This window comes from Pangasianodon hypophthalmus, chromosome 24, assembly GCF_027358585.1.
Source record: "Pangasianodon hypophthalmus isolate fPanHyp1 chromosome 24, fPanHyp1.pri, whole genome shotgun sequence".
NCBI classification, from domain to species: domain Eukaryota; kingdom Metazoa; phylum Chordata; class Actinopteri; order Siluriformes; family Pangasiidae; genus Pangasianodon; species Pangasianodon hypophthalmus.
In genome coordinates this window covers 8801345-9045137 of record NC_069733.1, presented here as the reverse complement: position 1 = coordinate 9045137, position 243793 = coordinate 8801345, and the positions used below count along the sequence as shown (strand labels likewise).

The 243793-nt window shown below is 38.7% G+C and overlaps 6 protein-coding genes and 1 long non-coding RNA gene across 19 annotated transcripts in view; 5 read left to right on the top strand and 2 right to left on the bottom strand.

Annotated features, from left to right (window-relative positions):
* Positions 1-2159: 2159 nt before the first annotated feature.
* notch1b (notch receptor 1b) lies at positions 2160-41590 on the top strand. The gene is made up of 34 exons (XM_053228898.1): positions 2160-2487; positions 3819-3891; positions 13692-13954; positions 14071-14409; positions 15734-15856; positions 16015-16248; positions 16465-16620; positions 16873-17058; positions 17326-17439; positions 18946-19059; positions 21440-21673; positions 21876-21986; positions 22624-22816; positions 23584-23729; positions 23829-23942; positions 24808-24927; positions 25083-25235; positions 25329-25557; positions 26619-26820; positions 27093-27246; positions 27378-27562; positions 27933-28065; positions 28349-28606; positions 28766-28878; positions 29232-29803; positions 30078-30455; positions 30540-30685; positions 32307-32520; positions 32782-32869; positions 33362-33524; positions 37083-37381; positions 38004-38151; positions 38315-38412; positions 38679-41590. Exons 1-34 carry the CDS (start codon positions 2430-2432, stop codon positions 40005-40007), a joined length of 7440 nt encoding a protein of 2479 aa, XP_053084873.1. The 5' UTR covers positions 2160-2429; the 3' UTR covers positions 40008-41590.
* A 5017-nt stretch (positions 41591-46607) lies between these two features.
* camsap1b (calmodulin regulated spectrin-associated protein 1b) lies at positions 46608-72987 on the top strand. Of its 4 annotated transcripts, XM_034298979.2 has the most exons (20): positions 46608-46795; positions 47383-47469; positions 47551-47735; positions 52564-52826; positions 56768-56929; positions 57626-57706; positions 57986-58018; positions 62714-62855; positions 63859-63998; positions 64104-64200; positions 64369-64537; positions 66055-66146; positions 66283-66361; positions 66475-68716; positions 68824-68960; positions 69323-69549; positions 70358-70460; positions 70598-70707; positions 71000-71118; positions 71246-72987. In XM_034298979.2, the coding sequence occupies exons 3-20, from the start codon at positions 47561-47563 to the stop codon at positions 71540-71542; spliced, it is 4668 nt and encodes a 1555-aa protein (XP_034154870.2). In that variant the 5' UTR covers positions 46608-46795; positions 47383-47469; positions 47551-47560; the 3' UTR covers positions 71543-72987. The 4 variants fall into 4 exon arrangements, with proteins under 4 accessions (XP_034154870.2, XP_053084741.1, XP_053084740.1 ...); XM_053228766.1 differs by lacking the exon at positions 47383-47469 and having other exon boundaries at positions 64369-64504; XM_053228765.1 differs by lacking the exon at positions 47383-47469 and having other exon boundaries at positions 46609-46795.
* A 149-nt stretch (positions 72988-73136) lies between these two features.
* LOC113536953 (uncharacterized) lies at positions 73137-78158 on the top strand. Its single transcript, XM_026931141.3, has 5 exons — positions 73137-73302; positions 73423-73521; positions 73654-74178; positions 75850-76041; positions 76618-78158. The coding sequence occupies exons 1-5, from the start codon at positions 73296-73298 to the stop codon at positions 78156-78158; spliced, it is 2364 nt and encodes a 787-aa protein (XP_026786942.3). The 5' UTR covers positions 73137-73295.
* Positions 78159-79555: 1397 nt separating this feature from the next.
* Positions 79556-174317, bottom strand: kcnt1b (potassium sodium-activated channel subfamily T member 1b). Of its 9 annotated transcripts, XM_026931317.3 has the most exons (33): positions 173422-174316; positions 171252-171297; positions 170629-170796; positions 123133-123212; positions 120778-120883; positions 119139-119219; positions 114845-114893; positions 114600-114659; positions 112833-112907; positions 112324-112407; positions 110145-110239; positions 108838-109018; positions 108552-108716; positions 106987-107123; positions 102783-102846; positions 101676-101784; positions 101342-101450; positions 99574-99723; positions 99055-99290; positions 98309-98329; positions 97339-97552; positions 93703-93808; positions 93156-93328; positions 91782-91853; positions 91534-91668; positions 91341-91452; positions 90112-90213; positions 89332-89415; positions 88983-89111; positions 87730-88027; positions 85387-85449; positions 82727-82811; positions 79556-81986 (listed from the first exon to the last, which is right to left on the bottom strand). In XM_026931317.3, exons 1-33 carry the CDS (start codon positions 173450-173452, stop codon positions 81869-81871), a joined length of 3738 nt encoding a protein of 1245 aa, XP_026787118.1. In that variant the 5' UTR covers positions 173453-174316; the 3' UTR covers positions 79556-81868. The 9 variants fall into 9 exon arrangements, with proteins under 9 accessions (XP_026787118.1, XP_026787123.1, XP_026787121.1 ...); XM_026931322.3 differs by lacking the exon at positions 85387-85449 and having other exon boundaries at positions 173422-174315; XM_026931320.3 differs by lacking the exon at positions 98309-98329 and having other exon boundaries at positions 173422-174315.
* A 33153-nt stretch (positions 174318-207470) lies between these two features.
* LOC113536867 (uncharacterized) lies at positions 207471-216446 on the top strand. The gene is made up of 12 exons (XM_026930995.3): positions 207471-207524; positions 207628-207756; positions 208846-209043; positions 209816-209981; positions 210179-210362; positions 211377-211459; positions 211572-211913; positions 212092-212271; positions 212677-212820; positions 212947-212996; positions 215259-215479; positions 215608-216446. The coding sequence occupies exons 1-12, from the start codon at positions 207471-207473 to the stop codon at positions 216191-216193; spliced, it is 2337 nt and encodes a 778-aa protein (XP_026786796.3). The 3' UTR covers positions 216194-216446.
* Positions 216447-230187: 13741 nt separating this feature from the next.
* LOC113537105 (uncharacterized) lies at positions 230188-232799 on the bottom strand. The gene is made up of 3 exons (XR_003403726.3): positions 232665-232799; positions 230979-231207; positions 230188-230780 (listed from the first exon to the last, which is right to left on the bottom strand). It is a non-coding gene; the product is annotated as an uncharacterized LOC113537105 (long non-coding RNA).
* col27a1b (collagen, type XXVII, alpha 1b) overlaps positions 232707-243793 on the top strand; it is a 69357-nt gene continuing 58270 nt past the window's right edge. For both annotated transcript variants that reach the window (XM_026931425.3, XM_026931424.3), the window contains exons 1-3: positions 232707-233170; positions 236407-236477; positions 239475-240751. In XM_026931425.3, the coding sequence (XP_026787226.1) occupies positions 233118-233170; positions 236407-236477; positions 239475-240751 (1401 nt within the window). In that variant the 5' untranslated portion in view covers positions 232707-233117. The remainder of the gene's footprint in view (positions 233171-236406; positions 236478-239474; positions 240752-243793) is intronic.

Genomic DNA, 243793 nt, shown 5'->3' with positions numbered 1-243793 from the left:
TGTACACAGTTCTAATTATCTCCCTATCACGGGTGCCGCCTCCACAATGAGCCTCTTTTCCCAAGCCTTCAGGTCACACTGCCTTCAGAGATGTTTCCCACACTCCCTGCAGTTACCTGCAGCTTTTTTGGCACCTACTCACACACACAAACACACACCCTGAGGGAATGGTGCCAATTTGGAGTACTAAATGAATCAAGAAGGAAAATCCAGTGCCTTGGGGTGTTGAAACTGCTTGTCACACCTTGTACTTACTCATAATAGAGAAAAAGCAATTCACCTTATTCATTACAGCAAGAGGAAGGGATTGAGTCATGTTTTCTTTACTGTCACACAAGAAAGCTTTATAAGTTATATAGGCAATTACATCTTAAAGAGCATCAGTTTACTTTAAATAATGAGTGCATTATGGCTAACATAAGGCAAAAAAATGAATAAGCACTTTTGTGAACTCTAATTTTTAATACTGCCTATACTCTGCAGGTAGCCTATGGCATTTCTATACAAACTCATTTGGCCTCGTGGCAAAGGTTATATAATTATGCCTTCTTGTGTGAATTAAAACATACTGTAAATGCATGTAATTCAGAATGTTTCAAAAGTTGACAGTGCAACTAAATGTAGGCCTACTGAATGTGCAGAACTGCCTTCTTCAGTTGCTTAATCATCCTCAGTGAAGCGTTTACCTACGGAACTTGCCTTGAAGATTGAGTAAATGAAGGTGGGGCTCTATATGACTCTTTGTTTGCTGATAAACTCCTGAAACCCTTCCTGTGCCAGTCAGCATTTTCCATCACATAAATTGTGGCTTATCTGTTCTCTAATTTCATTGTAGTCCCAGAAAGTGAATCAGAGATTTAATCACTGACCTGAACACAGAAACTATTTTTTAATTATTATTATTTTATGTTATGAACTGGTCAGGGGATTTTGAAGGTAACACATATTATGTAGCCTTTTGATGCTTGAAGTGTGCATTTGATTTTCAAACTTCAAATTTTTTGGACTATTTTATGGTTTGTATTTGAAATGTATTTGAAATAACTTGCATAACAGAAAAAAATGTTTTAACTTTGTGTGCATGCTACTATAATATACAGCATGTCAAAAACAAATAAGTAAAAACGTCAAAATGGTGCCACTTTTCGTGGCTTAGTGGTTAGCACGTTTGCTTTGCACCTGTGGGGTTGGGGGTTTGATTCCTGCCTCCACCCCGTGTGCGTAGAGCTTGCATGTTCTCCCTCTGGGGTTTCCTCCTGGTACTCTGGTTTCCTCCCCAAGTCCAAAGACATGCATTGTAGGCTGAATGGCATCTCTAAATTGTCTGGAATGGGTGTCTGTGGTGGGTTGGCACCCCGTCCAGGGTGTCCCCCACCTTGTGCCCTAAGTCCCCGGGATAGGCTCCAGGCTCGCCACGACCCTGTGTAGAATAAGTGTTACAGAAAATGGACGGATGGATGGATAATTTACTGTTGAGTTCTAAAAGCTTTAAGTAGGCCTGTAAACAATGTCATGTCAGGAAATTTCAGGAATAAAATGCTATCTGACTCCAATAAATATCAAAAATATTATTGAAAACATTTAAATAATGAAGTCAACATATGTTCATATCCATGATTCCATGATTCCATGATTTTTTATTTTTTTTGCATTAAGTTTGAGACGCCCTGCTGTAGACACTCACTTTAAGCCACTTAAATAACCTTTAGCATCCCAACACCCAAAACTAACTAGTAACTGTTCAGTTTTAACAATATTAGTAGGCTACCGTAAATACTGTGCAATTTTAACAATATTGATAGGCTACCCTAGATACTGTTCAGTTTTAACAATATTAATAGGCTACCGTAAATACTGCGCAATTGTAACAATATTAATAGGCTACTGCAGATAATTTATGTTTGTGTTTATTGTTCTAATATTGCACGTAAGGGTTTCATTGCCTATTGCACACTGTATTCTACTTGAGCACGTGACAGTAAAACTTGCAGCCTACTTATCTTTGTATGCGGTTTGGAACGAAACCGCAGATTTCCCGCTTCAGCGTTTTAAACGGTTCGACGCGCGTGAAAGGGGCGTGGTTTTCCCACTGCCTCCGTGTGCGTGCGTGTGTGTGTGTGCGCGCGCGTGTGTGTGTGTGTGTGTGTGTGTGTGTGTGGAGTAAAGCAGAGCAGATGAATAGCTGTTGTAAGAAGCTCTGAGGCGGAGGGAGCTTTGAATCCCATTCACTGACACTGTTAAGGCGAGGTCACACACGCACCGAGTTTGCGGGGGAACAGGAAGAAAAGCGCCATATCTGGATATAATTCTGCATTCTCTCTCTCTCTCTTTCTCTCTCTCTCTCTCTGTCTCTGTGTCTTTTTTCCTTCGAACGGAACACATGTTGGATCTATGTTAACGCGCGGAATCGTACAGCTCCATAAGAAGGAATGCATCTTTTCCTCGTTAAACTGATTGGTGTGATTTCGCTGATTGCTCTGACACATGGTAAGACGCCACACATGCCTGTTGCTGTTATTCCCAAAGTGTAATAAATAAATAAATAAATAAATAAATATGTGAAAAATGAATCTTTAACTGACCACGATTATGGAGTGTGGATTAAAAAATATCCAAGTATCAATAGAAACCCACTTGTTGCACTCAGGATGAAAGTCATTCAGCAGTGGTGTTGATTTTGAAACGCTTTAAAAATGGACTATAATAAAGTTCCAGTGGGGTGGAATGCACCTGTATAAATCTATAAAATATAAAGCATATGTAGCACTTCATATAGACGCTGAGCATCAGGTGAGTCAGTGTAAACCACATAACGGTTCCTGCGCGCGCTCCTTCACTAAAACTTCATACTGTAGGCTACAGCAGACACATAACTATTATACTGTGTAGCGCTTTGCTCGGTAATATCATATTAATAACTTATTAATAACTTAATAACTAATAACTTAACAACTAATAATTTACTAGTCATTAAGCTTATTAAAACAGTACCTGTTGAGGGTTACTGTGTAACTTCGTTTACGCGTAATGGCGTTTCTCAACTTTTAGCCGTAAACAAAAGAATTAGCAAGTACACAGCTAATGTGAGTGTAAATATGTACACTCTCAGAAAAAAGGTACTAAACTGTACCTTTGCTTATCGTACCGTTGCTCATGGTACCTTTATGTACCTTTTGCGTCTTTCATTTGAAATGTAGATATTGTGTACCTTTTAAAAGATTTACCGTAATTACCTTTTAGAGTAAACCTTTAAAGGTACTTTACATACATTTCTCTTGGCAGTAGATACATACTATACAAGAGTACAAAACAGTTCCCTTTTTCTGAGAGTGTAGATAGATAAATAGATAGATAGAGAGATAGACAGTTATATAGATAGATAGTCAGTCAGTAAAGCTACTTTAGCACAGTTAGGTAAAGTTTCACAGAAATGGTTTAGCAGGTCTGTGTTAACAACCAAAAATAGCCTCATTCTGGAGAGCAGCTGAAGGCTGAAGAAGGACTAGAGCAATGCTGTGTTCAGGCTCTCCTGCCACCAAACATCTCTTTAAGGTGTTAGGAGTCACACTTTTGCCCCATCCCTTTTTCTCTCCCTGGGCTTCGAGCCATGGCATTTTGGTTTCTCTCCAACACGCTGAAAGCTTTCATTTACTTATAAATGAAAATTCGTTGGAACTGGGGGGAAAACAAATATCGTCATTACTTTTGTCTCCTTTCTCTTAACCAAGCTTGGGAATTTGGCATGTATCTGAAATTTTGTATTTGTACCAGTTTGGGCAGGGACTCTTATTTTCTTACTGACATTCTTGTACTTGCAGGTCTGAAATGTTCTGAGAAATGCCAAAACGGAGGTACGTGCGTGGCTACTGCAGATGGAAGAGGAGAATGCAAGTGAGTATGAATCTCAACAAGTGTTTAAAACATGAGCACAAAGCCAGTTGTATCGCACCACTACTGGACCTCTTGTTTGATGTTTTCAATGACTGGACTTGCTGAATTATGTTGTTAGTTTGATAGTAAATTAATTTTTTACACTCTTAGGAAAAATAGTACTAAATTGTACCTTTCCTTTTCACTGGGGTTGTATCATTTTTTTGTACTTCTAATATGCACCTTTCAACTAAAAACATGGATATAGTGTACCTTTAAAATGATTTAAAGTGTACTGTTATTACAGTAATTAGTTTATAGGGTAAAACTTTAAAGGTACACTACATACGTCTTTGTAGGTCATACTAAAAGTAGAAAAAGTGTACACCATCCCAGAGACAAGGAATAATACAGTTTAGCGCCCTTTTTTCTGAGACTGTACCCTGGCAATCAGAAAAAAAATGTCATGGCATGCCTAAATATCACTTTTTTAACCAAGGCCCTAGCCCTTCTAAAACACCATGTTTTTGTAATGCCTATGCACGTTCTCGAGGAGAAAACATGGTCTACACTAGCCAATGAACGGGATGATGGTGATGATGTTGATGAAGGGAGGGGAATTTGGCTTTCTCTTGTCTTGCTGTGTGTGCCTCTTCTCTAATAGAAGTCTCAGAGACGCTCTAAGCCCCAAATCTTGTTTCTCTTTTCTTTTATGAAACGACAGCTGGGGTTTGCCAGAAACTCAGCATCCATTGTTCTCCCATCTAGATTAATTCTGTGTGACTAATCTGTGTCAGGCTTCCCAGAATGCCTATAGCCCCCCCCGACGCGCCCCTGTCCCCGCTTGGGTGTTTTGTCCCATTTTGAATGCCTATTCTTTGATTTATATTAGAGGGACAGATGGCAGCAGAGTGTAATTGGACTGGATGTTTTCATAATTGGCAACAATTGGGTAGACGAATATAAAAAGCAAACCGCCCTAGAGCACATACCTTCACTCTCCTGATTAGAATGAGGGAAAAAAAAGTTGTTATGAAATCGCGGCTGGCTGTGAGTTGATTTCTTACTGGGGCTAACTTTTGATTGTTTTTCCTATCTGTGCACAATTGAGATACAAACGTGGGCTTGAGTTTCAGGGAGTTTGGCCGGGTGCAGCAGTGTCTTCTTTCTCGTTATCAGCAAGTTATCAGCGTGACTGGTTTGAAATAGGGACTGCGGCAATGTTTGTGGCCTCCTTTAGAGGGCAGTTCTCTCACGGGGCCATGCTGGCGTGGGGCCACGTCTTAATTCTGTCTGGCAGCCTCCCTGCCGCAGTTGAGCTACAAAGCGACCATTGTGGCCGGATACCCTCAGACTCCTCTAATTAAGCATGGAGATAGGATGAGGGCCGCTCCTCCCGCCCTGAGATGCTTGGTTACCATGTCCGCTGCCTTTTGTGTATTAGTGGACTGCAGAGAGTGGACAGGCCTCTGGGCCTGCAGCGTGTCTGTCCAGCCCTCGCAAGCAGCAGGTTCACAGGTCAGTTTTGACCACCCCATGCTGCTATCAAATGACTCCATTGTGTATGCCCTGAAAATGCTTGGGGACAGTCATTACGCTCGTAGCATTTGGTTTAGCTTTGTGCGGGCAAGTGCATGTTTGTTGGAATTTGACATAGAAAGTTTGACTTTGCTGTAGTGGTGGGTCCCATATGAGAATAATGAAACGAAAGCAGAGAGGCAGTTAGTATTATGCTAATGTGAGGCCTTTGATTTGACAGCATGTGCATACTTGTTTTATAAAACTAACCACATTCAAACATTTGGTAAGTTCTGACAGTATTTAAACATGTGATTTTGCTTATTTCCCCCCTGAGAGCCTGTATGGTGTGTGTGACAAATTGTTCTGACACTTGCTTAAAGGGGTCATTATAGCTATTTGCACATTCATGAATAGACTGGAAAACAGTACAGGGATGAGGGTTTGCTAATGGCTGTTTTTATCATACAATTTACTTATGAGCATCTTTTTGCTGCATTTTCTGGACAAAAACAACTTTGTGAAGCTTAGAAACTAACTGTGGTCCTACAGATGCTTTTTTGTAACAGCTTCTTTTCTCTGGAAAACCCAACATTTTTGTCAGTGCTGTAAGATGAGGTGTCTTTCAGCCAGTATTATACCACAATGTAGAGATGTAGGGGTCATACTTTACGAACTGCCAGGAATGCCACGGCCACAAAGCTGGTGCTCAGTATCTGGTGCTTAGAGAGGCAGCGCTATCTCAGAAGCCTGGACAAAGCCAAATGTCTGCCTTGCTGAGAGTAATAGAAAGCAGCTACGAGAGCTGGATTCTACAGCATCGGACAAGGGAGAAATGGCTGGACCAAACGAGCTTAGTATCCGACAAGGAGATGAAAGACGCGGGCCTTCAAAGGGATGTAGAAGAGTTGATGAACCTCAACTTGTTGAGCACCTGACACCTCAAAAAGCTAACCAGGCTTCTGCTCTACAAAACTATGAGCTTTGTTCAGCAAAAATGAAGTGTAGATCCAGCTGCAAAGACTGGCTGAGGGATAATGTATTTATAAGGCTGGTGGATCCACTGCACAACAGTCATCACTTCTGAACCTCTACTGATAAAGCCATTTTAAAGTTTTGCGCTTCCTGTTTGAGAATAAATAAAAGTTCTTGTGATGAACTGATGCTTGGAAGTGTGGAATCAGGTCATATTTTATTCAGTGCTTTTTTTTTTCATTCATAGGGCTAAAAAATATAAACCAGGCACTGAGTTTTCTTAATTTACATTTATTTCTAATTTCTCCACAAAACATCTGACTCAAGATTTGATCAGCACTTATCAAATATGAGGTTTTCTAAACATTAATTTTATTATAACGTCATTGTTGAAGCTATATAGCTTTCTGAGAGCAAATAACAAAAATGCCCATGCCTTGAACTTGACCAACAGAAACTCACACACAGAAAAATTTGAAAACAGCTGAGTCATAGAAAAAACATGTATTTAAATAGGATATAAATATATGCAAACATTTTTCAGTTGGTTAAAATTTTTTAAGTCTAGACCTATCTGTGCATGACAGAATATCATGGAACAAGTATTTAAATACAAAGGCATTATCACATGATCAATAGCTCAGCTGACAGGCCTAATAGAGCATTACATTGTTAGTCAACAGCATCTGTAAATTGGTAAATGGTCCAATTACTCTCTAACAACAATATTTCTATTATGTAAACCATAATACTCTTCCAGACATAATAACAGGATAGATTGGTGCCACATCAGTCACTACAACCACAAATATAAAAAAAATACAATAAGCCTCCACGTGGCACTGTAGTGTTCAGTAAAATAGCGTTCTAAGTCGCTTTATAATAATCAGTAATAACAGCTCTGTACCATATTCTGGGGACATACAATTTCTTAATTTTTACAGCTTCCTGCAAATTTCTTTTTTTTTTCCCTCCATTTTTCTACCAATTCCCACCCACGAGCCAGCTCTCTCCTATCAGCTAGCAACCGGAAAGGGTGAAGGCTAACATATGCTTCCTGTGAAACACGTAAAGCCAGCCAACTCCCTTTATTCTAACCGCTGCTCATGTTTCCTCACAGGGCAGAATAACACACTCGGAGGAAAGCACTATCTGCCCTCTTCCGCATACATGAGCTCACAGATGCCCACGATTGGCTAGTGTTGATGTGATTGATAGGGATGAGAGAGTATTCCATCCCTCTCACCCAGAAAGCAGGGACAATTTTTCTCTTTTGGATTCTGGATATGGATGGGATAGTTGGAATTCAAACTCCCAATCTCCCAACGATAAGGCTTTCGCTTTTCTGTTCCACCACTTGGGAGCACACAAATAATTTTTAAACCTATAAAGTTTATGTTTATGTTTTACATTGTTGAGAACATCAGTGTCACAGTGGTTCAGCATGTAGTGTTGCTACCTTTATCCTGAGCTCAGGTTACTGCCTGAGCAGAGTTTTGCCTGCACTTCCTGTGTCTGCGTTGATGTCCTGTAGGCTTGGGACGGCTGACGATAGTATCGGGAATCGCCAACAGATTCCAACTCGCATGATGGATCAAGTTGGACGATTTAAATGTCTGTCAGAAAAAGTGGTTTCTGCCACTTTAAGATTGATAAAAATAGATTGCTTTGTATTTCATAATATAAGTTTCCTTTTGCCTGTTTTGTATCCTGTACGAACCTTAATAATCAGCTGTCTGACTTTGGACAAACAAACCATCTTTCTTCGATGCATCTTAGCTTCCATTGTCCGTGCTCGCCAAACAGATAAAGACACGTATGCCTTCGCTCGCAAAACATGAATGGGGTTTTAAATTAAGAAAATGAAACAGCATGTTGTTTATCAGGACTGCTTTGTCATACAAGAATTCATTGTTCACCACAGAGCACATGCATGTGTATTTAAACTGACTAAAAGCTAATGCTAGCAATTGCAGCTACAGCCAGCTGGTAAACATGGTATGGTATTTTTTCTGTTGTAGTAACGTGTACACCTCATATTATACGTCTTGCCACGCCCACTTCTTTTCCCCTTCAAAGCCACAGGCGATGCTATCATCAATCTGCGATAGTTGGGGGGCATGATAGGACGTTGGCATGTTGCACATGATTTCACAAGCCTAGTTTCCTCTGGCTTCTCCGGTTTCCTCCCACCTCTTCTCCCACGGGATAGGCTCCTGCTCCCCCACAGCCCTGTCCAGGTAAAGCAGTTTCTGAAGATAAATGAATGAAGATTAATGAATGATTGAGCACATGGCTTATATTACTGATTCCAAAAATTGAACAGTTGTGTGTATGGAGAGTCATGTTATGGTGTTTGACATTTCATAAGCAATTGACATGAACCTTTGACACCAAGCTTGATATATTTCATCTGTACACACTGTTTAAAGGGCAAGCGTGTAAGCAGCTGTAAAAATACATGTCTGTATGTCTTTAACTTGAAAATATGTTTGTTTTATGTAGCTGAACAAAGGTGACTTTCAAGTATTGGCATGTGTGGGTAAGCAATCAAAGCAGTCACTATTTTGGTGCATGGCCATCTATGATAAGTACTGTATGAAAGCAACCTCTTGTCTTTGCTCCGATGCTTCAATGCAAGCTTTGTTTACAGGGTCAAGGATGAGTTCCTCTGTGCTCCCCTCTGCATTCAAATACAGGAAATGGACTTCCAGAGCCAGGGAGGACTAGAAGGTCGAGCCTATTAACATATCACTAGAGAAAGCTAATGTCTTAAAAGAGGCACTAGTGTCAGAATCACTTAGCATATACGTTATATGTAAATTTTTGTGTCTTGATGAATAAATGTGATAAAAATGGTCACGCTTACATTGTGTTCTGTGGAACATTTGATCACACGTTCTCAAAGAGCCAAGTGTGGTGGATCAAGTTCTGTATGCACAGCTGGGCAAGCAAAAAAAAAAATAAAATCAGCCTTGTTTTTATTTGATGCTTTTGACCTGAGCCATCTGTCTGTGGAACATTGCATTACAAGCGATCACTATCAAGGTATTCATGCTGCTAGGTACCACACAATACATATCTACTGTCTGTGGTTTAAGCCATTCTGCTGTAGCAGTGGCAGCTGCCTCAAAAAAATACCACACACTGTTTCACAATGCTGTGACGCTATGTGTAAAGGAATTGCTGCATTTTGGAAATAAAGTCTTCTTGCTAAATGTCCAATGCAGTTATATGTCCAAGATGTTTGTGAAGGACATGTGAGAACAGTAATGTAGTTCCCTGACTTCCAAAACCCCCAGGAGCAGCACTTATTAGGTCAGTATAGAATTTCTAATGCCTGCTTCTTGCTTTGTCCCTGGAGTTGCTGGCCTTTCCCATGGGGTCCTACAGTAATAGGGATAAATAAACATGTCACTAATGAATACCAACAAATGTGGTCTTAGAAGATCAGGCATCCCGTAGTGATTACAGAGCGAGGCAGGGAAGCCCAAGGCCATCGTTTCCTAAAGATCAGACAAGGTGTTTAGATACCCGACTGCAGGAAATGAGGGTTTGAAGAGGGCTAGACAAGTACCAAGCTAAAAGTGTTGTTCTAGTCTTGCTTTAAGGCATGAAAATTCCAGGTCAATGAAAATGGTACCACCACAACCAATAGCACATATCAACATTTGCAGTGTTTATCAGTGCTGATGAAGAAACTGACTGAACTTTGAGCAGTTTTGTTAAGCATGACATTTCAAAAGCAACACATTTCCTCCCTATACAAAAGGAGGAGTTCAGCCATGAAAGGAAATCAGAGTTAGAGTTTAACTCCATGTGTGAGACAGAGCCTCCTCCACTGTACGACCTCATGATGGCAGATGGCAGATTGGGCTGTGGGGGGAGGAAACCCCCCTGTATCTCATCTGGTTAAGAGGTCAGGTGTCAGCAAAACATCTGCTCTAGCCTGACCGCACATTGCAGCACTGGCAAAGACCTGTTGTCATGGGCTACGGGTGGCCACATAGAAAAGGAATCCCATCATAGCCCAGAAGACAAAGATTTCTATTTAGTGCATAGTAAAGATTGAATAACATTAGTAGGGTCACTGTCTGGCCAAGTAGTGCCAAATAAATCATGTCTGTTTACACCATGTCTGAGCTGATGAGTTTGTTTTGTTATTATGAAAAACTTATGTGTATGATTTGTGTGCAACCACAGCTATTTTCCATTACGCTGAGAGTTATATGACCTGTTAGAATACAGTTTGAATGCCTTTGGTTCTCTAACCCGAACCATATTCTCTCTTAGTGTGCTTCACTGTCTCTCAAAGACAGATTTTGTTCTGACAACTTATTTGTCAAGCTTTTGCCAAGTTAAAGAACAAACTGCCAAAAATTTCTCCTCATCTCTTCTGTATGCTTCCATTTACGTGTACATAATTAAAAGAATTCATAAGGGGATGACTATGTGCTTTATGTATTTTGACTTTTTCAATTCCTGTGAGGCGTGGAATTGTTTGCCAGGCTGGGCAAGCACCAGTGGGGTTTTCAAAGCTGGTGTGATTTTTCACTGGGCTCTGCGAAGTGCGGCTGCCAGCAGTCTCCACTGAGAAGTGCTGTCAGGGATGGGGACGCAGGATGGGGCAAATTTTTAGTGTAAACGGTTACATTCCTCACTCACCAGACTCCTCCCCTCAGACTGTCTGCAAAATCCCTTAAACCAGCCGTAATATCTTTCATTTCAGAAATGCTAGGACTGTTTGTTTTGTAGAACAATCCTGTTTTCTAAAACTCTTGACAAAGAAATTTATTAAACTATGATCTTTCTTATAAAGCTGACTACAAGAGCAGAATCCCAAACTGAGGATTTTGGAAGAGTAATGTCATCCATGATATTAGTGGGATGTCCAAAGTAGTGGCATGATCTCCCAATACCTAAACACCTCAGACAAGTCTACTTCTTATATTAACCTGTTATCCAACTTGACATGGTTGGTAAGTTTGTTTAGTATCAGGTTAAAACTGGGAAAGAATTAAATCTTTGACTTTGGCTACCAGTTATAGCTTCACATTTGTCTCTCCAATATATCCATCATAACATGGCTGTTGAGTTTTTGGTCAAGGATAGTAACCCCTGTCCACATTGCCAAATGATTTTTAAAGTGGTGATGAGAACAAGAGACTTTAGGGAGGCTAGAGATGGCACGAGTAGCAAATATGGAAGCTCCCTATGGGGAGTACTCCCTCGCCAAGACTGGTGACGGCAAATTGGCGGGAATGAGTTTAAAATGGCAAGCCCAGGATCTGATTGAAGTGAAAATGAGTGAAGGAGAGAGAAGGCAGGCAGGGGAGGGAAAGAAGAGGTTTGATAGCTGAAGGCTTACTCAGAGGGGATGCAGGCGACCAAACCGCGTTCAGCCTGACTCTTGAATGGCGGCCGGAACAATGGCCCTTCTCATGGAGCCTTTCAGCAGGGACACTATTCAGGGACTTTCAGCCTCAGCCGCCATATTCCAGGAGGGAAGTGGAGAGTGGGGGAGTGTACCAGGACCAGCAGCTGTCGTGCTCTCATTAACATGCGCACCTGCTCCCGAAGGCAGCTTCAGAAGGCCTGAGCATACTCTACCATGCAGGCTCCTGAGCACAGACCACCACTGTCCCTTATACGATTGACAGCTTAAGGGCCTTGATTAAGGATTTAACAGTGTCATCATGGTGGAAATGGGATTTGAACTCCTAAACTTCCATTCAATAGCACAAAGCATTAAGCAATGCGACACCTTGACTACTTATGTTAGTAAGTATGGTACAAAAATATCATAGTAACCATGGTATGATCATGATTTTCATTTGCATCAAAAACCATGGTTTTATAACAGTAGCCTTCCTGTAGGTGTGGGGGAACTGACAGTGGGACAACGACAGGAAAGGTAGTAGAAGCAGACGGAGAGCAGTTCTCACTATGCTTTTAATGGGTCTCCCATACTTGGTTTTCTATCCCCTGTGTTTTCTGTTCCTCGTTAACGTTATTCACCATCCTAATCCTGGTCGAGAAACAGTAAAAGCACCACCTCTCCCTCCAGGCTAGAGGCCCTGTTGTGATCAGAGACCAAACCACTGGGAATTTGTACTGCCTGCCCCCAGGCTCGAAAGACAACGCTTAGCTTTTCACCAGTGGTGTGGTTTCAATGTTAGCGAAAGGTTGTTTCAACATTGGTGTAGTAAGGAAAAGCACCCTCTTTGTGTCACCCAGGAAAATCAGACAAATGCGTATGCCTAAGCCAGCCCCTGTTACGAAGTCTGTTTGGCTCTTTTTTTTTTTTTTTTTTAGTCTTTGCTGTTCGTTCCCTTTATGCCCCTAGCTCTTGATTGATGCTGGGATGAGCTTCTACTGTAGAAGAATACACACTATTGAGGAGGTGGAAGGGGGCTTTGAAGTCCTGATAATGTTAGCCCAGGGTTCAAAGACTCTGGTATAGGCTCTGCCTTGTTCATTGAGTGAATGGATGGTAGAAAAAAGCTGAGGCATGCAGAAATTTCCTACTAAGAGATGATGATTGGTGCTTTTCATGCAACAGTTTCAAACAGGATTAGAAGTACAAGCCTGAATTTACAATTAGCTGAGTGGAATCCCATTATATTAAAAATTTCTTTCTTTTTTAAATCTGTGTTTCAGTGTTGAGATTTTTATGGTTGTTTTTTCCATCTCTACTTGACAATTTATAGATTCAGATTGGTACACTGATGCTGAAATAACTGTGATGGTTTATTGATGTGGTCCAGAATGCCAAACAGTTGAATGAATTTTGGTTTGCTTATTAAATAAAATACATATCAGATGTGTGAATCCACAGCACAAGTATACAAATGTCTTGTGGTTTGTATTTCATGGTCCCGTGTTATTTTTATTATATCAAGGCTTTGTTTTAGTGTGTGTGTGTGTGTGTGTGTGTGTGTGTGTGAAATAGCAACCTCAGTGCCCATCAACCATTTTGGTTTTAACCTCAGTGGCCATGTAATCATTTTTTTTTTCCTTTTTGTGGTCATTTGGGGCTGCCTTCACAGCCACTGTTAGAAGTGTACATTTAACGTCATACAGATTTTTTTAGACAACATAATTATCTGTTTGCTATCACATTACAATTTTACAATAGTTGGATTAATAGTTGGTTATGATCAGTTGGCAAGTACCAATTTGAAAATAATGCTAAAAATCACTGAAAGAATAAAAAGCAAAAACAGCGTTGGTCATGTCATCCATTAACTATGTTTAAATCTTATAGAATTTATCAACCAAGCATCTTTGTCACTGTTTAGCTGACATGTGTTTTTTTTTTTTTTAAGGTGTCCTGACAAATATTTGGGCCCGGCTTGTCAGTTATCCAACCCTTGCCTGCCGAATCCTTGCTTGAATGGAGGCATTTGCCAGCCAAATATCCGTGACAACAAAGTGGACTACGTCTGCCGTTGTCCATTGGGTTACATGGACCCACGATGCCTCACTCCCACTGACAACCCATGCAGAAGCTCCCCATGTGGAAATGGAGGGACGTGTGAGCTGACCAGTGTCCACACTTTCAAGTGCAAATGTCCTCCAGGCTGGTCTGGTAAGAATGTGTTATTATCTAAATGATACATTTTCTCACAGTAAATCCCTAATCTCCATATCAGGCAGTCGAGGGAGTATGACATCTACTGATAACGTACTATTCCATTTTTACAGGTAAAAACTGCCAGCAGGCTGACCCTTGTGCCTCAAACCCTTGTGCCAATGGAGGCCAGTGCAGCCCATTTGATTCTCATTACATCTGCACCTGCACATCCTTCTTCTCAGGCGAGACTTGCAAACAAGATGTTAATGAGTGTGCTAATATCCCATCTCCCTGCAAGAACGGCGGTCTGTGCGTGAACGAAGTGGGCACCTATCGCTGCAACTGCCCAGCCGAGTACACGGGGAAACACTGTGAGACTCTGTACCAACCCTGCAACCCATCACCATGCCATCATGGAGGGACCTGCGTCCAGATCGGAGACACAAACTACGAGTGTTCCTGTCTGCCAGGTAGGAAAGCATGATCTTATTTATGTGTTGGTAATTTCTTTATTAACTAGCCAAGGGCACTAGAAGCTAACTGTCCATTTGCAGTGTTAGCTTTTTTTGGTTACTTTGTATTAATTGTGGGCAAGACAAATGATAGCAGCCTGCTGTCACTGTCAAACACTGAGACTAGAGATTTATAAGAGCTAACTGGCCTTTGTAATCACATTGTAGTGTCAGTGTTTCCCACCAGTGTGGGACTTTGGGTAGGCTAGCGCTCACAACATGTCCTCTCATCAGCATGAGGTAAGCCCACCCTGTGTGTGTGAACTGGTCAGCAGGAAAGTATTAGCACTTATCATGAGGAAGTGTCTGAAGGTCAGTATCCTCATGGTGTTGTCTCTGGATTAAGAGAACGTGGAAACATGGGTCTTACACACATACTTAGAAACTCATACAGTTTCCCTCAAGATGGCCAAACTACACAGCATATTAGATCCCAATAGATAGTTAAGTAAGAGGGCATGTTTTTTTCTGTCTGGATTTATTATTATTAGTTTATGTACAAACAAAAGTGCAAGAACTGAAAATGCAAACTGTAAATGAACTTGTGGTTGAAGAACATCATTCTCAGAGTTCTCCAATCTTTCTGCATTTCTCCTGTCTACTTCTTGTGGAAGGTGTTTATGTGCATATCTCTTATCCTTTTCCCTGTAGCTCTGTCACTGTTGTCCTTATCAGTTGTCCAATAAAGCAAACCTAAGATTGATGGTGAAATTGGGCAAAAAAATCCAGGTGTACACCTAATTAAAAATGGGCTTAGTATAAAGCCATGCAGTACTAAAAATGATAGTGAAAGTAGGTAGCATGCAGGCTTTATCCTCCTCACTCAATTCATCCAGAATCCCTAAAATAAGTAACAAATTCTGTGCTTAGGATTAAAAATATATTTTCTCATATATTACTGATATGAGGATAAAAGGAAAACAGTAAACAGGAATGTTTCATAACTGCTGTTAAAGTCAAAGGAAACTGTGGTTATTGTCAGTTGACTCTGTTGTCGCTGGGGTCTCTGACTTGAGACCTGGCACTGCCATTCTTCCCAGAAGAAGAAAACGGTTGACAACAAGCCTGTTAACCACACTTTTAGTATGTAACAGTAGGTTTCACAAACACTGTATCCCTTTATTAAGACAGTGTATCCCTTTGTTAACAGTTATTAGAAAGATACCAGAAATATTCAACTTCCAACAAATATTCATTACAAAAAAAAGTTAGAAACTTCGACTGTTTGAATTTCATCTTTTCTTCCACTAGTTGAGTAAATAAGCAACATTCATCTTCGCAGGTTTCAGCGGTCAAAATTGTGAGGAGAACATTGATGACTGTCCAGACCATCGTTGCCTTAATGGAGGAACCTGTGTAGACGGGGTGAACACTTATAACTGCCAATGCAAACCGGAATGGACAGGTAAGAATTCTATACATTTATTGTGCTGCATTTTATTCTGTGACAAAAAATACATTTTTAAAGAGCCACAATCACAAATTGTCTTTAGCTTGCTAACTTTGGTTGGATTTATTTAGCATGTGTATCATGGGTCTTCTGGGTCTTGTGTTCCCTGATAGGTCAGTTCTGTACCGAAGATGTGAACGAGTGTGACCTGATGCCCAACTCCTGTCAGAATGGTGGCACTTGCCTCAACACTCAGGGTGGATACAACTGCGTGTGTGTGAATGGCTGGTCAGGTGATGACTGCAGCAAGAATATTGACGATTGTGTTGATGCTGCCTGCCACCCAGGATCAACTTGTCATGATCGCGTAGCGTCCTTTTTTTGTGAATGCCCACCTGGACGCACAGGTCTGTATTTTTATACTTGTAGACTAAAGATTTTTACTTTGCGATCATTTGTAGAATATGGTGGAACCAGGAGTAACCTGACATTTATTTTTCTTTATATATCACTATGACTAGGTGGGTTGAAATTTTCTTTTTTAATAAAATGGGGTTGTAGGTGCATGTACATTTTTAGGTATACACCACTGTTATTAACCATCTAATTTACCTCTAATCCAGGTTTGCTGTGTCACTTGGATGATGCTTGTATTAGTAACCCATGTCAGAAAGGCTCGAACTGTGACACCAACCCAGTCAATGGCAAGGCTATCTGTACCTGTCCTACAGGCTACTTTGGCTTAGCCTGTGATCAGGATGTCGATGAATGCTCTTTGGGTAATCACTTTAACACTTTTTAGAGATAAATATTCTACATTCAAGAACTTCTAAGCTGAGATGGCTGGTATAAATGGGTTAGCAGGGCTAAGTCCCCCTGTCTTTCAAAGATAAAAATAATAATCGTTTTGTTATCGAGCTGTTGATAGATATTAGATTTTATCCCTCACATCTAATATCAAGACCAGCCGTCATTGCTTATGTAAATTTCACATTATGTTAGCTTATAGCCTTTTTGTTGTTTTTCTATAGGTTCAAACCCATGTGAGCATGCTGGGAAATGTCTGAACACCAAAGGCTCTTTCCAGTGTAAGTGTCTTCAGGGCTATGTGGGGGCTCGCTGCGAACTCGACGTCAACGAGTGCATGTCCAGTCCATGCCAGAATGATGCTACCTGCCTGGACCAAATCGGAGGCTTCCATTGCATCTGCATGGCAGGTAAAGAAACAAACTCTCAGTGTATACATGGTAAGATGAACAGTGACACACACGTAGTAGTTCAGGATACTGTATGTTTTTTGTGTGCCTAATGATGTCAGTGCATTATAATGTCTAATAATGATTTTTGGCTGATTTTTTATATGTTTATATTCAGTTTATATGTCTTCTGATGCATTAGAAAGAGAAAATAAACTGATCACATCACTAAGCCATGTTGAATTCTCTGGCTAAAATTGAAGAACATCTCTCCGTGCTAATTGACAGGATACGAGGGAGTCTTTTGCGAGATCAATACAGATGAGTGTGCTAGCATGCCCTGTCTCAACAATGGGAAGTGCATCGACAAGATCAACAACTACCAGTGCGAGTGCCCCAAAGGTAAGCACGAGGGGGCCATTCAACCCCTGGACAGCAGAGAGAGGGGAAATCTAATCCTGCCCTCAGGCTGGCTTAGCTGGCTCCAGCCAAATTGCTAAAAAAATCCATATAGAAAGATTCTGAAAAGTTATCTGTTTCTACTAAGTTTCCAGACTTGCACTTAAAAGGAAAATTTCACCATGTAACTTTATCAGAGTGAGTAAGTTTAAGTGAAAGTATGTTTGTATGTCACCGAGTAACACTGAAGTATTCCAGTTAGATCCCATAATCAGGTATAAGGTTCATTCATGCATTGCTGTTTGAACTTGGAATATCCAACTTTCCCTCCAAAGGATTTATCTTACTTTTATTTTGTTCCTTCATCCCAAATGAAGTGGAAGTAATTTTGGTTATAAAGTAGCAGGCATGTCGTAAAAGCAGATCAGAGGATTATTGTACAGAAAGCCGACCACTTCTTGTAGAGTGGAATGCATTTGTAATACAAAGAAATTCATGCATAAATACTGGGGTAATAAAGGTACGCTGCTAGGATTCTGTGATGAGGGGATGAGGGGCCTGTGGCGTCTCTCTGAGCAATGTCTTGAGCAAAGTGATTGGGAGTTGTGAGGTATGGTAAGCTGGGGAACGAAGTCCAGGCCACTCTACTCCGTCTTCAGATGCAAATTAGAGGACTGTTCAGAATGCAGGGCAGGGTTGCTTTTGAATGGCATACATAGCGAGACCATGGTAACCACAATAGAGCTTTTTGAAATGTGCCATTTTAGAGGCCTGGAGGAAATCCCTGTTGGATTGTTAGGTAGCGCTGGAACACTACGACAAAGGAATTTCCACTGGGATGATCACTGGTGCTGTTTACATTACAGCAGATGGCTAATTCTAATTTCAACAATTGCAGTATTCAGGTACTTTAAATATAACTTAAGGGTTTTTTTAAACCAGAAGCTGTGCACAGACTGTACGTTTGAGGTAGCTATAACTTGCCTGCTGGTTGATCCTAAATGATGAGCTAACTGAATAGTGAAAGGTTATAGGTGGCAGAGATCTTTTTGGCGGTGCAGAAGCAGAGAGGGGGCCAAGGCAGGATGAGAGAATGCACATTGTGATGGAAAAGTTCTTCAGGACAAAGGAGGCAACCAGTGCAGCTTTGCATTTCATTGAATAGACTGTTCCCTTTTGTCTGGTGCCCTTGGTCAGTAGGCCTTGGAAGGTTTTTTTTTTTTTTTTACCCCTTTCTTTTTTTAACAACCTCCTCTCCTCCTCCTTATGACGATTTATTGAAAAAGGAGTTTGGAAAAGGGGGGAACAGGGAGAGAGAGGAAAAACATTGAGCAGTGTGGGGACATGTTAATGAAGCCTAGCTGGGGATTGTGTGGATGAGTGTGGTGGAATGAAGCAAGTGTGGTCTGGAGAGATCATCCTAAAGGCGGTCTAAACTCTTTATCATCCCCCTCTCGTGCTGTCCACCCCCCTCTTCTCACTCCTTCCTCATTCTGCCTCTCTTCTCAGGATATTCTGGGAACCAGTGCCAGGTTGACATCGATGAGTGTGCCAGCACGCCCTGCAAAAATGGCGCCAAGTGTATTGATGGGCCCAATATGTACACCTGCCAATGCACTGAGGGTATGACAAATTGTTAAACTCTTTTATTTGTTAAATACAAATTTGTAACCTTTTTAGACACCTTTCAGGACCTATGTGTTTCTGTATGAATTACATGAATTACCAATTATCCAATTATTCAAATATTAAGCCAAATATACCAGCATGTCTAGTCTATATGTGTGTGTGTGTGTGTGTGTGTATTTACAGGGTGCCTGTGGGTCTTTAAAATGTTTAATTTGCCTCATCTTAATCATTGTGGTCTTGTGGAGCATTTCTTTCCTGCACAGGGCTAGTAACTATAACATGCAAATAGCCATACTGACTGTCGGGTGAACACTGTAATAATTAAATAACGTTTGTTAATCTAGTGAAAGTTTTATGGCTTTGCTCAGCGGAAAATTTTAATTTTAAGCACAAAATTTTAATTTTAACAGATGCGAGGCTGGACACTGCTGCAATACTACTACAATAAAAATAGGCATGTATTTTTTCAAAATTATAGGCCTAGACCCCTCAATATAACACTAATATTTTATTTTATTTTAATTTAGAGTGTTTCTCAATGTACAAAAATATGCTTTGTGCACACTTTCTGGTTTAAAATAGCCTTAAAACACCTTGTTACAAAAGTAAGAGCTTAAAATGTAAAATCTCAATCGTAATGCTGCAATAAAATGTACAATCTTCTGCTGTCTATGCTGGCAAATCAAAATGTAAACATACATGAGCATAAACAAAGTAAATATTTTTATTAGTTTTTTTCTAAATATCTGAAAATGTGAATTTTTATATTTTGGTATGTGATCACTGCAAATTTGGTCTTAAATTAATTTTAAAAACGATTACATTTTCCTTACTACATGTAGACACCATGTCTTTATAGGAGCCCTTATTATGAAACATTTCATCAATGCAACAAAACAGTTACAGTGTGTTAAAACATTTCAGTTTTGAGTTTTGCATCATATGAGCATCGTTTTCCCTAGTTTTATTGAGATTCATTATTTATTCCTGTTTACTTAGCTTTAGAAAGCTTTAGCTTTAGAAGAAAATAAAAACCTTATTTATTTGTTTGGTTGGTTGGTTGGCTTTTTGGTTGATCGATCCCTGGCTTAGGATTGAGTAAAAATTGGCTCCTTTTTGTGATTGTAATGGTGATTATTGGCATTCTGAATTTTCACACCTTCGTAAACTTAATAAGTTGAATAAGGCGTAATAAGGCAAACTCCATTGGCTATCAAACAAAAATGAGCAATCAGCTGCCTCGCATTGTCTTTTTTTTTCTTATTCAGCGAATCCTCATCAGCATAGCAAACCCCAGAAATAAACAGGGAGTTTTGATAGCCCAGAGATTTTCTCTGCTTAGACTCACAGGCAATCTAGTTCAGACAGTTTGCTAAGCAAAGTGATTCAGTGTAATTTAATGTTATATTTATGTTATGTTAATGTTACTTTTACATTTGGTATGTAGTTATTTTTATTCATGTCCAAAGTCCTTGTGTTGTAAATATAACGCTAAGATACGGAAACGTGTACGTATACAGAATCCTTCTCCCATCCTTCTGTTCAGAAGTAGGTGTGGAGCTCTTTAGGAAAGTTATGATGAAAAACATACAACCCAAGACTTGGACCTTATTAAAACACAAAATCAAACTTTGTAAAAAAGCTTACATTCAATTAAAAAACTATCCCCTCTGTCATTATTATATTATTAAAATAACAAACTGTCAAGCATCTACTGTCTAGTACTGTCTAATCTAACCATAACTATACAGTGTTTTACTGTTTGATAAAATTCATTTGTCTTTGTCAAATCTCTGAATCAGCTCCTACTGTATACACATATTATATGGCCAAAAGTATGTGGACACCTGACCACCACACCCATATGTGCTTGTTGAACATCCCATTCCAAAATATGAAGTTGCCCACTAAGGCTTTCCACTAGATTTTGGAATGTGGCTCTGGGTATTTCTGCCCATTCAGCCACAAGGGCATTGGTGAGATGAGACACTGATGTTGGGCAAGAAGGCCTGGAGTCTCTATGCAGGCCCTATGAGTTCTTCCACACCAACCTTGATAAACCGTTTCTTTATGGGCCTCCTTTTGTGCACAGGGGCATTATCACACCTGACAAGTAATCTGATTGGCCTTTTCTCTTAGCATATCACAGATGACCTCTGATTGGATCTCTCTATATAGTTATCCTGAGATATTGCCTGTACAGACTGCAAGTTAAACTTTACTAAATTTTTACCATGTTAACAGAAATATTTTAGATGTGGATACAAAAAAAGATCGTACTCTGGAACCAGGGATCGATGAACGTATTTTGAGGCTTAGTCCTCGGACTATATGAGAAACACAGTAGTATACAGTGTTCTTTTTTATGGTCCAGGTTACACAGGACAGCACTGTGAGGCTGATATCGATGAGTGTCTGTCAAATCCGTGTCACTACGGCACCTGTAAGGACGGCCTGGCCAGCTTCACCTGCCAGTGCCACCTTGGCTACTCCGGTCGACTGTGTGAAGCCAACATCAACGAGTGTCTGAGCCAGCCATGCCAGAACGGAGGCACCTGTCAGGACCGGGCAAATTCTTACCTGTGTGTTTGTCCTAGCGGAACCTCAGGTGAGGAAGTAATCTAGAATTCTGTTACAGTTTAGATGCTAAAGTTTACATATATATATATATATATATATATATATAAACCTCCCTTTTCAGATATATATGTGTATATATATATATATATATATATATATATATATATATATATATATATATACATATATTTGACTTATTTGATTATGTTTGACTGAATTTTGGTTAACAGGTGTTAACTGTGAGGTCAATCTGGACGACTGTAAGAGCAACCCATGTGACTATGGCAAGTGCATCGACAAGATCAATGGATACGAGTGTGCCTGCGAGCCGGGATACACAGGTCAGTTGGTTTTTGGAAATATACACCAGTCACCTCTAAGTTGATAGATAGTGCAAATATACCCTGTTTATCGGCTGATTTTATATTAGAAATATTTATGAATTGCATTTTTTTAAACCTGTGCAAATCAGATCAGAGAATGGCGCTCTAAAGGCAGTGGGGAATGGGTGCTGACAAAAGCCTCCCCAGGTGAGTTCGCCACAAACAAGGGTGTGGAGGGACAGCTGGCCAGCGAGTACACACTCTGGCTGCGGTATTGCCTTACACTCCCTCCCAATCCCCCGCCTGGCGCTCTAACACGCAACCTCCCCTGCTCGCCCATTCAGCGGAAAGAGCTGCCAGGCATCTGGGGGGGTTTTAAAGGACAAAAGATTTGCGAAAGATTTGTGTAAGCCGATCTTTTAAAAGGGGAAAGTTGGCGGCCTCTTTAAAGAAGAGCGACAAACGAAACCTCCCTTTTCATGCTGTGCCTCACGTCGGCTGAATGGTGGCGCTGCAAACAGCTAGTGGACAAAAAGCAATCGATGAATGAGGCAATTCAGTTTGTTGGAAAAGAAAATTGTATTTATATATGTATTATGTCTGAGTTAGTCATTTTATTCCTAATGTTAAATGAAGACTCTTTTTTCCAACGCAGGAAAAATGTGTAACATCAATATCGATGAGTGTGCCATCAACCCCTGTCACAATGGAGGAACGTGTATCGATGGAGTCAACGGCTTCACCTGTCAGTGCCTTGATGGGTATCATGACCCCACATGTCAGTCTCAACTCAACGAGTGTCTCAGTAACCCTTGCATTCATGGACACTGTGAAGACAGAGTCAATGGGTATGATGTACTTGTTTCCCTTATTAAAGGCAAACTGTAGTGTTCATCCACATCATCTGTCACATATGGTTGATCAACATGGACAATAATTTCAGCGTTTTCCTGTGCTAAGAAAGAATAGTAAACCATTGACTCGAATTTCACTCAAAACAATAGTGGAAGTCTAAGGGCAGTTGTTCAAATCTGTCACACATGTAGAATGAGACAGTCATGCCAAAGCTGTTTTTTTGTAGATTTATTCAACTTTCCAGTACTGAAGCAAAAAAGCAATTATGGATACATGCATGTTCCGTAACCTTTAGGGTACCCATTTGCAATCAGGCTGAACCTGAGGCAGTTATATGTTTACTTTGATCCACACTTTTGTAATGCAAAACCACAAATTCTTCTCTCTCAGAAGGATTTAGAGCTTCATTTGCAAATGCCTATCACTGAATAATACATAAAAGTGTTCTACATAAACATGTATTGTATAAACATTTATTGACTGTTCCAACAACTGGACTTAGTCTTTTATGTATAAGTGAGTTTAAAGTAAAGGTTTTTGTTCTTTTCTTAGTACAGTGTTAAAATTGTGGTAATCACATATACACTGTAATAGATAGAGATTATTCTATTCAACATTTGAGTATTCTTTTATTCACAAGCCTTAGGAATTTTTTTTTTGGAGTCCTTTTGTCATTGTGCATGAGGTCTGATAGTGACGCTGAATGTGCGCCATTAAAAATTTAATAATATATCACTCTTATGCCTCTTTTTGTCTGTAGTTACAAATGTATTTGCGATTCGGGTTGGAGTGGCACCAACTGCGACATCAACAACAATGAGTGTGAGTCCAACCCCTGCATGAACGGTGGCACCTGTAAGGACATGACCAGTGGTTATGTGTGCACCTGCCAAGCTGGCTTCAGTGGTGAGTGCTGTTTAGTTTGTGCTGCTAATGTACACCTGTGTGGTAGCTCCATTCATAGCTTTAGTCAAACTGATCCGGGTTCCATGATTTTGTTCATAGGTCCTAACTGTCAGACGAACATTAACGAGTGTGCTTCAAACCCATGCTTAAACCAGGGGACTTGCATTGACGATGTGGCTGGCTACAAATGCATCTGTGTGCTGCCTTACACTGGTACGTGCTTGATTGTTTATTATCATTCCACATCTCGAGGTTGACATTTCTAAGCAAAGTTTTATTTTTCTTTGACATTTTCCTAGCTTATACACTACTCTTCCGCTTCCAAAATACAGAGATACAAAAAACGTGCTCCGAAGGTCATGTTCTGTGCTCGGTTCAGCAACATCGCTTCCTTTTTCCTTTCCCCACAGGCTGATTGCCTGTTTGGTCATCCTGGCCTGTTGAGTGTACCCAAGTGCTGCTGATAACAGTATGGGAATGTGTTTGCAGAAGAGTCCACATTCTTTCCTTTCTCTGTATTATTTTACAAAACAGACAGGATCATTCGCAGCCTATTGGACTGAAATCATGTTCATTTCCAAAACTTTTTTTTTTTTTTGGCGGAAAAATCCACACCGAGTTGGAGCTGGAATAACAAGCGGGTCCTGGTCCAGGCTGGGTGGGAACAGTAGCCTGACACATTTCCTGTTTGCCTTGCTTCCTCTCTCACAGAAAAGCAAATGGAAAGACAATGGACGGAAAGGCCTGTCGGCTTCCTGTAGGGGCCTGGTGTCGTGGAAACAGATAGGAAGACGGGCTGTGAGGCCACCGACCTCTTCTCACCAGTGATGAAATGCTAATGTCTCTGAGAAGGGGCGAATCTTTAAAGGGCCTTTTCCAAATCCAGTGTCATTAACTAAATATAGTGCTGTTAAGAATGCAAGAGTGTCTTCCTCTGGTTTAGTTCCGTTCTTTAGTTTTTGTTTTGGAGGAAGATAAAAAAGCAGCAACTCAAACGGAAAAAGTGCATTAATAAATGCTAGTAATCATTTGAACCTGCTGCATTGTGATAAAATGGGTTGTATTTTGTGATTCACAGGTGAGAAATGTGAAACTTTATTAGACCCTTGCAGTCCTGAACCATGTAAGAATGGTGGGGTGTGTAAGGAGTCAGAAGATTATGAGAGATTTTCGTGCATGTGCCCTGAAGGCTGGCAAGGTTAGTAAGCACAGAGCAACACAGCAAAATAAATAAGAAAAGTTTATTGACAATAGCGTGCGATCTGCTGATTATAATCAAACACTCCAATGCTTTTAAAGGAAGTACATTTGTTGCATGTTTGTTGTAACTGATTTCCTTTCCTGTTATTGCAGGTCAGACCTGTGAGATTGATATCAACGAGTGTGTGAAAAACCCATGTCTCAATGGCGCCATCTGCCAGAACTCCATTGGCAGCTACAAGTGCAACTGCAAGTCGGGCTACACTGGCCGCAACTGTGAGACCGACATTGATGACTGCAAGCCCAGTAAGCCCATATCCTACTCTTTTTTCACACTTTGGGCTTTTTCCTTCTTGCTTTTTCCATGATGCATACAACCGCCATTCGTGTTTCACCCAGACCCGTGCAGTAATGGTGGGTTCTGCAAGGATGGCATAGATGCATTTACATGCACTTGCATCCTGGGATTCCGTGGTCCCAAATGTGAGGAGGATATCAATGAGTGCGAGAGCAATCCGTGCAAGAATGGAGCCAACTGCACAGACTGCGTGAACAGCTACACCTGCACGTGCCTGCCCGGTTTCAGCGGCATTCATTGCGAGACCAACACACAAGACTGCACTGAGAGGTAAAACCCACCCTCCATTTGCTTTTCTTTTTGAGCTGACTCTGGATCAATTGAGTCGGGTTCTGATGTGTAAATCACAACCTTTACACACACACACTGCCTGCGCCGTTTTGCTTACAACGGTCAGTTGTCTTGGCCATTTGCAGTTGATTTTAAGACTTTTTCTTACAGTGAGTACAAAAAACTAAATCTGATTCAGAACCAGCAGTCCTTTTGAAAACAACACTTTTAAGAGAGCTGGCAGAAGATTAGCTAAGATATATGAGCATGGTGTGTTGGAAACTGAGCTGCCATTATACTTGTGCCTGTACTACACCTTGGCACCGCCTTTGGTAGACAAACATCCGTGCAAGTACAGGATGGACATAAAAAAGTGACTTTTTCCCAATAGTTGGGATATGACCAAAGAAAATACTTGTAATGGGTGGGTATGGGAATCGAAGGCAGTGCATACTCAAAGCAGATTTATTAGGGGAAACCAAGGGTCATACTACAGTCTTTGGCTGGGATCAAAACAGGCAAAAAACAAAATGAGCATGACAATCCTGTTTTATTCCTCTTATACCACAGCAATGTGCCAATGAAAACATCTGTGAAGCATATGTGGAACATCTGTGAGATTAGTTCCTGATATCACTTATGCTATAGTGGCTATAAACACTCCTTCCCTCACCAGCCTCTCTTTATATGATTACTATAGAAATGATAGCATATTCGAACGAGTGCATTAATTATAAACCAGTGACTTGAATTGCAGTATTGTCAGAGCTGCTGTTATAGAAAATTAATCGACACCTTCTGACCAGTCAGCTTCTGATTCAGCAACCAATATAGCGACGCTGTGGTATAAAGCATATTATTCAGTATCTGCTATGAATTATTCATAAGTACACTTTAACATAAAATTAATTAAATGTCATGGCAACAGGAACAAGAGCAGGAAACATTGACCATATAAGGAAAGCGGTCTGATTGCACAGATTCCTGAGATAGGCAGAACTTCCACAGTACATGATGTTACAAAGTTATATTTATTTTTTTCTTTGTTATATTTGATGCAGTTCTTGCTTTAATGGCGGCACCTGCGTGGATGGCATCAATACATTCAGCTGTTTGTGTTTGGCTGGCTTCACGGGCAACTACTGCCAGCATGACATCAATGAATGCGATTCAAAACCATGCATGAATGGCGGCACATGCCAGGACAGCTATGGCACGTACAAGTGCACCTGCCCTCATGGCTACCATGGTTTCAACTGCCAGGTACAACCCTCTGTCTGCAGTATATAATCTGATGGCACTAAAAAGTCAAATATTTGTCAGTAACTATGTAACATTTTATAAATGAGAGAATAAATAATTTCCTTTTTGTAACACACCTATTAAACTGGTGAGGTAAATCAGGGGTCTTTGAGCAGGGAAATCTCTAACCAGTATTGCACTCTACCTACAACCCAACACACCTGAAGTTGTGCACCATTGGAATAAATGAATGAATAAGGAACATTTACGTTTGTGTACCCTGTGCCATTCAGGATCTGGTGAACTGGTGTAAGCCATCTCCTTGTAAGAACGGGGGTACCTGCAGACAGAGTGGCACCACTTACACCTGCCAGTGCCAGACAGGCTGGACTGGTCTCTATTGTGACGTCCCCAGTGTCTCCTGCGAGGTGGCAGCCAAACAGCGAGGTAGGGACTATGTGTGTGTTTGTGAATGCAGTTCCTTCTGCAAGTGTACTCTCTCCTCATTTTCTACGCTGCACCCAAACATCTTTGCTTAGGTCTTGCCCTTATTCAGTTTCTCTCTGTCTGCTCTGTAGGAGTGGATGTTGCCAGATTGTGCCGTAACTCTGGCCAGTGTCTGGATGCTGGAAACACACACTACTGCCAGTGCCAGGCAGGATACACTGGCAGCTACTGTGAGGAGCAGGTGGACGAGTGCATCCCCAACCCTTGCCAGAATGGAGCTACATGCACTGATTACTTGGGAGGATATTCTTGTGAGGTGAGCTGGTACACCACGAAATGATACACAGTGATAAATAATGTTTATTTACTCACAGCTTGCTGATTTAGGATTAGCTTCTCACTGCTTTATCTTAATAGGATGACATGTTATATGAGCAGGAAAGCTGGCATTCTTAGGGTGTTTTCACATTTATGCTTTTTGATTTGGACGCAAGGCTGGACTGGGATATTTGTATGCGAAGTACAAATTGACCTATATGTTATGTACCTAATACAGTTCCTTTGTTAGCTTATTAAATAGGAACTGCTTGCCTAGCAAGATAGTGGAACAGAGCCACGTAAACTAGAATGTGTTACTTTATAATTTGGCATTCAGTATACACTCTTTCTCCCTTCCTCTCTTGCAGTGTTTGCCAGGTTATCATGGAGTAAACTGCTCCAGTGAGATCAATGAGTGCCTTTCTCAGCCCTGCCAGAACGGGGGTATCTGCATCGACCTCGTCAATGCCTACAAATGCTCCTGTCCCAGAGGAACCCAAGGTCAGTTACCTCCTCTGTCAATCTGTTCATCCTACACTTCACTAATTAGCAGACAGTAGTCAGCTTAGTAAGACTTTTCCTCTGTGATTGATTTTTTCCTGGGTGTGTACAGACCAGGAATTTAATTGCATTCTACATGTAAGATGTAATCGCAAAAATACTATACATGCATCAATCCTATTTTTCCATGTTTATTATGATAGACATATACAGAGCTTTGAGTATTATCAGCACAAGTCTGGGGGTTGATCTTATTCCTAACACTCTCTGCATTATGTTCCAGGTGTTCACTGCGAAATCAACATCGATGACTGCACTCCTTTTACTGACCCTGTGACCCAGGAGCCCAAGTGCTTTAACAAGGGACGCTGTGTGGACCGTGTTGGCGGGTACCACTGCGAGTGTTCGCCTGGCTACGTGGGAGAGCGCTGTGAAGGAGACGTCAACGAGTGCTTGTCTAACCCCTGTGACCCACGCGGCACCCACAGCTGCATCCAGCTCACCAACAATTACCGCTGCGAGTGCCGCACTGGTTACACAGGTGCAATCATGTGGATTATCTTTATTCTCTTTTCTCTGTCCACAGATAATTACTTCCATCACAGTGCTTGCTCATTAACTATCACTTCATTTTCAGTGCTATTGTAGAGTTCAATAATGAGTGGCTGATGTACATATGTGCATCTATGTTTATTCATAGGTCAACGCTGTGACACTGTGTTTGATGGCTGTAAGGGGAAACCGTGCCGAAATGGAGGGACCTGTGCTGTAGCTAGTAACACTCCCCATGGCTTCATTTGTAAATGTCCTCCAGTAAGTGACACATTTATGACTTATAAGATTCTCATCTATCTGCAAATGACTTTCTGCACCAAAATGAATGCTTTTTATTCATTTAATGGGCGCTAATTCGGTGTCAAGGGTGTGTCACCTGAAATAGATGCACCCTTTTTTGCAGTGAAGGTACAATAATTTTATATAACAGATAACCTGAAAATGGAAAGCATTTTTGGCCACAGAGTAGTGCGTATTTGTCTAGAATTTTACCATATTAATTTTTCCAACAGTTAGTATTCTACAAGTCAGTTTATCACAATACTTTGATAATGAGTTTTTTATTTCTTTCCTTTGCTGAGGTACAGTACAAACCCATCTCTCTTTTTCAGGGCTTCACTGGCTCAACCTGCGAGTATGATGCTTATTCATGTGGCAGCCTACACTGTCGTAATGGTGGCACCTGCATCTCAGGCCAGAAGGCCCCAGTGTGTCTGTGCCCACCAGGCTTTAGTGGCCCTGAGTGCCAGCATGTATCCGATGGGCACTGTGCTTCCAAGCCCTGCTACAACGGAGGCACGTGCAAAATCACCCCAGAGGCACCCTACTTCCACTGTGTGTGCCCAACAACGTTCAATGGCTTGTTGTGCCACATTCTGGACTACAATTTCTCTGGCGGCATCGGCCGAGACATCACTCCACCGCCTGAAGTGGTGGCCAGCTGCCCGGTAGCTGAGTGTGCGGGTAAAAAAAGCAACAGGGTTTGCGACAGTGCCTGCAACAGCTATGAGTGCGAGTGGGATGGTGGTGACTGCTCGCTCAACTTCCATGATCCGTGGAAGAACTGCTCGGCTGCACTGCAGTGCTGGCGCTATTTCAACAACGGTCACTGTGACAAACAGTGTCACAATGCTGGCTGCCTCTTTGATGGTTTCGACTGCCAGACAAGCAGTGGCGAGTGCAAGTGAGTTTCAGACATCTGCTTGGTGTAAATAAGGTAGATACATAGTTGCTGGGCAGCATTATCTGAAATAAATTGCTTTCACTACACTGTCCAGACAGACAAGAGACTCTTTTTTAACTCATTTCAATTTTGATAAAAATAATGCAACATGAATGCTACAGACTAATACTAATTTTCTACTTCTACCCCGAACTACACCATCACTATGCAGTTCAGGTTCCATCCGTATAGCCATTGGAGTTTATTCTCTGCTTTGTTTCTCTCTATCTTTCAGCCCACTGTATGATCAGTATTGTAAGGACCACTACGCGGATGGTCACTGTGATCAAGGCTGCAACAATGCAGAATGTGACTGGGACGGCCTGGACTGTGCAGAGAATGTGCCTGAGAAGCGTGCAGAAGGCCATCTGGTTCTGGTGGTGCAGTTGCCACCTGAGCAGCTGCGCAACAACTCGTCAACTTTCTTACGTGAACTGAGCCGAGTGCTGCACACCAACGTGGTGTTCAGGCTGGACGTGCGTGGCGAGCTCATGATTTACCCATACTACGGCAGTACGCATGAGCTCAAGAAGCACAACATCAAGCGCTCACTGGACTCATGGTCCGTCTTTGGCTCAGGCCACCATGACCAAGACCACACGCAGGTCAAAAGGTAAGTGAGCGAGCATCTTTGCAGTTGGTCAGGGAACGGTGAATGGAGGTCATGGTGTTATAGCATGTTGTGTCTTCTCTTTAGCTCGGTGGTGTATCTGGAGATTGATAACCGACAGTGCTACCAGCAGTCGACTGAGTGCTTCCAGAGTGCTACTGATGTTGCTGCCTTCTTGGGAGCCCTTGCCTCCAGTGGCAACTTGAACCTGCCCTACATTAAGGCCGTCAGAAGTGAGTATTGAACGCCAGTACACAGGGCTGTCATAGTAACTGTAAAACCATTCACAGTGTCAGTTGTGAAAAGATATTTCCATATCCCTCTGTGTTTTGTTTTTACCACATTGTTGTTGAATTCTCAAATCTGACTGGTCAGGTGTTGACTCTATAACAGCATGGCTTTGACAGGATTATATTAACGCACTAGTTCTAATACATTATTATTTCTACAGTAACAACTTATTCACAGTATGGTGGACGATCCACATAATCTAAGTCTAACAATAAACACATTTAAAATCATGCTGTTATTTAACAAAGAGGTATAATTGTTGGTATGGTAAAGCTTCCTGTCAGGAGATGTTTATTTAACTTTTATGGAAGAAGTTTCCAGTGTCAGAGATTTGTATGGGTCAGTGTGTTTTCCAACAAACTGGACAAAATGTGTCTGGGCCATTCATCTCAACTGTTATGCCATTAATTTATAAAGATTAATAACTCAATAACAACAACAAAAAAACCTAATTCTGAGGTATGGCGGAAGTTTTCTAGTTTTCTAATCAAGCAGTGACAGCCATACAAACACACAGACATATGTACTATACACACACACACACTACAGCTTGCACGAGAGCTTCATGTGCCAGATATCCATAAATTCCCTGTTAATGGACACTTACTTGCTCTAATGATCTCAGAGTATTCCAGAAGCACTCACTCTAGGCTCGACCTTTAACAGTTGCCCCCTTTCACACACACGTACACACTGAACAAGACAGGGATTATGTGGACGACTTTGAAGTTCTTGTTTTTTTGTACTCAAACACTAGAGCAAATGGAATTGCACGTCAAATGAACTAAACAATCAATGCTGCAGTCAGAGGGCAAATCTACCTGCTCCAGGCACCAAAATGGTTAATTGCCATAAATCAAGCTCCATATCACCAGATCTGTTTCTCAAATATCTCTCTCTCACACACACACACACACACACACAGATCTCAGTGTGGCCTAAGCATGGAAAGAAGCAGTCTGCTGCAACCTTCACCTCTCTGAATGTAACACCAAGCCTTAGCGCATCTCCAAGGGTTTAGGTTCGGAGAGTTTATCATTTCAAAATCTTTAGCAGAGACAGAGAGAGGGGCAGGAAAAAAAAAGAAAAGCGGAGGAAAATTGATCGGGAGTGTGCTAGAAGTTGGGAGTCTTTGTTATCTTGAAAATCCTAATAAATCCTTCGTCTTTACAGCTTAAAGCGTGCGCAGTAATTTGAAGTTCATTAATCCCTCCCTTTTTTCCCCCTTAAAGAAGAAGTGGTAAAGTTGTCTCCTGGTACCCTGGGCTGAGGAGATGTGAGAGGAGGTGTTCTCTCTCTCTGTTTTTTTAACTTCCTTGTCTTCCTATTTGCCAGCACCTCTTTTTTTTTCCATGAAAAAATGGTTAGCGATTCTGATTATTCCTGAATGACATACGCACACTTAGCAAGTGTACGCCACAAACCTGGCTCACCTCGCTGCGTCGCTAGCTGAGCATCTTTTGCGTGTGCAGGGACTGTTTTTGTACAAGGACATGTGTGTGACCTCTTCACACACTGTCCTGCACTCGTCCGTTGGGTCTGACATGTCTTTCCTTCTTTCAGCTGAGAGTGAAGACCAGCCATCCTCAGAGCTCTACCCAGTGTACGTGGTGCTGGCTGGCCTGGCACTGCTGGCCTTCGTGGTCGTGGGCATGGTAGCTTCCCGGAAGCGGAGACGAGAGCACGGCCAGCTCTGGTTCCCTGAGGGCTTCAAAACCAGTGAGCCTAGCAAGAAGAAGCGGAGAGAGCCCGTCGGCGAGGACTCCGTCGGCTTGAAGTGAGTACACTGTTTTTTTCAGCCTGGAGTTTTCTTGGATGTAGGTGTGACAAACAGAGAAACACGACGTAAAGCTTATGGCATGCTTAAGGTGCGTTATAACAGAGAGGAGGAGTTTTTATTTGCGTTAATGACAGGATGGGTTGTTAAATTAGTAGCAGGTTTTTGGTGTTGGTGCAGAGGCAAGATGGACTTCTGATACTGTGAGTTTGGGGATGGAGGGCACAGCAGCACTTCTGATGGGAATTTTTCTCATTATAGGCCACTGAAGAACTCCGATATTTCATTAATGGATGACAATCAGAATGAATGGGGAGAGGAAGAGCCAGCAGACACCAAGCGCTTTAGGGTAAGCCGAACACTATTTTGGGAAAATAGTAATATTTTATTAAAGGATTTTATTTATGAAAGTGTTGACAACTGGTTGTCATAAGATCCTGGAATTTGAAATTAACAAATTAAGCTGTTTGATGCAATTCTCCTTTTGTATAGATTTATAGGAATCAGAATCTTTATTTAATATTCAATATTTAATATTGTATTAACTCTTATGTAAAATGATTTTAGCCTTATGGTATTCTTAGATAGCCTATTTGCACTAGCGTGAGGAAGTGTTTTCAGCTTCTGTGCATTTCTGTATGTCACTCTGGATAAGAGCATCTGCTAAATGCTGTAAAAGTGAATGTATACATTGAGGCTTATTTTCAGTAAAATAACCAGGCTAACAGTGCAGTTTTACAGCATGTCTTAGAACATCTTGTTTAATTAACCACTTAATATGGGTTGAGGTCATTTTCACAGCTTGTGTGTATTTGTGTATCTGTGTGTGTGTGTGCATTAGTTTGAGGAGCCAGCGATATTGAATCTGGATGACCAGCAGGACCATCGGCAGTGGACTCAGCAGCACCTGGACGCAGCTGACCTGCGGATCCCCTCCATAGCCCCCACACCTCCTCAAGGCGAGAACGAGAACGACTGCATGGACGTCAATGTCCGAGGACCAGGTAAGGCTACTATACTCGACAGAATCAAAAGCAGATCCTGATGGAACTTAACTTGCCAGAACAATGCCTCGGTTGTCAGATGGACTATTAAATTCATTATAAATATTTTTAAATTAAAGTAGATTTTTTGGGATATACACATACAGTATAAATCCTCAACAGTTACCCTAGAAATCCTAATGCATATAACCAACAGTGTGAATACAACTTCACTACTTGTAGAACACTGTTTGAATTGTACACACACAGTGTGTGGACCCTGAAAAAGTATTTGCCCCTTCTTGGTTTCCTCTTTTCTAGCATACTTGTCACACTGAATATTTTTTTATGTTAATACAAAAATCATATAATAATATACATTCATTTAAGTAATACCAGACAAAGGAAGCCTGACATTTTAAATTATTTATTAAATTATTAAATGTTTATATTACCCATGTGAAAAAGTTATTGCCCAGTTAAACAGAATAACTTTTTGCATGAACTTTAGCAGCAATAACAGCAACCAGAAACGTCCTTTTGAAATCATCCTTTCACACTGCAGTGGAGCAATGTTTGCCTGGTTATTTTCCTATTTTGTATTCATACTTATTTTATATGTATGTATACATATTTTGTATACTCACTGAGGATAAATAGGTCTGGAGTGTTTTTGGAACCTCTTGTGACTTTGGGGTTGAGTCGTCACTGCGCACTTGGAAAAATTTTGCCAGGACACCCACTCTTGGGAAGATCCTCTGTTTCAAGTTTTATCCATATAAGAGATAATGGCTCTAACAGTGGTTCAGTGGAATTCAAGAGTATTAGAAATGGTTTAGTAACCCTTTTCATCTCTTCAGTCATTTACCTCATTATTTTGGAATGGTTCTGTATTATTATTATTATTATTATTATTATTATTATTATTATATATTCAACATGGGTGGCTAAAAGTAAGGCTTGACTGATTCAGGTTAATTTGGATAATTGAGTAACATGGGGACAATTTTTTTTTCTTAATGTGTTATATAGATGTTGGATAGTTTTGTTCCTTAAATAAATGACAATTTTAAAACATTGTGTGTTTACTCAGGTTCACTTTGTCTACCATTACATTTTGTCTGAAACCATTCAGTGTGATATATACTGTATGCAATAACAGAGGAAACTTTTTCATGTGTGTCATTATACTTTTAAGGTGAGTGAACTGAGCACTGTTTACGAGTTAAAGCTGCTGTAAGCAGATGTTGGTTATCCTGCTGACTTCCGCCTCATTGCCACACACCCTCCAGAACCTCCAGACCTTTTTTCCAAAGTCTCCAGACACATGCACACACTCCATCATGTAGAAAGTGCTGATGGGATGCAGGTTTTATTTCACAAGCAGCAGCCTGACTCCTGCAGGAACCTTATCAGTGCCGAAGCTAAATATGAAAGGAATAAAACATAACGGGGCATTTTTTTATAGGAAAATAATCAATGTTGGTGTGATGTGATTACCTCCAGAAGCGTATTAATTTCCTACAACAGCACATACTGAAGTGTTTCATTCTTCTTATACCACAGCAATTTGTCAAAAATGATTATGTTTGACAAATTAAATATTATGTAATTATTATTATTATTTATTAAATAATGACACATCATACTTTTTATTTCTTTTAGTGTTTGTGTCTGTGAAACAAGTTAGTTCACTCACCAATGTCACTTCTTTATTTCTCTTGACATTAATATGGCAAAAAAAAAATGCAGCTTTTTACAGAGAAATTCCCCCTTAGTTTTTCCTTTGGTGGAAATTTTAAAGGAACCATTTTCCCTCTAACTGTTACAAAACGCTGTCACTGGAGACTCCTTCCTTCCTTCCTCCTTCCTTCCATATCAATGGTTATATTTTCTTAGTAATGAACACATTTTTTAAAATCCATTTATTATTAGTCTTAGATTATGTGATGTGTCCTGGTGAATTAACTGTTACTATAGATCAGAAAATGTAGTAGAACAAGCACATTAATATAATCTTGTGAGTTGTTTGCAGCCTTAGATAACTAAGTGTCATGTGTATAAATATAAATTTATACTCTGGGAGGATATCCAGCTTTTGGGAGGATAATAAATTACACCAAAACCTACCGAGTAAATTCAATTACCTGTCAAGCAGCAACAATTTTCAAGATGGTTAAATCTCAGGTCTCTTCAGCAATCACCCTCTTGTATGCTCCTTTTTTTCGAACGCTTTATTTTCTTAAGCTGTTTTGTAGTGTAAGCCCATCCTCATTTGTTGGCATCCTTGTTATCTCCTGCTCCTTCAAGCCAGCTCTTTGCTTCCTGACAGGCCAGGAGGACTGACTCTTGTAAAATAGTGGCCTGACTGGATAACGCAGCTGGTTGTGTTGAAATTTTAGTTGCTGATCACAGGGATGTTTTTTTTTTCTCAGAGTAGCTATTTTAGTGATGGCTATGAGGATATAAAAAGACAGTTTTTAAGACTGAAGCATTCTTAAAAAATCGATCACAGCAGCTTTAATATACAGGGCCCATTGGGAAGAGAGATCAACTTCAAAGACTCACTGAAAGCTCTAAACCTTGGGGAGTGTGCCCAAGAGAACCTCTCACTCCCTCCATGATACCTGCTATCTCTTTACACGTGCCAATTAAACAGAAACTATATCAGACTCACGATTTTGTTTCAGTAACTGTCAAAACCCCTGAAGAATGATTAAAAAATTGAAGACAGTGTGCTTTTTGCAAGCATTTTTTTTCTTTTTTCCCCCTTTACTCTTTGAATCAATGTGCTGGAATTGACAAAATCAGGATAGATCTGGGAATAGCTGTTCTTTTGAAGAAAAGAAGGCCCTGTTGAAGACAGGCATGTCAAGCCTCTTCTTAGAGATGATAATGCTCGCTTATACCAGCCATGAAGTTTTCAAAAGCCTAGCCCACTCCCTTAAGCTCGGCAGGAAAAAAACCTAGCGCTTGATTAGCATCCGTTATCGAAGAGATCTGGGGGTGATTGGCAGAGGCAAACACGTCAAATCCGCTTTCGATTTGTTTGTTACTTTGGCGTAATCTTTCCATCACTTTGAAGAATGATGGGAGTAGACTATGCCCTCAGACTGCCTCTTAGTGGTTCTTATATCTTACTCTCGGCTGAGAACATGAGTGAAGGTTTTGGTAACATTTCTCTTTGGCTTGGTTTGAGTTTGGCTTTGTGGTGCTATCTGGTACTATATTTAGATTGGTGAACTGTCATTGCCTTTGTGTACTATCACTGAATTAAACAGAGAATATTACCAGAACATTCATTTAGTTTTCAGCTGGTTAGGCTGTGACATTCTGTAAATGACATTCCCTGTTTTAAAAACATATTTTAATTTTTGGTTTGGTTTACAGTTGAAAAATGTTGCAGTAACGTTGTAGGAGTGTTTACATAACGCTATATAAAAATGTTCCGCAACGACCCAGGAAACTTGACATACATACTAATCCTAAAACAGTAATGTTCAGAAAATGCTTTGATGACATGGGTTGAGTTTATACTGATGCATAGTTCCTGTCTTGTTCTCTTTCTCCCATGTAAAGATGGATTCACTCCTCTAATGATCGCCTCCTGTAGCGGAGGAGGCCTGGAAACCGGCAACAGCGAGGAAGAGGAGGACGCCTCTGCCAATGTCATAAATGACTTCATCTACCAGGGCGCTAACTTGCACAATCAGACGGACCGCACAGGTGAGACCGCCCTGCACCTGGCTGCTCGCTATGCCCGCTCTGATGCCGCTAAGAGGCTGCTGGAGGCCAGCGCAGATGCCAACATCCAAGACAACATGGGCCGAACTCCACTGCATGCTGCTGTGGCTTCAGATGCACAAGGGGTCTTCCAGGTGTGTGATCATTTTTGTGTTGATTTGAAAGTATGTTTGGCTTATCATCTTGTTGAAAACTCTATCTATGGCCAAGTCTAAACCTCCTGATTGCAGAGGCAATCAGGTTTTTCTGGAAATATCCTGGTACTTAGCAGACGTCATGATGCTATCAATCTTCACAAGAGCCCCTGAACAACCAGCCACAAAACAGCCCCAGAGCATCAGTGATCAACTCCATACTGTACAGTAGTTATCAGGTCCTTTTTCTTGTACACAATGCTGATCGTGTGCATGATCAAAACATTTGATTTAGGTCTTATCTGAACACACACTCACTGCCAGTTGTTTGGTATTCAGGTTCTACCTTCTGTAACCCTTCCGAACAGCTTGTTGTTATGAAAGTGGCAGTTAGCAGGTGCTTTTGAAACTGAAATGTACAGATGAGTGATAAATTTAAGGAAAAAACGGTTGCTCTGTTATGCTGTGGGGGCATTTTGCTGGTGTGGTTTGGCTCCACTTGTCCCCTTAGAGGGAAGAAAATCAGTTCAAAGTTCTTCTGACTGATCACCTTATCCTATGATGAAACATGGCTCCTTTATTCCATCTTAATCTCATTTCTACCAATAAATCCTTCTTACAGATTTTGATACGGAACCGTGCAACGGATCTCGATGCCCGCATGCATGATGGCACTACTCCTCTGATCCTAGCAGCCAGATTGGCCGTGGAAGGCATGGTGGAGGAACTAATCAACTGCCACGCTGATGTCAATGCCATCGATGACTTTGGTAATGCTTAATGACATGCTTATCACCATCACTGTGTAAAAGAGGTCTGCTCTGATCAAACCGAATGCCAGTTTTTTCACTTTTTCAGTGTTGTGCTTGCTTAGTGAGAACACTGAAATGTTAGTGGAAGAGATTAAGATTTGTTTGTGTCTTCATGCACCAGGAAAATCTGCACTGCACTGGGCTGCTGCTGTGAACAATGTGGACGCAGCTGTGGTACTGCTTAAGAATGGAGCCAATAAAGACATGCAGAACAACAAGGTACAACAAATTTTAGATAAATACATTGTAGTGGAGTTAATAGTAAGCAATGTCTTTTTTTAACTGTGTTGAAGCTGCAAATCCATTATTAAACACCTAAAGTACAAATTGCTACTACAAAGGTGCTAGAGTGTAGTACTTCTAATCACTTAGAGTAGTATTTGCATTATGTACTAAGTGGAGCTGAGCACATTATGACTGCACATCATTGTAAATAGGGATTAAATAGTGATGTTGCCTTAACATGAATTCCTTTCACACTACAGGAAGAAACACCTCTGTTTCTGGCAGCCAGGGAAGGCAGCTACGAGACCGCCAAAGTGCTGCTGGACCATTTCGCCAACCGTGAGATCACCGACCACATGGATCGGCTGCCACGTGACATTGCTCAGGAACGCATGCACCATGACATTGTGCGCCTCATGGATGAGTACAACCTGGTGCGCAGCCCGCCTATGCCCAGTGCTCCCATGAGCTCCACACTCTCACCACCTCTGTGCTCACCCAATGCCTACCTGAGTGGCATGAAGCCCTCTATCCAGAGCAAGAAAGCCAGGAAGCCAGGTGCCAAGGGCATCGCTTGCAAGGATGCTAAAGACCTGAAGGCCAAGAAAAAGAAGCCTCAGGATGGTAAAGGGAGCTTGTTAGACAGCTCAGCTGTGCTTTCACCTGTCGATTCCCTCGAGTCACCTCACGGCTACATTTCAGATGTTGCCTCACCGCCTCTGATGCCCTCACCCTTCCAGCAGTCGCCCTCTGTGCCACTAAACCACCTGCAGGCTGTTCCCGATGGTCATGTGGGAGTTAACCACCTGAGCATGGCTGGTAAGCAGGAGCTGGCACGCTTGCAGTTTGATCCCTTGCCTCCGCGTCTCACACACTTGCCTGTGGGTGGATCAAATGGATCAGGAGCCATGAATGGTCAGTGCGATTGGCAGAACAGGATGCACGCTGGCCTGAGTCAGCAGGGTCAGTTTGGAGCCATGAGGAACATCCCAGGCCAAGCTGGCATGTGCCATCCTAACCAGCACTCCATGATGACATCACTCCACAGCGCCGTTCCTGCCAGCGCGCTGCCACAAATGATGAACTACCAGGGCTTGACTAATGCCCACCTCGCCGCACAGCCACACATCCTACAGCCGCAGCAAATGCAACCCAGCCTACAGCAGCAGCAGCAACCCAGCATCCAGTTGCAGCACCAGAACTCAAACCCAAATCAGAACCTGAGCAGTAGCCAAAACTTCATCAGCAATGAGCAGCAGCAAAGCACAGGGAGCAGTGTCCCCATCCACACAATCCTCCCTCAGGAGACGCAGCTCCTCAGTGCTCAGACACTGGCTCCCGGCATGGCCAGCACACAATTCCTAACGCCCCCATCACAGCACAGCTATTCAGGTGGCATGGACACCAACACACCCAGCCACCAGCTACAGGTGCCCGATCATCCTTTTCTCACACCATCGCCAGGTTCGCCTGACCAGTGGTCCAGCTCTTCTCCCCACTCCAACATGTCCGACTGGTCTGAGGGTATCTCCAGCCCACCCACAAGCATGCACTCCCAAATCTCACACATTCCAGAGCAGTTTAAGTGAACCAGTTACATCTGGGGGATGAAGGACTGTTTTTTTTGTTGTTGTTGTTGTTGTTTTTTTTTTGTTAGAGTACTCTTTGGAAAATATAAAAGAAGCAGTAATCCAATTTAAATGAAACATCTTTTCTATGTCTTTCGTACTAACCACATTTTTTGTTTTCCTTTTTTTTATTTATTAATGTATTGTTATTTATACTTTTTCTCACCTGCCTGATGAGTTGAAATACATAAATTAGGTCACTCCCAAATGAGGAGTCTGATGAGTAAAATAAGTACCTTTTTTTAAAATTTTTTTTAATGTTTTGTTTTTGGAATATTTTGTGTTTTCACTAAAAAAAATACACTGGGTATTTATTTGCCTTTATTTTTTGTAGTCAAACTGCCTTCACTTTTATTTTGTATTTTTTTTTTTTTTTTACATGATTGTATAATTTTGTAAATCACATGTGTAAGGGCATTTTATGGAGCACATTTTTTAAAATGAAGTTCTCAGTATTACAGCAGATAAGTAAATTTTATTTTTATTTTAACAGTCACAGGAGCTGCTTATGTCACCAGAACAAGAAAAAGAACAGTGAGGTTTTTCATGCCTGTATATTTTTTGCCTTTACAGCCAATAGGGATTGACCACTCAAATCTTTCGTGTATAACAGGTCCTAATCAGTTTCTGAAATCAGCCGTCTGAGTTGTTCTTGGTCATGTTGTCAAAATTTCTCCTCAAATAAGTGTACTGTGTATGTTCAAGTAGTAGATGCTTATTACTTCAGCACATTTGTACAGTTGATTTCTGAGAGTTCTTTATTTTCCTTAAAAATTACCTGCGAAACGCAGAGTTGTAAAACTTCCACTATAAGGGTGGGTGTGAAAGTGAGGATTTGGACTCCTTTATTAGGTGTTGATGTGATGTAATACAGTTTGCAGTTTAAAGTACTCTGTATTTTCCCCTCCCTTTCAATTTTACTGAACTGGTCAAATGGCCAAAAATGTATGGGGTTGTGTGGACAGGCCTGTGTGCCTGTCCTTACTTCCTCTGTGATATGTAATGTTGGAGCCTATGGCTACTGTAAATAGACCTAGTGGACATGGTTCGTGTGAACAGGATTTTGTTTCAGAAATCTTAAGTCTTATATGTGTCACTGAAATTTGAAACTTTGGATCAATAGCTCTTTGTTTTCTCTCATAGAAAAAGACCATATATTTTGCTCAGTATCACTGAGTTAGAGGTGATATAAGAGATGTATACAGATGATTAGATTCTATTTTACACCCCACATATAGATAATGAACAATTAGAAACGTAAAAATGATGTTCTATCTATTGACCATTAGTTACAAAATTGATAACGTTTGGTTTTGTTGGAAAAGGAGTAAGCTGATATGTTGGTATGATATATATATATACACACACACACATTCTGAGCCCTCAAATAAGATTATAAGTCAACAGCATTGAATATGTAATATTTGTAAAAACAAAAAAATTGCCTAACTCATAGTTTACATAAAGTATATTTTCTGTTCATTCTACCGTCAATCTGTAAATGTTCTTCTTGAAATAATAAAAAGATACACATTTGTATCGGATTTCAGCATGCCTGGTGTCGTTCACTGGAAGGCGTAATGGCTTTGCACTGTGTTGTTAAAATGACAGTTCTTTCTTTCTTTCCCATGGCCATTTGAGTGAAGACTCATTTCTTCATATTCACTGAAGTTTCACAGATAATACTCACTGTCATAAAGAATTTTATCCCATTTATATTCCCGTTCTAACTCAAGGGGGTTTTCAGTCCGCAGATTCAAATTAAATCGTCAATGACAAATCTTCACTGAACATCTGTTAGGACATTTGAAGACTTTTTAATTTTAGGACTGGGCGTAATCTGATTGAAGGACTCTGGTCCTAAACATTCCCATACATACACTATACTGTATGCATTATTATGGAGCCTAAAGGACTAGCTTCACTATATCAATTCTTTTGGTGAAATATTGTAATAGTATTTTTAGAATAATTTATATATGAATGTGATATTGTCAAATACATTTTTAAAAAATACACTGAATATTTATTTACATTCTTTGTTATTCTTTGCACAGCAGGGCATACTGGAGTCGTCTTCCTCTCTCCTTCTAGCAACCTGGCTTGTCTGCCCTTAAACCAGATATAGTGACAGATAAAATAGTGAAAAATACAACAGGTAATAGCAAATGTTGTACAAATAAAATGTACAAGGAATGGAAAGAACTGTAGAAGCAACTGGTCCTTTCATCCTTTCATTTTGCAAACTCACTGCCAGAATCTTAGACACTTAAACTAAATGATACTCGTCTGCTGTGCATTTTATTATTGTATTAAAGGGAAAGAAAACTTAAGCTTAAAAAAAAGAATAAATAATCACAAAGCAAAGGGTACCAGTCAGCACCATCTTTGAAAAATGGACCAATCAGACATCCCATTGTCATAGCATGTTACATTATTTATACACACTCTCATGGTCCATATTTGTTTACAGGGAAACAACAGTTTTTCCAGAAAAAATTAACATAATAATATATACAAAACACACTTATTATGTATACTAACTTATTTGTGCACGCAACACCAAGAGAGAAAAATGCTCTAAAACATTCATTTTCATTCACGTTCAGTAATCTTTATCCTGCTCAGGGTTGTGGTGGATCCAGAGCCTATCCTGGGATCACAGTCCACCAACAGGTATGTTTTTGAGAAGGTGAGAGAAAACCATGCCAACCTAAAGCTTGTCTTTCTGCATGACACACTGCCTTATTACATGACCTGCTTTGTTGGTATGGGACATGCATATAGGTTTGTGCGGCCACCACTCTGTTCTGCTTAAGCAAGCACGGTTTTAAAACACAAATTCAGTTCATGGTGACCTTTAAGATTATTGCAGGTACACCTTGTGTATATACGTCCTCCAATATTTTAAGGAAACCACCCTGGAGGTCCTACAACTAGCTGGAGGACCACCAGGCCACCTGTGTCTTGATTAAACAACCAAAAGATGAGGGTGTTGAAGTGCACACTTTTTATAGGCTATCCACTCGGCAAGGAAACAAGCACTAAGGAATAGTCCACTAGTTCGGAAGGAAACCATCCTGGCAGTCCTCCACTTAGTCCTCCACTTCTTCATAGAACCAAGGTTACTTATATAAACTTGGATATTTCTCTCTCAAAAGCATATCAATATTTCCTAGGAGTGTCGCATAACGCACAGTATAAGGTGAGACATTTGTATAACATTTATATCTTTCCCAGAATAGACTAATAGTTGGTTCCTCCTGAACAAGACTTCATATCATATTTACAGTACGTTCCTACCCCATCATTTACATCGCTGTTTATGTAAATAGAACCCAGAGGTTATGTAGGCTCACCTCACTTACTAAATAATACCTCATCTCACTATCATATGAATAATTCAAATAACGTGTGCATTGTGTGGAGATTTGTTTTGGCTTCTGTTGCTGGCTGTAAGCATTGAAGCCATTATTATTAATATGATTAATTAAATGTGCCCGGCGACTATTGTGTTTAGTGGTGGTATAACCCCTTATACACTCCAAAAAAATTACACCTCAGCATTACAACTGTTACATAAATTACTTTTTTTTATATCAAGGCTTTTTTCAAACTCCTGGCATTCCCAGTATTTCAGTGGCAGCATAAAAATATGGGAGGACTAAAATTGAATCTCTATCAATAGCTCAACATTGACACCATTAGGGATGAACAATACATTACATCATGAGGTCCTGATGGGTAAACATTTACACAAAGACACTAGCTTAAAGGGAACTAGGCACCTGCATACTATTTTTTAAAAATTGTTTCAAGTACATAATGTTCTGTTGGGTTCATGTTGTGTTATTGGGTTCAAATGTTGTAACCTTTTTGTTCAAACCAAACAACTCTGTCTGTCCTTTTGAGTAATTTGTACTTTGGACATTGTGTGCTTAGTCTGTTCTTAGTTTCTCTAAAAGGCATCTTGGAGGGTGAAAGATGACAGAGTGTATAATCCACTTCATGTTCATTTCACCCATTAATGTATTTCACATTCGCTTTCTGCTTATGACGTGTTACGGATGTGTCAGTGGCATGGGATGAAATATATTAGCCCAAATGCAGATCAGCTCTAGGGGGTATTTCAGTTTGTTCAATCACTTTACAGGATGGTTACTGAAAGGCTGCATGAGTCTACAGTCTGGGCTAGAAAGAAATCAGCCCCATTGTTGCTTCATACCATCCTGTGTATTTTGCACTGGTGGTGGTCTTGTGCTTGATTCCACAAAAAATAATAATAATAAAAAATTCACTTTAAGACATTCTTTAACAGCAAATATTCTGATGTGGATGAAAAAAAAAACAAATCATACATTGATTTCTTTTTTTATATTTGAAAGTGACAGGGGCTTAGTCCTGCTGGCACATTTATACCAGCTACCCCTGCTAGTTCATTCTCATAGTCCAATCAGCAGCCGCATAAAAACATGTGGATGCAACCGAACTACAGTGCAGATTATCATTCATAAAGCTCCATCTGCTGGTCTGAAATACATGCAACCTTGAAACATTTCCACATTTTCAGGGCTCTAAAAAGTGTTTTATTCATGCTTCGACAGTTGTCAGATAATACAATAGCAGACAACATGGTTCCTGTTTAGAACCTTTTTCTATTTTTCTGTTTTTCACTCTATTTTTAAATCATGTCAAAAAAACAGTATAACAATAAGCCTAATTATTTAACCTAGGTCTACACTCCTGGGCAAAAAAATGGCCCAAGCCCAAAATGGCAAAATATTAAGCTTTTAATGGTCTTAACAATAAATCAATCAATAAAACAATAAATTGGTCAGGAACTTAGCAAGACTTAAACAAATAGATTTCTTCAAATGTTTAAGCCTTGTGGGTAAACTTGCAAACAGCTTTTTACAGAAAGAGTTAATGCTGTTCCATTCAATGTTGATGGCTTCAAACAGTTGGTGAGTAGTTGAAAAATGTTTCCTGGTTAATTTGTGTTCAATGTGAGACCAAATATTCTCTATAGGGTTGAGATCTGTACTCTGATCAGGCCAAAACATGAGCCTGATGGACTTGTTCTCATGCCACTTCTTGGTGGTCGTTGCAGTGTGGACAGGAGCATTGTCTTTTTGAAATATAACATCTGATCTTTCCTCTTTAGAAAACGGCTTTTCAATTGTGGGAAGTGAGCCTTTCTGTAATATTCCAAAGCATTAACTGACTTTTCACAGTGAAGCAGCTCACAAGTACAAGCAGCTGAAACGACTTCCCACACCATGACACCTCTTCCTCCATGTTTAACTGTGCTAGAGATGTATTCACTATTGTATTTCTCACCAGATCTTCAGAAGACACCTCTCTGGAGCATCACCATGCAACTCCGATCATGATTCATCACTCTGCACAGAACCTCCAAAAACTTCATTCTGTCTTTGATGTCTTTGAGACAGCAATGACTTTTTAACACGTCTTCTAGACACAAAACCTGCATTAGATAACCATTATATAGCCTTTTTTTTTTTTTTGCCCAGGAGTGTATGTTCAGCTAAAAAAGTTGAAAATTAAGTTGATATTTAGTGAGACAATGGGCATGCTTATCAAATAAACTCTCCAAATAATAGTAATAATAATAATAATAATAATAATAATAATGCAATAAATAAATAAACAAACAAATAAATAATAATAATAATAATAATAATAATAATAATAATGATAATATTAATAATAAACTTGTTGACATATATTTTTTATATTAATGTCAGTTTATCAGTTTATTCTAAAATGACCTGATGTTCAAATTAAAAACATCTTATTAAAAAAAAAAGTTTATTTTACTGTACCTGTTCGCTCGCGACCACTGCATTAGGCTCCGCCCACTTCCGCCATGACGTCATGTCGTATAGCTCTGAGAAACTTGCTTCTATAGCTATAATACATTTTTAAAAAATATTTAAATCTGTATTATAAAAAAAAATTAAGAAATGTTTCTAGATGGCCTGCATTCAGGGAATTTTACAAGTTCATTTCTTTACCTAATTTGAAGTTTATTACCGAGAAATACTGCTGGTGCTAGTTGTTTTGCATGAATTTATATTTGATTTTATACTGAAAAATATTTTTAATAACCGCGCATGGTATTCTCCTGATTAAACAATAAAGAAATGACATTACAATATACTCTTGTCTTTTTCTTGACAGAGTCTTGACGCTGAAATATATATTTCAGTTCGAATTTCATCCAAAGAGTGGAGTTTGGGCTTTATTAAGTATGCAGCTGAAGGCATCATTACTGCATGTAACTGAACTTACAAAATGGGGAAAAGGTGCTAATACAGCAAGATGAAAATGTCTCTTTCCAAAACAACTAATTTAGGGTTTTCACAGCAGCGGGGGTGAATTAGAGGAATAATTGGTGTACTAAACTAATTTTTGGTCTGAGTGTAATTACCTGAAATGAGTTTGAGGCTAAAATGACTGTTCATTTGGAAAATATTTTCTCCTGAGGAGAAAAACGTTATTGCTGGACGTCGGTTACATTTTGAACTGGACTGGGCGTCGCGCGCGCGCGGTCGCTAGGCTGAGCCACATACGGGTCGCTTAGCTACCGCCGACTCGGAGCTGTTGTTAGGAGGAGACGGTCCTCTGCTCGGCCAGCGGCTCCTCGTGAGTTCCGCTGCTCTGCCCACTCTCATGTTCTCCACCCGCGGATTTCTTCAGTTGGATTGAGAGCATAAATTAGTGAGGTATGGAACAGAAATGCTGCCTTTAACACGGACAATGGGGCTGTTTTTCACCCCCGTTTCTCTGGCGAGCTCAAGGGCTAGATTTAATTAAAGCTAGTTAGCTAGCTAGCTGTCGTTATTACAGCCGTGTATTGGCACTGTGTGTGTGTGTGTGTGTATGTGTGTATATATACACACATACACACAGACACATATCAACTGTGCAGCTAATAATTTATTGAATTTGTGGTCAGTTCAAGGAGCTCAGTTATAGCTGGAACGTATACAGCAAACTGCTTTTGCTATTAACGTAAACAATGCAAGCTAGGTAAGAGCCTTTGACAGAAGACTCTCCTATATAGCATACCTGGCTAGAGTTAGCCTGCGCGTCATCACTAACCACAGCTAGCTAGCTAATAAAGTAGTAGCTTGCTAGCTGAGCATAATATCCCTGCGCTGCTGTTTAGTCTTTAGCTGACTATATTATATAATATTACATTATATATTATATATATATATTAGGCAGGTAGACGTATGCGCTAGTGATTTTGTAGCATGTTTAAACAAGCTCAGCGGGCCATTTAGCATGCTAATATATCTTTGCATAGTGTTATGATAGCTAACGTTCCAGAGCTGGACTTTCCCCGGCCTAACGCTGCCTAGCCGTCTGCGTTATCGGTGCATTTGATCTGAAGGTAAAGTGCAGATTATAAAGCGATACAGGACACTGAGGTGGAGCCACCGCTGATGTTGTGTGTCGGCTTGTTTGGTTGTAGTGGTCTCAGGATGGATTTGGACTTGGGGGCTGGAGGAGACAGCAGCAACAGCAGCAGCAGCACACGACGGAAGATGGAGGCGACTACCGAGGCAGTGGAGATCACACCGCTGGAAATGTATGATTCAGCGAGGGCCAAGATAGCAGCCAACCTCCGCTGGCTGTTTGCTAAAGCCTACGGAATCGGTAAGGGGATTTGTTTAGCTTTATATAGCACATGCAGAGTAACAGGTGAGCTGAGAGAAGCAGTGAAGACAGCTGCTCAAATACACCATGAGCAATATGTTTAAAACACAGAAGGCCTGCTTTGGCTTTAAAAGTGGTTAAATATGAGTTAAACATGAGTTAAATACTGATATGTGTTAAGATAGGCTTATAAACAGTGCTTTTGTTCACCATCTGCGTAATCTTCAGTGCACAATAACATACCCCAGAGCATTCAGGCCACTGTCTTTAGCCCTATTCAGACCGGATTAGTTGTACATGGAGAGTTGGGCTCATGTATTTGTTACTGGTGAATCTCTCGGATTTTAGTCCTGTCCAATTCCGTCATGTCAGTAAGTGTTTCAGACTGCATCTTTTACGTGGTGTAAAATGACATGTAGAAATATCCCCAGGTAATTCTCTTATATCCTGTGGGGAAGAAGGTTTTGTGCTTTTTCTTCAGTATAAAGACACTACAGCATTATTTTCTATCTCTAGTCAAAACCAAACTAAGTATTGGCTGAGTTTAAAAAGCAGCGCTGTAAAATAAAGACGTTTACAAGGAGTTGTCGGAGGTTTTAGATAAGTTATTGAGTTCCTAGCTCAGGTATAGCCGACATGCTTGTTACAGTCATGATCATGATCAAGCGCACAAAGCGGTTATAATAAAAACAAAAACTATCAGTTTGTATTAATAAGTGGTGTATATGTAGTGTGTATGGTACTTCTGATGGAAATGACTACGAGCACATCATGAACATGACAGACGCTCCAGTCTCTGATTTGTACAGTGATAACTTATCTCATGTGAACTGATAGTAAGTACTACAGACGTCCTCTGGCAATGTTACTTCACACACATTGGTCCGGAAATATTATCCCATCCAAACAGTACTCTAGACGTAAGGCACAAACTTTTTTTCTTTTCTTTTTTTTTTTTTTTTTAAACTATAGAATTATAATAGAGTTCATGTTCTCTTACAAACTACTTTCTTTCTGTTATAAGGCACAAGCAGCTAATTTATATCAGGGGTGGAGACCAATCTGGGTCATCACAGGCATCGTTCCGGATGTGAAGTGCAGAAGTGTCCGCTGATTTAACAGTCAGGATCAGCAGCGTTTATTCTGTCTTCAGTGCTAGCAAGATGGGGAAAATGTTGTGGGCAAACCAGCAAGGAGTGTATTCGCTGTCAGAAATAAACACTCACTATTTACTTTCAGACATGAAAAGTGTATTTTTTTATGCCAGAGGTTGTATAAGGAACTTCAAGTAAAGTAAATTCAGCTTTGTAAAAAAAATCAAAGTGTGGGAAAACGGTTTCTTGATCAGTAATCAAATACAGCAGATAATATGTCATAAGCTGTATTAATCTGTCGTTTCATGTAAAACACCCAATTATTTGGTGTCAAGACCAAATTAAAATATCTCAGTCAGTGGTGATCATCCATGTCCCAAACACCTCTTTCGTGTAGTTGTTGAAAACAAAATATTGGGCCTAAAAATTCTCCAGAAATTTTATTTTGGTGCATCTCTATGAACCCTGACACTCTTATATCCGAGTTAGGGGAAATGTGTCCTGTGTAGAAAACTGATTGACGTTCATTGTGTTCAGGCAACTGATTTATGGTTTGGCATTTGCAAGTAGAGAGATTGTGTTCATAAGCAGAGAAGGAGGAAGATGTGTGACCTCATTCTTCCTCTTTCCTCATAATAGTTCAACAGTGGGTTTGAAAATGTACCACTCTAAAATATACAGGGTAATAGCTTTGTTATAACCAATATTATTTTCTTAAAACACCTCCCTGCTGAGACTTTGTTTGTTTTTCTTCCTGCAATAATTGAGCACAGTTTCACTACACTAACAGCCCACCGCAGGATGGTAAAGTGATAACCAGGAGCACTGTTGCACAAAGTATATTTTTAGTGCTTTCCTTGGCACTGGCTAGCGCAGGTCTGTTATACACTGGCAGTGAAATGCTCAGGCAAATGTCCCTACGGGCAGTAGATTGAATTTCTCGTTATTTACATAATTAGTGGAATTTCTGGTAAGGTCAGCCCGTTTATCCTGTACAGCAAAAGTTCTTCCTTTTAGTTTGAATGCTCAGTATTGTTTCATGGTCTTTTGTGTAGTAGATTTGAGTTTGGTGGACATTTGAGTCCCACTCCAGCACTATGGTCAGGTTTTAAAGCCCAAAAATCGCCCTTGTTTATATCTCACGGTTCATACAAAGTTCTTGATGTACTTGTAAAAGAGTGTGTATGATGATCAGCTAGGTGTTAGACTGTACATGCAACCTGTCGTAAGTGGCTGGGAAACCTGTCAGCTGTGAAATAACTGACCTAATTCCATCTAAGACTCGCTCGCTCGGGTAATCAGCATTTATTTTTATTGAGGTAATGATGGTTATCTAAGCAGCTACGTGGTTAGGACAGTTTGTATGAATATGTATTTTTTCTGTAGACCTTAAGGTGCAGCACTGTATTGTTTTCCTGAGTATTGTGTTCAATACTCAGATTTCACACACATGCCATGCTGTAAAGTTTTTTTTTTTTTTCCCCCCTTTTGACTTATCTGACACTGTGTCTTGATGTTTTGTTCCATAGCAACAAATAATGTTCTTTTTCCTCAATTATAATCACAATTATCCATAGCTCATTATCTGGAAATGCTGGATGTCCTCTAATGCAGACGTGACTCTTGTCTTTTAAGGCCTGCAACAATCATAATTAGTGTTCATACACATGATGGAGCAGCCGTCCTCATCTACTTTATCCTCTGCTTCTTCAAAATCGTAGCAAACAGTCTGATTTAACCAGAGGAGCATCGCTAAAACAAACAGATGACTTTGGATTTATTTTAATTAAAAAACACTTAGGTTGATCTTGAAATTTCTTTTTCATGTTAAAATTTAAAAAGTAATGTGAGCTGCTGGTGTGAGCTACAGGTGTTATATAAGGCAGTGTGTTGTATGTTCACGGTCTGTGTTGTATTTGAGACATGTATTAAAAATACTGGCGGATATGGAAAAAATATAATATCCAGGTTGATTCAGGTCAATTTTGCTGAGGTTTATTGCTAGCATCAGTGTCTGAGCATCAGTGCTAGATGGTTGAAACACTTTGCTGATGAAACCAAGCACCTTAACAATGGTTTTGTCTTTACAGGACTTATTAGGGACTCACTTTATAGTCCTCGCCATATTTTTATCCTCATGGATAAAAGCAATGTAAACAATAGTCCTTTTGGCCAGTTATTTAGGTGGACGTTAGTTGAAGCTAACTGTTTTGAAATTCAAAATTCAAACAAATGCAGCCCCTCCCTTCAGTGTTTCTCCCAAAAACACACCTCTTTACACACGTTCATGCCTGTGCAAGAAGAAGGGCTTTCTGGATCAACAGGCAAGTAGTCATGCCTCCTTGTTATTACTGGTTGGATGCTGGGGGTCCTCCACCTTTGTTTTCTTTCCCCTTTACAGAGCCTAGTGTTCTCCAGAGATCAGTGTTTCTCCTCTCCGCTGATCTTTTATTGACCTATGCTGGGATATTACCAAAACAAAAAAAGAGGGGTGACACAAAAAGGCTGATTTTGCCTGGTGCCCTGTGATGTCCAGCAGAACTGTAGCCCTGGGTAATGCTTGTGCTGCTGAGTGTTTGTGAGAAGAAGGTACAAGGTGCTACCAATAAAAGGGCAGTTCTGGTCTCTCGCTTCTGTTAATATTTCCATTCTGTGTTTACAACCAGGCCCCAGCTGATACAATTCATCTATGCTGACATGGGAGCTCTTAAACTGTGAAACACAGCATCACAGCTTTTTCACACCCTCACCATGATAAAGTAACACTTACAGATCCAAACTCCCTTCCAAGCAGATAAATAAGGCCAGGCTTAGTTACAAGGCTTTACTGAATCCAGTTTGCTGTACTTTGGCTTTTGATCTGTCCTCAGTGGGGTGTTTATTTATGCATCCCTCATTCCACCATGTAAAATTTCTACTGAATGAACTTCATAGCTTATATCAGAGATTCTTAAACTGTCTGCAATCAGGAACTGCTTTAACTGTGGGAAAAAAAAAAACCAAAAAACACAGATTTATTTTATGACTGTATCCCAGTATTTAAACATAAATTAAATGTGTACAGTATTGTACACTATATGGCCAAAAGTATGTGGACACCCGACCATCACACCCACTTGTGCCCATTCTAAAACCATGAGTATTAATATGGAGTTGGTCCCTGTTGGCTGTTATAATACCCTCCACTTTTCTGGGAAGGTTTTCCACTAGATTTTGGAGCTTGGCTGAGGGGGTTTGTTCAATCCGGCCCAAGAATGTTAGTGAGGTTGAGGTCAGGGCTTGGTCCACTTGAGTTCTTCTACTCCAACCTTGACAAACCATGTCTTCATAGAGCTTGCTTTGTACACAGGGACATTGTCATGCTGGAACATGTTTGAGTCCCTTAATTCCAGTGAAGTGAAATTGTATTGCTACAGTATACAAAGTCATTCTAGACAGTTGTGTGCTTCCAACTGTATGGCAGCATTTTGGGGAAGAACCACATATGGCTGTGATGATCAGGCGTCCTCAAACTTTCTGCCATATATTGTAGCTATTTATGGGGGCCATGTAGCAGTTTTATTATTATTATTATTATTATTATTTTTTTATAATGGTGGGTTGTCTGGTACATCCTGGGTGTGCTTCATGGACACATGGACCTAATTATTACCCAACTTAAAATAGGCTGCTAGTTAAGTGTTAAATACCTTATTTATTCTTTAGTTCTAATTTTTTTAAAAACTCTTTTTCAGATCACATCCCAGAGGACATGCGGGACCCTTTCTACACAGACCAGTATGAGCAGGAGCACATCAAGCCTCCTGTAATCAGGCTGCTGTTGTCCTCTGAGCTCTATTGTCGTGTGTGCAGCCTCATTCTCAAAGGGGACCAGGCGGCTTCCCTTCAGTCCCACCAGTCAGTCATCCAGGCCCTGTCTCGCAAAGGCATCTACGTCATGGAGGGAGATGACACGCCCGTCACAGAGGGTGACCTCACGTGCCAGCCAATCAAAATGGTGAGAGTTGAGTCTACCAGCATTGTCTGATTTACTTTCTTTAGCTGATGTAATTGGGGTGAATGGGTTGGATTTTGCAGAAAGGGTCCACATGCGACATGTTGGAAAGTCTCTGCGCTGTAGAAAAGCTCGCGTTGACGGTTAGATTCTGGGATCTTCAGTGACAGCTAAAATGCACTGAGAGGAAGCAAATATGGCATTGCATGGCCAGAGTGTATGCTTCAGTGTGCGGAAGTCTTCCTGTAGTAACATGCCTTATCTCCATACCAACAGAGCAGGCAGGAGAAAATGTTCTTTGCTGTCTGTTGTTAATATCTCTTTCACCAGGGCAGACAGTAAAGCAGGAGCTTCTACTAAATGGTTAGAAAAGGAGTAGATTACATTGACTTCTATCATTGTGCTTTAAGGCTGCAGTGATTAGAAATTGAAAGCACTGGTGATTCAGCACTGTCCACCCACGTCTGGTTTTATCCCTGTAGATGCAAATGTTTTTGATTGAGTCCACACCCTGTACAAGGCTTTGTGTGGCGTAACCCACATGAACCTGTTTGACAAAGCTTGATTGTTCCAAGGCACGAGTGTGTGTAAGTGAGTTGATATTTGCTTTGTGCGAATCTGTCATGACCAGTATTGCACCAGCACTTTGACCACCAAACTTAAAGCAGCCCAAGCAAAGGAGAGTGAATTTTATATCCCCTGCCTCATGTAAGCTTTTTAGACACAAACACTGCTTCAGAGGTTTCAACACTTACAGCCAGCAGGGCTGAGTGTTAGGACGATGCGATCGGTAATCAACGAACATGTAATTGGTGCTAATTTTTTGACAGTTTTCTCTTGTTTGGGAATGATAATGGATGGAAAACTAGAGAAGCATAATTTTGTAGCACTTTGGAAACAGGCTAATGTTAAGCACAATATTTGAATTCTGTTTACACTCCTGGTCAAAAAAAAAAAAAAAAAATAGGCCAAACCGAAAATGGCAAAATATTAAGTTTTTAAGGGTCTTAACAACAAATGATTGGTCAGAAAATTAGCAAGAATTAAACAAATGCACTCCTGAGACCTCCTGTGCCTTCATTTGCTCAGTTACTTTTGCTGCAGTGAACTGTTTGTTTGGGGAAAAGCTAGAACCAGGGAAATTCACTGTCACTATATAGTCTTCTTGTACGCAAAGGTAAAATCATGATAATGGTTAAAATGTTTGATGTAAAATTCAAACTAACACATGTCTGTGTGTACAAAATTGTAAAAAAAATATCGTCTGGGATTTTTTGTTGTTTTTTGTTTTTTTTTTGCTTAACCAAATAATGACTAATCTTTTACCTGCCACACCTGATGCAGCTCATCAAGGGCCTGATAACAAGCTCATAATGGAACCAGGATTGATAGAGCGATCTAGGAGAGCTACAGTATTTGTTTAATTCTTGCTAATTTCCTGAAAAAGTTTAATATTGTGCCATTATGGGCCTGGTACTTTTTTTTTTTTTTTTTTGCCCATAAGTGTACAGTGATATATACTATAGTTAAGAAAAGTAACAGCAGATTACTGAAAATACAGAATTATGAATGTGGGGTTAAAATTGGTTACAAATAAATTAGTGAAGGTAGGAGGAAGCCTAGATACATTCAGCACAAAGTGATTGCAAACTAAAGAAGAAAAGGACAACATGCAGCCTAAAGCATAAAAGAATTTATTTTTGAGTGTTTTTGATGACAAAAATACAACAAAATGTGAATTATTTTGTTGTGTACTTCCACATTATCTTTTTCATCTTTGCTTTCTACTCAGGCTGGGTATTTCCACCAGTGACATGCGATCGGGTGAGATATTTAGCCATATTTAGACTGAAGCAGCTTAGTAGTACTTTGTTTATTAATAGCTTATAATATGTGATGAGAGCAGGGCAAAAAGTCGGAAACAAGCATGATTAATGAGAGACAGGTTTCCATGACAACCCTGTTGTAACAAACAAACGCTGTAACAAGTGTACTTTCAGTGTTGGTTTCTGTGTAGTGAAAGTGAAACGTTCCAGGGTTATTACAGCATGCTATAACGATATATGCCTGCAGTAAGTCTTGGACTTGCAGAGTAGGAATTGTTCAGTATTAAATATTTATAAAGTTATTTTATTGTGGCGTTGTTATATAGTCTATTTTTTGACATGGCTATAATGTTAGCATTTTTACTGGATATTGTACTGAATTTCACACATCACGTAAATTACATCAAAACATCACATTACATCAAAATTTTTTTAATGAACACAAAAATGCAGAGCGACTGATTTTACTTACAACATGTAGGCCACTCACTTAGGAGCAAAACACCAACCACTAAAATCGCTTTATTTTGGATCTACCTTTGTGCTCTAAGCTGGTTTGTTAAGTAAATCATAAATCATAAATCACTCACTTTATTTGACTGTTTCGTTTCACTCCACTGCAGTTTTGTTTATGACCGTGATAACATCCCATGTAATATTTATGAATGTATTATTCATTTATATTTTGGTGTTTTTTTTTTTTTGGCCCACATATCAGATTTAAAGTCATTCAAGACCATAAAATTATGTTAAATAATAAATTGCTTGACATGGCAGTTCCACTCACACACACACACACATGCGCGCACACACAAAAATATTAGAAGCAGTTAGACATTTATGCTCCTCGTTTCCTCCAGCATGATCATGTTTCCAACACCGTGTCCTGGTGCACTGGTGCTACATGGCCTTCATTTGCATCTTTCAACATAAGAACATGTTGAGCTCTTGTGTTTTATGGTGCATTTGTCGGTTACGTGTTCTAACTTCCAGTGTGTCATTGCAATTAAAAAATTTTTTTTTAAATCTCCCCTTGTTTCTTGATAGAATGTTGCAGAACCACTGCGTTAAGCTTTTACGCACTTTGACCAGTCTGCAGATTTAAACGCCTCTGAAAAAATGTAGTCAAAAACATATAAACAAATTTAGGGCAACTTGCTTAGTCTGAATGTGTATACGGCTCCTGGCATAGATTATTTTTATTCTCTTAACTTGGCGACCAGCTTTCCATTGGCTGAAGGATGAAGTGTTAGTCTCCCAGAAATTCTGTGTATAATTGAGCTGATAGATTTGTGTGGAATAAAAGGCCAATCTTGTGAATTTGTGCGGTTGCATCCTGTAGCCTGTAGTTCTTTAGTTTACTGCAGAGTTACAGAGCAAAAACAGGCCAAATGTGCTTCACTGAGGCCTTTATGATATTTTAACATTCAAATCACAAAGGTAAATGTTACTTTCTTATGTCTGCATATCTGTTACTTATAATGTTTAGGCTTTATTGCACTTGGTCTTATGACTTTCTAATTAAAAAGTAGCTCAGGATTAATTAATTTGATATTGCTTTCAATGTCTTGTTGTATAACTAGGCAGTAGGTGTAAATTTGGGCAGCGAGCTCAAATATTTACATGTGCAGTACAGACTAATGGCCAAGATTTGTTTCCTGGCTTTTAGACTCTCTTACTTTTGTTTACGATAACCTGATAAATGATAAGCTGACCTTAATTGACGTAATTAGGATTGTAGCCATTTGGGACAGAATGCTCGGTAGTAAATGTGTTTAGTGCACCAGTTATCTATGTTTGACTTCAACTTGCGAGAAGTCTTTGGTGGTTTGTTCAGGGATACACTTATGGATCTGACTCCTTTCATTCAAATGTCATTGCATAGTGTCTGAAGTGTCTCAGGCTTTTTTGGATGTATGATGTCATTATGAATGCTTGCCAGTGTGCTGTAATATGTTTTGGCCATTGCAGTTAACAGAATAGTGCCGTGGTTTGTTTGGAGGCCTTTATGCCTTTGTGTGTGAATATGGAATATGAGCTCAGTGTGGGACTTCTTTGCCAAAAATGTTTTAACATCTCTTGCTGTGCTGACTGTTGGTTTTCTTAACTGTGTGGTAGAGTTCACACATGCCTATGATTGATGCCCTGATGATGGCCTACACAGTGGAGATGATCAGCATTGAGAAAGTGGTGACCTGTGTGAAGCGCTTCTCTACCTTCAGCGCCTCTAAAGAGCTTCCCTTTGACTTGGAGGACGCCATGATCTTCTGGATTAACAAGGTAATGGGAACAATCAAGAATTTGTGTTGCAGTGTGTTGTGTTACAGACTTGTCTCTTTTGTATTGTGTTGTGTTACAGACTTGTCTCTTTTGTATTGTGTTGTGTTACAGACTTGTCTCTTTTGTTACGTAACAAGGTAATGATATTGTGGCTGGCGTAGATAAACACCTTGTCATAGTTATTTGAGTTGAACTTTTAGATTTCACAATCATATATTTTCTGATGTCATTAAAAAGTTGGATTTGTCTCGCTATAATGGATCCATTTAAGCCAATACTAAAAGCGTCACTGTAATAAAACTGTACAAAATAATTCCTACTAAGAGTTTTTTTGGATTTTTTTCCCCCTCAGTTGTTACTGTTACAGTACATGTCTAAAAGTGAGACAGTATTCATAGTGCTTAGCTATAAGATCAGTTTATTTTATAAAATATTGGAACATAACTAGCTTGCCTTTCAGACGTTTTTAACAAAAGCTACACAAGGCAGACACAACAAATAGTAATTTGCACAATCCAGCATTGTGGGATGTCATTATGTTCCAGTGTTAATGATCAGTTTGTTGTAAAACTGCTGCGTAGGTGCACTTAAAGTAATGAAGGAGTGGTTTACGACGAACGTATCTGATTGTCTAGGAACGCAGTCTGTTGCCTTATTATGTTTATGAGGTTAATATTTCTGTGTTTAACACTTCAGGTAAACTTGAAAATGAGGGAGATCTCTGAAAAGGAATACAAAGTAAAGCAACATCTGCTGGATTCTCCCAGTCATCAGAAGGTATCACCCTCTTCTTCTCTTCATTTACTTCCTGTAACTTCAGAAAAGGCGCAGTAATAATTTGTGTACTATAGTACCAGTTTTTGATAGTCTCTTGTTTCTTTGGACTGTCTTCACTGTAACAGAGAAAAGATCCCTACTACCAGTCCCTTCCTCTCTCTCTGTCTCTCTGCTAGCTGTGTCAGTTCTGTTTTTCCTTTTCTCTGACCGTACATTCCTGTCTGCCCCCTTCCACTCCCCCTCCCCTCCCTCTAACCCCCTCTCTTGCTACTCGGATAGTCTCCCTCAAAGTGGTATTGGAAGCTAGTACCTGTAAGTTTGCTGCCAGTGCAATCATCTCCACCACTGCACGCATTAGTGTGTGTTGATGTGCGCACATACACACCCTACCATTGAGGCTTTGCAGTGAATTACAGTGGGAAATGCTGATGCCTAGTGGCTCATGCTGTCCAATAATCACCCAACAATATCAGCCTTCCATTCCCCTGAGCCCAAATGCATTCCACTATGTGTGTGTGAGTATGGGTGGGTGTGTTAATGAAGGGACGTGTGTGTGTGTGTGTGTGTGTGTGTACTAAACCTCAATGCACCATCCCAGCTTTAGGTCCTTTCTGCGCTAAATTGTACAGGACAGCTACCTCTTCTCACTCCATTGCTTTTAGGCTGTATAATGATTTAATCGTCTGCAGATGATCTTGCATTACCTCATTATAATATCCAGTCACATTGTCTGTGATTGTTAGACTATTTCTTTTATCTTTTCTTATTTTCCCTTTTTTCCCCCTATATAAATGTGTTTATAAGCCACAGAACAATATGGTTGTGTCTCCAGCTGATTCATTTTTATTTGTAGTTGCTAGGCAGACATATTGGTTCAGTAAGCTGGTGATATAGTGAGTGCCAGTGTTTTTCCTTCTCTCTTGCATCATTCGGAGAACTAAAAAAAACACAGTTTTTATGTATGTTTAAATGTAATATATTTTACAGTGGTGCAACACACCTTGGTGCAGTAACTATGGCACACGTTACTCATTCCGTTTGCCGCACTACGCACATCGGCCAAGGCGCCGTCTGTCCGTTAAAAATATAGATAACTAGATTGATTTAGCTTATATGAAAGACAGCTATTCAGATTGATATCCTTAAAAATAACATGAGGAGAGGGCATTACAGCTTATAGCTAAATGTTAGCCAACACATTTTAGTCAATAAGGGAGTTTCGCATAAATACTGCTGTTGCTGTCTTTTTTTTTTTTTTTTTTTTTTTTCCTCCCCAACTATGATGACTTTCATTACATAGAACCTGTAAGTGTGAAAAGGGTCAGTTAGGTTCCTGGGCAGATTTGCTTTCACTTGCTGGGTAGGCTAGTTAATGATTTTATGATTTGTTCATCCATCATTGCTTGTGATCTTCTATCTGGGTTCCAAAGGAAAAATGGCACAGCCTTTTTTTTTTTTTTTTTTTTTCTAAATTGAGAACTGCTTACGAATTAATCTGAACAATTTTGAATGCAAGATATGTAAACCATAGCAATTAAAAAATTGCTTTTAATTTTTTTTTTATAAATATCATCATTATTATTATTTTGTTGGTCATCTGTTTATTGTTAAATATAACCTTCATTTCCTCATTAAAAGACTTTGGGGTGTGTTTCAGCTGGTTATATATAGCCTAAACCTGTTGGACAGTGTGTTTTAGTTCACAACTGGCATTTAGGCGATTATTTTTGTTTCTAAGCTTTATTGTTCATCTCTGGACGATTAAAGCAGTCATTCAAATTTTTATTTTTTTTTTTAACATTAAATTGTCTGAGAAAAACAATATCAAACATGCTTAATCCACTTGAATTCTGTCTCACAGATACACATGTTGGAGACCTACATAGCTGATGTCATGCTATACATAGTGATGTTCGGCCTCTTGGACAGCTGCGTAAAATGGATATCTGGACAAAATGTGAACGCATTCCCACAGAAAATGCACGCTATAACAAAAATGCAGGCGTGCACCTGCAACCAAACATAAAGTCCCCTTAAAATCAAAATTGGGGTGTTAGAGCTTTTGTACAAGTCCAGTATATGTCTAAAAGTGTTTTGTAGATGTTCTTATTGTAATTTTGCAGTTTATTATTTCCGGGAATTTTTTTTGTTTTATATCTTGCACTGTACTCGTCTGATTTGCACTGAGCAGTAGTCGTTCCGTGTTGATTAATATAGGAATGGTTGTGAAAGAGGAAAAAAGATTAGTGATAGTGATGTGTCACAGGGAAATACATTAATGGAGCCAAGGGCCCTGAGATCTGATTGCATACAAAACTAGATCATTGCTTTTTTCTGCTGTTTTTAATCCATCTTTATTTTCTTAAACATGTCCAAAGACTCTGCATACCATCAGGAGAGTTTGGGATTAAACTGGCTTTTAGGAGTTTGGTTAGCTGACCGTGTAGGAGCGTTGATGATGACAGTGGTGACTGAAGTTAAAATATGTATCATTTTGAGTTTTCAACATTGATCATGGAAATTTATGGAAATGATTTAATCGATTGTTTACAATGCATTCATTTCTGTCCTAATTTAACTCACTACATTTGACTGGACAGACCTTAAACTTTCAGTTTCTTTTTGTTTGTTTTGGAATCAGATTCTATTAGATTGTAGTACAGGAGCTCAGCTCTGTTAACATAAGTTTCCCTGAGCTCACCTATGCAAATGTCATTTGAAAACGCTGTACAAATGTGACCTCATTTTAAATAAATAAGAAAATTCTGACAAGACAAAAAAAATCGCATTCTCTCACGCATCTTAAATAAAATGGAGCAGTGACACCCTCAGTGTACACCCTCAGATGCTATCTAGGTCTTTTAATATGTATATCTATCATCTCACTCTCACTCTGCTTTCTGTGTCCTTTGCCCCTGAAACCATGCTGCTGCTGAACCATTGCATGCTAGAGGCTGTCATGTAATCCAGCACATGGGACTGTACTCCTCACTCACTTCCTGCTCTCTCCTGTAGCCCTCACTGTGTGTGTAGCTATGCTGTGTGTTTTAGATAGCTGTATTAGTTGAGTCAGGGGTGACCGTTCCTTATCGTGGCTGACTAAATGTGCAGTGTTTTAAATTGGACTTCCGTATGTAAAATTACTGAAATGGCACTTAACTCTAGTCAAGTGTCTGTTTGCTCTGGAACGGACAACCTTGATTCTTGAATTTAGCAAAATGAGTTAATGTATGTGTTCTGTATGTCTTTTATTTAAAGCTATGCTCTGGTTGTGGATTTTAGTGCAAAAATACTTCCACTGGAATATGTATATGTACAGCACAGTCCCATCTGAAACTACTGGAAAGACAAGGCCAATTCTTTTGTCTTTGCTATACACTGAGGACATTTGGGATTGAGATTAAAAATTGAATATGAGATGATAGATCAGAATCTCAGCTTTTCTTTTCTGATATTTACATCTAAATGTGTTAAACAACTTAGGACATGGCACCTTTGGTGGCAGACCACCCACTGTTTAGGTGAGCAAAAGTATAAGAGCAGATAGTTTTAAAGAAAATAGCACTTAATATTTGGTTGGATATCCCTTGCTTGCAATAACTGCATCAAGTCAGCGACCCACTGACATCACCAAGCTGTTGCATTCTTCTTTTGTGATGCTTTTCCACAGCTTTTTTCAGTTGTTGTTTGTTTGGGGGAGTTTCTCCCTTCAGTCTCCTCTTCAGGTGGTGAAATGCATGCTCAGTTGGGGTCTGGTGATTGAGTTGTTGTGTTGGCAGTGTGTTTTGGGTCATTGTCTTGCTGCATGAAGTTCCTCCCTATTACATTGGATGCATTTCTCTGTAAATTGGTAAATTCTGTCTTCATTCTTCTGCTAACATAATGAGTTACATCATCAATAAAGATTAGTGAGCCAGTTCCAGAAGCAGCCATGCAAGCCCGAGCCATGACGCTACGTCCACTGTGCCTGACCAATGAGCTCGTACATTTTGGATCATGAGCAGATCCTTTCTTTCTGCACACTTTCCATCACTTTGGCAGAGGTTAACCTCGGTTCCAGAACTTTTATGGCTCATCTCTGTATTTTTTTATTTATTTTTTTGCAAATTCCAATCTGGCCTTCTGATTCTTACTGCTCATGAGTGGTTTGCATGCTGTGGTATGGTCTCTGTATTTCTGCTCTCAAAGTCTTCTTCGAATGGTGGATTGTGACACGTTCTCCCCTGCCCTGTGGAGGTCGTTGTAATCAACTGCTGCTGTCTTCCTCGGCCGACCTGTTCGATGTCTGGTTGTTAGTACACCAGTGGTTTCTTTCTTTTTCAGGAAATTCAAAATTGTTGTATTGGCTATGCCCAATACTTATGCAGTGGCTCTGATCAAAATGGCTTGCTTTTCTCCAAAAGACAGCTCTCTGGTGTTCACAGTGGTTTATCCTTTTTAACAGCAAATGCAGTATTCACAGATGAAACCCAGGGTTCAAACTAAGAGTAGACATTCACAGCTATGTATTGTTTAAACAATTAATCTAACAGGGCACACCTGGGCAACAAGAAACACCTGTCAGTTACATGTTATAATATTTTTGATCACTTGAAAAATGAGTGGTTTCAAACAAAAGGTGCCATGTTGTAAGCTGTTTAATTCATATAACTGTAACTATCAGGAAATGAAAGCTGAAATTGTGGTCTATCATCTCAAACCCAGATGTCTTCAGTGTATAGCCAGAAACAACAGAATTGCCGAACTTGCTGTTCCAAAACGTTTGGAGGGGACTGTATAACATAGTTCTGTATATTCTAGTTCTGTTACAGATATGCAGCTAAATTTATTCCTGTTGTGAATAAAATTCTAATTATTAATAGAGTTTAATTAAAGGACGTGAATTGGTTCTACGGAAAAGCTTTATGTGGCAGTATTTGAAATATTTTCATTATATACATTGTAAATTGTTAGTTAGAACTTGTTGGCCAAGCCCCCATGTTCTGTTCTCTTCTCTTACCTGTTCAGGTGCGCTATAGACGAGAACACACCTCAGGCCGTCAGCTTCCCCACTTTCCCCTGCTGGAGGATCTGATGAGGGATGTGTGTGATGGTGCTGCCCTACTGACTGTGGTTCACTACTACTGCCCAGACCTCATGAAGCTTGATGGTACACTCTCTAAATAGAAATTTAAATATGCTTCACTCCAGGATGTAGACTACATTTAGTTTGTTTACTGCAGCCTTTTCTGACTTGTCATGCTACTGGTCTTTTTTTTTTATTTTTTTTTATTATTTTTAATTTTACATTTTTTATTATTATTTTTTTAAACTCTAGATACCTTTCTCTGGGGATATGTAGTCTTTTGGAAGCAAATATTGACTGAGTATACACTCACTGGACACTAATATGAACAGCTGTATATTCGGGCAATTATCCAGTCAGTCATGTTGCTTCAGTCCATAAAATGAGATTCGGTTCAAGAGCTTCGGTTAATGTTGACATCAAACATCAGAATGGGGGAAAAATGTGATCGCAGTGACTTTGACTGTGGTATGATTGTTGGTGCCAGGCTGGTTTTGAGTATTTCAGAAACTGCTGACCCTCTGGGATTTTTACACACAACAGTCTTTAGAGTTTCATTCAGGGTGTGGCAGTTCTGTGTGTGGAAATGCCTTGTTGATGCAAAAGGACAGGGGTGTATGCCCAGACCGATTTGAGCTGACAGGAAATCTACGGTAGCTCAAACACTCTTTAAACCGTGGTGAACAGAAGAGCATGTCAGAATGCACAACATGCTGAACCTTCAGGCAGATGGGCTACAACAGCAAAAGAACGGATTGCTGGACAGGCGTGGAACCCAAGAACAGGAATCTGAGGCTACAGTGGACACAGACTCACCTAAACTGGACTGATGATTGGGAACAGACCAGGTGATGTTTTTCCAGTGCCAGCTGTGCTGTTTTGGTGAGATTACATTTTCCCATATTCTGGTGTTTGATGTGAACATTAGCTGAAGCTCTTGGCCTGTATCTGTATGATTTTATGCTGATTGGCAGGTGTACCGGTGTTCCTATTAAAGTGGCCGGTGAGTGTGCTGGCAAGTGTGATTTGAAAATGACAGTAACTACATCAGCACCTGTTTGATAACCTAATCTTTTCTGTCATATAGATATTTGCTTGAAGGAGGTCACCTCAATAGCAGACAGCCTGTATAATATCCAGCTACTGAAGGAGTTTGCGAATGAGTACCTAAATAAAAGCTTTTATTTAACACTAGAAGACATGCTGTATTCACCTCTGGTGCTCAAAGTAAGAAATTTGACTATATTGATTTGCTCCATGGTCTTTTTCTTTTTTTTTTTTTTCTATAGCCCCATTTATAATGCTTATCCTCTGTTTTTTCCAATTTTTCAGCACAACGTGATGGTATTCATTGCTGAACTTTTTTGGTGGTTTGAGATTGTGAAGCCTGAGTTTGTCCACCCAAGGGATGTGCAGGAATTCAAGGATGGTGAGAAATGCATTATTTTTGGACATTTTGAGTGGTTTTTCTATGTATTCACACATTGTTTCTGTGCAGTGTGTTTATTTTAATAATCTTGAGAGAAGGTGTTTAACATGGTTTGACATAAGTTTAAAATGACTAGTTTTCCTCTGCATCTGATACATCTCTTTACAGCAAGAGCAGTGACTCAGTCGAAGAGCTCCCGGCCCTCTGTGCCCATCTCCAATGCTACCAAACGAAGCTTCCTGGTCTCACCTGGAATGGCCGATTCTGCTCATCCTGTCCCAAACAGCCCCGAAGTGTGTAACAGGTACTTCCTGCACACTGAGGAATCTGATCCTTAGTAAGTCTTGAAATCCCTCATCTCTTTGTGCATAAACCTTTCATCTGGATATGTGTTAGGCTAATATGATCTGATTGTGTGTGGTCAAGCACAATCAGTGGTCACTTTTACCCCCTTTCTTTTCTTAGAAATGTTGCTCTGCATTTAAAAAAAAAAAGTTTATTTATGTAAAATGTTTAAACATTTAAACATAGAACCTTTGTGTCTGAATGTAGGGAAAAAATCATGAGTTTATTATAACTGGGAGGTATGTTAATGAGCTCCTAAATAATTTGAGAATAAGTATTTAATAAAGCTGAGTTAAATAATATTTTAAAATATGATCATTACAAATCTTGTTTGTACAGTCGCTGAAGCCATTTTCAGTGGATTTCTGTTAGATTATCTGTCACCCTCTATACATGTATCTCGAGTATTAGGATTATATCCAAATCAACATACAAATGATGCACGTAGCAAACATATTTAAACAGATTTAGACTTTAGGCAATGGTTTTAGTCAAGCACTGTTCAAGCACAATTACAAGACAGATTTGATACAGAATGATTTTCAATGCACCAGTCATCTCTTGGTGAGCAATGCACAAATTATCTAATATACAACAATCAAATTTCAATTTGGCTAACTGGAGACGTTCTGCAAGTAGAACTAGTCGTGGTTGAATATTTTTAATAATCTGTTAAATGGACATATAATCACCATGCAAGTTTTAAATCTGATTACATTCACAAATGGAATTTCCTTATAGGACCTGTCGATATGCAAAAGTTCATGGCTTTTAAAAGATAGTTGGAGTGGTATGGGCCTCCAGGGCCTCCTAACATTTTGAAGCAGAATAACTCCTTTGTTTCTTGTCGATAGATCAATAAGTGCTAACACCAGCATAATTTAAGATTTGTTATAAATATGCACTATTTGAACAGGTAAAAACTTAGGTAACCTTAGGTATTAAAAATTTAGGTAACCTGCTAACGCTAGCTATTTGTTGCACTCTGGCAGGACTCTTGAGCTTCTCCCACGCTGTTATTAAATGCCACTCGCATGTGCATAAAGCACACAAACTTGAGTCAGAACTCGTAAGCTCTGTGTGCAGTGTCACTAAATGTCTCACATGCATAAATTCAATTAGGATAACAGGTAACAAAATGAGAGAGATAGGTGGGTTTGAAGTTCTTAAACAGGTTCAGATCTGCATGACAGAAGGATCGGTTATGTTCCTGTATATTTGTGCATAGTTTTTTTTTTTAACAGGTCAGATATAAGTTACAAAAAAATATCATGGGGCTAATTGTGGCAGTGGAGTGTTTTGGTGACATTTAGGTGAGAGTACATTCTGTCCTAATTAAGAATCTTAAGCAAATGAAAAACTAGTTGTCTATATTTGTCCAGCCACAAGAGAGCTGTATAGTGTCGGTTAAGATTAGACATTGGGCATAAGTGGGCTTGGATATCCTTTGCCCTAATTTTGTTTTTTTGGTTTTTTTTTGTGACATGGCAACATTGCTTTCTGTTTCAGTAATAAGGGGAATTCCACCTTTAGTCCCTCACATCCACTTTTACCACTAAGACAGAGGCAGCAAAAATCTCAGCAGGGAGAGGATGCATCAGGTAGGACACTAAAATTAACAACAATTTTTGAGGTTTTTAAATTCTTTTTCATAATTTCACAGCAGTAAAATCAAGATATATTGATCGAATGTGTTCTATTTTGTGGTTTTTCTTTTGTTGTTGGTTTTTTAAACAGGCAGTAGAAATCGTTCTAACTCGCTGACACAGGAAAGTCATTCTCGAGGGTCTGTGGCCTGGTCAGAAAAAAGACAGAGGTATAAGAGAAACTAATTTTGTCATTTGATGTCTGCATTAGTTAACCTGCTTGACTCTACACTGTTAGTTACTTGATCAAGATATGACCTGTTTCACTTGTAATCCTATCCAGGCCACTATCCCAGCTGAATCGCTATGTTCTCCACTGTGCCACGGACAGTGATGCAGACTTGGTCTCAGGTGACAGTGCTAGCCTCACATGCTCCATCAGTGAGGACAGCCTGGCCTCTACTGTCACACCCAAACACCAGGGTCATCCAAGCCAGGGTGGTCCTCGGCGAGTCAATGGTCATGGGCTTCTAGGGAATGTTAACATGGATGAAGATGATGATATGATGACTGTTATTCGGGAGGAGTCATCTAAAAATGAGGTTACTTTGTCAAACCCAGGGGATGTAGAACACCGGTGTGCCACCCCTAGTGCTAAAACAAGCTCACGGGGCAGACAGGAGGAATCTCCTGCAGATTCCAGAACGGCTAGTTTCTATCTGGAACCGCTGATGCCTGCTGTCCTTAAACCAGCAAAAGAAAAGTCTATATGCTTAAATAAGGAGGAAGAGTCCGGAGAGGGACGACAGCGTGGGTCAACACGGAGGGGTGGTGCTGGAGAGGGCCCCAGTTCCTCAGCTAGGCGAAGACCTCCACACAACCTTAATCGGACCTTCAATGCCAGCTCCATCTCTGAACTTGAGATAGCTCCTGAACCCAAATCTAATGAATCTGTTCCTCCATCTGCTGCACAGACTCATGCCTTCAGACCTACAGTCACAAGTAGTGTTGAGTCCTCTGCTGAACAGTCCCCTGGGTTCTACCTGCATTCATCAGTGGCTGAAGACAACAGGCCTGTTCAAGCTTGGGGTGTACTGCCTGATGACAACACAGAGACTGTGGAGACGATTGAAGATCAGGATGCAGAACTAACCAAGGAGCTTCATCCACCTAAGAGACAGTTTTATGAAGAGGATCAGGAATCTGCAAAGCTTCAAGAGGACATGAGTGTTAAGGAGCATGAGGACAAGGATGAAGGAAGTAGGTGCTCCAGCCCTGCTCTCAGTGTTCAGTCACAGGTCAGTAGTGTGGCCAGTGGCAGTGTGAGAATGACTAGCTTTGCAGAGCGAAAGATGCAGAAGTTCGGCAGCAATCAAGACATTCGCTCCAGCACCAGCAGCTCGCAAAGGACTACGCCAGATGGTTCAGAGATCTTTCCTTTCCCCCTCACCTCATGGAAGATGAAAAGGGACCAGAGTCCTACACAGCAGGGCAGGGACAACAGCAATATGCTGGCTTCAGAGCTTGTACAGTTGCACATGCAGCTTGAAGAAAAGCGCCGTGCAATTGAGACCCAGAAGAAGAAGATGGAGATCTTGTGTGCTAGGCAAAGACTCAAGCTTGGAAAAGTTGCCTTCCTTCACGTCGTAAAAAAAGGCAAGAGTGACACTCTCCCTCAGTCGTTCAGATTGGACCACTTGAAAAATGGCCAAAAGCTTAATGGAGAAAAAGAGCAGTCAACAAAAGATGACTCTTGTCTTGATGCAGTGAGGGATAGGGAGAAAGGCACTGAGGAGCCAGAGAAGGCATCACTTGAGTGGGGGAGTGCAGCTGCTATACCACCTAATGCCTTAGACATAGATGAGGAAATAGACCTTAATGAGTGTAATCGCTCCATAGAAATGCTTAACGAGGCCATCAGCAGTATTCAGCAGCAGATGATGCAGTTGTCTCTCCAGCAGGACCTACTTATGAAGCAAAACATCCAGTCTCCTCCAGGTGCTGCCCCACCCCCTGTCGATGAGCGAGGAAATTTACAAGAACCAAAGGTTCGAGCAGCTATTCATTTTGTAGAGCCAAGCGGCAGCCCTGTAGTTCGTAAGCCCCCCAAGCTGACCTCAGCACGGTCCCGCTCCAAACCCTCTGAGCTGAAGCTGTCCAAGGACTGCAGCAAAGGGCAGAAAATATCTACGCCCACTCCCAGTGACAGTCCTACTCCTAGAGCTAGTCCAGGGGGCAGGACCCCCAAAGCAGAGCCTGAGACAATCACTCAAACCGAGGCAACACTAACGAACACCACATTCCATCTCCATGATGAAGCCAATTTACGTACAGTCTCAAGGGAACCAAGCTCTGTTGCTCTTGGAGTGACTTTTGATGAAAGTGTGCCTAGTACATTAAGGAAACCTGAGGAATCCTTTGACAATGGTGCTGAGTTTGAGGATAGCTCAAAAAACAAGGCCAATCTGATTGAGGTGGATTTGTCAGACATAGCCCCGTCAGATGAGGGCAGTTCTAATGCATTAGAAGTCCCCACTGATGCAGTGGATGGAGAAAAGAAAACTGGCATGGGCTTTTTCTTCAAGGTATTGGCTTGTTTCACTTCAGATACGTGCAGTGATACAGACAACATCTCACTCACTTGTTGCTTTTGTGTGTTTGTTTGTTTGTTTGTTTGTTTGTTTTTCTTCAGGATGAGCAGAAGGCAGAGGATGAAATGGCCAAAAAGCGTGCAGCTTTTCTCTTGAAACAACAGAAGAAGGCAGAGGAGGCTCGGCTGCGCAAGCAGCAGTTAGAGGCAGAAAGTGAGCTTAAGAGGGATGAAGCCAGGTATTTCCTAAACTCCATAGTGTCTTAGAAAACTTGTGCATACATGGACACTTAATCTAGAGATGTTGATATAGTTATTAATGAATGAAACTGCCTAGGGCAAGTTAATATGATAATGACATGTAATCGTTTGCCACTAGCTTTCATTTACATGTTACGTGTATGTTACAGTGTTAACATATAATGTAGTAAAGTGAGATAGCTTACTGAAAGTACGTACAGTAGATTAAAACTACTGCACCATGCTTCATATAAAAACAGATTCTGTGCTGCAATGACTAGCCAGATTTTTTTTATCGATTTCTTATTCATCATGGTAAAAATTCATTGAATATGATTGTTAAAAATATCTTTGCTTTCAGGAGGAAAGCTGAAGAGGAGCGGATCAGAAAAGAGGAAGAGAAAGCCAGACGAGAGTTAATAAAACAAGAGTACCTGAAAAGGAAACAGCAAGAGTTGTCTGAAGAGCAGGAACAGCCTAAACCCAAACCCAAGCCCAAGCCCAAGCCCAAGCCCAAGAAGCATAGACCAAAGTCTGTGATGAAGGAAGAGGTTTCCACGGATACACTTCCAAAATGCACTCCTGCTAGTAAGTTTTGTTTATTTTCTTTGTGCTTTCTTTCTGTGTATGTTTAAAACATATACAAGAGTCTTTACTAGACCCCTTATGCATCTCAGTTATACAGTAATACTACATTCATACTAACAAGAGTGACAAGGTAACAAATGATTTCTCAGACCTTATGATCTTATGGTGCATGTGGGCCAACGTTTTTACAATTCCCCACTCACAACTTTAATTTCTATCTGCAAAGAGTTCCCATTTAGTGTTTGATGCAAAAATGCAAGAAAAAAATATAACCATGGTTTCTTCTTATCCTATCATTTACAACTTCTCATTAAATGTGTATAGAGTCATGAAGAAAGAAAAAGAGTTTGTTGGTGCCTGTGGCGCATGCAGCATGTAATACGAACATAGATACATTTTAGTGATGCGTGTAAATCATATAGACTATAAACAGTACAGTACTGAACAGCAGTAGCAGTTGCTGCACACCCACAAGAGACAAACTATGAGCGACACAAGTGACTTGTCCTTTGGTGTTGTGAACCTAGGGTTATACAGCTGTTCTAATTTATACATGGTCACAACTTATACACCATAGTGGCTTTTCCTTCTGATATTCTGTTTTACACCAGAAACAAAAAAGCACGCTTTTCACTTTAGGGAGTGTGAAGCATTTATTTCCTGAAATGTGAGTTCTTAAATTACATTTGAAGTGACTTTAATGAAGTCTTAAAAAGTCGTTTTAACTCGTAGGGGACTGTCCTTTATTTGAGTCTTAGTAGCAATGCTTATTATTTAAAAATGTTTAAAAAGGGTTTTCAATTTTCAGATGAGAACCTGATCAGTGCCCAATCTGGCTCTAATCTCTCACTGGCCTCTGTGGCCACTACTGAAGCAGACAGTGTGAACTCGGGAGGTGCAGGATCTCAGCGGTAAGTTGGGTGCATGTGTATGTGCATGCCTTTAATCACGCTTTAAAAATCAATTCTAATTCTAACTAATCCAGTCTGTGACCTCTCAATGTTGTCCTGCCCTATTGCTCTTATTGGCGTGTTGTTTTCATGAACAGGGGGGAATCTGTGGAGTCGTTTTCAGTCCTCAGTCGGACAACAGAACGTGACTGGGACAACGGTTCTACTGCGTCTTCCATTACATCAACGTCTATGGCGGAATACACTGGTAAGATATTTCACCTTTATTTGTAGAAGCAGTGAAGAAAACTAACCTGTATTTAACAATGTTATTAAAATAATAACCACTTGCATTTTAGGAATAACAAAATTCGTTCTTGAAATAGCTTTTTTTTTTTTTAAAGCCCAATTTCAAACATGTTTGTTTAAAATAATAACCACTTACATTTTAGAATTGATAAAATAATAATAATAATATAATTGATTCTTAAAATATTTTTAAGTCCAATTTCAAACGTGATTTATTTATTTATTTATTTTTTAAATGTAAATTTCTGCAGGGCCTAAACTTTTCAAGGAGCCAAGTGCAAAGTCTAATAAGCCAATAATCCACAATGCCATTTCTCACTGCTGCTTGGCCGGAAAAGTAAATGAACCACAGAAGAACTCCATTCTCGAGGTTTGTTTTCATCCATAAACAGATTAGTCACATCACTTTATATAGGTTTAAAGACTTTATACATTAAAACTAACGTGTTTTGCTGAAGTGGAATTTTACAATAATTACTTTGCATACTTGTGTGCAGGAAATTGAGAAGTGCGAGTCAAACCACTTAATGATTCTCTTCCGTGATGGTGGCTGCCAGTTCCGTGCACTCTACTCATACTTTCCTGACACAGAGGAGATCCACAAGCTCACTGGCACAGGGCCTAAAAGCATCACTAAGAAGATGATTGATAAGCTCTACAAGTACAGCTCTGACCGCAAGCAGTTCACCGTCATACCTGCCAAGACTGTGTCCGTCAGTGTGGACGCCCTGACCATTCATAATCACCTCTGGCAGGCCAAGAGGCCTGCTGTGCCAAAAAAGAGTGCAAAGTGAAGCTTTTGGGAACTGTAATCAAGGGACGCTCTTGTACCTACTGTACATTTGGAAAGACCACAAAGATGTCCACAACCAACTTCTCTTACTGTTCTGTGATGGATAAAGAGTGGCTGTGTATGAGTGAATGTCTGGACAGTCAACATACACCTTATTTGATCAGTTCATGGTGGAGGTTTTGTTCTGTACCTGAAGCCTGTGGCATTTTTATTGATTGAGTTCTTGTTACTTGAAATACATTTTCAGTTTGGCAAGCTCACGCACAGCAGAGCTTTCCTTTCTGATCAGCAGATGTTTTGTTCTTTATTGTAAAATACAGACAATGAGACAGCTGCATCGAAATAAGGTCTGCTGCTTATGAAGATCATAACCCAAATTCACGTAGAAAAGTATTTGCAAAGTTGCCTGACATTTTTCTTTTTTTGTTCATCCCAAAACATGCTGCTTTGTACTGTCTTCTCTGTCCCAGTCAATCCCAGTTATACATGTGTGTTGGCCTACACACATCGTGGTACTATCGTCTATTTATTCAGCGCTTAAAAAGCAAATCAGCTGTAGCACTGCTGTATAGAACTAAGATGGACCTTTTTAAATAGGGAATGAAATAGGCTTTGGTACATGTCTCAGATGCTCTTTTGTTTTGCTTCTCTAATGCTACAGGTAGTGATTTTTCCACTGGACAGCTGTGTCCTTTACAATGGTGCACTTATGATCATGTTTTAGTGCTTTTATCATGCAATGTAACCACGAGTGATGTCGTCTCTGAAGCTTTGTTTCTCAATGCAAAAGAGCAGCATGCTCTATTATGAAGAGTGTCGCTGTAGTTTGAATGACAGTATTTAATATATTCATAATCGGTTACTTCCTTTGCAGTTGCTGTCTAATTATTTACCCGTGTTTAAAACATTCCTTGGAGACAGGGGGAAAAAAAAGTGTCAACACTGCCGCATCCTTGTTTAACATTTAAAACACTTGCTTTGAGTTGGGGGTAAAGATCAAAATAGTGTTGCACATGCACTTTACTTCTTTAGAAAAGGTGTTTAGTTAGGGATAGAAGGGCGCACAAGACATGTGCTCAAAAGCATTGGCATTAAATGTTTGTTGAACTGCTTATTACACTAAAAATCTTTAAACAGACACTAATATTTAATTCAGAGCAAAACTAATGGCCCCCAAAAGCTCTTAAAACTACTGCTTTTCAGAAGGTATACTTCAAACTTTGGTTCTAATAAGTTGCTGCATTGTTTACTTTTAAATTACTGTTTTGTATATTATGTCTGTTTATATATATCCTCTAAAAATTGTACTGATTTTGCTCACCGTTCTTTTAAAACACTGTACTTTTGGCCATTTTACTCTCTCCACCTTACCATTATTTATTTTAAACATAGGCACTGAGAATTGAATAAATTTTCAATAAATTCATTTTTGTCATTTTTGGTTCATCATGTGATGTCATTTTGTCATTGTTTCCTTTTGTTTTTCATGATTTTTATGAGCAATCATTCGTGAGCATTTCAGGTTATATTTATATTTTGGAGTTTCTGTGGGTCAGACACGGTGTGTAGGAGCGTTACCCGACTGGAACACCTTGATTTATGCCTCAGAGATGTCTGCTGTATCCTTGACAATCCACTGCAGTCACAGATGTAGCGTAGCAACAGGTAGTTTATCATCAGTGGGGGTTTCATGATCTCGGGTATTTGCTGGATGGATGGTCACTTAGAGTGTGGCAGACGTAAACTTTTGGAACATGAAAGGTAGGTGTAGAGCCATGGCAATTTTTTTTGGTAGTGTAAAATAGACAAACCAAAACAAACTGATCTGTTTTTTTGTTTGTTTGTTTTTTGTTTTGTTTTTTCCCCCTATACTCTGTTTAGCTTTTTTCCTGGTCTGGGGAATTTTTCAAAGTTTGGGCTTTGTGTGTTCTGAGAGCTGTGTGCAGGCACAGGACTATGTTTGCAACCAAATCCCAACAGGTAAGTGATTTTATCTTTCTATACAGAACAAAAAAGATTATTTAAGATGCAGAATGTCAGTCAGATAGTGAAGGCCATCTGATTCTTGGCTTAAATCATATTTCTACCTGTTAATGTGTATCATCCTTCTAGGCTATCCTCCTGGCCTGTCCTCTCTGGTGTTTTTTGTGAGGAACATGGGTGAGATCAACACGACCGTTTTTAACTACACTAATCTGTCCTCAGTCACCAGCCTCACTATGACACAAAGTGGAATTACAGCTATAGTACCAGGGGCATTTGCCCAGTTCCAAAGTCTCATGATGCTCAATTTACGCAATAATGATCTCTCCCTAATTACCTCAGACTGGTTTATCCATAAAGAGGTACTAGAGAGCCTAATCTTGACAAATAATAGCATTACGGCTTTGAACGAAAATTCCTTTGCTGGCCTTGTGGGACTCTTAAACCTGAACCTGGCCCAGAACCAAATTCGCACTATTACATCAGATAGCTTTCGCTTCCTGATTAGGTTGAAACATCTGGACCTGTCCCACAATAAGCTAAGACATTTGAGTGTGGACACCCTCATTCCATTAAACAACACGAAAATCCTTTTGCACGGAAACCCCTGGGACTGCTCCTGCAGTGTATATGAGTTCTCTCTCTATCTAAGAGGTAAGTGTTAAACAATTTATCTACAAATGAGAGTTAGGAATATGACAATGTTTATACCTTTTTATTTGCTCAAGTGGTTGGTAGAAAAGAGGTTTTCTGGAGCAAAATGAGCAATGATTATGCTTGGCTGAGGAATTGAAAATATGTAATGCAATATGTGTTAATCAACATTCATCATATTGCCTCCTTTGTCAATCTTTTTGTAAAGTAGTATGTAAATGGTTTTATAGTCCAAACTGACCTAAAATTCCTGCCAGATTTTAAAAAAGTCTCAGTATGGCAGATTTCTTCTTACTCATGTGTGCATGTTGATAAATGCCGTCACCTGTAAATTACCAAGTACCTTCATGGCACAGCTGATTTGCATCTGGTGACACCCACAGAACTCTATAAAAGGCAAAGCTCACAGAGAGCTGAAAATAACAGTATGATGACTGAACAGTGAAAGAGCACCTCTTAAAGGGCATGTGTGCTAAATCTATCTTGCTAATGTCATAGGGTGCCATTTCTTTTGTCCTTAATAAATGAAATTTTCACAAAATGTTCTTTAAATTCATGTGTGGTTGAAATTAATTAAACTATTTATACATGACAATGTAGACTGTATACAAGTTGCAGTAACTGTTCTTCCAAACGATTTATGAATAAATTCATTTGTACCCAGTTTTGACAAATGAAGCCCAGTGATGGCACTTTCAAAGTGTTGTAATTATCACTTCATTCAGTTCAGGAGGAGACTGTCAAGGTAAACAGGATTTCTAAGCACAACCATACATAATATTTCAAAGTACTAACTTGCTATTGCAACCATGTTTATTGTAAACTGAATAAAAGTTAGGTTATTTGATGCTGTGTAGAATAAATGTAGCTCTGTAGTTTAAATCAAGCTAATGCTATATAGGTAGGTCTATCACCATGAATTAGCTGACATCACACCTGACATAAAAATGAAGTGATACATAACGAGTCCTGGCTATTCAGTTACTTAGTTTTATACTTTTAAGAAATATTTTGTTGTAAAACTGTTGTGATGGTTCCACACGTAGATACTGAATAGATTTGCACCTCCCAAAAGTCTCACCCTTGCTTCAGTGGATAATGACACATGCATACTGTAGATTTATATAAAGAGAACTGTTCCTGTAATTATAAAGACAGTCCTGTGCTCGTTCCTGGACTCTTATTCACAATATACTCAAACTGAACATCCTTTCAACACACAGTACTGTTTGGCTTTATAGTATACAATTATGGAGTAATGATTTATAATAGTTTATCATCCTACTATCTGGTGTCACCCAGAACACACAGGTTCCTTTCAAAGTTTCTTCCTAATTTCGTCTCAGGGAGGTTTTCCTCGCCACTGTCACCTCTGGCTTGCTCATTCAGGATCCAAATATAAATCTACATCTGGATTTCTGGAAAGCTGTGTTGTGACAATTTTAATTTTTAATTTGGGTAGCACTGTACAAATAAAACAAAATTGAATTAAAACTTCATATCTGTTCATAGACATATAAATAACATACTGTATAATCTATAAATGTGGATTACAGTGTCTATGATGCCCAATATCGCAAGTCTACAACATGCATCTCATTTAGTATTGTCTGTAGTTAACTGTGCCTCAGCACTCTACTTGCAGTTCTAATTTGTGTGTGTTGTCTGCAGAGCTACAAAAGGCCTCCTTGCTGCAGAATGAGATGGAGGTGCTCTGTGAGAGCCCGGCTCATCAGCGAGGAAGACCTGTGTGGAATGTGTCCAAGTGTGTGAACCCTGTAACAGATGTAGCCCTTACAACCAGAAACAGCCAAACCCTCACACCAGGAAGCACTAACCTGTCTACTATTATCAGCTTAGTAGGTAGGTTTTCCTAAACACTGGAGGGACATGAACATGATTTATACCCATATTAGCATAGAAATACATGCATGTGCTGTATGTAATTTTAACATATGCATAATATGTTTGCATTCAAGTGCTCTAACATTCTAGACTTAGATTGTACAATGTAGTCAAAGATTTATACACATCTTTGTGGAGGTATGATTTCTGTTGGACACAAGTGGATGTTTCTCAATTGACAGAAGACACTGTTTTTTTTCTCTTTTTTCTTATTGTAATGCATATTGAATTTCAAGGTTGCAACAACAAAACTTGAAGTTCCTTTACCCTATCATGTAGCATGTATGCCTCAGAACAATTAACGGCTGGATGTTCTCCATTAAAAATTCAGCACTTTAATAAGCTGTATTGTTTGGAAATATGGGTTGCCCTTGTTATTTATCTCAGCTGCAGCAGAAATGGTTCTTAAATTTCTGCCAGTTGACATCTTTCTACTGGTGTCTCATTACTACCAGTAAACGACCCATCACTCCTCTAGAGGCATGTAGATTATACTATAGAATACCAGAAGATCTAATAAATATCTTCTGCCAGTGGTACTTTGTGCCCTGGTACTTGTTATCTGTGTTTTGTCAGTTTTGTACCACAGAAAACAAGAGCAAAAACATCGAGTGACCATCCAACCTTTTCCAGAAGAACAAGAAAGTGCTAGACACGCACAAGCACACTGTAGAGCAACGTCAGAAATTTCTAACAAGGTGGAATCCATTTCCTGTGACCAGAAAAGGAAACAATCAAATAATAGACTTCTATTAAGGCTGGACCAGACAGTGTTGGATTCACAAATTTACCAGATTTACAGCACAGGAATATACCAAACAAGAGAGATGACTGGCCGAGCCAAATCAGCAGGGCCGGTACTCTCTAGAACTGATGCCTCTGGGAGACGTCCAGACCCTGAAGTGGCAGATCCAGGAGTGTGGATGGTGAAGGATCAAGAAGTACATGCTGGATGGACAGAACAAGAGCTTGAGAAGTTAGATGGTAAAAATCGAAGAACTGAATCGAAGGAAAAAGAAGGCAAGTATGAAGGCAAAGAAGAAAAGAAACAAGTGGGAAAAAGTGAAATGGAGAAGAAATGTAGACATGTTGAGAAACGAGATGATGAGTTTGTCACTACTTTGAAACCAGGAGTCAAGTATGAGCAGAATTTAGAGGGTGGAGAAAAGGATGAACATGCTTTAGAGGGAAATGTAAAAGATCAGGGATTTCTGCATACTGACGACTCTGTGCCCAGTGAGGAAGAATATGATTCTGATGATGATGAATATAATTCGAGCTCCAGTTTATCAAGATCCCAACCCCCTCAGGAGCATGGTGATGGCTTCCAGCCTCTGGGAGAACATGTTGAGAACATGCCTTACCTCACTATTGGAGCTGACCCAGAAAAGCAAAGCCCAAATCCAGAGCAGATTTGCACTAAGGCTTCCACAGGACAGCTGAATTTAAGACCCATCAGGCGCACATTGTCCTGGCCTCCTACTGCAGCTCAGTGGAAAAAGCAATGGGCTCAAACCCAGCAGGTCCTCAATGTTTCTCCTAAGCTCGTTTTTGTCACGCAATATGAGTATCATATAGGCATGTTTCCCTCTGGCATATCTTCAGCTATTCCAGAAAATATCCCACAAGCCAGTTGTTCAGGGTTTCCCAAACAGCAAGCACAAATAAAGGACCTTGAACACGTTCATTCTTTGGATCCAACCACCAAACCACTATGTGAAGGGATCAGCTCTGAAGCTGCCAATGAGGTGAAGATGAGAAGCAGCAAGAAGAAAAAGACAAATCAATCTCCAAAGGATGAACAGACACAATCCATATCTGGGAGGCAGCCGAGAAGAGCAGAGAGATACGGAAGGAAAGTGCTGAGAGACAGACAGAGGGATCAGTCTCACTCCAGCTCAGGTGCACACCCTTCTGGAGGATCTCCTAGTGATGACAACTTGCTAGTGGATAATGAGTACACCTTCATAGATCTTCTACATGAAGTGGTGGAGAACCATGGTCGCTGGACACGAGACAGATGGAGGCAAAGTCATATGAACAAGCAAAAAATGAAACAAGTCGCTAAATTTTGAGGAACTACCATGACTATCCATAGAAACAACAATAGTTTAGACATGAAAAATAATTATCTTTTAATTAAGTAAATGGGCAAGAGCAAAGTATAATCTGCTCTTGTAAACTTTAAGGTCAGTGACTAAATGAACTTACACTCACCATCCACCTTATTAGGAACACCAGTTGAAGACTAGAAAAAGACCGGTGAATCTTCAACTGTCCAGTTTCAGTGAGTCTGTGCCCATGATAGCCTCAGATTCCTGTTCTTGGCTGACAGGAGTGGAACCCAGTGTGGTCTTCTGCTGTTGTAGCCCATCCACAGCAAGGTTCGATGTTCTGTGCATGCTGAGATGCTTTTCTGCTCACCATGGTTGTAAAGAGTGATTATTTGAGTTTCTGTATCCATCTTATCAGCTCGAACCAATCTGGACCTTTTCCTCTGACCTCTCTTATCAAGAAGGTGTTTCCACCCACAGAACTGTTGCTCAGTAGTTTAACTGTTGCTCAGTGTTTTGTTTTTCACAAAATTCTGTGTAAACTCTAGAGACTGTTGTGTGTGAAATTCCCAGGAGATCAGCAGTTTCTGAAATACTCAAACCAGCCCATCTGGTACCAACATCCAAGCCACAGATAAAGTCACAGAGATCACACTTTTTTTTTTAATTCTGATCTTTGATGTGAACATTACACGAAGCTCTTGACCTGTATCTGCATGATTTTTTTTGTGTTGCGCTGCTGCCACATGATTGGCTGATTCCATAACTGCATGAATGTGCAGTAGTATAGGTGTTCCTAAATAAATGGACAGTGAGTGTATACCACAGTGCTGTTGAATTCTCAAATTTGAAGGTATTAATTTTCTAAAAAGGCACAGTTCAGACAGTAGCTATAATTTAAATCACAGGCTTATATTAATGCTCTCATTCTAATATTATATTTTTGTTTTTTTGGTAACATGACAAGTTGTATTTATTAATTTTAGAAGAGAGTAAAAAAAAGAGGTTGGTGAGGGAATGAATGTTTATAGCTGCTAAGTGATAACCGGAACTAGCTTGTCTCAGAGATTACATTAAATGTAACTATAAACATAAAAAGCATTTAGTGTCTTTCATTAATAAATTAAACATTGCAATCATGGCAAATTGCTGTGGCATAAGAAGAATAAGACACTTCAGGATGTACTCTTATGCGAAATCACTTCAGGGTGGTAACAGTAACGCTGCTTACTGATCTGACAACATCACACCATCCTGTCATTGATTATTTTCCTATAACAGCACACCTCATTGTGTTTTATTCCTTGCTTATCGTATGTCTGCAAGATCAGAAGTGTTATGTAGCTTGAACAGAGAATGATTAGAAAACTATTTTGAAGTCAATAAATGTAATAAATAAATACAAATGAAAGAAATCATTATTTCTGGCTGCATGCAGCATTTATTGAATCATTCGTACATGTTGGAAGTACACAGACTTCATATAAGAAATTGTACAAAATGGATAAGTTCTCCTTTACAATGTACTATTCTACACAAAAAAACAGGAGCCAGCAAATGTAAACATAGGTCTCTTGTAAGTTTGGCAATAAAAGGACATGCATTGTCCATTTCTCTTCTACCTCTATTGAAATGCTCACATGACTCTACATACCTTGAAATTGAAATAGTTGAAGGCGGTCAGTGGTTTCGGTAAAGAAACGGAACATGTGCAACTTTCAAAAGGAAGTTTGCAGACTATGCTAACATGCACAATATGCATAGCCTTTACAAATGACAAGAAGAAGAAAAGGAAATAAACCTCGAGTGGACAGTCCACTTTAAGGTAATCCACTTTAAGGTAGTCATGAGCATGATAATGGAGGTATCTAGTGGCTGAGAAGCATTGACTATCTGCTGTCTGGCTTCCCTTCTAGACAGTGAGGGAGTGTGTAAACATGCGGACAAACCGAGCCTTCACCCTTCACCCGAAAAACAACCGATGGGTTGCCTTGAAACAGGCTACAAGCATGACTGGCCAAGAATTATGGCACAATGATTCTCTCAATATGGCTAACATATTTTGAGGGCTGCAGTGATATTTATGCTATTACGCTTTGAATCAAACTTCCTTCGGCTAGCTTGGCTGCTTCTCCTCAGTCACCTGAGATGGACGAGTTGGGAAATATGGCTCGACAGATATCCATTTAATCTTCAGGATGCACTACAGTAGAGGTTGATACAAAAACTACAGAAGTCACTGGAGAGAACCAAGAAGGGCCATCAGAAATAAACTGCTGCAAGGCATCTATATTTGATAAATACACTTATTATAAATATACCCCTTCATGAAGTGGCTATTGAACCCAACAGAAATGGTCGAGGTTTGCAGTTCTGGCTTCACATATCAAAAATTGCCCTGAAAAATTCAGAAACTATTCTACACTACTGTTCCAATGTAGCTTTAAAATGACATGCAACATGTAGAAATTAGCTGTTTATATATGCTTTATAATGAACTTCTTTAGCATTTAGAGCAAAAACAAGAAATGGAAACTTTTTATACGATAACACTGCTGCCTCATTTCCTTGTAGTTTAGGGTTAAAGGGTCATGCTGTACTACGCTACTCCATTCGGACCATCAGAGCTTAGTGCAAAATATCTGGCAGATTCTAGTATTCTAGTCATGATTTTTGAATGACAATGAGGAATAAATGTAGTGTGCGTACTGGAAGCAAATAAACATATGGATAAACTTCTGGCACTAATACAAATAGGGAAAATATTTCACTGGAAACTTTCAGGCATTGAAAAATAGCAAAAATACAGAGTGTAATTCTGAATGTTTACGCAATATTATCAGTAGGATGAATTTTCAATAAAACAATTTCTCATGAGAAGCCCTTCTGTGGGAGCCATGTTACTTAAAAACATTCCTTTCTATCCCATTATAATGACAGAAGGCTCTCACTTTTAGCAGGGTGTCCATAAAAAAACAGTAGTACACAATATGCATGAAGGTTGTGACCGCTTGTGATATTGGATATAAAAGTAATTACTGGTCCAATTTTTTTTGCCGCAAGTTTTCAAAGTGGTGATAAAGCACCCAAACTGGATTGATAAACCCATTTCATACTGAAAAATAATACTTGATATGATAAATTCACTTGGTTTTGATCAAATAATTCATGGTGATAAATTAATTTCACTGATTGGGTAGTTCTAATCTAAAATACTTGTGCTTCAAGGACAAAATAATATGATGTATGATAAATACCGCAGGTCCGGTGAGCATGTAAAAGGATATGTACCTACATGTATATACAAAAATGCTTCACTTATATTTACTGATTGTTAATGTCTTCTTAAAAGCTCAGCTCATTAAATGGCAGTCATGATCTGTTTCTCTTCCACTCACTCAGCTAAATATTGCATTCTTCTGTATTTCATACACTGTCCAGAGGAAAAAAAAGGGCTTGAACAGTGTGTTTGGTCCAGAACATGACATCTCCCCATCTTTTAATCTGTCTTAACTGGGAATAGTGTAGCAGCCATTTCACTGCCATTTCACGTGCACACAGTTTCCACTTCTGTCATCGAAAAGGTAAAAGCAGGGGAAGTTGTTGGTGATGGTGCAGTTACCCCCCCTTCCCTTGTGGCCTTGGAGGGCAGCGTGCTTCATGGGTTGTGGCTGTGTGTATCAGGGACAGGAGGCACTCTTCATTGCATGCTCCAAGCTGACCTCTGGTTTTCACAGATGAGTCTCTCCTCTCGTCTCTGTGCCATATTCCTGCTTCAGCTTGGCGCCTGCCTGGCACACGGGCAACTCGTCGGGTACATGGGCCAACGGATCTGACCGGATGATGTACCTGGAGCAGAGAAGGTGTTTGTGTGTGTGTCATTCATCAGCAGTATTATATAATAATGTAGTATAAACCCAAACCCTGATATTCACACTCCTATTACAGCAACTCTTTTTTAATCAAGGTCCCACTCTCCGAACAGTAAACTCAGAATAACGGATGCTGTCCACACCAATGTGCAGTGTGTTTGAAGAAAATGTGAATGTATAAATTATATTAGTCTGCTACCTCTAGGTGGTGCTAGTGTACCAGGGCAAGGGAAAACCGTTCACATTGGCACTTTTTTGGTGGTTTAAACTATATTACCAATGTTTCTGATGTTCTGTATCAGCCTGGATGGCTGTGGAATGAATTACAATTCTAACCCTTTGACAATAATGGACAATAGGCTTCTGCTTTCCCAAAGTCAACTCTATATTTAGTTTTCCAGAATATAGATGATAGTTCCTGATAGTGGGGTTTGGGAGTATAAACTAATCAACATTTCCTAAACATTTGGGTGTTTTCTCTGCTCCCAACATCCCTCACCCAGCTAACAAGCTAGCTGTTCAGGATGTTAAAACAATTAATATTTACAGTTACAGATTTGGGCACAATGATCTATAGTAATGGAAGACTGTTGAATAAGGTACACTAGGTAGGTTTGGAGCATTCTTAATTAATTTTGCCTCACTTTTTTAGGTAATAATGTAGAGTACATGCTAATTTCTGCAATGATCAAAATGCTCTCATCTTCTGAGGCTTACACGATATCATTGAGCTCCAGAACAGTGTCTGGAGGAGGGTTGATCAGCACGTAGGACAGTGTGTTCTGATGATCATTCATTTCATCTGCAAGGGAGAAAACAGAAGAAGACATTGTTAATGTGTAAAAATCCTCAATACAACACTTAAAGACCACTATAAAACTCAAACATTTTCTCCAATACACATATCAGTGAAGCTTAAAGTATGTGACAAACTAATGGCTGTATAGTATGTGATTTGGATTTGCTTCTGAAAATAAAACAGAAAAAAATCTTTTCTTGTCTAGTACTGGATTAAAAACAGAATTTTCTACTGAAAATACCTCCTGCAAGTTCCATGTAAACCATCACTATGGTTAATGTGTGTCTGTGTGTGGGTGTGTGTGTGTGTAAAGCTAATTCTGAGAGTCGTACTTCTTTCTGGTTTGGTCGAGTGGGCTTTGGGGCCAGCGCTGTGTGTTTTACCTGTGTGTGAGTGACTGAGCAGTGTGATGCTGGGGAGATAGAAGGGGGACTCAAGCTCGGGGACAAAGTGCCTCTGCTCGTCCAAACCCACCTGTTTGAGCCACTTATACGGCCAGGCCGGGTGAAAGAGAGAAAAGGGCTGACCGTTATTGAGCGGCCAAGGCTGTGTTTATGTACCACCATGCAGCTGCAAGCGCTTCCCATGCGCCCACGCATGCACACGCTCTGCGGCCAATCATCGAGCCATCCATACACCTGGCCTTTGCATCAGTGCCATTCCGAGAGACCACTTCACGCACGTCGCCAGCTTGCCATGCCAACACGCAGGACTGACACACAGATAAAGGCATGCTCAGAGCATCTGACACACCCACCAAAGCAAGGCTCAACCAATCAGAGTGAAGCAAAATACATTGGTAGTGTGGGACTCAATAGAAAAGGGAAAAACTGAAATATTTACAGGAAAAAAAAATGCTGTGCAACTCTGTGTCTTCCCTAGTAGTACTCTGAAATAGATTACAGCGGGTTTAAAAGTGTGACTAAAATCTCAGTGTCACCTTCCCAACACAGGCAGAATGCTTTCTACTCCACTCTGTCCAAAAACATCCTGGAATCAAAGTCCTTCAGCATATCATCCTTATCATCATCATCATCATCATCATCATCATCATCATCATCAGGTGCCTATAACTAGGAATGTACCTTGTGTACCCTCTGTCATGTAGGTACCCTCTTCAGGTAGTACCATACAGAGGAGAAAAAGAGCTACATCACTAGTCTAAGAGGAAAATCAGGGCCAAAAACATTTCAGACTAAGCTAGGGATCATATTTATCATTATTCTGAGACATGACTCATGTTCTTTTCAATGGAGAGGAAAATTCTGTTCAAATCTATTCATGTGAAACATTTGTACAGTGAATTCTTTGTGACAAACAGAAGATACTTAAAGAACAGACATACAGGTGCATACAGGAACAAACTCTTTCTTTTGCGTTTTATAAAAGCCTGAGATGCTGCTGTTAAATTACTATAAAATATTATATAAATGTCTTTTCTTTTTCTTAAAATGGGATCTTTTATTCAGTTTGCTTTTGTATGCTGTCTGTATGATTACTTAAAGGAAAACACCACCCTGAAACACAGTAAATATGTTTCTATTGAAATATTTGTAATGTGTGTGTGATTCTGTGGCTAATTTGTTGGTCAGTGCTGTATTTTCCGTATTCTTGTGAGAAGTTATGGTTGTGTCAAACTGACCTCACAATGGGATTCAATAGGGGGAAAAAAAATTCAATCATCCCAAACATAAGTGATAATGGTCAGGTTTTGCTGTTAGCTCACTCACAATTTTCCAGCAATGATCAATGTCATATTCATGAGAAATCCAATGAGACAGCAAAAACTGGACTCAAAGTTCCAGAATGCAATGCAGCTATACAATGCAGATGTGCTGAGTTATGGCAGAAACTTGACTCCGCTAGTTAGTGATCTAAGAGATGACGAGCATAATGATGTTGATGGAGGTATTAGCATGAAAGTTGAATCTTCTGTCTGAGTGTACAGATGAGGAGGTGAGAGAACTGGACACACCAAAGTAATAAAGCACTGCTGCATTGCTCTCTTTAGGTACAGATGAAGCAAGGGCTAATTCCCACTGATACCACTATCAGCAGGCTGTCGAATGGCATTGTGGGTAATGTAGGAAACTGTTAACCAAAGTGAAAATAGACCATGTTGATGTAAGAAGTGTAAGCTACAAAAGTCAACTCAGAGTATATTTACAAAAATCTTGGACGCCATTATAAAGATTCATATGCAAGTCGTTCAGGGTGGATTTTTCCTATAAAGCAAACTTCACTCAAGAGGCATTACACCATTTTCAATATTGTGCTCATAAGTGAGTTCAACATCAAATGCAAGAAAACAGAACTGCAGGCTTCAGCTTTTGCACATATTAAAATCATCCTGATGATTAATTATATTTTCATCCAGCAAGATAAGATTGAAGAGAGCAATTGAGCTCTGAAGTCCTATATTGAAACAAGGTGGTTCTGCCTCAGTACACAGTAATTATGACCTTTTACCCACAGCAAGTCACAAATCTAAATACAATCCATATAATAAACAAAATAATTGAACTAATCTAGTGGAATGGGGTAACTAACATACACAGTGACATTTTTGAGTTGTTACCTTGCAAATATCCTAGATTTACTCGGTTCATCACATCACTCGCAGTTAAATTAGCTACGTCCTCTACAGAACAAGGGGGAAAGAAGCAAAGCAGAAAGAGAAGAAGAATGCAGGGGTCAAGCAAGCAACACTGAATTTATCATGCACACAAGAAGCAAGAAAGTTAAACAAAGAGTGTATATCAATATTAAACTATCAGTATATACTGCAGGAACATTACTGTACTATCAATTTCAATAGCTTTCAATAATTATTATTATTATTATTATTAATATTATTATTATGTCAATACATGAAGCTAAATAGAATAAACAGGAGAAAATAAAGGAAAGAAAGTGAAACTTAAGCTGATGCAGGAACAATATCCACATAATGAACAGTCAAGGTCAGGACACTGAGAACATGACAAGTGATATAATAATATATAGTCACTACAAGCATGTTTAGTAGACTGTCATACATACTGTGATTTTTTTTTTTTTTACTGAAGATTTCCGAGTACAATCCATGTAAGAAATAAAGCATGATGTGGTGTGCTGTTATAGGAAAATAATCCGTGACAAGGTGGTGTGCTGCAGCCTGGCATACATCCCGAAGTGTTTTACTCCTCTTATAACAGCGATTTGGCCACTATTATGATATACAATTTATTAATGAACAAAATGTCATACTTTTTTAACCGTCTACAGTTAAATTTAATGTGGTGGGATGTCTGCGAGACAAGGTAGTTCCTGTTATCACTTATAACAGCTATCAGTTATTCCCTCACCCTTAATAAGAAAAAAAATGCAGTTTGTTGTGTTACTGAGAGACCGGGATACACAAAATCCTCTATCTCGAAGACTTTTCCATGGTAGAAAGCTCTGACACTGGAGACTCCTTCCATAAATTTTAAATAAATAAATGTCTCCTTACAGAAAGCTTCACCATCAATAATGATAAGTTTTATTCATTAAATAACATTTTTAAAATCTGTTTTTTTAATTACTAGCTTTAGATTATGTAGATTGTCCTCCATACGAGTAAAATGAGTCGTTACTATAGAAACGATAACATATTAGAACGAGGGCATTAATATAAAGCTGTGATTTAAATTACAGTCAGCACTACAGTCAGTGTTGCTGTTACAGAAAATGAATTAACTGATAGATGATTTCAACAGCGCTGTGGTAGAAAACTACATTACATCCCTGAGACAGGTTCCAATCGGTATAATGGTATGAACGGAGTATAATGAAGTGAGATGAGTGGAATATCATATACATTACACTGTTCACAATACATCATAATATTCACTCCGCCAGACACATTAAAGCTGCTCCTGCTCTGAAATTGCAGCTAATATGTTGCCATTTGTTTTACAGTCAGTTGTGTTATGTAAACCACATCACATAAGTTTTGGCACCATTGTTTTACTCCAATTGATGACGGTAACCTCTTTGACTTCTTTGATAAATGACCTGCTTTATAGCGCAGCTGCAATCTGGAAAACATGTCTATATAGAAATGGATATGTACATATGCGCCCTGGACTGAATATTAGTTGTGCGTGTTATTTGCTCCCTAATTCTTGGTTACGCCTCCTCTCACTTTAATATCAGCACCAATCATGTCAAAACTAGGCTCCTCTAGAAAGAAGTCAATAAAAGCTAACATGAAGTACTAAGACCTGGTACATTCAGACTTTGAGTACAACAGTGGGGCCAAAAATGTTAGAATTTGTCAATGATTATTACAACCATCTTTTAAAAACAATCACATATAGTTTAAGAATAAAATGGTCACTGACTCTATACAGGTCATTCCTTGTTTAAGACACTTGTTAAGCCCATTATGGTGTAATATATATCATAAATATATTATCTATTCTATTCTTTCAAATATATTACTGATGGAAATATAACATTTACATGGTAAGTGTCTATGTTATGAAGCACAGACCTAACAGTGTGGAACATAACAAGGTGGAATTACAGAGGTAAGCTTAGCTATGCTATCAGCAAAACAAGTCATTGTGGTAGAATAATAGTTAACCATTAACATATTTTTAAATGGCAACATCTCACCTGCTGTGTAAGGTTGCCTAACAGGGTGGAATTTATCGAGAAGATGAAACGAAAACAATCAATGGTAAAAAAAAATGGGAAAAACATGGTGGTCATATCAGAAATGAATGTAATTCCCTCACTTTCAGGGCTTTCTTCAGTGACAGAAAAGATCCAGCATACAAGGAATGACCCACATGCTATAACAACGTAGACACTAATCTAGTTTTTCACACTTGTCCATGTCCAACAAGCAAACAGAAAACATTACACACAGAGTTTGTCCCTGCTGACTCACCGTAGCCGATGGTGGGCAGACCCAGGTGTTTCATGCGATTCTTCACCAGTTCAGAGAGCTCCTGTCTCTCAGAGCGTCTGTAGAGGTTGAGGCGTTGTTGGTTGATGCGTTCAGCACGGCTCGGGGGCTTTGTGTTCTTCCTGCTTAGCCTCCGTGCCCACTGCATGCTCTTCTTCCTCAGCAGTGGATGTTCTGATTGGTCGCTGCCTGTAGAGTTCCTATGGGCCGTTTTCTCTTTCCAGGACTCGCGTCGGTCCCGTGGGTCCTCACACTCGTCCACGTTTACAGACACCTGAGACTGCTCACAGCCATAATAAGAGTTGATGGTTCATTTTTATTTATTAGCTTTTATTAGACTGATGTTTTTAGTACATGAGAAGCACTGAGAATAAAAATGGGACTGAATTTATATCACTGGAAAAATTCAAAGAGTAATAAGTGTCAATCAGCCATCAAAATTAGCAAGGCAGTTATCATCCCAGTGTGTGAATTTATAAAATACGAAACAGCATGTTTCATTTACAACAATGAAACATGCAGTGTGGCTTTATTGCAGTTTGACATGTTTGCCTTCAGGAGTTTTTGTATATGAACTATCTAATAAAAGAAACACATCATCAGCCTCTGGCTGAAGATTTTCAAATAGCAACACTGTCAGGAGGCGTGTTACTGTTTAGCCAAGCGAAGGAACAGCTTTCATTCAAATAGAAAGATACAATGGAGTCTGATTCATCTGCCTAGACACTAATCGCAATGTGGTTGTCAATCATTAATAAAAATGCCACCAGTGAAATCAGGACAAAATATCTGGATTTGGCCTCACTGTAGGGAAAAACCGCCTGTCACTGGCTGAGAAAATTGGAAATGTGAAATATTACTGATTGAACAAATGAAATCACTGTAGTCTACACATCACTCTTTCCTCCAAGCAGGCCTGGCATGTACAGACATAAGATCATGAATATTTAGCTCATTCTTTTATCGAGTAGCTCACAGTACTACATAATAAAAGAATAAGAGAAACATTCTAAAGCATTGCTAAAGCTAAGAATCGTAACACACTGGCTTATAGGACAAACTTATCTCAAACCTTCAACTAAGATGAACAAAATGCTCAAAAGATTTGAGGGTATGAATGATTACAATGGGAAAACATCCGATTACAGGTGTAATGGCAATCCATGTCAATCAAGCAACTGGCTATATCTATCCTGGGGGCAGGATAAAAAATGTACTAGCTCTTTTAGCTGTACCTCTGACGATGAGAACATGTGGGATTCTGTGCGGTACAAGCCGATAGGGATTTCAGCGCTGGAGGAACAGAGCTTCTGAAAAAGCCTTCCGTATGTCCGGATCCATAGGTCTTCCTCTGTCACCTTCATCTGTTCCACCAGAGACATCGAGCTCGATTAGTATGTGCAGTAAGAAGATTAAGGCACATCTGCTGTGGAATTAGTTTTCCTGCGCCTGTGATTTGTATCTAATATACTATAATATAATTTCTCATTAGAGAAAAAAAACCAATCACATTTTATGACTTGTAATATTATGGGTCTGGTAAATATCCAATAATTTAATTGTGTGTGTGTGTGTGAAACTTACCATACAGAGGTAGCCAGAGCCTGGGGTAGTGTCTAGCCCAAGCAGGAGTCTAGCAATAGGAATCATGTAGTCCTTAACAAAAGACTAGAAGAAACAGAGGGAGGAAGGGAACAAAGCTCAGAAGGTGCACACGAACCACAGTAAATCAATATCACTCCTGTCTGAATGCCTGAGGACCATAAAACTCATTGAAACCTGAAATCTGCTAGAAATCTTGAATCCATGCCAAGATGCCTTCCAATGTTAAAAGACCAACCCTCAAGAGGGATAATGTGTACTCCCGTGAAAAAAACAAAAAAAATCCATAACGCACTACTTTTACAAATTCCTTGTCTGATGTGCCACTGTGAAACTGTGAAATGGTTCTAAAGGTCAACATTGTCCACTGTTGATTTATTTTGAATGTGTCAGCAGTGCAAGAGAGCAAAGAAAACACTATTTTAATCCATTTCTAGTCATCATTACCATTAAAAGTATTTGTAAAGCATTGATTTGAAACTGGAAGTGTTGTTTGTTTGTTTATAATGCACGTGAGCATAAAAATAGAGAAAAAAAAGCAATTTCTACTAAGCATTCGCACATGCAACAATGAAGCTGAGTGTGTGAATGTTTGTGATCATTTGTAATTTCATAGGAAAATGTCATAATATTCAATATTTTTGAAACTCCCTTGTGATCTTGTGATTGGTTTCTCCACCGCCCACCCCCCACCCGGAGCTGGGCCCACTGCGATGTCGAGCAGAGCCAAGCTTAGAGGTGTGGGGTCAGAAAAACTCCCACCTGGTAGAGGAGTGTATCCAGCATGCTGATACTGAACACCCTGCCTGCAGCGAACGGGAGGCGGAACATGAATGCAAGATTAGATCCCTTATCTCTCTCTATCTGAAAAAGAGATCATAATAAGACCAGTTATGTCACAGTTTTAGTTATTTTCACTTTACACACTGGCATATTTAAACATGTATTGATAAAATTTATACAACAGTTAGTTCTGATCCACTAATTTGACTGGTTGAGCGGCGTTCCGAGAGTGCCTATAATTCCTATTACCGCACTGAGATGTCTCACTGTGTGTATCACTCTGCTCTTCTGTGCTCGCCAAGTAAAATTCCACTTCCTAGTTCAAAACCATTACTACAGTAGTGTTAGCAACATCATCAGTATGGCACATGAAACTTTCAATTTTTGGCTTAAAATATGAAAGCTCATCAGATGAAGATGAAAAGGAAAAAAGGAAGCCAATTTTACTGGAAGCACTTTAACGGGAACGTACATATCAGTGTGTGCTAGCTAGCCAGCTAGGCGACGTGCTATAAAGTGAGTGTGGCTTCTTCAGGATCAATTTCCGCTAGTGGAGCAAAAATAAACAGAACATTTGGCCATATTGTGTTCAAAATGTCACTTATTCGATAATTTTTTGTTTATAGAACTGTTGTATAAAAGCAATACGACACATAATTGTGCAGTTATGCTGAATATCACCGATATTCTGTATAACAACACTCCATAACAGTACAGGGAATTACTGTTGAAATTACTGTCTGTGTTAATCGCACATTCACTGCAGATGTGGTACATAGAGATTCAATTCAATTTTATTTGTATAGTGTTTTTAACAGCAGACATTATCACAAGGCAACTTTACAGAAATATAGATATAGATTTATATTTAGAGCAAGCCAAAGGTCAAAGTGCCAAGGAAAAACTCCCTCAGATGACATGAGATGCAAAGACTCAAAAGGATAGTGCGATTATAAATCAATACTCTTCCACAATTATATATAAATCTAATGATTATAAATAATGGTTGTAAATCATTACACTTCCACAATTATATGTACTAAAAAGTCAAACAGGATTAAGTGTGTTCAAAGGATGTTTGAGCATCTAATCTATTAATGTCATAACACTGCAATCTAGATTACAGTCCACAATTATTAATAATGCTTGAGTAAACAAACTAATCTGGCAGGAAGAGAAAATGTGCTTTGTTGGTGGAGAGCTATTACCTTCTCTAACTTGGAGAGAGCCAGGGAGTAGCAGTCTTTGGCTCGAAACTGCATGAACCTCATATTAGAGGGATGAGTTAGTTCAGTGATAATACTGAGACTTGGAAACAACCTGGAGACAGACAGGGCCATTAAAATAAATAGTGCGTAGATGTGTAGACATAGATATATATGATTAAAGAAAACGACTTGCCTAAACATGGTCTGAACATTGACAATAGTTTTAGCATCAGCCATGTAGTCTTCCTCTGCACTCATAGTGCTTTCCTTATCCACCACTACCAGGTTATCAGCGTAAATAATCCCACACTGCAGCAGATTATCCAAACTACAAAAACAATTCAGCATATATTAATATTAGAGTGTGGTTATTTAATTCTGAAGGATATGCGTGATTCCCATATGCATGACTGAAATAAGTGGCAAACCATGAGCACCTACTTGTCTATGGTGCCGGCCATAAAGTACACCATGGGGAAACAGCAGATGGCCTCCAGAAAATGATTATCTGGCCTAGAGGAGGAAAAAGAGCAGCTTGAGCAATATAATCCACCATCCCTGCTCTGTGAGTGCCAAGGTAGCACCTGGTCCTTGTAGAGCTGGGTCCAGTTTATACGAACATGTGACAGCATTTGAGCGTTGCTATGGAAATTCTGGAGAGTGCAAGGAACACAAACTGTCATGCTCTAGAGACGACAGAATTTAATGAGCATCATATCGTGTTGTGAAACGTTCCACTCTGCAGCAGCAACATGCTGCCAGATAACAATGTGAAAAAAATACTGAGGGGGAGCCATTACAGCTATTACACTGTGGGTCCTGCATACCTCGGTGCAACTCTAATTAAAACCATTCCTCACAAATATGCTGTTTTTTTCCATTTTCTCCCTCAGTTGTGTTGACCTGCCAATTTCCACTCACCAGCAATTTCCACTTACCAACTGGGGAGGATGTAGGTTCCTCCGAGACACATGAAGCCAGGCGGCCACATGTTTTCCAACTGCTGCTCATGCTGTGTCACAGTGCAGATGAACATACAAGAAGGAAAACACAATCCGCCCTTTTCCATATACAGGAGCTCAAAGATACCCATGACTGGCTAGTGTCACTCTGATTGACAGAGCAGAGAGAGAGTATTGCAGTCGTCCCACCCACAGAGCACAGCCAATTTTGCTCCTTTGGCTATGGCATTGTCTGTATTCAAACTCTCTGACAAATAACCGCATAATGTCATAACACTGATGGCCATTGAAAAACATGTATCTCCACTTTTTGCCGTTTTCATTTTTTCTGTATATGGAATGTTGGCATACTCCTCTGTCTCCTCATAGCAGTTGATATCTAACTGACCAGTGGAAAGTTGTTAAATCATACGTTTCCTTAAGCTAGAATGTAGACTGGCTGCCAAAAATGTCCATCATGAAACTGCATCTCCCCTAAACCCCACCCCATTCTGTGTGGAAAAAGCAAACCTGTTCCCAATAAACTGCCAGCTGTGTGGATTTCTATGGATGGATTATAAAAATTTTAATAATGAATTTGTTTTTAATATTTGATGTAAATAGTTAATTCATGTTAACACCAATTACAGTCAGTTATTTAAACGTGTAGCTCTTGTGATCTAAAGTCAGTGCTGAACTGAACTAACTGCACTTAAGTACTGACTTTACATGTTTCAGCACAATTACATAGAGTCTAAAAACAAATAAAAAATAAACAACAGTCGAAGCAAAGAAGCCAAGAGAAGAAACCAAGTGTAGTTTTATGGTAGATGTTCTCTTTTCTGCCATATTTATGATGAAGAAGTTTGCTTACGGATTATCTAGCAGTAGCACGATGGGGTTGAGCTCCTTCCTGGGTCTGTAATAAGCACGCAGTGGAACGATGAAATTGTACAAGCCGTTTCCAGCCGTTTCAGCAGAGACAATGATCAGCTTGTTCTTGAAACCATATGCCTTGGCATCTTCAAAGCTGTTATGGCGGCAACCCTGAGAGAAAGTGATTGAGAATCTACAGTTTGCCTGATAATATTATTATTCCATTCGAACATTTAAGATTTAAACACTTTGAAGAATAGAAAGGAGCAGCTTTTAATTATTCGATTCATTTCTTGCCTGTTGGACAAACTGCAATGAAAACACGTATGTGCTTTACCCTTCTTCCAGTCGACACCACCATGAGACAAACTATGCTTTTAATGAAAAGTAGCAGTGCTGTGTGGCTGGGGGCGGAGCCAATTTTTTAAACCAAAGAATCTAGTGAGATTCACTGTATGCCAGTATTGCAAACAACAGTTTTTTCTAGTTTATCATATAAATCCTGTGCTTCATATAGGTTTAGAAACACTTGTTTTTCTGGGAACCTTGTCTAGTCGCAGACAGCAAAAGGGAGCTTTCTCTTGTAGAAGGTGGCACAGTGTTGGTGAACTCCCGATGTATGGTGAGTTTGGAGGATATCCTTTTACATATCTGAAAAACAGAAGAGCAGCTCAATTAGTGCTGAAAGAAAACATACTTTGTCATTGTTTTAACAGACTTATTTGTACCACTTTATTAGGTTCCAACTGAAACTAAACCCACCAACAAGACAAACAACCTGTTATCGAGTTTGCTACAGTATTTTAGTGCTGGGAACAAGAATGATAACGGTGATAAAAAAAAAAAAACCCAACATGTCAGTTAGAAACCAAGGGAATTCTACATCAAACTGTTCATATACTCAGGTTCTTCAGTTGAACTAGTGCTTAAATCAGCACTGACTTTTAATCTATCTAGCAATCTAGAAATGATGGATGCTTTGGATTTTTTTATTGATTTGTTATTTTCTACATCACCTACATTGTCTTGATTGGGAGCCTGTTAAAAGCAAACAAGAAAATAAAGTTAAAAATGAGATCCTTCAGGCTGATTCATTTGGCCTATACAACCACTATAAGGCTTCACACTTAGTATTCGTATATGACACAATATTATGATTGCAGTCTTCTGTCAATAAATTCATGATACAATAATGCTACAGTGTGTGAAGCAAATATGAAACACAGGACAATAAACCTGAGAAAAACTTGCGCAGACATTACAGATGTCACATTAAGAAACTAACGACAGTGCCTGATAGACTCCATGAATCTACAGTCTGGGCTAGAAAGAAATCAGCCTCAGCCTCGTTTCATCATATCATTCTGTTTCTTTTTCTTATGGCCATTAGTGATGCTGTTGCTCTTCATTCCACAAGACAAATCTGCCTTGAAGCATTTGTTTGCATTTGTTAACTGCAAATGACATGATGTGGATGGCAAAACTGAAATCTTTTACTGATTTCTTGTACTGAAAAGGCTTAGCCAAGCTTGCCCATTTACCCAGCTGTCCATGGTGATAACATCTTCATATTTCCTTCAACCATTTAAACAGGGTTGTTTGAATAGATAAGGGTGAATAGAAACTAAAACATTACATGGCCAAAAGTATGTGGACACCTGATCATCACTCCCATATGTGGTTCTTCTCCAAACTGTTACCACAATGTTGGAAGCAGATAATTCCATGAAGGTCCATGAAGACATGGTTTGCCAAGGTTGGAGTGGAAGAACTCCAGTGGCTTGCACAGAGCCTTGACCTCAACACCATTGAACACTGACGAATTAGAATGCTGAGTGAACCCACATCAGTGCCTGACCTCATTAATGCTTTTGTGGCTGAAAGAACACAAATCCCCATAGCCACACTCCAAAATCTAGTGGAAAGCCTTCCCAGAAGAGTGGAGGGTATTATAAGAGTGAAGGGGGAGTAAATCTGGAACGGAATGTCCAAAAAGCACATATGGGTGTTATGGCCAGGTGTCCACAAACTTTTGGCCATATAGTGTGTTTCTAGAAAGCATCTTTTTTTTTAATTATCAGTTTTTGCCGCAAGAGTGATGGGGACAAAATTGGGTAACAAAATATGGTGGAAGTATGTATAAGTTACACCTATGCATATTGTTTAGTTATTAATCTTATAACATATTATTCAGTAAATTAATTATTTGGTAACTGCAGTGAAATGAGTAGGAAAGTGTAGTTAATAGAGAGGAAAGTGTATGTCTGTTCCTGAGAGTTTAAGTGGTTGGACCCTCTATGAGAAAGTTTAGCTCTTTGCCACTAGAGAGCACTACTGACACGCTAACTAGATTGTCAAGCCCAATATGGTAGTACTTCAGGTGAATCCTCCTTAGATCAGTGAGCAGTGATAAGCAGAAGAGTGTGCGTGTGTGTGCGTGTGCGCACTGACCCTGTTTGAGGTAAACCTACACTGTGAGTGTTGTACAGCGTGACTGCAGCATGGATGGCTTCTATTATTCATTCTGCAGTGTTCAGCTCTTAAAGGAATAGCTCAGCAAAAAAAAAAAAAATCAAATAGAACACAATTTTCCACTCAACCCAAATGCAGCCGATCAGCTGAGACATGTGGTGTCTGATTTTTGCTTCTTTAGTTTGCACTAGCGCTATGAGATGGAAGTCTATATAAAATTTTAGTCTGTATTTACAAATTTGAAATAGTTTTAAATTACAGCTATATTATCATCTACATAACCGTCTTTCCACGTCTTATGCAGAATCATACTGTATCGCTTTAAGGAAAAAGTGACTCCAGGCAGCTGCCCCAATAATGTCATGGCATTCAGCTACATAGTGAAGTTTAGTTCTTTATAAATTACAGTCAAACTGTATCCTAAATCATATAGGCAAGTGTGTGACATTAGTGAACAGCTGGATATGGTTTGAGGCAGGTTCACAGTGTGTGAGCTTTCAGGAAAAATATGAGTGATAAAATAACTTCATTTACTTGTTACTTAATTTCGCCTTGTAAATCATTACTTAAATGAATTTCGATGATGTTTGGTGGCATAACAGCCTACATAATACAAATAAATAGGAGAATTGTACACCATTAATATCTAATTTTACCCATAGTGATAATATCTTCATATTTTCTTCAGCTATTTAATTTGGGCTCTTTGCATAGTTAAGGATTTGTAGCTTCCTAAAGGGATTCTGCTTGGAAACAAAAACAGGAAGCCTTTATAATTTAGATTTAATCTTTTATACGGAACATACAGTGTCTTGCCTAAGTATTCACCTCCTTGAACGTTTTCACAGCCTGGAACTAAAATTGACTTAATTCGTATTTATAATTTGTGATTAATGTAATGAAAATCAATATGGTTTGCAAAATTATTTACAAAAAATATAAAAGTGTTGATTCCATAATCATTCACTCTCATTGCTGAGGAACCCATAAATTAGTTTCCATCAGTTACCATCAGAAGTCACATAATTAGGCGAATGGAGTCCACCGGTGTGCAATTAAAGTGTCACATGATCTATAAATACGCCTGGTCCTGGAAGGCACAAGAAATCCACAGCTCAGGTGGAAGAAGCTTTTCAGAGGACAACCAGACACTGAGACACTAAAACGCTTTATGAAAGAGTTTTAAGACACATGAAATCCCGTTTGTGAATTGCTAGAAGCCAAGCTTGGAGGCTCAGCAAACATTCGGGAAAAGGTTCTCTAGTCTGTTGAGGCAAAACTTAACTTTGTGGCTTTGGCGCAAAGTGCTACATTTGGCAGAAATCCATCACTGCTCATCACCTTGAGAACACCATACTCTCAGTGAAGCATGATGGTGGTAGTATCGTGTTGAGAGTTCCTGGTTGCTTTTATGAATAATACTCTCTTTAACCAGACCTCTGATAGCAACTGTTTACACCAGAACTAATTTAAAGATTTCACAACAACAGGGGGAATACTTATGCAATCACAACTTTAAATTTTTTATTTGTAAATAATTTTGCAAACTGTATTGATTTTTCCCCTCAGTTCACTATTATGGGCTATGTTGTGTAGATTTGTGACATATAGTCCCCATTTCAGTTGCAGGTTATAACACAACAAAATATGGAAAAGTTCAAGAGGGTGAATGTTTATACGAGGCTCTGTATGTAAACAGTATTACTCACTCTGGGGCAGGCAGTCCTTCCTCGTCTGATTGGTTGGTCTCGTCCTCGGAGGGGTCACTCAGGAGGTCACAGGGCAGGATGGCAGTGGAGTCAGCCAGCTCCAGTACAGGGGCGATGCTGGGCCGCCGGCTGCCTGCTCCGTTCTCTGTGGGCAGTGCCAGCTTGCTGCTGTCGCCTGCGGGCTCAGGGTTCTGCAGGTCTATGGCCACAGTGCCTGTGGTGCGATATGATGAGAGAGAGAGAGAGAGAGAGAGAGAGAGAGAACATAGACAATAAGAGGACAGGAAGAGAAGATTAAGCTTCTGGATGCCCTACTACTGTGTATACAGAAATATGATGAAGTACACAAACGGGGAAACAGGCTACAAGCAGTGGATGGTTCTGCTGCTTTGGGTGTGAACTTGTGTTTTGTTGATAAATATGTAGATCACACCACGTTGCTCAAGTGAAAATGATTTGGCTCAACAGTCCTAAAATGAATTTGGCTGTACGAAAAAAAAAGTTCTAAGCAGATGCATGAAACTGCGTGGCTAGCTGTTTAAACATGCAAATAGAATAGCCGTCATGATCATCTATACAAATAACTAATTGGATAGACATTTAAAAATGCTTTCTGGTGAAAGTCTGCTCATAGTGGATTGAACTACCTTCAGACAGAAAGCTGAACATGGCTGAAATGACTAGCAAAGGAGTTTAAAAAATAGAAAAAGTACAGATTTGCATAAATGTAAACATTTATATGGACATCGTGGACCAGTGGCTTTCAATACCCATCCTGAGATCCTGAGACTCTGCACTTTCTTGTGTTTTTCCTCTTGCCCTAATTAGCTGTGTCAAATATATATCAAGAGGGAACAACTACAAAAATGTGCAGTTCACTGGATAAGCAGGACTGAGAACCACTGTCATAGTCCAATGTCTCATGATGTCGTCATCTCTAATGCTAAGGAAGCCGCATGCACAGACTTACCATATGAAGTAGACTGATCGACTTTACCAAGTCAAAGAAAAAGAAACAATGAAAGAAAACCATCAGCCACACGATCTGACCACTCATGCAAATCTCAAGCATACACCAGAAGAAAACAGTTTAAATAACCATATATCTTTGCAATTATGCTACAAATATTAACAGTTCTCTCATATGGGCTTTTAGATTTGCACCTGCAGGGTCACAGGTGGTACTTCTGCAAAATGAACTGATTTTCTGGTGTGACTTCACTGCGGACTCGTTACCTAAATATAGCTTTGCATCCTAGTTATATAGGAGTTCCTGCTCTGTCTGCTCACTGGTACAAACACATCCCTCTAATGATCCTAACTAGCTATTAAGTAAGTGTCAGGGTAGAAATATGGTATGGTACAGATGGATAACCAGAAAATTCCAGTTGTGCACAGATAAACACATCTGTCACAGTGACAATGGCAAATTAGGTCATTTGAAATCAACAAACAACTGCCTGGATTGATTACATTTATTTTTGTGTTGCTAAGTTCTAGCCTGTTGAAGTGATAGCACTGCCTATAATCTATTAGACCTTACACGCTGTAATTAGCGTGACCTATATGTATAGATAATCACTGCACCTGTTCCTGAAGTGGCTAAAATCGCTGCAGGTCCCTCCCCCCTTGCTGTGTGATCATGGTACACTCCACTGGAGGAGACATAATTTGACTGGGTGTGCTTATTTACATGCCACAGGGCTCTGCACTCACCCATGCTGGCTATGATGCTCTGCACGGGGAGGCGAGAGGGGGCGTCGTACAGACCACTGACTGGCAGGCCCTTGCTGTGCTTCTCTTCCTGTTTAAAGATGAAGGCGGAGTTCTCCTCCTTGGTGATGTTGATGTAGTAGCAGGTGTCTGTGGATGCCATGATGTGCCGGGGGCCAGGGTTGAGCAGGATGCTTTTATTCTCTTCTCTCTTTACGCCAATTAGGCAAACTCCATATCTGAGAGAGATTGGACACACACACACAAAAAGAGGCACACACAGAATTGAAACTTTACCACTGTATTTGTAGCTGGAAACAAGATTCCCCTCGTTTCATTTCCCATAATGCACTTGCGCTTTGATCTGTGAGCACTTATGACAGCACGATTGAGTTTCCAATCCATTACATTTCTATTAGTGATGTAATACAGTTTTACAATTTTATCATACATAGACAGCACATGCATCATTAACTTGTAAGTAAGAATGAACAGGTTACTCAGCAATCCACATCCACTCACTTTTTATGCGCATGAAAAGAGGCGTAAGTAAAACTTTTCCCATCGTACTCTCCAAAAAATTTGCTGTCCATGAGGCGGATGTGGTAAACTTCATTACCCGAGCAGCGTCCGTATGTTCTCTGCCACTGTTCTGGAGACGTCTGTCCCTCCCTGTAACAGCAGCACAACAAGTGATCACACTGGAAAATGGACTAGAATATTAAAAATACAACCATACCTATTTGCTCTTTTTTTCTATTTCTTCTGACGTAAATTTTTCAACAAAAATAATTATGCTGCTGATATTGAATGGTATTGTGCTACACTGATTCCATTACTTTTACATCTGAAACTACAAACTGTACTTGAAGGAATAGTTTCATAAACATTCTTCCTGCAGCATTTTTCTGTGGCTGAATCCCAAATTGCATTCTATTCAGTATATAGTGCACTATTCTAATGTTTGCTCTGTAGCATTGAACAAAATAATTCAGATCCAATTTTAAGTACAGAATAAAATACAATGGGGCGTGTTGTCCTAGGAAAATAATCAGCTACAGGGTGAGACGCGGCTCAACACATCAGAGTTACTCTTACCACCCTGAAGTAGATTATTCTCCAACAACAGCATGTCTTGAAGGGTTTTATTCCTGTTATACCACAGCAATTTGCCAACACTAACAATGTTTATTAATTAAAGAATGACATGTTGTACTTTTTTGTACATTTATAGCTGCAGTTAATGTTGTGAAATGTCAGAGAAACAAGTTAGGTCCTGTTATCACTTATACTATAGCAGCTAAAAAGTAGTTCCCTCACCAGCCTCTTTTTTTTCTCTCTTAAACTTAATGAGAGAAAAAAGTACAGCTTGTAATATTATAGAAAAACCTCAAAACGCAAAGCCTGTGTCTGAAAACTTAAAGGAACAGCTTTACCTCTGACTGTTACAAAGCACTGACACTGGAGACTCCTTTCTCACAGAAAATGTTAAGCTGAAAACCTCACCATATAGACAGTTACTGTTAAAAACGAATGTAACAGGGTGACATAGCAGCAAGCTATAGCAGAGGATGCTATAAATATTAATAACATTCTTTTAATATCAATGCCTCACTGTTCGTATGTTTTTTTGTTCATTTTTATGTTCATTTATTTATGATCAGTGGTTTTAAACTCATCACCACTTTCAGCATATTCTTGCTAAATGCCTGCTCAGGAACCTCAGCCGAGTAATCAGCTGAAACCTCCCATATAATTGCTTGTTAGGGACCCAGAGAGGTAAAGTATTATCAGGACGAACATCGTTATGCTCCATCACAAGTTTTAATCAAATCTAATGAGCTTGTAGGAGGTCATTATTTGTCAGGCAGTTCTTTCAAGGTATGGATGAAATCTATATATAATCAGCTCTTATATAAGAAGAATAGGAGACATTCCACAGCACTACGACTTTGTTCTGTGCTGCTGCATACACACCAAAATCCCCAGTGTGCTATTATTCCTCACAGTGGACAAGTGTCCAGCTGAACTCAAACAAATGAGAAGTGTAGGTGTTAATTCAAGTACAGTGGCAGTAGACTGAGTGGACAGGAGATGAAGCTTTCCTCACTAATGGCTTTTTTCTTTGACATTAGTTCACACAAAACCCTATTCATCTTCAATTATGCAGTGCACTGAAGGTGCTTTTATCTTTTAATTAAAATGGTTGGAGGCTGAAAACATAAAGAATAAGAGAGAGAATAAAGAGTGCCTGACTTGAGGAAATTCAAATCGCTGCAGATATACTCACTGTCCTCGTGAAGTGTGGACCAGGAGGGTAACCAGTGTGGACGTGGCTGGACACACACAGTTAAGAGCCAGCATGGCGTACTTGAACTCCTCTTCACACACTACATGATCTAATACACAAATCACACACAACACTTACACATTCTTCAGTGTGTAACTGCACTCAAACATAACCTAAAGATAATAACAGCCATGATTATCAGCATCTCGCAATTGATAAATAACTCTGTATAGGGTTTTTCATCCTGCTGTGGCTGACAAATAAGATCATAAATGAAGAATCCTGCTAATACTTTAAAAAAATTACTACAATTTTGGAAGGCAGAAAAACTCACCAGCAAACTTCACATGGAATTTGTTCTCAGGTTTAAGGATCTGTACGTAGAGAGGACAGTTTGGGGCGAAGTCCTTCACTGCCCAGGCTCTTAGGATAGTCTGATGGTCCTAAAGGCCAAATGAGGACAATCCATTAGATGTCTTAATAAACACCACCTTTCCCAACATTGCATATCTTTTTCTTAAATGTTTTTTTAATCTGGGATTATTTGCTGTCTGGCAATAGGCAATATACCCTAAAGCTACTTCTTTGGATTTGGTGAGTGCCTCATAAAACCCAACAAGAGGAAGTATTCTTGCTAATTAACACATTATAAGTACAACTGGCACTGTCACGACTAGAGATGTTCCCTGGACCCTAGTTTGGAAGCACTAAAAGCAGGAGTATTCATAATGTCTCATATTAATGGTTCTACTATCATACCCTGACATTTTGGAATTTATGGATGAGTAACATACACTAATGTATATATCTTTATGCATTCAACTTAGAGATATTCCCCACATTTGACACATAGGGACTGCCGGAGAGAACCAAAAAATTGAGGGTGTGGTTGTATTTTAGTTGAATGCATGAGAAAACGCTTGTTGTCATGACAGCAATAGAATATTTGCTTGTAAGGGGGCTTAATACAACAGTTTGGCAACAGACCTGTTCAAGATTAATATCCTTAAGAACTGCACCTTGAATGTAGGTATGGCATAAGAGAGGGATATATGGAGTGTTCTAGGCTAAAACACTAATATTATTATTACAAACAGACTAATACATGAAAGCTAATTTTAAACTGGGTTATTAATGAATTGTTACAAATAGGCTAACACCTGGAGGCTCATACTGCTAGGTTTATACAGAATTTTTACAAATAGGCTAATACAGGAAACATAACAAATATGCAGGCTAACATAATTCTGTTTTCTTTTCCAACATAATGTTAGAAGAAGAACTACCAAACCAAGAAACAGAAATCCTGACCATATCCATCACAGTACCCATCCCTAGTCATGTCAGCTGTTATACCAGTCATATAGAGTATTCATTAGCAATTAGTCATAGTGTAGGAGTGTGTGTGTGTGTGTGTGGTAATAATGAGAAGTGTGATTACAGCTGCGGTGCGGTCCACTTCATTCCTGCTACTGAGGATAAAGCAGGCTTCTGCATCATCCATCCTACAGAAACACAACATGAGCATTATCACACTCACTAATATACACATTCAAGTAAAGAATAAAATACTCATCACCTTCATTATTACATGCATTCATGAAAACAATAAAAGAGCGGGGAGTGCTTTCATAGGTCAAAAAAATAACTAAACGGCCGGGTGCTGAGTTCTTTTCCCATACCAACACATACCGGAGTGTTCTATTCCTTTTTATACCACAGTAGTTTGCCGATGATTTGAAATGTACTTTTTATCCATTTATACTCACTCACTCAGGCACTCACTTTATCTTGAGCAGGTTTGTGGTGGATGAAGCAGGACTACACACTGAATGGGACGCCAGTCCATTGCAGGTCATCATGCACACACATTCACACAATCATTCACAACACAACTAGACGCAAATTATCTCAGCCAATCTGCCCACTGGCACGTTTTTGGAAGAAGGAGGAAAACGGAGAACCCATAGAAAACCCATGCGGACAGACAGTAACCTGATGCCAGGATCGGTTTGTCATTTTACAGAGAAATGTCTCCCCAGAAGACTCTGCCTTGTCAGAAAACCTAAAATAACAGCTTGATCTCTTACTATTACAACGTACTAACACTGGAGACTTAGAAATCTCACAAAAACCTTCACCATATCAGCAATTGCATGTTTTTACATCATTAATGTGGAGCATCTGCCATTCAAGTCATTGTATAAGTTGTGTCTGTAGGAAGAATAACCCATTAGAACAAGCACATTCATATTAATCTGGGATTTGCCTTGTGGAAAGAACTACTGTCTGAGCTGTGTTGTTATAGAAAATGAATTAACACCTTCTGACCAATCAGATTCGAGAAATCAACAGCACTGTGGTATAATCATTATTAATCTGATCAGATAGTATTTACTAATAATCAGAGTCATTCAGTATCACTATCTGCTCATAATGTGAAAATCTTGATCAAGATCAATCACATAAGAGTGCCTGAGAAAACTGATAAAAATGTAACACGCTACAGAGAGTGCATTTCACACTCATTTTATGTCCCGAGGGCTGGGAGGAATCGGCGTGACACAGCTGTACACTCTGCTGCATCCTATTTAATGCAGTGGCTGTCAGAAAGAGGGGCATTACCAAGATTAATTGTGATTGAAAAGACAAGCTCCAGCAACATCATTCTCACTTCACCCAGAAGGACAGTGATAAGATCCGTGTATATTTGCTACCAGCCCAGATGTAATGTATTGATCTTACTGAGCAAAGGTTTCTTACTTTCTAAAACACACAGCATGCATGTCAATGGGAATTCTTCATGCTCAGATCAAGGAAATGGCTTTTGGGCTTTGGGGAAAGGGTACGTCTATTACAGAAATACAATTACTTCATGGGCTCAGTGAAACATGTGAAATAAACCTATCCACAGACTCACATGTTTTGACACTAATTCTCCATTGTTCTCATTACATTTAACCTGTAAGAGTATTTGTATCCTTTAGTTCTTCCATTTTGTTTTAAAGTCCTGCATGTGCCAATTTGATTCAGAGTTTTGTTATGTAGATTTTTTTACTAGTCATTTGTTTTCCTTTGCCAAGTTTTCAAGTCTGTTTCAAATTGTATGTTCTTTGATTTTCTTAATAAACACTACAAACAGATCCAGGGAATAGCTGCCAGTACTTGAAAAAATATTGTAGCAAAGCTGAAAAAAAAGGGAATAGTTCATTGGCACAAGTATTCTAAACGCTACCCAGTGTGGGTGCTATAGCAAAAGGTTTATCCAATCACATGCATTTATGTAAATGATTTAGCTGAAGGCAGCTCATCAGATCAGAAACTAGCTATAGGGCTAGCACCATTAGTTCAGAAAGGGGAGAGGTTTCACAGACTTTTATAGATTTTTCATTTCATTTGCATACCTTTCAATTCTCATGGTTTACCCGGTTTTCCCGTGAGACTCTTTCTCATGAGACTTCTTTTTTTTTGCCTTTGTTGCAGTGTCATGGTAGTGAATGCAAATCTCACATTTTTTTCACTCAAAGCATACCAATAAAAAGGTTCTTTCTGTTTAATACTGCGATAGCAACACTCAGCTCAGTAACGTACTTCGCTTCACTCTGCGTAAGTGGCCGATTCCATCTACTGAGTTAAAGCTCATTTTGGGCTCAGACTAAACCTCCAACAATGGATGCTAATGAGCAACTAGTGGCTAAACAGTCCAGGTACACACCAAAATTTTCTGCTGTATGGAGTGTTAAGTTTGACTGGATAGAGAAGTCAAAACTGGAGAAACAATAACCATCCATCCATCCATATCCTACACAGGGTCATGGGGAGCCTGGAGCCTATCCCAGGGCACTCAGAGCACAAGGCGGGGTACACTCTGGATGGGGTGCCAACCCATTGCAGGGCACAATCGCATAAACACTCACACACCATTCACACACTACGGACAATTTAGAGATACCAATCAGCCTACAATGCATGTCTTTGGACTGGGGGAGGAAAGTGAAGTACCTGGAGGAAACCCCCAAAGCACGGGAGAACATGCAAACTCTGGGCACACAGGGCGGAGGTGGAAATCGAACCCCTTAACAACTAAGCCACCATGTCAACATCAACCATCTCCATACATGTTTCCTTCACACTTAGGTTGACCTCTCTGGTCTGACAAGTAAACAGGTGACATGGCTTGTTTGAAAAAGGTCAACTACAAAAACAGAATGTCTAAAGATGATTGTCATCTGAGATGTCTCATCTGTGTAGAGGCTATGGCGCTCTAGTGGTCACGTGAAGCACTGCTACAAAACAAAACATAACCACTTCAAATTATCTTATTTATAGCCATAAAATAATCATTAATGGTTGAGCATTAAATGGTAGCCATTGTCACCATTCAGCATATGAGGTGCTTATGTGGACTTTTGCAAGCAAGGAAATCTAAGCAGCTGGACTTTTAAAAACTCAAATACCTCTGATCTATGGCAACAGATAAAAGTCTGGCTTGGTAGACTGGACAAGGAATGAACAGAACATTAGCTGATGAGGTTAGCTACTATATTTTATTCAGTATATAGAAATACATTATATTTTGTGGACACCTGACCATCACACCCATACGTGGTTCTTCCCCAAACTGTTGCCACAAAGTTTGAAGCACACAATTGTATAGGATGTTATTGTATGTGGTAGCATTACCACATGGTAGATTTCCCTTAACTGGAACTAAGGGGTCCAAACCTGGTTCAGCATGACAATGCCCCTGTGGACAGTGAGGTCCATGAAGACATGGTTTGCTAAAGTTGGAGTGGAAGAACTCCTGCACTACATTAAGTAATAGTTTTTGCTACAGTTCTTGTAAAGGAACAAGAACTCTAGAGCTCTACTTGTACTAGATGTAATAGCCTTTCCAAAATTTCTGGACACAGCCCAAATCATCCATTTGCAGATACCTATTAGACTCGCTCTTTTCATTTTCCAAAGTCTCAAACTGGCACTCAGATGGAGGTCACACGTCCAGAGTTTACATAAACACCCGAATGGAAACACTGACTTTATAAACAACGTGTCCTAATCCAGCATTGCAGCTACATGAACAAAAAGCCACGCAATAGAAAGACATATATTAGCAGCAAGGCTGATGATAATTTTTAAGTGAATGCAAATACCACAGGTTTTGCATGCAAAAGCTCAGCAAGCTCTCCAAATGATCAGACCTGAGACCTTCATCATTTAGATCAAATAATACTTTAAACCAAATGACATCAGTCCATTGTTTTTTTTAATCATGAAGTTAACACTTAAGAAAATAGAGTACCTAAAATAGATGAGCCTGTCAACCATTTATATCCACCTGCATTTCAAAATCTACAAGCAAAATCTGAAGCCTAGAGCTGGGCTGAATGTTAAGTAGCCTCAAAAACAGTGATACAACATCAAAATGTACTGGATAAGCTGTGATACACACTTGCATAAAAAAAATCAAAACCAAAAATCGAAAGGTTTGTCTGTCACAAATTTGACAAAAGTGGGTTAATTTCATAAACATGTTATTTACATGGCATTGATTATATGTAAAAAGTTTCACACCAAAAATAGTTCATATGGAAAATTTGCAAAATTTGGAATATTTCATATGGAAAATAAGCAGCGAGTCTCACTTGGCTCTCATGAGGTCCTGGTCCTTCAGTGCAGAGCCCTGCAGGTAGATGACTCTCTGAGACCATAGAGGAATCTGCAGCACTCGCCGCACTTGGATGTCCATCTCTGTGGGGCAGAGGATGACCACGTAGTAATCCTGAAAAAAAAAAAAAAAAAAGGATATTTCGAGGCCTGAATTTTATATAGCATATCCTTTAAACGAGGGCACACTTTCTTTACATAATTTTTTTGATTAGTTGAGAAAGAAATTGCCATGAATTCATTCACTGAATTACTTTATTAAGTGGACAACTCAATTTAGTGACTTAAAAGTACAATAGCCTAAATGCTCACAGAACCATAACATTCAGAAAACCTAAAATTGTTAACTGGGATGATTGCAAACACAAATTCTTCTCTCATTCTGTCCAGTACAGTCACCTGCGGTATGCTGTGCTGAGAAGTCCATCATTTAATACTTCCTAATAATGTGTTTGTGTGTATTAACAAATAGGATGAACTAAAATTAGCCACCTGTTGCAACGCTCTAAGATAACTAAATTGTGAAAGCTTGTCTCTGGAGTGGCACCACCAAGGGCATGTCTCTGAACTTCTATTATATTACGTCTAATATATTTTACATCTGGGAAAGTGAATGTAGTAGCACTTCACATTACCTTCATTTTGCTAAGTAAAATATACAACTAAAGCTACAGAAACCAGCCCATGTGACAAGCAATTGTTCTCTTTTAGAATCAATCTCACATTCACAGTCACACTCTTCTCATTCTTATGGTAATGCTGATACTAAATGCTGTTCCATGCATCCACATAAATTTGGTTTTGATTAACAATTGAAAATGAACATGAATATGCCAAGTTTTGGGGGCATCTAAAAAGTTCGTTCCAAATGTGCAAACTGAACCAAACATTACATCTACAGTTATATTCACTTCACAAAAGTGGACCTTTGAATAGAAGCCATTAAATGCAGGCTGGTTAGATCCGACAGATGCAAACAAATTATGCTATAAGCACACAAGACAACTACACAATGTAAAAGTGTGCATACCACACAAGTGCAGATGAGCATCATAAATAACCTCATTTATCTGGATCCCCGATACAGAGCTCTGCTGTCTCATTGAAACACTTGCGTTAAGTGACTCGTTCTCTCCACATAAATTACACTGCTTTAAGAGCTCAGCTTGCCACAGATCAGTGTCATGCTCAAGTTTTCAGTATAATGATCCTTTCATAAAAATGGCATTAGTGAATTACATGAAAATGATGAAAAAGAGAATACAGTAGGCACGTTATATTAAATATAGCCCGAATGAAAAGTGCACAGTGAGCTTAAAAATACATATACCTGTGCTTAGAAAGATAGATGTATCATTGTTTACTCTTACAAATTCAACCATTTGAAAATTTCATTTGTACAATTCATTTATTCTAATAGCAACAGTATTATTAAGGATACACTCTCACTGCTCCCTGGTTATTTGTCATACATCACTTCCACTACACAATTTATACAAATGAATTCAAACTTGCTTGACAGCAGTGGGTTTGACTAATTTACCTGCAGTCTGGGATGCGCATAAAACTCATTGAGGAAGTCCATGAGGAGGTCAATCTTGAGTGAACTGACACAAAGCACCACATGTTTTTCAGTCTGAGCTCGATGTCTGCTGTAGTTACCGCCTGATTTCTGCCTCTCCATCCACAGATACGCTAGCTCCTCAAACTGTACAGAAAGACAGCAATAAACAGCAAATGAAGCCACAATGTCCTAATCATACTATTGTTATGGCAACTCATGAACAACTACCTAGCTTTAACTCCAACTGCATGTGAAATGGTCTTACTTGTAAAGGCAGTACCACAAGCGCCACGCATATCATGATGACCACCAGTAGCTGAGAGGGCCAGATTTTTGGTGTGACGTCTCCGTAGCCCACAGTGGAGAAGGTGACGATGCAGAAATAGAGTGAATCAAACAGGGAAAGATTCTTCCCTGCTCGCTCTAGGTGTTGAATCCCACAGGCCCTAAATATTTTTAAATGAAGCAAAACCAAAATCTCACACAATTAAAAATGATTACAGTGATAATATCAGTGGGCTGACACTTGTAATTTTAGTCAGCATTAAAAATGCAAAAACCCAAACCTTTAATATCTTCTAGAGAATGGAAAGGTAAACATATTCAGATCAAATGTTAAAATCCTATCAGTGATTAACAAATAATACTGTGCTAATGAACTGAACTCGAATAAATGAACATTACTGGTTATTATTATAAATAATAGTATTATTTATACTGATTGCGCAGTTGTCTTAAAGTCACCCTAAACATCTTTTTATTTAGAAATCCTGACACTGATTTGCGAGAATTAATTCAAGAGTGAAAATCCTCTACATTTTTTGCTGCATTTTTTTAAAGAAACTTGGAGATGAAAATGGAGAGTGTGTTAGTATTGGGCATGTGACTGCAAGTGTTATTGCATCATAAAATATAAAAGCCAATCATGTTCCAATATGCAAATGATGGCCATGAAAAACATTATTTGTCTTCTTGTTTCTTGATTTAACAGGAAAAGGGGTGGACATGTGCAGAGCTGGAGACTTTTTCTAATTTACATATTCATAGACTCTAGGTTTCTTGATGCGTGTATAAGTGTAGGCGCTTCTGTGCCTTTTTCTGTGCCTTTTCTCTAATGAAATATTCATGGAAATGTCAATCAATGTATTATTTAATAGAGAAAAAAACAATGGGTGAGTTTGCAGTCAGAGATCTGACTGTTGCAGGTGGGGGCGTGGCTTGGCGGAAGTCTACAGCATGAGGGACATGTCTGGGAGACAAGTTAATGACTAACGTGGCATGCCTGTGCCCTGTTTCCTCAATGAAAATGAAAGTGTTCTTGCTTTTTCTCTCTCTGCCTCTCTCAGTAAGCAGTGAGCTGTCCAAGAAGTGACAAGGTGAAAAGAGGGAACTTTATTTGCTTTTCTTTCATTTTATGTTACTGTCTGTGTACCATACCAAGGGTCGCGAGCAGCAATAAAAAAGCATGTGAAATCTCACCCAGGGTCTGCTGTGTGTTCTCTGCCACTGTTATACTAACACAAAGAAGTTGCTATCGGAGAGGAATGTAATGGAGAGGATTATAGCGCTTACCCGGTGAAGACCAGGCAAAGCAGCGTGCAGATGAGGATGAGCACCTGGTTAAACATGGCAGAGTGTGTGCGCTGGATGGCACGGTGAAGATCATTCTGCAGGAGAGAAACAGCTTGATCACAGTGTTCCTAATGTTGTACAACTGTTTAGCAAGAATCTGACCTTGACTATAAACACAACAATACTGACATGATCTATCTAGACCAGGAGTATTCAACTAAATTTAGAAAGGCCCAGTTATATAAAATGTCCTGCTTACAAAGGACTGGATAATTAACTAACATGACTGAATGATGACAACAGTTACCTTTTAACGCTTAACCATTGCTGAGTAGTTTATGGCTGTAAATTAGACAATTAGAAGTGGTTATGTTTATTTCGAACCAGCACTCCAAATTATCACTTTTGACTAGCAGGAAGGACTCTGAAATAGAGGAGTGTATTACTGTTTTTAAAATTACATTCAAGCTTGTTTCCAGAGTTTTTATTGTCAATATGTACACTGTATGGCCAAAAGTTTGTGGACACCTGACCATCACACTCATATGTGGTCCTTCCATAAACTTTTGCCACAAAGTTGGAAGCACAAAATTATCCAGAATGTCTTTGTATGCTGTTGTATTAAAATTTCCTTTCACTGGAACTAAGAGGCACAAACCTGTTCCTGCATGACAATTCCCCTGTGCACAAAGCAAGCACCATGAAGACATAGTATGCCAAGGTTGGTGTGGACGAACTCGAATGTCCTGCACAGAACCCTGTCCTCAACCCCACTGAACACCTTTGAGATGAACTGGAACACTGACTGCACCCCAGACCTCCTCACCCCACATCAGTGCCTCACCTCACTAATGCTCTTGTAGCTGAATGAACACAAATCCCCACAGCCACACTTCATAATCTAGTGGAAAGCTTCCCAGAAGAGTGGAGGTTATTATAACAGCAAAAATGGAATAAATCTGGAATAGTATGTTCAACAAGCACATGAGTGTTATGTTCAGGTGTCCACAAACTTTTGGCCATATAGTGTAGATGGTTCTATTTCCCTAAATGTAGACTATAAATTAGTAATTTAACCCATGATGACTTACTGCAGATGAATTAATGAACACTGTTTTTCTGATTAACAGCTTTTATTCTTTATTTTAGTAGACAACAAAAACTTTCACACTTGTGTTACATACACACCTGTTCCTTGTCCTGCAAACTTAATTTGTCTTTAAACATTCTTTTTTGACTTTTTTTAAGCAAGTCATGTTTCTGACCTCTGAAGCTTTGTTTCCCTTACTAGTCTGTGGTCTAAGCTGCCTTCAGCTAAAGAATTTACATAAATTCATGTCACTTGATGAGCCGCAACAGAAGATCTGCTACAGAAGCCGCACTGGATCATGTTTAAAAAAGTAGAGTCACTGATACATAGGCAGTTTTTCATACATTTATCGGATCTGCTACAGTATTTTTTCCACCAGTTGATGACCCCAGGTCTACACCATATCAACATCAACACAACAGAAGGTAAATGATTCATTTATAGACATTTATTTACATCTCTAATAATACATTATATTTCTTTTATGAATGCAATGGAAAACTAAGCTGCAATTTTCCTACTATAAATTATAAAACAAAATGATCACTCTTTCTTCTGACTTGAACACAATAACACATGAAACTGTAACAGTTCTCTAAGTGGTGATCCACACTTTGATAAATCTTTCAGCAGCATCTCACAGCTGTGGTGCCAAAAAAGCTCAATATTTGGCTTGTTTTTGTACGCTCTGTGCCCTAACATAATTTCATTTAAATTTAAATTACCTTTGGCTGAGATAGCAACAAACAGTTTTTCTTGACACCACTTAAACAACTCACACGCTAAGTACAATTTGTCTGGTTGATATCTGGCTTGCGCTGTTTAGCACTGTCCACAATTGTACAATTCAAAATAGTACATACTCCCTGCCAAGTTCTTCTTGGCCATTTGACCCAACCATCTGCCAGGAGAAAGGATGTTGGCACATTTTCAAATTCTGATTATTGATGACTCATTGTTAAATCACCAAGCTGCATATTATTTACAGCTTCCTGAACTGCTCTGATTGGAGATTAGACAGCAATTGTTTTTCCACCAGATATTTTTAACTGAATGCTTAGCCATTAGCTGATTTTGCTAATTACTTACGATCATGTTCTCCAGTGCCGACTTGGCAAGCCAGCAGTTAAGGAACACTGGGACAAATATGTTCCTCCATGGGGGCCAAAAGATCTGAAAGCAACAAGAAACATTTGACATAAGGATCGTGTATTATTATTATTATTATTATTATTATTATTATTATTATTGACTTTTTCATCAGTATGCAAATTAAAGAAAGCTATTTAAACAGTGCAATTTAAGAAATTTAAAAAAGTCATTCCTGAATTGGTTTTCGTTTAGTTGCACTTATTGCTGTTAAATGCATTCTATACATAATTTATATTTAAGACCTTAATCTCGCAGGTCTTGCTAGCAGGTGCAGACTTACATTCTCCACCAGCTTCACAGTAGTTACTGAATAAATCAGAGTTACTAAACAATGTTTATGCTTTAAGATAAATAAGTTGGAAGCTTAAGGCGTTAAGATATGTGGAATATCAAGAATTTTTTTTTAATCTTTTGGGTTTTATAATAACAACAAATTAGCTACTTACTGTAATTATGAATGGCACTGTATTGATCATCTCAAGGATGAAAGAAACTTGGAAAATCTGCTCAAAAATGTTTCCCTGAAACAAAATAATTAGCAAAACAATTACCCAAATAATAATTACCCGAGAACGGAATGGTCTGGTCCCTACTAATGGAAAACACTCATTCCTTCATTAGTGAAGTCCAGGCCACCATTACTGATTCATAATGTTTTTATACTGAAAAGCTAATGTCTTGTTGATTTGAAAGTCTATTACAATTTACCCCTTGAGCAGAATATTTTTCTGTTAATTAGCAAACAGGAAGAATAAAAAGAATTGCACAAAGTAAGAAACCAGGGTCATACTTCAGAGAACTATTAGAGCTGAAGCTGGCCATATGTCTCAACACTGAGGGCCAGATGCACTAAGCTGTTTGGAGTTATTTCATACATAATGAGACCTCGTGTTGTGTATGAACATGTGTTGTGTATGAAAACGGCATACAAGGCAAAAACAAAGCAGTATAGGCCAGGTGCATTGGGATATATTGGAACTATATTGAAGTTTGAGAACAGAAATCTGAGGCTACAGTGGGCACAGCTTCACCAAAACTGGGTAGTTGAAGATTGGAAAAATACTAGGTGATATGTTTCCAATCTTCAACTGTCTCTGTACACTGTAGCCTCAGATTCCTGTTCTTGGCTGACAGGAGTGGAATCCAATGTGGTCTTGTGCTGTTGCAGCCCGTCTTCCTCAATATTTGATGTTTTGTGCATTTGGAAATGCTTTTCTTCTCACCATGGTTGTAAAAAGTGTTTATTTGAGTTTCCATAGCCTTCCGGTGAGCTCGAACCAGTCTGCCCATTTCTCCTCTGACCTCACAAATCAAGAAGGTATTTCTGCCCACTGAACTTGCTGCTTACTTGATGTTTTTTGTTTTTCGCAACAATCTGTGTAAACTCTATGTCAGGTATTTCCCCCTCTAACACTCAGCACACTTAAACTGCCCATAGCACAACAGCATAAGTGTACGAACTCGAGTGGCCTGCACAGAGCTCTCGCCTCAACCTCACTAAACACCATTGGGATGAACTGGAATTTTGACTGAACCCCAGGCCTCCGCACCCAACATCAGTTCCCGACCTCACTAATGCTCTCGTGGCTGAATGAACACAAATGCCCACAGCCACGCTCCATAATCTATTGTAAAGCCTTCCTAGAAGAGTGGAGGCAATTATAAGAGCAAAGAGCAATTAAATCTGGAATGTTCAAAAAGCACATATGGGTGAGATGGTCAAGTGTCCACATACTTTTAGCCATATAGAGTACATCAGTTTCTTCACATCTAACCAAAAAAGTTAAACACAATTTAAGCTAAACAGTTTAATTGCACACTTATACAAAGCAGATTATTTAACAAGAACTTTATTAGAACTTTATTAACACATTAATTTTGGGTCTGAACTTGTATTTATATTTCAGTCCCGAGCTTTCTGACAGGTTGTCCATTTCCACCACTTTACTGCGGTTTTTAAATCATTTTAATATGCACCTCACGCAGAGCATGTAGTAGCAGATGCCATGTGCAATTTGTGTAATAAGCTACAGCCTCAGTCAACAGAATGTTAATTTCAGATATTGCAAGTGCATTTCAAGTCTTATTTGTGCTATGAGAGTATGCCTTCTGTTTGTTTGTGCTATGTGAATACGTCCATCTGGCCCTCAGAGTTCATTTGGATCAATATTATGCGAAACTGAAAAGGAAAAGGAGAACCGCAGAGACCATACCTTGTAACTGAGATATGTCAAGAGCATTGCTTCTAGGAAGCTAATTAAGGCCACTGTCACCTAGACCACAGGAAATACAGAAAAGAAGCATGTGTATAATATGAGTGTAGAATCTCTTTCATGAACCAATGAAGAGAAAACAAGAAATTGTTTTAGAACTCTTTCTGCTGTTGAAAGACTCTTTCTACCCGACTCTACCTGTAAGCAGTAAAGAAGGCAGTAGAGTAACTCAGAGAGCTGCGTACCTGTATAGCCCATACAGGAGTCTTTCTGTTCACCCAGAATATCAACTCCCTGAAGAGGAAAAAACAAATATATATAGAGGACAGGAAACCAATCAACAATTCATGACCTCAGCACTGTAAGATTCTATCTGGCATTTTGGTCAAAAATGAGTTAACCACATAAACTTTATCAGTAGGTCATACTTTATTTCCATGTAATGTCCTTTTTTGCAATGTTATGATGTAATATTTAAAAAAATCTATCCCTAAACTAACAGATACACTTCAACCTGCTAGCTAATCTTCAGCCAGGATGAATATGTAACATAGGTGGCTGTCGGCCAATCAAAATCCATGTTTTATTTACATGTTGACAATAGAGTGAGATGGTGTTTGCTGGTCTTACGATGTGTAAACACATTGCAGGTACTCAGCACAGTGTAATGCTAATACATTAGCTAACATCAGCCTTAAACGTATGCAATATGCAACAAACTGACCTTTCCAGTATAACTGGAATTAAAGGCAAATAGCAGACTTCATTTGTAAGATGTGTGTGTGTATTTTACGACTAGACTAGAATGTTTTAGAATAAAGTATTAAATTAAAAAAATCTTGAATTTCAAATGTGAAATACATTAATTTTCAAAACTCATTTAAAAGAACATATGATCATAATTTTGTCTTAATAAGCTTAAAAAATAAATATGTTTGAGACTGAGGGGTTGTTTAATGAGAAAGAGCCAGATAGAATCTTATAAAAAAAATCAAACAGTATATAAACTTACAGGTTCGATCTGTGTTTAGTCACTCTTCAAACATTGTCGCAGAATTTTGATAATGTAGATTAGAAGTAAGCATACAGTGTACGTCTAGTTGAAATATAAATGTAGCTTATGGTACTTTGGAGTTTTCTAGCTGGAATGTCAAATCTTTGATGCCCCATATCTCAAAACTGCCATTCACTCAGATAGAACCTTACAAGACTAAGGTCATGAGTTACTATAATGTATTGTTAAAAAAAAAAAAAAAAAAAGGAAAACCAAGCCATGGACTAAATTGCACAAATGGGAGCTTAGGTATTCAATACTGAGAGAGTTATGTAGCACAAAAACATTTTTGGAAGAAAACACAGGCAAAAGTCTCACGCTGTACAAGGTGACGGCATTCCCTGCTGTGATTCCAAAGCTCGCTTAAGACCCATCAGTCAGAGAATGGTAGAGTCAGGTGTGTTTTCAAATGAAAAGAGGGGGCAACACACAGCACAATCCTCACAAAGCTTAGATTAATGTGTGGATATTTCAGCTGAAATACTGTAACATACTCTATAATAAATAAAATGTAGTGTACAGTAATGTGTATGACATGCACTGAGTTGCTAGTTTATTAGGTACACCTCCCACTTTCACACTAATTGAAACTGACATTCAGATAAGATGGACATCACATGTCTGCGATGTAGGAGTGGGCAACATGGCAAAAATATTATATCATGATATATGAAGAGATATTGACAATACACAAGAGATATTGACAATACATTGCTTCGACATTTATTTATACCAAGTGCTGTTGGATACTTGATTCTGAATGAAGAAGGCATTGATTAATTTTCTATAACAGCAGCTCTAACAGTAGCAGCAGCAGGAAGCCAAATCACAGGGATATATTAAAACACTCCTTCTAAAACATTACCCCAGGGACTTGTAGCAGACCCTTCACACAATCTAAGACTAATAAAAAAGATTTATAAAAATAAGAACTCCACTGTCAGTGCTTAGTAGTACTTAGTAGTCAGGGAATGTAGCTGGTGAGGTAATAACTAACTAACCTGTCCTGTGGATGTTCCACAACAGTAAATGCTGTGGTATAAGAGGAATAAAACATTTTGGGACATGCTCTTATTGGAAAAAGATTGGAAAACCACTTTGAGGTGGTACCGTGACATTGATGATTTTCCTATAAAAGGATATTCTGTTGTGTTTTATTGCTTACTAAACATCTTAAAAATGAATTATTCAACAAACAAATGGAGGAAAAATTGAACTTTCATGCCAAAAATTATTTCAGCGTTCATTCAGCTTGTTACTCTGAGTAACATTAGAGTCAGTCAGTGTTATAAAACTACTAGTGATACTGACAATACTTCAGAAAAGTGTAACACACTTTATCAAAATATCATTATACAACAGTTACAGGGTCCCTGGAGGACTAGTGTTTGGGCCATGGTGTTCTCACCGCTGCCGCCTGGGTTCAATTCGCGGGCAGGGAACCAAAACCCCAGACACTGGGATTGCACACGACAGTGCACTCCCAGTGCCAGTCCCAAACCCGGATAAAACTGGTTAGGGTTGCATCAGGAAGGGCATCCAGTGTAAAAACTGTGCCAAATCAAATATGCGGACCAATGATTGCTGTGGCGACCCCTAACGGGAGCAGCCGAAAGAAGAAGAACAACATCATCATACAACAGTTAGTTCTGGTCCACTAATAGCTTCCACTAAGTGCCTATATTCCCTACAGCCGCACTGGGACATTTCACTATGTGTATCACTCCGCTCGTCTGTGTTTGCCATGTAAAATTCCACTTCCTGTTCCGAAACGATTACTACAGTAGTGTTAGTGACATCATCAGCAAATAACACTTTTCAGGAATATAACTTTTGACTCAATGTGAACTAGCTAGCCAGAGTGAGTGTGGCTGCTTCGGGATCTATTTCCGCTCTATTTCAGCCATATTGTGTTCAAAATGTCACTTGATTAATATCACTCAATATTAATTTTTGGTTTATAGAACTGTTGTATAAAAGCAATACCGCACTCGCAATCATGTGGTTACACTGAATATGAGCACGGCTGTGATTACCTACAGTAATCACCCTGCAGGCTTGTGTCTACGACCGAATCACAGTTGTGCCAGTATTCAGTATAACTGCATGCTTGCTTGTGCGATATTGCTTAAATATAATACATCATATCACCCAAACTTGACAGACAAGCATTTCTAGTAGGGATGCATCAATACTAAATTTTTTCAGATGGAGTACAAGTATGAGTACATGTTTTTTGGCACTCATAAAGACCAGTAATGACACTGACACCTATGAGGGTGTCATGGAACATATTACTTAGCTTTGTTTATGTTGGTTGCTGCAGTGCGCTGCTAGCAGTGAAATCTTCATGCTGAGTTTGAGCAGTGTGAGCACAGAGCAGTATCAGTGAGTGTGGTCATTAAAAATGAGTGCAAGGTGCTGTGAATTGCACCTTTGCACCACGTCTCAGTGCTCCATGCTCAAAGAACTGAAATGCTCTCATGTGCAACAGTTTCTCTCATGGATATCTTACTGTATGATCAATTCAGATTCAATGCACGTTGCACTCATTTTTAATGGCCACACTCTCTGATACTGGTCTGTGCGCTCAGGTCAGCGCTCCTCTCACTCTTTATTAAAGATACTGTTTAAATGTCCTAAGATGTTTTATCACATCATTTGTATTGTAGGAAGATGCTGTAGTTATTTTAGCAGAACACAGTACCCTTTCTTGATTATTAATCATGAAATAAATCCAGACTGCTGTTATTTCTTGTCGTCTTTTCATTAGCATGGCAACATACGCTTGGCTTTCTCTAGGCATAGGATTACATGGTTTCGGATGTTGGTCAGGGCATTTTTTGTGAACATGAGTAAATGAGTGCGTTATTCAATTCAATTCAATTGTATGTACTGTATATAGCGCTTTTAACAATGGACATTGTCATGAAGCAGCTTTACAGAAATCGGTATCGGTATCAATGCATCGCTAATTTCTAGCAACAGCTAGTGTATAATCGAACATGAAAATGGCAAAACAAGTGACAAATGGCAACTGAATTCAATATTAGTGTGCAGATTGTTATCTCAGAACACAGCATTTATCAGCTTCCCGAATGCGCTACAATAGCAAAAGATGATGCCAGTAAATGAACAAGAAGGAGCATCTAAAGTGAGTGGAAGCATTAAAATTGGAATATTGAGGCTTGTAGGAAAAAAGGCTTGTATGGCATCATGCAAGACAAATTTGCAACCATGCAGAGTAACAATATACTCTTGGTATAGCATTCCTGTTCAGTGCATGTAGAATCTTGTAGAATCCATATGCAGGAGAATCCTTGCTGTTCTGTAAGCCAAAAGAGTTGCAACATGCACAAGCTAGGTGTACCTAATAACCTGCAGCTCAGTGTACATAACAGTTATTTATCTCAATCCTGTAGCTACTCAGTGATGAAGATCATGAACTACACACAGCAAATGAGTACGCATCAGTAAATTCTCACCAGTTGATCTGGATGGGATCTGTCGTCTGATTGGCACAGATTTTACTGCAGAGAGCGTCAGTGACATTAGAGCAGTGCTTCCTGCAAACACAGTAACACAGACAGACAGAAAATCAAGTTCACTTAAAAGTCGACACACTGGCAGTGGCGTAGCCAGGAATTAATTTCAGGGGAAGGGAGATATAGCCTACTAAATGAAATTACCATGTGATCTTTACAATTAAACTGAATCTGTACAATTAAAACTAATCCTTTGAACTAATGCATGCCAGACAGTAGTAAGAGAGGACATGGTATAAATTTGTTGTTTAATCATTTAAGGCACCATTCAACTAATCTTGTTACATTAATCCACTGAAAATTGTTAAAATAACATGGTATGGTAGAACCTGGTGTGTGAGGGTGCTGAGGAAGACTCGTGAGTCAGGCAGAATTTTAGCAGACCTCCAGGCTCGAGTTTATTTGCACCATGCTTTTTCAGCGCACTTTCAAAAACTCAATAAAAAAGACAAACCAATAGAAAAGGGGCCATCACTAGCTTGCGGCTTTCACCCAGTTCAAGTTTGCGTTCTGCGGCATGTGTGTGTGTGAGTGTGTGTGAATGTGTATGTGTGTGTGGTTCTGGTTATGGCAGTCCTGAATGCACACAGAAATACAAATAAATAGCCTGGAGGTAATAAGACACAAGTGAGAATCATCATGAGTTACCAGCCGGTTCCTCTCTGTCTGCAGCTGATGCTTGACCACGCCCCCGCTGCCACAGGCAGTAATAGGCAAGATGACATTTTAAGTCATAAAAAGATACCTAGACTTGATTTTCTTTTCCTGCAGTAAATCTTCAGTACTTTATAGACTCTCACCTCCATTTCCAGAGTGTATCTAGCTGATTTCAGAAATGGGAAGAATGTAAAATTCTGATTGGTTAATCCTTTTTCTTACAATAGCAGCTGGTACCCAATAAAATGCGATTAAACAATCTAGGGGCTGTATTGGTTTGATATTTGGGGCAGTTAAATATGCAGTGGTAATGATGACCTCTGCTGACCTTTTATGAAGATCATTATAGTGTAATTACTGTGCAAAACATGTTATTTGACACGTATAGAATTAGTTGTTCTGTAAGTGTGTTAACCACATTTGGATCTGTCATAAAATATTTCAGGGGGGTTCAAACCGGTATCTCCCCCTCCAAACACACACACACACACACACACACACACGCAACTATGCCTCTGGTGTCTGGTTTCTATGGGAACGTAGCAGTGCCTTTATATTTTAGTGTACTCTCTAGTCATTGTATGTTTCCACATTGCTCCAGTTCTCCACTCTCTCTCTCTCTCTCTCTCTCTCTCTCTCTTTCTCTCTCTCTCTCTCTCTCTCTCTCACACACCCACACGTAGGTGCACAGACACACATACACATAACACATAAACACAGAGTGCTTCATCGCTTCTCTGAGCCTAGATGTCTGGTGTTGATAGAAAGGGAAATGGACTGTAATGGGTTCATAACCAGATCAGACTTACTATTAGACAATGTGCTCCTGTAAGCAGTTTGTTGCTGTTATTCAGGTACAGCTGTCTAGGTCTGTTTACCTCTTAAGTACTGAGAAATCACTACATTTATTATATTGACTTACCGTGCGCATGTGACTTGGGTGGTGGGGACATCCAGTGATACTCGGAGGATGTAGAGGAGACACGTTAATAACTTCAGCGAGAGGTTGAAAAGGCGTATTCTGAGACCTACAAGACACAAAAAACAGTATAATCTGCTCTACTACAGAGAGTGCAGCTGTCAAGTTTCTTTAAAATGCATTCAAAGTTTAATTACTTAAAAGGTTTAGCATTCAAATGCATTTTATGCTGCCACACACAGAGTGAACATTAATAGTAGAAAAAAGGCAATCTCATAATTTTATCATGAACTCAGCTAATAGTTTTATATTTTAGGTTTTTTTTATTTCTTAGTCAAGCAGAAATCCATATGAATCCCATTCTCTGGCTTCAACTCATTTTCATGTAGCACTATATAAGTCAGCAATTGTTAATTTACTTACATATAATATGACTTTTAAAATGATTTACTATTTAAATAGAAAGATAGATACCTAACTGACTAGAGTCATTTAGCTAAAAAGTCAGGAATCAGGTGTTTCAATAAACATCTTAGGGATCTTACATCTTTGAGATCTCAGACATTTTAATATGAATTATTTTGCCTTCATATGCAAAATATAAACATTTTTACAAAGACCTTCATTCTGACAGCCCTACTAACGGGTATGTCTTGGTACTATATGCTTAAGAGGAACTAATTTAAACTGACTAGACATATAGTAATATAAATGAAATACAGCAATACCAGGTTAATAAAATTTAAAGGCACAGAGTTTTATTTCTCCTTTTCACCAAACATGACACTATTTATCGGTTTTTAGTAATACCAAATGGAGTGCTCTTTACTCTTCTTTCTGCTGATGAACTGTAAGAACATCAGCAGAGCACCTCACTGGACAATAAAAATGCTGAGAGGCTATTTAATTTGCCCTCAATAGCTCTAAATCCATAAAATGTGTTTATTAAAAATGCTACTGCAGGTCTATAAACTCAGAGCAGAAAGATATTTCCTTACATAATCATTTATGTGCTTCTGGATCTCAGGAATTAGTGCTCACAAGAAATCACACTTAATAGTGAGTAAGAGTGCTTTCACAACAGTGCCGGCCAGAGGGCTTTTTATGCTGATATAAAAAACAAAACTACACAAAATGGCAAAGTGATGTACACACTGTAATCATAACAATGCTTTTAATAGACCTATCTAATAGCAGCTGACTAACCTGATACCTAGTTTGATATCTAGATTAGATTTATTATTAGTAGGAGTAATAAAGATCAGATAACGAGTGGTATAACTCCTTATGAGGAGGTTGAAGAAGAGCAGCTGCATGTACAACCTTACTGAATGCAGCAACAGTTAAAGTGGGACATCACATAACACACTGGTGAATATCACAACTATTGCCAAGTTGTTATTTATAGTCACACTGCAACGTTGGAATATTTGCAATGAAACAATCTCAATTCAACATAATGTTAATCTCCTTACTGGCCCACTAACAGGATTTTTTCTCTGACAGCTTGTCCTTTGTTATGGTCATGCTGAAATCGCGCATGACTATGCTTCCCATCAGCCACTGCACCTCATCGGATCACGTCACATGACTGTTTGTAACTGTGTCATGTTTTGGTTAATGAGCACAAGTATTAAGTCACGTCTTGCACCTCACTCACTGTCTAGTTTTTGTCTTTCGTTGTTGTTTAGTTGTCATGTTATGCTCTCTAGTCCATGTATGTCTTTTTGCCTTGAAGTTTCAGTTCATGTTCTTATGTCTAAGTTTATGTTTTCTGTATTGCTCGTGTTTTATTAAAATACAAATCTATACTTGCATTCAAAACCTGACATCCTTCATGTCTGTTTTTCTCATTTGACTCTCAACTTGCAACCTGATTGATCAGGATGTAAAAAAAAAAGCGCATGACATTTTCTGAAAAAATGATTTTTTTTTTTTTTAACTTTTGATGGTTGGCAGCTGAGAAAATAAACACCTAGTGTGAAATCTCCCTAACTGCACAACTTTTTATAGAACAGTATTTAACTGAATATTTTCTTATAACTAATAGTTCCTGAGATACTTCAACTTGAAGTATACATTGATACTTAGTGGAGATGCCATGTGTGGTATATAATATAAAACAAACAGAATAATTTATATGAATTCTATATTATTCGCAAAACAACAAACCAAGCAGTGTGAGCCCCCCAAAAAGTGCCAATACACACACAATTTTAATGATTGAAGTTGTCAGTATCAGAATGAAACAAGAACTTAAAATAAATGTTTGGCCTTGTACAAAGGTCAATACTACAGCAGAACATTTTGGATTTTTCTTAAAAAGTGCTTTAATAAACTCTAGTAGGCTTCACTTACTTGACCTTTGGTTTTTGATGAAGAAGAGCTTCAATCGCTCTTTAAATGTGTTCTCATTCACATAGAACTCCACCTGCACCCTGCACGAGAAATTAAAAGACATTGAAGTTGGTAAATATAACATTGAAACATAGAAATTAGAACACAGCAAAGATAAAACTGTGGATTGTACATACAGCATGTTTCCTGTAGTACATATAACACAATGCTATTACGAGACAGAAAAGATAATTACAGCTATACCGGCACAGTATCATAACAGGGCCAAGGAAACGAGAACATAATGGATGAAAAAGACTCAGCAGGTTACATCATCTGCTTTAACAAGTTATTTTGAAGGTCTTTATTCTCTGCTACTTATACTTGCTTTCAACAGAGCCTGGCTCACACTAAGCACTTAGAAATATAATATTTGCATTATATTACTGCTGTTATAGCTCAAAGCTTCGAATTGAATAAAAGACATGAGATAAGTGAGACACATTAAAATGCACAGCATGCATGACCCTTTTTTTTTTTTTTAGAAATACAATGAGCTCCATTATGTAAACAATACCACTGTCTTTCGTCTGCATTTGAAATCCAATCTATTTACAAGCGCTTTTACATTCATCTACAGATAACACACATGGCTTTAAGTCATACAGTCAGACGCAATGTTAGAGGTTCGAATGCTAGCATTGACCGCTCTCTGAGTAGCGTACAATGATTATTTTGCCAAAAACAAACAAAAAACCCCACAAGATAGTACAATGTGATGTCAAGCACTAAGGATATTATAAGCCTCATCATCATCACTCGTAGAATGTTAGTCCATCATGTTTCAAACAGGCAGGAAACAGCACAATAAAATCTACACTGCATTGCGTCTTCCTATCAGTCTATGAATTTCATCTGAACCACTGATTGGTTAGATGGTTTATACTTCACAGTCAGTATGTGTGTTTTTATTTCTTATTAATATGTACTAGGTTATTGTGATATCAGAAACATCTTATAGTGTTGAACATGTCCAGCACAGGTAGGAATCAGCTCATCTAATCGTAACGTGGATTACAGTAATTTATATCACAGTGTTGTTGATTTTTTCATTCTTATTAGTAAGAATATGTTGATTAACTCACTATAACAGCATGACTTTAACTGTAGATCCAAGGGCAAGGTTTATATTAATGTTCTCGTTCTAACAAGTAAGCCTTTTCTACAGCGACAATTCATGAAAGGACTTTCAAAGAGGACGCTCTACATCAGAGGTCTTCAGTCTTATCTGCAAAGGACGAGTGCAGGTTTTCAGGCCAATCAAGCACAAGCCACTCCTGACTTCCCTGGCTTAATCAGTTCATCATGGTCTCCAGTCAGCTATCAGGTGTGCCTCCTATTTGGCTGGAATGACTGGCCCTTTACAGATAAGATTGAAGACCCATGCTGTACAAAACCGGATTAAAAATGTGCAGTTGTTGATATGATGAAGTTTTCTGTGAGTAAATGTTTATTTAGCATTTTTGGAAGGATTCTTCTCTCCAGTCACACTCTGTAACAATCAGAGCTAAAGATGTTCCTTTTCCGACACGGGAAAGTCTTCAGCATGGAGGCCCCTGCAGTTGCTCGGTAACATGACAAGTGGCATTTTTTGTTTTATTAACTTAAGGAGAAAGAAAAAAAGAAGGGCTGGTGAAGGAACAACTGTTTATAGTTGTTAAGTGTTAAACAGTAAGTATAATGTATGGGATAACAGGAAGTAACTTGTTTCACAGACAACATGAAGTGTAACTATATTCGGATCAAATATACAACATGTCATTCTTTATTAAATAAATATTATTAGCATTGGCAAATAAGAGCTATAATGAAATACTGTGAGATGTACAGTTATTGAAATATAATCAAATTGGGGTGATTATGATTATACTTGATGATTAGAAGTCTATTATTATAAGTCTATATCTTCCCTAAAACAGACCCTCTTGGTGTGACAGCGTTTGGGTATAAAATGTAAATACTTTCCAGGAAAATGTTACAAACATAAACGTTTTCTCAACATTACAGTTGTATTGACAGCAAAATTGAATGAAGATAAAGTGAAGATGGGCAATGAATAATACATTTGATTGCCATTCCGGCACTCATTTCCTCTTAAAAGCCAGATGGCTTGAGAATGAGGCGCTACGGGAATCATTATTGGTTTTGCAGAGGTACTTGTGGAGCCACAGACATTAGAGAAGGGCCTAACAAGCAAAAGCTACAGCTTCTAAACTGATAATCAGACTGACATAGAGCAAGAAAGAGAGAGAGCGAGAGAGAGAGAGAGAGAGAGAGAGAGAGAGAGAGAGATGTTAGAGCTATACATTGCTTGTACAAGCAGTTCAAAGGGGAAAATGTAGAGATGGAGGAACAGGGGGAGGAGAGAATGTGCGGCAGAGAAAGAGAGAGAGCCACTGTCAGCTATTGTTTCCCGCTTCCCTGCTCCCACGTCTCTATGGTGATAGCATTAAAATGGGGCATATATAAATAGAAGTACAGCTACAGAACCAAATAAATACTACTGAAATAATTACTAAACTTTTCTTATCTTAACTACTCTCAAGGAGCTTATCAAAAATAAAAAAAAAACAGGACGAGACATGAAACAGAATAAAACCCTTTGACTCTCTCTCTGAGTTACCTACACTTAGAGCTCTATCCTTAAAAAGATATGCTTCTGTATAGATATCTTGTATACATTTATCCCACCCCCACGTGCCTGCACATCATCGTCCACGCACTGTGCAAGGGCTATAAATAGTGTTAGAGACATGAATATAAAACTGTTGAACATTTGCCTGTCAGCAAGCTTATTTTAGCCTCCATGGTGAGAAAAATTCAGTCAGAATATTCACACATCAGGAGCAATAATTTCGCTTAGGTCATATGCTCAATACGCTGTCGGAAGGAAGGAAAACCTTTCAGACTGCAGATTTAATTCAAGCAAATCTTCCTCGTGTTAAATTATACAGCGGATTTTCTTTCTCTGGGAGTAAAACCGTGGTGTAATAAGTGGGTATTGGCTCTATATCCGGAAGGAAACCATGACAGCCACTTAAAAATGCACAAGAATATGTAAGGGATTTGTATATTTGGTCATTATCAATGCTGCCCATGTTATTTAAAACCTTAAGCACATAAGCATGAAACTGAAGTACTGCTAACAATACTGCTGGCAAAAAGTAGACAATCGTCTTGATGTCCTCTGTAATGTCAAAGTTTCAAAAGAATAATTATTTCCCAAGCTGAAAGTGAGAATATCTCCTTGCATGGTCCCTCACAGATCCTGTGAAAAAATGCACACATCAGTATTCAGACCTCAGATGTAACTACGAGTTAAGCACAATTCAGAAGTTATGTGAGAGTTACACACAGGGTGGAGGTTTCTGAAAAAACAGAGAAGTCTCAGCTATGCACAATTCTGACCTTACATTTAGGCCTGATTTTTCTGTGTGATATCGGTTTGAGTGAGGAACAATCCAGCGCCACTGTCTGACAGTTTTATGTAACCACAATGTCACAATGAAATATATATTGGGATGTGCTGGATCAAGTGCTATTTCCAAATAATAATGGTGAAAGCTACATTTTAATGTGATGATTACTCAGACTACAACTCAAACTACTTATGAAGAAATTTTTAATAATATACCACACTTCTATTAGCTGTTTATTTGAATGTTTGTCATCTTCTCGTTCATATATCATCTTATTAATTTTTTTTTTCATTTTTTTTAAATTGTCTCTTGATTTTATGTTACATCATATTATATTTGTCAGCAAAAAACAAACAAACAAACAACAATAACAACAACAACAACAACAAAATGATCTCTTTCCTGGTCTACACTTTCTATCCCTGATTTTTTTAAAGCAAATATTCTGCACTAACTTCGTAGTCATTGTTTGATTTCCAACATGCAGAAGTACAGACGCAAAATGACAAAATGTGCATTGGAGTGAAATGATTTCATGAGTGAAATCAAAATGTAGCACAGAACAGTAATACTGCTCCTGCAATAGCTGATCCATCACGACTTAACAGCAAAGACTTAGTCACATCCCATTTCCTCGATGCAAACCACCAACACGCTAAGAATAATCTTATACACTTTCTTTCCTACTGTTTGCTCTCTCTTTCTCTACTCTCTACATACTGACTCATACACACACACACACACACACACACACACACACAAAACACAATCAGACAGTAGAAAAGAAGTCTAATAAGCAATTACACATCAATTGGTAGAAACAACTCAAGACCAGCAGAATGCACAGGAATTTATTAGACTGCGTGACAAAGCAGCACAGTACAAAATGACAAACAATTTGCAGAGAAGCAGACTCAGGGCATCGGAGCCAAGAACAATTGCCCCATAATGGACACGACTCTGTGCTTTCTGAACTTACTGTGCATTAGTGGAATCCATGCTGTACTCTTCTGAATACCTGAGAAGAGCACACACACACAAACATACTGTGATAAAGGTAAACATGGCCACAGTACGGGATTCATGCAGAGTCAAGCACGGTGCAAGCATGCGGCAAGCCACGGAAGTTCGAGTTCGTCTGTCCATATGTTGCAATACTTTTTGTAATGAACGTCATACTGAAACATTACACATTTCTGTTTACGATTGCTGGAAGAAGCAGGTAGGGGTTCAGGTATAAGATTCTAATACTACAGAATACAAGTGATTCCTGAAGGCTGAATTGTCATTGGCTGAGTGCACAAGACATAAGAGCAGTAATAAGCTCTTAAGGTAAATAATTTTAAGGTAAACTGCTGTCCTTCCCTCTATAAACAATTTCTACTTGAAATGAACATGAAACAAGTTGAATTGTTCAAGGACTATATTATATACAGCTTTTAAAGGTGGGGTCAGTAATTTTACTGTCAGAACATATTTTGTAATATTTGCAAAATTCTGATTGCTGTCAATAAAATATCTGTACAGAGTAAATGCTCCAGTCTTTATGGATGCTCCAGACTCTGTAAACTACATCAAAAACCAAGTATGTGGGCCACCAGCATCCAACTAATCTGGACAAAAAGGTGTCTCTACCTTCCTGTCAGTCATACTGCCACATATATGTCAATTCAGAAAGCTACCCAAATTACCCAAATAGCATTAGTCCTAGTGTTGGTGTGTTTTGAGGCCATGGATTTGGAGAGAGCAATGAAGTGAGGGACTATTCTGTTTAAGTCTGATTTAAAATAAACTACACTGAGCTATTTATCCAAAACCTCTGCCTATAAACTCAATCACCACTACGCAATTAAAGATTCCCTGGATGGGATATAAATATTCCCTCTGTGTGCAGCGTGAACTAAATAGTCCCTCTGCATGAGCTGTCATGAACTTTTTCTCATCATGCTGTGCGGACTGCAATAATTATTCCCACCGAAGTACAACAGGTTTATTTTAGTGAAGACATGTCTCAGTGGCTCAAGGCAATTACACTGGCTTTAGTGGAGTTACCACATAATGTCTATACGACTATTTGAAAGAAGCTTGAGATACTCTATATGGCCAAAAATATGTGGACGCCTGATCATCATACCCACATGTGCCCATTCCAAAACCATGGGCATTAACAGGGGGTTGGTCCCCCTTTGCTGTTATAATAACCTCCACTCTTCTGGGAAGGCTTTCCAGTAGATTTTGGAGCATGGCTGTGGGGATTTGTGTTTGGGCACTGATGTCAAGTGAGAAGGCCTGGGGCGGAGTCGGTGTTCTAATTCACCCCAGAGGTGTTCAGTGGTGCTTTGTGCAGGCCGCTTGAGTTCTTCCTCTCCAAACTTGGCAAAACATGTCTTTATTGAGCTCGCTTTGTGCACAGGGGCATTGTCATGCTGGAACTTTGCAACTTTGCTACTTTTTATTATGTGTGTGTATATATATCCTTAGTTCGTTGTTGGTACTGTTTGTTGTTGCACTGTGGGATAAGGAAATAAGGAAAAACATTTCACTACATTATATTACATGTATGTAATATGTATGTAACAAATAAAGAACCTTGAACCTTCTTGAACCTTGATATGTGAGTGATGATCAGGTGTCCACATACCCTTGGCCATATGTATATAACCAGAGTCATTCAGTGCTAAGGTACTAAGGGTTTCTTATATCATAAATGCATACTGTGTATTCTTCACATTGCAATCCTTTGAGGCTGGCAATGGAATAATTCAGCTTGACCACTTTCTGCTTATACAGTAATACTGCTAAGAATTACCTGCAAATTTCAAGTTTTTCCTCCACTCCTCTCCCATGCGAGATATCATGGGGCTGGAAAATCATGACTAATTAAACAGGGACACAACCAAAACATTAAGCGTATCATAACTGTTTGATGATTTTAAAAAAGAGCACGCTTGTGCAATAGCAAATGAGCACACAACTCCATAAAAGTGTCAAAAACTGCTATAAAAAAGAATATATAGCATGATGCAAAACACTGGTAAAGACTGAAACAAAATGTGTCAAAATGAGGAAAGTATGGAGAAAAATGGAACTGATGATTGAATGAATGCCTCTTCATCTGTGAAATATGGAGTCTTGCACCAGTGCAAAAAGTAGTGGGTTCACTTATCTTTACTGACATGACTGCTGACATATGGTCATGCATTTCACTTACTAAGGAAAAGATTGAAGGCAAAAAGCCAATGAAGCCAGCAAGAAATGAAAATGGCTAAACCAGAGAAGATACCCAGACTCAGATACCCAGACTCAGATACCCAGCCGTCACTGATAAAAAGGGATTTGTAAAAAGTGCAGTACATGACAATTTTATTATACAAGTTTGTCCAATTACTTATTAATTCACTAATTCCTTCACTCATACATATTTAGTAACTGCTTTGTTCGGAAACAGGGTCGTGTTGGATCATTTGTTTCAAATTTCTGCCCCATTATTTAGGTCTCCTCCTCTTGTACAAGAGTTAATAAACCAGCAGTGCGAATTCAAACACCACAAGCTTTCAAACAGACACCCAACCTTCCAATGTTATATAAAGTTAGCACTAACAGACCTGACTATCAGACTAATGTACAGGGGCCCGTAAGTACAAAAACATTAACAAAACAAAAGTTAAAAAAAAAATAACAGCAAATCAAAAACACCAAAACATAAATGAAAATTCAGAAAGACGTCAACATTAACTCATTCTTACTGAACAGTAAATGCTGCTGCTGATTGGCTACATCATGCGTCAGTCTGAGAAATTGCAGAAAACAGAGACCTAGAGCATGTTTACAGTAAGAGAAGATATATGCCTAAATGAATCTACTGATACTTTTGGATTCTTTATGTCATATGATTTCAGCTTTGCACAGCATTGATATTAGTTAGTGAACACTGAAAGGCTACCTAAAGAAAGCTGGAAGAATTACTCCTCAATATAATAACATAAGTAACTTTGCATTAAATTGTTTTTGCTAGACTAATTTGAAAACAGACTGAAAAAAATGCAATTCTTTTTCCTAATGATATGATATAGTATAGTCATATACCATGTCCAATCAGCAACAAGCATGTGATGTTCAATAAGGACCTGCCCTTTCTGTTTTGACCTAATGTTGATGTGTTTGTGAAATTGCTATTGTGTTTCTCATTTTTTTGTTGCATTTTCGGCTAATGTTAATGTTAATTGTTAATGTGTTTTGCACTTACGGGCCATCATTCTAATCAATAGTGGGAAACAAGGCCAAATATGCTCTTTGGATTTCCACTCAAAGATGCTCTGGCACTGAGGAGATCCAATCTCATAATTTCCCAACAACAGAGCTAAACCTTAGACAGATGCACCACTTGAGAGTGCTAATGCTGACAATCTGCACTATAATCTCAAATTTATAGCGCCATTTTCACAAATCTAAAGTGCTGGAGCTTTCAGACGACCTACTGATGCTAGGTAGCTCCAGTTCTTAGATATCACTGAAAAGTTTCCACTCTAATACAAGAAAATTTTCCCTGCCATGAAAAAAATCAGGGACATTTGCTTAAAAAAATACATGCAATACACCCTAACCTTATGGAATTCCCATACTGTACTGCTTCATTAGGGAAGCACACACACACACACAAACACACACACAAAACCTGAAAAGTTAGCACTTATACCTCTGATCTTATATGACACTATATAAAGGGCTGAACTGGATGTCATGGTTCCCCAAGGTTAGATCTGATGACTTTTGCTCTTTTTCAATATATGAGCAAACAGTTAACAGCAGAAGGATGCAGAAACCTTGGTCACATAAGTCTTAAATGCAAAATAAGCAAATTCAAGTATACATGATTTATAATTGTGCTCAACTCCTTGTCAGCTTACCCCTATACAGTGTCCCTGAGTTTGACACAGGCACTAAATTTAATCTGAAACCAGGAGCTTAAAAAATAGTGAGGCTTTATACAGAGACCTTGAAAGTACACATTTTATTTGCCATGCTCAGAGCAAAACTACGGCCACCCTTACACCTCTTACACAGGTTTTACGTTTGTACAGTACTGTTCTTATGGATTTGCTTTATGAATATTCAAAACACTTTGTAAGAAAATAAAAACCAGCAACCAGTTGATGATAAAGAAGTCATATCAGTCTCCATGGTGTGAGGAAGCAAGTCAGATGAAACACAACCAGTTAAACTGAACAAAGTTAACTAGAGAAATCAGATAAATGGGCATACCATATTATACATTATTGATTAAGGTCATTGACTAATGCAGTTATTTTGATGGAAAGATGTCATTAAAGTTCATTTACTGTCTGTAACTGCCCTCATTTAGCACCACTAAATTCAAGGACACTCGAATTTTATGCAAATACACTGTCATGATAACCTCAAACAGGGCTGACAAAATGTTGGCTACAAATACTCAGGCCCCGATTTACTAAAGGTTTGCTTGTGTAAAAACATCTCCAAACTTGGTAACACCTGCAAGAAACATGCAAATATACTTATTAAAGGAGGACTGCATTTTTCAAATTAGCAAACGTCTCAAGTTTCATATTAGATATGAACTGCTGTACATTTGCACTTCTGGTGCCAACAACATGAAAATAGTTACTCTGAAAAGGAATTCATTCACCTTAAGATGCAGTCCTGGGAAAAAGCATACCCTCCTTCATTTCTACGTTTTCATTTAACACGGCCAAAATAACAATTGCGTGGTCCTCACCAACTTCTCTAAAAAAACATAAAACCTCAGGTGACAACAAAAAAACACAACAGATTTCAATATGTAGTCATTTGTTTGGTACAAGGTTATTGGTTCAAGCAGCACTGAGACACCTTCTCACCTTCAGAATCAGACTCAGGCTTAAATATACAAAGCTGTAGATGTTGAGGTGATGTGAACCGGTTACCATCAGAACAGAGGGCATTTACACATATTAGCCTTACAGACACAGTAACAAACACAGGTTGTCTAATTCTATGTAATAGCATACAATAAGTGGATTTCTGTGTAATTAATAAAGTATAAGAAAAAAATGTACAACCTTCTAATGAAAACTGAATAGAAATGTGATAATGGATGGCTAGAATAAATGAGCTAAGCCTGTCTTTTTTCCAAAATGCCTTTGGAGGAGAAAGTAAAAATAAATGGACTAAGCATACATTGTCCAATCAAAGTTACACAAAAGGAAAGTTTAATGTTTAGTGGGTGACAACTATTCTGTTTATCACGTTTGCTACCTGAACCTGGGAGGGTATAGACTGCAGCTGTCTATCTTCTTTTAAGTGTGTGTAATAATTTGCCCCATATTATGCTCTTATTATGCCATCAATGAGACTGATAACATAATGCATTGCTTAAGCCTGTGAGTTTAATTGCCAAGCTATTGTAGATTGTAGATATTAGATTGGAGCCTTTCCATCTAATGTCATGACCATTTTGAATTCCTGAAGAACCCATGACTAACAGAGCTCACACCATTCCCTGTTTTTACTTAACAGAGTTAAACATGTCTTAGAACAGCGGTCTGGACTCTTCGATCCGAGGAACCCCTGCACAGTTTTCTGTTTGTTTTCCCTGCTCCAACATCTGATTCAACACACACAAGGCTTCATAATTAGCTGATATGTTGAATCAGGTGCTTTCAAAAACGGAAAACACAAAACTGCAGTGTAGGGGTCCTAGAACTAAGATTGAAAATATCTCCTTGATGAAAACTAGGATGCTTGAAGAACCACAGGCCAGGTCTTTCACATTTAAACGCACAATTTGTCTTTTTTGAACCATGCAAGCCTGTAATAGGGTCGTTATGGATAGAAAGGTACAGGTCACCAAAACACAGTTACTATCTCTGAGAGTAAAATTTCTGTTAGCTGCACTTTCTGACTGTCAGTTACTGTTATACTGTTTTGGTTCTTCAAGTAACATACACTCACTGACCACTTTAGTAGGAACACATGTACCCCTGCTCATTCACGCAATTATCCAATCAGCTAATCATGTGACGGCGGCATAAAATCATGCAAATACAGGGTAAGAGTATCAGTTAATGTTCACCCTGAACATCAGAACGAGTAAAAAAATGTGATCTCGGTGACTTTGACCCTGGCAAGGCTGTTGCTGCCAGACGAACTGGTTTGAGTATTTCAGAAACTGCTCCCAGAATCTTCTGGTATTTTCACATGCAACAGTCTCTAGAATTTACACATAATGGTGCAAAAAACAACATCCAGTGAGCAGCAATTCTGCAGGTGTAAACACCTTGTTGATGAGAGAAGAGAATAGCCCGACTGTTTTCAAGCTATCATGAAGGCAACTGTAATTCTAACAGCCACTCTTTACAACCATGGTGAACAGAAAAGCATCTCAGTAACCACAACATTTCGCAGCTTCAGGCAGACAGGCTACAATAGCAAAAGACCAGATCAGGTTCCACTGTCCAGTTTTGGTCAGATCTACAGTTTTTGAATTACTCAAATCAGCTCATCTGGCACCACCAACCACGCCACAGTCAAAGTCACTCAGATCACATTTGTCTCCATTCTCATGTTTGATGTGAATAATAACTGAAGGTCTTGACCTGTAGCTGCATGATTTTATGCATTGCACTGCTGCCACATGATTGGCTGATTGAATAATTGCATGAATGACCAGATTTATTGATGTTCCTTTTAAAGTGGTCAATGAGTGTAGAATGAGAATTGAAACTTAAGGAATGAGATAATATCTCCTATCTTGTTTGAATGCAATTCTGTCAACAAGCTCGTAAGACCTCAAAGGTGTGTTTAGATTATATCTTAGTTGTGTCGTGGTCATTAGACTTTGTGGTAAGACAAACTGCAGTCTTTGACTCTAATTAGGTTCCTTGTCACTTTTAAGCTTTATATAGGATGCCTTCAGGATCAAATGAAATGAGCTTTTAAGTGTGAACTGCACACAAATAAGCACACTGTTCTTGAAAGAGAGGAAACCTTACTGAGGAGCTAGATATACAATATGCGGTTGTGCTTGCAGGGGTGTGTGCGAGTTGCGGCAGGAATTCAAGAAATCGCATGCACATGTATGTATGTCTACAGCTGTTATGCAAAGAAATGAAAGTAAAACATACCAATCAGAATGTGTATAAAACACTGTTCTCGTGTCACGTTACATACAATGCTATTGCCATGTCATAGAGCATTTCTGCAGTTTCCTCACCTTCCTGTTTCCTGTTTTCATTATGCTGACTAGAAGAACAATTCACCCACATTTTACCCGCACTGAACAAGCTCTATATTGCTACACAGTTCTTTGTCTTTAACCGCAGCCAATTTTGGTTACCCAAAGTACCTGTGTAAAACAATGAGCTATATTTCAAAGAAGAAACAACTGAAGTCTGCAAAGAGAAAGAAACAGGAATGAAGAGATGTAATAAACCTAGATAATACCTAAAGATTTACAGTTCAATACATCAAGTATGATTAAACAAGATGGATGTCTTGATTAATACTTAAAGTACTCAAGGCTGAAAGGTAAAGAGCTCTCTGGCAAATGCAATATTTTTTTCTAAAGAGGATATACACCCAAGACTATTCATTCATTCATTCATTCATTTCATTCCGCTTTATCCTGCTCAGGGTTGTGGTGGATCTGGAGTCTATCCCTGGAACAATGGACTCGAGGCGGGATTACACCCTTGATATAGAAAAATCTCTTTTTCTATAAAACTAATATGAGTTATGGAATAGTATTCTGTTTGAGGAGAGTTTGGAGTTCTCTTCGGGCATAGAAACTCTATAAAGGATTCATTTGTGCTGTATTGTTAGGTGAAGTATCTATAATGAAATGTAGTAAAGAAAGCTTCTGAAGGAATCATATTAAATGGGGGATTGTAATCAGACAGCTGGGTAGTTATAGTTACTTCTGCTTAACAATGATGGTAAATAATAGATCGATGGATGGAATGATGGATGGAAGAACAGAAGAAAGAAAGAAAGAAAGAAAGAAAGCATTTTTCCGAATGTTTTTTGTTTTCTTGGATTCTCCACACTTGTCCTCCAGCTAAACTCTGCCCTGCACGTGTCAGCCACTGCGCTCTCCCACTGTCACAGGCATTTAAAACACACTCTGAGAGTCTGCAATAACACCAGCCAATTATAATAAAACCAAAGGACAAGGGTACACACATGCTGTATACCTCAACCTCGCAGAATCTTGTGACTATATTTTGAGTCACAAGCAATTTCCTCAAGGGTTGTTTGGACATTTAAGGAGTTCCTTGCTTCTGGAAGAGGTGTCCATGCAGGACAAGATTGGGTTGTAAATTTAATAGGTGGTTCGTACTTACTTAATGAGAACCTTTCAAAAGTACTTATGGCAAAAGTGCATGACTGGTATATGACAGCAGACATACGGCAGACTTTTGTTGTTTTCTGAGCCCGTCTTGTCTATGTAATGAATAGAACACGCTGGAGCATGCTGTTATGGGAAAATAATCAATAACAAGGTATTGTAATATGGCACACTGCAAAGCAGAGTCACCATTACTGCCACAAAGTGGATTATTTCAACGACGTGCTCTTTAAGTGTTTTAGTCCTCTTATACCACAGCAGCTTGCCAGTGATTATTTTTAATGTGTCATAATCTTACTCAATTAAAAGTGGAAGTATCCACTCAAAAATGTGCTTGAGTGAAAGTCAAAAAGTTGCTGCCTTTAAATGTGTTAAAAAACTCATGAAATTTAAGTTAATATCTTGTTTTTATGTGAAAACATTATTACGTTTATTACTTTGTTACTGAGTAACTTTTATTACTTATCCAAAACTTTAAAGAGAGCATTTATTTAAAGCATCTACTCCTTTTTGCCAAAAACATCATTCAGTTTCTGTAAGTTTGCAATATTTGCATTAGCTATAATTTGACATGCTGCCAAACCACTTATGTTAGTTACTGATGCTAGTCTAACCTGCTATATGAGTCTTTGTCACTAGAACATTTTGCTTATCCATCTTCAAACACACATGGATAGCTACAGCACTCGCTACATTGTGTAGCATTGCTGTGATGAATTGGCATGATTACTGATATATTTTTCTTCATTGATGGACGAGATTAGTTCCTAAACTGAAATGATTGGTTGCTAAACTGAGCCCATTCCATTGATGTGTAGCATATCCCTAAATAAAAAAATCTAAGGAGTAAAAAGTATGTCTTTTCTTAGAAATGTAAGAGTACAAGTATTCAGTATATATATATGCCAAAATAATATGTAAGAATAGTAACAAAGTACTAAAGTAAACTCCGGTTAAATAACACTTTTTCATCCATTTCTTATTAGTCTTGGATTACATATACAATCAGACTTACAAGTAACTGCACAGCTGTTACTATAGAAACAATACCATATTACAATGAGTACAATATAAACCTGTGATTCGCCTTGCAGCTGGAAATACTCTCAGAGCTGTTTTATAGAAAATTAATCAACTTCTGACCAATCAGAATCAAGAATTCAACAGTGCTGTGAATAAAATTACCAGAAACTGATTAACCTAGTACAGAATATAGAGAGAAAAAGAAATGCAGAGACAAGTGTTCTTTTAATAATAATAGCACCATTTTGGCATTTTCTTATGCTTCTCAATTAAACTAAAAGTGCTAAATTTCAGACAGAATTGCACAGGATTCAGAGGTCCATTAGAAACGAGTATTATCAGGAATGATTGAGCAAATTGACCCCGATCCATTCTCATGTCATTTAGCTGTAAAATGCACCCAGATTGCGCTCTTAGGGCTGTTTCTACATGCAGCCTTGCTAGAATGACATCCTGTCCTTTTCACTACCATGAGTGCCAAAGAGTGCTGACAGCACGAAAATGAATGTACTTTAAGAATTAGTCAAGTGTGTCAAAGTGACAGTGGCTCTAAACACATGCCACTTCACATTAGTCAGCTAATCTGAACTGGAAATACTAAGAACCTTTTAGGGACTGTGTGGAAGATTCGGAATACTGGGGAGCTGTTTACAGCACTGCTGATCTTATTCATGCATTTTTCAATCTTCTTTCATCATGCACAACAATTCAGTAAAATGCACTTTTACTGAATAATATTAGATCAAAGTTTTGCAAAAACAAACCAAAAAAACTTTTATATAGGACCGACAGCACAGAAAGCATTAACAAGTTCCTTCAGCAAATTAAAGTAGAGAAATTGGTTATATTCAAGAAATGGAAAACTAATATTCTTGTCCGCCATTTTCAGTTTAGCACTCACATAAATTAGGCTTTCTCAAGTGAACTTAGAGCAGTCCCAAGAGTAAAACTCAGAGTGGGGAATTGAATCAAGGATGATTTCTAGTCACACTGCATCTTCTGTGTACTTTAAGAGACATTTCCAAGAACTGACAGGTCTTCTTTCATGTTTCATGACTCGGCAGACACAAGCTCTGTGTGCCCAACAAAGCCAAAGAGTACACTTTTGGTCATAAGTGAATTATGATTAAAAAAGTTTGGACTTTTTGACCAGATTCAAACTCAGGACAAATCTCGTATAAAATGCTACCTACAGCATATTTAGCAAGACTCTTAAAATTGTTGAAGCCATTATTCTCATTTTCAGTCTTCATGTAGTTACTGATAATTGCCTTTGTAAGACAGCAGAGCCGGTTTCTTCATTAAAATTCACTGAGGTTTTAAGTAGAGTTCATGATAGCACAGATACTATAACATTGACCGCTACAACTACTACCATAGAGCTTAGTGAGCTAGCTTAGTGACTGTACTATATACTAGCATGCTAATACAATCAGTACCCTTACTTAAGCTTTATGATCTCTAAAAGGCTCTGCTCTTTAGTTAGAAACTCCTGAAGTGTGTAGGATAGCAAATAGCATCAATAATTAACTGTTGTAAAATCTAATGCCTTCAGATTGATGGCAAGAGACAGTGAAATCAATCACACACTCTTAAACCCTCCAGGACTACTATATTATCATTGTGTTTCACACACCGACGGTGTTACCCTTGAGCTGAGTGCTTTGAGGATATGAAGTGATGCGTCATTAAATGAGTTTAGGAGATAACAGAAGAAACCATACATCTTGACAGTGGAGACACTAATATTGATGGCACATCTGAATTTTTATATGGCTGATATTTATCGACGATGGCTTGCTGAGACAAGAAATAATTGATAAGGAAGTTAAATATCATTAAATCCTGCAGTCAGAAACGTATTACAGCCAAACAGTTAAGCTGATATCTCTGGCCTGTTATATTTTATATAGAGTGAAATCAAACCATTAAAAATACAACAACATGGTTTTCAGAACTGTGACATAACGTCATTACGCTTAAGGAGGGGTATCTTTTTAACAACTTAAAAGCCAGTCATCAAAAATGTCAAACAGACAGACAGACAGACAGACTGATAGATAGATAGATAGATAGATAGATAGATAGATAGATGTGGTCACTAGGGTAGAGGTGCATTCATAAACGCATAGAAATAAGGTTCTATCTAGCACCCTTAGTACTCTTTGGTTTTTTCCCCTAGAACCTTAGAGACAGATTGTCTCCCTAGAGAGATTTCCAAGCAGAACCCCATTAGCTCGAAAAACTCTTAACTCTCTACTGTAAGAACCTAATAGGAACCATTTTTACTCATCTGTCTGATGATTAAAATAATCAAAAATCTCAAAATGTGATGAGACATGGAGCGAAAAATGCAGATTAGGTTGATGAAAAAACACAACAAAACAGCCATTTATGGATGCCAAAATCTGAGACTGCTCATGGCGTGTCTTTTTAAGGTAAAGGCTGACGTGTCGCTGGTCACATGTGAAATAATGCACATGTACACACGCCTCTTATTTGACTGGCAAATGTGCAATCAGAACTGAAGCTGCTGCAGGGTACAGCACTGTCCATGAAAACTAAGCAACCTACAGGCATTCGCAGTCACATTCGAGTGTGGGTCTCAATAAATAAGTTAAACCTAGGCCTCCTTAATTAATTAGATATTTCTGTAATGTAACAGAGTTACTTGAGAAAATGCCAATGAGAGAGGAAACAGGTGCAGAGCACTTCAGGAGCTATGCAGGTTATCATCAGTCTTGTTAAGTACCAAATGTTCCTGTCTGATTTGATGCAAACTTGGACGGAGATGCTGCCAGTACTGACTGCGAATAAGTTATTTGACCAGGAAGGTTGCAGGCTTCTCTGTCCATAGCAGGGTTATAGCATGGTCAAAAGAAGCACTACAGAAATGTATAATGTCCATACAGTGGAGAGAAATCACTGAGGAAGCATGCGACATTTCAAGCACCGTCACGCTTTAATAACACTGCCTCACTGACACTGGCTTTCACACTCACGTTACACGGATGACCATTGCACAAAAGCATGCATGCTCAAGCTCGGCTGAATGCAGCGTTACCAGGTGCTGAGAATTTAAGTGGCGAGCCCAAATCGCGTTTTTGCGCCCCGGCTGATCCGGGATCAGTTTCTCCCGCACGCGCTACTGATGCACTGAGAATGATGAGGCTGCTGCTGCTAAAAGCACGCATCTCACTCAGTTTGGAAGAGAAAGTAAGGCTCGCGGGTGGGTTGGTAATTGCTGCTGATGGTGCAGGGATGCAGCGCTAGGTTAAGCGGGTGCACCTGGCAGCGCGCTGCTCTGACTGACTGCTGATCTCTGCGGTACCTCTGGCCGCCGTCGCTCGCCATGGAGCTGCTGGTGCGAAGCGGCGACGCCGCGCTCTTCTGCTGCTGATCCGCTGCTGATTTCCTCAGCTCGCTCTTCACCTCCTGATCGCTGTCACACGGAGACTCGGTCCGTTTAGCTCCCGCCATTCAATCCGAGTATCCGAGTTCAGGCAGGGAGGAGAGGAGGCGGGAACATGGAGGAGGAGGAGGGGGTCCGAACAACACAAACTCCGTCAGGGCGCGCGCATGGTGCACTGCCTGTACACTGCCTGTACACAGACATGTCAACTCACCAGAGGCACGACTCAAGCTCTGCACCTCTGCCAATATGTAAATGAATGTTCTTGAAGACAGATGTGTGTGTTTTTTTCCGCTTAGAGTTGCTCTCACACATGAAGCTTCACACAGAATTGATCATGGATTAGAAAAAACACACTGCAGCTTTTTTGTTGTGTAACTGTTGTTGCAGAATTTCAGTTACTTTTCCTCTAAAACTGGTGTCCAACTGAATTCTGCCCAGGCAACAACATTATTTTTATATGAGCCTTTGATGGGCCATAATCAAAGCCCAAAACCTTTTATTTTCCTTATTATGATCTATTCTATTATATAATGTCAGTATACAGTAGGCGGTGAAAGGAGAATAAGATGTTTCTAAAGGAAAAAAGAAAACAAAGTATTCTACTTTTGTTTTAAATATTGGTCCATATCAGATTTCCAAAAGTAATAAAAATATATAACATTAAGAATGATATTTAAGAAGAAGAACATACATTATACAGTATAGCCAAAAGTTTACTTGGCCATCACACTCATATGTGCTTTTTGAACATCTCATTCCAGATTTAGTCCCACTTTGCTGTTATAATAAGCTCCACTCTTCTGGGAAGGTTTTCCACTAGATTTTGGAGTGTGGCTGTGAGGATTTGTGTTCATTGAGCCACAAGAGCATTAGTGAGGTAAGACACTGTGAGGAGGTGATGAGGCCTGGGTGTTCCAGTTCATCCCAGAAGTGTTCAGTGGGGTTGAGTTCAGGGCTCTGTACATTCCAAATTTGGCAATCCATATCTTTATGGAGCTCGCTTTGTGCACAGGGGCATTGCCATGCTGCAGCATGTTTGGGCCTCATAGTTCCAGTGAAGGGAAATTGTAATGCTACAGTATACAAAGACATCCTGTACAATTGTGTGCTTGGGGAAGAGCCACATATGGGTGTGATGGTCAGGTGTCCACATACTTTTCGCCATATAGTGTATTATGGATGTAACCAAATACATGAATCAGCTTCAACAGAAATGTAGTCTATGGTTAAAAAAACACAAGGATGCGGCAGATAATATTAATAATATAAAGACAGTGCACTTCACATGTATGCTGCTTAAAACTGTGGCACCCCCAATGTAAAATACCTTCCCATGTCCTTGCAAATACAGATACTAACAGAATGTGCACTTTTTTAAAGGTTGCCAGAAAGGTTCCCAGGGCATCTGGTTGAGACAAGCAGTGTGCATTGGGACTGGGATCTCACTAAATGCAGTAAAAGGTCACCATTTTGATATTATTATTCGCTCTAAAATGATGTAAGAGAAATCCTCCAATCCTCAGTGCACTTTACTCAAAGTGGATACACACTTTGGCACTACTTTGGCTCAATTATTTCACCTGAGCAGGTTCTTCAATATTATTTTTAATGATTTGACAAAATAGGGCTTGAGAATCAACATTATGCAGTGATGTATTGTGCGGTTGATCCGCCATATTGTTCGTATTAGCTATTTGTTTACATATGTTAAGCAGAAGTGTTTTTTTATATGGTGTCTTTTGGTTTGTCTGGGACAGATAATCCAGCAAGCAGACATTTAAAAAGACATTTAAAAGCCATGAAAAGATGTCTTTTTCAATGTTAAGTTCATGTCTAGATTTATTATCATTATACCAGTACAGTACAGCATAATGAAAAGCTTTCTCACTGTTTTCTCTGGTGCAACAAACATTAAGAACACAGCAGTACAAAGTAAGAAGCAGGACAATACTAAAGGTACTGCAAGGCTGTGATAAACACTGGATGTAAGGCAGTACACAAATTAAAAAAAAATATTACAAGCTTTACCTATTTTCTATAACTAGTACGCCAAGCTTGACCAGGTATGACCCAAAAGAACACTCAAAAAGCTCAAAAGCTCAAATGCAATTCACAAATTGATGGATAAAGGAATGTGACTGAAGGCATTTCAGCTGTGTCACACAGGCCTGGGTCAAAACCTAGATTACTGACCCATATTTTAATCAAATTCTGAAAATCTAACCAAGGAATAGCTGCCAAAACATAGGCTGAGTTGGTAAGTGCTGTGTCTGACAAGATATTTTAAGATAAAGGATATATTTTAAGGCAGTTAAAATCTTAAATGTTTATTTATCAACTTATTGAAGTAATAAGGAAGTTGGAAAATAGCTACTGGTGAGTAAAACTGGCCTACCAGTTACTAAAATAGCTAATGGTAGATGGTCACAGCAAGCTTGTTGTTTCAGCAGGAAAGTGAATCAAGACATGCTTAGCATTTAATGTTTAGTGAATTGAGAAAAGACTTTATTTTATTCAGACATTTATAACCTAATTGGAAAAGGCCAAAATCACACTAAGGTATTCGTAGTACATCACATATTTATGTGTTACAGTTAATACTAGCACTGTCTATAAGTCTTTATCTAAAGACTTTAAGGGTTTACCCTCCAAGCGTGCCGGCTTTTAATAAAGCTCTCATTTACAGTATCGTTAGGGTCTAAGAGCGAGCAGTTCCTGAAAGATTTGGGTTTCCTTATTAAATTGCTATTCTGTATTATTTTTGCTTGGTCCGTGGCAATAATAGTGATTAAACTGTAATAAAACACTTGAAACTCCAGGTGTTCAAAAACATTACACTGGCAGGGGATAAATATAGTGCAAACCTTAAACCCAGAAGAGATGATTAGCTTAGCTTATTAATTTCCTGTTCCCTGTCCATTTTCTCTCTTTTGAATAGACCTTATTGAAACATTAATAGCTTTACATAACGGAGCCTTATGTGAACTCGTATATGTTTTGCAAGTGAAAGTTTATTCTCCATCTATATCAGTCTATATTGGTGAAGCTGTAGGCCGAGGGAGCTTGGCAGAATAAAACAGAGTTTCTGCCAACTCGCACTCTATTTTGGTTGCGTATGTGCCTGCTTTTCCAGATGCTAAAAAAGGTGTTGTTGGCTATTAGCTGGCGTTCAATGTGATTTTACAAAGAGATGTCTAACAGACCTTTCTTATACCTAATTAAAATAAATACGTGTCCAATGGAGCCATTTATTAAATGTCTATTCTTCATAATTTGTTAACAAAGAGTTAAAATAGACTGGCAAATTAATCTGTGCCCAACAAATGGCTATGTCCAAAACCACATGCTGCCAAAGTACCAAAGAGGAATGGTACATTGACTTTGGATTATTTAAACACTAAAATGGCATTTTTAAAACTGAATTACGTGAGCATTTTCATTTTCTGTAAGTATACAAAATAATCAAAACAACAAGATACAATTTTATATAAATATATAGATGGTAGCATGTCAATTTAGACATAGTCAGTTCTCAGATTTTGAGAGGAGTCTAAGGTTCAGATACATACGCACAGTCCCTTGGTCATAACAGTAAAGGGAAAAAAAGAAATACATCTAAAAACACAATTACAAGACATCCATTTCATTATCAACCTTTCAAAAATGAGTAAAAAGCTTTAGGCTGCAACATTACAACAGAATAAACTGCTACTGACTACACAGGGCCACTATTTGGAAAGGGCCCTTAAAAGGGCATAGACAAAAATCTTTGCATTTGTAGTAGATAAGAAGTGGACCCACAGAGACCACTTTCACACAGGCCTAGAAATTTGTAGACGATCCCAAACCTCAGTACTTCCTCTACCACAACTTACATTCGAACCATCTTATAGTTTGTCCCTTCTTGGAAGGGGGACACATAGACCTAACACAGAAATGTGTAAAAGTAATCATTGTTAATGTTAAAATCATTCTTTTACTGAATTTATGTATATAAAGGCAAAGCGGTATTATAATACAGATACATACACTAAATCTGCTTGTTGTTCCATGAAAGGTGTCTTAACGTACATAATATTACAGGTGTTGTATGTTATTGTACAATATGTAAGTTAGACTGAGAGAGAATTATTATAGCCAGAGTACAAACCAAATTAAATTAAAACACCAGCAAGCGGTCTAAAACAATAAGCTAAGGGGGAATCCAAAAATAGGTCTGAAGGTCAAAACCATAAAACAAAATACTTATCAAGTGACAGAGAAAAAGGGCAAAAAAGTAGGCAAAGATCATACACGGAGAAACTAAATGAGCAGACAGAAAGCAGAGCTGACCAACAAGACCTGAACAAACTGAACAATGAAACAAACTGAGTGAGGAGAATATGTACAGAGAATGATCGCAATAAATTAGCAACAGGGGATTCTGGGAATTGGAGCTTCTAGTCGATGGATTGTTTGTGACAGTAAAATATAAATGTAAGTGAGTAGTCAGTCAATGATATACAAAATTATTTTAAAATATATTAAAATATATTTAAGCAGAAATGAATTAATGAATGCTATATACTAATTTATACCACAGTGCAGTTTAACGGTCAAATCTGATTGGTCAGAAGGTGTGCAATATTTTATATAACACCACAGGTAGTTCCGGCTGTAATAAGAAAGATACGTTTATATCGGGGTGTCTAAGGGGTCCAATTTAGACCTCATCAAAATACCTGATATACAGTATATATTCAAATTAGTGTGTGTGTGTGTGTGTGTTTGTATATATACACACACACACACATATATATATATATAAACCATTAAAATGCGTGACATTTCTTTCATTAATAAATGAAACATTGTAATCGTTAGCAAATAGCTGTGGTGTAAGTGGAATAACACACTCCAGACAATACTGTTATACAAAATAATGCACATTGGGGGGTTGCGTGTCATGCCATATCATAAAAGCTTGGTCTGTTGTGTGTTATTCCTTACATAACTACAAATGTTCTTACTTTTCAGTGAGTGAAATGATTGGTAAGTATCCAGTTGATGTTCGAGGGATTCCTGGTTTGTGACACAGCAGCCTTGTACACAATTTCATCTTATTTCTCACAGCAAGTTGTGTAGTACTGACCATAGGGACTGAATAAAACATTTAAACATCCAGTCTGGGAGTAGTACAGAGTGCTCATATAACTTAATTAGAGCACTATCATTTTGTCAATGCTCATTTCTGAGAATTCTAGTCACATAGAGATCAAATTCAACAGTGCTTTATCATGATGAACTCTTCCTCCTTTTATAAGGCAGCAGTTGTTTTGTCTTCATTGATTGTCTAGTCTTATTTGTCTTCCTTTTAAGCAATTAACACGGAACAACTGAATTTCACAAAGTTTAAATTAAAGCAAGCATTAAGCAATTCAAATAAATCAGTGATTTAAACAAAGTACTATGTATATAAATTTGTAGTAACTCATGCCTGTTATATGTTTAGAATTTTTTCAATCGAGGTTCACTAGTGAGGTTCATTAGTGAGTCTCTAAAATTTACGTAAATTTACACAAGCTCAGGAGCTGTCATAGGATACAAATGCTTTTCCTAACTAACTGGAAAAAAAACCCAAACTGATTACCCATACCACATTCCTTTATATAAATTCGATCATATCCAGTTTGACATGTATATGAGGCCAATGTTCCTGAACTCAGTGTTATGGCAAATGTTCTTTGGTATGTCTGCTATGTTACATTAGGCTAGATTACCTCACCTGTGACATGAATACCTAAAAGGCATTACCATTTTTTTTTTTTTTTTCAGATTATTGACTGAATATGGTACATTTTGTTAAGTTAGCCTAAGGTTATTGGCATAACATTACATACATTGATATATTTGGTATTGTCAAAGGGCTTCAGGCTCAAGCACTTCCATGCTGACCTGAAAAATAGTTTTTCAGCCACTTTCTACCGACTCCATCAATGGAAAGTGACCACCACAGGCCCACTGCTGCACAGATCTTATTTGGTTGGTGGACATTCTCATTCAGCAGTGACAAGGACGTATCATTGTCATCAGTAAGACTAACACTGGAATTGAGTTGGTGGGAATTAATAATTTGTTATTAAATTACTGTCAGGAAATGATCTATTCTTCTTTTTTTTCAGTTGTTTTGAATGCCTATAAAATACACAGTGCAGAGTGATTTCTACAGCCTGTCACTTGAAAAAAAATGGTCACATCCATAACTCCAGATTTTCTACAGGTAATTTAGAGTAGCCCAGGGCTAAAGGCCTCCTTGGGTGAAATCAATAGAAAGCCATAAATACTGCTGAAGTGCTTCAGGAATCACATATCTCCACAAATAGCACTTTCTCCAGTGCCCAGAGTTGGTGTTTTACATTTGCAATAATGAATTTTGCATTCTGTATGCTATATACACCATACATACTACAGTATCAACTCTCAAATCTGATTGGTTAGAAGGTGCTGATTAAGTTTCTTTATACCAGAGTGTGGCTGAATTCTCAAATCTGACTGGTTTCAAGGTCTACATCATTTCTGTATAAGAGCGTGGCTCGGACAGTTGTTCCAGCTGTAACATGAACGATAGATTAATATTAATACGCTCGTTCTAATACATTATTGTTTCTATAGTAACAGCTCATACACCGGAACTTGTACAGAAGACGCTCCACATAATCTGAGACTAATAATAAACAAATTTAAGAAAACATGTTGTGTAACAAAGTGAATCATATAATCATTGATTTGGTGAATTTTTTAGGAGACATTTATTTTACATTTATGAAAGGAGTCCCGGTTGTAAGTGCTTTGTAGAAGCAAAGTTTTCCAGCTCAGGAAAGTCTTCAGGACAGCGAAGTTTATGTTTTCTTGGTAAAGAGGGAGAGAGAGAGAGATCTGACTGAGAGAGAGAGGGAGAGAGAGACTGTTGGAATGACTCCAATGAGGGAATGATTGTTATTAGCTATAGCGTAGGTGATAACAGGAACTAACTTGTCTCTCGGACATTCCACAACATTAAATCTTGCTGTAAACTGTTAAAATGCGCAACGTCATTCATTAATAAATTGAACATTCTAAACATTAGCAAACTGCTGTGGTATAAGTGGAGTGACACACTCCAGACTGTGCTGTTATACCAAAATAATGCACTATTGGACATGCATTATTTTAGTATAACAGCATGGTCTGCCATGTGTTATTCCTTACATAACAGTAGCTCTGACTATAGTGTCGGCTGTGATTTAAACAGTAGGCTTGTATTAATGAGTTCATTCTAAAATTTTACTGTTCTATAACAACAACCCATTCACAGAGACCTGTATGGCATAATCCATATAATCTAAACAAAATAAAAAGATAGTCAAAAATGTTGTTATGTAAAAAAGCAACAAATTTATTTAACAAAGTATAGTTGTTGATATGATGAAGCTTTCTGTAAGGAGATGTTTAATTATGGAAGTAGTCTCCAATTTCAGTGCTTTGTAATAGTCAGGAGGATTTCCACCACAAGCAAGTCTTCAGGACAGAGGAGTTTACACATACCAGTTTCTCTGTAACATCACAAGCTGCATTTTTTGTGTCTTATTAACTTCAAGAAAGGGAAAAAAATAGAGGTTTTTGAAGGAACGACTGTTTATAGCTGCTATTATGAAAGTGAGAGTCTTATAGATGGTTAAAAATATGATGTCATTCATTAAAAAAAATAAAAAAATGGTTGGTAAAACTGCTGTGGTATAAAAGGTATAAAACTCTTTATGATAGGATGTTGTAGGAAAATAATAAATTTCAGGGTGGCGCCAGTAACTCCGATTCGCATCAGGCCACATCACACCACCCTGTAACTGATTATTTTCTTATAACAGCAAACTCTGTCATGTTTTATTCCTTACGTATGTAATGTTTCCTCTAAAGGTGTTATTTAAAATTCATAATTTAAAATTCATTCATCCCAAAAAGTCGACCAAGTAACACACAGAATGACAGACAAACTACTGTACATCGCTAAGGTTATGTAGACAATGAAAGATGTTGTGATGTCACGTCCATAAACCTGGAATTGTCCATTTCTGGGATGAAAGTCAAAATAATTAGTCAAAGGTATTCCCTACAGCCCCATCTCTGAGGACCTCTGTTTTTCTTTCTCACTCTGATTCAGCTTTAGGCAAATGAGAAACCTTCTGTCCTCTCTCTCTCTCTCTCTCTCTCTCACACACACACACACAGAAAATTAGAGAGCAAGAGAGAGAGAGGAGACACTTAGCTTAGGTGAACATTCTAGCTACTCTAACACCCTGTTCACGCAGAATACACATTTAAGAGCTGTCTCTTGAAATGCAATTACAAAATGAAAATCCAACATTAGCAATCTGTCTCAGTGTCTCTCAGGCAGGCAGAGCATACAGGTAAGTTTAGCCAATCGAACTTGTTAGCCACGGCATAATGTGATTTTCTGGACATAGATAAAATCCTCAGTAATGATTTGCTACAAGAGGCAGACCAATTTGCAATATTGCAATAACAGAGAAAAATGCAATGGTAAATGAACTGGAAGATATTTACTGGAAGATATTTGATGCTGATGTCGCCATTATCATTTTTCAGCATTAGTTATATCAGTGACAGGAGATGATGATGATGATGATGATGATGAAGGCCTTCAGTATAATAAAGGGGAATAGACTTTTTTGTATTTCTGCTGTCTGGTAAGAATTACATGAGGCACTCATCTGTTCCATCAGATTGGTAAACGGTTTCCTTCCTTAAGCAGAGATGCTACTGAGCTCCTTTCTTCTGTTTTTCCCTCAAGATTAACTGGCAGTGCAGTCCCACCATGATTTTTTCCTTGCACATTTTCCCTGTTAACACCTTCATCTCTAAATTTATACTCTACACCTACAGACTTCTTTATCATAAAGCAGCAAAGCATTAATGATTCACATTTTAATATTCCAGGCACGACATTTCATAGTTGGTACAGCATCAAAATCTTGTCACTGTATAAATAGGCCTATCACAGTTATTGCATAATCTTCAAATCACAATTATTTGAGCGATCAAGATTATTTAAGATAAACACAATTCATTATTACATTCCATTATCATGTTTAAATAGAAATATATGTAGGTAGTTTCTTGCTGCGTAATCGTTTTCATTATTCTCACTCAACGGTTTCTGATCTCTGAACTAGTTGTCTTTTTTTCCTGGAACACAGAAATAATTAGTTGTAACTTTTCTGTTGAAAGTTAAATTTTTTTTTTCTGTAGTATATTTTCAGGTGGCAGAGATGGTGGTAGTTGCAGGTAGAATGCTTTATTTAAAAATTGGCAAACTAATCTAAAAAATAAGGCAAGGTCATAGTCATAAAAAAGGCAAGGGTCATGTGATGTACAAACAAACTGATTCAGGCAATGTATGAGGATCCAAAACCAGGAAACCAGAAACCAGATCAATAACCAGGATATCAAAAACACACTGGATATAAGGCTTCATTCAGGTACATCGCAAAGAACATTAGGTTTGGGTGAGTTTATATAAGAGTGATAATGGGAGTGTTATAAGTCCATGTGTATGTGATTAGTGTGATGGTGATTGAGAACATGACAGAGTTCGTGTGTGTTGGGTGTTGTAGTCCGTAGCACCCATTTATGCAGACTGTGAAGCAGGTTGGGAGTTGTGGTTTGTGGCGGCCATCTTTGTAGGCAGCGATGCGTTTTTGTGATTGTAGAGTGACGAGGACACACTGGAATGGGGCGAGCTGGGTGGCTGAATGGCAGAGACAGTTCTGGGCGTATTCGACCCAGGGTAGGAACCAGGCACAGTCGTCTTGATTATCGGCACAAAATGTCCTCAGAAATTGGCCAATTTCTTGGTTTGCTCTCTCTACTTGGTCATTAGCTTGGGGGTGATAACTGTCAGACTGACAGATACCCCCAGCTTTTCCATGATGCTCTTCCATACTCATGTGAATTGTGCCCCCCTGTCACTCACAATATCTTCTGGGATACCAAAGTACCTGAACACATGGTTGAAGATGAGTTAGGCTTTGCTATATGAGACCACGGTTGCTGTAGTATGGACAATGGGAGTAGTTTTCCGGCTGGCGTGGTTCTGGGAACTTTGGTTTGAGCACAAACTGTGCACAAGGAGATGAACGTATGAATATCAGAGAGCATGTGGGGCCACCAGTATTTACACTGGAGAACCTGATGAGTTCTGTGGGTGCCTGGGTGTCCTGTAGCTGTGGAGGTGTGTGCCTACATGATGAGTTTGTCTCAGAGATGGGGTGGCACATACTTTTTGCTGACTGGACACTGAGTGGGTATTCTCTGTTCAGGAGTGTGTCAGTCTTATGGTTGAATTCCCAGGTGAAAGTCCCCACAAATCGTGACTGTGGCAAAATGCATTCTTCCATGTTCTCTTTGGGTGGGGTAAGATATAAGTATGAGAGGAAGTCTGCTTTGGTGTTCTTGGAACCTGGTAGGTAGGAGAGGGTGAACTGATATAGGGCAGAAAACAAAGCCTAGCGTGCTTTGTATGACTTTAGTCTTTGGCAGTTTTGACGTATTAAAGATTCTTGTGGTCAGATTACAAACGGGTGAAGCACCCTCTCCAGCCCGTGATGCCATTCCTCTAGGGCCATCTTGATGGCAAGGAGCTCCTTGTTTCTGATATCATAGTTGTATTCTGCTGGAGATAGTTTCCTGAAAAAAAAAACCACTGGATGGAGCTTGGAAACATCTCTCTCCCCCTTGACAGAGAGATGGTTTTCTTAGAGACAAGCCAAGACCTGTGTATTTCTTTGGATGGGGAGTAAATCAATATGCCATCCATGTATGCAATGACGAACTTGCCCAGCATGTCTCAGAGGACATCATTTATAAGCATGGGGACACCAATAGAGCGTAAGGCAGCCCATATGGCATCATTCAGTTCTCAAAGTGACCACAGGTTGTGCTAAAGGCCGTTTTCCATTCATCTCCTTCTCAGATGTGGATTGTAGAGTGATGCCGCTTCTGGTGTTAACGTGACAACATTGTTTATTGCTCAATAATATATTTGTCTATTTTAGCAGTAGGTAAATTTTTATTTGTGACTTTGTTTTTAAATATAAAAGAGAAATTTAATTCATTTGTCTTCATTAGCCACTATTCACAAGCGGCAGTGATGGCCCAATGGTTAAGGCTCTGGGGTTCCTGATCAGAAGATTGGGGGTTCAAGCCCTAGCACTGCTGTTGCCACTGTTGGGCCCTTGAGCTGTTAACCATCTGGCACTATATGAGCTCCTGTACTCTGAGTGAAAATATTTCAATGTAATGCATGTGGCATAAATAAAAGCTTCTTTATCCAGGTCAAAATTCACCCCAGTCTATCACATGGAACCATATACACACATTCACACCCAGGAGCAATTTAGCATAGCCATTCCATCTACCTGCAGGCTTTTGGACAGTAGGATGAACCCGGAGAACATGAAGGAAACCCACACAAACATGGGGAGAAACAACACAGTAACCTGAGCTTAAGATCAAACCTAGGACCCTGGACCTGTAAGTCTGGAATGCTACCCACTGCTGTGTTGTCATATATGCACATTATCATACTGCTTTTATGCTGTTATTATAAAATTGACAAAGTCAGAAGAGAAGATAATTAAATTAATTACAGTGAATAGTCAGTTTAAATTTCAGAATTGACAGGCCTATGTATAAGCAGGATCAGCAAGGCCCTAAATATATTTCATTTTATTATGATTTCAATAGTATATATTCACAATAAAGTTAAGATGTTACTTGAGAAAGCAGCAGTATACAGTATTTGTCATTTAAGCTTTCAGATTTCTGTTTTTTTGTTTGTTTGTTTTTTAAATCATAATTAAATAAAGGAGACATTTTATACCAATATGTGATGCTGCTATTGCCATTCATGCTTTTAGCACCGACACCATAATTAACATTTTGATAAATGCGCAATTAACTTTTGCATAATTTTCACAATATGCACAGTGCAGTGGTGAACATTTACACATGCTTCAGATAAATGAATTGTGTTATTAGCTAACAAGAGCAAACAGTCTTTGTTCTGCCTTATTTTTTTTTTTATTTAATTTAAATGTACAGCTAATTTATTGTGTTTATTGCATATTATTTCTATGTTATTTCAACAACAATGTTGGACTTGACAATCGAAAAGTGCTGTTATTTTTAAAAAAATTCTTCTTTTACAATGTACAGTTAATAATACAGTGAATGTGTTCGTTCAGATGTTTCTGCATGTGACAGTAAGACTGCAGGGATGCAGTGTGAATATGCTGCTGTAGCTCTGCTCTCCTCCAGCCTCCTGGATGTGGTTGTTATGTAACATTACTGAGGAGACAGATCTAACAGAGAGACACCACGTGGTAGATATGAGAATCACACAATCTATACACTTTGCCCTTCACATTGCATACAGTATATAGTTGGGTGCATTTGTTTTCACTGCAATTTGCTTTCCATTTATAAATTGAAAACAGATTATGCTCATCACATCATTAGTAAATTAAAATCTAAGCAGTGATCATTTGGGAATCAACATAGTTTGTAGTTTATCAATCATGGTACACAAAAACTTGCGTAAATCATTCTGACATATAATTAATGAAGTATCTCCTCTGACTAAATACCAAAATGCCACCAGGCAACCAGACAAGCTAACCAAGTTTGAAATCCTTTTTTTTTTTTTTTAAAAAAAAAAAACCCATCATGATCAGAGCAGCAAGAATAGACGAAGAGCAGAAATGTGCCACAGCACACACAACACCTCATTCAGCACTTACGCTTCAGTTCTCAGCCCAAAACGGCAGATGGAGGTGGAGAGCTGTGCTAGCAGTCTGCTGTTTCTCTGTATTAGGAAAAATTCACAGTCACACATCCACAGTCACAGGGACAGCAGAAACTGATTTTGCTGTCAAATTATGGTGTGCAAATTCCCCAAAATGAGCCATGTTTTTCTGATGGCAGAGAACCCAAAGGATAGCAAACCATGGTTATACCACTATGGTCACTATGTCACCCTCTTAGTACACAAGTGAATCTGTATATCGTGGATTTGCAGAAATGTTAAACACTTCTGTAACTGGATAAATGCATCAGATAAATGCTATAAATGTATATGTAATATTTAGGAGTTTCTTGTGTAATGCATGAACAGTAGGATGCATGGTTGCTACAGTATTTTTTACTATTACATAATAAAATTGCATCTTAATCCTGGAATAAAGTAATATCACGTAATAAATTACTCAACAATCCAGATCCTTAGATTACTGTCTGTGTGGGGTTTTGCATGCTCTCCCCATGACTGCTTGGGCTTCCTCTGGGTTCTCTGGTTTTCTCTCACCTCCAAAAACATCCTACTGTAGTAAGTGGACGGACAGCTCTAAACTGCCCCATGTGTAAGTGAGTGTGTGACTAGCCAATACAGGGTGTATTCCCAAATAACCTCTAGTGTTCCTGGTATGTGCTCCAGAACTTTCAATGAATTAGCTGCTTTATCCTGGTCAGGGTAATGGTGGCTCCAAAACCTATCCTGGTAAAACTGTACACAAAGTGGGAATACACCCTGGGAGGGATGCCAGGTCATCGTAGCTCACCATACACACACTCACTCACTTACTCACAGTTGCCAAATCACTCACTCATTCATAGTTGCCAATACACCTACAGGCATGATTTTGGACAGAGGGAGGAAACTTGAGAACCCAGAAAAAACACACATAGTCTTGGGGAGAACATTGCAAACTCTACACTGACAGTAACTCAGAATTGAACTCCCAATTCTGGAGCTGTGAGGCGGCAACACTACGCCCAATTGCTCTTCCATATCAAACATCAACCCAATATCAAATCTACAATATAGTAAGCTATAGTATTGTCATAAGAGTTATGTTAACAGTAAAAGCCATGGCAATGTCATTATCAAGAGTATACACCAATCAGCCATAACATGAAACCCGCCTGCCTAATATTGTGTAATATTGTGACGTCTCCCTTGTGCCATCAAAACAGCTCTGACCCATCAATACATGGACTCCACAAGACCTCTGAAGGTGTGCTGTGGTATCTGGCACCAAGACGTTAGCAGCAGATCCTTTAAGTCCTGTAAGTTGCGAGGTGGAGCCTCCATGATTGGACTTGTTTGTCCAGCACATCCCACAGATGCTCGATCGGACTGAGATCTGGTGAATTTGGAGGCCAAGTCAACACCCTGAACTCTTTGTCATGTTCCTCAAGCCATTCCTGAACAATTTATGCAGTGTGGCAGGGCGCGTTATCCTGTCGAAAGAGGCCACTGCCATTAGGGAACACTGTTGCCATGAAGGTGTGTACTTGGTCTGCAAAAATGTTTAGGTAGGTGGTACGTGCCAAAGGAACATCCACATGAATACCAGAACCCTAAGTTTCCAGGCAGAACATTACCGAGAGCATCACACTGCCTCTGCCGGCTTGCCTTCTTCCCATAGTGTATCCTGGTGCCATCTCTTCCCCAGGTAAGCAACACACACACACCTGGCCATCCACAGGGTGTAAAAGAAAATGTGATTCATCAGAGCAGGCCACCTTCTTCCATTGCTCCATGGTCCAGTTCTGATGCTCATGTGCCCATTGTAGGCACTTTTGCTGGTGGACAGGGGTCAGCATGGGCACCCTGACAGGTCTGCGGCTACACAGCCTCACACGCAGCAAGCTGCACTGCACTCTGTGTCCTGACACCTTTCTGTCATAGCCAGCATAGCCGGCATTTTCAACAATTTGTGCTATAGTTACTCTTATGTGGGATCAGACAAGACGGACTAGCCTTCACTCCTCACGCACATCAGTGAGCCTTGGGCACCCATTACCCTGTTGCCAGTTCACCAGTTGTCCTTCCTTGGACCACTTTTGGTAGGTACTAACCACCGCATACTGGGACATACCTGTCAACATTGGGATTTGAAAATAAGGGAAATCCAACCATAACTCTGACCTAGTCATCTAGCCATCACAATTTGGCCCTTGTCAAAGTCACTCAGATCCTTACACTTGCCCATTTTAATGAGATAATCAATGTTATTCATAGATATAACAGATAATCAATGTTAATGTTATGGCTGATCAGTGTATAATAACCAGTTACCATTAAAAAACTACTGTTACTGTATTACCACAGTAAAATCATGATACTAGTCCAGAATTAATAACTATATCTACAATAAGCACCATAGTAAAACCAAGTCAGAATATTGTAAATGTGTGTAAGGAAAGTTTAATCATGAAACCAGAAAATCAGAAACCAGATATTAGTTGCAGCTTTACCAAACGACATGCCATGACTAGATGGATGACCCAAGTTGTCTAAGGCCTCAGCTTTTTATGAGCTAATCCGTCATTTCTATTTTCAAGCTTTAGTTTCACATCCATTTCTGCAGATGTCTCATTAGATAGCAGCTGCTTGATTGGGTGACATTTGTTTCAATTGGATTGTATATCAGCATCCTTTAGCACTAAGTTTACAGACAATTTCACACATCTAAAACATTCTCTGTTGTATTTTTTCTTTCTAGAAAGATCTCAGTAGCATTTTGTCTTCCTACTGCTACTAATCAAACTTATAAGCATATTATTCAGTTCAGCAACTACATAAAATTAATAGGAAATGTTTACAGTCACAAAAGTGGGGAATATTCTTCGTGGGATTTTAAGGAAGCTCTAACCTGGAGCTCCGTTGTTGTTATATAACTCATAACAACTTAAACTCACCTGGTAACAAAACTATAAATGTGTTATGATGAGGAATATGCAAATGAATAGCCAAGGCACAAGCGTAAAATTTGATTAGGGCTCTAGGGAAAGTTTTGTAATGTGTACTGCTTTGGCTCTTGAGCAAAGTGTTCTGTACTTTATTTATTTATTTATTTATTTATTTATTAGCTATACAACATATCTACTGCAACATTTTGAAAAAGAACGCCTTAAGATTTAGGCATAAGGTATAAAAACGGTTTAATTTCAACTTCAACATCAGCCAACAGGGGACTGTAATGTCTCACACACACACACACACACACATGCTGAGCCTCCCTGAAGACACAGAGGAATTAAAAGAGAGTGAACAGACAGAAAACTACTAATAATGCATACATATAAGGACAGAAAAAGCCAAAGGAAACCAAAACAAACAAAGTATCTAAAGTCCAAAACTTATATATTAAAAAGCAAACCTTGTAGCTTGCATAATTAATCATATTTGTCAATGTCTAAAGTGCAATCAGTCCACGGGTTTGAGTATTTATTTAAACTACTGCACTCAAATCAGAGGGAAAAAAAGACAGTGAGTGAACACAGAATATTAAACAGATGTGTGAATGCAGCTAATTATTTGGCGTGGAATTGCTTAGCTGAGAATTGCCGAGCAATCATCATGAAGTGCCTAAAATATCACGGTGATGTCTCAGAGAAATCATTTACACATTCTGGGGATTGAACTGTGAATCTGCACCTTATGCCTGATCATGAAACAGGATTATTATTTGATGATTTTGGTATTTGCCTTTCAGCATGTCTGTGATTACGTCATTTCTCTGATGGGGTGTTTCATGACTCCACAGCACTATTTTGCTCATATGTTCAGTACATTTTGATTATTTTGAACATGTTTTTGCATGAGATTGAAATACAGAACATTGTGGATGTGCAGAGTATTAAAGTAGAAAATGATTTTGGTTGATGTGTTTCCACTAGACGCTAAACAACTAAACTGCTGGAAAACAGATTTGAGCACAGATTGAACCTGTTGCTTCTAATACCGCTGCTGTTGCATTACAAAACACTGCGATGGAAAATCTATTTCTCTAAGATTTCCATGAGGATCTGCATTACCAGTGCTTGTCTGGTCGCATAAGAGCACTAAATCCTCCACTCTCCTCTCGAATCTAGCCCCTGAGACTGCATCTCTTCACACTGCACTGAGCACCATGACACACACAAACAGTTTCCTTCTCTCTTTTCCCCCTGAAGCAGCTTATTACACCCAACAGCCAGGGCTTCAACAGTGTCAGCTAATTTAATTGTCAGGGCACGGCTTGAGAGCTCATTTGCAGCACTGCCAGAAAATTTCACATGGACACATAGAATCATCACACTGCACTGATGATGCGTTTCTACACTCACCAATCACTTTATTAGGGACACTTGTACACTTGCTCATTCATGCAATTATTCAATCAGCCAATCATGTTGCAGCAAGGCAATGCAAAAAAATCATGCACATACAGGTCAAATCATGCGGAGCTCCAGGTAATGTACACCTCAAACAACAGAATGGGGGAAAATGTGATCTCACTGACTTTGACTATGATGTTGTTGGGCTGGATTGAGTATTTCAAAAACTGCTGATCTCCTGGGATTTTCACACACAACATTTTCATAGAGTTTAGACAGAATGGTGAAAAAAAAAAACATGCAGTGAGAGGAAGTTCTGTGGGTGGAAACTCCTTGCTGATGAGAGAGGTCAGAGGAGAATTGAGCTGACAGGAAGGATACAGTAACTGAAATTACCACTTTTTACAACTGTTGTGAGCTAAAAAGCATCTCAGAATGCACAAAACATCGAGCTTTGAGGTGGATGGCCTACAAAAGCAGAAGACCACATCAGGTTCTACGCCCATCAGCTAAGAAGAGGTATCTGAGGATACAGTAAGCACGGGAACTGTGAAACTGGATCGTTGGAAATTGGAAAAAGACCCGGTGATTGCATGAATAAGCAGGTGTACAGAAGTTCCCAATAAATTGGTTGGTGAGTGTACAATATAGATATTTAATGAAGCCTATTGTGCAAAAAAAGCTCCTTTAAAGATGAGATGATATTCACAGTCATGGTAACAGTGAGTTAAAATAATCCAGGCAGTGATGCTGCAATCACAGTAAGCCTTGGCCAATGTTCACACCACATGAAGTCTATTAAATTTGATTTAGAGGAGGAGACCTACCTTGATGACACAGTGTGTTGATTTAATCATTTGACAGAACATCCTCGTTACATGATCGTGCCCTAGCCTGTGTGTTTTTTTCTTCTTTTCCTGACAGCAAGGCTTTCTGCTGCCCGCCCACTTGCTGTACAGTACATCAGTGACTAATGTGGCCTTTAGTCTAGACTGTAGCGGATGACGAACCACTCAAAGTGCCCCGCGCAGCTAGCTGAGCACTCACCTCCCATCAGCCATCACACTCACACGCGCTCATTAAACACCTCCAGACTCATACAGGCATAAGAGGAAGGCTAAACACCTCCAGATTAACACGTAGACGAACATCAAAAATGACATTTGCTGATATTATAAGGGAGGACAAACACAGATTAAGGATGATAGTATTTCTTGTTGGTGTGCTGTAAGTGCGTTGCATAGTGTGATCTGTATGTATGTACTTATCGTCAACTACTAAAGACCGATCTACTTTACGTTTTACTTATAGATCCAGCTCCGGCTGCTCCGGCAGCATACGTGCATCCAACTCTCCGCCTCTCCTGATTACCAACACCAGCATTTAATCACATTTAAGCACACTTTACAACCATGGTGAACAGAAAAGCATCTCAGAATGCACAACATTTCAAAACTTAAAGCAGATGGGCTACAACAGCAATAGTCCACATCGACTTCCACTCCTGTAAGCCAAGAACAGGAATCTGAGGCAACAGTGAGCACATTCATCAAAAATGGACAGCTAAAGACCAGGTGAAGTTCTGACTAGTATTTTTTTTCATCGCCTATAATTGCATGAGGCTTTATAGATTAATAATGTGTTTGTTCTCCTTTATAACAGCAAGTATATATTTTTTATTTTTGTCTACATGCACTTGTGTATGATGTTTTATAGAAAACATTATTATATAAATGCCTGTCATAAAAGCCTAACCAAGCACAAGGACTGCAACTAAGGACTTTATCAAGGACTGCAACGAAGGACTTTATCTATAGCTAGAAGTTAGCAATTATCAGTATTTTGCTCTTGTCACAAGTTACTCTTGTCTAGACCTGTAAACTACATGCACTTAGAAGACAGCGTAAATGGCTGGGCTACTGATCGTGGTTTGTTGTCTTGTTGTCCCCTAGTCAGTAGTGTAAACCCGTTACATTCTCTTAGGTTCTAGTTTATGTATGTATGTTTACTTTTATGTACTTTGCTAAAGGTTCAGGTTTTAGTCCTGTAATAGCAGGCCGCAACCCTCCCCAATTTTATCTGGGCTTGGGACCAGCACTGGGAGTACACTGTCTTGTGCAGCCCAGGGACTGCGGTTGGTTCCCTGATCAGGAATCGAACCCAGGCCACGGCGGTGAGACCACCAAGGCCTAACCACTATTCCTCCAGGGACGCATGTACTTGAGTTTATACTATACATAAAACTATTCAATGTTACACACACTGCTGACACTAATATGGGCATTATACATCTGTAGCCATTATATATTCATGACAACATATGAGGCATATAAATTAGGCCCACAGGCTTATGCATATGAAAGGACATGGTAGTAAAATTCCCATATTACACAATAACCAAATGACATTTCTTTTAGAGAGCTTTCACTATTGGACAATTGGCCTTTAAAAGTATTTTCTGTGTTATATATTACTTGTGATGCTTTGTTTGGAAGCATTATCTATACAATACACTGTAGAATATTTGAAAAAAAAAGTCGAACATTTTCTCTAAGATACAAGCACGCTCTAAATACAAACATTTTTGTATGATTTGTAATAACGTTTCTTCATGAGGTCTCTCATCACATTTTTAAAATCTGGAACAATACAATGCTGCAATGGATTGAGATTAAATCACGAAGCACAAGCTGTTCATTACTAAAAGGCGTATACTGAATAATCAGTCCACCATTGTTCACAGATTTCACCATTGTGCACAGAGTGCATTTCCAATTTTATTTTTCCAAATATTACTTTGATTATAATGATGAAACAGGGTTTAATAGGATTTTCCCCCATGTAGCGCCATAGAATTGTTATGGCATTGTTACAGTGGACTCTACTGAAATGAGTTATATATAATTATAATTATACACTTATATTTACATTGACTGTTTTTATGCAAAATGTAATCACATTCATTAGTTTTTTTCATTAGCTTATGTTTTACCATTTAAAGATTATTTAAAATATATCTTAAACTCACAAATTTGTGAATTTTGTTTAATGGAACTGAATGAACAAGAAATAAGACAAGCTAATATTATTCATCAACGATTTAGTAGAGTCATGAATCCTGATATTTACTCCAGATTCCTGGTGATAAGTCATACTGGCCCTTACTCAACAAAGTTGCATAAAAACAAATGTAATTCGAGTTGGCAGTCATGTATGAACAGTACCTTACCAGTCACAGCCACATTATATAGGTATAACACATAGGCATATCATTTTATATGTATATAATGTATTCAGGTGTAAGGGTACAAGCCAATTAAAAGGCAAGTACTAGAGTTTTTACAGCAATTATATGTAACAGAAGCTTTTAAGCTTTTTTTTTATTCTTTATACCTTTATTCTCAAAATCCTATATTTATAATTGTTTACAATGTTTATAAAGTATCTAGAAGCTCTGACAGAAAGTTGAACCACACAGGTAATGGATGCAAAAAAGTATGTAAAATATCATTAAGCACAATCAGCACCATGATTTTTTAAAAAAGTTTCAGAAGTTCACAGCGTCAGAATTTCACTTTAGCTGATATTTCAACTGATTAGATCCCATTCACTGGGTGCCATTTCGGTAGGCAGATATAATTCCTAGCTTATACAAAATGCATCTTAAGTAGCCTAGGTTATGTGAACATAAATCAAACCAACTGTGCATATCTTTGTTATCTCAAAGCTCAGTCTATGGTGTAATTTGTAATACAGAGCATGAGAGCGCAGTCACATGTGCACTTCCTTTCCCCTCACTCGCTACAGTCTAAATTATGCTCGCGAGGCAAGTTAATTACAGTAAAAGAACCATGACCTAAAGTACAAAAAAGTCATTTGTAATCTTTAATTTATTAATATTCTGGCAATTTGTGTTTAAATATAAAGTAAAACAAGCTACAAACAAGTTAAATTGAATTTTTAATGCCACTCTTTGATAGTATTCGAATTATTTATCATTATTATTATTGCTATATGTAAACACTTAGAGTAAAAAATAAAATGTAAAGCAAAATAAAAACAAAATCGCAGCTTTCGCCTCCATTAAAGTCTGTGTCAAATACTTCCCTCCCGCCTCCCCTAATGTTTAACTATTTATGGTGGTTATTTTCCATGCAATTACCCAAATAAGATTATTCTGTTTTCAGCACAAGCCTAATTGTATACAAGGAAAAATCAGCAGACGCAATGTAAAATAATGAAGTGGATTACTGTTGCTTTGGGGCTATTTTGTGACTGGTGTGGGGGCTTTTTTGAAGATTGATGACAACATAAAATTTGCTAAGCTCAAATCTTGGTTTCCTCTGCCAGGAGGTTAAGACTTTACCATAAATTGTTTTTTTCAATAAAATAAGTCCAAACCTGCATCTAGACCAACACAAAAGTGATGCCTGAATAGCATGTAAGTTGACTGTGGAACTCAGTTGTGTGGACCAATTTCATGCTCACACCGTGCGCAGCGAGAAAATGTTGGACTCACAGCGGTAAGTCCTGGCTCATCAAAACTGTGTGGGGATTTTAATTAAGTAGATGATTGCCTTGAGGTGAAAACATGCATCTACAATCCTAAACATGAGGACTGATTCCAGCTCAGACGCACAACATCCAGAATAGAATTTTATAAGAAACATTGTACAGGTACATTTAAGCCTGTAGTTTTATCATTGCTTCTAGGCAGAATTAGTCACACAGCTTTGAATGCTAAGAAATACAAAACTAGAACAAAAGCACCTTTAGATAGCATAATGCAGTGCATAATTCAGGTACGTGGCCTACACTAGAGACATTTGTGCCACTTATGTCATAGTGGCACCACAATCCTTCCTCTACTGAGCAGAGGAGCGCCGTATTCTCTCCACTGAAATTATGTCTCAGTTCAGTGAATCCAGTAAAAAAAAGGAAGATTGATGTGACTGGCTGTAATAAGAAGCACAGAAAAACTGCTGGTGCGCTGGAGTCGTTCTGTCATGAGTGATTTTTCCCTTTCCACTTGTCAGTTATGTGGCTCTCCAGCTCCCACACACTTAAACGCAGACACACATAAATATGCACACGCACACAGACACGCACACATGCATACTGACACACACACACATAATTGAGAAACAGAAGGAAAGACCTCAAATCACTCAATTTTGGAACACATCCCTGGAGATAATCACAGTGCATAAACAACACCTGCAAACACACACACATACATACAAATACACACACACATACACACACACCCATTGCTCACCCCTTAAAGTCAGACAGCTCCCACCTTTTTGCAAACACACACACACACACACACACACACACACACATACCCCTTGGCATAATGAAGCATGTAGAGATTCCCTCTCTGAACGCCCACACTCTGTGACCAAGCAGAGGTGGATAGAGCAGCCAAACACTGTACTAAAAAAAATGACTCAGGTAACAAGAGAAATGGCTCTCAAATTCAGAGAAAAAAAGGACAAAAGAACTACCACTGCTATAATAAGTATCAATTTCAAATGTATATATACAAATTTAGTCTACAAATTCAATTCTATCCTTTTCCCCCCACAAGTACAATGATATAGCACAGGTGACATCTTTTGGCACCAAAAGTAAAATCTGTTTGTCAATCTTCAGCTTTTGTAACATGGCCTAGGCAGTTAAAAACACACACATAAAGTATGCCCACACATTAATTTATTAAAGGTGGGGCCAGCAATTTCTAAGTTAGAATGCCATATATTATCTGGCTAAATGATATTTTCCAGAGGCCTGGCTGTAAACACAGAGATGACCCAAACAAACAAAAACAAAAAGATACATTTAACAGTTCTGATGTTAAAAACCTGTAGAATAAAACTGTCCAGCATTTCAGCAACCAGCATGACAACACTTACACAAAGCACATAAACACTGTACACTGTAAGCTTCTAATGCACACACACACACACACACACACATTTTATTTTGTGGGTCGTTTCACACTCTTATCCACTTCACAAGATGTAGCTGTTTCAATAAATCATGGTACGGAAGATTGAAGTGATAAAAAACAGCATGCATTATAGGTGATATGGTGAAGTTTTCTGTGAGGAGTACATTTTTGGAAGGAGTCTCCAGTGTCAGTGCAACAGTCACAGGTAAAGCTGTTCTATTTTCCGACTCAGGAAAAGTCAGAGGACTTTGCACTGTGCTATTTCTTGGTAATATGAAAATCTGAATTTTTTTTGTCTGTTTTATTAACTTTAAGAGAGAGAGAGAAAACAGAGAGGCTGGTACATGGCAGTTTATAGATGGTATATCATAAATGATAATGGAAAACAACTTGTTCAATGTAACTATAAACATATAAAAAGTCTGATGTGATGTTCTTTAATTAAAACCCAGCAGGTCTAATCCAGGTAGTAATCCAAATTTTAGTAAGTGATCTTATCAATCACACGAGTCAAGTTTGGCGAAAAATAATGCAAGCCAATATCACATTAGGGTTTCCTCTGTGTGTTTTTAAAATATAACTAGGTCCAATACAGTCATAACCACAATATAGTATATTGTTCATATCCCACAGCCCTAATCACAGCCTGTATAAACAGTCCCGGTGTTTTCCTGCTTGCTCCTAATTTACTCTCAACCCCTGACTGTGTTCCTGATTCTTACTATAAGTAAGTGACCTTGTTTGTGTTTTCTGCTTTTAAGTGGAGATTCGCCTACGCTGTGTTTGTCCATATTACCTCTTTTTGACCTTGAGGTTTAGAAAAGCCCTAACAAAGCAACTTATTTCTATCAGACTCCCTCTGGCTATAGTGCATATACAACACAAATGATGCACTCTCACACATTCATATACGCACACAAGAAGGCACACACACACACACATCGTTGGCTTTATATGAATATGTACAAACCCTGAATAATAAATACTCTACTATTTAACTACATTTATTAGTTTTTTATCTTGGATCATTTTGTCTGAAATGTCACTTTATGTCCTTTAACACAGAGCTTTAAACTGGTTCATGTCTCTAGAGAGGAAACCAAACCTCTGTCTCTCACTACCTATTTTAAGACAGTGTACATTATTTATCCGCTTCAAAGCAAAGAGGTGATAACAGCAGGTTTGATTTAACATACAACTGAGAGCAACATTTTCATTGTGTGTGTGTGTGTGTGTGGTCTTATAGATAGCACACACCACACCACTGACTAATCACTAATCACCCTGATATAGTGGTGAGAAACAATGGTCTCAGACATAAACAGAACTAAGAGTGCAACTAATCACTATTTCAGTGATCACATAAGCATATTAAACAAATCTTTTCTTTAGTGCTGTGACTAATCATTCAATTAAATAAGTAAGTTTTGAATACATCATTCACATGTTGAAACTGAACAAGACAATTGGATACATTTAAGAATTAAATATGCAAGGAATATATAAACATGTCATTGCATGCTGTTATTGGAAAATAATCAATGACAAGGTGGTGAAGTTTATTTTCCTATAACAGCAAGTGTTTTATTCCTCTTATATGACAGAAATGTTACACTTTTTTATCTATTTATAGTTATTTTTGATGTTGTAGATGCAGCAGTTGAGGACGCAAGTGCAGGTACTCAATGATTTTATTAATCTTAGCAAACAGGACAAAGACGTAATCCAAAAATGTAGTCCAAAAAAACAGGCAAGGGTCAAGCGATGAGCAGACAACATAAACAAGGGCAGACAGAAGCAAAATGTGAACAACAACTAGGTCAAACTAGATAGACCATAACAGTAAGAAAACGACTGGCGCAAAAGGACACAGCGTATACTTCGCAATGCATGTGTGTACTGAAAGTCCTTAAATACTGTGAGTGTGGCCGTGACTATGACTACAATGGCCTACAAATGACTACAATGGCCTACAAATATGGCCGCCAAGGACTACAACACCCAAACACTCTCATGTTCATGTCACCACTGGAATCGGCATCAACGTGAGAGTGTTTGGGTGTTGTAGTCCTCGGCGGCCATATTTGTAGGCCGTGCTAAATTCTGGGATGTGTCGTTAGACGCCAATTCCAGCATCGGCATGACAGTAGAATGCCCACAAGTCAAATTAGTTCCTGCTTTTACTTATGATACAACAGTAATTCCCTCACCAGCCTCTCTTTTCATTCATGTTCAGCAGTGGACAAAGTAAAAAACTCCTTCACTTGAGTGAAAGTAAAGACACCTTTGTTAACAGGCTACTCAAGTAAAAGTAGAAATCTTCTATTTACATTTCTACATTCCTACAAAAGCACCTGCTTTTAACTGTATTTAAGTGTCAAAAGTAAAAGCATTAAGGTATTTTAGTTGAGCAGTTTCTGGAGACCTCTCTGACGGCAAATCAATGCAAAAGAGTTTAGTTAAATTCCTAAACATTCATTTCCTAAAATTAGAAGGCTGATTTTTGAATGCTTTGATCCTCAGTGCACCAGGGAGACACAACATGCACTGGAAAAAAACGTCATTCTTCTATTCCAATATTTCAGACATATCTCTTAGATAAGTCCAAGAGTGTTGCACTGCCCCAGCTTTGTTTGATCCACCAGATATATTTCTGCCTTTTGAAGCTTGTATGATATGGATGGCTTTCAGTTACCTTTCTTGGCCAATTAAAAGGTGTGCTGTACTGTGATTCGTTTCCTTCAATTTCAACATGTCTTGTATTTAGATGTTTTAGCTAATCTAGTTCCCTCCTACTTCAGAGTAATAAGTAATGATTAACAGAGTGCAGAAAGTAATGCTGTGAAAGTAGGATAATTTGCTTCAAAATGTAGTGGAGTTAAAGTATCTGTAAAATCTGAAATATTTTAATCAGGTACAGATACTTGAAAAAAGTACTCTCCCATGTTGGAAAACTTAACATTAAAAATGAACATCTCCTCACAGAAAACTTCACCACAACAATTACACACTTCAATCCGGATATGTGGGGCGTCCACTTTACAAATCCACTTCTACTACAATATGGAAGGTGACACATCATCTCCTCAGCTATCCAGAAGTCCTTCTAGAATGCCACCATAGAGCATCCTCACTGGGAACATCATCGCCTGGTACAGGATCTGCAGTGCTGAGGACCACAAAGCCCTGCAGAGGGTGGTGAGGTCTGCTGAATGGATCACCAGGTCAGTACTGCGCAGTCTGTAGGACATGTACACCATGCGGTGCAGGACCAGAGCAGGAAAGATTTTAAAAGATCCTACACACACACACACACACACACAACAATGGACTGTTCCGGCTGAAGGCTGGAAACCACCTCCGCAACCACATGGCCAGGACTGAGAGGCTAAGGAGGCGCTTCTTTCCCCAAGCCAACAAAACCCTGAGCTCATGACCACCAACTCCTTTCAGCTCCTCTGCACTTGATATTACACACACACACACACACACAGAGCACCTGATCATACATACATACTCATGTACATATATTTTATATGCTCTTGGTTTGTCTGCACTCTCCCTTACCCCTATAACCGTTGTTATATTGTGTGTATAGTGTATTTATTGTTCTTGATATGTCTTTGGAGTAACTACAGAAGTAACTACAGAAACCATAACATACAACAGTGGCTTTATTAATATAGACTTTGCAGACGTAACTATTACCAGTGCTGCTGTTGTAGAAAATTCAACACATTCTGACTAATCAGAAGCGAGCTTTTAACCTACAGAATTTTACAACAATCAACGCAATTGATAAAATAATCTTCTGTAACATTTATGAGTCATTCTGGTGTTTTACTTTGCCTATTTCTCGACCATTTTTCTGCGTGTCACAAAAAAAGAAGCAAAAATTCATGCATACTTTACAAGGCCACCTGAGGTATGCTGAGATAGAACTATCCATTTCTCAAAATCATCACTACAGAATTTCAATATAATTCATTAGACCTAATGAGAACCTTTCCATCTGAGTAGATTTCAAGTGCTATAAAGTTATTGTGTTAAAAGTTTCTTTGGTCACAGTAACAAGCAGAGCAGATAAAAGTGACATTGCTCATGAATCAGGGAGATAACTGTTCATTAAACAAACCTACTGCCAGCAATTGATTTCCATTAACAACAGCCAGAAAGGACACACACTTTCTGAGCCTGTGTTTGACAATAAAACATCAGCGTACAGTAAAATGGATACCACAGACATAACTAATGGAACTGGAAGGGAATCTGGTCATTAGCAAGGCAGTTTATTTAAACCTGGGTGGCAAATGGATATCATACACACACTCCGAAATTCTGCTTTTAATTAAATTTAATAAAGAGAATGTGGAATTTTGAGGAATTAGCAGAATAATCATCATGATTAATGACATTATATCACAATATTTTAAGGGTAATGTTTCATGATGTTGAATATTTTATAAAGCAAAAGAATTTCTGTAAAACAATGTTTAGTCATTTTTTGTTTCCTGAATTAATTGACTGTGATATTAGTGAGCTTCGCTAAAATTAGCTAACTGGCCAATGTAAAATAACAGTGTCTGATTGATTGAATACATTGTTGGCTTATTTATTCATTCATTTCTTTATTTAATTTGGAGGCCCATCATTTATATTCATAATTTAAAAGCTTAACACAATTAATGTGATCGGTAATGTGGTTGTGCCATATTGACCACCTCCTTATCAGGAATAAATGGTCACATTGAGTTTGTTATAGCTGTTCAGAATATAATAGTTTATAATATAGCTGTCTATCCAAGGTAATAAATCATAAAATTCTATTTTTGTTTGCTTCTTCATGTTTGTGGCGAATTGAGAAAATGTGAGAAAATGTATCACCTTTAATATACAGTTTCATGCAAATGTTTGGGCACCCATCACCAAATTACATATTTTGATGATTTTTGAAGGGAAAAGAAGTAAACACAACTTCTGTGGCAATTAAAAAAACATTTTTCTGCAAATTTTAATGAACAGTTACATTATATTTGATGAAAAACAGAAAATACTTTAATAGTAATGGTGGCATGTGCAAACGTTTGGATGCTCTACAAAATACCCCCTTTGGAACATTTCACAGCTTCCGAATGCTTTTTGTAGCCAGCTAGGAATCTTTCTATTCCTGTTTAATGAATTTTCATCTACTCTTTCTTGCAGAACCTTTCTAGTTCAAAGATATTCTCGGGCCATCTTGAATACACAGCATGTTTAAGCTCTACACACAGATTGTCAATGACTCTCAAGTCAGCATACCGTGAAGGCCATTTCAAATCCTTCAGCAGTTCATGTCGGATTCTGAGGTATGTTTTGGATCATTGTCCTGATGTAGAAGTCAATCTTCAGGTTTTTTTTTTTTTGATTGACTCTCACATATGCTTACAGAATTTGCTGGTATTTCCTGGAAGGCATTCTTGCGTCTACCTGAATACAATGTTTGCTGTGCCAGTGGCTGCCACACAGCCCCAAATTATAATAGATCCACCCCCATTCTTAACAGTTGAAAAGTTGTTGTTTTCATCAAATCCTGCTTCTTTTTTTTGTCTCCAAACATACCTTTTTTCTTTATTGGTCCACAGCACCAAAATAGATGTTGTTTTGCATACTGGACTTTTGTGATGACGTCGCAGGTAAGGTTTCCTTCTGATAACTCTTCCATACAGAGCATGTTTGTGCAAGCAACGCTGCACGGTAGAATGGTGCACCACCACTCATGTGTCAGCTAAATCTTCCTGCAGGTACTTCCTGCAGCTGTCTTACTGGGATTTTGCTTTGCTTTGCGTAATAACTAACTCTTTCACCTTCTGCGCAAAATGGCAATGTGTGCACTTTTACGTAAGAATAATGGTAAGTTTTATTCTGCAAGACTGATATCTATTATTGTATCTCCTTGCCCTAACAATAGAATTAAAGACCACAGGATAACACACAGCACTATGATTAAAGCCATAATCAGAATCCAATATCATATATCAATAAGTACATATTTTCTCTCCAAGTTAAATTGTACAAAAGATGTCACCTCACAGTAAGAAATGTAAAAAATATGAAACATTCATATGAAATTCAAAGCATCTCATTATAGGCAACAGCTTCCTGTCATTGAAATAAGGCAGAGAAGGAGATTAGGACAGGAGATAGCCTTGAATCTATCATAAAAGATTGAGTCATTTAGCAAACGCTGCAGTGATATTTAAACCCCGATCTATTCAGCCTTGTCGCCTTGTACAGTTTCTCTCTCTCGCAACAGTGTTGTTTCAGCACCAGTGCCGAGGACAGCTCCCTCAGCACACATTTCTCTACAAAATGAGCACACTGAGCATGTGATCAGCTTCAACTGCACAAAACATCTACTGAGTGTGTGTAAAGAGCTGTGCCTGATATTTGCAAGAAGAAACATTCTTTGTCATTGTGCAATTCTTTATACTAAGGTCAACTGTGTAAATTACTGCCCAGTGTGTTACAAACAGCGATAGCACTTGGACCTTCACAGCACATTCACAAGCAATGCAGTATGTAAGTCATTCATTTATATTTACTGAGAGATGTTTTATTTAGAATATACAGTACCTGCAGTCTTAACCATTATGGAAGGGTATTTACTGTATTTACCATCTAAAGAAATATGAAGCCCATGTGACAGAAATGGAATGGATACTTGAAGGTTAGTAGAAAGAAACTAATTGTTTAAAAGATAAGGATAAAAAATTACAAATATAACTACAACGTTTTTCATATAAAGACAAAGTCACATAAAGTCTTATCCACCAGCATTGCTTTACGAAAGTTGTATACAACTGATGTTAGCTTGCTATGAAGGCACAATATAGGCATCTGTCAATATTGTTATCCAAATATTATGAAGTCTTGCAAAAATGTGTATTAAAGGCTCAGCTTGTTGCATGACTCCCTTCAATATTCATTTCATCACATGCTCTCAAACTCCAGAAAATGTGTTATGAATGCCTGTGTTTCCCCAGGCCCCATAAACGCTTTATAAACATAGGACCTCGTGTGTGATCTGTAGAAACACTCTTACCTGTCGTCATTCTGAAACGACTGATCCCCCAAAAGCAGGTCTCTGAAGCGGTAGCGTGGTGGGAGAGGAGGAACCTCCGAGTCCACATCAGCCATCTTCAGCGCCGAGCTGTCCAGAATCAGTCCAGTGTTACCGACGCTGCTCTTCTTAACCGTTTCAGCAGGTGGCCTGACAGGGAAAACCATGAAAAACATGTTGACAAATAATACAAATGCCATGCAGAAGCTATCCCAGCAGCACTGCACATAGAGTAGCGAAGCATCTGCCTAAGGGAACAGCTGGCAAATTCTACACAGCTGGAACTGGCAGTATCGGACAGTGACATATGAGATGCAGAATTTGTAAATATGTTGCTATAGCTCCTGCTCTTTTCTGGTATACTGCATGAAAAGAACACATTCACAAGTGCATTGCTAATTAAGATGCATGCCGATTCCTATAAACAGTTTGATGCAGTGCACATAAGCACTTAAGGGGAAAAAAAAAAAGCTTTAACATATACTGGTGTCTAACGATATTGTGAAGAACATTAATGCTGGCTCTTATGCAGATGTCTGCTCATAAACTTATCCTGATATCTGAACACAGAAACTAGGCAAAGCATTAAAAGTGTAAGAGCATACCTGTCACCAGGGTTGGATGGGCGATGTGGTGGAGTCATACTCGCCTCTGGAAACGGAGAGAATCATTAGTTATTTCCATAAAAAGACAGTCCATTCAGAGATTGTTTTATGAATGAATATCTGACATTATGATGTAAAATCCGAGCAGATCCCTTCAAGACCTTTTTTCCCACGTTCAGTCAAAGTGTTAAACCAATTTTCATTGAAGGTACACCGTGTGATGTGTGGTAATTTACATCTCTGCCTATTCAAATGTGAAGCTGGTGAATCACCAGCAATTACATCCAAGCAGCATGCTGGTATATCTCCTAAGCAGCACCTTCAGATACACTTTTACAGACAGCCTGTCTTTTACATAATTACAGGTCATTTCTTTAAGCATGTTTAATAGGCCGTTTACAGGGAATAGCCCGGAATTACACCTTAAGGCTAAACAGGACGTCTAAGGACTAATTCTCATTGTTATTATTGTTGTCCGTGTGGCAAAAGGTACACTGCAGCAAAGTAGCTCCTCTGTGATATCTAGAATGTTCTCTGCATGTTCTCCTTTGCGTGCCCTCAGGCATGTGTGTGTGTATCTGTGTGTGTTTAGTGTGCAGAGGTGAGGCGTGGGTGCAGGGTGACTTTAATGGCAGAGGTGTAAACAAAAGAGCAATGTGTTGTTGAGGGCACTGTGTGGATTGTGTTTACGCTTTGGCAAAGACAGTCACAAAAATCCCTGAGTGTCAGCTCTCAGATATATGGTATTCATTTTAAAAAAGTAGCTTGGATAGCTTTGAGAAGTACCAGAGAGGTTGTTATATTTTTCATTTCGAAGCAGTAATCCCTCTGCAGTGTGTCTTAATAAATGAGAAGGAGAGATGCCAGAAGGGGGAAATATGTGATAATTGAAAATACAAAATGATATCAAATGTACATAGTGGCTTCACAGGCACAGCCACAGCGCACTAATTTACAAAATGTACTTATAATAGGCTGTTTATCACTTTTTATATAATATCCATAATTGACTGGGGAAACAGTTGTCAGGGGTGTGGCAAAGAAGTAGAAGCACCACCCCTTGAAATCGTGAAGTCGTGACACCCTAACTCTGAGCTTAGATCCCATCTCTGAGAGGTCTGTTACTCTATCCAATTTATGCAGAAAAAACTCTGTGTTATAAACTAAAAATTAAACTAAAACTAAGCTGAATAAAACTACATTCTCAGAAATAAAGGTATCAATCTTTACTTTTTCTTGTATATTTTATGTATCTTTAGTGTCTATCCTTTATCTGGGAAGATACATCAGTGGTCCTTAATGTCCGATATACAATTTATGTTGTTTTAAACATATACTATATTCACGTTTTCAGGTAAAAGATACATACTAAACGTACAAAAGATGCTTGATGATACCATGCCAGCGACAAGGAAAGTTCTGAGACAATATGAAGCCAATCCAGTAATATCATTATGTGTCCACCAGGAAAACAACTCGGATATTCTCCAAAAACAACTTCATCACATCCAAAAGCAGGAGCTTTGCCAAATCCATGTCATAAAAAAAACCCGTCAGTCCCTTCAGTGAAAAGAAATAATCTGCAAAGTGTTCTGTGTGTAAACTAATCAAGCAAAATATCACCAGACTCCCTCCGTCATTCAACACACACCATTCTGTTTCTAGAGTGTTTCTGAAATATTTCATCTGACACACTCTGTCAGGAGATTAAATGGTACTGTACTGTTTCATCACTCCAGTGATGCACTACTGCTCTTTAATCTAATGCCACAGCAAAACGTCTCAGTGTTTATTGGAACATCCAGAGGCTGGTAGCTCAGCAGTTAAGGCTTTGGGCTTATGAGTGAAAGGTTTCGAGTTGAAAACCCAAGCTGGCACTGCTGGGTCCTTGAGCAAGACCCTTAACCCTCAGCTTCTCAGATGTAGGTCGATTTGGATAAAAACTAAATAATAATAATAACAAAGCATAAGCTAAATGAGTGCATTATTATTAATATATATTATTATTATTGATTTTTTTTTATCCAAATCGACCTACACTTGAGGTTATAGTAGGTTATAGTAGGTTACAGCTGTGCACTAAAGGATCTGAGAGTTAGGAGAGCAGTTCAGATGTGTTAAGAACTATAAGGTTAAGACCTGTAAGGTTTGGATAGCTGGGATGTCTTACCTGGCTGTGGCTGAGTGCGCGGTCCCATCATTGTAAAGAAGCGTCCTGATGGCGAGTCCAGCGCCACACATTTTCCTCCAAATCACAGCTTTAAGAGTCCACAGAGGACTTCCGATCCTAGTGTCCTCTCTGTGTCTCGAGATCTGAGAGAATGCATGAAACGGGTGGGTGACGACCCCGAGTGGAGAAGCTACACAAGCCCACCGGGTTTAACACAGCATCCAGCATCTTCTCCCTAACCCGAGCGCAGTGAAGGCGAGCTGCTGATCCTTAACGCCTAAAGCGTCCTCCTTCATCTCCTACACTCATCATATGGCTTCAGGTTTACGGTTTACACACTCACACACTCACACACACACACACACACACTCTCTCTCTCACACACACACACACACACACTTAGGGCACTAAATGCAGCCGAAGTGGACTTGCCCTGGAAATCAACTCCTCCTATGGGAGTCGAGAAATAATATAGAAATATAGAAATATAGAAATATATATCCTTTGCTTTTAAATCTGCTTTTGGAGAAGTTTTTCTCATGAGCATCCAGTACAACAAAAATACCCGCTCTTCAGAAAAACAACTAGAAAAATGTAAAGAGAAGGGGAAAAAAAGCTGAAAAAGCGCAAGGTCTTCCTTCAGCGTCCTCTCAGTGCGGTAAAAAGACTCTGGCTGAAACCCAAACGACTGCCTCCTCCCTTTATAAGTGCCCTACCTAGTGTTAAGCTAGAGGTTTATCCGCCCTACGCAGTGCACGATGTGTCCTGTATTCTGACATTTGGGATTAACCCGCTGTCACTTCTGTAGATAGCTCCGTATTCCCTAGCTAAGTGCCCTATATAAACTAAAAAAAAGCTTCAAGTGCACTACATTTGTTTAGCAGGGAGACATTTAGGATTCAGCCGCTGTCACCTCTGTATATGAGTAAGTGAGATAGAGGCTTGTGCTTGTCCTAAAAGCTCAGCAGCTCGTTCAGAGTTGACAGCGCCATCTTCTGGACAACTCTGAGATTTTTTTTTTTTTTTTTTACCATGGACACGACCCAAGAAAACCAAACCAGTTCCCAACCCTAGACCTTGAATACCTCCTGTCCTACACTTATTAGTGTTTTCCCTGTACCAGATTCAAATAGCTATTAAAGCAGGAGAAATACTAAAATGTGGTACTGCATGGCCAGGAAACTGTTCCCTAGAGAAGTCTGGTGTTTTAGAAGAAAGCTTTATTTGTCACATCAACATTACAGCACAGTGAAATTCTTTTCTCTGCATATCAGAGCTTGTTAGGAAGCTTGTTAGGAAGCTGGGGTCTGAGTACAGGCTCAGCCATGATACTACACCCCTGGAGCAGGGAGGGTTAAGGGCCTTGCTCAAGGGCCCAAGAGTTGCAGCTTGGCAGTGCTGGGGCTTGAACCCCTGACCTTCTGAGAAGCAACCCAGAGCTGTAACCGTTGTGCCTCCACTACCCGTGAAAAACTAATTTTTCAGGACTTTTTCTACAAAAAATTTCAGACTGTTCTATGCACTTTAAAAAGTAGGATTTGAAAGACTTAAAACATGATCTGACGATGATCTGATGTTATTATCTCATTGTAATACTGCTTGTGTTTAGACAAAAGTTTAGACAAAATGCTCCTTTACCAGGGTGTCAGATGAAAAATTCTCGGACTCATCCCCTCTTTACCCAGTCACTAATTTCTGGTGGATGGTATCCTCTAGTCACGGTGTTGCCGTATTACTTCCATGCTTTAATAATGGGTTTAATGCTCTGCAGGATGTTCAACATTGTTCATATTATTTATCTTTTTAATATAATCAAACTCTGATTAATATTTTTCCAGAACTTTGTCTAGACTTGTCTTGTTAGCTCCTTGCTCTTCATGATGCTGTTTGTTTAGATATGTTTTCTAACAGACTCTGGAGCCTTCCAGAAACAGGTGTAATTATATTCAGATCATGTGACACTTTTATTGCACACAGGTGAACTCTTTGAATTTTTCAAACTAGATAGATTTTTTAACCCCCATTTCAATATTATGGGCTATTTTGTGTAAATTCATGACAAATAATCCCAATTAAGTCCATTTCTGTTCTAGGTTATATCTACAAAAGCTTGGGGGTGAATACTTATGCTTATACTTAGACTAATGAATAGTGGATGTAGAAAAGTTAAACAAGTACACAAAGTTTCCAGAGAAGCAGGACTTTTCAGACAAATGACCAGCTGTGCAGAAGCTTAGTGCTTCTATTAATATTCAAAATGGCTGATGATGTGTTAGTTGTTGTCAACGCATGACATTCATAACATGGGCTTCCAAAGTTCTGAGAGTGTAGATGAGCTCTTCTCTCTATGCTTCCTCACTTCGTTACCGCTATAACAACTAACAATACAAAAAGACATGGCATTAATGTTATGTCCATTGCACTTGAAGTGTCACTATAAAGGAGAAATCCTTCATTCTGATGGTATGAAGGCATTTGACAAAATGGTCTCCAATTCTGCCAGTTTACAGCTGATTACACCTCTTGCAGGAAAGACAAGTGGGATGATAAGTGGAATTCTCCCTGTCCTAGCGCTGGATTGTTAAGAGGTCAGTGCATCCATTGTCTCAATAGCGAATGTGACATCAGCAGCATGAATCCATGGACCAAACACGCCTTCTGTCAACAGATCAGGCTGGTGGTGGTTGTGTAATGGTGTGGGGAATGTTTTCTTGGCACACTTAGGCCCCTGAATACCAATCAAGCATCCTCTGAATACCACGGCCTATCTGAGTATCATTGCTGACCATGTGCTTCCCTTTATGACCGCATTTTACCCGTCTAATAAAGGCTACTTCCAGCATGATAATGCTCCATGTCGCAAAACTAATTTCAAAGTCATCGCAAACTGGTTCCATGAACAAATGTTTTCAACAGCTTGTGGAATCTACGCCACAAAGACTCCAGGCTGAGTATTAGTATGCTGTTCATAAGCCAGTCTATTTGTCTTAAATGCTGCTTGCTGCACAACTGCTGCACATACAGTGGATACATACAGAGGAAATAAGTATTTGGACACTTTTCTTTTTGTTATTTAATTTACAGTACTTCCACTCCATGTATCCCCTTCAAACGTATGCACATAATCACTTATAAATATGTAGGTATTCATATACAAAGTATGTATTTGTATACAAAAAAATGTTTTTAGCATAAACAAATATGTTTAAAAAAAATGTGACATGGGAAAAAAGTATTCAGACACCACAAATTAACAACATAAGTATTTTGTTGCAAAGCTGCTGTTAGCAATTACAGCTTCAAGATGTCTGTGGTAAGAAGTAGTTAGCTTTTTGCAGCATTGTGATGCACTTTTGGCCAATTCCCCAAGATTAGTGGGCCCCCGATGGGCTCGCACAGTACATCGTTCCAAAAACATTCTGATTTGTCCTAATGCATTTAGACACACATCTCCGTCCTTCTTTTTTAGCAGAGGAGTTTTGTGTGAAGTGTAGGAAAGGAGATGATTGTGGTGTAGGTCATTGCTTATTGCTATCTAAGTAGCTGTTGTTCCTGCTGCTTTCAGGTCTTCCTGAGTGACTGCTGGCCTCTCTCTTTCTTTATCATTACTCTGAAATCACATTATGCAATCTTGTCTGGTATACCAGTTGTACTGACAGAGATATTTAAGTTCTATGCTATGGCTCTTTATGCATTCAAGTGTTGTTTAATAATGTTGTACCTGAGAACTTTAGGAGGCTCCTTCAGCGTCAGCGTGAATTAGAATCTTTTCTAATGACCAATGTCCATATCCAATGTCAATATCTTTTATAATGACACCAGGTGCAATTTGCACGAGAACATTATTTTTTTTCCCCACAGCATTTATATCTATAACTTGATTTATTTTTGTGTACAATTTAAATATATATTTTTCACCGCCATGGCACAGGGTTCGATTCCCGGGCAGGGAACCAACCCCGCCACTCGGAGTGTATTCTCAGTGCCAGTCTCAAGCACGGATAAAATGGGAGGGTCATGAAGGGCATCCGGCGTTAAAAAAAAAAAAAAAAAAAACTCTTAAAAACTCTTGATAAAAAAAAATTATCAAAACATGCAGACCTATCATCCATTCTAGTAACTCCTAATGGGAGCAGCCAAAAGAACAACATAATTCGTTTATGCTGCTGAATACATACTTTTTGTGCAAAGTCAAATTGTCACTATGTGTGTAAATTTGAAGTGGATATATGCAATGGAAGTATATTAACTAACAAGAAAAAGTCAGAATACTTATTTCTAGGGGTTGCGGAAAATGAAAATCCTACTGTTTTAAGGCTGGTATTTATTCTTTTTAAGTATTTATTAAAATTGAATTTTTATTCATTTATTTTTGTTTGTCTAATTTTCATTATTTCCAATAGTAGAGTTTACTTTATTTTATATGAAGGTAGCACATGGCATCTGGAAGAAATGTGCATAAAACCTCATCAAACACATTTTACATTAGTTAAAGTCCAGGATCAAACATGTAAATCCTTCCATAATCTTTATGCAATCTAGATTTTTCAATTCACATTTCATGCTACTCACAACTAACTGAGCCTGGAGCTTAATTTCTGTTTTCTTGCCAAAATGAAGGTAATTTAATGTGCAAATGTCTGTATTGGAGTGTCTGATATTATAAACATGAATTACTACTGTATACACACCATTAAATTTATTATCCTCAAAAGATATATTAATTGAGCATGTCTAACAAAGGAGCGTATTGCAAGTGTCATTGTTAGTGTTGTAAATGGCTTTTAACTCTACTTTAGTATAACTCATTATGACTTGCATATAAATGTATTTGACGCTAGCCAGACAACTCCAGTAACAGCCAAAGAGGGTGTGAGCACAAAAGACTATGAGCTGTCAAAATGACCCAAATGCACATCTCTATCTTCTATAGGCATGCAGGTACATTATCCGAGAGCATCATCCTGTGGTTGACTCATCACGTTGGCATCAAAGGAGTTTCATAACAGCAGGATAGACTGTTGGTGTTGCTTTTCAAAAGCTTTCAATGAAAGTAAATAGCCACTCCTTAGCATTATGAAAATTACATCATGCAAAACGATTGCTATTGTTGTTAGTTAAGTTAGAATTTTGGTAAGAATATTACTGTAAGCTTTATGTCTGAAAATTTAACCCTCACCCCAGTCTTTTAGTGATTTCAAGACCAAGTGCATCCAGCTTTAATATAAACCTAAATGAAGCTGTTTTGTTTCTTTCAGCCATACTTCCCTGTGACAAAGAGGGAGAATTGCCAGTGCTCAGTTCCTCAGGACCTAGGAGCTAGAGATATTAACACCACTATCCTCTCTATTTGTACTGAAACTGTTCCTCTGGGGCCCATTTAACCTTCTCTCTCTCTCTTTCTCTCTCTCTCTCTCTCTCTCTCTCTCACACACACACACACACACACATTGTAATATCTCTTTTAATATGCCTTTTAGTTGCTTGGCAAAGTAATCAAGTAATGGCAACTCAACCTTGGGACTCATCCATGTGGATAGTGTTGATTCCTCAAATACACAGTTCAGATGAGACAGTGACAAAATGTAGGATAAACATTTATTTTCACAAAGAAAAAATATTTGATAAGAACACTGACACATACCTCTACCTGTAGGCTTCTTTGTCAGTTATACCTTGTAAATTTTCTCCTCAGGGTAAAGAAAGTGTCAATGAATTGAATTCATAGCCACACCAATGTTGCGCATGGCACGATGCCAGTGCACAGCAGCATGGAAGAGGTTTTTTCAGTGAGCTCACTTTAAAGTCTTTGCACTGTTTTGTGGAACAGCTTTCCATTTTCAACATGCCCTTGAGAGCGACAGAGACTGCTTTTCCCATACCAGAAGCCATAGCTGTGTTTTTCCAACTACTTTCTCTTTCCTTTTATATAATTCTATGTACTACTCTGTGGAGAAGCAGAAAAACAGTCCTTCCCTGATGTTTCAAAGCAAACACAGCTTGTGTTTTTCTCTTCCTTATAATGAGAGTTGTTTAAATGACTCATGTTCAGATGTGAGCACTTCAACTATCTTGCTCTTGTGCACATAGGTACATATAATGAATCGTACATTAGACCATTTCATCACTTACTATCATAGTTTATTCTAAAAGACTCATTTCATTCAGCCTATAAAAAGAATGTTGTAATTCTTCTGAAAGCTCATATTGCCTCTTCACCGTCACAGATATAATATACACTGGACCAAGTGATCAAAACAAAATACTTTGAAATGCATACAAAGTTATAACAAGTCTTTTTGGGGTGTTTTCACCAAAGCACACCGGCCTCCTGGATGTGATTTTTCATACAGTGTCTGTGAATAGAAAGGATTAAAAACAGATTGGATGTATGGATGGATAGATAAACAAATCGAGAGACATGATATAAAAATGACAGGTGAATGACATGATGTACAAACACTTTATTCCATAGCACAGTTGTAATTCTCATTTCTGACTGATCAGAAGATAAATTGATAAATTACGTATCTATAACAGCAGCTTGGACAATAGTGCTGGCTGAAATTAAAATAATAGGTATACTATATTAATGCCTTTGCTCAGTATTGTCATTGTTTCGATAATAACAACTCAGTCACAGGTATTTGTATGTTGGATGCTCCACATAATCTATGCCTAATAAATAAATGGATTAAAATGTGTTGTTATTTAACAAAGAAGAACGTATAATCAGTGATAGGGTGAAACTTTCTATAAAGAGACCCCATTAATGGGAGGAATCGCCACTGTCGACATTTTGTATTGGTCAATGATTTTTCCACCACAAGAGAGTCTTCAGGCTTTCTGGTTTCTTGGTGTCATGTCAAGTTGTGTTTTTTTGTCTTATTAACTTATAGTTAAATAAAAAATAAAATAAAAAGGAGGACATCTGTAGCAGTCTCTGTATAAATCACAGAGATTGGAGTACCTTTTTTGGTTAGCACACCAAAAATTCCCTGCATTCTACATACACCTCATTTGAATACAAACTGATTGATTTGACCTATACTATAATCTCTAGAGCACATTACAAGGTAAACATTTTGCACATTCTTGTTCCTTAGACTTACAACTTAAGTCCAAATGTACTGCTCAAGATTGCTCACAGTTCCACATTTAGGGTCAATTTATAACGGGAAGAGTTTGAGCCTAGGTCTTAATTTTTTAGGGGGTACGTAGGTAAGTCTAGTGTGTATGCAAAACATTTCAGGTTTGAGACTTCTCTTATTTTTTTATGGGGGTAAGAAAGTGCAATTTTTAAAAAATTTCCCTCATTTTTGGTTTTAATATCTCTAGTGGAGGTCCAGATAAGAACCTGAGCCTACTTTATTCATGCATTTTAAGAAATGAACAGATGTAATATAAGCATAACAAATATAAACAATATACTTACTATACTTAAAATATGCACTCCATACTTACCTAGGTACCCCCTAAAAAAATTAAGACTGAGACTCAAACCCTTCCCATTATAAATTGACCCTAAAAGAGGAACTGTGAGCAATCTTGAGCAGTACATTTGAACTTAAGTTCTAAGAAAGAGCAAAATGTTTATATGTACAGGTACCTTGTAATGTGCTCTAGAGATTAGTTTTTGTTCCAAGGAGCTAGGACCATCCTGAGCCAAGATATTGAGGTTTCTGTAAACAGCTGTATAACCAAAATTTTTGGTGTGCCATGACACAAAGATGATTGTAGTTAAACCGTGGAAAATAAAAATAATAATTAAAAAACTGGTGGTTTTGCAATGCCAATGCATAGAGGTGATCACTCAAAAAAAAAATTAGAAAAATTAAAAACGATCAAGCAACCAACTTTACAATTATTGGACCACTTGAGATAGACTGACCCATGCAGGCTATTACCTGTGCTAGGAGCTCAATTACATACCTACAACTCCTGTTTGGTTTCATTGGGAGATGATAGAGAAGATTGAACGTTTCCTGTAGTGTCTTTATATTGAAGAAAAAGTGCAAAACCTCTTTTCCCACAGGATATAATGGACTCTTTAATAAAAATAAATAAACAAACAAACACAGCTTGCCATGTTACAGAGAAACTTATTGGTAAAAAAGCTGATCTGAAGATTCTTCAAGCGTGCAATAAACATGTCAATTTGTATGGGGTATATATGTATACACTCACTGAGCACTTTATTAGGAACACTATACTAATACTGGGTAGGTCCTCACTTTGCTCTCAAAATAGCCTCAATTGTTTGTGGCATGGATTCCACAAGATATTGGAAACATCCCTTCAAGATTCTGGTCCATATTGACATGATTGCATCATGCAGTTCCTGAAGATTTTTCAGGTTCATGTTCATGCTGCTAATCTCCCGTTATACCATATACCACATAATGACATGACGCATTATGATGCTGGAAGTAGCCATTAGAAGATGGATAAATTCTGGCCATGAAGGGATGCACATGGTCCGCATTCAAGCAATAATTGATTGGTATTAATGGGCCCAAAGTGTGCCAAGAAAACATTCCCTGCACCATTATACCACCTCCACCAGCCTGGACTGTTGCCCCAAGGCAGGTTGGGTCTATGGTTTCATGCTGTCAGCACCAAATTCTGACCCTACCTTCTGTATACCTCAGCAGAAATCAAGATTCATCAGACCAGGCTACATTTCCCCAGTCTTCACCTATCCAGTTTTGGTGAGTCTGTGCCCACTGAAGCCTCAGATTCCTGTTCTTGGCTGACAGAAGTGGAACCCGACAGGGTCTTCTGCTGCTGAACCCATCTGCCTCAATTTCAATGTGTTGTGCATTCTGAGATACTTTTCTGCTCACCACAATTGTACAGTGTGGTTATCTGAGTTACTGTAGCCTTTCTGTCAGCTCAAACCAGTCTGGCCATTCTCCGTTGACCCCTCTCAGCAACAAGGCATTTCCGTCTGCAGAACTGCTGCTCACTGCATGTTTTTTCTTTATTGCACCATTCTGAGTAAACTCTAGAGACGTTTGTGCTAGAGAATCCCAGGAGATCAGCAGTTACAGAAATACTCAAACCAGCCCACCTGGCACCGACAGTGATGCTCATTCTCATGGTTTATGTGAACATTACTCAACAGCTGGCCTGTATCTGAATGTCTTTATGGATTGCACTGCTGCCAATTGGCTGATTAGATAATTATGAATGAGTGGGTGTACAAGTGTTCCTAATAAAGTGCTCAGTGAGTGTATATTACCTGGGGTTGTTTCTAATGGTCATTTTACAGAAGGTAAAATATGGTGTAATATTTTTAAACATGTCAATGTGCAGTCTGTAAAAATACTGAAATTACAGTTTCAGACATAACTAAAATCCCAGAGATTCTAAATACATTAGGTAATTACCACAGAGTTAATAATTACATTATCATATCACGCCAAACTTATCCAATCTGAATAGGCCTTAACTTGTCTTGCAGACATTCCACAACATTAAATCTATGTTAAATGGTTAAAAACCGTGGCATTCATTAATAAATGTTACAAATACATTATCATTCACAAATCGCTGTGGTATAATAGACATCACACACTTTGAGATGTGCTGTTATAATGTGCTGAAGCAAAATAATACTCCTTGGGGTGGTGACAGCACCCCATTGTTGGTTATTTTCCTATAACAGCATACCCTATCATTTTTTCCTTACTTAACTCTCACCTCCACATATTTGTGTAAGGATTATAAGTCTTGATAGTTTGGAGATTGGATGAGCCTCCTACTGCCAGCAGGCTTCCATCAAACATCAGCAGAGACACCTAGATATTAATGAGACAAAATGTAACACACAGCACTGCACTAACCACTTACTAGGCCTTCACCTGTCAATCAACTGACAACCCACACAGAAGCAATTTCCCATTCCAGCACTCCCATAGTGCAATAAATGTGTATGATGTCACTTGTATTGCAAAGTTTGGGAAAAGTCTTCCAGACAAACTTCTGATGCCATACTTGTGTCATACGTGTTGCTTACTCCTCATGTGGTGACTTGGGGTCCACTTAAGGGAGTCAGGGTCAAACTTTTCCACTTTTTTCACTACAGAGCTCCAAGGCCTCCAGCCATGTACAGCTGGCCCTGGTAGACAGCACAACTCTCACTGGGGTGTCTCGCTGCGGGGCAACACGTCTGCCACGTTCACTCCTCTGGGTTAAAGTACTCAACTGGAGAGTACAGCACAGAATAGGAGAAATGACCAGACACGATTGTGAGACTATGCCAACATAACCCCTGATTTTCAATTATAATAAATACCAGACTGGGTTTCTTATTAATAAAAATATTGTTAGAAGTTATTGCTGAATAGCAGCAAGATCATAAACATATTAGGTCCTTCCACCATTATGCCAGGCTTCTGATTTTTTCAATAACTATAGGGTAATTTTTTTTTCTTTTCTGTAACCATGCTTAAGGTTTGCCAAGTAAACTTTAGAGAGCGGTCATGGGAGTGTCTCTCAGGCTGACTTCTCACAGAAATATGTGGGTAATTTTTTTTTAGCTATTCTTGGAAGTCCCAGTTATGACATCGTATGAGATTGCCAAAGTCTGTGTTGAATTGATAAGAGTATGTGAGCGGATGTATGGCCTTAAGAGGGAACTTAATATTGTATAAAATTTGATGTCTGTTTTGACTGGTTGAGCATCACCTATGTCATGGGTCTGATTTGAGCTCAGTGGTAAAAATTCAGACCACAACTGTAGTATTTACCTCAGTATATTCATCAGTGGTTAACAAGAGTTATATGCATCTTGAATGGACAGGTATACCAGGATGTGAGTTTTGGGCAGTGGTTGATCAGAGGGGAAGGATCTGAGAGAAATCAGATGACACTGAGAAGAGTCACTGTTGAGTCACTCTCTCTCTCTCTCTCTCTCTCTCTCTCTCTCTCTCTTTTAAGAAAGCTTGCCAGAGAGGTTCACAGGGCATGCATTTGAGACTAGATGTGTGCACTAGACTGGGATCTCACAGAACAAAACAAGTTGTGTGAGCAGGAGGTTTTTAATTTCATGCAGGGGTGAGCGAGTTGTCAGATATGAAGCTCAAATAAAGACCACATTCATTAATGAATGTGCAGTGGTGCTTTGTAACTGCCTGGTCAGGGTTGGGAAACAGAACCACCTAAAATATTGCAGGCAGGTACAAATAAAAATAGGTATGAATATTTGGCACACTAAACAGATACAGATCAAGATATTGGCAGTGTGTTACTTCCCTAATGTTTACAATTCAATGGTATATCATAGGGTATAAAAATGTTAACAAAATAGGGGGTCACTAGTGGCACAACAGAAAAACATAAAGCATAAATACAGGAAAGGGAAATAGTGGAAAACCACAACTCAAACATTTCGAGAACAAATAAGAATATACACAGACAACAGCAACAACAACAACAACAATTCTCTCCATTTTTCAGTGTCTACCTGAACTCAGCTTTATTCTCCCTTTGTACCACCCATAACTTACAAGCAGCCATTCAGTGCAGCCACGGCAGCTCCTCAGTGATGCTGCATCATGGGGACATTTTACACCAGCTATTCAGCTCCGGATCATATCTTAGGAGATATGTATGTTGTATATGTATATACAACCGTGGTATTGACATTAATTCTATTTGTTTAGCCATTCATTCAAAGCATCTATAATGATCTTATCAGATAATCAGCCTAAAAACATAATAATACACAATGGTTATTTCAGAACCCTTGGGGAGTGCACTATACAGTAAAAAACAAGTCCTTTTATCACCTTTATTTCAGTCACAACAATACAGAGCCAGATGTTACACGATTAGGCTTTGTAGCTCTCCACAGTGTTGGTGCAGGTAGTGTCATAGTAGCCCCCCAGGGCAAACATACAGCCATCCATCTCCACCACACATACAGCTCTACAGAGAGAGCTCAGGGAGGCCACTTCACTGCTCCACTCGTTTGTCACTGGGTCATACCTAGCATGGCTCAAGACCGATGCTACTGTATTTTATCCCACTGATATATCTCTCCTGAGATTTTCCTTGCGCAAGAGTCTTTTTTTGGAGGGAATGAGATGAAACCAGGGAATAAATCAGGAGGTCAATCTGGATGCCTCGTCAACCTGGGTTATCTACTGTTCACATACCCAACACTGGTCCATTCATTTTCCTTGTGTGGCTGTGAGAACCACTTACATTTGTATGCTTCCCTGGGCTTATGGCCAGAAGCAAAGCAGCAAAACAAATGTCTTTTCCTGACACTCTGCCTCTCATCAATATTCCGAACCACACTACACAGACTGATCCTTTTCTATTCTGTGTATTTATTGTGCTTGAAGAGAAATGTATCTTGCAAGTACTCAGGAATTGTGTTATTATTTATTTATTCATCCTAAAGCCATTATTATTGATTAACTACTGAAAAATGAATAGGTGGGTAATTAATAAGTTAAAAAGGCACTGCCATTACAAAATACACAAAAGTTAAATCTTATAAACAGTGGCCCATTAGAGTTATGTGAACAGTCACAGCATAGTGATTCTTAAAAGAATACTCCAGCGTTTTTCAACCGAATCTCTATCTACTGTATCTGTACTATAGGTCTGATTGACATGTCACCCTGTACTGTATTGAGAAAAGAACAGAAATTAAGCATAATAGATGGTATTGACTCAAATCTCACTTATGAAGGTCTAAGGGCAGATGTTGTATTTTGTTAACAAACCTTTAAATTATGTGACTATATAATGCAAGTTCAAAACAACAACAACTTTACCATCTATAAAGGTCTTAGAATGAGACAAACATAAGAAAATGTCTCAACAAGGCAGTTTTTGTGTAATCGACTAATTTTTTCATGGTGTTTATGCAAGAAACAACTGTAACAGTGTCACTAATGCTCCAAGAAGTACCGCTGTTCCAGTATCCAACACTCGATTCTAGACAATCTCTCACTCACTGTCATTCTAACTTCTTACCCCTACTGCTTATTTTTACTGGCTGGACTCTAGTTAAATACCAGGCCACTCCACAGTCTCCTTGGGAGATTTTTCCATCTTCTTGCATTTCTGAGCATCAAAGAGGCAAGCAGGAAAAATCATCAGGGACACCTCCCACCCCGCTAATTACCTATTCCAAAAAGTACCACCAGAAAAGCGATTCTGCTCCTTGATATAAAAAAAAAACAAAAAACTGCACACCGTTGAAACAGCTTCTTTACACTGGGAATTCTTGTCTTTATTTTTTAATTATTTTACAAGTTAAATATCGGCATTATTTTAATAAATAGTACTGTTTATTACTGTTTATTAAATATATTATGTTGTCATTACTATCTATCATTGCTATTTTATATATATATATATATATATATATATATATATATATATATATATATATATATATATATATATATGTGTGTGTGTGTGTGTGTGTGTCACAATTGTTTGACTCTGTATAATGCACCCTGTACCAAACACGATGAAAAATTCCTAATACATGTAAATGTATATGGCATATAAAATGATTCTGATTCTTGTCTGTACTGATTTCTCTGTTTTTTTAAATCCCTTTCCTGTTTTTCACTTTACTCATATATTTCATGTTGTATTGGATTGCTCAGTGTGTTTGAACTCTGCCTGTTTTTTGGACTACATTATTGCCAGCTTTTGTTTTTAAGTTGCCACTGAAGTGTGATAATTGGTAACATTCACACATTCACCTTCATTAACCACTTTCTTGGTTAGGGTTGCAGTGGATCCAGAGAGCTGAAGATCAAGCAATGTTTTTCCAATCTTCAACTGTCTGGATCCATCACAACCATGACCAGGAGAGTGGTTACTGAATTTTAAGCCTGTGCTTACTGTGTGAGCCTCAGATTCCTGTTCTTGGCTGACAGGAGTGGAACCCAATGTGGTCATCTGCTTCGTAGCCCGTGAGCCTCAAGATTCAAAATTTTGGGCATTGTGAGATGTTTTTTTTTTTCACTATTTCTGTAAAGAGTGGGTATTTGAGTTACCATAACCTTCCTGTCAGCTCGAACCAGTCTGATCATTCACCTTAAAAACAAGATGTTTCACAGGATGGTTGCATTGCGCTGCTGCCACATGATTGGCTGATTGGATAATTGCAAGAATGAGCAAGGGTATATAGGTCTTCTTAATAAAATTGTTGTGCTAAGAACTGCCTTTAGACTTATTTTATAATTCTTTTTGTAGATTATAGTTAACAGATTATCGGTTGTTTTCTCATTACAAGGAAAATATGTTGAAATTCTTGTAAATGGTAATGTAGATGGCACAGATGCTGTAGAGGTTGAAAAACATGAGGTTTTTTTAATATTTACTGAAATAAAAGTAAATCAGTAGTGGTGACATATTTTTGTATTACATCAGTTCTGCAGTGCTGGAAAAATTGTGCTCATGCAGGGAGCAGATCAGGATGCCATTAGATGATTGGATTATTCTCTCATTAATTGCAGACACAGAGCCAGAAGACTCAAGAGCAGGAGGCTGATTTTGTGTGTGTGTGTGTGTGTGTGTGTTTTTTTTTATGTGAGTTTGAGGAATAGTATCCTATTGCTCTCATTTACCATCAGTACTCAAGCCAGGGGTTCAGGTTGCTAAGTGAAAGCCCATCAGCAGATCCATATAAGAATAGGATGCACTCACATCACTCTTGCATTCACACACAAACACATGGTTGTCTGTCAGCTAACCCTGAATGATCACTGTTCAGTCAGCCATTTTAACAACAATTCCATGTTTGCTCACATACTATTCAGTAAGACCTCATCATCTTATAAATTACACTGGGGAGCAATAATAAATGCATTATCTCCAGACCACACCCGTGCCTGCCAGTTCCGTGCTCCTAAATATCCAAACTTAACATTATACCCTTTGCAATCTTTATGTAGCAGAGACAATTTAAATAAAGACAAATCTCATATGGCTCTAAGCTAATTATCTAAAGCAGAGTTAATGATGTGATGGATATATTCATTTGCCTTGATGAATGAATATTTGTGAAAAAGCTGTACAATACTTTTTCATTAGTTGTTAGACTTAAGCTAGAGCAACAGATTACTAACCAGACAGAAAGAGGAAAATAAGCTCCGTACAAACAAATCTCAAAGAACTAAATAGTAGAAGCCACTGGGTCAATGTGCATTGCAGTAATTCATTTAAAAGAAAAAATTAAAAATAGGAAAAAGCTTTTTTTTTATTTTCTTTTTGTTATTTTTGGCACATGCTAAAATAGGAAATTAATATTTTTTTTCATAATTCTCTCATTTTTAATTGTTTTGGCTTGCACAAAATCTAGAAATCAAATATTCAAGACTCCAAATATGAAAAATACCCACTATTCTCTGTCAGATGTGTGTGCTCCAGAGTTTAATTCTGTTTTGAGAAAAAAGATATGATAAAAATGGGAACATGTGCAGAAATACATTTTGAGTGATTAAAATATGTTTAAAATTCAGCACCTGGAAAATCCTTGCTGTAATTTTTTTAGCCACAAGGTCCTTTACTATCATCCTCTTGCTATTACTTTTGTTCACGTTTGTGGCAGATAACCAAATAATGACTAATCTTTAAGAAAAAAAAACATCCCAGAAGATATTTTTGGAAGATTTTGTACACCCAGACATGTTTTAGTTTAAATTTTACATCAAACGTTTTAATCATTATCATGATTTTACCTTTGCGTACAAGAAGAGTATATAAGTTAATTTCAGTGTCTCTAGCTTTTCCCCAAACAGTTCACTGCAGCAAAAGTTAACGAGCAAATGGTGGCACAGGATGGCTCAGGACTGCATCTGTTTAATTCTTGCTAATTTTCTGACCAATGATTTGTTCTTAAGACCATTAAAAGTTTAATATTTTGCCAATTTCGGCTTGGACCATTTTTTTGCCCAGGAGTGAACATTTGCTCATTCATGCAATCATCTGATCAGCCAATCATATAGTAGCAGCACAATGCATAAAATCATGTAGATACAGGTGAAGAACATGTGCAAGTGGTGCAAAAAAACCAAAAAACAGCTAGTAAGCATCAGTTCTGTGAGAGGAAACACCTTGTTGATGAGAGAAGTTAGAGGAGAATGGCAAGACTGGTTCGAGCTGACAGGAAGGCTAGGGTAACTCAAATAACCACTCCTTACAACCGTGGTAAGCAGAAAATCATCTCAGAACAGGTGGATGGGCTACAACAGCAGAAGACCACATCAGGTTCTAGTCCTGTCAGCCAAGAACAGGAATCTGAGGCGACAGTGGTATCAGTATCTCCATGATTTTATGCGTTGCGCTGCTAACAGATGATTGGCTGGATATTTGGATGAATATCCAGGTGTATTGGTGTTCCTACTGAAGCGGGTAATGAGTGTATATTTTCCATGATATTGTGCAATTTAATCAATAATCTATTTATTAATTAGGTGTTACGGCCTCTGGGGTTGGAGGTTTGAATCCCATGAACTCCCCGTGCTTTGGGGGTTTCCTCCCACAGTCCAAAGACATGCAGTATAGTCAGACTGGCCTTTCACATTGTCCATAGTGTGTGAATTGGTGTGTGAGTGTGTGTGTGATTGTGCCCTATGATGGGTTTGTGTCCCCCGCCTTGTGCCCTGAGTTCTCTGGGATAGGCTCCAGGGTCCCCATAACCCTGTGTAGGATAAGCAGTATCTCTGGTATTTATTTCTGAAGGGGCTGTGTTTATGCCCAGCATGCTTTGGGTACTTCAATCTCAGCTTGAGATTTGTGAGATTGCCACTGACAGATATGTGGTGTGTAGCCATGAGAAGGTCAGCTAACCATGCACTGTTCTGTAGGACATCACTCATCATAATTATGGACAAAAAACAGCATCAACATGACTGGAGCCATAACTTTGCTAAATTAAGCATACAAAATCATTGCAATTCTTATGATACTTACTCTTCCACAGTGCTGACACAGGTGACATTATCTTGCCTGCCAACAGTGTAGATCATTCCTCTCGGGGTGCAGACGCCTACATCTTCTCGGTGCCCAATCATAGGAGCCATTGACTTCCACTCATTATACAGTGGGTTAAAGCACTCAACAGGATATGATGGGTCCTTCGGGGTCCAGCCACCAACTGCCGTAAAGCCAGGAGAGTGGGAAGGCAATTGGATCTGAAATTACTGGTGGAAAAGCGAAAGGGTTTTTGCGGTCAATTGCAGTCATGAGGACTCAAATATACAGCATGCAATGAAGAGAACACTCTAAAGGGACATTCTCATGAGATAGGATAGAACATCCATCATGTCATCCATACTGTCATGAAGTTATGCAGTCATTCAGCAAACTAATAAAAAAAGATTCTAACAAAAGCAAGAGTTTTAGTAGCATGTGTAATCCAACTTACTTAGACTGCGCAGTAGCCATATAGTTTATGATTTGTTTGTAGTAATAACATTATAAATCTTAACGCTTTCATCCACAGGTGCCTCTGAAAAATCTGTCATGTCATGTTCGAAAAGTTTAAGGGGAATTTACTGCCAAATAGAAACATGATGCCAGAGCTTTCAGAGCTGGATTAATATGATACAAGCTCCAAAAATATCAGAGTTCATCTCACTCCAGCTGGTGAGTATTTATCATCTTGGGTCTGTCCTGAGACAGTGCTTTTATTTAAGGATGAACTGTTTCAGGATGATCTAAGACCAGACTTTAGTGTGCTTTTTTCCAACCTAACCTTGTTTGTTGTGAGGGAAAATGGAGCTGAAGTCAAATGTGCCGTGTAAGCTATGAACACTGTATAGTACAGTGTATGAGATGTGGTTTCAAGTTTGCTCAAATACACACCTTTTAATTCATTAAGAATAAAAGCATGTACCATATCAGAGCATTCAGTTCTGATTTATACACAGCATTTATTAAATCGCTGAATGAATGGTGCAAAGAACTGCATATAAAATGACTAATTAATTTACGTGCATGGTTTTTGAGCAATATAGTTAAATCCATTATACTCCACATATAAACTTCTAATTCTTTGCCTCCTATTACGATAAAATGTGGTATCTAAAAGCTTTAAACCTCAACACCAGGGGACTCTACCACAAAGCTGATGAACAAACAAACATCACTTCAGTGTGCTGTTCTTCTGGATGGAGCTCACTGAAGTGGTTCCTTGACGTCCTTTTATAACTCGTGGGCCATTAAGCACTTTCTTGTGTTTCTTATACGTGTCACGCCGAGTTTCTCCTGGAGGCCCCCTGAGATGAGATTCAACAGAGGAAACAAGCTGTTTCAAACACACATATACTGTAAGCACTACCATTATGCAGGATGGAATGCCCCTGGAACTGGAAGATTCAGACAGTATCATTTTTTCTGTTGCAGTCATTTTGCTGAGTCATGTCACCATGAACCAAAGCTTTCACTGTGGAGTCAATAATGTTCATATTAACATTCTGTGTAATAAAAGCAGAAACATAACTACCAACATGTTTTCCCAAATGAACTACTCTAATGTATAAATCTGGCAAAACAAGAGTATTTCTATGCCCTGACTGAAGCTCAGATGTCTTTGTAACACTTCCTAACTGTAAACATGTCTATTTAAGAGTCATATAATAGACAGTATTTCATAGTTAATAAATATTGATATAGGTAGGGAACGGCTTATTAGTGCTTTATTCATGGTTTTCATATTATTAGCTTGCACTCTAGGTGCTTGCTTTATTATAACTACTGTTTCTCTCAGTGTGCAGGCATTTATGAGTTTTAATCTCTTGAGGGCCCAATTAGAGTTGTACCTATCATTTTCATTATCATTATCATTTTAATAATCAGTAAGAAACCTACACATTTACAGAATCTGTAGTTATTAAGGAAAAACAGGATACACCTAAAATATAAGCAACATAAAAATATGAAAACACTGCATAAAGCACTAATAAGCTGTTCCTTACTAATATGTCAGAATTATTGTAATTAATGATTAGGAAAATGAATGCAACACTGTAATTGATATAAAATCTTATAAATACCTACTCTTAAATATTTGCATTAAGGACAAAGCTTTACAGTTTAGAGTTCACTTCACTGTTTTACAGTGCAAACTCCAAAGAACTGGGTATTAAGGTGGTAAGCATCAAGACAGCTGAACTCAATTGCAATTAAAGGATTCAGATTGATGGAATTATAGGAGACCAATTGTGTGTAAACAGAATATCCAGTATCCATATCAACACTTTCCATACATTAAAATACTTTACATTAAGAAGCAACAGTTAGTAAAGCACCTATAATATAATGTTAGAATATAAAGACACTAAATAAAGCATTAATAAGCATCTAATGCTGCCAAATAACTTCAATGTTGTTCTCTACTTATGTTATTAGCTATGAATCAATATCTCCATAGTGAAGTGTTACCATTTGTCTCTACGTAGGCTACATGTTGAAATGTAGCTCATCATTGAGGTCATCCTGCCAGTAATCCCAAATCGAACTCACTTTAAAATGCATATTATTGTGTCAGTGTCAATTGGCATCCTGTGGTCTCATTGTTTCCCATTTACAGTATAATAATGTTGAGCCTAATGGCACCAGCTTTTACATTAACAGCCACATTATACAGTATTCAGACACTCCTTCATTAGAGCCAGTGGCTGTCTTGTCATTCAGAGAACACCAGTGTTAACCCCTGCTCACAGTACGTCCCAGCACTCCTTCTCAGAAAGGTCTTGTTGCTGTTGCCTTCAGCTAAAGCACCAGAGAAGGCCGACTGCTTCTTATCCTATGTCCAAGCAAGTGGTGGTTCAGATTAAATGGTGTTTCCACTGTATCTTCGATCAAAATGACTTGGACTTATTCAAGTCAGGGAAAACCTAAGATCTCCAGAAACCCCTTCCATTAGTGTTTTATTAGACCAACATCTCCACAGCTAGTGGCATGCATCTGTCTAGTTGTTCCTGATATAGCAAGTCTTGAAGACAATATGGAAATGTAAGTGCATTTTAAGAGTTCAAACAGCGTCTATTGCACAATTTAATAAAAGTGATTGTTCTATATGTAGTGGCCTGAGATGTGGCTGATTTCTGGAAAATTTCATGCCAAATGGCATTTTCTGCATATAAAGTACTTACATCAACCTTACAGAGACCGTAAATATATTTCACTAAAACAAAATGGAACAAACTGTTTTTATTTGCTTTTTAATCTTCCTGCAAAGATCATGTTGAGTAAGAAGCCAGTTTAACAAATGTGATGGTAAAAACAGTCAGCCTACATAAAGTGTCTAAAACCTCGCTAACTAGGTATGATTTTCTCTTGTGAATGTCAGACTCTAGCAAAACAGACATAAGCCTAATCAGTTCAATTTGTAATTTGATAGTGGCTGTCAAAATGTTTGAGATGCTCCTGCATCTCAAAATTAAAACTAATGGATAGAGAGTCGGACTTGTAACCCGAAGGTGAACCTGAAGGTTGTGGGTTCGAGTCTCAGGTCCGGCAGGGATTGTAGGTGGGGGGAGTGAATGACCAGCGCTCTCTCCCACCCTCAATACCACGACTGAGGTGAGACCCTTGAGCAAGGCACTAAACCCCCAACTGCTCCCCGGGCGCCACAGCAAAAAAGGCTGCCCACTGCTCCGGGTGTGTGTTCACGGTGTGTGTGTGTGTTCACTACTGTGTGTGCACTTGGATGGGTTAAATGCAGAGCACAAATTCCGAGTATGGGTCACCCTACTTGGCCACAAGTCACGTCACTTCACTTCACTACATTAAAAAAGGGAAAACAGAGATCAGTTCAGGAAAACCTGTATCCTTTTCTGGACAATATACAGTTGTAGATGTTCAAATTTTGACATGTCAGCTTTTCCCAGCCTGCCACACATATTTAGGAAAAGCTTTGCCTACACTGTCACACTGTACATGGATAACCCTGTATTTACCCTGTGGCCGACTATCTTGTGGAATTTGCTGATTATGCTACTTTAAATATGGAACATCCATTTTCTAATCCTATGAATATATTATCTACAGAGCCTGAGCACAGTTTTGCATTTAAGTAATTTCTTGTGCATTAATTAATTAAACTATTAATGTCCCTTAATCTGGCTAAGGGTTTTCAGCCTAATCTTTATATACATATACACAATAACTGTATTGTATGTGTGATTACCATGGACAAGAAATTCAACATGTTTTCCTGTACTGAGAAAGAAGGACAGAAGGATTATACTGTAAATCTCTATTTTGTCTTCTTAAAGCACCTTCCTTTTTGTATAGCAGTATCTTCTTCTTCTTTTGGCTGATCTCTTTAGGGGTCACCACAGCAGAGCATTGGTCCACATATTTGATTTGGCAGTTTTTTATGCCAGATGCCCTTCCTGACACAACCCTCCCCAATTTTATGGGGTTTGGGACTGGTACTGGAAGTGCACTGCTGTGTGCAACCCCAGTGGCTGGGGTTGGAGTCCGGGCCGTGGTGGTGAGAGCACTAAGGCTTAACCATTAGTCCTCCAGGAACCCCCTTTGTATAGCTGTGTAATACCTGAAAAATATACAGCATACTTGAATCATGGCTAATTTCCGTATCCAGCTGAAACAAGCCATAAAGAAAACAGTCAACATCACAAGCTTTGGTAATTACAGTTCCTGCGACCCATACCTGGTGTTTCGCTGCCTCATGCTGAGTGTTCCTGGGATAGGCTTGGGATCAACTGCTAACCTGACCAGGATAAAGTGGCTACTGAAAATGAATGAATGCGCTGCTATCGCTTTCTATTCATGTTCACATATTTTCAGCATTTTTCTGTTCAGCCCAGTACTGTTGACATGATAAATGATGTACAGTCTGGCAAAACTAGACTTTTTGTAAATCTAAATGTGCTTTGGCCCCTACTCTAGATAGCTCAGCTACTAGCCCTCCATGATTATATCAAACATCTCTATGAATTTTTTTCTCCTCTATCTTTGAATCAGTGGGCAGAGCACTATGTCCTTTCGATTGCATAAAGTGATCTCATGCAACCACATCAGCTTGCTGGACATGAGCTTGCTGGAAAGCCAACAACTCAGCAGCTGAGCCAACAGTATAGCAACAACACTGACAAGAAGGAACTCTAACTGTAAATACAACCATTTATTTCTAACAGCTGGTAGATATTCTGTGTCTAACAAGTCATAGTCTTGATTCCCCCCTTGATTGCTCAAGAAGTGTCATTAACTTTAGTGTTTAAACAGGTCTAACAGACCACCAAAGATTAGTGTCTCTTTCAGGGCATACATCATCCCTAAACATGAATCATCAGAAAGTAGTCATACCCTTATGAAAATATCACATACATTACACTACAACAATGATATCTTAGCAAGTGAAAATATTTTGAATGTGGACAAATGTATCTAATTTCTTATATGAGATCATTATAAAGCAAATGTAAGGTTATTCAGCCTGTTTTTAGGTGCTTTTATTCATTTCAAGTTTTAAATTTTCTTGTCCTCTTGGCAGATCATTTTTGCATCTTTCTGCTTAAATGTTTAAAATGAGAAAAATTATCTGGCAATAGATTATTTCAAGCTTGAAATTGGTTAAAAAAAATGTCTAGCACTAGGTTTAATAATCATGTATTGGTTTATTGTAATCTTCTTAAAGAAAATATTAGATTCATTTGGCTACATTCATACATTGGATGAGTTTTGTATATATATTATTTCATCATATAAGGTGCATTTCACCATGTTGTTCCCCAGAATTGCAAGACATTAAATATGAATTAAACACATCACATCATCTGAATAATATGAAAAATAAAAGCCCAAGCCACATAAAGGATCACATAAAGGATCACACCCAGGAAAACAAAACCACATGCGTGAAATGTGTGAAATATTACATTTGAAGTGTCTAAAAATTCATGAATCACTTTCACTTGGTTTAGTTGCTACAGTGTATAGTCTAGTGTATATCAACCATTTAACCATTTTCTTCACCTCCATATATACTGTATATGCAGGCAGTATTTTTATTCCATATTTTTTCCTTCCTTAATAGTTATAAGCATGCCTCATTTCCACAAACACTGCATAATGTGTATGAGGTGTGTTTTAGACCCTTTCTAAGACATGGTCATTTACACATCTTCCAGTAAGTCAAGTCAAATCAAAGCTTTATTGCCATTTCTCTCATTACAGACAGCATATAATTCCTCCAGAATCACAGTGCTACACTTTCCATGAAACAGTGACAGACAGTGCAAAGTCAATAAATACAGAAACTAGGCTATTTGTGGTAATATTAACTCAGTAGTCAAAAATGTCAGTAGTCTTGAGCGTCCGTATGAACATATAAAGTGACTTGTGTGTGTGGAATTGGCTAGTGTCTCTATTATAAAAGGGCTGACTGCAGTGGATAGAGTATGTAGGATGAAAAGAGTTTGAAATTAAATTGAATGGGCATCAGGCAGATCTGTTTAAGAGTCTAATGGCCTATGGGAAGTAACTGTTCATGAAACTGGAAGGCTCTGCCCGGAAACTCAGTAGACGTCTTCCAGATGTGAGAGTGTGTACAGCCCATGGGACAGGTAACAGAGATCCCTTCCATGACCCAATGATGGACTAGACACTAGACAGTCTTAGACTCCTTTCAACTTTCCTGTCTGAGATGGAGTAGTATGACTACTACTCACTGTCACACTGTTAGTGTGTAGAGGGGTGTAAGCTACTCATGTTCTTCTCAAGTCAACAATCATCTCTTTAGTTTGCTGACATTGTTAGAGAGACTGTTGTCTTTGCACCAGTCCTCAAGCCGTCTCAATTCCTCTCTGTAGTTGTTACAAATTACCCCTTTCTCTGCTTACATGTGATTTGTTCTCCGTTTCACATTTGCTTTTGTTATTGTTTCGGTTTTGTTTTCTCCTCCCCTGTTCAATCATTGGTTGTTGTTAGTTCACTCTATTATCTATATTATCGGTGTCTGGTTATCAGTTAATCACACTGTGTATATATTTCTGGTTTATTTTTCTGGTTCTTGCATGCTCGTGTTTCTTGCTTCTCTCATTAGGATTAGTAATATCCTAATTCCTGGGAGTCATTAGAGTGTGTAAACATCAGGCTTTCACATGATCTGATACAATTTTAAACTTAAGGCTAAGATTCAATATTTCACTAAGCACTGAATTTGTTATGGTACAATACGATATGATACGATTCAATTTAGTAGCCTCCAATCAATGTGTGACCAATAATAACCACTGTTAACCAATGAAAGATGTCTGAAGTAAATTTACTATTACATTACAAGATTAGCATGCTAACTAACTGGCTAATACTGGATGTTGTTTTTTTTTTGCAGTTTTTTTTAATCCCTGCCATTGTTTGACCTCACCTTTCCCTTGAAATCTTTTCAAAATTCAGCCACTGTGTACGGTGCAATGTAAAATATAATACATATGCTACTGACATCAGAAGTTATCAGTGATTAACCTTTGCACTAGCTTTGAAATGGTATGTTAAATACATTAGACGGTTTCTGTACAACACAAAAATGGTTCTTACTATACCATTTAATTAGCTTAGAATTTGAAAAAAATGGTGCAGTGCTAGAATTAAATTATTTGGTTTTGGAAAATGACAGTATTTTAGATTGTTAGGAGAAGCAGCATTGTGGTGCGGCATGTAACGTTCCAGGTCCCTGGTTCAATCCTGAGCTCAGGTTACTGTCTGTATGGAATTTTGCATGTTTCTCTCTGCATCCATGTGGATTTCCTCTAGGTTATACAGTTTCCTCCTATATAACAAAAACGTAAATGTAGGCAGATTGGCTATGTTAAACTTCCTCTAAGTGTGAATGAATACAATGGACTGGTGTCCCATCCAAGGTGGATTCCCAGTGTTCCTAGGATAAGTTCTGGATCCACCGCAACCTTGACCTGGATAAAGTGGATACTGAAGATGAATGTTTTGCATTTTTTGTGATGTGATTATATATGCATGATATACTATATAACCTGTATATCTACTATAAGATACATGTATACTACATGTATATCTGATTTTCCCCATACTGATACATCATCAGACACCTAAACTGTACCAAATACAGAAGCTGTGTAAAAAACTTTCAAGCACAAGCATATACACTTATTTATAATGTCCCTTATGCATTACATAAGGGAATTAACACACAATATGTCCTAGGAGCTAGAATTTCTTGCCAACAAACCATTTGTTATTACTTATGTAACATAAGTAAAGGGTGTTGTTTGTAATAGACAAGAGATAGGCCGGAAATATGCTGTAGCAGAGGCCTGCCAGAAAAATCCAAGACCTCAGCAGCTGTCCCTCACAACCAAGCCAAAACCTGTTCATTAGCACAGAAAGGTGCTGAAAGGATGGCACCAGGAGGCAGTCACGAATCTCAGCTCTCACAGTTTTTGGATGGCCCGTGGTGTCTGGTTTATAAGAGCTGGCAAGGCAAGAATTGCTTGGAGGTGGCACCAATCAAGTACAGTGATTGAAAGTGTTTAAAAGTTACTGACACATGTAATGATGTTTGTCATGGAGGCCTATCGGAGCTGGTAATGGTTGTCACACATTGTTATGACTGATAATGAAGGCTGAGTAGAAGATGAAAAATGTCATTTAAAGAAGCCATGGTTATGAAATATTAATAGGAACACCTGTACACCTGCTTGTTTATGCAGTTACCCGATCAGCCAATCATGTGGCAGCAGGACAATGGATAAAACCATGCAGATGCAGGTCAAGGGTTTCAGTTAATGTTCACATCAAACATCAGATTGGGGAAAAAGTGTTATCACTGTGACTTTAACCGTGGCATGGATGTTGGTGCCAGATGGGCTGGTTTGAGTATTAATGCTGTTGACAAAAAAACATTCTGATCATCTGCATTGCATTGGAAATCATGATTCATCAGCCCAGGCAACATTTTTCCAATCTTCCACTGATGATTACACTGATTGATGTAAACTCAGATTCCTGTTCTTGGCTAACAGGACTAGAACCCAATGTGGTCTTATGCTGTTGTAGCCAACCAGCCTTAAGGTTGAATGTGTTGTGCATTCTGAGATCCTTTTCTGTTCACCATGGTTGTAAAGAGTGGTAATTTGAGTGCCCATAGCCTTCCTGTCAGCTCAAACCAGTCTAGCCATTCTCTTCTGTACATGGAAAATGTGCTTGGTGAAATATAGTAATTCTGATAATAAAGTTGACATTATGTAATGCTAACACCTGCTGCTGATGTTTTTCAAACTGACCCTTATAATCAAGCCCAATCTTTGCCAGAGATTGATATGCAGGAAGGGGATTTCCTCTGTTTCTATAAATCTTTCATATTTACATCCTGCCCTCACCTACATACAGAATTGTACATGAGGTTGTTTGACCTTTTGATGTCCTGCTTTCACCATTTGCTGTGCTGAGGTAAAGGTCACACATGGCAACGTCTGAGCCAAGATTTGAGGATATGTGGATCCCCCACATCATAATCTATAACCTTTCCCACCCTGTGTTGACTACAGGGACAATGTGCACACTTGCTGAATTCCCAGGCTGACTGAGTTAGGTGCACCTGAAATAAGCAGGCCTGTTGGTGTCTTACATCATCTGTAGACACCATCTGTATGCTTTTTTTAATGTAGGGAAGAATGGAAAAGTGGGAGCAATATTATTTATTTAAAGCCCTGGAGACAACACACTGCCTTGTTTGCAAAGCTGATGTAATCCCAACCGGATTTACAATCAAATTCAGTGTAATTTGCAAAGCCAATTCCCTCATCTTCACATAGTGTATTTATGCTGTTTGATAAAGCCTTATGCTGCTCCTGCTGTTCTGTATTATGACTGCTGCACATCTTTTTAGTAACACTGTGTCCAGTCTCCTGTGAGCATTAGCCTTTGTATTATGTTGTTTGTTGCACCATGGACCCGGAGGCATGACATTTTTTTATTCCCCAGTATTCTGGCAAAAAAAAACCATATTTATTAATAAAACAAAACTATAAAGTTAGAGTCCATATTTAAGTTTAGGTACTGAATTAGGTGTTAGGTGTAGGTGTTGAATTACTTAGACACAGGAATACAAAAAACGCTAAAAAACGAAATGCCCCATAAACATATTAAGTGTGTGTGTGTGTGTGTGTGTGTGTGTATGGAATGGGATGTGAGTACACAGGAATTGACTTGCCAAATGAGACATCATCACTTTAAAGCAACATCAATTATTAACACTTTGGTGCACAGCTGTATGGCGTGTCAGTGGGCGTAAGGGATATGCATCTATGTGTGAGAAACAAGGTGACAGTTGTGCTTACACATTTCTGATGTAGAAATTATCCACTCCATAATCTCCCTGTTCCACTCCCAATCTTTGCAATATATCTTACAACAAAAACAGTTCATCATAGACACACTCTATGCACTTACACTTTGCCTTTGTTTGCAGAAATGTATTTGATTTAATTCTGATTATCTGCTATAAAGCAAGATTTTGGGTGGCTGTGGTCTATTTATTAGACTAGCTCAGTTTGGCATAAAAAACACAAACCTGGCAAGCCTGTTATTAACAGTCCTGTCTGCTGCTCCTTCCCTGAGCATCAAGCCCCAGTGGTCGCTGGCCCACGATTGTGCAACATTAAGGGAGGTGAGCAAATTTGACAGCTTAAATCTGTCAAATAGTTACATTTTAAAAATTATTCATCACTCAAAATAGGTTATTATTATTTCAACAGAATTAAAAATGTATGAGCTTATGAATTAGGTATTTATTAAGACTTATTTCAATTCAATTTGATTTATATAGCAGCATCTCATCAGGCAGCAGGAGTAACATGTGTAGCTTGACTGAGAGACAGAGAGAAAGAGAAAGAGAGAGAGAGAGAGAGAGAGAGAGAGAAAGGGAGAGAGAGTGTGTATTAAGTATGCTGTTATCCTGTAGTGCTTTAAGAGGATGTACACTGTGTACAGAGTGGAAGCATGGACTCTAGCTACAGCCAGCCACTCATCAGTCAACAAACCTGAGTGAATGCGTGCAAGTGTGTATGATGTGTGTGTGTGTGTGTGTGTGTGTGGGGGGGGGGGGTGTTGGTTTCACAGCATTCAACCACTTTATGCCCATGAACCCTCCGCTCCAGATCTGCACCTTTACCTAAGAGAAAAACTATTAAGGAAACAGCTTGCCTAAACAAATATGTTTTCAGCCTAGATGTAAAGACTGAGACTGTGTCTGAGTCCTGAACACTAACTGGAAGTCTGTTCCATGTGGGGCTTTGTAAGAAAAAGCCCTGCCCCTGCTATAGGCTTCATTATTCTAGGTACCAACAAAAAGCCTGCACCTTTTGATTGAAGCAGGTGTGGCCGATAATAAAAAAAATCAAACGTTCACTCCTGCATTGCAAGACCATTCAGTGCTTTATAGGTCATTAGTAGAATTTTATAATCAACATGAAATTTTACTGGGAACCAAGGCAGTGTAGATAAGAAAGGGGATATGCGGTCAAATCTTCTGGTTCTAGTAAGTATTCTGCCTGCTGCATTCTGAACTAGCTTGTTTATGCAGCTACTAGCTGGCTGTGGTCCTTGTAGAAGTACTTCTCTCTTGTCAGAATTAAGTAGGAGGAAGTTACTCAGCATCCAGTATCTAATGTCTTTACATGCATTGTTAAGCTGGTGTCTGTCATCTGGCTTTGCTGAAACATATAACTGTGTGCCATCGGCATAGCAGTGGAAGCTAATACCATTTTTACGAATAAATGTACCTATAGTGCTTATTTTTTTGTTTATTTTTTTAACATTTGTTGAATGGCTGATATATTTGGTGGTGGTGCTCTGCCCCACCTGCACCTATGTTTGAGCCACTAGTGACTCTTCAATCTCTTACAGAAGTTCAAGGCCATTTTAAATCAATTGATCCACGGTTATTTGTAAATGTTGCATTCATTTCTTTATTATGATTCTATTTCTATTTGTTACTCTTATTCTCATATCATTTTCTTGTAGATGGCCATAATTTATACAGTATTCTTACATCTCATGGTACAAAAGTCTCCTCTTTTCTTGCTCCTTGATTCCTCTGCGCACATTTACAGAATCAGTACATCCCAACAACAGTGCATTTGATTCAATTTCTGGGTCACATGATGCACGGACATCAGTGTATCAGAGTATTGAGAAGCACACTTAATCTGAATGTGATGCTGCACTATGCAACACAGTCTTCCACTTACACAGAGACTTGTGGCATTGTGTTGAGAGTACTCGGCCTGGGGACCATTTCAATCCTGATATTTGATTGCTTGGAAATTTTATCCAGGTGCATCATGAAGCAGTATTATCATCTTGAATTCCTGACAATCTTCAGTCAGTCTATTGAGTCAGCTGGTAAAACAGTGAACACACTGCTGGATGCACAACTTTTTATAATAGTTATATTTATAATTATTTATAAATATAAATACACTATTTATAACAATCTGACATGTGGCCCACAGCAGAGGGATTTTTTTCATAGGGATCTTTTAGGAAATGAAAATGCATTTGAATGGCATGTATATGTAATATGTATATTATATGAAGTATAATCACCAACTGTAAACTGTGAATAATAAGGCTAGAGAGTTGGCAAGCAGCATTGACTACTGAGCTTTAGCTGGAAACACAGTTTGCTTTGTTAATAATAAAAGTTATTATTGCCTAAGCACTATGTCAGTAGCAGGCAGGTGAGTTGTGTGGCATGTGTTGGGAGCAGCAGGAAACTGAGAATCTGAGCTTTTTTCTTTTTCGCAGTCCCACAGCGTGCATGAAGCTGCCAAGTGCTCTCATATCAGAGTGTGCATTCTGCTGAATTACACCGTCAGCTACACTGCATAACAACACTACATGTCAGTCTTAATGTGGCTATGTATGTCATATACATAGAATGTGGGTGTGTCTGTTTAAGGACTGAAATCATCTCATTCTCAGTTCTGGGTGGTTAGATGGTCAAAAGGTCTTGTTGAAAATTCCTTGCAATGAGTCTAAGAGTAAAGCCTTTCTTTAACATGTATGCACAATATAACCTTGCATTATATTGCAATTGGTGTCTTGAAAAAGGTTTTTAAAAAAAAAGCTAGTAATGTTAGTACACCATTATTGTATTTGTATTGCGCACCTGTTCCTGACTACCTTAAAGTCTTCAGTTTAAATTTTTTTGTCTTTAATCGAAAGACATTTCAGGGCACAAAAAAGTGCATATATTTCAAAAAATTGTTGTCGTTCTTCTTTCAGGATATTTGAGTCGGCACAGATTTTATGCTGGATGCCCTTCCTGATGCAGCCCTCCCCAGTTCTATCCAGGCTTGGGACCGATGCTGGGAGTGCACTGTGGTGTGTAACCCCAGCAGCTGGGGTTGGTGTCCTGGCCGGGAATTGAACTCGGGCCGTGGCGGGGAGACCTCCGTGGCCTAACCAGTAGTCCTCCAGGGACTGCTATATTTCAAAAAATAAAGTACGAAAATAAAATCAAAATAGTGACATCTGCAAACTGTCTTGAAGTTATATGACTGTAATTATCATGCAATCATACAATCTAGAAGAAAAGAAATGAATGTTCTAGGAGGCTGTCACCATCATCCGTTTTTGGGATAAGAAAACGGATGATTCCCTGATTAGGATGTCATTTGTGTCCCACTGATATTACATTTACAGACAAGCACTGTATATAAAGTAAAGGTAACTGTGCTTCACAAAAACCTACATTCATATTTCAGGTACACTTCTGGGCAAAAAAAAAAGAAAAAAAATGGGCCAAGCCCAGAATGGCACTAAGCTACACTACTAAGCTTTTAGTGGTCTTTAAAACTAATCATTGATCAGAAAATTGGCAAGAATTAAACAGATGCATTGCTGAGGCTTCCTGTGCCAACTGCTCAGTTACTTTTGCTGCAGTGAACTGTTTGTTTGGTGAAAAGCCAGAAACAGGGAAATTCACATATATACTCTTCTTGTAAGCAAAGGTAAAATCATGATAATGATTAAAATGCTTGATGTAAAATTCAAACTAAAACATGTCTGGGTGTACAAAATTTTCCAAAAATATCTTCTGGGATGTTTTTTTCTTAAAAGATTAGTCATTATTTGGTTACCTGCCACACCTGATGCAGCCCATCAAGGGCCTGATAACAAGCTCATAAATGGAACCAGGACTGATAGAGCAGGGAGAGATCTACAGTTTTTGTTTAATTCTTGCTAATTTTCTGACCAATGATTTGTTGTTAAGACCATTAAAAGCTTAATATTTTGTCATTTTGGGCTTGGCCCATTTTTTTTGCCCAGGAGTGTACATCTCCCAGCCCACGATGACAACAGTTTACCTTGAAATACAGCATATTCAATAAATACTTTAAAAATCTAATTATTTTTGCATTAATATGTGAATCCATTTAACATCTCATGCTTGAAACATTTGTTTCCATGAGCTGTCCATTAATGGTTATGAAACTTACATTTTAGTTCCCAGAAAAACTACTCATCCATGTTTCCTGAACACACTGACCCCTTAAAATAGTTGGAATATTGCACAAGTCACATGTTGAACAGGAAGTTGCACCATGCAAATTTCCTGAAGATCATGGGAAGAGGAAAATTAAGTTCTCTTGCTCTTTTTTCTTTATTTTTAAAAACATTTTTGTATTATCTGATGAGGTCACTTGGAATATACAGCCATGTTATTATATCATTATAGGTTGAAAGTAAATTATTAATTAAAAAAAAACATTTTAAGTTAATCATTAGAATGTCATTAATGTTCTCATGCTTTTAGCATGGATGCTAATTAACCGCATTTTGTGTTTCTAAAAACTCAGCTGTTACTTTCAACTCTGTTACACATTTAAAAAAAAAAAAAACCTTGTAAAAAAAAAAAATGAGTTGGATGCCTGAGATGTTAAATGCTTGTTTTCGTAGATTTGGTGATTAAGATGATAAATAATAAAATGTATTTTTTAAAAGTTACAAAAGATGAATGGCACAGCAGTTGTGGAATCGCCCATGATTTATTTATTTTTTTTGTGAATTCAGCTTCACATTCATTGAACACATTTGTGGGTGAAGGTCGAAGTCCCTTGAGGTTGGGTAAAAATAAAAGAAGGAGGAATGTTGAACCTATCTAGAGTGACTCAGTGTTTCACTTCTAGTATTTATGAAATTTTCCCTAATGCTGATGCAGTATACAGTACAGTAAACAAGTATGTCATTTGACCTCAGACTGTGTTTTGCAGTGTGGGAGAAATGTTCCGAGTGACCGGGTGTCATTTATTGCGTTGGACATACTTGGAAAGAAAACTATACACAGCACCAAGCCAATAAGACAGCTTGGTAGGGATGATTGGGGGATTGCATCCAACAAGCCCAACAGTGGACATAGCTGGTTCTCTAGCACCCCCTGTTGTTCCAAGGTTGGTATAGCGGCATGAATTGTTCTCATTAAAATCTGTCCCCAGTATCCAAGACTTCAGAGCAATATTTTATAACATGATATTCATACATGGTTTAGTATTGCATATACTCTCTAGTAGAAATATGTTGCAACATTATATTACATTGTGTGCGTGTAGTTGAGTCTTAACACTGCGTATAAGGTTTAATCTATAATAATAAAGGTTTAAAAGTGTAAATGTTACAGTGAAACTAACACAATCAGTATCATGCCTAACACAATTTTCTAAAATTAATCAGAAAAACAACCCCAAAGCACTCTTATCTTATTTTAACTGGCCTGTACTGAATCAGCTGTAAAGATTTGATTAAAAGAGTAGGAGAAGGTTGGCCACTTCAGCCAAACACAACATGAAAGCAGGATCTGTGTGAATGGATATTTTGGATGCTTTGGAAGCTTTCCTTAAGCTAACAGAGCACAATACAGTTAGATCGGCCACAGTAGATATAGAGTGAGTGCAGGAATGTGTCCCTAAAGTAAGTCTACAGTAGCAGCATTTGGAGAAATAATTCCATGGAGGTATGGAGAGAGCAACTGGTATGAATGGCTCAAAAAATACATGAAACACTGGTTACATGCCAGTTACCATGTGGTGTGGCAACTTTTATTAATTAGGGTGGCAACCACAAACTGCAGAACAAAACCAAGACTAGTTATATAAAGCGTTCTCTTTCGTTCCTCAGCCAGTGAGAAACAGTAGGTTCAAGCCCATTATCCATTAATGAGAGACCAGAGCAGTGTGCCAACACCAGGCATCAAAGCTGACAGCCTCTCAGATATCACCTTGGCCTGGCACTAGAGCAGCGAGTGAAGGATCAACAAGGAGATGAAAGATCACATCATTACCACAGCACCTGGATTACTCTTTTGTCTCCATAAAAGAACAGCAGGTAGGATGAATTTTGTCCAACTATTTGAGTAATCACATCTTCAGACTACTTAGATGTTAGCTGAAATGAGCAGTAATTGTTTGATACTGTACATAGACAGTAGATTGTCTGGAACACATTACATCCAAAAATGAAGACCGTGTTTGTTACAGTTTGACCTTTGTTTGACAAATGTACAAAATGAAGGAAGATAACTACAGTAAGTAATACCAAGTATTGTGGATAATAAAATGTAAATAAGATCAATCAAAATACTCTGGATATAAACAGTGTCATAAACTGTAACTAGAAGCTGATTATCTTCATTTATCTCTCAGCAGTGAGGGCTTAGTGCTCAGTAGTTGTACATGCATTATGTAATGCGTTTGTCCTGAATGCTGGCTGTTTCCTTGCCTTCTTGGATCTCTGGATACCAGATGACGTGACACTGGACTTAGAATGCTATCATGTTTCACAGACATCTTATTCATTAGTCATGGTAGAACTGAAATGGGGCAGAATAGCTTTTATTCCCTCTGAACAAGCATCACTGTCATGATCTTTTAATTACCCCATATAAATGCCCAACCATAAAAGTTTGCCAATTTATTTTTTTTTCTTTTTAGAACAGAAGATTCGAGAGAGAAGTGACGGAAACCAGAAAGTTGCCACTTTCCACTAGGCGCATCATGAGACATAGCCAGAGTGTCCATGAGCTGTTTGATAAAGGAAACGGAGCAAAAGTCAGTGTGAATAAAGTGAATAAGCTGAGTAACATGAATTAGTATTTTCATTTAAGAGAGAAAGAGAAAATTAAATGCTGCATAAATTTTTTTTCCACTATAGATTCTTACCCAAAGTAGGACAGGGAAGAGGACACCTACATACTTCCACAGACTGGCCCTGGACAGTGTGATTACCAGCAAAGGAAGTCTCGTTCTGCTAAATGGACCTGATGCTATTGAGGTTCACAAGGTATATTCCAATACCATAAGGAAAATTCACATGGGATTCCCATATCCAATGGGTATTCAGTTGGAATTGCATGGTGAATTGGTATTCACTGAATATGGAATTTTAAGTAAGGTCATGAAGGAGTTTTTGTTGGATGTTAACAGGTTAGTCATTAAATAAGTACTAAAACACAATGAGGTGTGCTGTTACAGGAAAATAATAAATTATGGGGTGGTGTGATACACCCTGATGTGATGCCAACACCAGCATTTTGTATTATTATTATTTATTAAAGTACAGCACATGGTACTTTATATCTGTTTAGAGTTATGTTAAATGTTAGGGAATGTCCATGGAACAAGTTTACTCCTGTTATCACTTACTTTATAACAAGTATAAATAGTGGTTTCTACACCAGTATTTTCTTTTCCTCTTTCTTGAAGTAAGCAATAACAAAAAGCTGCTTGGTTTGTTATGTTACCAAGAAACTATAAAGCCCTGCCCTGAACACTTTCCCATGTCAGGAGACTTGTTTACAAGTTCTTACACTCGAGTTTCCCGACAGGAAAAAAAAATCATCACAGAAAACATCATATCAACAATTACACACGTGTTTTAAAACCCTCAAGTGTTAAAGATATTCCAGTCTTCCATGGTAGACTCAATGGGAATAATATGAATTTATTTATTTATTACAAGGTTTTTTTTAAGGGTCCAATATGAAATCCATCATTTTCCATGACCAAGACAGAATAAGTCATAGTTTATTTGTCTTTATATAAAATCCAATCTAAAATTTGTAAGAACTTGTGCACATTATCTAATTTGTATGAAAGTTGTAAATGGATAAAAGGTGAGAAACAGCTTTAAACAGAAGTTTACTGTATATATCATTGAATGAACTCATTTTTAAGGCCATGAGGTTAAAATTCATTGCATTTGGTCACCAGATCCATTTAATAAATACACACGAGTGTTTTATTCACCAGATCTCTAAAGCCTGCAGGTTTGTGGACTACTATATCGCATAGATAACTCACTGCCTTTTCATCCCAGTTTGCCTCTGTATGATTTTTACAGTCTTTGGATTTTTGATTTTCTACAACACAGCCCAGGAAATTGAGCCAGCTGGTGAATGGAGCCCATCTGACTGATGTTTACCTGCCAGCCATCACAGAAAAGACGTCAAACCTGCAAGCAGCGAGAGTAAATCTCAGCCAGTCCTGTCCACATGTGTACAGCAGCAGACGTCGCAGATCCACCTCATCTGTCATCTCGCAAAGAGCCTCAGACTTCAGTGCTAGAACGGTGAAGAACCAGCTTGCAGCATTTAGTTTTAGAGTTGAAACTGATACACAAATCTTTCCTAAGGCAATGCACACAAGTCAGTGTTGAGATTTGTGTATTTCTGGCAGAACAATCTCAGCTGCACCACTTTATACAATGACAGGCCATTTTTTCTCTGTATATCTCTGTATATGAACAACTTTCCATTAGTCACTGGCATTTTTATTCCGAAGTCTTTGAGTTTTATCCAAAAAACTTTAAAGTTTACGTGTTTATTGCACAGAGTGGATTCAGAATAAGCAATAATAAAGTAGCAGTTTATAATTTTTAGAGCCATCTCCTGCTTTAGAAGTAAATCACAATTGCAATGAGAACATTTACGATCCTTCCCCACCTCCAGAGCAGTTGCTCCTTTCCAGGCCAATAATAAAGTAAAAGGAAACCTTAAATAAAGACACAAGACAGATATATTGCATGATGATTTTGCAAATCTAATTAATAAATTCATTCATTTATTCATTCATCTTCAATAACTGCTATATGCTGATCATGGTTGCAATGGATCACTAGAGCAAATACACTCTACATGGGATGCCAGCCCATCACATTATTGCAAAGTACAGTATCTTTTTAAAGACATAGATTTTTTTTGAAGTTACAACAATGACTGCATCTTTAAATTGGATTTTCCCATATGTAAGACTGAAAAGTGTTTTACCTTTCAAAGATTCAAAGAGGTTTGCCTTAACATTCAAATATCTTCTTTTATTTTAATATTTCTCTTCCTAATCAGAATTATTTAAAGGAACAAAAAGAGTCAAGGAAGTCTAATGTCTTAGTGACAATGCTGTACCTGGGCCAGAGGAAGCCTGGGACCACCCAGGATGACATGAAAGTGCTCCAACAGAAATGCGGAGGGGAGAACATCTGTGTCTTTAAAGGATCTGTTCAGCCTGGAGGTAATAACACCAGACACTGCACACCATTGAGCCAGGAAGTAAAAAATTCAGTAATTCAAAAAGTTCTGAGACATAGCTTACTTTAATACCTGGCATGGAGGACCAAAATGATTGCCCATTTTCCCTAATGTTCTTCAGCTGAGTAGGAAATAATCATCATAATTGTGATTAACCATAATTTACAATGTCGTCTACAGAGCAGTTCCAGTTTATTTCTCAGAGACACCTTGGCTACCCATTCAGTGCCACCTTCTACGTCAATGGAATAATGGCCGGTAGAATAAGTTCATGCTGTGAGTATCGTTACACCCCCGGCTTTCAGCAAGGCCGCAAGAGCTGTTTCAGACTGATCCGACTGAGTGGAGGGAAACCCTGCTATAAGTAAGTGTTCTCTGTAATGCTTTAGATGTACTGTGACTTTGGTATAATACTCTTTGTACATAATGTTCTGCTATTTGAGACCATTCTTGTACTAAGTCTATGTAGTTTTTGTTATTGTCCCGCACTAAAGTATTTCTTTCCTCTGTGTTGAAAATTTAGGTTATTGTGTGTACATCTATAAGACCATAATTAATTTCATCATTATTATTATTATTATCATTGACTGGAACAATGTTGCATTAAATTGAGTTGAAACTGAGTGGAAATTGAAGCTGAGTTGAAGCTGAGTTAAGTTGAGTCCATAATAAAGCTGAAATTGAGGTTGGTCTGAGTTGAACTGAAGTTGAGTTGAGATGAATTAGTGGCCGTTGAAGGTAAATTAGAATTAGTTGATGTTGATTTGTTAAGTTAAGTTGAAACTGAGTGGAGTGGAAGTTCAACTTGTGGTAGGTTGAATCAAATTGAGGACAAAGTTGAAGTTAAAGTTGAGTTTGAGTTGAATTTCAGTTGAGGTTAGGTTGAGTTGAAGATGAAGTTGAGTTGAGTTGAAGTTATGTTGAGTTGAGTAGAGCTGAGTTGACGTTAAGGGGTAAAGTTGAAGTGGATTTTGAGTTTAGGTTGGCTTGAATTGAAATTGAGTTACATTAAAGAATTTAGTTAATGTTGAGTTTAGATGAATTCAGTTGAAGTTGAATTGAAGTTCAACTCGAGTTGAGTTGAAGTTGACTTGGCATTACGTTGGCTTGACTTAAACTGAACCGGAATTATGTGGAAGCTGAAGTTGAGTTGCTGTGAGTTGAATTAAATTAAGGTTAAAGCTGACGTTGTTGAGTGTGAGATGAATTGAAGTTGAGTTGAATTTAGTTTAAATTGAACTTTAGTGGAATTAAAGATGAACTTGATGTTGAAATTGAGTTTTATTGATGTTAAAGTTGAGTTGAGTCACTGAATTGAGATGAGTTGAAGTATGATATTTCTACAACACATTTCTGCTAATGTTTCCTTTTATTCCAGATGTGTGAATTCTAGACATGGTATTGGCAATGAACCAGAAGATATTATTCATCACAGTATCCACACTCTCAAATCTCATGAAGGTTGGATGACCTGCATATCAATGAGTATTAACAGTTTTCCCTATATGATCAAAAGGGTCAGTGTGCACATAATACTTGCATTATATTGGATCATATTTGAAATCATTTCTAGGTAACATGGAGTCTTGCCCTTCTTCCCCTTTATTCATCCCTACTGGAATGGAGAGATCTGTACAGAGAACAAGAAAGCTTCCCAAAGATGCCAGCAAGGTGCTAACAGATAGTGAAGATATGAATGACAGCATGACAGAAAGAAAACGATACAAGCGACAGAAGAGGCGTTATGGCCGGCGAAGAGACAGCAATGGCTCTGAGGCATCTCAATACAAAAGAGACACTAGAGAGGATGAAACCAAGTCAACAGTTTTGAATAGCTCAATACCTCATCTGGAAAAATCAAAGAATGTGAAGGAACATGGCAAAGAGAAGCCAAAGACCAGCAATAAAGACAAAGGTGAATATTTTACTTTTATGAAAGTTAATTGGGCTTGTGAAAGGATTGGACAAGGTTACTTTGGCACCTTATCATATCTCTTAAAACTTACAACCACTCTAAGCATAAATGCTATATTTCATTTGATAAAACCCCTTCAGACAAACAGAGGAGTTATGGGCAGTTGTACTTCTTGAAGATTTATTACAGGACAGAGAAGCCCTGAGTAAGCAAATTGGAAAGGAAAAGCTAGATCCTCGGGAATCAAATGGCAAAAGCAGAAACGGGGATAGACTGAGAGACTTCTATGAAGAATGTGTTGAAATGAGCACTGGTCTGGAATCTGGCCTAGAACAACACAAGTGGTTCAAAGCAAACAGTAAGTAAAGAACTGTGGCTTATTGCTCACAGACAAGGTTCCCATTGAGTCATTTAAACTGATTCCCACCGAGTCACTTTTACAAAATAGTTCAATCCTGCAAAAAAATTGTTTTTTAATGTAGCAATATACTTCAGGTACCATGAGAATATGCCAGGAAGACATTTAAAAGCTATGGATCTTCCGAATCTTCCTCATTACTTATACCCAGAATATTTTATTGTCAAATATGGACTACTGTAACCTGAGACTGTTCTTTAAAATGATCACAGAGTTTATAACATTTAGACTAAGACAACTGAACATATTGGAGGATTTTAAGACCATAGTTTAAGACCATAGTTTAAGATCATAGAGTACTCTATTTGTGCTGTAACATCAACAGCTGTTTTTTCCCATTCTTAGAGTTTGAGAGGAATAAACTCAGAGAGCAGCTCACTTTGGGCCCCCACCCTAATGACTCAGCTACTGAGTTGGAACTCAGTGAAGAGAGTGATAATGCTGTCCATTCAAAGTCAGGGAAGCCCAGGACTGATATGAAAAATCAAGGTTAGTATGACAAACTCAACACACATAAATGCCCTGTGTAAAAAAAAAAAAAAAAAACAAAAACACACATTTGTACATTTCTCTGCTACGCTATTGTGATTATTTAACCATGAACTCTATTTTTAGAGATCCTAGAGAATGACGCATTTGAGAAAAAACAAGAACTGCAAAAAAAGGTTGGTTCAACCACCAAAGTGTGGATAAATCTTTTTTTATTAACATTACAGTTTTATTAACATTACAGTGTTATATAATATGTACAAAGCTTTTGATCAATGTGGCATTAAACTAAATCAAAAGCTATGTCTAGCTGAGATCTAGTCAGGAGTGAGTCCAAATCAAAGCAAAGGTCAGTGTTAGGAAAGAAGAGAGGTTTATCAGAAGATAGCTTTGTTTGAACACCTTAAAGACGATGCAGCTTATTGTAATTGCATTTCTCTTGGTGCTAGTGACAACACTGAATCTGCACAAGCAAAGACATTAAATATAAAGGATATAATAAGAGAAAGCAATACTGGAAGTTTAAAACCTTATGTGAGACAATATGCATATGAGAAAAACAAGATTCTGCATTTAAAAGCAAAGCAGTAATCTATGCTCTGCACTACAGCTTGTTTCACTGAAGTAATTACAAACACTTTTTGCTTTGTTGAACCAAGGTTTATTACTCCAAATTTATTTATAGCAGACATGGCGTCTGTGGCCAAAATGAAAATGATGAACATGCATAGAGCTGAGAGGCTAAAGTTTCCTGGCATCAAGCAGGTCTGCTTTTGAATGAAATAAACCAATGCCCCTTTTCCTGATCAGCTGGCTAAATGAAGCAGACCCAGTGGCTTTGTTTTGTAGAAGAGTACATGTTAGTGCTGCATAAACAAAATTTACCGAACTAAACCATCCTTGCAAATACACCAAATAGTTTACTTTGACTTGAAAAATTCTAAGTATTATACATTACCACCATTCATTTAATTGATGGATCCATCCAATACACTAAGGGTTTCACTTTATTAGATATTATGAATGGTTACATTAAGTAGCCAGTAGTAGTCCTATAGAGGTCCCTTTCCATTAATAGATGGGGTACAATGGCTGTCAGTTGAATAGCAAAAAAAAAAAAAGGCTACAGTCAGTTACCTACAAAGTGTACATACACTCACCAGTCACTTTAATAGGAACACCTGCTCATTCATGCAACCATCAAATCAGTCCATGTCACGCAATTATCCAATCATGTTGCAGCAGCACAGTGAATAAAATCATGCAGATACAGGTCAAGACCTTCGGTTTATGCTCACATTCAACATCAGAATTGGGAAATAATGTGATCTCATTGACACTGATAGTGGCATTGTTGTTGGTGCCAGATGGGATGGTTTGAGTATTTCAGAAACTGCTGATCTCCTGGGATTTTCACGCACAACAGCCTATAGAGTTTACAGAGAATGGAGTGGGGAAAAAAACATCCAGTAAGTGGCAGTTCTGCAGGAGGTACAAAATTGTTGATGAGAGAGGTCAGAGGAGAATGGCCAGACTGGTTCAAGCTGACAGGAATGGTATGGTAACTCAAATAGGTCTTTTTTCAATCTTCAGTAGTTCAGTTTCAGTGAGCCTGTGTCCACTGTAGACTCAAATTCCTGTTCTTGTTGACATGAGTGGAACCATGCCCAGCTCCATGGGGGACAAGGGGGCTTGGCCCACCCAATCACGGGATTGGGCTGCCATTTTTAGAAATTTTCTTATGAAATAATGATCCCTATCCCCCTCTTAAATAGTAACACCTGAATGTGTGAATGTTCATAAGAACTTGAAAGTTAGCAGACAGTTAATGATGTAAATGCAAGAAGAAGCCTATAGAAAAGGACCTTTCTTTTAAGTTTAACATTGTAACCCCCCACCACCCCACCCCCAAATTCTGCCACCAAATTCTGTGGCCTCCAACAACCCCCCATCCATCCCCCCACCTCCTTACAACTTACAGCTATGATGTGGTCTTCTGCTGTTGTAGCCCTTCTGCCTCAATGGGTTGTGCATTCTGGGATGCTTTTCTGCTCACCATGGTTATAAAGAGTGGTTATTTGAGTTGCTATAGCATTCCTGTCACCTTGAACCAGTCTGGCCATTCTCCTCTGACATTCACCCAAGTTCCCTGTAGTTAGAAAATGAATGAATAAGCAGGTAACTCAGTGTTTTGATTGGACAAATAAAGACAGAGATACCTTTTAATTTTCCATACACTAATTATAGAATTTCTGCTCAATTCCCATGTAAGAGAATATCTTGCATCAAGATATTCCTTTAATTTATGTTTGCAATATTTGGCAGAACTGAACCTCTGTTGTATTTTTGTAGTATATTGCAGAAGTGCTGTATATTGTACTGGATATTATAGAATCATTGACATTTTCAGAGAATGTGTGTCTATACATTTACTGCAGCTGGATGCTATGCTGGAGGTGTTGAATACATCAGATGAGGTGGAGCTGGTGCTGAGGAATACAGGAGTGACAGATGAACTGCTACTGAGTTTTGTGGCAGCACTGAAGAATAGCCTATCTGAAGTCACATTGGTCAACCTCAATCTCAACCATATCGGACCTCTAGGAGTTCATGGACTGCTGGACCTTCTACAGGCCAAACCAGAGATCAAGGGACTACTGTAAGCCATCAAATCAACTGACTTCTCTGTCAGACTCACTACAAATAAGTTAGTTAATATTATAGATTATGGATCAGAGTCTTCTGAATCACCCTGTAATTATCAATAAACTTTTCTTTTCTGTCTAGGTTGTTTGGAAATCATCTAGGCGATGTAGGAGTTCAGGTCCTGCTTAGTGGTGTGGCTGATCTTCAAGTAAAAACAGCAGCATCACCAAGAATGCCAGTATATCCAAGACAATTCTACCTTTCTGAGCCAAGCTTTGCACTCATAGAGCTGGACTTGGGTGGAAATGGGATTGGCAGTGAGGGACTGAGAGTATTAGGCACCTTTATAAGGTATCACTCCCAGTTGCAATATCTGGGCCTGGCCCAAACATGTTGCTCTAGCATGGAGGCCTGGTATGTCTTTTTTGAAAGTCTGAAGGTAAACAATAAACTCACCCACATCATTCTAGATGAGAACAACCTGGGAGACCAAGGGGTCAAACTATTTGCTGAGGCTCTGCAAATCAATGAAAGCTTGCGGAAAATAGACTTGGACCGCAATAATTTTGGTGAGGTTGGAGGACATGCTCTCCTTGAGGCACTCTCCATAAGCCAGTGTTCTCTCGAGCACTTAAGCTTGGAGCAGAACTACATCAGTACAGAACTGATGAGCAAATTTCAGGATGTGGTTAAGACTAGTGATGTACGTACTACTTTAAAAGCTTAGACCTGGAAATTGTACTCTAAATACCAGAAGACAAACTGTAAAAGAACTGGAGCCCGAGCCTCACTAAAATGGGAAGCTGAGTAACTTTGTGACCTGTGTGTGGGTGGCTTCCAACAAACCCAAATGAATTGCTTTATTCAGAGTTCCATCTGCTTGGCTGTTCAATATAAACTTGGCCCATGAATGTAAAAGTTCAGAGAAATATTTGCATCAGCTCTTGAGTGGGGTTCTTGAGTCCCTCTCAGTTGGAAGCTCGTATTAACATATCTTTGAAGTCAATAACTTGTCTGTAATCCTAAAACAGTAAAATTTTATTAAAAGTTTGTGATTCAGAGACCCTACTCACTGAGGTCAATATTTATTTTACAGTCCCTGACTTAAACACAAGTACTGGCTTTGTGATCATCATGTTCTTTATGTTTTTATTAGGGAGGCAATATGGACAATTTGGTGTGTAATTACTCTCTTTTCCAGTTTGTACTTATTCTTAGTGAACGAAATTGCCCAAACCTAAAGCCGTTATACACATTATACTAGTAATGAAGAGCAATGTTTTGAACTGTATATATATACATATATATATATATCATTGACTATACAGAATCACATATAATTTTTATTTTACTTATAACATTGCTACTGTAAAAGGCTTTTCATCTTAATATTTGATATTATTAGTATAATATATATATATATATATATATATATATATATATATATATATATATATATATATATCAAATATTAAGATGAAAAGCCTTTTACAGTATTTGATATTATTAGTATAATATATATATATATATATATATATATATATATATATATATATATATATCAAATATTAAGATGAAAAGCCTTTTACAGTAGCAATGTTATAAGTAAAATAAAAATTATATGTGATTCTGTATAGTCAATGATTATGGAGGAATAATACACAAAGTAATATTGGGTTTCCTTCAGCTTCTCCAGTTTCCTCTCACCTCCCAAAAGCATACCAGTAGGTGGCTTGACTACTTCAAATTACCTCTATATGTGAATGAGCATGTGAATGTGTGTGTTTACTTGGTGTCTTGTGATGGACTGGTGTCTCATCCAGGTTGTATTCCTACCTCATGCCCAGTGTTCTTGGGATAGGGTCCAGCTGTAAAGTGTCAGCGTTACCAGCTGTGTTAGTCACTCCACTGCTCCAGCACTCCATCAGCTTTCACTGATGACCCAAATACATCTCCAGAGAGTTCAGCAGCGAGACCTGGCGTCCCAGAAGGGATCCTTCCTGTTCATCCAGAGCCACTGGCTGCTCTTCTCAGCAGCTTTGGAGAGGGCTTTGATGGCTTGCCAGTGAGCCTGCCCTTGTACTACAAAAGTACACACATTAAATACAGTTCAATAAACAATAAATACAAAGGAAAGTCCACATACAATACAATAAAATGAGCATAATACAAATACAAAATACACATTCAGTGGTATCTGGTAAAGGGAATGTCAGTTCTGCTTATTTGTTATTGGTGGCTTTTTGGGAAGAGTAACTGCTGTTGGGGAAAAAACTGTTCTGGTTCTGATGGAGCAGTACCATTTATTCATGGACAAATGTAGTGATTTCATTTTAGGAACAATTTTCTGAGGAAGCAAATATGGCAAAGGAAAAAAGCTCCAAATGAAAGAACCCCCTTACAAGATTCACCTCATACACAGACTGAGAATATGTTACAGGGAAGCAAACTCAGAAATCCATTAATCATGACAAAAGTAAAATATCAAAGGATGATTCTGATAAATGCAATTATATCACTGCCTCTAAAGCCTCAAGCAGGAAGACATGCCACTGTCAGTACCATGAAAATGGGGAATTCAGGTTTCAGGTTCTAAATTATTTGATATTGTTACTACCAGCAAATTTGAGGACAGTTTTCACTAGTATGTTCCTCTTCAGCAAAAGTGAAGTGATTCTGTCAACATGCTCTAGAAGTCTTCACAGAAATACAGTCCTTACACCAGACCAAGGCAAGACCCAAGTTTAGTGGAAACAATGGAAAGGTGTTAAGGAAGAGCTTATGAAACTCACTTGAACACACTGGCAAACTTGCAGAAGTCATGAAAATATATTTTAAAAATGTATTTCCCAAAATATAAACATACTAGCAGCCTAATTTAAACCACTTTCATATCTGGCAGCTCACTCATGTCCACACGAAATTTGTCTGACAAGCTTTCTAAAAACAAAAAAAAACAAATAGTGAACCTCCTGTTCATATCTGTACTTGCATCTGTTGACCTCAGTGTGTGTGTGTGTGTGTGTGTGTGTGTGTGTGTCGTTCTTTTTTTAATCTAATGCAAGTGCTTTTCAGCGCACGCCTCTTCTACTTAATAAAAAAATCAAAAGAATCCAAAACACTAAGCTGTTCACAGCTTGTCAAGTCCGAGTTCAAATTTAAGTTCAAGTTCAAAGCAAGTGTGTTGCGTCAGCTCCATTAGCTCCATCTCTCTCTGGCTCACAGACTCTACTGAAAGGAAAACACACATACAGATATAAGTAGGCTGCCAGTAATAACACACAGGTGAGAACAATCACGTGTTACCTGCTTGCTCAACCCAACTGTTCTCTCTGTCCGCAGCCGATGCTTGAATGGTCCTGGTGACATGGAACCAGTGTTGACGTTCCCTGCACCACCTCCCCAGCCAGAGTGGCACACACCCCACACCTCACTACACTGCAGCAGGATCTATACACCATCATAGGTTTTAATATGTTCCTAAAACTTTGGCAATTCATCCCTAAAATCAGTGGATGCCCATTAAGGTGGGGACTAACTGCCACCTCAATGCTACGCATTTGGCCCTGGAAAGTTATTTACACTGACACCAGAGGATATTTGAGAACAACTCCGTGCACACACCTCACCTTCATCAATCGTGCATTTCCCAGTACCCCACATTGAATCAGATTTGTTAGGTTGAGGTCTTCCAGTGTTTCCACTTCTGGGGATGCTGCCAGGTTTTCCTCCACCAGTTGGATGGCCTTGTTGAGGGACGCTGGCTGGTGGCACTAGACCCACTCCACTGCTCCTGCCAGGAGTCGAGTGTTCCAACATCGCTAGATTGAGGATGCCACTAGATGGGTGGCCAAACTGCATGACCTTCAGGGTCCGGAAGCATCAGAGATGTTCTTCCAGGGTCCGGCCAACCTGCCGCAGCACTGCCTACTTTACACTCTGGTACTCCAGTTACATCCATGACTCCAGTTGCATCTGCTGAGCAGCAAGCTGGGCTTCCCCCAACAGCAAGGGGAGGAGGAATAAGGCCCACTCATCCTCAGGCCATCCCTATGCAGCTGCCACATTCTTGAAGAGCTCCACAAAGGCCTCTGGATTGCCCACTGTGGACATCTTTGTGATCATCACAGCCAGGCCGGCTGTAACAACCTCTGATGGAGGAGCTCCAGCTGGAGGAGCAGTTAGTTGTATCTGGATCATGTCTGTCCTCAGCCTGCTCCTTAACGGTGGCTTCGAAGTGCTGTTGTTGTTGTTGTTGTTGTTGGTGCAGGTCGAGGAGGGCCTGATGTTGCATCTGGAATCTGAATCTAAATAATGTATTTCTATTCAGTTATACTCCTAGTAAGAATGCTCCGGATTGCATTGGGGCAACAGTGAGGAGGACTGCAAACAATCATGTCCTGAGGGGACCTGATATTGGGGATGTCTAGATCGTTCATGAGAAATTGTAAGCCAACCTTCATGGTGTCCAACTATACTATATAACTGAAACATAGCTTCTCATGTATGACACCCATTCAAATCAATGTCAAGAATGGGGAAGAGTCACCAATTAATACTAGATAGGACTATCATTCACTGCTGGCAGCTATCATGCATCTGTACTGAGCCACATACAGTATGTGACAGTGTTTCAGTCCAACAGCTTACTATGTGGCTGGCAACATCCATCATTTTGATCTAATGAAATAGTAAGAGAGAGTCCCAAATAGCATTCAGAGGGGAGACCGTAGTACCGTCACATATGATAAAACTCGTGGTTGGCAAAGGCAATAATGATTGATCCATATGTTCAAACTGAGTTCTTTCACTCACATGGGCTCAATTTACATCTCTATCAAAAATCTATACCTCACAGCTCCACGATCCCAGGTTCAAAACTGAGCTCAGGTTATTGCCTGTGTGGAGGTTCATGTGTCCTCCCTGTGTCCATGTCAGTTTCCTACTCTTTCTCCAGTTTCCTCTCACCACCCAAAAATGTGTCAGTAGGTAGTTTGGATACACAAAAATGCCCCTAGTTGTAAATATGCATGTGTATGGTGCCCTGTGGTCGACGGGTGCCCTATCAAGGCAGTATTTCAGCGTCACGCCCACATTTCTCAGCATAAGCTCCATATGCCCCACAATCCTGATCATGATAAAGCTGCTACTGAAGATGAATAAATGTATAATGACTTTTCACATGAAATACAGTGGTCCAGTTTAAAACCTGCTTTTTTATAGTGTAAATGTTTTAATTATTATATGGTTATACACATTTGGAAAAGGTTAATGATTATTTGAATTATTAAAATATTCTTTCCTGTCTTTATATTTCAGGCTACCACAGTCACTGCCTTGTCAGCTCTGTCAGATGGAATTATTATGGAATTTTATTTTTTTAAAAATTTTATTTTAAAAGTGTTTATTCCCTGCTCATTCAACAGTGCTCAGATTAAAGAATGAATTTTTTTCCTGATTTAAAGAGACAGTATCATGTATATCAGTGTCATGGTCGAGAAAGATGCAAGGACGTGCTTTTTATTAAACAAAAGAGGAAAAAAAAAAACAAAGTCAAAACAAGAATCATGAGTTAAACAAAACAAGAGCTAAGGAAATGTTGCACTTAATATACAACAGGCTGCAGGCAGCAGAAGCTTAGCAACTAAACAGAGAAAATACAGAACTTAAATAGGGACACTAATCAAGGGTGAAACACAAAACATGTGACTGTTATTAAGAGGGCCTGTGTCAGAGTCATATAATCTGTTGTAGTCTGAAGGGGCTGATGGGAAATGAAGTCCAAGTTGGCCATCTCATGGCTAAAACTAGCACTGACGTATTGCTTTATTTCTGAAATTTTAAATGCAAAAAAGAAGACATTCACAGTCAATTACAGTGAAATATGATTCATTTAAAAGCATGTACATCTAAATTAGAAGTTGTAAAGATAGTGCTGGGGCAGAACATCTGTGTTGAGTCATTAGATTAGACGATTGCTTTGCAAGGTTTTATTATGGCCCAGGAATAGGGAGCCGTTTTACAGGACCAGGTGTTCTCCATGAAAAAAAACATCATTACTTCATGTTCCCACATTGTGAGATAATAATGCTCCAGTAAACACTATAAAACAAACAAAAGAAAGGTTTCGTAAACATAAAATGAATTTAAACACATTCCATGGCAGCTCCAAACACGAATGGTATAAGAAGTTTTTAAACACAGAAAGTAGATTTTACTTCCTTTATCACAAAACTTTACTTCTTGTAAAAAGGCCCAGTTTCCAGTTCAGTAATGGACTCACAAAATGATAGTGATATAATAGGAATACACTACAGCACAGGCATTGCTCTTCAGTGATGTTACTTTGGCATCCTCTGTGAGTGTTGTCGTTGATGTCAGATGGTCACAGCTGGAATGGATAGAGAGCCCCAGGAAACCAAATACAAGTGGAAAATATTCTAAACATACTTTAGTTTTGCTTTGGTTTTGCTCTTTTGGCTGATCTGACATAATTAAAATTCATACTGCATTGTAAGTGTCAGAAATCATGTAAATTAGATTACTGACTGTACTTTGTGCTGCTTGATGCACTCCACAGTACAAGCTGAGCTGGACCAAAGACAGAAATTCCAGTGTAATACAAAGAGAACATTGTTTGGCCTAAATATCCTAAATATTAATATCTTAAGAGATTGTGAAGGTAGTATTTGTCCCAAAATGTGGATTTTCCTTTAGTTTATAGTGCCATGACTCTGTATAACCTGGGAGAAAAAAAGCAATTCTTGGCAGTATTGAAATCATTCAAGCATATGGAAATAATAAGGATTGATATGCTGATATGCAGAGCCACATTCAATTCTCTTAAGCCTACTTTAGGGTGTATAATCTCTTTGTATATTTTAAATCAGGAGTTCCCAAAATCGGGGTGGCTTGGTTTACAAATCAGGTTGTGAGAGAAACCTTTCGTTTTATGTAAAACTCAATATTACAGATAACACTCATGGTTTGTGTGCTACTATTTTGAACTGTTACTTGGATTCATTCTTCAAGCCATTCAGCAAACCACTTTTAAATTAATAGTGTGTACTATTGTAGTCTTTTTCACTATCCTGACACACTGCATTAGCGTAGGAGTTCAGTAATAAAAAGGGACACATTTCTCAATTCATCAACCTTTGCTAGTTCCCCCTTCTGTTGTTCCCCAATGTAACAAAAGACATCAGTGGAACAACAGAAGTCAAGAAAATGAACATATAAATATGCTGGACACATTTGATGAATATGGATTTACATGTCCTTATTAATTTTAACCTGGAATAAAAAAGTGTAGGGTGGTCAAAGCTTGGGGTCGCAGAAAATTCTTGATATCCATTTGGGTTTGTTTGTGGAAAAACTCACACAATTTGGTTTACGTCATCTGTGCTATACATGCTTTACACATAAACTATATAATACAACAACTGATTCAGAGCATCAAATGTGGAGTTGAACATGCTGTTTAAAAAGAGTAAAAACACAGCATTATGATTCAAATTTCACAAATATATTTTTTGTAATATGTCAGAAAAGTAGTATATACAAAGAGGCAATTTATAAAATAATATAAAATGTTAGCACGTTTGCATAATAAAACAATTGTTAGGCAACTTTGAATATATAATATAATTGTTTTATTTACAGAGTGGCAACATTTCTGTTTCATCAGGGCATGGCAATGGTCCATCATCAGTGTCTTTTGGGGGGTCAGGGAGAGGGGGGTGATGCTGATCAAAGCTTTTCGCAAAAGTAATTTCTTCGGCAGGTTGTAATTGAGCCTGTCTAAATTCCCCCTGGCCTTTAGTCTGTCAGGTTGATCTTCTCCCCTTCATCCCCTGATATGGATCATTGCTGAAGACGTGTAAAGTTGAAAGATGGATAATAAATGGCGTGTACTTGTTTATAAATACACTAGTGTAATTTATTCTGACATTGGTTGTGTTTGTGGTAAGTCTTTTATTCATCCAATATGATTATGCTTGAATTCGTGCTAGAGTTGATGAGAGATCCATGTTCATGAAATTTAGTTTGCATTTTGGAGTGTACTCTTGAAGTAATAAAACATCTTAAGAAAACATAATACGGCATGAAAATGTTTATAAATCTAAAAACAAGCATGTAATCACAAACAATATTTCCTGAAATGAAAGGACTTCTAGTCTTCAGAGTTATTCCTGGCCTCGGATCAGTGAATCCTTCCGTCCTGACACAAATGAGATTTCAATCTTACCTGAATAGAATTCTGTTTGAAGACTCTTTCAACCTCTCGGCCAGGAGCCACTGGGTAATAAGCATGGAGTCTTCAAGGTGTTCCTGGATATGTTTGAGGAAATGTTTTGTACCTTTGAAAGATTTTGTGACCTATGTACAAAGAAGGTTTCTAATGAGCTCCGGGTTTTGGAAAGGTTGTCAGTAAATATAAGCCAATATATTTCCGTATATGAAAAAGAAAAAGATTTCTAACAGATGTATGAGCATACTGGGTTGACAAAAAAGGCCTTGTGTGTTCAAGAACACAAACTATTTTAAAATACGCGTCTCTTTTCGTCATCGTCTCCTAACAGTGGAGTGTGATTACACGGAAAGTGAATCCACCCATTTGGTCAATGGACAGTTGTCTGGGTGAGGTGTGTGAAGAGTTTGGCATAAATTCCACTGAGATGGTCAGCAGGTAGTAGACAACAAAAGTGTCCTAGTAGCAGGCAGCTGGGTAATTTTCGAGGGTGTGTTTGAGTAGTTTGGTGGAGCACTGTGTTTGCAGAGACCGCAACAAGTGGACCTAGTGTCAGGACACTGGAGCTTGTGTTTGCCCCCTTTGAGCTAACTCTGAGCCTTTGGCCCAGGTAAAAGCTAATTTGTTTTGGTCTGGTCAGTATGAGCTGGATGCTGTCAGAAATGCCGCTCTGAATGAGGCTACAGTTCTCATGCTCAGCTTTAAATATTTGCTTTACAAGGGTGATAAATAGTGCAGGTTCCAGCAGCTACAGCCATGGCTAATCTGCTTTTACTTTTCAGAGAGTCCAAGCATGAATTCTTCAAAACTTACCTGTAAAACAACAGATTGTACGTAGTATTTATTTTGTAAAATTTAACTCAAATTTGGTCTCTTAAATGGTTGTGTAACAATTTGACAGAAATTCACTGTTTTTGTGTTGCACTGCATTCTAATGACAGTATGCCAAACAGCAACCACAAGTCTAATAACATTTACAGTAGCAGAACCCAGGGCAGAGTATCAACCAATCCATTCACAGGTTTACATATTGTCAAATTACATTTCCGGAAAAAATGGTTTGATTGCAAAATTTGACTGCCATGTCTTATTTAAGGTTTACTTCCAAACTTTAGCAGATGACACACTGCACACTGCTTTAGTATAGGTGCATAGAAACTAGGGATGTAACTGAATACGAATACATTATTCAGAACAGATAATATGTTCTAAACAGATGTGAGTATGGATATGAAGGTTCACAGGGCATCTGGTTGAGACTAGAGGACTGGGATCCCTTCATGAAGGTGTGAGCGATTATTGGTTAGATATGAGACTTGAGGGACAAAATTAAAAACATGAATGTGTGACACTGCACAATACATTCATATTGTTCCTTCATTCATCCTTAGTAACTGCCTGATCAGGGTCATAGCTTAAACTAAGCTACTAGTTTGTTTATATTTTGGGAAACAGATTGAACTAAATTTGTTAGAAAATATCGCTGACGAGTACAAACGAAAATAATAACTGCGTGAGTGGATTAAAAAAAAATTCCCACAATCATCTCTAGTTGGGACTAATTACAAACAGTCAGAGCTAGAATTCACAGCCCATGCTGACAGTGCTGGCATTTCTACCTCTGTTTTTTGTCAGTGTTTCTAGGGATGTAGCGGTATGGTTCACTTAAAAAGAAAGTCACAAAACCCCCTTTCTGGTTTAGGCCATACATCCTTCAGGTTTAAATCCAAATACAGATACAGATAAGGATATTTGGAGTACTAAACAGATATACTGTAGATACAGATAGTGGCATTGTGCTACACTCCTACTAGAAACCCATGGAGAGATGAAAAACTTCCAAAAACAAAATGGATAAGACTCAAGGCATTTAGAGACTCTATTGCTGAGTGTGTAAAATCATTTTGTGGGTCACTTCAAATACTTTTCTGGAAACCCAGGACAACCAGCTAAAGATAGCCAATGGAGACTCTCGCCTTTCATGAAGGGCTTCATGGTGGGTTTGGATGGAGATAAGAGGAGAACCAGGCACTCGTGACATGTATCAGCCATGTGAGACTCCCATTGGCTGAATGCTGAGACTTCTGAGGAGGAAGCATTATGAAAGTCTGATTTATGAAGCTGTGAGTTAGTTTTAAAAAAAAAAAAAGCCCAGATGATGTAACACCATATTCCCTTCATGTGTGTTCATTTATTCTGACACCAAACAAAGGGTTTTTATTGCTCTACTTGTAATGAATTGTACTTTGGCTATATTTGGCCAACATGTTGTTTAAATTTTATTATGTATAGTTATGGGCCAAGATGAACCCAATGCCTCATGGGAATTTGTCTGTGGTCTGGCATTTTTCAACAAGAACACAATTATATCTGATTCATTATGTATTTTGTGATCATTGGGAAATATCACAGCAGTAAATCATGACTGAAAAGCCACTGAAATGGTTTGTCCATGTCTTTGAGTCTCAAACTTTAAAAAAAAAGCACAATACAAAATTCTAATATCATAAATCTATTAAACAAGTTTTGTGATTGTGGATTCTGAAAATGGTCATATTTTGGTCAGTCTATTTTTTTTTCCTTTGCCAGTGTAGTGACGTAAACTAATTTGCATTAGTCCAAGTATGACCTGAGAATGCATTCTGTGCTTAACTATAAGAGTGCTCAATTTATTTTAACTCCCTACATGAACAATAACTTCTTGAGATTAGCAATTTTTAATTATATGCTGTATGTAGACAGATTATGGGCAACAGCTTTACTAAAGACCCTTCTCAACAGCCAGGAAGCAAAAACCTATTTCCAAACTGCCACCCTGTCAAAACTAACTGTACAAGGGCCAACAAGGGAACTGTATTTTTGAGTTGTCCATGTGTCTGTGCATCTATCCATTCATCTGTCCATCCATATTTCCATCCATCCATCCATCCATCCATGATTCGTGTTAGCACAATATCTTAAGGATGAATGGTTGAATGTTTGTAGGATTTATATGGAATTATCACTGTAACCAGCAGATGAACTGATTAGATTTTAAAATTGAACCAAACAGGATCAAGGTCACAGCAAGGTCAAATCCATGATTTTTTTTCTTTCTTCAATAATTTCCTTCCTGTTTGAAGTATATTTTAAGGACATGCCATGGATACAAATTACTAACAAGAAGGACTAGACTTCTTGGTGGTGGAGGCATCCCCATCAACACCTTTGGTGTCAAGCTCTACTTGTTAATAAAAGTTTCAGAAAAAAAACTTTCATTTTAGCCAATATGAGCAAGGTTCTTCTAAATGTCAGGGTCTTAAGCGGTAGTTTGATGAGACTTCTCACTTTCTTCACTTCACAAATCCACTTACACAGGCCGTGCTTGACCTAAGACACCCTTCTTAACATGATAACTAACTGACAGCAGAATCCTTAAAAACGATCCTATCTGCTGTAGCATAAAGAAATTGAGCTGCTGCTTTTTATGTATGACGTGGTATTTGCATTTTCATCTGTAGTCTACTATGCCCATAGGCATTAGGAGAGTATTTAACTCATATTTTACAAAAAAGTTGAGATGAATTTTAAAAAATTGAACACATAACTAAGTAACTCAGATTTGTGTATTTATATGTCCCTATACTAGCCCAACTATTATAAACAACTCAACTGTCTTAAAAAATAGCTGTTGATGGTCCTGAACAAGTGTGTATTCCAAAATGGATTTTAAAAAAAGGCCCGTAAAATAATTTCAGTCCAACTGTACCGGTTATTCAACTGTAAGTACTGACAGCTACAAAATGACCCATAATACTTATTTTAGTAAAATATAGGAAGCTAATTGTGCCTTTTTATTACTTCTGTCATCCATCACACAGAATCATTTGCATCATTTCTGAGCAAAGACAGATCTAATATTACCCAGAATGTTTTAAATAATTAGTGAGAAATGTGTGAGAAGGCAGGAACAGCCAGAACAACAACAGTAAAGGCAAAGGCATCTCTGCATCCAGACCCAAAAATGCACTCTATAACATACTGTGTGCAAGAAAAAAATATATAAATATAGTGCAGTGTGAGTTGTACAGTGATTCTGGGATTTCAAAAGCATCCACGAGGCATTAAAGTCTATGCAAAATTCTTCAGTTTCACAATGTTTCCCAGGGCTTTGGTTCAAAACTTATTTCTATCTTTTCTCTTTGGAATGAAGTTAGGGAGGAGGGTGAGGCAGAATTGACTGCATGTAGCTAATAATACATTTTGACAGCTTTCTTGCATTTACATTTACAGCAATTGGCAGATGCCCTTAACCAAAGTGATTTCCAGAAATATTTGAATGACATATTATCATGCTAGTACAAATAGGTCAGGGTCTTCTTAAAGGCTGTCAGTCTTGTACTGTGTATTCCTAAACATGCACTCTTGGGGAATTGCATGGGGCAGGGTTGTATTGGTGCGAGAGTTGAATTAAACAGACAAGACAACTGCTTATATTGCCTATGTGAGGGACCACTGCTCCCTCTCTCTCTGTCCTTTCAGTTTCCATCTCTTACAATGTTAAAAGCTCTTGCCTCCGGCCACGTTCTTCGCTCTCAATCTGAAAACTGGCAGTCACACCAAATTTTCATAAAATCCTCCATCAGTTCTATTGCTTTTAGTAATTTCAGGCTCATCTCTAACCTTCCTTTTCTTTCAAAGATCTTAAAGAAAGGTACTGTAGTGGCCTCTGCTGAATGTGTTTCTATTGATAGTTTACTCCTACATGTTCCTACTTATACAGTTCATTACAGAATCCTATGTTTTTCCTACCTCACTCGTTGGTAATTACAGAGCTTGTAATTTTCTCCCCATGGTATTCTACGTGGATCTTTCCTAAGCCCTATTAAAATTTTCATCTACATCCTCCTTTATCATTCAGCTGCGTGGTTTACATTTTCATTTCTACACTGATGACACACAAATCTAGTATAACACTTCAAACCACAGTTTCATTTAGTTTTGCATAGCCAAGAGGAAAATATATTAAATATATAGAGGAAAAATATAGCATTATACATTATATAGTATTAAATCATATATTAAAATCATATGTAGCACTTATATATATATATATATATATATATATATATATATATATATATATATATTTATATATATATATATATATTTATATATATATATATGTGTGTGTGTGTGTGTTAGCCATTCTGGTAAAATTCTGGATATAGACTAAATATGCTAGTATTACTTTATTGTAATATTTATAGTAGTAATATATGGTAGATGTGGGTGAAGTAGGACATTACATTTCATTCAACACAACTAGAGCTAGCAGTTTTCTACATAACATTTTACCATTACTCAAAATATATACTGAAACTTATTTTTGTTCAAAGAGAACTGTGAGCATGTTTTCTTTAGAGAAGAGGACAAATGAACCAAAACATGGGCATAATTTTATTAATTTGAAAACTGGAAATATAAAAATTGGGAGCATGAATAAAGTGAATTGCATGCATGCATTATGATTTTGTGATGTCCATATACTGTACCATGGCCACACTAAACTAAATCCTGCACATAGTATTGTAAATTGTGCACAGGAATTAAAAAAAGATTATTTTCATGGCCTTCCTGGGGCTCCATTGATATTTCATATCTTTTCTTTGCTCTAAGCCTTCGTGATGCAGAAATTCTTGTTCATATAGTTCATCTTGTGAAAAATTCATTATTATTTACTTCCTGCCAAATTAAGTAAACTGCAATATACCCTATTGCAGTTTTAGCTGGTTGGCTGATTCATATGGCTACTTAAAAGTTCAAAAGTACAAAATCTATATGCAGTACTATTGTTATTTTTTAGGAAGCCAGTGTGATCTTAAAAAATATATATCCACAGTTGATGATTTAAAAACATATGAGTAATGTATTTTTAAATCTATTATAAACTTACTTACTTAGACTAGATGCACTAATACAATATTTTAAATACAGTATTAGCAACAAGTAAACAGTAACTGACAATGAAAATTACAAAATGTATATTTCATATAATTTGCAACACCATATACCATCATAATGCATTTATCAAGTACTAAAGTTAACAGCCTTAAACTAACCTTACTTACCATAAAAAAACAGCATGATAAGCAAAACAGACAAACTAAGTTAATAATCAGTTACAGATCAACAAACTATCTTAACAAAATTCACATATGCTTCCAATTGGCAAGAATTGTCCCATTCAAGGACACACTGCCAGTGAGGCAGTATCATATATGTACCTACATGTACTAAATTGAAAGGAATCCCTATATACATGTTCTTTCTAATGACTTTTATTTTAGAGTTCTTGTAATGTAATGTAATGTCTTTGTGTATACATATGTATAAAGTATATTATTTTTTATTTTAACAGTATATGATTCTTAAAAGTTCTTTTTTTCAAATCTGTTGACCACAATTTCAAGAAAATCTTCTAAATTAATGAGATGATAAAGGTGGACTGCGCCACAGGACAACATCTGTTGCCTGGAATGAAAGAACGTTTAGATAGGCTAATATGTGGTTTGTGGCCCTTCCTGGTAGGACCAAAGTGGGGGCAACCCACAAAGAAATTACTTGTGAGAAGTTGATTGATATTTCAACTAAATTTCCTGTTTACACATGGATAAGGATAACTTTTCCTACTCACACAGGAGCTCAGTTGAAGTGGTTATGTGGTGATACTCTGCATACAGCTTTTTATTAAGGCTCAACTTCTCTTAAGATCAGAAAGCTGTGTATAAGTGTAGATTTCCAGAAGAAAACAATCTTGATATTGGACACTAGAATGAGGTTTATTAACAATAGGAGCCAATTTTACAGCACACCAGGTCATTCTATACTAGTCAGTTTTGAGTGGTGATTTCATTGGTGCAAACTTGTATGTTAGTTCTCACAGGGTTTTGATTAATATGATTGAATTTCTGGCCACACCACTGCAGGAAAATCCTCTCATTTCCAGCAGACATTGAACTGATGATATCCACTGTGGTACCAGGTCATAAAGAGCATCTGACTTCCATTATTGTCCACGAGTCTGGAATAAGAAACAATACGACTCAGCTCGACACCTGTAAGTGGTTAAATTGACGTCTGTTGCCTACTTCTTGACTAGTAAGAACATTTTGTACTAGTTTATTTATTAGGCACTCGTGTATTCAAAGAATGTCATATTGCTTTTGAACATCATGAGCAACTAGAAATGGACATTAGATGTATGTTGAAACAAGATGACCTGTAGGATTTGTCCCAGAGTAAGAGAGCATTGACAATGAGCAAATGGAGGTGAGACTGAAGCAGCCTTCCGACGTGCATCGTGCACCCTGCTCAGGTTCAGCACTCAGATGTGAGAGCCCTCTGTGTGTGACGGAGGGATCTGGTTGCGTCGGGCTGAATTGGCGCTCTGTTGGGGCTCTGCTGCACACTCTCACTGCCTGTTTGTTGAGGTCGGGTCAATGAGGGCTCTATTCAGAAGAGGAATTTCACAGTAAAGGACGGCACTGGCACACCCGAGTCATGATCAGGAAAATGTAGCTGTGAGCCAACTCATGAGAAAATTATCTGGATCATGTCCAGTCATTTGTTGTAAGGGTAACTGGTCATTCATCATGAAATGCTGTAATGATGTGTTTAAGTGTATTTATCAATCAGTTATTTTTAATCACAGGTTTATTACCAGGCTCAAGTACATTAAGATTCATTTCACATGTTTAATTTTGGATATGAGCAGCATGGTGGTGCAGCTGGTAGCACTGCCTCCTCACAGCTCCAGGGTTCCCAGCTCAATCCTGACTTTGTGGAGTTTTGCAGGTGGAGTGGCTACACTAAATTGCCCTAGGTGTGAAGGTTACTTTTTATTAATTAATTTCTCTGATTTGAACATAGCTTACTTTTATAGGTAATCTGCCAATTTACATATATAATGATATGGCAGTAGTTTCTATGCAACATACATGATGATACAACAAACAGATTATGTTACCTACGAACAATAGATTATACTACCTACGAACAACAGATTATGTAACCTACAAACAACAGATTATGTTACCTACGAACAACAGATTATGTAACCTACAAACAACAGATTATGTTACCTACGAACAACAGATTATGTAACCTACAAACAACAGATTATGTTACCTACAAACAACAGTTTATGTTACCTATAAATAACAGATTGTTACCTATAAACAGTTTATGTAACCTACAAACAACAGATTATGTAACCTACAAACAACAGATTATGTTACCTACAAACAACAGATTATGTTACCTATAAACAACAGATTGTTACCTATAAACAGTTTATGTAACCTATAAATAACAGATTGTTACCTATAAACAGTTTATGTAACCTACAAACAACAGATTATGTAACCTACAAACAACAGATTATGTAACCTACAAACAACAGATTATGTTACCTATAAACAACAGATTGTTACCTATAAACAGTTTATGTAACCTACAAACAACAGATTATGTTACCTATAAATAACAGATTATGTTACCTACAAACAACAGATTATGTTACCTACAAACAACAGATTATGTTACCTATAAATAACAGATTGTTACCTATAAACAGTTTATGTTACCCATAAACAAACATTTATGTTACCTATAAACAACAGACTGTTACCTATAAACAGCAGATTATGTTACCTATGGGTATAACTAACTTTTTATATATAAATCTAGACAATCAGTATAAAAAAGGTTTTTACCAACAGCAATTAGCTGAGCTATTTTGGTCCTGTAAGGAGGAAAGCTTTTAGGCTCCTTCTGTATGTCAATAAAGGATTCGAATGAGTTTTTTTTTCTTTTTTTTTTTTTGAAAACATTAGTGTCAAATGAAAGAATGAGAGCTCATTTTAAAGGAACCGTTGAATGAATGGCTGTTTGTAAGAAGACACACCTTCTGAGGAACTTGTAGTAGCAGAGGCGAGCGGTTTGTCTTTCTCTCAGTCAGCTGAGGGCGACAGAGGGAGGCTAGCTTCTCCCGCGTCCCAAATCTCCCTCCTTCACTTTACCGTCCTTTGGCTTCAGACATCGACTTGCGAGCTTCTTGTCTTTTTGAGAACCATGTCTTCACCAAAATGGACTTATCTTTTTTTGCTACAGTCTTGCGGAACGCTTGGTTTCTCATGGAGTCCCCTATACCGTGGCTAGTGAAGGAACCACCTCGCTTCGGCACTCGGGAGGGAGTACGAGCTGTAGTCGCATACTAGCGCATGCACTTCCACACTTTTCCGTTAACTTGAGACCCTCGTCGAGAACTTAAGGGATATTTGGGCATGGAAATGCTTCCCACAAAGCTGTCATGTCTTGGCCGTAGTAAACCCTTTCAAAAAAGAATGAAGTAACCGCAATGGAGCCGGATAATGCCCCGCACTCCAAACTCAGACAGGCTGGAGTCGGGGGGTGAGTATACTGAATACTGAAATGAATCAATATGAGGCATCATCTCATATCAGTGCACAGTCTCATGTGTACACACTTACACACTTACACTGCCACTGCTGTCATATAGGATCAAACATCAGCGGAGTGGACAAAGGGCATGAAGTTTGTTTCCAGTGCTGTCAGATTTGTAGCGTCCGCAATGAATGAATGAAATGTAGCAGAGCTCAAAAAAAAAAAAAAAAAAAAAAAAATTCAGGTCACTCATTTGCTGAAGTGAAGTTAGCTGCTCTATCAATAGCATGTTGAACATTTCATCCTGGCATTTTGACATTTTCTCCAACATTTTAAATTAATTGTAATTAATAAATGAATTAAATTTTGTTCCCTGGAGTGTACAGAAAAAGAGGTACCAAACTGTACTCTTCCTTGTCCCTAGGGTGCTGCTATCAAGGTTACACCTATGTATCTTTATACCTTTAAGGTACATAATTGAGCCACCCTTCAAAGTTTTAGTCTAAAAGCTAATTAAAGTTACACTACATGCAAATTCCTGAGGTAAAAGATACACACTAAAGATATATAGGCCTACGCTTGATGGTAACACCCAAGCGACAAGGAAAAGTACAGTTTGGTACCTTTATTGTTTGACAGTGTAGGCTTCTGAAGTGCTAGTCAACCTGTGAATAGTCTATCATCTGAGTATTAGCTTCACAACATCTTTTTTTATGGCTCTACATTTGTGTTTTTCCACATTTCACACATTTTTTTGTGTTATGAAACACAAGAGCACAGGTTAAATATGCCTACTGAATGAACATTAGCAGCAATACACTGTTCTTCAAGCCCCACTGTTGTTAAATCGCTAATGGTTTCAAAAGTTACTTAACATTAACTTTCTAAAGGGAGCCTTTTCTTAAAAAAAAAAAAGTCACTCTATTGAATATAAAACCGGATCACTCTATTGATCATTGAATTTATAAAACTCGGATCACGTTATTGCTCTTATACCACTTTAGCTTTGTAGTATCAGTCAGATTTAAGCACCCTGTTTTGATCCTGAATTTCCTTTGGCAGTCAGGTAGGCGTGAGACTGCGGGAAAAGACATGGGGATGACTGAACAAAAGTGTATACACCAGTTTCCCAATCCCCAGTGCACATTTACATGTTTTCCTGCCCCAAAGGTACAGGAGACAACTCATCAGCTAATGAATAAGCCCTTCATGTGGGTGTGTGAAAGGCTTGTTCATTAGACAGTTTTCTCCAGGACCTGGAATGGGAAACGTTGGCAGACAGCATGCATGAGGATGTGCCAATCTCGAAATTACTTTCCATACCAACTATTAATGTCTCAGCTAGCTAATGGGAATGGAAAAGCGACGTGCTGTCCAATTTTTTTTTCACTTGAGCTTTGTGAGATAAAGCTTATAGATTGCAAACTTAATTAAAGACATTTGCTCCATAAAGTGCAGAGCATTGGCTCACTCTTGGTCATTTACTAGGTCACTGGTATGTTAAAATACCTGTTCTCAGGTCACTTCCTCTCAGTTTCACTCTCAGTAGGAGGCAGCTGATCAGTTTCTGGCTGCACTGTGAACAGCAACAGATGTGAGGAGTTTAGAAAAAAGAGCTGCTCTCACTATTGGCTGTGATGTTGGCCATGTGCTATAGTATTCTTGGAGAGTCGTGGACAGTGGCTAGTCATCTGAATAAGTAGCACTGCAGTCCAGGCTGGAAGAGGTTGCACTCAGGACTGTTGCTATATTTGGGATGAAGACAGAGCTGCTGCAAAGTACTGCTTTTGGTCCCTTTGGCAAATTTTGGACACTTTGTCTTTTGTTTGGTTTTATGAGGCACTTTATAAAAGCAAAGACACCTGCTGCTAGCATCCACGTATACTACTGTTGGCCGGATTGGCTGTTGTTATCTGAGTGTGACAGGAAGAATGGGTGTAGATGGGCATCATTAGAGATATTTGGTGTTTCACATCTAACCTGAGTATTACTACAGTCGTCATGCAGATACAGTATATACATTACCATAATACACTTTTATCAGACAAATTCCTGCAGAATGTACAGCTCTTGTGCTTAAATTTATTGTAAAACGCCAGAATTATAAGAAGCTAAAATTAATACATAAAATAAATAAAAGAGGCACTGACTGATATTTTGAGCTGAACCATATGGGGACTCAGTATAGTTCTATTTAACACAACATAAAATTAGTGTTTTTTTTTTTGTTTGTTTGTTTTTTTTTCTCAAAACACTGGTTTCGGAATTATTGGCACCCTCACAATAAACCACCTTGGAGAGAACAGCACTGAGCTTCTTCCTGTAATGTCTTGGGCTTTGCCTATGCGGAACATTTCATTTCAAACTCTGTTTTGTGTTTGTGCTTCTGGAATGTCTTCTTTAATTCAGACCATAGGTTTTCAATAGGCCTTAAAGCCGCAATCTGACATGGCCTTTGCAGAACATTTTGTGTTAATCTGGAGGTATGTTTAGGTCCATTATCTTGCTGAAAGGTTAATCTATGGCCAAGTCTTAACCTCCGGGCAGAGAAAAATCATGTTTTGACCTAAAACATCCTCGTACTTTCATGATTACTTTTCACAAGAGCCTCTGGACCAGCAGCCACAAAACAGCTCCAGCCTCCTTCTGTTGAAACATAATTGGGTTGATGATAATTGGATTGTTAATCAATAACTTCTATGCCAACATTACTGTCACTAAACATTAAACAGCAGCCTTTAGAATTAATGTACCAAAACCCAAACCAAATTGGACCACATGATTTATTTATAAGTCCTGTTTATAAGTTCTTGGATCTGTATCCTGAAGATGGGAATGATTTGCAAGCTTAATTGTACTTACATTAAATATATTTGTACAAAGTTACACTTGAGTGATACTGTGTATTCTATGGTTTGGACGTTACTGCTGCTCGCAGCAAATTTAGATAATGGGTCACTGAAATGAATGAGTTGCCATGTCAGATCCAATAAACCTTTGAGAGAGGACGAGACCAAAATGCGATTTTAAGGAAAAAAAGGTGAACACATTTTATTTTCATTCCAGTTCCAGGAACAATCATGGAAGTGCGGTCAAAGTGACTGGAATAGGACTTTGCTTGGGGCTGACAGATGATTCTGCTTTGGGTTAGAATGTGCAATGCTTGTGCAGTTTAGTTAATTTAGTGTCAGGGTTTATCCAGAAATTCTTGATCAATGAATAACTTTAATTTTTTTCCACAGGAGAATCTTATTTCTCTGCACGGTCCTCTACTGTACTTGCTATCTAGGGTTGGCCCAGGTACAGTCTGAAGGTAAGTCTTTTTTTTCCCCGTTTTTTTTTTTTTAATCACTTTTCATATACCGTATTCACATTAAGTTGTATGTAACTTTCATTGAAATTTGTGATAACTTCATTTGTGTACCTGGAATTCATATACTTTGAAATGAACGTAGCTGTGGTTGAAATGATAGTTTGGTGTAGCAGTGTGCAGTGGGTAGCTTTACAACCTTACAGCTCCAGGGTCGCTGGTTTGATCCTGAGCTCAGGTTACTGTCTGTCTGGAGTTTTGCATGTCCGCAATGTTCCTGGATCCACCACACCCCTAACCAGGACAAAGCGATTACTGAAGATAAGTGGTGTAGCTTTGTGTATTTAGGATAGCTAAGATAATTTGATGTGCTTAGTACCATCTTGGTGAATGCAATTAGTAATCAAAAAGAAAAACTTTTTTTGCTCTCAAAATTGGCCATTGTTCTGTGTTACAGAGATAAAGATGAGCACTGTGGACTCTTCTGTGATCATGCAAATAAGCTAATCTCTAAAATTACAAGTTTATTAAAGTTTTCCATGATTCAGAGGTCAGACAGGCAGCCAGTGCTACTGTTTTTCTGCAAACTACTGTGGTCCACCTTTGCCAGTGCTAACAGTGGTTTGATTTATGCAGAAGCCTCAGATCAGGTCTGCTCTGAGTCTGTTTGTTTAACTTAGAAGCTTAAAAAGCCCTCGCTTCAGCGCGAATATGCTATCCATCCATCTCAAACTCACCTGAAAGTAGTCTTGTGCTCAAATTCAGATGGCAATAGGGAGAGCCAATGTGGATATTTCTGCATTTGTGGCCACAATGAAAAACAGTCCGTGTGGAATTATTCTGTGGCTCATTTAGAGGGTTAGTGAGGAACTAGACAGGCCAAGTCAAGATGTTTCCATATTTCTTTTCAGAACATGGTGGCGTTAACCATGTTTTTTCACATAACTTAATTACTGTATATTTTGTGCAGATTAGTAGCTAGTAGTTAGTGTACCAACATGGTACAAGTCTGGTTAGAAAATGTAGAAAAGTTCTTGAAAATTTGACTGACATGTTTGCTCATGTTTGTTTTAACCTTATGTAGGAGACTTTAATGGCTTAATGGACTTCCTGCCACCCACTAAGGTTCACTCATCTCCACATCTGTTCTTTGCATACTGTATCCCATGTGGGGGGGTTGTATCATCCATTATAATGAGCATTTGGCTTCGCTTATCTCTAATGTACTGTATATTCTTACTCATATGTCATATCTCCAGTAGTAAAGTAGTTATTGTTGACTCACAGCTGATCAAATGGCAGACCACTAATTGCCATGATCATGTAACATTTCATGCCCAGTTCTGTTTGTTTTTTAAATATCTCTGTGAAACCTAGTGGAAAACCTAAGTCATGGCATCTTAAAGCAATTAACAGAATTAAAATGCTACCACTATAGGCTTTTATGTCTAATCCTGATGTTCAGCTCATGAAAGACGCTTTTGTTCTGCTTGGAGTGTAAGGTTGATGTGTTTTTTCCATGTGTGGGACAGTCCATGGAACATGTTCTCCCACTATTGACCGAAATTTCCCTATTGCCCACGACCCCCAACTCTGCATGACTTATGATAAGAAAGTCTTTGTAAACCATGGCTAGGGAAGGTTCTAGAAATCCTCTTTTATTGTTAGACATGGCTTCAAGATGAACAATTTAACTTATACCAGTTTAAAAAGCAGCGAGTCCTCAGTTGTGACTGAAGTTAGTGAAGATATACAGAGTGTCTTTGTGTTTTTGGTTTCTGAGACTTGGAGAGCTGAGCTAAGCAGTTCAAATGCGGTCTTTACTTTCCAGTGAATCTAGGGACTTTCTGTGGAACATTGGTGTCTGCAACTGGACCTGCAGCCCAGATGCTCTTATGTCTCCTCCATTGCCTTTGGAATATGTCACGTTACCTATGACCCATTCAGACAGAACTCGCCGAGTAGTGCTGCGAATGTAGCGTGCCTGGCAGCTTTCCACTCGTTTGTTTGACTGCTAATTCCTGTACTGAAAGTTTTGCTTTCACAATAGAACCTGCCTTACTTGATATCTGGATCATGTCTTATACTTAATAGCTATCAGGTGTTTCTCAGCTGTCTGGCAGATGATATTTGTCATCTATTTCTGGATTACAGATGATAAGCGTTACTATCTTATCATTTGCTCCCAACTGGAGTGCGTGCATGAATAATTACCAATACAGATTTTATCATTGTTTCTGTCTTTCTCTCTCACTCACATGCACACGTTCCTCATTACAACTGACCAGTTTATAAATGGACTTTGCCTCTCAGGGTGGCCTTATTTGAGTCTGTTATGCTTGAGGAGCTGTAAGGCCAAAATATATAGCTGTTACATAATCAACTGACCATCTGTTACAGATGTACAGTGATGTATGAAGAAGGGGAAAAAAATGATTCTGTCTTTTAGTGTAATTTGCATCTGCCAAGTTTGTCTCATGTTACTTTACTTAGGCATAATGCCATATTTGTTTTTATTTGAAATGACTCGCTGGCTACCTACGGTCAAATGACACTGACTTCTCCCCTCACTGAGTGGTAGAACAATTATATTACTCCATTTCCATAGCATAGTTCTGTCTCCAAAACTGCTGACTTGGCTGAAATTCGTAATTATTACTGCCATATAAAGCTGGTGCTATATTTATTTAGCAGAATATAGGTTATATATATATATCACGTCATATTTTATACAGCAGAATAAAGTTGATATATTTCAGCCAGTAACATCTTAAGTGTTGTATGAAAAGTACTTTACACTTCACACTGTCATACGTCATGATACTGCACACATGCTTTTATTAAAGCTAAGGGTCCATATACTGTATTTTAGCTGTAGCTGTGCTTGTTCCAAAATCAGCTTCACTGGAACTATATTTATTATATATTTCCTTTCAGTTATAAAGGTTTTATGTAACGTCTGCCCCCCCCGGTTTGTTTTTCTATTTTTTTTTTTTTTAGATGTGGATATCCTCCAAAAGCTGGGCCTGGTGGGAAAACGACCTTCATCAGGGACACGATCCACTCTGTCAGGCGTCATTCCCTTCAAGTCAGGAGTTATCCTCACCCAGCGGGTGCGAATCGAAGTGCCTGTGAACTCCGTGGTGCCAGTCCCGTTGAGCACGGAGTTCTCCCTGATCTTCAGCATCTGCTCACATCGCATCAATAATGCTTTCCTCTTCACCATTGTGTCAAAGAGGAAGAGACTACAGCTAGGGGTGCAGTTCATCCCTGGGAAAATTGTAGTCTATGTTGGCCAAAAGAACTCTGTATATTTTGATTATGACATTCATAATGGCCAGTGGCACAACCTGGCTTTGGGCATCCAACCCCAAAGGGTCACTTTATATACTTCTTGTGGGAAGACAAGTGTACATGCAAATTTGCATTTTAAAAATGAGGAAACTCTGGATCCAGAAGGCTCCTTTCTTTTAGGCAAAATGAGCCAGAACTCAGTGCAGTTCGAAGGAGCAATCTGCCAGTTTGACATACATCCTTCTGCCAAGGCAGCTCACAACTATTGTAAGTACATTAAAAAACAATGCAGGGAAGCTGACACCTATCGAGCGAACCTACCGCCACTTTTACCGCTGCTGCTCCTGGATCCCAATATCTCCGTCACTCTACGGACCCCGATGACCATAACTGAGCTAATCGACAAAGGTTTTACTCCCAGCCTGTCACAGGATAAAACAAGGATTAATGCTGAAATCTCAGGAGGACTTAATACGTCCATTCAAATGACATCCCAGTATGGTTCCTTGTCTCTCTCTGTGCATGGAACGGTGCCTCCAAGGTTGTCCAGACCAACTCTGCAGATTCCCACACAGGCCAAAACACCAACTGTCACCCCCCTCCTTAGGACCAGGGCATCCCCAACATTCCCCAAGCCCACCCAGCAGAGCAGTCCCAAAAAGGGAATAACTATAAAACCCCATAAATCTAAAGATAACGACATGCCTGTGACAGCAAAACCAACCAGAAAGAAGTTAGAAAGTGTTCAACCTTCAGCAGCGACCAAACCTACCAGTGTTTTGCCCAACTCAAAAAGGCAGCTGACTACTATAGCAGTGAAGAGATCTGTTCCAGAGGTGACCACCTTTCGGTACTCCAAGCCAAACTCTTTTGTACCTGTCACCCCTGCGGCCACAGATGGGCTTCAAACATTTGACCTGGAACCGACCCAGTTTTCCCTCCTGGTTGGACCACCTGGACTAAAAGGAGAGCCAGGACCACCGGTAAATTATTATGATCTCTGTAAAAATAAACAAAAATGTTTCTTTGCACATGGTGAGATGTAAAACGATGAAAGATTGTGTTCTTCATTTGGTTTCCAGTCAAAAAAGATTGCGCTTAAATATTTGTTTTTAAAATGTAGGTATATCTTTCCATGTTCGTTGTTCCTCTGAATGAATGGAAAGGGTTTTCCCCACGAGCAATGCACGCTTATGTGAAATTTCCGTTCTAACATTCTGGTTAGAAATGATCTGGCACATAAAAAGTCTTCATCAGCCTTTGGCATCTCTGCTGGAGGATTGGCATCCAGGTGATAGATTCTTTGGAGTGTGAGTTTAGGGAGAATGGAGCGTTTTGAGGGAGGGTCAAAGGTAAATGAGCGTAGGTACGAGCAAAGATCTATGCATAGACATCAGCAAACCTATCATCTTAACTCTTATTCTACCCCAGCATTATTAAATTCTAAGATCTGTTTGGTGAGAAGATGTTGATTAATTTTCTGTAAGAGCAGCTCTGACAGTAGTTCAGGTGGGGATCGGTTTATATTAATGCGCTTGTTCTAATATTGTTCCTATAGTAAGAACTCATTCACGGGGGCTTGTATGGTGGACTCTCCACATAACCTGTGACTAAGAATTATTTAACAAAGAAAACGTATAATTGCTAGTATCACAAAGCGTTCTCTTAGGAGATGTTTATTTAACATTTACGGAAGAAGCCTCAGGTGTCAGATGTCAGCGCTTTGTAATAGTTATACGTTTTCCACCACAGGAGAATCTTCAGGCCAGGAGTTTGCACTTTCTGGTTTCTTGGTAATATAGCAAGGTGCATTTTTTGTCATATTAACTCCGAGAGAGAGAAACAAGAGAGGTTGGTGAGCGAACAGTAGTTTAGATCTGATGCTATGTAAGTGATAACAGGAATTAACTTGTTTCACGTACGGGCCAAAACATTAAATGTAACTATTAACGGTTGAAAAGCATGATGTGTCATTCATTAATAAATTATTAATTGTAATCGTTAGCAAATTGCTGTGGTCTAAGAGGAGTAAAACACAATGGGGCATGCTGTTATGGGAAAATAATCCACTTTGGGGTGGTGACGGGTCGTATCACACCTCCCTATCATTGATTGCTTTCCTGAATGATGTTTTGGATGGCTACAATAATAATAAAATAATTTGTTTTGGTTACCATCATCAGTCTACCAGTCTGACGTGAAGGTCAATACAGGACTGTGACCTTAAAGTATACTTTAAGCGGTAGGGTTTCTTCCTCTATGGCCATAAAATGATCAGTTGTAATTGCAACATCAACATCAAAACCCTAGGACACAGGACCTCTCTCTTGAAAGTGCAAAATGTTAAAACAGCTTTTAAACCAATAATATATTCGACTTACAACAGACAGTTGACACTCCATGGTATGTAGATCATTTTTTCCTACCCCAAAACCGTGTCTTATGGTATCCAGATGGCAGACTTAGCACTTTGCTTATTTTTAAGAACCTGTGAAATGTGAATTACTGGCCGTGGCCGTGTGTTTTTAAGGCCCGTGGTGTTCTTTACCGTTGATATTTGGTGTTGGTTAGATTAGGTATCAAGCAGAACATAACCCCAATGCAGCACTTAATAAGTTGATTTGCTTTGGAGGACTCTTTCCAGTTTCAATACCACTCATTAAGCATGGTTTCAGCAATGGAATAACATTGTCTGGATGAAAAGCGTGGTACTGGCCTGGATGGAAACTTCAATGGTGTCATCATTGGTGCATTTGAACATTTGGTGGTCTTGGTTCGAAGCCCATCTAAGTAATCCTGTGAAAATTGTGCAGCATTGACTGGTGATGTATCTGGCTATAGGATGCTTACACACATTTTCCCATTGTTAAACGATGAGCTCACTGGGCAGAGGATTAGGGAACTTTGAAGGCCGTGGCGACCACCTGATGTTACACAGCCTAAACCACCACGACGTTTCTCTTAACACTGACACTTAAACAAAGTGTGAGGGAATTTGAGCTTTATGGTACAACATCTAACGCTGTAACAGTTAGTGTATGACAAGGCTAAAATTATAACCATAGTCTACACACCTTCCAGTTAAGGTTTATCAGATAGAGGGATGTGTGTGTAAAGTAGGCCACTGCTTTACATCCTGACTTACCTGTCATATTAACTATGACCAATTCAGCGAGAAACAGATGTTCTCGTCATTGTGATTGGCACACAGCTGAGTGCTTACTGCTGGAGAACCAGATTCCCAGAAAGAGCAGCTACTGTAGGCTGGGTTTTTTCCCCCGTCCTAATCTCTGCATTTTTTCATGGAGAGGGAGAGAGAGAGAGACAGAGAGATATCTTAATACTGTTACTCCAACGAGGAACTGTGCCACGTGGAAGAGGGTCGGGGGCTGTCCTCTTTCCCTCCCTCCTTTCCCTCCATTCTTCCCTCCGTCTGCAGATTCTACAACATGGAGCTTGTTAGGCAAACCTTCAGCATATCCAAACAGTTCTTAGCTTTACTTCTTGCATGCATCATGTAACATTTGTTACATGACTTTCAAAGGTTTGAGCAAAATTTATTCAGCATTTTAAAAAAAAAAAAAAAAGGCTGATAAGTAATAGACTGACTATAAAGTGTGTCAACCCATGGGATTTTTTTTTTCTTTTTTTTTCTTTTTTTTTTTTTTTTTTTTTACTTAATGGAAACCAGGAAGTCTGTAAGCATTGAGAACTTTCCAGATTCTTGCTACCGATGTTGAGAAATATTACCAGGTATTGTTTTGTTTAGAGATGGACAGATGGAGAGACATAAATTTCACAATGTTGTAGGATGTTGCCTGAAAGAATAATAGTTTTACAACTCTTACGCCGAATAAATTTTTCCCACATGCATGGAGGTGGACTTCAGTTAAGCATGAGGCATTAGATGTACCACTAGCTTTGGTGAACCACAAGTGCAATATGGCACTCGAGCTAAAATGTCTAGCCAGCAATATGACATTCAAGCCTCAAGCATAATCCGTCTTCCTGTATCTTTTCTGATG

Bases quoted from the DNA above. Each gene is read 5' to 3' on its own strand.
- notch1b (XM_053228898.1), top strand. From the start codon at position 2,430: ATGCATCTTTTCCTCGTTAAACTGATTGGTGTGATTTCGCTGATTGCT. The intron at 23,943-24,807 runs GTACGTGCTTGA...TGTGATTCACAG, and splicing joins CTGTGTGCTGCCTTACACTG to GTGAGAAATGTGAAACTTTA. The intron at 25,558-26,618 runs GTAAAACCCACC...TATTTGATGCAG, and splicing joins ACACAAGACTGCACTGAGAG to TTCTTGCTTTAATGGCGGCA.
- camsap1b (XM_034298979.2), top strand. From the start codon at position 47,561: ATGGATTTGGACTTGGGGGCTGGAGGAGACAGCAGCAACAGCAGCAGC. The intron at 66,147-66,282 runs GTAGGACACTAA...TTTTTTAAACAG, and splicing joins GCAGGGAGAGGATGCATCAG to GCAGTAGAAATCGTTCTAAC. The intron at 66,362-66,474 runs GTATAAGAGAAA...AATCCTATCCAG, and splicing joins TGGTCAGAAAAAAGACAGAG to GCCACTATCCCAGCTGAATC.
- LOC113536953 (XM_026931141.3), top strand. The intron at 73,522-73,653 runs GTAAGTGATTTT...TCATCCTTCTAG, and splicing joins TTGCAACCAAATCCCAACAG to GCTATCCTCCTGGCCTGTCC. The intron at 74,179-75,849 runs GTAAGTGTTAAA...TGTTGTCTGCAG, and splicing joins GTTCTCTCTCTATCTAAGAG to AGCTACAAAAGGCCTCCTTG.
- kcnt1b (XM_026931317.3), bottom strand. From the start codon at position 173,452: ATGATGGGACCGCGCACTCAGCCACAGCCAG. The intron at 109,019-110,144 runs GTAAGCGCTATA...AAAAATATTTAG, and splicing joins CTTTGCCTGGTCTTCACCGG to GGCCTGTGGGATTCAACACC. The intron at 99,724-101,341 runs GTGAGTATATCT...CTGCTGTTACAG, and splicing joins GTCCACACTTCACGAGGACA to GGAGGGACAGACGTCTCCAG.
- LOC113536867 (XM_026930995.3), top strand. From the start codon at position 207,471: ATGAGACATAGCCAGAGTGTCCATGAGCTGTTTGATAAAGGAAACGGA. The intron at 209,044-209,815 runs GTGAAGAACCAG...CTTCCTAATCAG, and splicing joins CAGACTTCAGTGCTAGAACG to AATTATTTAAAGGAACAAAA. The intron at 210,363-211,376 runs GTAAGTGTTCTC...CTTTTATTCCAG, and splicing joins GGAGGGAAACCCTGCTATAA to ATGTGTGAATTCTAGACATG.